This window comes from Tasmannia lanceolata, unplaced genomic scaffold (genome assembly GCF_043159265.1).
Source record: "Tasmannia lanceolata isolate RefF3 unplaced genomic scaffold, GAP_Taslan_0.1 ptg000008l, whole genome shotgun sequence".
NCBI lineage: Eukaryota > Viridiplantae > Streptophyta > Magnoliopsida > Canellales > Winteraceae > Tasmannia > Tasmannia lanceolata.
Window position 1 is genome coordinate 26,105,415 of NW_027518685.1, and position 264,737 is coordinate 26,370,151.

At 39.3% G+C, this 264,737-nt stretch overlaps 12 protein-coding genes and 13 pseudogenes across 31 annotated transcripts; 18 read left to right on the forward strand and 7 right to left on the reverse strand.

Annotated features, from left to right (window-relative positions):
* The first annotated feature begins 17,408 nt into the window (after positions 1–17,408).
* Positions 17,409–17,523, forward strand: LOC143885722 (5S ribosomal RNA; annotated as a pseudogene).
* Positions 17,524–20,424: 2,901 nt separating this feature from the next.
* On the forward strand, positions 20,425–20,539 carry LOC143885723 (5S ribosomal RNA; annotated as a pseudogene).
* Positions 20,540–23,439: 2,900 nt separating this feature from the next.
* LOC143885724 (5S ribosomal RNA) lies at positions 23,440–23,554 on the forward strand (annotated as a pseudogene).
* Positions 23,555–26,454: 2,900 nt separating this feature from the next.
* Positions 26,455–26,569, forward strand: LOC143885725 (5S ribosomal RNA; annotated as a pseudogene).
* Positions 26,570–29,470: 2,901 nt separating this feature from the next.
* On the forward strand, positions 29,471–29,585 carry LOC143885726 (5S ribosomal RNA; annotated as a pseudogene).
* A 2,899-nt stretch (positions 29,586–32,484) lies between these two features.
* On the forward strand, positions 32,485–32,599 carry LOC143885727 (5S ribosomal RNA; annotated as a pseudogene).
* Positions 32,600–35,500: 2,901 nt separating this feature from the next.
* LOC143885728 (5S ribosomal RNA) lies at positions 35,501–35,615 on the forward strand (annotated as a pseudogene).
* A 2,901-nt stretch (positions 35,616–38,516) lies between these two features.
* Positions 38,517–38,631, forward strand: LOC143885729 (5S ribosomal RNA; annotated as a pseudogene).
* A 2,901-nt stretch (positions 38,632–41,532) lies between these two features.
* Positions 41,533–41,647, forward strand: LOC143885730 (5S ribosomal RNA; annotated as a pseudogene).
* A 2,901-nt stretch (positions 41,648–44,548) lies between these two features.
* Positions 44,549–44,663, forward strand: LOC143885732 (5S ribosomal RNA; annotated as a pseudogene).
* Positions 44,664–47,564: 2,901 nt separating this feature from the next.
* On the forward strand, positions 47,565–47,679 carry LOC143885733 (5S ribosomal RNA; annotated as a pseudogene).
* A 2,901-nt stretch (positions 47,680–50,580) lies between these two features.
* On the forward strand, positions 50,581–50,695 carry LOC143885734 (5S ribosomal RNA; annotated as a pseudogene).
* Positions 50,696–53,591: 2,896 nt separating this feature from the next.
* LOC143885735 (5S ribosomal RNA) lies at positions 53,592–53,706 on the forward strand (annotated as a pseudogene).
* Positions 53,707–58,390: 4,684 nt separating this feature from the next.
* LOC143883501 (PLAT domain-containing protein 3-like) lies at positions 58,391–59,232 on the forward strand. The gene is made up of 2 exons (XM_077386845.1): positions 58,391–58,546; positions 58,626–59,232. Exons 1-2 carry the CDS (start codon positions 58,463–58,465, stop codon positions 59,106–59,108), a joined length of 567 nt encoding a protein of 188 aa, XP_077242960.1. The 5' UTR covers positions 58,391–58,462; the 3' UTR covers positions 59,109–59,232.
* A 1,672-nt stretch (positions 59,233–60,904) lies between these two features.
* LOC143884989 (hevamine-A-like) lies at positions 60,905–63,772 on the forward strand. The gene has a single exon (XM_077388907.1). It carries the CDS (start codon positions 62,729–62,731, stop codon positions 63,623–63,625), a length of 897 nt encoding a protein of 298 aa, XP_077245022.1. The 5' UTR covers positions 60,905–62,728; the 3' UTR covers positions 63,626–63,772.
* LOC143884988 (putative glycosyltransferase At5g03795) lies at positions 61,524–78,212 on the reverse strand. 5 transcript variants are annotated; one of them, XR_013253105.1, is made up of 8 exons: positions 77,931–78,212; positions 77,791–77,826; positions 71,102–71,452; positions 70,655–70,929; positions 70,425–70,555; positions 69,875–70,223; positions 66,285–67,293; positions 61,524–61,764 (listed from the first exon to the last, which is right to left on the reverse strand). XR_013253105.1 is itself a non-coding variant. In XM_077388905.1 (8 exons), exons 4-8 carry the CDS (start codon positions 71,235–71,237, stop codon positions 66,607–66,609), a joined length of 1,578 nt encoding a protein of 525 aa, XP_077245020.1. In that variant the 5' UTR covers positions 71,238–71,257; positions 71,407–71,452; positions 77,791–77,826; positions 77,931–78,212; the 3' UTR covers positions 66,175–66,606. The 5 variants fall into 5 exon arrangements, 4 of the variants coding, with proteins under 4 accessions (XP_077245020.1, XP_077245019.1, XP_077245021.1 ...); XM_077388905.1 differs by lacking the exon at positions 61,524–61,764 and having other exon boundaries at positions 66,175–67,293; positions 71,102–71,257; positions 71,407–71,452; XM_077388904.1 differs by lacking the exon at positions 61,524–61,764 and having other exon boundaries at positions 66,175–67,293; positions 71,102–71,257; positions 71,338–71,452.
* A 2,078-nt stretch (positions 78,213–80,290) lies between these two features.
* Positions 80,291–89,448, reverse strand: LOC143883502 (uncharacterized). The gene is made up of 4 exons (XM_077386846.1): positions 89,058–89,448; positions 85,782–86,007; positions 81,578–81,671; positions 80,291–80,748 (listed from the first exon to the last, which is right to left on the reverse strand). Exons 1-4 carry the CDS (start codon positions 89,357–89,359, stop codon positions 80,495–80,497), a joined length of 876 nt encoding a protein of 291 aa, XP_077242961.1. The 5' UTR covers positions 89,360–89,448; the 3' UTR covers positions 80,291–80,494.
* Positions 89,449–93,722: 4,274 nt separating this feature from the next.
* LOC143883503 (uncharacterized) lies at positions 93,723–111,555 on the reverse strand. Of its 4 annotated transcripts, none has more exons than XM_077386850.1 (9): positions 111,418–111,555; positions 111,030–111,143; positions 110,861–110,927; positions 98,208–98,368; positions 96,580–96,735; positions 95,726–95,787; positions 95,150–95,328; positions 94,928–95,017; positions 93,723–94,285 (listed from the first exon to the last, which is right to left on the reverse strand). In XM_077386850.1, exons 2-8 carry the CDS (start codon positions 111,109–111,111, stop codon positions 94,957–94,959), a joined length of 768 nt encoding a protein of 255 aa, XP_077242965.1. In that variant the 5' UTR covers positions 111,112–111,143; positions 111,418–111,555; the 3' UTR covers positions 93,723–94,285; positions 94,928–94,956. The 4 variants fall into 4 exon arrangements, with proteins under 4 accessions (XP_077242965.1, XP_077242966.1, XP_077242962.1 ...); XM_077386851.1 differs by lacking the exon at positions 111,418–111,555 and adding an exon at positions 103,150–103,244 and having other exon boundaries at positions 111,030–111,297; XM_077386847.1 differs by lacking the exon at positions 111,418–111,555 and having other exon boundaries at positions 111,030–111,300.
* Positions 111,556–112,878: 1,323 nt separating this feature from the next.
* On the reverse strand, positions 112,879–121,360 carry LOC143884990 (large ribosomal subunit protein eL15-like). Its single transcript, XM_077388908.1, has 4 exons — positions 121,204–121,360; positions 119,875–120,041; positions 113,446–113,643; positions 112,879–113,359 (listed from the first exon to the last, which is right to left on the reverse strand). The coding sequence occupies exons 1-4, from the start codon at positions 121,205–121,207 to the stop codon at positions 113,114–113,116; spliced, it is 615 nt and encodes a 204-aa protein (XP_077245023.1). The 5' UTR covers positions 121,208–121,360; the 3' UTR covers positions 112,879–113,113.
* Positions 121,361–126,044: 4,684 nt separating this feature from the next.
* On the reverse strand, positions 126,045–129,082 carry LOC143884991 (uncharacterized). Its single transcript, XM_077388909.1, has 2 exons — positions 128,556–129,082; positions 126,045–126,786 (listed from the first exon to the last, which is right to left on the reverse strand). Exons 1-2 carry the CDS (start codon positions 128,976–128,978, stop codon positions 126,484–126,486), a joined length of 726 nt encoding a protein of 241 aa, XP_077245024.1. The 5' UTR covers positions 128,979–129,082; the 3' UTR covers positions 126,045–126,483.
* Positions 129,083–142,378: 13,296 nt separating this feature from the next.
* On the forward strand, positions 142,379–152,871 carry LOC143884995 (putative aquaporin TIP-type RB7-18C). Of its 5 annotated transcripts, XM_077388922.1 has the most exons (7): positions 142,379–143,368; positions 146,672–146,937; positions 150,553–150,799; positions 151,041–151,269; positions 151,687–151,793; positions 151,891–152,141; positions 152,246–152,871. In XM_077388922.1, exons 4-7 carry the CDS (start codon positions 151,223–151,225, stop codon positions 152,609–152,611), a joined length of 771 nt encoding a protein of 256 aa, XP_077245037.1. In that variant the 5' UTR covers positions 142,379–143,368; positions 146,672–146,937; positions 150,553–150,799; positions 151,041–151,222; the 3' UTR covers positions 152,612–152,871. The 5 variants fall into 5 exon arrangements, with proteins under 5 accessions (XP_077245037.1, XP_077245038.1, XP_077245040.1 ...); XM_077388923.1 differs by lacking the exon at positions 150,553–150,799; XM_077388925.1 differs by having other exon boundaries at positions 150,553–151,442; positions 151,716–151,793; positions 152,246–152,870.
* Positions 152,872–155,923: 3,052 nt separating this feature from the next.
* Positions 155,924–175,966, forward strand: LOC143884993 (protein SWOLLEN 1-like). 7 transcript variants are annotated; one of them, XM_077388916.1, is made up of 17 exons: positions 155,924–156,233; positions 157,649–158,979; positions 159,970–160,476; positions 160,910–161,068; positions 161,341–161,532; positions 161,629–161,690; positions 161,792–162,261; positions 162,337–162,395; positions 163,046–163,153; positions 163,238–164,940; positions 165,271–165,379; positions 165,599–165,779; positions 169,538–169,605; positions 169,889–169,998; positions 170,491–171,255; positions 175,121–175,223; positions 175,448–175,966. In XM_077388916.1, the coding sequence occupies exons 2-16, from the start codon at positions 157,659–157,661 to the stop codon at positions 175,217–175,219; spliced, it is 5,913 nt and encodes a 1,970-aa protein (XP_077245031.1). In that variant the 5' UTR covers positions 155,924–156,233; positions 157,649–157,658; the 3' UTR covers positions 175,220–175,223; positions 175,448–175,966. The 7 variants fall into 7 exon arrangements, with proteins under 7 accessions (XP_077245031.1, XP_077245032.1, XP_077245026.1 ...); XM_077388917.1 differs by having other exon boundaries at positions 161,852–162,261; XM_077388911.1 differs by having other exon boundaries at positions 161,341–161,690; positions 175,121–175,231.
* Positions 175,649–182,845, forward strand: LOC143884994 (malate dehydrogenase, cytoplasmic-like). 3 transcript variants are annotated; one of them, XM_077388920.1, is made up of 7 exons: positions 175,649–175,786; positions 179,397–179,555; positions 179,650–179,825; positions 180,521–180,798; positions 181,259–181,394; positions 181,496–181,607; positions 182,110–182,465. In XM_077388920.1, the coding sequence occupies exons 1-7, from the start codon at positions 175,756–175,758 to the stop codon at positions 182,280–182,282; spliced, it is 1,065 nt and encodes a 354-aa protein (XP_077245035.1). In that variant the 5' UTR covers positions 175,649–175,755; the 3' UTR covers positions 182,283–182,465. The 3 variants fall into 3 exon arrangements, with proteins under 3 accessions (XP_077245035.1, XP_077245034.1, XP_077245033.1); XM_077388919.1 differs by lacking the exons at positions 175,649–175,786; positions 182,110–182,465 and adding exons at positions 178,025–178,178; positions 182,537–182,845; XM_077388918.1 differs by lacking the exon at positions 175,649–175,786 and adding an exon at positions 178,025–178,178 and having other exon boundaries at positions 182,110–182,480.
* A 5,660-nt stretch (positions 182,846–188,505) lies between these two features.
* On the reverse strand, positions 188,506–198,885 carry LOC143883505 (squamosa promoter-binding-like protein 7). The gene is made up of 3 exons (XM_077386852.1): positions 198,326–198,885; positions 198,102–198,220; positions 188,506–189,056 (listed from the first exon to the last, which is right to left on the reverse strand). Exons 1-3 carry the CDS (start codon positions 198,820–198,822, stop codon positions 188,590–188,592), a joined length of 1,083 nt encoding a protein of 360 aa, XP_077242967.1. The 5' UTR covers positions 198,823–198,885; the 3' UTR covers positions 188,506–188,589.
* A 54,969-nt stretch (positions 198,886–253,854) lies between these two features.
* LOC143882841 (uncharacterized) lies at positions 253,855–254,472 on the reverse strand. The gene is made up of 2 exons (XM_077386243.1): positions 254,375–254,472; positions 253,855–254,128 (listed from the first exon to the last, which is right to left on the reverse strand). The coding sequence occupies exons 1-2, from the start codon at positions 254,470–254,472 to the stop codon at positions 253,855–253,857; spliced, it is 372 nt and encodes a 123-aa protein (XP_077242358.1).
* Positions 254,473–264,737: the final 10,265 nt, after the last annotated feature.

Consider the following 264,737-nt stretch of genomic DNA (forward strand, 5'->3'; position numbering starts at 1 on the left):
CAGGCATAAACCTTCTTTATTTATAACAATGTCCTCTTAAAGATGGAAATTATAAGTCAGTCCCTCTAAGTAATCTCAATAATCCCTCGCCACATTCCATTTCAAGATCCTTTTGAACCACATTCCCAATCCAGACTTCCTTATAAGGTTTCTTTGAATAACTTCGAAAGTTATTTGCATATATAATGGGATTTGCTAGGATCCATAACAAAAGACATTTCGCAGAACATCTGTTGCATGAAGAAGTAGCCACATAGGCTCACTTTGAAATTTTGGGAAATCTTGAAGTCAAAATTTTTTGTACACATTATTAATGGGGAAATGTTATCAGTACAACCGTATTTTGATATTTGCACAAACCCAGCTGTCTTTTCTTCTTTAATGGGCTGTTGAGAGCATTTTGGGAAAAGTAATAACCATTTAACAGCTCTTTAAGGGCGCTGATATCCACACTTTTATTCAAAAATAAAAGTAAAAATCATCATATAAGCAAGACAACCATCCTAATGGTTTAAAAACATCAAACACCTAATGACATGCACTGTTGCGCACGCCAAATAATTTAGTATCTGCCAAATTTCACATGTAATTCATATAAATATTTACAAATAATGCATGCACCACATTTTGCATTCACTTCGTATAATTATAATTATATAATACATACTAATATAGTATATGACTGTTACACTCACGATTTTGGCTTATGCATTCCGGTGATTTGGTTTTGGTCGGGATATAAATGGAAACAACTCATGTCGGTTTCGGTGGAAATTTAAAACCACGCCTTTTCTTGTATTGACTGTAGTTCAGTTGCTTCTCCTTTGTTTTGAATAAAATTATTTATCATTCAATAATACATTTTTTTTTTAATGAATTTCTTTAATTACATATGAAGTTTCTGAAATAAACCCAAATTTGATCAATAATTCATTAATTTCTCATATATTGTTTGTAAATCTCTTTAGAAATTCAAATTTCTTTGAAAAATACATTGTAGGGAAAATTGAACTCAACCTTGTTTAGAAAACACATTAATTGTTTCGAAAACACATTAAGATAGGTACCCTTCTGCGCTTTGTTATATTTTATTTATTATTTTGATTTGCATACTGTGGACCCCGATCCGAGGACGAGTGCGGCGAGGGACGCGGGGTCCCCACAGCAATCCTCAAAGATCTCCACAATGTGAAGGAGAGCTCTGCCAAGGAACTCTCGAAACTGATGCCACTCTCACAGCATAGCATGAGTGGCGATATAAAAAGAAAGAGATATGTCTTGATCCGGAGCCGGGGCTCGAAACCGAGACATACCTAAAATAAACTCAGAGTCGCCATCCATGGACAAGCCATGGAACCAAAACAAATGCTCTGTTTGCAATGGATAACCAGAGATACAAAAGGTCCGTGCCTGGTGACGAATGGAGAAGGTCCGAAGAGCGCCCCCAATTCGCCCGAGTGCGAACACTTGGTCTCTTATGCCATTTATTATTAACCTCGAAGAGTTTTGGGCAAAAATCATGTGAAATGGGAACAATCCTCAGGAGTCGTCTACCTAAGCATGCATTTCCTGAGAATACAAATAATAAGCACACAAAATAAAATAAAAGATGTGTCGCCTAATGATTGCTAGGTTATGAGTGACATACCTAACTGGTGTCTAAGTTCTGGTGGACGAACACATGCATGCTACGGCTAAAGGTATAGTTCTGCACAAGAAAGTAAGAAAACACAACAAAATATACAATATAACAAAACAACAAATCCTAAGACTCTAAACGATTTAGCCCGAGTCCTCGGATGGTCTGATATTCATCCAAAGAAGCCTACGTATCCCCGCCTCCACGAGAATCAAGGCAACGTAGTTCTTCGCGCCTATTCTAAGCTAGGATGCCTAAGACACCTAGACCTCTATCTTAGACTCGATCTAAAAGACCGGACTAGTTATTAAAGCTTCTTGAACGATTATTTAAATTCCAGTGAATTGTAGATTTTAGGACTCCCTATATGCCTTAACTAAATGCAGGTTAGCCCTAAGCTAATGCAGGTGGTTCCTACAACCTATGTGTAACTAGGCTGTGCGTCCTAAGGAAAAACAATGGGTTCGCTAACGTATCCAAGACCTAGTCATCAGTCGGCGATGTGAATCGCCAACTGACCGGACGGAGGCGCTCCTAGCTAGGACAAACTCCTAACTCTAACACAAACACACAACAAGCACACAACAAAAGACAAACTCCTAACTCTAAAACGACATAAACAAGCACACAACAAATAAAAGACAAACTCCTAACTCTAAAACTCTCTATCTAGGACAAACTCCTAACTCTAGAGGAAGATCTTGTTGAAAACAAGGTTTTGAAGAAAAGGGGTTAAAGCATTTATTTACAAAGTTTGGCTGGACTTGAGATAAGAATCTCAAGCTGCACTACGTACCTCGTGGAAGAGGATCAAGCCAACGTAGTTCGAAACGAACTCTCAAACTACGCTTTTAAAAGAAACACTAACATTTCAGATTTTTTTAAGGTTTTCTATATTTTCAAATGTTTTTATATTTTTAAAGTTTTCAAATGTTTTTGAGTTTTAAATTTCTAATGTTTTTGGATTTTAAAGCTTTTCCAATGCTCTTAGATTCTTAAATGTTTTCACCCTTCAAGGGAACACGCAAGCATAACCACAAACTAGGGCAAAGCCCTAAATCAAAAGGGGAAACCCCGAACAAACAACAAGCGTCTCAAAGAGACGAACCACAACACGTAAAGAAGTGTCCCAAGAACAGAGAAAACAATCTAAGATCCCAAGCAGGGAAGGCTCTATATGACTGAGTTAGTCTCAAACAAGGATGAATGACAACAAATCTAAAGGCGAATTACTAACTAACACACTAAAGAAAGGAGCACAAATGAGTCAGAGACTCACTAAAAACACTACCAATAAAGGGGTAAAAATGAGTCAAAGACTCGCCAGGAGGAAGGGTTATTCTAACATGAGGCTAGATAAGCCTCCTAAAGGAGAAACTCTCTACAGGAGACAAGGCTTGTCTCCGAGACACAAATGATGCAAAAGGAATAAGAGACCCTGTGCATATTTGGCAAAGGTAAAACACCCAACCGGGCCGGACAGCTACCTAGCCCTAGGGTGCAACAAATATGCGACCCAATACCCATAGGGGTAGGGGTATGAAGCCAAGCCGAGTAGGATGTTCTCCAAAAACCAAACGGCGCACAAAGAGGAGGTTTAGGAAGAGAAAGAGACCGGGCGGGTCTAAAAGGAATAAGAGACCTTGTGCATATTTGGCAAAGGTGAAACACCCAGCCGGGCCGGACAGCTACCTAGCCGAAGGGTGCAACAAATGTGCAACCCAATACCCATAAGGGTAGGGGTATGCTGCCAAGCCGAGTAGGGTGTTCTCCCAAAACCAAACGACACACAAAGAGGAGGTTAAGCAAGAGAATGAGACTGGACAAGTCTCCTACACACAAAGGAGGGGTATGCTACTTGGACTGAGCAAGTCCCCTAAGGATGGGCTTGGGCTAGCGCCTTCATCGCCCTCGCAATGAGAGGGGATTCTAGTATCTAAAGAAATTTAACAGAAATCTATAAGACTGTGTTAGTCTATCAAAAAGAGAAGAAAAGGCTACCAGATAATCGCAAATTCCATTTTATTCCTATAAAAATAAATCAAGTGCTAAGCAAAGAAGAATTTTCAATAGAAGAAATACACAATCTATAGCAATCATAAAATGATAAACAACATTAATTAGTCCAGACCAGCCGCTGGATAGCCTAATAAAGTAAAAGAAAACAATATCAAACACTTCTATGCCCAACCACAAACACCACCCCAATATGGGGATGAAATCAGATGATGCTAAAGTAATCATCTGATATCATAATACACATGATAATATTCCTACAAACCGCCTTGAAATCAAACAGTACTCATGTCGATAACATCGAATAGAGTAGTCATCTGATTTCCTTCTTCAATTAAACAATTTATTTAAATAAAAAATAATTAGCCCAGACCAGCCGCTGGGTAGCCTAATGAAATAATAAAAAAAATGATAAGCTTTCAAGATAGTCTCACCTGAACAAGTCCATTCATCTTCAGAACCTAACTCAAAACTTAACATAAAAGAAGAATGTTAAATTTTCAACAAATTATACAAATGCATGCAATGATATTTCTGATTTTTATAAATTTTGGTGCATAATTCAAGTGCAAAAACGGTGAGCCACAAAACACAAAGACGGGCTCCAAGTAACCTCATCATTGCCCAGAGAAGGGTTCTTTTTTTTAAAAAAATGGTTAAAAGAAATCCAAAAGGTTGGGTAGGCCTACTAAACAAAAGAGGGGAGTGCTACTTGGATTGAGCGAGTCCCCTAAGGATGGGCTTGGGCTAGCGCCTTCATCGCCCTGAAAAATGAGATTCTTTTATTTCCAAAGTTACAGACCACAAGCACCACTCTCGGATAGAGATCACAAACCGAGTTGGGGAAGGTAACAGAAACATTATGTGATTTTTTTTTTTTTTTAGGCATCTCACCTCTTAGCATTTACAAACCTAGCAAAGTGCCACAATGTTCCCAAGGCATTCAAAGCCCAATTGGACAAAAAAAAAAAAAAAAAAAAAAAAAAATGCAAGGTGGAGCTGCAATTATCAAACATAATAGTATCAACATCCAAATGCCAAAGGCATGGTATCAGTACAACCACAATCAGCTATGTTCTACAACCCCCATTCATCATCATCTTTCAAGTGTCCTAAAGCCAATATATTACTTTGTATATGCTTGATAAGAAAACGCAATCAAATGGGAACTACTGAACTTTAATAATCGCACTAAAGTCAGCTTGCCTTACTCTAGGAGAGACACATTAATGATGAAAGACACATAAAAGATGACCCAATCATGGCTAATGCCATCTAATTCTCACCAATAACCAAACACCATGATCTCTTGAACTCAAACATGAGAAAATCTAACCAGCAGAGGGGGAACAATTGGTTCCGAGCAATTACATGGGCAGATTTGGAGAGACGGAGAAGAGATACCGACATGGGCTTCTTTATCTTAACAATAATGCAAAATCAATTGGCATACAGAAAAACCCAAATTGATAGTGTAAAAAAAAAATCATAGCTTTAACACTATCAATAGCAAACAAAACACCCATACAAATCATGAATTTTAGAGGGAGCCAGAAAATTACCCAAAATTTGACGTAGATCGTCGGTAATTTGCAGAAACAAAATTGATTTGGATTTTGAGAAGGGAATGATCGGATCTTTGGTTTTCGCCGGAATTCCAGCAGATTCTCGATGGAGAAGAAGATAAGAATAAGAAAAATCTCTCTCTCTCTCTCTCTCTCTCTGCAATTTTCTTATACAAAATGGAGAAGGGTTTGGGGAGAGATGGCTTGGCCGGATTTAATGGCGACCAGTCGGAGATGGTGGTGGTGGTTGAGAGGCTTGGTGGTCGGAAATGGCCGGAGGTTTGGTGGGAGATGGAGCCGGAGAAGAGGGTTTATAGGGAAATGGGAATGGGGGTTGCAGATGGTGGGAAGGAGATGATCGAAGTGGGTTTCTATGGGGGAAAGGGGATGGGATGGTGGTGGCTGCGATGGTTTTGCCGGAATCCGGCAAACCCACCGGAGAAAATGGTGCTGGGTCGGAATGGGTTTGAGGGTGGAGTCGAAACAGAGGTAAGATGGTGAGAAGGTGGAGGAGAAGAAGGAGAAAATGGGAGATGGTGGTGGAGCTCGGGTTCCGATAGGGGTGGCCGGATTCCTCCCTCTTCTTCTTCTTCCTCTCTCTCTTTCTCTTTCTCTCTGCGTTTCTCCCTCTCTCGTTTCTCTGTTCTCTGTTTCGAACCAGAAAAGAAAGAAAAGAAAAAATCCCCCTAAAACCCTAATTCGTTGAAGGCTTTATACTTAGGTCTTTTCTTCTTTTTTTTTTTTTTTAGGTTGATCTCAGCCCTCCATCTCTCTCTCTCTCTGTTTGGTTGCCACGATGAGACTCCCCTCTTTGAAAGCCCTAATTTGCTTGCTTGGAAAACAAGCAAGATGCTAAATTTACACCCCTCCTTATTCCTTGGGCAGCCCATACATAGTGTATATTTTAAGATTTTTTATATTGGCAGGGGGGGTCCCAAGCAGAAAACAGGGGTGATTAGGGTACGGTCAAAATGGGGTGTCTACAGATGCCCCTCTTTGGCAGAGTGTGATTGTCACACGAATGGCAAAGCTGACAAGACAACTCATTTTGGCCGACCCGATATGAAAACAAAGCAAAATTTTTTTTTATTTTTTTTTTTTAAAATAATGTTCACAAGGATAAGACAGTGCAATGACTTTTCAACAAAACTCAAAGATTGCGAACATTGGTGAGATAGCCTCTCTCTGACCCTTAACTCTGCAATTGGTTCATCTCAATGAGATGGCCTCTCTCTAACACTCATGACTCGACTATCTAAATCAACATGCAATGACTTTATCAAAGTAAGCAAACACAAACACACTCTTTTAAAACAAAGCTTTTAAGAAAACGAGCACAATGAAATTACTTCAGAGAATATAAATCATTATCCTTGCAAATGTAAATCAATCCTTCAAAGAATATCAAATCAAACTACTCAAAGAGTATGTAACACTCATAGAGTCTTAAATCACACACAGAAATCTTTATACTCAAAGAGCTTCAACTACTCAAAGAGTCTCAAATACATCACAAAAACATTTATACTCAAAGAGTCTCAATTACCCAAAAAGTATGTAACACTCGAAGGGTCTCAACTACTCAAAGAGTCTCAAACTCAACACCAAACATTTATACTCAAAGAGTCTCAACTACCCGAAGAGTCTGTAACACTCAAAGGGTCTTAACTACTCAAAGAGTCTCAAACACACACCAAAACATTTATATTCAAAGAGTTTCAACTACCCGAAGAGTCTGTAACACTCAAAGGGCCTTAACTACTCAAAGAGTCTCAAACCAACACAAAAACATTTATACTCAAAGAGTTTCAACTACCCGAAGAGTCTGTAACACTCAAAGGGCCTTAACTACTCAAAGAGTCTCAAATCAACACAAAAAACATTTATACTCAAAGAGCCTCAACTACCCGAAGAGTCTGTAACACTCGAAGGGTCTCAACTACTCAAAGAGTCTCAAATCAACACAAAAAACATTTATACTCAAAGAGCCTCAACTACCCGAAGAGTCTGTAATACTCGAAGGGTCTCAACTACTCAAAGAGTCTCAAATCAACACAAAAATATTTATACTCAAAGAGTCTCAACCACCCGAAGAGTCTGTAATACTCGAAGGGTCTTAACTACTCAAAGAGTCTCAAATCAACAAAAAAATATTTATACTCAAAGAGTCTCAACTACCCGAAGAGTCTGTAACACTCAAAGGGTCCCAACTACTCAAAGAGTCTCAAACCAACACAAAAATATTTATCGATCTTATATCGAGTTCATTGATAGCATAGCTATCTCCTGCCAAGAATAAATGGGAGTGCATGATCATTGCTGAAAACCAAACTCAAGTAACTTGAAAGAACTTTAAGGTATTGACTCTTTTTAACAAGGGAACTACATTCTGCTGGGTTTGAAAATGCAAAAGCAGGTTCTAGATTCCGCTGGAGACTAGATTTTCTGAAACATTGACTCTTTCAAATAATGAGTTCAATTGAGGAATTTGAAAGTTTAGCTCATGAGATGTGCTCAAGCTTCTCTTGTCTCTATTTGCTGAAAATATTTATCTCAATTATCTTGTATTTGATATCTTTTATGACGCAAGTCATAAAAGATGCCCCTAGTATGATTACTTCCATGACAGGATTCATAAGAGAGCAAAATCAGGATATGCAAGAAAGCTTGAGCTTGCATGGGTTCTTTCTTTGGTATATAAGCAAAAGGATATCCACAATGGATGAGTCGGAGAATTTTTTCTTTCATTGCTCACTACTTGAGGCTTTGATGTATCTGGCAAGTTTGAACAAAATGTCTCTTGCCCTTTCCTTGATTTCTAAACCGGAATCTACTCTGAATTTTTTTTTTTGCATTTCAGAAGGTGAACTCTCGCTCTTCCAGTGCCAAACACTTCGGACATTGAGAGAGAAAAAATGATAAAAATAAGAAAAAGACTTCCAATGACTCAATTAAAGAAGACTCAAATTACTCAAGGGACTTGACTCACTTTTGATTCACCCTTAGATAAAATGTGTAATTTTATTATGGTAAGGCCAGCCACTCTTAGAGTATTCTCGAAAACCATGTCAAGAGGCTCTAGTTTCCTCCATCGGGATTTCCGTCATGGTTGTTACCCCCTTCGGATTGCTCAGTCTTAATGCCCTAGTTTAAAAGGATATCAAAGTAAGTCTTGTCGACACTATTCGGATTCTAGGATCCTGCCCTGTGTAGAGGTTGCTCCTCCGTCTCCCAGATTTCTCTCTTCAAAAGAAGTCACAACTTTTACTTTCTAAGTTTTCAGTCTAAAAGACTACTTGTCTCAACTTTTGCTTGCACTAGAAGGACTTTCTAGGAAGGCTTAGGTTCAAAAGGGTGAGATATTTAAAGTTCAAACGATTTGGACCGAATCTGGTCTAGCCAGACTACCTACGTACCCCAAAAATGGAGGATCAGATCCGCGTAGTTCGCTTTGGGACTTTTCAAAGAATGGTTTAGCATTTAGCTTCAAATTTTGAAAGGAATTTTATTCCAAGGTTTGACCGAACTTGAATTAATCAAGTTGCCTACGTACCCCTGAAGAAATGGGGATCAGGTCCGACGTAGTTCGGGCCCATAAATGCCCCGAGTTTATAATGTGTTTGAAAAGAAATTGTTTAATTTTGCTTTTGGCCCAAAGGGTTTATAGAAGGATTCTTAAACGCTGGGATTTTGGCCATAAAAGTTTAGACGTCCAAGGATGGCCTCCCGATGTATTTGATGTACAAGCTCTTTTGCTTAAGGTTCAAAGACTTAGAATTTTTTTTCGAGGAGCCTGACGGCATGTCAGGCAAAACTTCAACCGCTGTGCTCCACTCCCATCTCGAAGATCTTGAATTTATGCTCAAGGCTCCACAACTCCTTGTTTCTTTTTTTTTTCACTCCTTCATTTCTTTTAAATGGTCTCTTTCTTTTGGACATTGAGAATGTCCTCATTCATGGAATATTCCATCTCAAAATCATAATGAAAATACACAGCCCAAATCTCTGTTTTTTTTTTTTAGGGCTTAAATTTATGATACAACTTCCCTGCCTGAAAGTTTTCTCTCAATATCTCATCAACTCCACGGGATGTCTGATGCTCATCTCTTTAAAAAATTTCTCTTCAACTGGATGTCTAAAGACAATGAAGTCTTGCTTTGCTCAACGACAGGGCATTCCCCTGGTTTATCCTTATAGGATCAAGCAAGACTACCTCAAACCCCTCTAAACAGGTTTATCAATTCTTTGCGCTCCTCGGGAGATAAAGTTCAGCCACTCCATCTTTCTCGAGTTTCGAATTTCGATACCACTATCAATGGCTTCGATTTCTTCTTCAAGTGGCTACGCTCGACGCTCTTCCTCTCGTTTGACCATCTTTCAGATCTCGAGGTGAATTTCGTCTGCATTCTCATCCGAGAAGGGGGTCTTTAGTTGTTTTAAGCATTAAATCCAAGAGTGAATCATAAAACATTGAAGATACAGACTCAAATGCTTTATTGAATTGAAATACTTTGAAGTACATAGATGACTTTGAACGCGCCTCAGTAGGCTCTACATTGAATTTAATCAAAAAGCTAAACACTGACTCTGAACGAGAAAGACTGATTGACATGACACATTTTCTTTTCTTTTTTTAACATCAACATAACTGAACTTTTCCAACTTCGAGAGAAGAAAGTTGATGTACACTCAATGAAAGACGAATCTAAAGACACAGGACACTTCTTCAAAGGTAGTGAACCGGCACTGAAAGTTTATAGGTGATACACCTTTCTTCATGACTATGATAATTACAAAGTTCGATCCCGAAGTAGGAATCCCAGAAAAGGCAACTCCACAAGGTCTAGGTTAAATGGGGCAACAAAAGGCTTATGCTGACAATGCGGGTAAAGCAATAGATTGTTGTATCGAATGAATTCAGAAATGGTCAGTCTTTTGGAAGAAGGGCTTTTTGTTGAACACAGACTTTTGACTTAGAAGCAATCACACTATCTCAATAGTCATGGGATAAAAATTCTAAACAAATAAAGATAAAAGTAATCTTGAACACATCAATGTGCATTTTATCTTTAAAGTCAAAGAGATACTGTCTATGAAGGTCAAGGAAAAAATAGGCAATGATAATACGACCTACATCAACAGGGTCTCCAGGAATTCTCAATCCACTCCTTTAAGTCTTTTTGAGATATGGCTGCTCTCTTTTGAGGTACGAAAAACTTAAGAATGATAAACACCCCTAATCTAAATGAGTTTGGACCTCAACAACAATCATGCACTCGCGACTAATAGGCAAGATTTAGCTAATCCATCAATGATCATGATATAAGAAAGGTAAATCCATGATGGAAAATATGAATCAATCATATGCACAAAAGATATAAAAAAAATAGATAATGACCAAAGTCAAGAATCTGATGATAATCCACAAATGGATAAATAGGAATAAACAAAGAGATCACGATACAACAAACTCATGGTCTATCCCTGACTTTGAAGAATAGCAGTTATGCTCAAAATGTTCCAGGTAAAATCCGGCAGCATAACGGCTATACAATAAGGTCGAAGTAAAGTGAACTCATGGTTTAACTAACTCTAAATGATAGCGGTCATGCTCAAAATATTTTGCGAAAAAATTCGACAGCATAACGACTAGACAAGAAAGCCAAGGTAAGGTAAACCCATGGTTTAACTAACTCTAAAGGATAGCGGTCATGCTCAAAAATATTCTGGACAAAATCCGGCAGCATGACGACGCTAGGAAGGATTCCCACAACTCAACCAAAGGTATATGAGTAACGGTGGTAAGATAAGCTCAGAATATGGTTACCAGAGAAAGGTGACCAAATGAAGGACCGACCAAAGGTGAGAACATATATAACGGGTCAAATCCTATAAACAACAGATCGAATAACAGATCACGGCCAAGGTAATGGCAAGCAAAAGCCACTGACTAGATCTAGATCTGAATAAAGAAAGGATATAACCAATTGAAATGAATAAGGAACTCTAAATAAGAGGAGAACCCTAATATACATAATCAGTATATATAAATATATACACATACACACAAATCCTAACCAGGGGCACCAGCCCTAATTCTAATCTAGCGGAGTCGAGGAAGTCTCGACTCAAGACAGACTGATGAGTGAACTAGGACCGCGCTGTAGCCATATAAAATGAGCTACCCTAGTCTACTAATGGGACAAAGCTCCTAACTCTAGGCTTTACATGTGTAAGCAACACATGTTCGTCCCTATGTGAATGCAATACAGATGTATATAAACACAGATACTTTCTAGTTGGGTTTCACTAAGTCAGTAAGTATATACATAATATATATAAAACAAAGTAGGGCTCCGGACTCAATCTAATGGGTACTATGCATATGACCATACCCTTGATGTATAACGCCAGCACGCCCAGCATTATACAGAGTATGTTCACCGCTCATCGGCTGCTGTAGAACACCAGCACACCCAGTGTCTACGGCTGCAGCTCCGGCGCATAGCTTGGAAATAGATTCAACAGTACCATCAAGGTGTAATAACATCCCAGTCGGGCACGCATTGAATCTATCTCGTGGAGCCAATAATGAAAAACAATGAAAACAATGAAAAAATAAAAAATAAAAAATATGACAATGCATGATGTGCAGTGTGTGAATCCCTTGTTTTAATTACGCACCTATCCGGTGCCCCTGGATTCTAACGATAAAATTCCCATTTAAAATGATTTTAGCTCAAATTTCTCCAAAGTTAATAAAAATGGCATTTTTAAAGAGTTAGGCAATGTTTCAAGAACTCCCCAGCAGAGTCGCCAGCCTGTGGACCCCGATCCGAGGACGAGTGCGGCGAGGGACGCGGGGTCCCCACAGCAATCCTCAAAGATCTCCACAATGTGAAGGAGAGCTCTGCCAAGGAACTCTCGAAACTGATGCCACTCTCACAGCATAGCATGAGTGGCGATATAAAAAGAAAGAGATATGTCTTGATCCGGAGCCGGGGCTCGAAACCGAGACATACCTAAAATAAACTCAGAGTCGCCATCCATGGACAAGCCATGGAACCAAAACAAATGCTCTGTTTGCAATGGATAACCAGAGATACAAAAGGTCCGTGCCTGGTGACGAATGGAGAAGGTCCGAAGAGCGCCCCCAATTCGCCCGAGTGCGAACACTTGGTCTCTTATGCCATTTATTATTAACCTCGAAGAGTTTTGGGCAAAAATCATGTGAAATGGGAACAATCCTCAGGAGTCGTCTACCTAAGCATGCATTTCCTGAGAATACAAATAATAAGCACACAAAATAAAATAAAAGATGTGTCGCCTAATGATTGCTAGGTTATGAGTGACATACCTAACTGGTGTCTAAGTTCTGGTGGACGAACACATGCATGCTACGGCTAAAGGTATAGTTCTGCACAAGAAAGTAAGAAAACACAACAAAATATACAATATAACAAAACAACAAATCCTAAGACTCTAAACGATTTAGCCCGAGTCCTCGGATGGTCTGATATTCATCCAAAGAAGCCTACGTATCCCCGCCTCCACGAGAATCAAGGCAACGTAGTTCTTCGCGCCTATTCTAAGCTAGGATGCCTAAGACACCTAGACCTCTATCTTAGACTCGATCTAAAAGACCGGACTAGTTATTAAAGCTTCTTGAACGATTATTTAAATTCCAGTGAATTGTAGATTTTAGGACTCCCTATATGCCTTAACTAAATGCAGGTTAGCCCTAAGCTAATGCAGGTGGTTCCTACAACCTATGTGTAACTAGGCTGTGCGTCCTAAGGAAAAACAATGGGTTCGCTAACGTATCCAAGACCTAGTCATCAGTCGGCGATGTGAATCGCCAACTGACCGGACGGAGGCGCTCCTAGCTAGGACAAACTCCTAACTCTAACACAAACACACAACAAGCACACAACAAAAGACAAACTCCTAACTCTAAAACGACATAAACAAGCACACAACAAATAAAAGACAAACTCCTAACTCTAAAACTCTCTATCTAGGACAAACTCCTAACTCTAGAGGAAGATCTTGTTGAAAACAAGGTTTTGAAGAAAAGGGGTTAAAGCATTTATTTACAAAGTTTGGCTGGACTTGAGATAAGAATCTCAAGCTGCACTACGTACCTCGTGGAAGAGGATCAAGCCAACGTAGTTCGAAACGAACTCTCAAACTACGCTTTTAAAAGAAACACTAACATTTCAGATTTTTTTAAGGTTTTCTATATTTTCAAATGTTTTTATATTTTTAAAGTTTTCAAATGTTTTTGAGTTTTAAATTTCTAATGTTTTTGGATTTTAAAGCTTTTCCAATGCTCTTAGATTCTTAAATGTTTTCACCCTTCAAGGGAACACGCAAGCATAACCACAAACTAGGGCAAAGCCCTAAATCAAAAGGGGAAACCCCGAACAAACAACAAGCGTCTCAAAGAGACGAACCACAACACGTAAAGAAGTGTCCCAAGAACAGAGAAAACAATCTAAGATCCCAAGCAGGGAAGGCTCTATATGACTGAGTTAGTCTCAAACAAGGATGAATGACAACAAATCTAAAGGCGAATTACTAACTAACACACTAAAGAAAGGAGCACAAATGAGTCAGAGACTCACTAAAAACACTACCAATAAAGGGGTAAAAATGAGTCAAAGACTCGCCAGGAGGAAGGGTTATTCTAACATGAGGCTAGATAAGCCTCCTAAAGGAGAAACTCTCTACAGGAGACAAGGCTTGTCTCCGAGACACAAATGATGCAAAAGGAATAAGAGACCCTGTGCATATTTGGCAAAGGTAAAACACCCAACCGGGCCGGACAGCTACCTAGCCCTAGGGTGCAACAAATATGCGACCCAATACCCATAGGGGTAGGGGTATGAAGCCAAGCCGAGTAGGATGTTCTCCAAAAACCAAACGGCGCACAAAGAGGAGGTTTAGGAAGAGAAAGAGACCGGGCGGGTCTAAAAGGAATAAGAGACCTTGTGCATATTTGGCAAAGGTGAAACACCCAGCCGGGCCGGACAGCTACCTAGCCGAAGGGTGCAACAAATGTGCAACCCAATACCCATAAGGGTAGGGGTATGCTGCCAAGCCGAGTAGGGTGTTCTCCCAAAACCAAACGACACACAAAGAGGAGGTTAAGCAAGAGAATGAGACTGGACAAGTCTCCTACACACAAAGGAGGGGTATGCTACTTGGACTGAGCAAGTCCCCTAAGGATGGGCTTGGGCTAGCGCCTTCATCGCCCTCGCAATGAGAGGGGATTCTAGTATCTAAAGAAATTTAACAGAAATCTATAAGACTGTGTTAGTCTATCAAAAAGAGAAGAAAAGGCTACCAGATAATCGCAAATTCCATTTTATTCCTATAAAAATAAATCAAGTGCTAAGCAAAGAAGAATTTTCAATAGAAGAAATACACAATCTATAGCAATCATAAAATGATAAACAACATTAATTAGTCCAGACCAGCCGCTGGATAGCCTAATAAAGTAAAAGAAAACAATATCAAACACTTCTATGCCCAACCACAAACACCACCCCAATATGGGGATGAAATCAGATGATGCTAAAGTAATCATCTGATATCATAATACACATGATAATATTCCTACAAACCGCCTTGAAATCAAACAGTACTCATGTCGATAACATCGAATAGAGTAGTCATCTGATTTCCTTCTTCAATTAAACAATTTATTTAAATAAAAAATAATTAGCCCAGACCAGCCGCTGGGTAGCCTAATGAAATAATAAAAAAAATGATAAGCTTTCAAGATAGTCTCACCTGAACAAGTCCATTCATCTTCAGAACCTAACTCAAAACTTAACATAAAAGAAGAATGTTAAATTTTCAACAAATTATACAAATGCATGCAATGATATTTCTGATTTTTATAAATTTTGGTGCATAATTCAAGTGCAAAAACGGTGAGCCACAAAACACAAAGACGGGCTCCAAGTAACCTCATCATTGCCCAGAGAAGGGTTCTTTTTTTTAAAAAAATGGTTAAAAGAAATCCAAAAGGTTGGGTAGGCCTACTAAACAAAAGAGGGGAGTGCTACTTGGATTGAGCGAGTCCCCTAAGGATGGGCTTGGGCTAGCGCCTTCATCGCCCTGAAAAATGAGATTCTTTTATTTCCAAAGTTACAGACCACAAGCACCACTCTCGGATAGAGATCACAAACCGAGTTGGGGAAGGTAACAGAAACATTATGTGATTTTTTTTTTTTTTTAGGCATCTCACCTCTTAGCATTTACAAACCTAGCAAAGTGCCACAATGTTCCCAAGGCATTCAAAGCCCAATTGGACAAAAAAAAAAAAAAAAAAAAAATGCAAGGTGGAGCTGCAATTATCAAACATAATAGTATCAACATCCAAATGCCAAAGGCATGGTATCAGTACAACCACAATCAGCTATGTTCTACAACCCCCATTCATCATCATCTTTCAAGTGTCCTAAAGCCAATATATTACTTTGTATATGCTTGATAAGAAAACGCAATCAAATGGGAACTACTGAACTTTAATAATCGCACTAAAGTCAGCTTGCCTTACTCTAGGAGAGACACATTAATGATGAAAGACACATAAAAGATGACCCAATCATGGCTAATGCCATCTAATTCTCACCAATAACCAAACACCATGATCTCTTGAACTCAAACATGAGAAAATCTAACCAGCAGAGGGGGAACAATTGGTTCCGAGCAATTACATGGGCAGATTTGGAGAGACGGAGAAGAGATACCGACATGGGCTTCTTTATCTTAACAATAATGCAAAATCAATTGGCATACAGAAAAACCCAAATTGATAGTGTAAAAAAAAAATCATAGCTTTAACACTATCAATAGCAAACAAAACACCCATACAAATCATGAATTTTAGAGGGAGCCAGAAAATTACCCAAAATTTGACGTAGATCGTCGGTAATTTGCAGAAACAAAATTGATTTGGATTTTGAGAAGGGAATGATCGGATCTTTGGTTTTCGCCGGAATTCCAGCAGATTCTCGATGGAGAAGAAGATAAGAATAAGAAAAATCTCTCTCTCTCTCTCTCTCTCTCTCTCTCTCTCTGCAATTTTCTTATACAAAATGGAGAAGGGTTTGGGGAGAGATGGCTTGGCCGGATTTAATGGCGACCAGTCGGAGATGGTGGTGGTGGTTGAGAGGCTTGGTGGTCGGAAATGGCCGGAGGTTTGGTGGGAGATGGAGCCGGAGAAGAGGGTTTATAGGGAAATGGGAATGGGGGTTGCAGATGGTGGGAAGGAGATGATCGAAGTGGGTTTCTATGGGGGAAAGGGGATGGGATGGTGGTGGCTGCGATGGTTTTGCCGGAATCCGGCAAACCCACCGGAGAAAATGGTGCTGGGTCGGAATGGGTTTGAGGGTGGAGTCGAAACAGAGGTAAGATGGTGAGAAGGTGGAGGAGAAGAAGGAGAAAATGGGAGATGGTGGTGGAGCTCGGGTTCCGATAGGGGTGGCCGGATTCCTCCCTCTTCTTCTTCTTCCTCTCTCTCTTTCTCTTTCTCTCTGCGTTTCTCCCTCTCTCGTTTCTCTGTTCTCTGTTTCGAACCAGAAAAGAAAGAAAAGAAAAAATCCCCCTAAAACCCTAATTCGTTGAAGGCTTTATACTTAGGTCTTTTCTTCTTTTTTTTTTTTTTTAGGTTGATCTCAGCCCTCCATCTCTCTCTCTCTCTGTTTGGTTGCCACGATGAGACTCCCCTCTTTGAAAGCCCTAATTTGCTTGCTTGGAAAACAAGCAAGATGCTAAATTTACACCCCTCCTTATTCCTTGGGCAGCCCATACATAGTGTATATTTTAAGATTTTTTATATTGGCAGGGGGGGTCCCAAGCAGAAAACAGGGGTGATTAGGGTACGGTCAAAATGGGGTGTCTACACATACAATTTTACATATGGGCTTCTGGATTACCAGTTCTGTGCATTGGATATTTACTCTTATTGTTGCTTTCTTTTATGTATTTTTATGTACATTTGATAATTCTATTACATTAAACTCAAAAACTAATTTAAGTTTGAAAACGTTAATACTAGATGTCTTCCTCTGGATGGTCAATATGACATGTAAATTGTAAATAATTGAGTCAAAAGTCCTCTATGGTTTGGAAGCTGATATATTAACTCTTATATACAATGCCAGTTTAATTTAGGGTGCAATCATACCAGCACAAATGCTCTCGTTCTCATTAGAACTCTGAAGTTAAGCATACTTGGGGGTGGTACTATGATGGGTGATCTCCAGGGAAGTCCTCGTGTTGCACTCATGTTTCTTTTTAAGGGATTGAGCCTCTAGTTCAATGGTCAAGGCTTCGTTCTTCAACCTGGAGGCAGGGGGTTCAATCCCAGCTTACCTACCAAAAAATTTCCACAAGTGCACAGCAAAATAAGAGTTTGCCTTTTGTTATCAAAACAGCAAACTCTTCCAGTGCACAGCATTGGATATTTTTCTTCTTTTATTGTAGGCAAGCTGTAATCTGTTTCAATAATAAAAGACAAGATGTGTTAGTGCAATTATCAAAACATGGTGGTGTCAATATGCTCTCTCAATTCTCTCCCTCTCTAGACACTGGGTAAGGTAATATTCCATGATTTTTTTTTCATGGTTGCCAAACCTGCCCTTTGTGTTAGAAGGGGACAGAGGATAGGTGAGAGAGATTTGAGGTGGTGCGATTGGAGGGACTTAATGAGTGAGGTGGAGCATGAGAAGGGGCAGGAACATTGGGAAAATGTAATATCTATTTTAAAGAAAGAATGTTTTGTCGATATTTCCCTGTCTAATCTTATGCTCCTAAGTCACAACCCTCTAAAATTTGACTCTAGCTAGCCCTCTATCCTCACTTCTCACACTTGTATTCCGTGAATTTCTTGTTCATGGTTACCAAACATGTGCTTTTCTTTAGGGTTTTTTTTTTTGGATTGGTTCGTATATTATTCATTAGAAAAGAAGAATGCCTGTAAGAATGGAAAAAAACAAAGAGAGAAGCAACAGGCTATAATGACTAGCATAAAGCAACAATTTAAGGCAGAAAATCAAGTATCTCCAAACTGACTTTATTAATGCCTAACCGAGCAAGGTGATCTGCCTCCTCATTTGCAAATCTCCTAACGTGGATGAAATGCACTAGGAATCCCGTAAGCCGATCCTGAGTCTCATCTTCTCATGTGATCCATCCACACATGGTGACATTGAGAGAGTCTCGATCAATCATGGTCTGACTCAAGTCAGACTTGTCAATTATCCTGATCTCTTGCAAAACTGCCCTAACTTTCACCTCAATGGAGTCCTTAAAGCCTATGAAACCGGAAAAGACCATATTATTCCTCCGACCCCATCTCTAAGCAAACCTCAAATGCTTGCTAGACCGGGATTTCCAATGCTGAAACCATCAAAGTTAAGCTTGAGCCAGCCTGAGATGAATGGTCCCATCCAGGGGCACAGAGACCTGCCTTATCATACGCGGACCATATCTCTGTCCTACAAAATGGCATTGTGTGTCTTTTTAGGGTCCCATCGTCTTCGCCTGTGTGTGTGTGTGCAGGTTTTTTTCTCTCCAGCTTATGGGTCATGAACCAACAAAATGGGCATCCATCATATCCTACAATCCACATCTTGTCTAAACAAACTTCAACTTGAAAAATGATAGAATGCAAGGAAGTGGAAACTCTACTCTGTATTTGCGTGGGCCCTTCTCTATAAAAAATAATTTCCAAAGGCAGATCAGGGATCAGGTTTGTTGAGACATGACATGTGCCTTCTTGGCCTGTCTCGAGTTGAACTTTTTCTAAGCAGGCATAAACCTTCTTTATTTATAACAATGTCCTCTTAAAGATGGAAATTATAAGTCAGTCCCTCTAAGTAATCTCAATAATCCCTCGCCACATTCCATTTCAAGATCCTTTTGAACCACATTCCCAATCCAGACTTCCTTATAAGGTTTCTTTGAATAACTTCGAAAGTTATTTGCATATATAATGGGATTTGCTAGGATCCATAACAAAAGACATTTCGCAGAACATCTGTTGCATGAAGAAGTAGCCACATAGGCTCACTTTGAAATTTTGGGAAATCTTGAAGTCAAAATTTTTTGTACACATTATTAATGGGGAAATGTTATCAGTACAACCGTATTTTGATATTTGCACAAACCCAGCTGTCTTTTCTTCTTTAATGGGCTGTTGAGAGCATTTTGGGAAAAGTAATAACCATTTAACAGCTCTTTAAGGGCGCTGATATCCACACTTTTATTCAAAAATAAAAGTAAAAATCATCATATAAGCAAGACAACCATCCTAATGGTTTAAAAACATCAAACACCTAATGACATGCACTGTTGCGCACGCCAAATAATTTAGTATCTGCCAAATTTCACATGTAATTCATATAAATATTTACAAATAATGCATGCACCACATTTTGCATTCACTTCGTATAATTATAATTATATAATACATACTAATATAGTATATGACTGTTACACTCACGATTTTGGCTTATGCATTCCGGTGATTTTGGTTTTGGTCGGGATATAAATGGAAACAACTCATGTCGGTTTCGGTGGAAATTTAAAACCACGCCTTTTCTTGTATTGACTGTAGTTCAGTTGCTTCTCCTTTGTTTTGAATAAAATTATTTATCATTCAATAATACATTTTTTTTTTAATGAATTTCTTTAATTACATATGAAGTTTCTGAAATAAACCCAAATTTGATCAATAATTCATTAATTTCTCATATATTGTTTGTAAATCTCTTTAGAAATTCAAATTTCTTTGAAAAATACATTGTAGGGAAAATTGAACTCAACCTTGTTTAGAAAACACATTAATTGTTTCGAAAACACATTAAGATAGGTACCCTTCTGCGCTTTGTTATATTTTATTTATTATTTTGATTTGCATACAATTTTACATATGGGCTTCTGGATTACCAGTTCTGTGCATTGGATATTTACTCTTATTGTTGCTTTCTTTTATGTATTTTTATGTACATTTGATAATTCTATTACATTAAACTCAAAAACTAATTTAAGTTTGAAAACGTTAATACTAGATGTCTTCCTCTGGATGGTCAATATGACATGTAAATTGTAAATAATTGAGTCAAAAGTCCTCTATGGTTTGGAAGCTGATATATTAACTCTTATATACAATGCCAGTTTAATTTAGGGTGCAATCATACCAGCACAAATGCTCTCGTTCTCATTAGAACTCTGAAGTTAAGCATACTTGGGGGTGGTACTATGATGGGTGATCTCCAGGGAAGTCCTCGTGTTGCACTCATGTTTCTTTTTAAGGGATTGAGCCTCTAGTTCAATGGTCAAGGCTTCGTTCTTCAACCTGGAGGCAGGGGGTTCAATCCCAGCTTACCTACCAAAAAATTTCCACAAGTGCACAGCAAAATAAGAGTTTGCCTTTTGTTATCAAAACAGCAAACTCTTCCAGTGCACAGCATTGGATATTTTTCTTCTTTTATTGTAGGCAAGCTGTAATCTGTTTCAATAATAAAAGACAAGATGTGTTAGTGCAATTATCAAAACATGGTGGTGTCAATATCCTCTCTCAATTCTCTCCCTCTCTAGACACTGGGTAAGGTAATATTCCATGATTTTTTTTTCATGGTTGCCAAACCTGCCCTTTGTGTTAGAAGGGGACAGAGGATAGGTGAGAGAGATTTGAGGTGGTGCGATTGGAGGGACTTAATGAGTGAGGTGGAGCATGAGAAGGGGCAGGAACATTGGGAAAATGTAATATCTATTTTAAAGAAAGAATGTTTTGTCGATATTTCCCTGTCTAATCTTATGCTCCTAAGTCACAACCCTCTAAAATTTGACTCTAGCTAGCCCTCTATCCTCACTTCTCACACTTGTATTCCGTGAATTTCTTGTTCATGGTTACCAAACATGTGCTTTTCTTTAGGGTTTTTTTTTTTTGATTGGTTCGTATATTATTCATTAGAAAAGAAGAATGCCTGTAAGAATGGAAAAAAACAAAGAGAGAAGCAACAGGCTATAATGACTAGCATAAAGCAACAATTTAAGGCAGAAAATCAAGTATCTCCAAACTGACTTTATTAATGCCTAACCGAGCAAGGTGATCTGCCTCCTCATTTGCAAATCTCCTAACGTGGATGAAATGCACTAGGAATCCCGTAAGCCGATCCTGAGTCTCATCTTCTCATGTGATCCATCCACACATGGTGACATTGAGAGAGTCTCGATCAATCATGGTCTGACTCAAGTCAGACTTGTCAATTATCCTGATCTCTTGCAAAACTGCCCTAACTTTCACCTCAATGGAGTCCTTAAAGCCTATGAAACCGGAAAAGACCATATTATTCCTCCGACCCCATCTCTAAGCAAACCTCAAATGCTTGCTAGACCGGGATTTCCAATGCTGAAACCATCAAAGTTAAGCTTGAGCCAGCCTGAGATGAATGGTCCCATCCAGGGGCACAGAGACCTGCCTTATCATACGCGGACCATATCTCTGTCCTACAAAATGGCATTGTGTGTCTTTTTAGGGTCCCATCGTCTTCGCCTGTGTGTGTGTGTGCAGGTTTTTTTCTCTCCAGCTTATGGGTCATGAACCAACAAAATGGGCATCCATCATATCCTACAATCCACATCTTGTCTAAACAAACTTCAACTTGAAAAATGATAGAATGCAAGGAAGTGGAAACTCTACTCTGTATTTGCGTGGGCCCTTCTCTATAAAAAATAATTTCCAAAGGCAGATCAGGGATCAGGTTTGTTGAGACATGACATGTGCCTTCTTGGCCTGTCTCGAGTTGAACTTTTTCTAAGCAGGCATAAACCTTCTTTATTTATAACAATGTCCTCTTAAAGATGGAAATTATAAGTCAGTCCCTCTAAGTAATCTCAATAATCCCTCGCCACATTCCATTTCAAGATCCTTTTGAACCACATTCCCAATCCAGACTTCCTTATAAGGTTTCTTTGAATAACTTCGAAAGTTATTTGCATATATAATGGGATTTGCTAGGATCCATAACAAAAGACATTTCGCAGAACATCTGTTGCATGAAGAAGTAGCCACATAGGCTCACTTTGAAATTTTGGGAAATCTTGAAGTCAAAATTTTTTGTACACATTATTAATGGGGAAATGTTATCAGTACAACCGTATTTTGATATTTGCACAAACCCAGCTGTCTTTTCTTCTTTAATGGGCTGTTGAGAGCATTTTGGGAAAAGTAATAACCATTTAACAGCTCTTTAAGGGCGCTGATATCCACACTTTTATTCAAAAATAAAAGTAAAAATCATCATATAAGCAAGACAACCATCCTAATGGTTTAAAAACATCAAACACCTAATGACATGCACTGTTGCGCACGCCAAATAATTTAGTATCTGCCAAATTTCACATGTAATTCATATAAATATTTACAAATAATGCATGCACCACATTTTGCATTCACTTCGTATAATTATAATTATATAATACATACTAATATAGTATATGACTGTTACACTCACGATTTTGGCTTATGCATTCCGGTGATTTGGTTTTGGTCGGGATATAAATGGAAACAACTCATGTCGGTTTCGGTGGAAATTTAAAACCACGCCTTTTCTTGTATTGACTGTAGTTCAGTTGCTTCTCCTTTGTTTTGAATAAAATTATTTATCATTCAATAATACATTTTTTTTTTAATGAATTTCTTTAATTACATATGAAGTTTCTGAAATAAACCCAAATTTGATCAATAATTCATTAATTTCTCATATATTGTTTGTAAATCTCTTTAGAAATTCAAATTTCTTTGAAAAATACATTGTAGGGAAAATTGAACTCAACCTTGTTTAGAAAACACATTAATTGTTTCGAAAACACATTAAGATAGGTACCCTTCTGCGCTTTGTTATATTTTATTTATTATTTTGATTTGCATACAATTTTACATATGGGCTTCTGGATTACCAGTTCTGTGCATTGGATATTTACTCTTATTGTTGCTTTCTTTTATGTATTTTTATGTACATTTGATAATTCTATTACATTAAACTCAAAAACTAATTTAAGTTTGAAAACGTTAATACTAGATGTCTTCCTCTGGATGGTCAATATGACATGTAAATTGTAAATAATTGAGTCAAAAGTCCTCTATGGTTTGGAAGCTGATATATTAACTCTTATATACAATGCCAGTTTAATTTAGGGTGCAATCATACCAGCACAAATGCTCTCGTTCTCATTAGAACTCTGAAGTTAAGCATACTTGGGGGTGGTACTATGATGGGTGATCTCCAGGGAAGTCCTCGTGTTGCACTCATGTTTCTTTTTAAGGGATTGAGCCTCTAGTTCAATGGTCAAGGCTTCGTTCTTCAACCTGGAGGCAGGGGGTTCAATCCCAGCTTACCTACCAAAAAATTTCCACAAGTGCACAGCAAAATAAGAGTTTGCCTTTTGTTATCAAAACAGCAAACTCTTCCAGTGCACAGCATTGGATATTTTTCTTCTTTTATTGTAGGCAAGCTGTAATCTGTTTCAATAATAAAAGACAAGATGTGTTAGTGCAATTATCAAAACATGGTGGTGTCAATATGCTCTCTCAATTCTCTCCCTCTCTAGACACTGGGTAAGGTAATATTCCATGATTTTTTTTTCATGGTTGCCAAACCTGCCCTTTGTGTTAGAAGGGGACAGAGGATAGGTGAGAGAGATTTGAGGTGGTGCGATTGGAGGGACTTAATGAGTGAGGTGGAGCATGAGAAGGGGCAGGAACATTGGGAAAATGTAATATCTATTTTAAAGAAAGAATGTTTTGTCGATATTTCCCTGTCTAATCTTATGCTCCTAAGTCACAACCCTCTAAAATTTGACTCTAGCTAGCCCTCTATCCTCACTTCTCACACTTGTATTCCGTGAATTTCTTGTTCATGGTTACCAAACATGTGCTTTTCTTTAGGGTTTTTTTTTTTGGATTGGTTCGTATATTATTCATTAGAAAAGAAGAATGCCTGTAAGAATGGAAAAAAACAAAGAGAGAAGCAACAGGCTATAATGACTAGCATAAAGCAACAATTTAAGGCAGAAAATCAAGTATCTCCAAACTGACTTTATTAATGCCTAACCGAGCAAGGTGATCTGCCTCCTCATTTGCAAATCTCCTAACGTGGATGAAATGCACTAGGAATCCCGTAAGCCGATCCTGAGTCTCATCTTCTCATGTGATCCATCCACACATGGTGACATTGAGAGAGTCTCGATCAATCATGGTCTGACTCAAGTCAGACTTGTCAATTATCCTGATCTCTTGCAAAACTGCCCTAACTTTCACCTCAATGGAGTCCTTAAAGCCTATGAAACCGGAAAAGACCATATTATTCCTCCGACCCCATCTCTAAGCAAACCTCAAATGCTTGCTAGACCGGGATTTCCAATGCTGAAACCATCAAAGTTAAGCTTGAGCCAGCCTGAGATGAATGGTCCCATCCAGGGGCACAGAGACCTGCCTTATCATACGCGGACCATATCTCTGTCCTACAAAATGGCATTGTGTGTCTTTTTAGGGTCCCATCGTCTTCGCCTGTGTGTGTGTGTGCAGGTTTTTTTCTCTCCAGCTTATGGGTCATGAACCAACAAAATGGGCATCCATCATATCCTACAATCCACATCTTGTCTAAACAAACTTCAACTTGAAAAATGATAGAATGCAAGGAAGTGGAAACTCTACTCTGTATTTGCGTGGGCCCTTCTCTATAAAAAATAATTTCCAAAGGCAGATCAGGGATCAGGTTTGTTGAGACATGACATGTGCCTTCTTGGCCTGTCTCGAGTTGAACTTTTTCTAAGCAGGCATAAACCTTCTTTATTTATAACAATGTCCTCTTAAAGATGGAAATTATAAGTCAGTCCCTCTAAGTAATCTCAATAATCCCTCGCCACATTCCATTTCAAGATCCTTTTGAACCACATTCCCAATCCAGACTTCCTTATAAGGTTTCTTTGAATAACTTCGAAAGTTATTTGCATATATAATGGGATTTGCTAGGATCCATAACAAAAGACATTTCGCAGAACATCTGTTGCATGAAGAAGTAGCCACATAGGCTCACTTTGAAATTTTGGGAAATCTTGAAGTCAAAATTTTTTGTACACATTATTAATGGGGAAATGTTATCAGTACAACCGTATTTTGATATTTGCACAAACCCAGCTGTCTTTTCTTCTTTAATGGGCTGTTGAGAGCATTTTGGGAAAAGTAATAACCATTTAACAGCTCTTTAAGGGCGCTGATATCCACACTTTTATTCAAAAATAAAAGTAAAAATCATCATATAAGCAAGACAACCATCCTAATGGTTTAAAAACATCAAACACCTAATGACATGCACTGTTGCGCACGCCAAATAATTTAGTATCTGCCAAATTTCACATGTAATTCATATAAATATTTACAAATAATGCATGCACCACATTTTGCATTCACTTCGTATAATTATAATTATATAATACATACTAATATAGTATATGACTGTTACACTCACGATTTTGGCTTATGCATTCCGGTGATTTGGTTTTGGTCGGGATATAAATGGAAACAACTCATGTCGGTTTCGGTGGAAATTTAAAACCACGCCTTTTCTTGTATTGACTGTAGTTCAGTTGCTTCTCCTTTGTTTTGAATAAAATTATTTATCATTCAATAATACATTTTTTTTTTAATGAATTTCTTTAATTACATATGAAGTTTCTGAAATAAACCCAAATTTGATCAATAATTCATTAATTTCTCATATATTGTTTGTAAATCTCTTTAGAAATTCAAATTTCTTTGAAAAATACATTGTAGGGAAAATTGAACTCAACCTTGTTTAGAAAACACATTAATTGTTTCGAAAACACATTAAGATAGGTACCCTTCTGCGCTTTGTTATATTTTATTTATTATTTTGATTTGCATACAATTTTACATATGGGCTTCTGGATTACCAGTTCTGTGCATTGGATATTTACTCTTATTGTTGCTTTCTTTTATGTATTTTTATGTACATTTGATAATTCTATTACATTAAACTCAAAAACTAATTTAAGTTTGAAAACGTTAATACTAGATGTCTTCCTCTGGATGGTCAATATGACATGTAAATTGTAAATAATTGAGTCAAAAGTCCTCTATGGTTTGGAAGCTGATATATTAACTCTTATATACAATGCCAGTTTAATTTAGGGTGCAATCATACCAGCACAAATGCTCTCGTTCTCATTAGAACTCTGAAGTTAAGCATACTTGGGGGTGGTACTATGATGGGTGATCTCCAGGGAAGTCCTCGTGTTGCACTCATGTTTCTTTTTAAGGGATTGAGCCTCTAGTTCAATGGTCAAGGCTTCGTTCTTCAACCTGGAGGCAGGGGGTTCAATCCCAGCTTACCTACCAAAAAATTTCCACAAGTGCACAGCAAAATAAGAGTTTGCCTTTTGTTATCAAAACAGCAAACTCTTCCAGTGCACAGCATTGGATATTTTTCTTCTTTTATTGTAGGCAAGCTGTAATCTGTTTCAATAATAAAAGACAAGATGTGTTAGTGCAATTATCAAAACATGGTGGTGTCAATATGCTCTCTCAATTCTCTCCCTCTCTAGACACTGGGTAAGGTAATATTCCATGATTTTTTTTTCATGGTTGCCAAACCTGCCCTTTGTGTTAGAAGGGGACAGAGGATAGGTGAGAGAGATTTGAGGTGGTGCGATTGGAGGGACTTAATGAGTGAGGTGGAGCATGAGAAGGGGCAGGAACATTGGGAAAATGTAATATCTATTTTAAAGAAAGAATGTTTTGTCGATATTTCCCTGTCTAATCTTATGCTCCTAAGTCACAACCCTCTAAAATTTGACTCTAGCTAGCCCTCTATCCTCACTTCTCACACTTGTATTCCGTGAATTTCTTGTTCATGGTTACCAAACATGTGCTTTTCTTTAGGGTTTTTTTTTTTGGATTGGTTCGTATATTATTCATTAGAAAAGAAGAATGCCTGTAAGAATGGAAAAAAACAAAGAGAGAAGCAACAGGCTATAATGACTAGCATAAAGCAACAATTTAAGGCAGAAAATCAAGTATCTCCAAACTGACTTTATTAATGCCTAACCGAGCAAGGTGATCTGCCTCCTCATTTGCAAATCTCCTAACGTGGATGAAATGCACTAGGAATCCCGTAAGCCGATCCTGAGTCTCATCTTCTCATGTGATCCATCCACACATGGTGACATTGAGAGAGTCTCGATCAATCATGGTCTGACTCAAGTCAGACTTGTCAATTATCCTGATCTCTTGCAAAACTGCCCTAACTTTCACCTCAATGGAGTCCTTAAAGCCTATGAAACCGGAAAAGACCATATTATTCCTCCGACCCCATCTCTAAGCAAACCTCAAATGCTTGCTAGACCGGGATTTCCAATGCTGAAACCATCAAAGTTAAGCTTGAGCCAGCCTGAGATGAATGGTCCCATCCAGGGGCACAGAGACCTGCCTTATCATACGCGGACCATATCTCTGTCCTACAAAATGGCATTGTGTGTCTTTTTAGGGTCCCATCGTCTTCGCCTGTGTGTGTGTGTGCAGGTTTTTTTCTCTCCAGCTTATGGGTCATGAACCAACAAAATGGGCATCCATCATATCCTACAATCCACATCTTGTCTAAACAAACTTCAACTTGAAAAATGATAGAATGCAAGGAAGTGGAAACTCTACTCTGTATTTGCGTGGGCCCTTCTCTATAAAAAATAATTTCCAAAGGCAGATCAGGGATCAGGTTTGTTGAGACATGACATGTGCCTTCTTGGCCTGTCTCGAGTTGAACTTTTTCTAAGCAGGCATAAACCTTCTTTATTTATAACAATGTCCTCTTAAAGATGGAAATTATAAGTCAGTCCCTCTAAGTAATCTCAATAATCCCTCGCCACATTCCATTTCAAGATCCTTTTGAACCACATTCCCAATCCAGACTTCCTTATAAGGTTTCTTTGAATAACTTCGAAAGTTATTTGCATATATAATGGGATTTGCTAGGATCCATAACAAAAGACATTTCGCAGAACATCTGTTGCATGAAGAAGTAGCCACATAGGCTCACTTTGAAATTTTGGGAAATCTTGAAGTCAAAATTTTTTGTACACATTATTAATGGGGAAATGTTATCAGTACAACCGTATTTTGATATTTGCACAAACCCAGCTGTCTTTTCTTCTTTAATGGGCTGTTGAGAGCATTTTGGGAAAAGTAATAACCATTTAACAGCTCTTTAAGGGCGCTGATATCCACACTTTTATTCAAAAATAAAAGTAAAAATCATCATATAAGCAAGACAACCATCCTAATGGTTTAAAAACATCAAACACCTAATGACATGCACTGTTGCGCACGCCAAATAATTTAGTATCTGCCAAATTTCACATGTAATTCATATAAATATTTACAAATAATGCATGCACCACATTTTGCATTCACTTCGTATAATTATAATTATATAATACATACTAATATAGTATATGACTGTTACACTCACGATTTTGGCTTATGCATTCCGGTGATTTTGGTTTTGGTCGGGATATAAATGGAAACAACTCATGTCGGTTTCGGTGGAAATTTAAAACCACGCCTTTTCTTGTATTGACTGTAGTTCAGTTGCTTCTCCTTTGTTTTGAATAAAATTATTTATCATTCAATAATACATTTTTTTTTTAATGAATTTCTTTAATTACATATGAAGTTTCTGAAATAAACCCAAATTTGATCAATAATTCATTAATTTCTCATATATTGTTTGTAAATCTCTTTAGAAATTCAAATTTCTTTGAAAAATACATTGTAGGGAAAATTGAACTCAACCTTGTTTAGAAAACACATTAATTGTTTCGAAAACACATTAAGATAGGTACCCTTCTGCGCTTTGTTATATTTTATTTATTATTTTGATTTGCATACAATTTTACATATGGGCTTCTGGATTACCAGTTCTGTGCATTGGATATTTACTCTTATTGTTGCTTTCTTTTATGTATTTTTATGTACATTTGATAATTCTATTACATTAAACTCAAAAACTAATTTAAGTTTGAAAACGTTAATACTAGATGTCTTCCTCTGGATGGTCAATATGACATGTAAATTGTAAATAATTGAGTCAAAAGTCCTCTATGGTTTGGAAGCTGATATATTAACTCTTATATACAATGCCAGTTTAATTTAGGGTGCAATCATACCAGCACAAATGCTCTCGTTCTCATTAGAACTCTGAAGTTAAGCATACTTGGGGGTGGTACTATGATGGGTGATCTCCAGGGAAGTCCTCGTGTTGCACTCATGTTTCTTTTTAAGGGATTGAGCCTCTAGTTCAATGGTCAAGGCTTCGTTCTTCAACCTGGAGGCAGGGGGTTCAATCCCAGCTTACCTACCAAAAAATTTCCACAAGTGCACAGCAAAATAAGAGTTTGCCTTTTGTTATCAAAACAGCAAACTCTTCCAGTGCACAGCATTGGATATTTTTCTTCTTTTATTGTAGGCAAGCTGTAATCTGTTTCAATAATAAAAGACAAGATGTGTTAGTGCAATTATCAAAACATGGTGGTGTCAATATGCTCTCTCAATTCTCTCCCTCTCTAGACACTGGGTAAGGTAATATTCCATGATTTTTTTTCATGGTTGCCAAACCTGCCCTTTGTGTTAGAAGGGGACAGAGGATAGGTGAGAGAGATTTGAGGTGGTGCGATTGGAGGGACTTAATGAGTGAGGTGGAGCATGAGAAGGGGCAGGAACATTGGGAAAATGTAATATCTATTTTAAAGAAAGAATGTTTTGTCGATATTTCCCTGTCTAATCTTATGCTCCTAAGTCACAACCCTCTAAAATTTGACTCTAGCTAGCCCTCTATCCTCACTTCTCACACTTGTATTCCGTGAATTTCTTGTTCATGGTTACCAAACATGTGCTTTTCTTTAGGGTTTTTTTTTTTGGATTGGTTCGTATATTATTCATTAGAAAAGAAGAATGCCTGTAAGAATGGAAAAAAACAAAGAGAGAAGCAACAGGCTATAATGACTAGCATAAAGCAACAATTTAAGGTAGAAAATCAAGTATCTCCAAACTGACTTTATTAATGCCTAACCGAGCAAGGTGATCTGCCTCCTCATTTGCAAATCTCCTAACGTGGATGAAATGCACTAGGAATCCCGTAAGCCGATCCTGAGTCTCATCTTCTCATGTGATCCATCCACACATGGTGACATTGAGAGAGTCTCGATCAATCATGGTCTGACTCAAGTCAGACTTGTCAATTATCCTGATCTCTTGCAAAACTGCCCTAACTTTCACCTCAATGGAGTCCTTAAAGCCTATGAAACCGGAAAAGACCATATTATTCCTCCGACCCCATCTCTAAGCAAACCTCAAATGCTTGCTAGACCGGGATTTCCAATGCTGAAACCATCAAAGTTAAGCTTGAGCCAGCCTGAGATGAATGGTCCCATCCAGGGGCACAGAGACCTGCCTTATCATACGCGGACCATATCTCTGTCCTACAAAATGGCATTGTGTGTCTTTTTAGGGTCCCATCGTCTTCGCCTGTGTGTGTGTGTGCAGGTTTTTTTCTCTCCAGCTTATGGGTCATGAACCAACAAAATGGGCATCCATCATATCCTACAATCCACATCTTGTCTAAACAAACTTCAACTTGAAAAATGATAGAATGCAAGGAAGTGGAAACTCTACTCTGTATTTGCGTGGGCCCTTCTCTATAAAAAATAATTTCCAAAGGCAGATCAGGGATCAGGTTTGTTGAGACATGACATGTGCCTTCTTGGCCTGTCTCGAGTTGAACTTTTTCTAAGCAGGCATAAACCTTCTTTATTTATAACAATGTCCTCTTAAAGATGGAAATTATAAGTCAGTCCCTCTAAGTAATCTCAATAATCCCTCGCCACATTCCATTTCAAGATCCTTTTGAACCACATTCCCAATCCAGACTTCCTTATAAGGTTTCTTTGAATAACTTCGAAAGTTATTTGCATATATAATGGGATTTGCTAGGATCCATAACAAAAGACATTTCGCAGAACATCTGTTGCATGAAGAAGTAGCCACATAGGCTCACTTTGAAATTTTGGGAAATCTTGAAGTCAAAATTTTTTGTACACATTATTAATGGGGAAATGTTATCAGTACAACCGTATTTTGATATTTGCACAAACCCAGCTGTCTTTTCTTCTTTAATGGGCTGTTGAGAGCATTTTGGGAAAAGTAATAACCATTTAACAGCTCTTTAAGGGCGCTGATATCCACACTTTTATTCAAAAATAAAAGTAAAAATCATCATATAAGCAAGACAACCATCCTAATGGTTTAAAAACATCAAACACCTAATGACATGCACTGTTGCGCACGCCAAATAATTTAGTATCTGCCAAATTTCACATGTAATTCATATAAATATTTACAAATAATGCATGCACCACATTTTGCATTCACTTCGTATAATTATAATTATATAATACATACTAATATAGTATATGACTGTTACACTCACGATTTTGGCTTATGCATTCCGGTGATTTGGTTTTGGTCGGGATATAAATGGAAACAACTCATGTCGGTTTCGGTGGAAATTTAAAACCACGCCTTTTCTTGTATTGACTGTAGTTCAGTTGCTTCTCCTTTGTTTTGAATAAAATTATTTATCATTCAATAATACATTTTTTTTTTAATGAATTTCTTTAATTACATATGAAGTTTCTGAAATAAACCCAAATTTGATCAATAATTCATTAATTTCTCATATATTGTTTGTAAATCTCTTTAGAAATTCAAATTTCTTTGAAAAATACATTGTAGGGAAAATTGAACTCAACCTTGTTTAGAAAACACATTAATTGTTTCGAAAACACATTAAGATAGGTACCCTTCTGCGCTTTGTTATATTTTATTTATTATTTTGATTTGCATACAATTTTACATATGGGCTTCTGGATTACCAGTTCTGTGCATTGGATATTTACTCTTATTGTTGCTTTCTTTTATGTATTTTTATGTACATTTGATAATTCTATTACATTAAACTCAAAAACTAATTTAAGTTTGAAAACGTTAATACTAGATGTCTTCCTCTGGATGGTCAATATGACATGTAAATTGTAAATAATTGAGTCAAAAGTCCTCTATGGTTTGGAAGCTGATATATTAACTCTTATATACAATGCCAGTTTAATTTAGGGTGCAATCATACCAGCACAAATGCTCTCGTTCTCATTAGAACTCTGAAGTTAAGCATACTTGGGGGTGGTACTATGATGGGTGATCTCCAGGGAAGTCCTCGTGTTGCACTCATGTTTCTTTTTAAGGGATTGAGCCTCTAGTTCAATGGTCAAGGCTTCGTTCTTCAACCTGGAGGCAGGGGGTTCAATCCCAGCTTACCTACCAAAAAATTTCCACAAGTGCACAGCAAAATAAGAGTTTGCCTTTTGTTATCAAAACAGCAAACTCTTCCAGTGCACAGCATTGGATATTTTTCTTCTTTTATTGTAGGCAAGCTGTAATCTGTTTCAATAATAAAAGACAAGATGTGTTAGTGCAATTATCAAAACATGGTGGTGTCAATATGCTCTCTCAATTCTCTCCCTCTCTAGACACTGGGTAAGGTAATATTCCATGATTTTTTTTTCATGGTTGCCAAACCTGCCCTTTGTGTTAGAAGGGGACAGAGGATAGGTGAGAGAGATTTGAGGTGGTGCGATTGGAGGGACTTAATGAGTGAGGTGGAGCATGAGAAGGGGCAGGAACATTGGGAAAATGTAATATCTATTTTAAAGAAAGAATGTTTTGTCGATATTTCCCTGTCTAATCTTATGCTCCTAAGTCACAACCCTCTAAAATTTGACTCTAGCTAGCCCTCTATCCTCACTTCTCACACTTGTATTCCGTGAATTTCTTGTTCATGGTTACCAAACATGTGCTTTTCTTTAGGGTTTTTTTTTTTGGATTGGTTCGTATATTATTCATTAGAAAAGAAGAATGCCTGTAAGAATGGAAAAAAACAAAGAGAGAAGCAACAGGCTATAATGACTAGCATAAAGCAACAATTTAAGGCAGAAAATCAAGTATCTCCAAACTGACTTTATTAATGCCTAACCGAGCAAGGTGATCTGCCTCCTCATTTGCAAATCTCCTAACGTGGATGAAATGCACTAGGAATCCCGTAAGCCGATCCTGAGTCTCATCTTCTCATGTGATCCATCCACACATGGTGACATTGAGAGAGTCTCGATCAATCATGGTCTGACTCAAGTCAGACTTGTCAATTATCCTGATCTCTTGCAAAACTGCCCTAACTTTCACCTCAATGGAGTCCTTAAAGCCTATGAAACCGGAAAAGACCATATTATTCCTCCGACCCCATCTCTAAGCAAACCTCAAATGCTTGCTAGACCGGGATTTCCAATGCTGAAACCATCAAAGTTAAGCTTGAGCCAGCCTGAGATGAATGGTCCCATCCAGGGGCACAGAGACCTGCCTTATCATACGCGGACCATATCTCTGTCCTACAAAATGGCATTGTGTGTCTTTTTAGGGTCCCATCGTCTTCGCCTGTGTGTGTGTGTGCAGGTTTTTTTCTCTCCAGCTTATGGGTCATGAACCAACAAAATGGGCATCCATCATATCCTACAATCCACATCTTGTCTAAACAAACTTCAACTTGAAAAATGATAGAATGCAAGGAAGTGGAAACTCTACTCTGTATTTGCGTGGGCCCTTCTCTATAAAAAATAATTTCCAAAGGCAGATCAGGGATCAGGTTTGTTGAGACATGACATGTGCCTTCTTGGCCTGTCTCGAGTTGAACTTTTTCTAAGCAGGCATAAACCTTCTTTATTTATAACAATGTCCTCTTAAAGATGGAAATTATAAGTCAGTCCCTCTAAGTAATCTCAATAATCCCTCGCCACATTCCATTTCAAGATCCTTTTGAACCACATTCCCAATCCAGACTTCCTTATAAGGTTTCTTTGAATAACTTCGAAAGTTATTTGCATATATAATGGGATTTGCTAGGATCCATAACAAAAGACATTTCGCAGAACATCTGTTGCATGAAGAAGTAGCCACATAGGCTCACTTTGAAATTTTGGGAAATCTTGAAGTCAAAATTTTTTGTACACATTATTAATGGGGAAATGTTATCAGTACAACCGTATTTTGATATTTGCACAAACCCAGCTGTCTTTTCTTCTTTAATGGGCTGTTGAGAGCATTTTGGGAAAAGTAATAACCATTTAACAGCTCTTTAAGGGCGCTGATATCCACACTTTTATTCAAAAATAAAAGTAAAAATCATCATATAAGCAAGACAACCATCCTAATGGTTTAAAAACATCAAACACCTAATGACATGCACTGTTGCGCACGCCAAATAATTTAGTATCTGCCAAATTTCACATGTAATTCATATAAATATTTACAAATAATGCATGCACCACATTTTGCATTCACTTCGTATAATTATAATTATATAATACATACTAATATAGTATATGACTGTTACACTCACGATTTTGGCTTATGCATTCCGGTGATTTTGGTTTTGGTCGGGATATAAATGGAAACAACTCATGTTGGTTTCGGTGGAAATTTAAAACCACGCCTTTTCTTGTATTGACTGTAGTTCAGTTGCTTCTCCTTTGTTTTGAATAAAATTATTTATCATTCAATAATACATTTTTTTTTTAATGAATTTCTTTAATTACATATGAAGTTTCTGAAATAAACCCAAATTTGATCAATAATTCATTAATTTCTCATATATTGTTTGTAAATCTCTTTAGAAATTCAAATTTCTTTGAAAAATACATTGTAGGGAAAATTGAACTCAACCTTGTTTAGAAAACACATTAATTGTTTCGAAAACACATTAAGATAGGTACCCTTCTGCGCTTTGTTATATTTTATTTATTATTTTGATTTGCATACAATTTTACATATGGGCTTCTGGATTACCAGTTCTGTGCATTGGATATTTACTCTTATTGTTGCTTTCTTTTATGTATTTTTATGTACATTTGATAATTCTATTACATTAAACTCAAAAACTAATTTAAGTTTGAAAACGTTAATACTAGATGTCTTCCTCTGGATGGTCAATATGACATGTAAATTGTAAATAATTGAGTCAAAAGTCCTCTATGGTTTGGAAGCTGATATATTAACTCTTATATACAATGCCAGTTTAATTTAGGGTGCAATCATACCAGCACAAATGCTCTCGTTCTCATTAGAACTCTGAAGTTAAGCATACTTGGGGGTGGTACTATGATGGGTGATCTCCAGGGAAGTCCTCGTGTTGCACTCATGTTTCTTTTTAAGGGATTGAGCCTCTAGTTCAATGGTCAAGGCTTCGTTCTTCAACCTGGAGGCAGGGGGTTCAATCCCAGCTTACCTACCAAAAAATTTCCACAAGTGCACAGCAAAATAAGAGTTTGCCTTTTGTTATCAAAACAGCAAACTCTTCCAGTGCACAGCATTGGATATTTTTCTTCTTTTATTGTAGGCAAGCTGTAATCTGTTTCAATAATAAAAGACAAGATGTGTTAGTGCAATTATCAAAACATGGTGGTGTCAATATGCTCTCTCAATTCTCTCCCTCTCTAGACACTGGGTAAGGTAATATTCCATGATTTTTTTTTCATGGTTGCCAAACCTGCCCTTTGTGTTAGAAGGGGACAGAGGATAGGTGAGAGAGATTTGAGGTGGTGCGATTGGAGGGACTTAATGAGTGAGGTGGAGCATGAGAAGGGGCAGGAACATTGGGAAAATGTAATATCTATTTTAAAGAAAGAATGTTTTGTCGATATTTCCCTGTCTAATCTTATGCTCCTAAGTCACAACCCTCTAAAATTTGACTCTAGCTAGCCCTCTATCCTCACTTCTCACACTTGTATTCCGTGAATTTCTTGTTCATGGTTACCAAACATGTGCTTTTCTTTAGGGTTTTTTTTTTTGGATTGGTTCGTATATTATTCATTAGAAAAGAAGAATGCCTGTAAGAATGGAAAAAAACAAAGAGAGAAGCAACAGGCTATAATGACTAGCATAAAGCAACAATTTAAGGCAGAAAATCAAGTATCTCCAAACTGACTTTATTAATGCCTAACCGAGCAAGGTGATCTGCCTCCTCATTTGCAAATCTCCTAACGTGGATGAAATGCACTAGGAATCCCGTAAGCCGATCCTGAGTCTCATCTTCTCATGTGATCCATCCACACATGGTGACATTGAGAGAGTCTCGATCAATCATGGTCTGACTCAAGTCAGACTTGTCAATTATCCTGATCTCTTGCAAAACTGCCCTAACTTTCACCTCAATGGAGTCCTTAAAGCCTATGAAACCGGAAAAGACCATATTATTCCTCCGACCCCATCTCTAAGCAAACCTCAAATGCTTGCTAGACCGGGATTTCCAATGCTGAAACCATCAAAGTTAAGCTTGAGCCAGCCTGAGATGAATGGTCCCATCCAGGGGCACAGAGACCTGCCTTATCATACGCGGACCATATCTCTGTCCTACAAAATGGCATTGTGTGTCTTTTTAGGGTCCCATCGTCTTCGCCTGTGTGTGTGTGTGCAGGTTTTTTTCTCTCCAGCTTATGGGTCATGAACCAACAAAATGGGCATCCATCATATCCTACAATCCACATCTTGTCTAAACAAACTTCAACTTGAAAAATGATAGAATGCAAGGAAGTGGAAACTCTACTCTGTATTTGCGTGGGCCCTTCTCTATAAAAAATAATTTCCAAAGGCAGATCAGGGATCAGGTTTGTTGAGACATGACATGTGCCTTCTTGGCCTGTCTCGAGTTGAACTTTTTCTAAGCAGGCATAAACCTTCTTTATTTATAACAATGTCCTCTTAAAGATGGAAATTATAAGTCAGTCCCTCTAAGTAATCTCAATAATCCCTCGCCACATTCCATTTCAAGATCCTTTTGAACCACATTCCCAATCCAGACTTCCTTATAAGGTTTCTTTGAATAACTTCAAAAGTTATTTGCATATATAATGGGATTTGCTAGGATCCATAACAAAAGACATTTCGCAGAACATCTGTTGCATGAAGAAGTAGCCACATAGGCTCACTTTGAAATTTTGGGAAATCTTGAAGTCAAAATTTTTTGTACACATTATTAATGGGGAAATGTTATCAGTACAACCGTATTTTGATATTTGCACAAACCCAGCTGTCTTTTCTTCTTTAATGGGCTGTTGAGAGCATTTTGGGAAAAGTAATAACCATTTAACAGCTCTTTAAGGGCGCTGATATCCACACTTTTATTCAAAAATAAAAGTAAAAATCATCATATAAGCAAGACAACCATCCTAATGGTTTAAAAACATCAAACACCTAATGACATGCACTGTTGCGCACGCCAAATAATTTAGTATCTGCCAAATTTCACATGTAATTCATATAAATATTTACAAATAATGCATGCACCACATTTTGCATTCACTTCGTATAATTATAATTATATAATACATACTAATATAGTATATGACTGTTACACTCACGATTTTGGCTTATGCATTCCGGTGATTTTGGTTTTGGTCGGGATATAAATGGAAACAACTCATGTCGGTTTCGGTGGAAATTTAAAACCACGCCTTTTCTTGTATTGACTGTAGTTCAGTTGCTTCTCCTTTGTTTTGAATAAAATTATTTATCATTCAATAATACATTTTTTTTTTAATGAATTTCTTTAATTACATATGAAGTTTCTGAAATAAACCCAAATTTGATCAATAATTCATTAATTTCTCATATATTGTTTGTAAATCTCTTTAGAAATTCAAATTTCTTTGAAAAATACATTGTAGGGAAAATTGAACTCAACCTTGTTTAGAAAACACATTAATTGTTTCGAAAACACATTAAGATAGGTACCCTTCTGCGCTTTGTTATATTTTATTTATTATTTTGATTTGCATACAATTTTACATATGGGCTTCTGGATTACCAGTTCTGTGCATTGGATATTTACTCTTATTGTTGCTTTCTTTTATGTATTTTTATGTACATTTGATAATTCTATTACATTAAACTCAAAAACTAATTTAAGTTTGAAAACGTTAATACTAGATGTCTTCCTCTGGATGGTCAATATGACATGTAAATTGTAAATAATTGAGTCAAAAGTCCTCTATGGTTTGGAAGCTGATATATTAACTCTTATATACAATGCCAGTTTAATTTAGGGTGCAATCATACCAGCACAAATGCTCTCGTTCTCATTAGAACTCTGAAGTTAAGCATACTTGGGGGTGGTACTATGATGGGTGATCTCCAGGGAAGTCCTCGTGTTGCACTCATGTTTCTTTTTAAGGGATTGAGCCTCTAGTTCAATGGTCAAGGCTTCGTTCTTCAACCTGGAGGCAGGGGGTTCAATCCCAGCTTACCTACCAAAAAATTTCCACAAGTGCACAGCAAAATAAGAGTTTGCCTTTTGTTATCAAAACAGCAAACTCTTCCAGTGCACAGCATTGGATATTTTTCTTCTTTTATTGTAGGCAAGCTGTAATCTGTTTCAATAATAAAAGACAAGATGTGTTAGTGCAATTATCAAAACATGGTGGTGTCAATATGCTCTCTCAATTCTCTCCCTCTCTAGACACTGGGTAAGGTAATATTCCATGATTTTTTTTTCATGGTTGCCAAACCTGCCCTTTGTGTTAGAAGGGGACAGAGGATAGGTGAGAGAGATTTGAGGTGGTGCGATTGGAGGGACTTAATGAGTGAGGTGGAGCATGAGAAGGGGCAGGAACATTGGGAAAATGTAATATCTATTTTAAAGAAAGAATGTTTTGTCGATATTTCCCTGTCTAATCTTATGCTCCTAAGTCACAACCCTCTAAAATTTGACTCTAGCTAGCCCTCTATCCTCACTTCTCACACTTGTATTCCGTGAATTTCTTGTTCATGGTTACCAAACATGTGCTTTTCTTTAGGGTTTTTTTTTTTGGATTGGTTCGTATATTATTCATTAGAAAAGAAGAATGCCTGTAAGAATGGAAAAAAACAAAGAGAGAAGCAACAGGCTATAATGACTAGCATAAAGCAACAATTTAAGGCAGAAAATCAAGTATCTCCAAACTGACTTTATTAATGCCTAACCGAGCAAGGTGATCTGCCTCCTCATTTGCAAATCTCCTAACGTGGATGAAATGCACTAGGAATCCCGTAAGCCGATCCTGAGTCTCATCTTCTCATGTGATCCATCCACACATGGTGACATTGAGAGAGTCTCGATCAATCATGGTCTGACTCAAGTCAGACTTGTCAATTATCCTGATCTCTTGCAAAACTGCCCTAACTTTCACCTCAATGGAGTCCTTAAAGCCTATGAAACCGGAAAAGACCATATTATTCCTCCGACCCCATCTCTAAGCAAACCTCAAATGCTTGCTAGACCGGGATTTCCAATGCTGAAACCATCAAAGTTAAGCTTGAGCCAGCCTGAGATGAATGGTCCCATCCAGGGGCACAGAGACCTGCCTTATCATACGCGGACCATATCTCTGTCCTACAAAATGGCATTGTGTGTCTTTTTAGGGTCCCATCGTCTTCGCCTGTGTGTGTGTGTGCAGGTTTTTTTCTCTCCAGCTTATGGGTCATGAACCAACAAAATGGGCATCCATCATATCCTACAATCCACATCTTGTCTAAACAAACTTCAACTTGAAAAATGATAGAATGCAAGGAAGTGGAAACTCTACTCTGTATTTGCGTGGGCCCTTCTCTATAAAAAATAATTTCCAAAGGCAGATCAGGGATCAGGTTTGTTGAGACATGACATGTGCCTTCTTGGCCTGTCTCGAGTTGAACTTTTTCTAAGCAGGCATAAACCTTCTTTATTTATAACAATGTCCTCTTAAAGATGGAAATTATAAGTCAGTCCCTCTAAGTAATCTCAATAATCCCTCGCCACATTCCATTTCAAGATCCTTTTGAACCACATTCCCAATCCAGACTTCCTTATAAGGTTTCTTTGAATAACTTCGAAAGTTATTTGCATATATAATGGGATTTGCTAGGATCCATAACAAAAGACATTTCGCAGAACATCTGTTGCATGAAGAAGTAGCCACATAGGCTCACTTTGAAATTTTGGGAAATCTTGAAGTCAAAATTTTTTGTACACATTATTAATGGGGAAATGTTATCAGTACAACCGTATTTTGATATTTGCACAAACCCAGCTGTCTTTTCTTCTTTAATGGGCTGTTGAGAGCATTTTGGGAAAAGTAATAACCATTTAACAGCTCTTTAAGGGCGCTGATATCCACACTTTTATTCAAAAATAAAAGTAAAAATCATCATATAAGCAAGACAACCATCCTAATGGTTTAAAAACATCAAACACCTAATGACATGCACTGTTGCGCACGCCAAATAATTTAGTATCTGCCAAATTTCACATGTAATTCATATAAATATTTACAAATAATGCATGCACCACATTTTGCATTCACTTCGTATAATTATAATTATATAATACATACTAATATAGTATATGACTGTTACACTCACGATTTTGGCTTATGCATTCCGGTGATTTTGGTTTTGGTCGGGATATAAATGGAAACAACTCATGTCGGTTTCGGTGGAAATTTAAAACCACGCCTTTTCTTGTATTGACTGTAGTTCAGTTGCTTCTCCTTTGTTTTGAATAAAATTATTTATCATTCAATAATACATTTTTTTTTTAATGAATTTCTTTAATTACATATGAAGTTTCTGAAATAAACCCAAATTTGATCAATAATTCATTAATTTCTCATATATTGTTTGTAAATCTCTTTAGAAATTCAAATTTCTTTGAAAAATACATTGTAGGGAAAATTGAACTCAACCTTGTTTAGAAAACACATTAATTGTTTCGAAAACACATTAAGATAGGTACCCTTCTGCGCTTTGTTATATTTTATTTATTATTTTGATTTGCATACAATTTTACATATGGGCTTCTGGATTACCAGTTCTGTGCATTGGATATTTACTCTTATTGTTGCTTTCTTTTATGTATTTTTATGTACATTTGATAATTCTATTACATTAAACTCAAAAACTAATTTAAGTTTGAAAACGTTAATACTAGATGTCTTCCTCTGGATGGTCAATATGACATGTAAATTGTAAATAATTGAGTCAAAAGTCCTCTATGGTTTGGAAGCTGATATATTAACTCTTATATACAATGCCAGTTTAATTTAGGGTGCAATCATACCAGCACAAATGCTCTCGTTCTCATTAGAACTCTGAAGTTAAGCATACTTGGGGGTGGTACTATGATGGGTGATCTCCAGGGAAGTCCTCGTGTTGCACTCATGTTTCTTTTTAAGGGATTGAGCCTCTAGTTCAATGGTCAAGGCTTCGTTCTTCAACCTGGAGGCAGGGGGTTCAATCCCAGCTTACCTACCAAAAAATTTCCACAAGTGCACAGCAAAATAAGAGTTTGCCTTTTGTTATCAAAACAGCAAACTCTTCCAGTGCACAGCATTGGATATTTTTCTTCTTTTATTGTAGGCAAGCTGTAATCTGTTTCAATAATAAAAGACAAGATGTGTTAGTGCAATTATCAAAACATGGTGGTGTCAATATGCTCTCTCAATTCTCTCCCTCTCTAGACACTGGGTAAGGTAATATTCCATGATTTTTTTTTCATGGTTGCCAAACCTGCCCTTTGTGTTAGAAGGGGACAGAGGATAGGTGAGAGAGATTTGAGGTGGTGCGATTGGAGGGACTTAATGAGTGAGGTGGAGCATGAGAAGGGGCAGGAACATTGGGAAAATGTAATATCTATTTTAAAGAAAGAATGTTTTGTCGATATTTCCCTGTCTAATCTTATGCTCCTAAGTCACAACCCTCTAAAATTTGACTCTAGCTAGCCCTCTATCCTCACTTCTCACACTTGTATTCCGTGAATTTCTTGTTCATGGTTACCAAACATGTGCTTTTCTTTAGGGTTTTTTTTTTTGGATTGGTTCGTATATTATTCATTAGAAAAGAAGAATGCCTGTAAGAATGGAAAAAAACAAAGAGAGAAGCAACAGGCTATAATGACTAGCATAAAGCAACAATTTAAGGCAGAAAATCAAGTATCTCCAAACTGACTTTATTAATGCCTAACCGAGCAAGGTGATCTGCCTCCTCATTTGCAAATCTCCTAACGTGGATGAAATGCACTAGGAATCCCGTAAGCCGATCCTGAGTCTCATCTTCTCATGTGATCCATCCACACATGGTGACATTGAGAGAGTCTCGATCAATCATGGTCTGACTCAAGTCAGACTTGTCAATTATCCTGATCTCTTGCAAAACTGCCCTAACTTTCACCTCAATGGAGTCCTTAAAGCCTATGAAACCGGAAAAGACCATATTATTCCTCCGACCCCATCTCTAAGCAAACCTCAAATGCTTGCTAGACCGGGATTTCCAATGCTGAAACCATCAAAGTTAAGCTTGAGCCAGCCTGAGATGAATGGTCCCATCCAGGGGCACAGAGACCTGCCTTATCATACGCGGACCATATCTCTGTCCTACAAAATGGCATTGTGTGTCTTTTTAGGGTCCCATCGTCTTCGCCTGTGTGTGTGTGTGCAGGTTTTTTTCTCTCCAGCTTATGGGTCATGAACCAACAAAATGGGCATCCATCATATCCTACAATCCACATCTTGTCTAAACAAACTTCAACTTGAAAAATGATAGAATGCAAGGAAGTGGAAACTCTACTCTGTATTTGCGTGGGCCCTTCTCTATAAAAAATAATTTCCAAAGGCAGATCAGGGATCAGGTTTGTTGAGACATGACATGTGCCTTCTTGGCCTGTCTCGAGTTGAACTTTTTCTAAGCAGGCATAAACCTTCTTTATTTATAACAATGTCCTCTTAAAGATGGAAATTATAAGTCAGTCCCTCTAAGTAATCTCAATAATCCCTCGCCACATTCCATTTCAAGATCCTTTTGAACCACATTCCCAATCCAGACTTCCTTATAAGGTTTCTTTGAATAACTTCGAAAGTTATTTGCATATATAATGGGATTTGCTAGGATCCATAACAAAAGACATTTCGCAGAACATCTGTTGCATGAAGAAGTAGCCACATAGGCTCACTTTGAAATTTTGGGAAATCTTGAAGTCAAAATTTTTTGTACACATTATTAATGGGGAAATGTTATCAGTACAACCGTATTTTGATATTTGCACAAACCCAGCTGTCTTTTCTTCTTTAATGGGCTGTTGAGAGCATTTTGGGAAAAGTAATAACCATTTAACAGCTCTTTAAGGGCGCTGATATCCACACTTTTATTCAAAAATAAAAGTAAAAATCATCATATAAGCAAGACAACCATCCTAATGGTTTAAAAACATCAAACACCTAATGACATGCACTGTTGCGCACGCCAAATAATTTAGTATCTGCCAAATTTCACATGTAATTCATATAAATATTTACAAATAATGCATGCACCACATTTTGCATTCACTTCGTATAATTATAATTATATAATACATACTAATATAGTATATGACTGTTACACTCACGATTTTGGCTTATGCATTCCGGTGATTTTGGTTTTGGTCGGGATATAAATGGAAACAACTCATGTCGGTTTCGGTGGAAATTTAAAACCACGCCTTTTCTTGTATTGACTGTAGTTCAGTTGCTTCTCCTTTGTTTTGAATAAAATTATTTATCATTCAATAATACATTTTTTTTTTAATGAATTTCTTTAATTACATATGAAGTTTCTGAAATAAACCCAAATTTGATCAATAATTCATTAATTTCTCATATATTGTTTGTAAATCTCTTTAGAAATTCAAATTTCTTTGAAAAATACATTGTAGGGAAAATTGAACTCAACCTTGTTTAGAAAACACATTAATTGTTTCGAAAACACATTAAGATAGGTACCCTTCTGCGCTTTGTTATATTTTATTTATTATTTTGATTTGCATACAATTTTACATATGGGCTTCTGGATTACCAGTTCTGTGCATTGGATATTTACTCTTATTGTTGCTTTCTTTTATGTATTTTTATGTACATTTGATAATTCTATTACATTAAACTCAAAAACTAATTTAAGTTTGAAAACGTTAATACTAGATGTCTTCCTCTGGATGGTCAATATGACATGTAAATTGTAAATAATTGAGTCAAAAGTCCTCTATGGTTTGGAAGCTGATATATTAACTCTTATATACAATGCCAGTTTAATTTAGGGTGCAATCATACCAGCACAAATGCTCTCGTTCTCATTAGAACTCTGAAGTTAAGCATACTTGGGGGTGGTACTATGATGGGTGATCTCCAGGGAAGTCCTCGTGTTGCACTCATGTTTCTTTTTAAGGGATTGAGCCTCTAGTTCAATGGTCAAGGCTTCGTTCTTCAACCTGGAGGCAGGGGGTTCAATCCCAGCTTACCTACCAAAAAATTTCCACAAGTGCACAGCAAAATAAGAGTTTGCCTTTTGTTATCAAAACAGCAAACTCTTCCAGTGCACAGCATTGGATATTTTTCTTCTTTTATTGTAGGCAAGCTGTAATCTGTTTCAATAATAAAAGACAAGATGTGTTAGTGCAATTATCAAAACATGGTGGTGTCAATATGCTCTCTCAATTCTCTCCCTCTCTAGACACTGGGTAAGGTAATATTCCATGATTTTTTTTTCATGGTTGCCAAACCTGCCCTTTGTGTTAGAAGGGGACAGAGGATAGGTGAGAGAGATTTGAGGTGGTGCGATTGGAGGGACTTAATGAGTGAGGTGGAGCATGAGAAGGGGCAGGAACATTGGGAAAATGTAATATCTATTTTAAAGAAAGAATGTTTTGTCGATATTTCCCTGTCTAATCTTATGCTCCTAAGTCACAACCCTCTAAAATTTGACTCTAGCTAGCCCTCTATCCTCACTTCTCACACTTGTATTCCGTGAATTTCTTGTTCATGGTTACCAAACATGTGCTTTTCTTTAGGGTTTTTTTTTTTGGATTGGTTCGTATATTATTCATTAGAAAAGAAGAATGCCTGTAAGAATGGAAAAAAACAAAGAGAGAAGCAACAGGCTATAATGACTAGCATAAAGCAACAATTTAAGGCAGAAAATCAAGTATCTCCAAACTGACTTTATTAATGCCTAACCGAGCAAGGTGATCTGCCTCCTCATTTGCAAATCTCCTAACGTGGATGAAATGCACTAGGAATCCCGTAAGCCGATCCTGAGTCTCATCTTCTCATGTGATCCATCCACACATGGTGACATTGAGAGAGTCTCGATCAATCATGGTCTGACTCAAGTCAGACTTGTCAATTATCCTGATCTCTTGCAAAACTGCCCTAACTTTCACCTCAATGGAGTCCTTAAAGCCTATGAAACCGGAAAAGACCATATTATTCCTCCGACCCCATCTCTAAGCAAACCTCAAATGCTTGCTAGACCGGGATTTCCAATGCTGAAACCATCAAAGTTAAGCTTGAGCCAGCCTGAGATGAATGGTCCCATCCAGGGGCACAGAGACCTGCCTTATCATACGCGGACCATATCTCTGTCCTACAAAATGGCATTGTGTGTCTTTTTAGGGTCCCATCGTCTTCGCCTGTGTGTGTGTGTGCAGGTTTTTTTCTCTCCAGCTTATGGGTCATGAACCAACAAAATGGGCATCCATCATATCCTACAATCCACATCTTGTCTAAACAAACTTCAACTTGAAAAATGATAGAATGCAAGGAAGTGGAAACTCTACTCTGTATTTGCGTGGGCCCTTCTCTATAAAAAATAATTTCCAAAGGCAGATCAGGGATCAGGTTTGTTGAGACATGACATGTGCCTTCTTGGCCTGTCTCGAGTTGAACTTTTTCTAAGCAGGCATAAACCTTCTTTATTTATAACAATGTCCTCTTAAAGATGGAAATTATAAGTCAGTCCCTCTAAGTAATCTCAATAATCCCTCGCCACATTCCATTTCAAGATCCTTTTGAACCACATTCCCAATCCAGACTTCCTTATAAGGTTTCTTTGAATAACTTCGAAAGTTATTTGCATATATAATGGGATTTGCTAGGATCCATAACAAAAGACATTTCGCAGAACATCTGTTGCATGAAGAAGTAGCCACATAGGCTCACTTTGAAATTTTGGGAAATCTTGAAGTCAAAATTTTTTGTACACATTATTAATGGGGAAATGTTATCAGTACAACCGTATTTTGATATTTGCACAAACCCAGCTGTCTTTTCTTCTTTAATGGGCTGTTGAGAGCATTTTGGGAAAAGTAATAACCATTTAACAGCTCTTTAAGGGCGCTGATATCCACACTTTTATTCAAAAATAAAAGTAAAAATCATCATATAAGCAAGACAACCATCCTAATGGTTTAAAAACATCAAACACCTAATGACATGCACTGTTGCGCACGCCAAATAATTTAGTATCTGCCAAATTTCACATGTAATTCATATAAATATTTACAAATAATGCATGCACCACATTTTGCATTCACTTCGTATAATTATAATTATATAATACATACTAATATAGTATATGACTGTTACACTCACGATTTTGGCTTATGCATTCCGGTGATTTTGGTTTTGGTCGGGATATAAATGGAAACAACTCATGTCGGTTTCGGTGGAAATTTAAAACCACGCCTTTTCTTGTATTGACTGTAGTTCAGTTGCTTCTCCTTTGTTTTGAATAAAATTATTTATCATTCAATAATACATTTTTTTTTTAATGAATTTCTTTAATTACATATGAAGTTTCTGAAATAAACCCAAATTTGATCAATAATTCATTAATTTCTCATATATTGTTTGTAAATCTCTTTAGAAATTCAAATTTCTTTGAAAAATACATTGTAGGGAAAATTGAACTCAACCTTGTTTAGAAAACACATTAATTGTTTCGAAAACACATTAAGATAGGTACCCTTCTGCGCTTTGTTATATTTTATTTATTATTTTGATTTGCATACAATTTTACATATGGGCTTCTGGATTACCAGTTCTGTGCATTGGATATTTACTCTTATTGTTGCTTTCTTTTATGTATTTTTATGTACATTTGATAATTCTATTACATTAAACTCAAAAACTAATTTAAGTTTGAAAACGTTAATACTAGATGTCTTCCTCTGGATGGTCAATATGACATGTAAATTGTAAATAATTGAGTCAAAAGTCCTCTATGGTTTGGAAGCTGATATATTAACTCTTATATACAATGCCAGTTTAATTTAGGGTGCAATCATACCAGCACAAATGCTCTCGTTCTCATTAGAACTCTGAAGTTAAGCATACTTGGGGGTGGTACTATGATGGGTGATCTCCAGGGAAGTCCTCGTGTTGCACTCATGTTTCTTTTTAAGGGATTGAGCCTCTAGTTCAATGGTCAAGGCTTCGTTCTTCAACCTGGAGGCAGGGGGTTCAATCCCAGCTTACCTACCAAAAAATTTCCACAAGTGCACAGCAAAATAAGAGTTTGCCTTTTGTTATCAAAACAGCAAACTCTTCCAGTGCACAGCATTGGATATTTTTCTTCTTTTATTGTAGGCAAGCTGTAATCTGTTTCAATAATAAAAGACAAGATGTGTTAGTGCAATTATCAAAACATGGTGGTGTCAATATGCTCTCTCAATTCTCTCCCTCTCTAGACACTGGGTAAGGTAATATTCCATGATTTTTTTTTCATGGTTGCCAAACCTGCCCTTTGTGTTAGAAGGGGACAGAGGATAGGTGAGAGAGATTTGAGGTGGTGCGATTGGAGGGACTTAATGAGTGAGGTGGAGCATGAGAAGGGGCAGGAACATTGGGAAAATGTAATATCTATTTTAAAGAAAGAATGTTTTGTCGATATTTCCCTGTCTAATCTTATGCTCCTAAGTCACAACCCTCTAAAATTTGACTCTAGCTAGCCCTCTATCCTCACTTCTCACACTTGTATTCCGTGAATTTCTTGTTCATGGTTACCAAACATGTGCTTTTCTTTAGGGTTTTTTTTTTTGGATTGGTTCGTATATTATTCATTAGAAAAGAAGAATGCCTGTAAGAATGGAAAAAAACAAAGAGAGAAGCAACAGGCTATAATGACTAGCATAAAGCAACAATTTAAGGCAGAAAATCAAGTATCTCCAAACTGACTTTATTAATGCCTAACCGAGCAAGGTGATCTGCCTCCTCATTTGCAAATCTCCTAACGTGGATGAAATGCACTAGGAATCCCGTAAGCCGATCCTGAGTCTCATCTTCTCATGTGATCCATCCACACATGGTGACATTGAGAGAGTCTCGATCAATCATGGTCTGACTCAAGTCAGACTTGTCAATTATCCTGATCTCTTGCAAAACTGCCCTAACTTTCACCTCAATGGAGTCCTTAAAGCCTATGAAACCGGAAAAGACCATATTATTCCTCCGACCCCATCTCTAAGCAAACCTCAAATGCTTGCTAGACCGGGATTTCCAATGCTGAAACCATCAAAGTTAAGCTTGAGCCAGCCTGAGATGAATGGTCCCATCCAGGGGCACAGAGACCTGCCTTATCATACGCGGACCATATCTCTGTCCTACAAAATGGCATTGTGTGTCTTTTTAGGGTCCCATCGTCTTCGCCTGTGTGTGTGTGTGCAGGTTTTTTTCTCTCCAGCTTATGGGTCATGAACCAACAAAATGGGCATCCATCATATCCTACAATCCACATCTTGTCTAAACAAACTTCAACTTGAAAAATGATAGAATGCAAGGAAGTGGAAACTCTACTCTGTATTTGCGTGGGCCCTTCTCTATAAAAAATAATTTCCAAAGGCAGATCAGGGATCAGGTTTGTTGAGACATGACATGTGCCTTCTTGGCCTGTCTCGAGTTGAACTTTTTCTAAGCAGGCATAAACCTTCTTTATTTATAACAATGTCCTCTTAAAGATGGAAATTATAAGTCAGTCCCTCTAAGTAATCTCAATAATCCCTCGCCACATTCCATTTCAAGATCCTTTTGAACCACATTCCCAATCCAGACTTCCTTATAAGGTTTCTTTGAATAACTTCGAAAGTTATTTGCATATATAATGGGATTTGCTAGGATCCATAACAAAAGACATTTCGCAGAACATCTGTTGCATGAAGAAGTAGCCACATAGGCTCACTTTGAAATTTTGGGAAATCTTGAAGTCAAAATTTTTTGTACACATTATTAATGGGGAAATGTTATCAGTACAACCGTATTTTGATATTTGCACAAACCCAGCTGTCTTTTCTTCTTTAATGGGCTGTTGAGAGCATTTTGGGAAAAGTAATAACCATTTAACAGCTCTTTAAGGGCGCTGATATCCACACTTTTATTCAAAAATAAAAGTAAAAATCATCATATAAGCAAGACAACCATCCTAATGGTTTAAAAACATCAAACACCTAATGACATGCACTGTTGCGCACGCCAAATAATTTAGTATCTGCCAAATTTCACATGTAATTCATATAAATATTTACAAATAATGCATGCACCACATTTTGCATTCACTTCGTATAATTATAATTATATAATACATACTAATATAGTATATGACTGTTACACTCACGATTTTGGCTTATGCATTCCGGTGATTTTGGTTTTGGTCGGGATATAAATGGAAACAACTCATGTCGGTTTCGGTGGAAATTTAAAACCACGCCTTTTCTTGTATTGACTGTAGTTCAGTTGCTTCTCCTTTGTTTTGAATAAAATTATTTATCATTCAATAATACATTTTTTTTTTAATGAATTTCTTTAATTACATATGAAGTTTCTGAAATAAACCCAAATTTGATCAATAATTCATTAATTTCTCATATATTGTTTGTAAATCTCTTTAGAAATTCAAATTTCTTTGAAAAATACATTGTAGGGAAAATTGAACTCAACCTTGTTTAGAAAACACATTAATTGTTTCGAAAACACATTAAGATAGGTACCCTTCTGCGCTTTGTTATATTTTATTTATTATTTTGATTTGCATACAATTTTACATATGGGCTTCTGGATTACCAGTTCTGTGCATTGGATATTTACTCTTATTGTTGCTTTCTTTTATGTATTTTTATGTACATTTGATAATTCTATTACATTAAACTCAAAAACTAATTTAAGTTTGAAAACGTTAATACTAGATGTCTTCCTCTGGATGGTCAATATGACATGTAAATTGTAAATAATTGAGTCAAAAGTCCTCTATGGTTTGGAAGCTGATATATTAACTCTTATATACAATGCCAGTTTAATTTAGGGTGCAATCATACCAGCACAAATGCTCTCGTTCTCATTAGAACTCTGAAGTTAAGCATACTTGGGGGTGGTACTATGATGGGTGATCTCCAGGGAAGTCCTCGTGTTGCACTCATGTTTCTTTTTAAGGGATTGAGCCTCTAGTTCAATGGTCAAGGCTTCGTTCTTCAACCTGGAGGCAGGGGGTTCAATCCCAGCTTACCTACCAAAAAATTTCCACAAGTGCACAGCAAAATAAGAGTTTGCCTTTTGTTATCAAAACAGCAAACTCTTCCAGTGCACAGCATTGGATATTTTTCTTCTTTTATTGTAGGCAAGCTGTAATCTGTTTCAATAATAAAAGACAAGATGTGTTAGTGCAATTATCAAAACATGGTGGTGTCAATATGCTCTCTCAATTCTCTCCCTCTCTAGACACTGGGTAAGGTAATATTCCATGATTTTTTTTTCATGGTTGCCAAACCTGCCCTTTGTGTTAGAAGGGGACAGAGGATAGGTGAGAGAGATTTGAGGTGGTGCGATTGGAGGGACTTAATGAGTGAGGTGGAGCATGAGAAGGGGCAGGAACATTGGGAAAATGTAATATCTATTTTAAAGAAAGAATGTTTTGTCGATATTTCCCTGTCTAATCTTATGCTCCTAAGTCACAACCCTCTAAAATTTGACTCTAGCTAGCCCTCTATCCTCACTTCTCACACTTGTATTCCGTGAATTTCTTGTTCATGGTTACCAAACATGTGCTTTTCTTTAGGGTTTTTTTTTTTGGATTGGTTCGTATATTATTCATTAGAAAAGAAGAATGCCTGTAAGAATGGAAAAAAACAAAGAGAGAAGCAACAGGCTATAATGACTAGCATAAAGCAACAATTTAAGGCAGAAAATCAAGTATCTCCAAACTGACTTTATTAATGCCTAACCGAGCAAGGTGATCTGCCTCCTCATTTGCAAATCTCCTAACGTGGATGAAATGCACTAGGAATCCCGTAAGCCGATCCTGAGTCTCATCTTCTCATGTGATCCATCCACACATGGTGACATTGAGAGAGTCTCGATCAATCATGGTCTGACTCAAGTCAGACTTGTCAATTATCCTGATCTCTTGCAAAACTGCCCTAACTTTCACCTCAATGGAGTCCTTAAAGCCTATGAAACCGGAAAAGACCATATTATTCCTCCGACCCCATCTCTAAGCAAACCTCAAATGCTTGCTAGACCGGGATTTCCAATGCTGAAACCATCAAAGTTAAGCTTGAGCCAGCCTGAGATGAATGGTCCCATCCAGGGGCACAGAGACCTGCCTTATCATACGCGGACCATATCTCTGTCCTACAAAATGGCATTGTGTGTCTTTTTAGGGTCCCATCGTCTTCGCCTGTGTGTGTGTGTGCAGGTTTTTTTCTCTCCAGCTTATGGGTCATGAACCAACAAAATGGGCATCCATCATATCCTACAATCCACATCTTGTCTAAACAAACTTCAACTTGAAAAATGATAGAATGCAAGGAAGTGGAAACTCTACTCTGTATTTGCGTGGGCTCTATAAAAAATAATTTCCAAAGGCAGATCAGGGATCAGGTTTGTTGAGACATGACATGTGCCTTCTTGGCCTGTCTCGAGTTGAACTTTTTCTAAGCAGGCATAAACCTTCTTTATTTATAACAATGTCCTCTTAAAGATGGAAATTATAAGTCAGTCCCTCTAAGTAATCTCAATAATCCCTCGCCACATTCCATTTCAAGATCCTTTTGAACCACATTCCCAATCCAGACTTCCTTATAAGGTTTCTTTGAATAACTTCGAAAGTTATTTGCATATATAATGGGATTTGCTAGGATCCATAACAAAAGACATTTCGCAGAACATCTGTTGCATGAAGAAGTAGCCACATAGGCTCACTTTGAAATTTTGGGAAATCTTGAAGTCAAAATTTTTTGTACACATTATTAATGGGGAAATGTTATCAGTACAACCGTATTTTGATATTTGCACAAACCCAGCTGTCTTTTCTTCTTTAATGGGCTGTTGAGAGCATTTTGGGAAAAGTAATAACCATTTAACAGCTCTTTAAGGGCGCTGATATCCACACTTTTATTCAAAAATAAAAGTAAAAATCATCATATAAGCAAGACAACCATCCTAATGGTTTAAAAACATCAAACACCTAATGACATGCACTGTTGCGCACGCCAAATAATTTAGTATCTGCCAAATTTCACATGTAATTCATATAAATATTTACAAATAATGCATGCACCACATTTTGCATTCACTTCGTATAATTATAATTATATAATACATACTAATATAGTATATGACTGTTACACTCACGATTTTGGCTTATGCATTCCGGTGATTTTGGTTTTGGTCGGGATATAAATGGAAACAACTCATGTCGGTTTCGGTGGAAATTTAAAACCACGCCTTTTCTTGTATTGACTGTAGTTCAGTTGCTTCTCCTTTGTTTTGAATAAAATTATTTATCATTCAATAATACATTTTTTTTTTAATGAATTTCTTTAATTACATATGAAGTTTCTGAAATAAACCCAAATTTGATCAATAATTCATTAATTTCTCATATATTGTTTGTAAATCTCTTTAGAAATTCAAATTTCTTTGAAAAATACATTGTAGGGAAAATTGAACTCAACCTTGTTTAGAAAACACATTAATTGTTTCGAAAACACATTAAGATAGGTACCCTTCTGCGCTTTGTTATATTTTATTTATTATTTTGATTTGCATACAATTTTACATATGGGCTTCTGGATTACCAGTTCTGTGCATTGGATATTTACTCTTATTGTTGCTTTCTTTTATGTATTTTTATGTACATTTGATAATTCTATTACATTAAACTCAAAAACTAATTTAAGTTTGAAAACGTTAATACTAGATGTCTTCCTCTGGATGGTCAATATGACATGTAAATTGTAAATAATTGAGTCAAAAGTCCTCTATGGTTTGGAAGCTGATATATTAACTCTTATATACAATGCCAGTTTAATTTAGGGTGCAATCATACCAGCACAAATGCTCTCGTTCTCATTAGAACTCTGAAGTTAAGCATACTTGGGGGTGGTACTATGATGGGTGATCTCCAGGGAAGTCCTCGTGTTGCACTCATGTTTCTTTTTAAGGGATTGAGCCTCTAGTTCAATGGTCAAGGCTTCGTTCTTCAACCTGGAGGCAGGGGGTTCAATCCCAGCTTACCTACCAAAAAATTTCCACAAGTGCACAGCAAAATAAGAGTTTGCCTTTTGTTATCAAAACAGCAAACTCTTCCAGTGCACAGCATTGGATATTTTTCTTCTTTTATTGTAGGCAAGCTGTAATCTGTTTCAATAATAAAAGACAAGATGTGTTAGTGCAATTATCAAAACATGGTGGTGTCAATATGCTCTCTCAATTCTCTCCCTCTCTAGACACTGGGTAAGGTAATATTCCATGATTTTTTTTTCATGGTTGCCAAACCTGCCCTTTGTGTTAGAAGGGGACAGAGGATAGGTGAGAGAGATTTGAGGTGGTGCGATTGGAGGGACTTAATGAGTGAGGTGGAGCATGAGAAGGGGCAGGAACATTGGGAAAATGTAATATCTATTTTAAAGAAAGAATGTTTTGTCGATATTTCCCTGTCTAATCTTATGCTCCTAAGTCACAACCCTCTAAAATTTGACTCTAGCTAGCCCTCTATCCTCACTTCTCACACTTGTATTCCGTGAATTTCTTGTTCATGGTTACCAAACATGTGCTTTTCTTTAGGGTTTTTTTTTTTGGATTGGTTCGTATATTATTCATTAGAAAAGAAGAATGCCTGTAAGAATGGAAAAAAACAAAGAGAGAAGCAACAGGCTATAATGACTAGCATAAAGCAACAATTTAAGGCAGAAAATCAAGTATCTCCAAACTGACTTTATTAATGCCTAACCGAGCAAGGTGGTCTGCCTCCTCATTTGCAAATCTCCTAACGTGGATGAAATGCACTAGGAATCCCGTAAGCCGATCCTGAGTCTCATCTTCTCATGTGATCCATCCACACATGGTGACATTGAGAGAGTCTCGATCAATCATGGTCTGACTCAAGTCAGACTTGTCAATTATCCTGATCTCTTGCAAAACTGCCCTAACTTTCACCTCAATGGAGTCCTTAAAGCCTATGAAACCGGAAAAGACCATATTATTCCTCCGACCCCATCTCTAAGCAAACCTCAAATGCTTGCTAGACCGGGATTTCCAATGCTGAAACCATCAAAGTTAAGCTTGAGCCAGCCTGAGATGAATGGTCCCATCCAGGGGCACAGAGACCTGCCTTATCATACGCGGACCATATCTCTGTCCTACAAAATGGCATTGTGTGTCTTTTTAGGGTCCCATCGTCTTCGCCTGTGTGTGTGTGTGCAGGTTTTTTTCTCTCCAGCTTATGGGTCATGAACCAACAAAATGGGCATCCATCATATCCTACAATCCACATCTTGTCTAAACAAACTTCAACTTGAAAAATGATAGAATGCAAGGAAGTGGAAACTCTACTCTGTATTTGCGTGGGCCCTTCTCTATAAAAAATAATTTCCAAAGGCAGATCAGGGATCAGGTTTGTTGAGACATGACATGTGCCTTCTTGGCCTGTCTCGAGTTGAACTTTTTCTAAGCAGGCATAAACCTTCTTTATTTATAACAATGTCCTCTTAAAGATGGAAATTATAAGTCAGTCCCTCTAAGTAATCTCAATAATCCCTCGCCACATTCCATTTCAAGATCCTTTTGAACCACATTCCCAATCCAGACTTCCTTATAAGGTTTCTTTGAATAACTTCGAAAGTTATTTGCATATATAATGGGATTTGCTAGGATCCATAACAAAAGACATTTCGCAGAACATCTGTTGCATGAAGAAGTAGCCACATAGGCTCACTTTGAAATTTTGGGAAATCTTGAAGTCAAAATTTTTTGTACACATTATTAATGGGGAAATGTTATCAGTACAACCGTATTTTGATATTTGCACAAACCCAGCTGTCTTTTCTTCTTTAATGGGCTGTTGAGAGCATTTTGGGAAAAGTAATAACCATTTAACAGCTCTTTAAGGGCGCTGATATCCACCCCCCCCCCCCCCCCTCTTGACGGCTGGCTAACATATTCCCACCATTTGACCGGTCTCTCTCTCTCTCTCTCTCTCTCTCTCTCTCTCTCTCTCTCTCCACACACACAACAGGAACAGTTGGTGGGCCCAACAGAAACCATTGGTGGAATGGTGGGCCATCTTTGAACAACGTAGGCCCCGCCCATACCACACCATAGGATAATCCAAACCGTCCATTTGATGGGCCATAAACGTAAATAGGTTGCGTCCCAAAATATTTTTCCATAGGCGGATCCTAGCCCTCCGATCTAAATAGAAACTACATCTTATGCAACCTCTATAGATTGTAGGGTTGTGATCATCCTACGGAAATGATTTTTGGGGCACAACCTATTTACATTGTGGCCCATCAAATGGACGGCTCGGATCATCCTATGGTATGGACAGTACACTTCATTTTCAAAAATATGGGTGGGGCCTAAATTGGTACGAACCACACCATAGGATGATCCAAACCATGGACGGCTCGGATCATCCTATGTTGTGGACGGTACGCTTCAATTTGAAAAAAAAAACCGATGGGGCCTACGATTGGGCCTTAATGTTACTGTACGGCCAACTCCATAGGATTATCCAAACCATGGACGGCTTGGATCGTCCTATGTTGTGGACGGGCCTTAATGTTACTTTACGACCAACTCCATAGAATGATCCAAACCATTCATTTGATGGGCCACAATGTAAATAGGTTGTGCCCCAAAAATCATTTCCATAGGATGATCACAACCCTACGATCTATAGAGGTTGCATAAGATCTAGTTTCTATTTAGATCGGAGGGCTAGGATCAGCCTATGGAAATGATATTTTGGGACGCATCCTATTTACGTTTATGGCCTGTCAAATGGACGGTTTGGATTATCCTACGGTGGTATGGGTGGGGCCTATGTTGTTTAAAGATGGGCCCACCATTCCACCAACGGTTTCTGTTGGGCCCACCAACTGTTCCTGTTGTGTGTGTGGAGAGAGAGAGACCGGTCAAATGGGAAAGTAACATATCCTAACGTTTAACGTTAGCCAGCCGTCGGGGTGGGGTGGAAATAGTCTACAAGGGTGGGGAAAAATATCAACGCCCCTCTTTAAATACTAAAAGACAGTATGGGTTAGTGAGAATATCAAAGCCCATTTGCAGCCCATAAAAAGGGTGTCCGCGGAATAAAAAGGGGCAGATTTCTCAGCTCTCTATGATATTTGCATAAAAGATTTAATTAAAATAATATTATATACAAGTAAGGGCTAATTTTGGTTGCATCCGAAGAGGTCAATTACTATATTTCAATGAGCATATTTTCGAAATTAAATTAAAAAAAAGGTCATTTGACATATTTCAGTAAAAGATATTTTCAACATTAAAAGGAAAACGGGATTTGCTAGGGTCTATCACAAAAGGCATTTCGCGGTTGATCTATTGCATTTTAGACCCGCCACCTCGTGAATGAAGAGAACAGCTTTTGTCTCCATTCACGAGGCGTCCCTATTTTTACTCCCGTATCGGGGATCACAATAGGGGTACTCGTGATTGTGTGGTTAGAAAGAGAAATATCCGCAGGGATACAACAACGTATTGGGCCTGAATATGCTGGTCCCCCTTTTTAATTTAATATATGAACAATAAATATATAAATTGAATTGAAGCAAAATGGATGTAATAACAATACAAGAAGACAGAACAAGGCTGTTCGCCTATTAAAGCGGTACGTGAGCTGGGTTCAGAACGTCGTGGACGCAGGGTGACCTTGCTTTTTCAGGGCAGGGTAAGAAGGGGTAGAGAAAATGCCTCGAGCCAATGTCCGAGTACCAGGCGCTATGGCGCTGAAGTAACCCATGCCAGGTGGCTGGTCGATCCGGCGAAATGCTTTTTGCAATGGACGCTAGCAATTTCCAAGAAAAACAGGGACTCGTAAACAATTTCCAGTAAGAAAAATAATGCGAAGCACTAGGGCCGGCAACGGGGCGGGGCCGGATGTTGCATTCCCCGTCCCCGTCCCCGCTACGGGGATGGCGGGAATCCCCATCCCCGCCTCACACAAAAATCCTCACCTCAAAAAATCTTTTTAACATCCCAAAAAAAGAAAAAGACAAGCCGTATTTGTGCACTTATCAAAATATGGTAGTGCCAGTATCACTAGCATAAAAAAATATATTTACCGTTAACTTAAAAAACACTAAAACAATACTAAAATAAGAGGATATTGATAATGGCTTGCATGGTAAAACAGAACGGAGCGGGGCGGGTCCATCCCCATCCCCGCCCCTCCCACTTCGGGGAATACCCCGTCCTTTCGGGGCGGGGCGGATCCAGGTTTCACGGGTGAAATTGCCAGCCCTACGAAGCACATGTTCATGAATGCTCTTAAAGTCTATTTCCTCACAAAATGCCAAAGCAAGTAATGATAAAAGGTTGAAGAGTCGTTCTATATGGCCGACACCAAAAGGCTAAAGTAGAAGAACAGTACATTTCATTATTTTTTCATTTATCAAATTACAATGTTACCCTCAGTTTCTGTGGCCTGTGGGCTGTGAATCTAAGACAAGACTGAGGCTTTTAATGCATTTCTGTCATTCTAAGAGTTAAGGAGGGTAGTATAGTCCAAAACATTTTTGCTGATTAGATGATCTAGACCGTGGGATCAGCGAACGGCTAGATTTTATTGATAGGGAAATGAAAGAGAGAATAATATAGAGATTTCATTCATTCATTCATAACCCCTTCCCCTTCTCCCTCAATCTATACTTTTCACAACATGGGTTTTTTTCGCCGCTTCTCATCAACCCTTCTCTTCCTTCTCTTCATCTCTCCATCCACCACCACCTCCTCCTCCTCTTCTGTAAGTCCCCTATCTCTATCTTTCTTTCCCCATTTTCTCCCCATTTAACATCCCTCTCTCTCTCTTTCTTGATTTACAGGATGATGCCACGTGTGTGTACACGATCTACATTCGAACGGGGTCCATAATAAAGGCCGGAACCGACTCAAAGATGAGTGTAATTCTCGGAGACTCTTCAGGGAAAGGGGTTTCTGTGTCAAATCTAGAGGCGTGGGGATTGATGGGCCCAGATTACGATTACTACGAGCGTGGCAATCTCGATATTTTCAGTGGGCGTGGGCCCTGTCTTTCTGGCCCAATCTGTAGCCTTAATCTTTCGTCTGATGGATCTGGGGCCCACCATGGATGGTACTGTGAGTACTTGGAAGTGACCTCCACTGGACCCCACAAGGCATGTACTCAGACCATTTTCTATGTTAGGCAGTGGCTCGCCACGGACGCTCCTCCTTATCAGCTCACTGCTCTTCTCAACGGCTGTGATTCGATTTCTGGGGGACAATCCGACGGTGGATCGGGGCGTTTGGTTGTCTTTGGGAAGAACGGTCAGGATGCTTCCCAGTAACATATCCTCTCTCTCTCTCTCTCTCTCTCTCTCTCTCTCAATAAGCTGCTTCTTTTGGTTTTTATTTTCTGTTGGGACTTTGATTTTCTTCTCCTAGAATCTGAATGATGTGGGTTTTGGATTATCTCCTAGATCTATCTTTTGGAGTCTTTGAAGTCTTCAACACTAACCTGTGTGGGTTGTGATAATTGCACTAACTCATCTTGTCATTTATTATTTATATAGCTGTCAAAGGTTATTACACTTCGTTCAATTATTAAAACATGGTAGTACTGGTGCCGAATTGTAAAAAACCTTTGACAGACAGCTGGTTATATAATGAAGGCAAGGGAAGGTAGTGCAATTATTAAAATATGGCAGTGCCAATATCAATAGTCTATATTTATGGAAAGGGAAATGATTTTAGCACTCCACTCTTTTTACATGTAGGGTGAAAGATTCTCGTCTTTTAGATTTTAATTGGTGTTGTCAGAGCTTTTTTGGGAAATGTAAATAACCTTTTGACAAGAATCTTTCGCTTCATATCAAAAGAGTGGGGTGCTAATATCATTTCCAACCCTCGTGTTCGTCTTTTTCCAAAAGTGGCTGCATTTCCAGCTGTTCTTGTGTGTCTTTTCCTAGAAATAAAGTCAGTCATTTTGAAGATAAGACAAACAAAATAGGTGGAAATATAATCTCACAATCCCACTCCATTTTCTTCATGGGAAGTGATATTTGCGCCCCTTTTGATCACCTAAATATCACTTCCCTTTCTTCATCTCTTCCCACCTCTTTGATACCGAACCACATTCATCTATCCATGTAAATAACACAGATGTGAGCTTCTCTTGTAACTAAACATCCCTTAGAGTGAATTGGATACTACGAACTAAAGTTAAAATGGATCCCTCCCTCCCTCTATCTGTGTGCGCACGCGAGCCAACCGTGTGGGTGCGCGGAGAATGCCTCCAGGGTGGCAAATTTGAAATTCAATTCGAGGGGTCGATGACCGTTTCTATCCCATAGGATTCGATTTCCAGTGATTGAGAAGAAGAGGGGAACATCATTTTTTTCGCCGGACTCCGTTTTAGTGTACAACATGACGCCAAATGAGAAACGAATAATGTGAACGACGCGTCACGACTCATGTGGGGGTAGGATCGTCGATGCGCGCAAAACGCAAAGGACGCTGTCGGTGCATGCGGATGCAAACGACTCTCAGATTAGATAAAGCGTTTGATTGCGGATGCAAACGATTGATTCTCAGATTAGACAGAGCGTTCGATTTAACTAACCAACAGAATGACACAAACAAGCTCTAGTGCGAGGGATATCAAATTAAAGAGAAAGATGATTCCATTTGCTTCCTTAATTCGAAGAGCTAGATTACATGAAAGTAAAAGATGATACTAAGTAAAGGATAAGATGCTTAAACGTGTTTGCTTTTGGTCGTGAGGCCTCTTCATTCCTTGGAGACAGGCATCTATATACACCCTTGTTAGTGTATTTTCAAAATAAAATTGTGTTTTGAAAAGCTTTTCAAAGGAAAAGTGCTTTTTGTTTGTTAAAAGTGGGTGCTTTGGAAAAGAGGGTAAAAGTGCTTTGGAAAGATAGTCCCACATTGGAAGAACAAAAAATTTGAGAAGGGTATAAATAGCTTCGCCTACTTCTCTCTATTATTTTGTCGCACAATGGGTTTTACCCATAGGTGGACCGCGGGACGGTGCAACGCGCCGTTTGCGCACACAAGCGCGGCGTGGACAATGGGTTGTAGGGTGCTTTTTGGCGCATTTACACTTTACACAAACAATTGGAGTGCTTAAATTTTTCCACATTTGATATGGACCGTTCAATCAAGATGGTGTGATCAGTTGGGTCTACAGTTGGATCGGTCATGTAGGATCACATGGGATGGCCGATTGGTCAGAAAAAAATTACACTCTCTTGAAAGCCTTTCTAAAGTTCTTTCAGCAAATTTCAATCTATTATATTGTTTTATGCAGAAACAAGAACTAAGGGTCTCACATACTTGTTCTTCTAAAGGTGATTTGGGGTTTGTCTTCGTTTAGTGCAAAACGTCGACAAGTATTTGGTGTTGACAACCCTATCACTTCTTTGACCTAGTCCAATTGGATCTTCTAGTAATTCGGACCCTTTAAATTCAAAACGGGTGTTGACACACACACATCTCTCTCTCTCTCTCTCTCCCCGCACAAAAGTTAGGCTCTAGAACTTGATTACATTTGAACATCCATAGAGAGAGAGAGAGAGTATTCATTCATTCAGAACTAAATATTTTCCAAGTCATCATACAACTTACAAAACAATCCTCGATGAGCTCCGTGGAAAATTTATTCATTCAGAACTAAATCTTTTCCAAGTTGCGTGATGAACAAAGATATGCATATGGAAAAAGAAGCAGCTTTTTGGCGGGTCTGCACGTAATAATTGACACTCCAATAGCTCAATTTACAATGTGTTCAATGGATCTAAAACTTTACACACATCACACGAAAAAATCATGCTCTAAAAATCTACACCGTAACTTAAGCCTGAAATGGGAAACAATCTGCTCTAATCTAAGCTCTAATCTAAGCCTGCAATTGAAAACAGCCTGTTGTAATCCAAACTTTTACAGAAAATTCCTGCAATCCAAACAGGGCCAAGGGACTTCTATCTGCATGGATTCATCTAAAAATTAAGCCCAAGCTTCATTCAATTGCAGCCAATCTTGAGGGGGAATATTAAATATATAGACCAAAGATTGGTGCAAGTGAGATCTTTATCACTCAAAGATTGGGATTGGGAGCTCCAAAGACAGCAACAAATACTCATCAAGATCCTCATAGATATAGCAAGCAATATTTTCTATTGTATTGATTCTGAGTAGTATATAAGATGTACAAAACTACGGTTATAATTCAATTAATTCATCCCCTATTCCCACGTTTCATGAGAGAGGAAACAAATCTCTTTGAAAATCTACTTACAGACGTGAAAAATCTTATAGAGGTCATGTTCGGTAAAAGAAAAAAGTTCACAGTAAATTTTGGACAAATTTGTTCTTCAGTTTTGACTAGAGACACCTCCAAATCAACTTATCAGAAGGGTCTTTTCAGTTTTTTACGAGGGTATTAATGACCCATGTCGTAATAATTGAGGTGGAGAGATCTTTGGTTTACTTAATTTGCCATATATGTAAGTGTGCAACCATTAGAAGTGGGAGACATTAATGTATGTACATTATATTAACCATCTGTATGCAACTAATCGGATGGTAGTGATCGATATGAAGGTGGGCCCAACAAATGAATGGCTTAGATCACTGAACAAGTGGTCCCCACATACACCTTTGCTCGTCCTTGTTTTACCTTAGGACTAAAATTCCCCTTTTCTAAAATGGTGTGGGGCTTCTATTTTTGACCTCTCCCAAGGCTAAAGACTGAAATCTATATAAAACCCTGGAATAGCCCGCAATCCAGGGCTGTAGACAATGAATGACAAGCATATGATAGCTAAATAAAGAAAAATCCTATCCATATCTTTTGAGGGCTTATGAAAAGCTATTTAAAGCACATTGTGTTATTTTGAAGAATCACATCTTGAAACTCTTCTATTTTGCTTTGAGCTTTGTTTCTATAATGTCTTCTTCATCCCTTGATGTTTATAGGCCTTTGCTGTTCTTTTTCTCGATACTAGTTGCTCACTCACATGGAGGAAGCATTGCCATCTACTGGGGCCAGAACGGCAACGAGGGGACCCTCGCAGAGACATGCGGGACCAGAAACTATGCATTTGTGAACTTAGCTTTCCTTTTCACCTTTGGCAATGGCCAGACCCCACAAATCAATTTGGCGGGCCACTGTAACCCTAACTCTAATGGTTGCACCAGGCTAAGCCGCGGCATAAAGTCGTGCCAATATCAAGGTGTGAAAGTCTTGCTTTCTATAGGAGGAGGAGTTGGGAACTACACCTTAACATCGGCCGATGATGCGAGACAAGTGGCAAATTACTTGTGGGACCATTATCTAGGTGGCCAATCAGATTCGCGGCCCTTAGGTGATGCCGTCCTAGATGGCATTGATTTTGACATCGAAGGTGGGACCGCCAAACACTGGGATGACTTGGCAAGAGATCTCTCTTCCTTCAGTTCTAGGGGAAAGAAAGTGTACTTGACCGCGGCCCCACAATGCCCGTTCCCAGATGCTTGGGTTGGTGGGGCCCTGAAGACGGGCTTGTTTGATTATGTGTGGGTCCAATTCTACAACAATCCGCCTTGTCAATATTCGTCCGGTGATGTGGGCAATCTCGAGGATGCATGGAAACAATGGGTTTCTTCTATTCAAGCTACTAAGATCTTCCTTGGACTTCCGGCAGCTCCGGCGGCGGCAGGTAGTGGTTTCATCCCTACTGGGGACCTTATATCTAAAGTGCTTCCTTTACTGAAGCACTCTGATAAGTATGGAGGAGTCATGTTGTGGTCCAAATATTATGATGATCAGACTGGATATAGTTCAAGTATCAAACATTATGTTTGATCCAAATGTGGTAGTGTTTAGGGTTTAAGCCCCTGACCCTAGTGGCTCTAATGCAAGTGATTAGCTTGTGTTGTTAAAATCTGATTGCAATGTAATAATCAATTATGAATGATGGAGCTCTTTTTAAAGCCCTGTTCGTTTTAAGATTATAACAACTGATTTTGAGTGCCAAACCGATCATTGGATTCAAAGAGTTCCTTATTTCGTGGGATAGGAGATGACACCAGCGATTCTAGTTTGTTTGTCAAATAACAATTCCGTAAGCTCACCATTGTGCTTATATACAGGGGCGGAGCCACATATAGCATGGAGGGGGCCACGGCCCCCCCAATGACTTGCAAAATCCCTTCTATACACTGCAACACAGAAGGGGTTTTATCGGCGTTCAAGAACGCCACTAAAAGGAAAATAACATTTACCGGCATTCCTGAACGCCGGTAATAGTAAGCGGCCAAGACTAATGCACTATTACTCCAGCCCCCCCCCCCCCCCCCCCAGTGTAAATTCCTGGCTCCGCCCCTGCTTATATATATGTTGTTGACTTGATTTTCACTGGAGATGACACAAAGGAAGTACGGCTAATCCATGAAATTCTTGCAATGAGACTCGAGATGGGGCTGGGAGAGATCAAGCACTCCCTTGGTCTAGAGGTAGATGAATGTGATACGGGAGTGTTCCTGTGCCAAAACAAGTATTGGAAGCTGATCACATCACATGTAGAAGTGAATACAAAGTTAAGGCCTTGTTCGTTTAAGATCATGTCAACCGATTGTGAGTCCCATACCGATTATTGGACCCAAAATTACATTTAAATTTGGGTCCAATAATTGGTTTAACACTCACAATCAGTTTTCATAATCTTAAACAAACAGGCCTAAGAAAATCTCTTGGAGATTGCAGGATGGGACCATGCAACTACAGTTGGTCGAGAGTATAATATATTTGACTCTATCACGACCAGACATTGCTCAGGCGGTAGGGGTTACAAACAAGACCATGCCGAATCCTAGGAAGTGGATTTTGGGATTCATTACCAGAAGGGAAATGCATGTGAGGTAATACGGTTTTGCAATGTGGATTATCTGACTCGTAGACAGGGGTGGAAGCACATATAGTGTGGGGGTGGCCACAGCCCCCCAATGACTTGCAAAATCCCTTTGCCATCCCCACTCCCTAGCCCAATGACCAATGCAGGCATAGGAATTTTGTGGCTACAGTCCCCCAATGAGAAATTAGCCAGCCCCCACACAACCACCCACCCAAGTGTCAATTCCTGGCTCCAGCCCTGCTCGTAGGTCTACTATCAAACACGGAGGATAGTAAAATCCTGGAGTTTATAAGCTAAAACCTGGATTTTACAAGCTAAAACCTGGATTTTCAAAGCTAAACTCTGGATTTCACAATCCAGAATTGTAAAAGCCCGGCTTTAGCTTATAAAATCCAAGTTTTAGTAAATAAAATCAAAGTTTTAGCTTATAAAATCCATGTGTCCAAACGGAAGTGTAGCAAGAGGCAAGCGATTGTGTTCATGGAAGGATGAAACACGTTGAAGTGCATCGAGTGTTGGAAGGTGACATTATCTTGTACTAGTGAACACAGAAGAGAGGTGGCAGACATTTTCAAAAAAAGTTTCTTTTCCAAAATTCTTAATGTTCAGAGGGAAACTTGGCATCATATGCATAGAGTAAGCATTGAGGGGAGTGTTAGAGTCATCACCAACTCTCGGATGCAGCCAAAGGGGCTGAGCCCGGCTGAATAGTGATGGACTGAAAGCCATGAAAGTGGAGCCCCACATGATAGTGTCAATGAAGGAATCCTAAAAGATTTACAAGAAGAGCTTAAGTAGGAGTTCTCTTTTAGAGTTTGTATAGTGGCAGGAAAAACTAGTTTGACTTTTATCATGTGTTTTAGTTAGTTTAGAAGTTATCTTTAAGGAGTTCTAGTTCTATTCGAAGTTTCTCTCAAAGTTCAATATTCAAGACCGTACAATAAAGGTGTCCACACTTGTAAGCTTCTTGAGAAACTATTGAGAAAATACAATCTAGTGTCTGCACTCGTATTTTCTACACAGCAGAAACCAACTCTTAAAGTCGTCCGACGTAAATACTAGTTATTTAGAACTAGGAAAGTGTTTCTTTTAGTGTCGATTTTTCTCTTCTATATATAATTTGCAGTGGTTGAGGGATGAGAAGAGGAAAACAGATTGGAAAACCATTTGTGGGTTTGGAGTTTGGACAGAGTTTGAGTGTGGAAGAGACGTGAAGAAAGTGTGTCATGAGGTGTGCGTTCTTTAGGTTCAGGAGACCATTAGGTGCTGTATTATATCTTATACTCTGTAGTTTTTGCTTTGATTAGTAAAGAAGAAGAACCTGCATCCATGGGTGTACGCGACCACGTAAATAGTTGTCTCTTTTGTATTCCTGGACCAAATTTTCTTTCTTCATGTTTTCTATAAATCTTTTGTGTGACGTGTTTCTAAGATATAAAATTCTGGAGACATTTCTGTATTTCTGATTAGCTACAAATTTGTGCAATTCAAAAGTGTAAAATGCAGTCTCGAAGAAAATAGGGGTATTAAGCAAAAGAGTGACAAATAAAAACCATCAATCCATCTTACCATTCAAAAAGAAAAAAAAAAAAACATCAACCAGTTTCATACCTGAAGCTGAATCCTTATTCACGGCCCAACCATTCTTCTCCTATAATATGCCCTGCACCTGTATCTCTAAGTTTTGAACTGTACAGTTCCGATAGACCCTAAACGAAAAAATCTAAGAATATTCCCAATTCTGTAAGAAGGCAGACATGGCCTTTCTCATACCGAAACAACTCTGTCCTTAAACATATGCTTTCCCTTCAGCTCCCTTCATAGTATTCATATGGACACTTCCGAAAGTATTTTTTTACATTCAGTGCCGTCATTGTGGATGGATTCAAGACTCCCACTTTTATATTATGTGCCAGCCACCCAGACGAGAACTTTATTGTTGCTGGATTTGGATCTGATTTAGCCTATTGAACCAAATTGAATGCAAAATCATGTGAAATAAATCATATTTGATTGGTTTACTATGCCATAAGAAATGCTTCTGCAACATCTTCACGCTCTTTTGCATAGAAATATATCTTCTCAGAGGGATTGCCGAAAGAATCTCCTTTAATTTTGGTATATCCTTCTCTGCTACAATCACCGAAAATGCAATCCAATCTAACACCTCATCAAAAGGCGGTACAAAATTATCTGCGATAATGACAGGAACACACTGGTAATAGATTGCTTCAACTATCCTTGGGCTGTTTACTTCGTATCCCATTGGGCATATGCAGAATTTGCTCGACTTCATGTGTTGTATGTATGACATGTTTTTGGAAACTCTGTTAGGGAGGGGACCATAGATTTTCATGTCTTCATCTTTTCCACGCCAATACTTTACCAGCATTGGTCTGACCCTGCCATGCATATGCCCCGCAAAGAAGGCAAGAATTGATCTCTGAGAGACCGGTTTTCCACCGACATATCTGAGAGGTCTCTTGGTACTTCTTATGGTTGTTTCAGGAAGGGAAACATCTCTTCCAAAGATGAATACTCCTTCAGATACATCAGCATTGCATAGTGCTTTGATGGTGTTCTTACGGAGTTCATCATGCTCCTTTGTTGTGTATGGCCCCTAAAAGTAAGATGAACAGGTAAGAGATAATCTAAGAGAGTTATCCAAATAAATTTTACAACGAAGAAATCAAATTTCTGGTAAAACTTTCACATTGAAAACTTCCATTTGAATCTAATTCCATATAGGTAAATCAAACAGAGTCTCTATGGTAGGGTATGACTTTGGGAGGAGAGATCAGCAATGATAGATTTAAGAGAGCAGATACGATAAAGCTATAATACCTCCAAATATAATGGAACTTAAGAACAAAAATTAATGATGAACTTCAAAAACCAACAAAAGATTCCTTGTCTTTTGACCTCTTCAATGGGCACGCTCCTCTAAAAGTTATCTAGATGGAGGCTTGTTTAGCAATTCAAGGAGATATTTGTTGTCAAATTAGTATAGAAATGTTTATCAATCAATAATATTCATATGAACACAGATCATGTGACTAAGGGTAGATAGCTTAGCCATCTATCTGCCTCTCTAGCTAGTTTTACCTATAGTTGCCAGAGTGGGAAGCAAGTGCGAGAAACGATACGAAAAGCGAAAGCGGGAAGCGAAGGGTTTAGAAAATAGAAAATGCAGGAAGTGCAAAGCTCTAAAGGACATAAATAGAAAAATTGTGGAAATCGACATTGAAAGTCAACATGAAGCATGTAATGAGCCTCACTGGAAGTGAACAAGAAGTCCGTAGAAAGAATAATATTGTAGTAGTTTAGGGAGAAAGGGTTAATATAGGTAAGGATTACATGTAGAAAAGAAGACTTCAACTAATTAGAATTGCTAGTTTTTTTAAATTTAAGTTTTAGATATTTTATCCATGTATAAATGTTAAGTTTTTGGAAAAAAATCTACATAATTTTCAATTGAAACTTAAGATGAGTTTGCATGGTTTAAATGCACTCTTACTTTAAATACAGTCCTTCAACATTGTCAAAAGGAGAAATTATTCTTTAACGAAGAAAAAATCACCTAAATAGGAAGCATACTATTTTTTAAGAGGAAACACGTAGGAAACGACCAGGAATCGCGCTTCCCAAAAATTTGAGAAGCGGGAAGAACCTAGCTTCCGAAGCGAGTTTTTAGGGAAGCAAGCTTCACATCCAACTTGGAAGTTTCCGGTAACTATATTTTTACCAGCTCTAAGAGTGTTTCCTCTTCACATCCAACTAGGAAGTTTCCGGTAACTATATTTTTACCAGCTCTAAGAGTGTTTCCTGTTCACGTACATTGTGCTTTGTTTGTCCCATAATTGAAAACACAATGCGATATTTCTAGTCTTTTTAAGGATTTTTAAACCTCAACTTACCACATAAAATAATAATTTTAAAAATATGATAAGGGAAAATTTCAATCACCTAATATTAGAATCACCGCCAACTATTGTATGGCACCAAAACACTCTTCTATTAGAAATAAATGACAGCATTAGTTATTTTATCCTCAAATATCTTTTTTAATGGCGATATTATCCCGAAATATCAATTTTGTGGCTTGTTGAAGTTTGAAATACTGGTCGGCACATCATCTTAGGTATGCATGTAGGATGCTTCATAACGGTCATTGCTGCTATAGGAGAAAATATTTAATCAATAATTATTCCTTTTTCTGTGTAACGTGTAGGGATGTTATTTGTATGCACGTTTGCCACACATTTATATCATAGTAATTGTCCACTTGGGACACTGGTAGAACTCACCCTTAAAGCTAGCCTCTAAGAAGAGCATACCCAAGTCCTTATAAGCCCTTCCACATCCATTTACTTTTCTGATGTGGGATCTTTGTTTTCCAGTGGAACCCCCAACAGTAATACATCTCCGATATCATCAAATTAGTTGAACGCCACAACAATGTTGTGAGTTTTCCAAGATCATTTTGTCTGACACGCGTCCATGACTGAAACCTACACAGATTTATTCCTATGTTACATAGGCCGATATGCATATACGAATGCTGTGTACTGGCCAATTAAATATGATAAAGTGACAACCAAGTGTATCAACAGCTTAATTGTATGGTACAGGAATTTCCTATTCGAAAAAATGAGTTGGTGTGTACCCTAGGAAGCCTATAGATTGAGTGTGGTGTTGAAGGGAGAGACATCAACCATGTCGTACATTAAATAGGAAATTGGGAAGAGCTAAGACAGAGATAGCGACCTGGAGAGATACAGAGAAGCAGTTATGACAATGAGGAAGAATTGTTAGCATTCCACCACGTTTACATGAACATTCAAGACAGAATTTGATGCTAAGAATTAAAAGTAAAAAAAATCCAACTTGATTTTGAAAATGCCAACAATTTTTGTGATACTTGATGAGCATGCCTATAAGACATAAGAACTACTAAAATATCATAGAAGCAGGCTTTTTTCATGCTTTCCCTTAGAAGAGAGATTGGATGTAGAACATAATGGGAAAGAAAAATCTTTCACTCTTAGATTAATTGCTGAAAAATCAATACATTCTCATTTCAGGAAAACATCAACTATTCTGACAATTAATCAACAGTTTTTTCACTTTAATTACCAGAACAAAGCCTCATAAAACAGAAAGTTCTCAATAAGAACACAGATCCAATACAGATGGCATACCCAATCGTGGCAAGCAACTAAGAAATGATCTGATCCTTGCGTGCGGTTCCAGAAAGGATATTTGGCAGCAATCATGTTCACATAGTCTTTCAGAAAGAGCGATAATGGACGCAAATTATGCGAGTCAGGCACATAAAGAGCGAGCTCCAGCTGACGTGCACTGTAGGGCAGATAAAATAAGTGGGCCTTATAAGGATCTCTGACAACAAACTGCTTATTCCCCTCCATTAATTTCATAAACCATCCTTCTGATGCATAAATTCCTGTGAGATGTGGTTTGTGAAAAATTGGTCTTACTCCATCCCGGTAGATGTAGACCTTAAGTATTCTTTCCATCAATTCGTAGCTCCTGGAATAACAGTTTGGAAGGTTTAAAATTTAAATATACTGTTTTCCACTCTAAACATAGTATCACAAAAGTTTTTTGAATATGTTTCTCACATAAATCAACAATGCATATGGTTTCTAGCTTCATAGCATACCTACTGACAATAACATTCAATGCATGAGAAATGGTCATAAAGGGTCCATCGATGTTTTCAAGACTCACCTTTTGAATACTGAAACATTCCGAAAAATTGGAGCATACAGATCAGGATCTTCAATAACTATAGGGGCATTAGAGAGTTCCTTCTTAGCGTATACAAGTGTCTGATCAGGTGCCAATGACCAGATGGGTTTCTACATCGAATCAAAGCTGGGTAACATAAAGAGCACATCTACAATTTCCAATCAAAATCCACAGTAAAAAAAGAAATAATACTGAAATCTACACTTTACCTCTGAACGAGAAGCAGGTGAAGTTCTAAGTGGTTGAGCCACAACTTTAGGGTCATTAAATTTCTCTTTGTCAAGATTCGATACATCCCCACTTTCACGAGAAGATTTCACCTCCAGATAAGCTTCATGAGTCTCCTCCGCACCTAATACTGGTACATGTGAGGCAGTAGATATCACTGGATTAAATTTCTCTTTGTCAAGATTCGATATATCCCCACTTTCGCGAGAAGATTTCACCTCCAGATAAGCTTCATGAGTCTTCTCCACACCTAATACTGGTACATGTGAGGCAGTAGATATCACTGGATTAATTGGAGCAATTGAAACAGGAGGAAACAACTCGAGTCTCTCCTGAGGCAGGGATTCCATTGCCTGAGTTTTACTGTACAAGGTTTTGTAAGATGATATGGTTAAAGGTGGAAAAAGGAAACAGGTAAGGAATCATACAAGTCAGAAGCACGGTTCCAGTCATTGCCAGGACGGAGATGGCCAAAATTAGTTTTCTCTGATCGATTCTCCAACCTTTGTAGCGGCGCCTAAATCCCATCAAGTCACATGAAATCATACCACCGAAGCTCTTCATTTCATCATTAACACCCTAGCCTTCAACCAGAACGTTCCAATCTCAGTAATCAAAACAAACTATAATTTTTTCTATTATAAGTGAGCTTCTCTTTACTAACAGCCATTTGGAGAGTGAAACTCCTAACTGGCAGTGCCAATGTTTGGGCGTCGTCTACGAAAGCAGATACCTTCTTCCTCTAACAAAAAGATTGTAGCCTGACAACTGCTCAACATCTACACAAAAAAAAAAAAAAAAAAATGTACCTAAGACGTGGAAAAAGAAACTATTATCGTCCATTGCTTAAAGGGAAATTTTCCAAAGAAATTGAATCAGCAGTAGAGATATTCCAGAATCCTGGCCTATGAAGCTATGAACAGGATCTGGACATGGGAAACTGGAGGAAAGTTGGTAGAAAGTTGATAAAAAGTTAAAATAAAATATTAACATTAAGTGCTGACTACAAGTTTCTCTTTTCTTTTTTATGTAAATCGAGAACAAGAAATCAAACAGAAACAGGAAAAATATGGCAAACTCAAACAGTAACAGAGGAAGTAAGGTACAAGATCAGAAAATGAAAAAATTAGAAACAATTACTGGGGAAGTTATGATGGAGTCTGGCTATGCGTGTGTGGGCGTGTTACTGGGTTTAAACGACAACTACACCTACTAGAGCAAATTGGAGAAGATAAAAGGAAAACCATAAAAGTTTCTCGCTTCTCTCTGTACTATTGCATAAAACCAATAAAAGTTTCCAAAAGAAACGGTTACACATCTTTTATATTAAACATAAATTCTCATCCTAGCAGCTTTCTAAAGATATCCACCAAACCTTTAGAAAAATAGGTAAACCTTGTTTAAAAACACAGATGCGGGTAAAAATGTGGCCAAGAAAAATCCTTGTCGACTCGGCGTGGATGCAACCAAGAATGCGGTTGACGCAACTGAGTACTCGGTTAACACGGTCATAACTTAGGAGAGTCAAAGGAGTTTTTATTAATTTGGTAGAGCAAAATGCGGAACGTGGCCAAGGAAAAAGGGAGTCGACTCGGGGGAGTCCACGATGACGTGGGGGAGTTTTACAACTATGCCTCTAATAATAATAAAATAACTTTCCAAACTACTTAAATATAGAAACTACTAAAGATATAAAACTCCTAAAAATATATCTTAGAATCTCAAATCTAACTTGTTGCTAAAGGTAAAGATAACTATTGGCAACAAAATCCCTTGGCTCCAAGTTGCCAAAAGATGCCCCTGCATCAAGTTACTTCCACAAATATATAAATTACAATGAAATTATCAGAATGATTTTTCTTAAAGCTTCTAACAGGATTCAAATCCAAAATTGAACCGAAACAGGAAAACCGGTGAAAGATAGAACAAGAGGAAAGCAGGCATATGAGAAAAAGACAAACATATTGACGAGGTGGAAGCGTGCGGAAAAAAAAGGCAAAGATCACCGTCTTCAACCTGTTGAAGAAGAACGCTATCTCCATTGATAAAAACCCTTGAATCCATAAGGAAATAAGAGAGAAACCTTGAATCCACAAGGAAAGAAGCAGACTGAAATAAGTTTATTCAATGGGATACATCACATGACAACATATTTATAGATTTTCAATCCTCTTTTCTCTTCTTTCCTAATCCTATTCAATCTATATTTATTATCTAGCCAGGACTCTTAACTAGAATAACTAGGTCACTAATTTAACTAAAATAAATATTCCAAAACTAATAAGGAAACTAAAAATTCAAGAAATTGTCCTACATCTCATATAGCTTTACATGGGAAACTTAACTAGAGCACACGAAAGATGGAGAAATTAGCATAAAATAAGTTATTAAAGCCTAAAACCAGATCCAGAACCAGAAGTTGAACATAATCGATAAAATATAAGCAAAGACGAACAAAACATAGAAGATCATAAAAAATTCGAAAACGAAAACATTTAACATAAATAAATTAGCAAAAAAAAAGATGAGAAATTTGCTCAGCAAAGTTGCAAACAGGGCACAAAAAGCAAAAAATAAAACAAAAATTAGAAGATATTGGAGGTCTAGCATGAGAGTCCCACATATTGGACCCTTTGAAACAGCCTTGATTGAAGGATAATTGAATATTTCTTACCCTAATCAATGAGAGGAACATGCAACAACCATCTCCTTTTATTTGTATTAATCTCCTTTCCTTCTATTTATATTAATTCCTCTTTACTCTTTTACTCTTTTATGCAAAGAAGATGCAAAGATCATCTCCTTTCCTTTTACTTGTATTGATTCACAAAATCTCTTTTACTCTTTTATGTAAAGAAGATGCAACGGTCATCTCCTTCGCTTTTATGTGTAATCTTATGTAGATTCATATTTAGAAAATATTAGCACAAAAAACAATAGCTTTAAGTGCTGACTCCAAATTTCATGATTTAGCTGTCACTTTGAGTTTATTGCTGACACACACTTCGTGCCATGTCTGATAAGACACGTGTGTCCACCAGTGTCGACACTCCTTTGGACACTTTTAAATGTACTTCCATAAGTGTTAATGTGGGCGTGTAGACACATTTTTGTGCCGTGTCAAGCGTGACATTCTGTTTTATTATTGCATATTGTGTTTACCTCTTTTATTATAAACTCTTTTTCAGCTCTTCTTTAACTAATATTTGTTGTTATATCCCCTCCCTTAAACTTAAAACACTTAAGAAACTCTTATTCCAATACTATATTCATTGTATCATATTGGTCTCTCTTTCTCGTTATATGTTAGAGGCAGAAGAGAACTAGATTAAATTAATAAATGCCTTGTTATTTGATTATCGCATGTTTGTTTTAGATGACAGAAGAGAACTAGATTAAAAAAATAAATGCTTTGTTATTTGATTATCTCATTTTTGTTTTAGATTATAGTTGATTAATTCTAAGTTTTATTAGTTTGTTAAATGAATACCATATTTATATCGTTACAAATCATGATAGTAATCAGTAATTCTATATGTATGTACGTGCCAACATTTCTAAATTTTTAGATGTTAACATCTAGCTTGGGACAAAAGCTTTGTTGAGTTGAGTTGAGACCATGTCAGATAACTCGTATCCGTGTCGAAACTTGACTGTAACGACCCGGATTTTCAGAGAATTCTAAACCCGGACCATTAACAAAAGACAACAATTTTTTTTTTTACAAATTTGAAAACTCATTTAAAAGCTTACTAAAGAGTATTTGACATAATTACCAAAGACAGAAACAAACTAAGAATAAGACGAATAGCCGTCAAGGCCAAACGGCCACACCAATTACTCTATCCTCACCTAATAGTAAACATGTGATAACAATTATTTCAAATTGAAACATGAAGTATTAATAAAATAACAAGCCATAATATCCATTAAATGTGAATATACTGATCTCATAAAACATACAACATTTTACCTTTAAGAGGTTTGTATTTATTATTAATTTAATGCATGAGACGACTCCCCAAGGCAATCCAGCTCCTCATAGCTTATCATCTTGCCTCCAATACGTTCCACTACTCTCATCTACAGGTAGCGGGCATGTAGGACTTTTTACGACGTGCTTAATAGCCACTCCGCCTCTTGACATCATGGTCTAAGAGGATGCATTTACCGCCAAGGGGGTGCGCTAAAACCCAAGGCCGGCTCTGAATTTCATTATTCCTGGACGACTCATACCTCTGCCCAATCCACCAAATTATTTTTCCAATGTCTTTGTCTCTTATCAGGTTTACTGGCATATCATCCATATCCTTCTCTTTCTTCTTTTCAATATCTTAAAGATATTTTTAGCAATTTTATTGCTGCCCACATTTTCCTCTTTCCTTTAACAAGGAATCATAACATTCATCTTTTGTAAGCTACAGGCATAACATCATTTTTCAATATTTGCATGCTATTAGTATAACCAAACACAAGAGCGAGATGCATATTAATAAGAAACAATCATCTTAACTACCTCATTAGCATAAACAATTCTATGTCTACTAAGAGTTTTCATTGCATGCATATAAATCAATCGTTGCTTAAGAGTACAAGTTTATGGCACCGTCACCTACCTTAGTTATTTGTGACGTGAAAGAGTAAGAAATCCTCTATGTCTAGGTAGGGATTGCTACCGAATCTGAAACACAATGATATACCAAATTCTAAGTTTCTTCAATCCATCTTTCCAAGTGACACACACACACACACCTAAGGCTTATATGAGACCATATCCTTTTATTATTCTTAATTATCTTTGTTTATAATTACCTTTGGGTGATATCAATAGTTTAGGGGCTGTTTTCTAAAAAAATTCATCAATAACTCTTTAATTATTTTCTTTGAGGACTGATTTTTACAATGTTTACCCGTGAGGGCTGTTTTTTTCAAAACCACATAATTAAAGCATTGGAAAAACTTACACGTGTGGGATATTTTATCAAAATAGTTGATATTTCCCATAAGTTTTACACATATGGTTGTTTATCTAAGAATATAGATCTAATATATATATATATATATATATATATATATATATATATATATATATATATATAATAACCAGACGTGAGGAATTTCTTGAAAAAAAATTAAGGTCTTTGATAGTACTTATCATAAACATATAAAGCTGATTTTTTTTTACATGGAAGATATAAAATTGATACTAGTATAAACATGCAAAAAGTCAGCCACTTAGGGCTTTTAGATTCCACACACATGGGCTGGTTTTTAAAAAAAATGATATTATCCCTATTACACATCACTCAATAAATTATCTAAAAGAAAACCATCCTCTTTATTATAAAGTTCATCTAGGAATTTCAATTCGAAAGGAAAAATTATGTTCGTAACATATATCGTATTCTAGATTTAGATTCGAAAGAAAATAGTTACTTCTATGGTTTATTTGAAAGAAAGGGATTAAGGTTTCATTTATCTCTATCAATCTTTAAGATCTTTCTCATTAGGTTTTAATCTTTAAAAGAAAACAAATCCTAGATCATTAAAATCACAAAAACTTACATGGATCAAAGTGTTTGAAAAGCTCCCAAGGATCTCTTCTTCTCTTTTCTCTCTCTCTCTCTCTCTCTCTCTACGGTTTGGGTGTGCGTGAGAGGGGAGAACCACATGAAGGGTCTTTTATAAATCCTAGCTTTCCTTTTTGTTTAGAGTTGTTTCCTAATCAACTACTAATAGTTAGTAAGTTTCTCAGTCTCTCTAGGTCTCTTTACTTTTTATCTTATTACTTAATTAAAAAGGAACATACTAAATTTAAATATTGGCACTCCTAAAAATTTGACTAATAAGACAAAACTCGTAACTATGCCTACTCCTAATAGAGAAAAGGTCATAACTTACTCAAATCACGTCCGAATCGCTAAATCTTGGGTCCGTTGGATAGGTTTTCGAAATACCCATCTACCGAGACCAAAATCATGTCGAACGGACAAGATTTGATGCCCCAAAAATTGGCTATACTAAACAAAACGAAAATACACTGTGATTTTTGGTCTAGGGATCTACGGTCCCGATTTAATTAAGGTTTAACTTTCTAGGCCCGTGTGGGGCCGGGTCTTTACATTGACACACTAATCCATATCCACAAATCATGATTTTATATAGTTTCTACTTTAGACATGTCCCTATTTCTAAATTTTGGGGGTTTGCCGTATCCGACACTCCGTATCTATCGACACACTCATGTACGTGTCCACAAATCATAGCTCTTTTCTTTTTTATGTAAATCCAGAACCATAAATTGTAAAACAACCAATTACTCCAAAAACTTACGCTGTTAGAGCTGGTGTTATTTAATCATTTATACTTCAATGGCTATCAAACAGGAAAAAGACGGCAAACTCAAACAGAAACAGAGGCATGAAAGTATGAGAACAGAAAATGAAAAAAACAGAAACAATTACGGGGAAAGTTACTTCCACAAAGGCATAAATTAAAACCAAATTATCAGAATGTCTGTTCTTAAAGCTTCTAACAGGATTCAGATCCAAAATCGAACCAAAATAGGAAAAACAGTGAAAGACAGAACCGGAGGAAAGGAGACAAAAGATACAAAAAAGGCAAACACATATCTTTACATTAGAAAATTAATTATAGAGTCACGAAAGAAAGAAAAATTAGCATAAAATCAGTTGTTAAAGCTTCAAATAAGATCCAGAAACAGAAGTTGAACAAAAAGGAGAAAATATAAGCACAGACAAACAAAACAAATAAGATCATAAAAAACACAAAAACAGAAACATTTCACACAAAGAAATTAGCAACAAAAACACATAAAAGATAGAGAAATTTGCTCCACAAAGCTGAGAACAGGATGAAAAAACCAGAAAATGAAACAAAAACAGGAAGATTCAACAAAGCAGAAAGCAGGAAGAATATCAGCAAGAACTAATAATTGAAACATTGAGATCAATAAATTAACCGTAAAAATACCTAAATTAAGCATAATTACGCATCCAGAATCGAAAATTAAAAAAAAAAAAAAAACCACAGGAACTAATCGGAAATAGCAAACGGAATCTAGTTAAAATAAAAGAATAGTGGAAAATCACCATACCTTAATCTGATAGTGTTGAGAACAGATCTAGAGGCACTAAAACCAAAGAGAAAATGTAGAGATTAAAAAAAAGAAGTAACTAATCGGAAATAGCAAAGAGAATCTAGTTAAAATACAAGAGTAGTTGAGAATCACAATACCTTAATCTGATAGTGTTGAGAACAGATCTAGAGGAACTAAAATTAAAGAGAAAATGTAGAGATTCGACCAAAAGGGACGAATTTAAGGTGTTTTGTAAGGGAAATCTCTGATTGCAGAGAAAGGAAAGAGAAATGTGTGTGGATTGGGTCTAGAAAAGGATAGAGGAAGGGGGGTGGAAAAGGAAATGGTTGGGTGGGTTTGGAGAGGGGGAAAAAAGGGAAGGAAAGGCAGAAAAGGAAAAAAATTAACTTCCAGCGAGGTTTAATGAAGATAAGAGAGGAAGAGCGGGCTTACGACAGGAATGCAACGGTTCAGGTATTTATAGGTAGACTACCAACTTCCTAAATGCCTGACTACCTTTTTATTTTTACAATTCTGCCATTCTCCGTGTAGGTCAACCGATACAACGTGAGCCCCACTTTTTTTTTTTTTTGGGTTTACGTCCACGCATGACCGTTCACCATTAAATTCCTTAATTACTATTGTATGCACGCGCACCCAAAAAACAGTGGGGCTCATCACATTGTATTGGGTGATCTGAACAATTCATTTGTTGGGCCCGGATGTAGATAGGGTGCAACAAGAAAATATTCTCCATAAGATGATCCTAACCCTCCGATCAGTATATGTTTTTATAATGTGCTGTCTAATTTAAACCTCCACGAGTCGAATGGTTAGGAACATCCTATGGAGAAGATTTTCTGGGGCCCGACAAATGAATGGTTTGGATCACCTAAAATATGTGGGCCCCACTGTTTTTCTGGACGAACAGCCATCCTGTTACGTTCAGTGGTAATTAAGAAGTTATTACATTGAGTAAAGGTCAAAAAACATTTCTCGGAGGGAAACATGGAAATTAGAATAATATACGTCCGTGGGCCATTTGATATTTCGAAATCCCAAATGGGTAGTTTCGTAATAATTTAGGTGCCTTTTCCATGTTTTCTGCATGTCAAAATGTTTGAAATTTAAAAGAGGAGGTGTATGTTTTTACGATTTTAACCTTAGAAAAAACCCTGCCCCAGACCGAGAAAAACAACCAGGTACATTTTAGGGACCCACATCTGGTTACCCATACCATGTATAATCCAGATTAGTTTTCCTCGGCCGGACATCTATGAGTCACCAATCGGAAGGCTAGAAGTTAAGATCCCCGTCAGAGTTATAACCACGACCAAATGAACGGTGTGGATCACCGAAAGGCATTAAACAAACATTACATAAAGAATGAAATTTCATAGGAAACAATATCTGCACGCCATTGCTCTGATAATTGTACTCTATATTTTATCAACCTCTCTGAATGGGAGTTCAAAGCATACAGGAATTGTGACATCATGAATTGGACTTAAATTTAGTGCAATCTTCAGTCCAATAATCGTTGGGGACTCCTCTCTAAAACAGACAGGGCTGTTCGTTTCAGATTCTGACAACCGATTGTCAGTCCTCCATCTGATTATTGGCACAAAATTAAACCTAATTTTGAGCTAATTATTGTTGGGGGCTCACAATCGGCTGTCACAATCTGAGACAAATAGGGCCTAAACGGTTTGGATTATACATGCATGCCTCCTTGTAGGACCCAAAAAATAATCCATTTCATTGATGATATCATGGAATGGAAGTATAGTTGAGCTCACTTATTTTGATAAAAGTAATGGATGAAGCATATCACAACATTTATGTAGACCTCTTAGAACATTAGAGGCATCAAGCTCACTCAAGCTATCTAGGGGTGCAACTCGGGTCGGGTTGAGAGCAACCCTAACCCAACCCGAGATAGCATTCCCTCAACCCTAACCCGACTCAACCCAAGCCTCGGGTTGAGGATGGTCAACCCTAACCCAACCTGCCTCCAAATCGGGTCGGTTTGGGTTCAGGTTGAGTCGGGTTGCGATCGGGTTCATCTACGGTCAAACGAAAAAATACAAGAAAGGAAAGCATAACCTTGAGAAAATAATGATAAAATTAGAGAACGGAGGTCGGGTTCAGGTCAGGTTGCCAATGCCACAACCCTAAACCCCACCTGAATTTAAATTGGGTTGGCTTTTCTCAACCCTAAGCCAACCCAACCCGAGAAAATGCCAACCCAACCTGAGCCAAAATCAAGTTGGGCCCGACCCAAGTTACACCCCTAAAGCTATCAGCCCAAACTGGCATTTCCATGCTAACTATAGCCCATGTGAAAAAGGGGCGTACCTGGCTCCTTCAACATCCAAAGATAATCGGCATCAGAATCAGTCATGTAGGATAGCACGAAGTTGATCACGATGAGCTTGAAAAATGTTTCTTTGCCATCTGTTTGCTCATAGGTTACTAGTATTTTTGAATCTTTCCCTATCTAATGCTTCTCAAGGATAGGGTTGACAGTTTTCACACTTAAATGTATCATCTTTCTTTTCATTTAATAAATGGGTAGTAGTCCCAACCAAACTCCAGCTTACCTACCAAAAAAAACATGTATGAATAGAAGTCAAATATAACATATCACAATCCACTGAAAAGTCATTTGTGGCAACTCGCCCAATGGGAGACTGCCTCTTGTCATGTCGTCGAATAATGATCAAGCCCTCACAACACGAGTCACGACAATCACCAGGAGGACCATCACAGATAACATGAGAGAAGATCTCACCATGTCCTCGAAAGCCGCTGTTTTATTTTCCTTGTCATGGGATCGAAACATATCGTTCATTAGCTTCTTAATCATGTCAATAAATTCCATTATTTTCGCTTTGGAACAATGTAAGATCCAACTCAGAATTCTTGTCCCAACTTCAGGCCTTTCATCCGGTGGCAATGGCTGTTCTTTTTCGCCTGCATAAATTGTATAATTTCACAGACCAGAAAGAAAAAGAAAAAGGAAAAACTTTAGATTGAATATCATTCAACAAGAAACAAAAACTTTAGATTGATGAATATGGCTTGGAAAATTCTCTTCATTGGCGCACTCGAGCCGTGTCACAAATATCTATCTCTGATATTTTCAAAAGATCGCAATTTTATGGCGAAATTTCTATAAAACGAAAAAAAAATCCCGAAATGATCCCAAGATTATAAAAAAATATAGCGATATTTTCATTTTAATCATTACCGAAATAATATCCCAATATTTTTTATTTTTTCCTTAAATTATGTATTTTAAATATTTTTTATCATTTTTCAGATATAAACATGAAAAATAATAATAATACATCCCCAAATGTTTCCTTGGCGAGTATGAAATGATTCAAAATAAAAAATAGAGCAGCATAAATTTAAAATCAGAAATTGATATGTGAAAATCTAAAGCATTCGATAGTTTATAAAATACGTCAAATAATTGAGAAGAAAGATTATATGATCACAAAATCTGGTACACATTAATTAAATATAAATGTAATTTTTCTTTTAATTAATCAGAAACGACAGTAATTTTGAGTCCAATAATCAGTTTGGGCGTTCACCATCGGTTGTCATAATCTCAAACAAACAGGGCCTGACTAATACGTGATTATTGACATTTCACTTTAAAAAATCATTTATTGCTAGTAAAAGAAACTATAATCATCTTCAATAGTAACTAAAACATTTTAAATAAATTTCCAAATAGAAAAGTAAGAGCAATATTTTTTGCTTTGATTGATTCATAAGCTTTTGCACAAACCTGCATAGAATGACTCCTTGAGCTCCTGCACCACCTCATTCTTCATAACCGCATCCCATATGGCTTTATCAGATGATAAAGAAACAACCATTCTCTACATAAAATAGAAGCCACAACAATCAATGTAATGTAAATTGCACTTTGTAATTTATAAATGGGATTTGCTAGACAATTTTGTGGAAAGCCTTTTGCAGTAGAGAACAGCCAAATAGGCTCACCTTTTAGCAGATTTTGTCTTGTTGATTTAATTCATCTGAGGTCGTTGTTCTCTCCAGCAAAAGTGAGCCGCAAAATGGCTTTCCGCGAAATTGACTAGCAAATCCCTAAATGTGAATATAACTTCCCAGTTTGAAATTCAAAATTAAAACAAGAGATCTTTCACCATTATGGAGAGTAAGGGAGACAGCTTGCCCAGATTTACTCATCTTTTTTTATCTTCCACCTACCTCCACTTTTTTATCCTTTGTTTTTCAAGCCACATATACTATTGTTTTCTTCTATTTCCAACGCACTCCCCACGCCAAAAGAAGAGAAAAAAATATATGTGATTACATTGGCTAAAAGAAGGGAGTCACACGACCTGAATTTCCCATAAATATACCAAAGAATGTGGCTAGAGAAATAATCTGATTGCAAGAGAGCTACAGACAAAAATTGAAAGATAGGCAAGTGTAAGGAAGTGACCCTTAAAAGAGGGGCACAACTACTTAGCATATTTGACCCCTTATGTCTTGTTGCCTTTAGTTCCTGTTTTCTTTCAGTTTGACTTCCTTACCTTCGTCCTTCGGACTTATGACATGACGAGCACTATTGGCCTTTAGAAAAAAGGGGAGATTCAAAGTCACTACGAAAAGAATAGCATAGCTCTTTCTTTCCTGAGTCTCCTTTCGAAGGAAAGGCCTTCGCATTCCTAATCCGATAGGGCCGGACAGCTTTGCTTGCCCCAGCTTGGCGAATCGCATCACCGCGCAACGACATTGTTTGTGCGCCCCTTACTGTTCTCGCTCAGTGTTTGCAACGGCTGGGAAGCCTGTCGTAGAAGCGAAGCCTATTGCCACGCCGACTATCAAATACGAGATTAGGCCCCTTCTCAAAGATTTGATGGAATGGCCCAGCCCAATAAAGGAAGGTTATAGTACGCGATGCGTTCCATTTGTATGAATTGCAGGAAAGCACAATAACTACAAAAACACATCTCAATCAATCAGTGAGAAGAGCGGGCCCTATATGACTGAAAAAGTTTGGTGGGACCCAGGTAGAACGCACCCATAAAAGCCACCCATTAAGGGGAAGGTGCTCAAGTCCTTATAAGCCCATCCACATAGATTCACTTTTCCGATGTGGGATCTTTGCTTTCGCTTGGAAACCCCAACAATCTCCCCCTCCGCGCAGAAGCAACGCGGACAATCTCGCCCCTCCACATGGGAGCAACGTGGGAACTACAAGATCTTCCCCAAGGAATTTTCTCCGTCCTCGAGGGTCAACCGAGGTTACCGAGATCTTCCCCGAGGGATTTTTCCATCCTCAAGGGCACATAGGGTTAACATGTCATCACCACCGACTCATAAGAATCCGTATCTTTTATTAGTTTCTTTAGTTTGCAATTTAGAGTTTTACTTTTATGGGTCACAGTTAGATAGGTTCTAAATAAAATTTGTATTTATCTAGAACTTCTAGAAAATAGGCTGGAAGAGTTTGATTTAATGTCTATTTGGCTCTGAATATCCAATACACTTAATGATATAAATAAAGGAGAAGAGAAGTGGGCATGATTGAGCTTCCACAATTTAAAAAAGTGCATTCATGCCTTCTATCAGTGAGTACTTCTAAAGTTTTTAGTAGAGTGGCACCTACGGTTTTACAATTTTCCTTCTCTTGTTGTTACTCTTTCTTCTTCCAAAGGTTACCAAAGAGGTTCACAAGTGGTTGATCGGAATACCAGTTTGTTTTTTGGTTTGCTTCGAGGTGATATCGAGGTTGGAATACCGATTGTTCTTTGGGTTGCTTCGAGGTGATATCGAGGTTGGAAGAAGGAGATGGCGGAAAATTTTAGATGTTGGTGGGGATCAAAGAGCTCAACAATACCAACTACATCTATTGGAAGTCGTGTTTGGAGTCGTATCTTCAAGGCTAGGATCTATGGGACATAGTGAACGACAACGACACCAAGGCACTAGGCGAGGGAGTGGATGCGTTGCGGCAGTGGAAGATCCGTGCCAGAAAAGCGTTGTATGTATTGAAAGCGTCAATATAGAAGGAGTTGATTGAGCATATTAGAGATGCGAAAACTCTGAAAGAAGCGTGGGAGGCACTCTCATCTCATTTTTCACGGGCGAATGATGCAGGGTTGCAGACGTTAGAGAACGAGATTGGTTCATTAACACAAGGTACTTTATCTGTTTATGCTTTATGGAAAGTTAAGAACTTGTGTAATGAGATCTCTCAACTAGATGCGGAATCTAAGTTTAGTGAAAACCGGATGCGGAGATTGATTATCTATGGCTTGAGACCCGAGTTTAACGGATCTATCACTGTTATACGTGGCTGGCCAACGCAACCATCTCTCTTTGAATTGGAGAATTTTTTGATTAATCAAGAGACGATGGCAAAGCAGATGGCCAGATTGTCTGTAAAAGAGAGCGAGGAAGCGCTTGCGGTGAATAGCAAGCGGAAGTGGCAGAAAAATAAGAAGCCAAAGGATTCATAGAGGAAAGGTGCTCAGGCTGAAGATAATGATCAATCACATGAAAAACGTGTTTTTATTGTTATTTTGTAATAAGCCGGGTCATATTAAAAGAAATTGTTTGGTTAAGATCGAGACCGATGATGGGAATGTTATCACTGAATCCAAAGACAAGGATGATGGTGAATGAGAAATGCAAGTGTGTTTTGCTTGTGATGTGGCAGTGGGAGAGACTGCCACCGTATATGACTTCGAGGGGGAGGTTTATTTTGCATTGAATGTTGCAAAATTCTCAATTGTGAAAATCTCAAAAGATAGTAAGGTGGAGAAGCCGACGTCTTTTGAAGATGCAAAAGGCGTCTAAGAGAGGCGAATTGAGAGATTGTGAAAATTTTCAAAGGGAACTTACCATGACTAGTGGAGTTAACTCTGAAGGGGAGTGCTAGAGTCACCACTAACTGGTGCATGGCATCGAAGGGGCCGGGCCGACGGGTTTAAATCGTAGTTGATATGAGTCGGTGTTGAGGGGGAGAATTGTTAACGTGTCATCACCACCTAATCATAAGAGTCCTTATCTTTTATTAGTTTCTTTAGTTTGCAATTTAGAGCTTTACTTTTATGTGTCACATTTAGATACTTCCTAAATAGAATTTGTATTTATCTAGAACTTCTAGAAAATAGGCTAGAAGAGTTTGATTTAATGTCTAATTGGTTATGAATATCCAATACACTTAATGATATAAATAGAGGAGAAAAAAAGTGGGCGTGATTGAGCTCCCATAATTTTAAAAAGTGTATTCACGTTAAGAGGCACCCACGGTTTTACAATTTTCCTTCTCTTCTTGTCACCTTTTCTTCTTCCAAAGGTTACCAAAGAGAACACACATAGGAGTTACCACGCCCAGGCTCTGATACCTCTTGTTGGCACCCAGGTAGAACTCACCATTAAAAGCTAGCCATTAAGGGGAGGGTGCCCAAGTCCTTATAAGCCCATCCACATACATTCACTTTTCCGATGTGGGATCTTTGCTTTCGCATGGAACCCCCAACATTTGGGACATACTTAGCACAGACTCTAGACACTTACAGACATTGTGATACTTCTCTACATAAACACACACTACAACATATGTAACACATTGATGAGCAAGAACGGTTCTCGACCATCCTTTTTTACTCACTTATAATTGAATAGTATTGGCCATTCATTTTATTTTCTGTTATATTATGATTCTCGGGTAACTAAAACAACTGAAGAGAACTTGAAAAGGTTGTGTTTCGATCCATCAAAACTTTTGCAAGAATGCAGAAACAATCAGATAATTACAGAAAAATGAATAGCAACAGATGCATACAGCAAACTTGTATTTCCATGTGAAGTGGGATATTAGCGGCAACTGATACGAATAAACTAAGGCACAGGAGTATGCTTTTCCCACTCACACATCACACCAACAGCAACAAAGAAAAAATGGCAATCATTAATTAGCAGAGGATAGAAGAGTCAACAATCAAAGTCACCTGAACAGATGGATTCATCTGAAGTAAACGAATTGAATTAAGAACATTATCATATCCTTCAAACTGCAATGCTCTCGGATTATAAAGATTCAATGCAGGCTCAATCCAATCTGACTCTGATTCACATGACGGAACTCCACTTGAATTCTGATCAGCCACATCCTTGTTCAAAGTAGCAGGAAATCTGTCTTCAATAACCTGGGAATATGCAACTGGGCCTAGGACCCTACAAGTAGAAAGTTAATACCAGTTGATGAAATTGATTCTCTGTAATAAAGGTTAACCATTGAAGGAATACAAAATTTCACAACTAAAAAATATTTTAACACAATTTTCTTGTTACAGCTGTTCCAGTTATAGATGGGTAGATTGGATTCCTCAATTTTTCAAAATAAGGCTAAGGGTATGAATAAAGATAAAATATAAATAGTAGATCAGTGTTTGAATTAAAATAGGGCCTAGAGAATAAGGTGAGTGCTTGTAAGGAGGCAGCCTCCTTGAAGTGGCTTATTATAAGAAGGTAGCTTTCTTGAAGGTTGATTATGTAATTTCGGTTATTGCGAGTCAGACAGAATATACAGAAGATTAGAAACATCATTAATGAAATCACATTACCATTCAAAAAAAAAAAAAATTAGAAACAGCCACCAATCATAGTATGTACTAAATGGTGTTAATAATTCCTTTTTTTTGGCATTTCATTTCTAACTAATTTTTTTTAGTGGAAAATAAAATATCAAGACCCACCCAAGTAGTAATGACCTCGGCAAGCTCCCGTCACTTTTATGAGTACAAGTCACCACTCAATAATTAGTTATTATTATGGAACTAATTAGTTGAGAGTGAAAATTGCTGGGCTTGGAAAAAGATTAGATTATTGACTTTAGTTAAGAGTTGAGACAAGAAGAAGACTCTGAACATAAAAAAAAATTCTACGAAATGCAGGACTAATCATCCTTAAATTAAATTTGAATGTAGCTATCATGGGCCAATAGTTGAGCAATTTCCCCTGTATTGAAATAACTTGTAGTATCAAAGTATCTAGATAATCTGTTACGAATCTGGATGGATTAAGAATGTTAACGGAAAGTATCAGAAGTACTGAAGCAGGGAAATTTACTCTTATCGAAAAAGTTGGGGCTAGGAAGGTCGATTATATAGCGATATTTGTATATATGGTGGAGGCATCTTGGTAGCGATAGTATAAGTATGATGCCTGATTTGCAATCTAATGTTGCTTTCACATTTTAAGGATAAGCTACAGAATTATGGTTGCAATCTAGTGGGTGGCTAGAATTCCAGAGCATAAGAGATAAATTTGAATTCTTAACTAGGCTTATAAATTTGTATGGTAGCCAATGGGCCGGGCCCAATGGGTATGTATGTAAGACCCAGTCCATGGTGATCCTGGTTTGACCTAACTTAGTAGCACACAGGGTGACCTATTTCTTGCCTTTAAGCCCACCAAAATACAGGCTGGGCCTAGGTCTGAGCCTTAAAAGACGGCCAAATGGGTGGTTGTTACTATGTTATCACTGTCGGGTAAAATTGCATCTTATATATCTCTTTTATGTGTAGATATATTCTTATGAAGTGAAAATGTATCCAACTGCTTCCACGAAGTATATTTGCAGCTTCCACCAAGTATATTTGCTTAAAAACTGAATTCTCAAGCCAATGCAACTTTTAAAATTAGTATCCCTCTTCTTTTCTTAAGCAAATAAGTTGAGAAAGATTGCAACAATCTTCTCACTCTCCTTTATCTTCTTATCCATACCAATTCTATGGTTCTACATCTTTTCTAATACCTCATTTCAGTATCTTTTCCCTTCTCTATCTCCATTCTCCATTCTCTTCTCTTTTGTTCTCCTTATCCCAAGTCCTAAAGCAACAAATATGTTTCTTATCAGTATAATGGAGTTCTTAAGCATAGTGGTTATAAAAATGGTGTTTATTTGTTACTGTTTGAGAATATCGACATAAAATGCAATTCAATAAAATTGTTTCTGTTAGTTTTGTCAATCGTAATAGTAAGAAGTACAGTTTTCTTATCTGAAATTGATACTTCCAAGTTCCAATACACTGAGACTATCAAAAGTGTTTTCTATATCAATTATGAACATATCAATGTAAAATATGCTTTTTACAGTGAATTTGGAAAATAAAGAAAAAAAAACTATTTTTGTTGCCTAGATATTGAAATGTACATAAGAGCCAGTTTGTGCAGAAGCCCAATTGTAGATTAGAGAAGAATTTTGCAATCTAATGTGGCTTTCACATTTTAAGGATAAGCTTCAGATTTATGGCTTCAAGTTGCGATCTACTGAGTGTCGAGTTTTGAAATAAATGACATAAGTTTTGTTCCCAACAAATTTCAAATGCATGAACAGAGAATCATACATAAAACACAGAGATAGATGAAATTTAGTTAAATTTTGAGGTCAGCAATTTCTTAACTAGGGGTTGTAAATATTTATGGTAGCCAACAATCTGGGTAGACTGATGGATGGTTAAGACCCAGCCATGTTGATCTTGGTTTGGGCCTAGCTTAGTGGCACAAAGGGTAACCTACTTCTAGCATTGTAAGCCTACTGAAATGCGAGCTGGGCCTAGGCTTGGGCCTTTAAAGAAAGCCCAATGGGTCTTCACTACAATATTATTACTATTAAGTAGAATTAGTGTGAATTGAAAATGTAGCCAACTGCTTCTAGCAAATCATTTAAGCTATGACATCTGTATGGTGGGGCCCACTAAAAAAGGGAAAGCCCAGACCATTTTCTTGGCATCACATCAGCTGGCCCAATGGTAGATTGTTTTACAAGTGTCTCATATAGGTTCATCTGATAGTATCATTCCCCAAAAAATCCAATGCTAATAACAGAACAAATATATTTTAGAATCTAATTAATTAAAACGAGCAGTATTAGCATTAGAAGTGTAAATAAACCCAACATTGAAAAACCAGTATGTTCTCTTGATACAGGGATACTCTTGCCTTTTTCTTTTTGTCAAACAAACCCTTTCTACTTCAGCCTCTTTATTGCTCTATATCAGAGCAACTGTTCTCTAAATCCCCTTCTCTGTTCCCAAAAACACTAAAATTAACAACAACAAAAAAAACACGATTTTTTGTGTCTATAAATCTACAAGAACAGAAGAATGTGAAATAAAAAGATCAGCAAATAAGCTAATACAAGCAAGAGAGCAAAACATTTCCAACTTCCAGAGAAAAACCCAAAAAAGGGAAAAGAAAAAGGTAAGGTTTTGGAAACATACTGGTGAAGAGCCGAGACAGCTTCTTCCACTTCATCCTTTGATGGAACAGGCCCCAAAACAAAACACTCTTCTTCTTCTTCTTCTTCTTCGAAGAACTCCCACCCATCACCATCATATAACAAAGGAGAAGAATGCTTATTAGAAGCCAAGATTGAAGTGTTGGAAAAGGGAAGGTTCAACGAGGAAGAAGAGATTGTAAGGATATTGGTGGGCTTGGGCTTTGGGCCCGATAAGGCCTCTTGTTTTCCCCCAACGCTAGTCCTAACGGCCCGGCCCACAGTCCGTAAAATCCCACCTCCCATTCCTGTGTTCCCAAATGACCTTCTCGTCTTTTTCAGATTCCTCCTTTTACCTTTTCAGTTTTCAATTTCTATCTCATCTCTCTCTCTCTCTCTCTCTCTCTCTCTCTCTCTCTCTGTGTGTGTGAAGATTATCTTTTTCTTTGTTCATTTCACCTGAATATCCCTTAATTATTTTTTATCTATTTTTGTAACTTTCCCATCATCCCATGTTCGGATGATTTTGCATTCCTTGTTTGGATAACAACATCCCCAACTCTATTAAACAATTTCCTTATTGGCAAGGGAGCTGATATCTTCACATATTTTTTGCTAATTCTGTCACTTTCCCATGTTTGGATGATTTCGCACTCCTTGTTTTGATAACAGCACTACCAGCTCTATTAAACAATTTCCTGATTGGAAAATGTCACGGACCTATTGTTTTAGCAGCGGAATAACCCGTACGGTGCCTCAACATACGCATATGCTAAGGCCAGCCTTCAACGCGTGCAAGGCTCTGAAGGTCTTGCATGCCCAACACCTCTCGATGCTTCATATGTGCACACAATCTCTAAGCTGTTCAAAATGCTACTTGGCTAAGATCTTGACATGCACTTCTAGATACTTTGTACACAACCACCAAGCCTTTCATCAAGCTATTGAGCTTGGCCCTGTTGTGCCCAACTCTGAACCCCCTCTCATGATCAGCCTGCATCATGAGTACATCGAATATCAGGCCTTCAAGCCCAATGCAAAGTCCATCCAGTACGAGGCATGACGATGCCCCGCACAATTTGCAAGGCAACTCCAACCTTCGTGAAGCAAGGCCAGGTCCAGCCATGCTCTGCTCCGTTAGGCCTAAAGACTTAGGCGCTCACACCACCTGATTAAGGGACCATCTGGATAGTCGAAGCCCACCAAGGAATGAGGCATTGTCCCACATCCCAATCCGCCAAGCACTAAGGCTTGGTCTTCCAAGAAGCAAGATGTCCCATGGACTAATCCGCAAGGTGTACACCTGGCGAGTGCAACCGAGGTCGCCCCAGCACGAACTCATGGAAGACCTAAAGATTAGTCTATCCACAAGACGTACCGCGATGCAGACGGCAAACAGTATAGCTAGCCCCCTGCACCGGTCCTTACGCACAATGCATGTGGGAACCAAACCCAACATGCATTGTCTTTGGCCCCTGTCATCGACCAAAGAAACTGGAGCATCCCTATGGATAACTCTCAGTCAGCACCCAAAGCTCCCTTAGGGAAAGCACATGAGCTATAGTATGATTTCCAGCTGTGTGCCTCACATGCACAAGCAAGTCCTCTTGCTACCCACAAGCAAACCACCAAGGTTCCGGCCTACACCTGCTAGACCTATCGGGGGAGGAGTCAGCATGTCATGGGGTCAACTCCTCCTAGAAAGGAATAGCCAACCAAACCTCTCACCCAGGAGTGCCGACCAAAGGTGTTGTTAGCTACGTGCCCACCAATGGGTCTTTACTACAACTACGATATTATCACCATTAAGTAGAATTGGTGTGAATTGAAAATGTAGCCAACTGCTTCTAGGAAATCTTTTAATCTATGACATCTATATCGTGGGGCCCACAAAAATGAAAAACCCAGATCATTTTCTTGGCATCACATCAACTGGCCCAATGGTAGATTGTTTTACAAGTCTCATATAGGTTCATCTGATATTATCATTCCCCAAACAATCCAATGCTAATAATAAAACAAATATATTTTGGAATCTAGTTAATTAAAACGAGCACTATTAGCATGAGAAGTGTAAATGAAACCAAGGTTGAAAAACCAGTATGTTCTCTTTATACAGGGGTAGTACTCTTTCCTTTTTGTCAAACAAACCCTTTCTATTTCAGCCTCTTTATTGCTCTATTCCAGAGTAACTGTTCTCTAAATCCCCTTCTCTGTTCATCCAAAAACACTTAAATTAACAACAACAACAAAAAACAAGATTTTTTGTGTCTATAAATCTACAAGAACAGAAGAATGTAAAATAAAAAAGATCAGCAAATAAACAAATACAAGCAACAGAGCAAAACATTTCCAACTTCTAGAGAAAAACCCAAAATGGGAAAAGAAAAAGTAAAGGGTTTTATAAACATACTGGTGGAGAGCCAAAACAGCTTCTTCTACTTCATCCTTTGATGGAACAGGCCCCAAAACAAAACCCTCTATCCTTCTTTCTTCTTCTTCTTCTTTTTCGAAGAACTCCCACTCATCACCATCATATAACAAAGGAGAAGAACACTTGTTAGAACCCAAGATTGAAGTGTTGGAAAAGAGAAGGTTTACTGAGGAAGAAGAGAGTGTAAGGGTATCGGTGGGCTTGGGCTTTGGGCCTGATAAGGCCTCTTGGACTTCCCCAACACTAGTCCTAACGGCCCGGCTCACAGTCCATAACATCTCACCTCCCATTCCTATGTTCCCAAATGACCTCTTCATATTTTTCAGAATTCCTCCTTTTGCCTTTTCAACTTCTATTTCATTTCCGGGTCTCTGTGAAGATTATCTTTTTCTGTGTTAATTTAGTCTGAATATCCCTTAATTATTTCTTAGCTATTTTTGTAACTTTCCCATGTTCTGATGATTTTGCATTCCTTGTTCTGATACCAACATTCCCAACTCTATTAAACAATTTCTTTATTGGCAAGGGAACTGATATTTTCCACATATTTTTTGCTATTTTTGCCCATTTTCCCAACACTACCAGCTCTATTAAACAATTTTCTGATCGGCAAGGGAGCTGATATTTCCATCCATTTTCCACCAGGAATGGATGCATGTCTATCTCATTACTTTGGATCCATGTTTCAAAATGCAGATGCCGCGCAGAACACAGCTGAAGAAAATCCTAGTAGTCTCAGCACGACGCAGTCTAGTACTTAGTTGATGCGGACGAGTATTCGGTTGACGCAGTCATAATTCGAGAGATGCAAAAGAGCTTTTATTGAATCTGTAGGGCAAAACATGGAACACGACGGTAAAAAGCGGAATGCGGCCCAGGTAATAGGGAGTTGACTTAGAGGAGTCCACAATGATGCAGGGGAGTTTTAAAACCATGCTTTGTGTTGTCTTGGGGGACTTCATTTTCATGAAGGCTCCGTTTCTTTCGATCATTCAATGGGTGTAAAACAAATTTCACAACCTTTTTACACTACTTAAAAATGGCAGTAAAATTTGTTTGACTCCTGTTTTAAGTCGAAATAAGTGGAGCTGAAAAGAAAATTACAAGGAAATGAAAATGCTAGGAACGGGATAAAAGTATCTTTTCATCCAAATTTTTACACTTGGATTTTTTTTTACGGAGTTTACCAAATGCTAGAAATTTTATTTTCCATGAAAAAAATTCTAAAGATAACTTTCACACCCATTTTTTTCACTTAAAAATGGGCATAAAATCTGTTTTATGCCTATATTAATAAAAAATTTCCATGCATCCAAACAGTAGGCCTACTTTTAGTCAACATCCCTGAGAGTTGTGGTGTTAATCAACATCCCTGAATAAAACTAAGTTTCCGAAGGAAATATTACTTCCTAACAGCATTTTCATTTCACACACTTTTGTTTGTATTCTCCGGAAAAGACAAACAGAAGGAGCGGAAATACAATCATGTTTTAGGAAAAAGCAAACAAATGACAGTGGAAAAGGTGCGGAAATAAGATTTCTGTTGTTGTTAGTGTCATTCCTTGGATCTAAATCATTAGATCAGTGTGTTACCCAAACATGGTAGTCGTCCCTTTCGAAATTTGAGGTCACATCCCAATTTCAATCCGGCTTACAAGGTATAAGACAAGATCTAGAATCAATCGAAATATAGACTCCCATCACTTATGTTTCCATTAGTACAAGAGAGAGAGAGAGGAGGATGTTGAGGCCCAGTTTGTTTTGGATTTTGAGAACCAACTGTGAGTCCGATAATTGATTATGGGACTCAAATTTATGTTTAATTTTGGGTATAATAATCAGTATTGAACTCAAAACCAGTTATCAAAAGTGCTTGTTCGACTCAGAATTAAGCCCCTGTTCAATTTAGATTGTGACAACCGGTTGTGAGCCCCAAACCGATTATCAGGCTTAATTCTGAATCCAATAAATGGTATGGGGCCCACAATTGGTTGTCACAATCTAAAACGAACAGGGCCTAAGTTGAGGGATCATAAGCATTTATTTGAAATAGGCAAAAAACTTCAAAGACATCAATAAACAAAGGGATTTTTGCCTAAAAATCCTAGATCTGCAAAGTATTTCCCAAGTGGTTATTGGAAATAATGAAATTGCCAAAAAGTTTTACATTTTGAAAAATATTTCTAAAAAATCCATAAATACTGCACCATAGTAGCATTTAGGGACATACTGGAAATAATTTTTAGGTGTCTAAATCACGATTCTTTTTTTTTTTTTCTCAGTAAATTGGGGTTAGGCAGACCGCGACCAGCGTATATTAAACAGAAAAAGAATTACAATAAGGCAATTACAAAGAGATCATATGGAATACAAGATAGAGGAATGGGATCCCCTTTACAAATGCAATTGCTTTTAGATAGGAAATCAGCAGCCTTGTTATCTTCTCTCCAAATGTGGCTGATTCTCCAAGAATTTAGGGAGATTAGATCTCGATGGAGCTTTTCAAGGGCAGGGAATTTTCTCCATGGGCAAGGCCATTGCTTTCTAATAATCTGAACTGCATTGAGAGAATCTGACTCTATCCATAAATTTTCCACCTGGCTGTTTCTGGCTAGCTGAACACCCCTGATGATTGCTTCTAATTCGGCCTCTTGAATGGGGACTGAGTCATAGGCAACAGAGAAGAGAGAAATGATCTAGCCTCTGCTGTCTTTGAGGATACCTCCCAAAGAAACCATATCAATACTGATCGAAGCATCTGTGTTTATCTTCAACTCAGTTTGAGAAGGTAGCACCCCCTGGCAAAATCTAGATTAAGATTGAGAATGAAAGAGGGGGAGATTCCAAATCTGGGCTATACGACTATTTACTTCATTCAAATCTTCATTCAGTTTAAGGAAGAGAACACGGCTCCTTGCAACACGACAGATTCTATCTAAGATAATGCTCTTGTGAGTTTTTATCTTATCATGAAGTCTGCAATTTCTTTCTAACCAGATGTAGTAAACAGAAGCAGTGAAGAGGATTCTTGTAGTAAACAGTCTGCAATTTCTTTCTAACCAGATGTAGTAAACAAAAGCAGTGAAGAGGATTCTTGTAGTAAACAGTCTGCAATTTCTGGCTAGTCTGCAATTTCTTTCTCATGAAGTCTGCTTCTAAATCACGATTCTTGGTGACTAATCAGTATATATTTTACAAGGAATACTATATTCACAGGTGCCCTTGCCAAAAAAAGCAGCAAAGGGCGCCCCTATTGGTCAAATTCCATTAAAGAAAGTTATGATCGTAATTTTCAGTGCCATCTTAAATGGAATTTGACCAATGGGGTCACCCTATGCCCCTTTTTTTTTTGCAAGAGCGCCTGTGAGTCTAGAATTCCTCATATTTTACATATTAGGAATTTATATGTAAGAAATCCAAAGACAAATGATCATGAGCACCTCTGACGATAGAAAAGGGATCATTTGTCTCACTCGGCGTGGTCACGCAAACGGATGATTCTGTTGATGAAAGGCCTTTCACGGCGGTATCTATTTGTAAAAAGTAGAGAACGCAAATAAGTACCTCGAGATAATGATCTGAAAGCATATAGATGAATGGAATAATATCACTATTGCAAATACAGGAGAACGAAATGAACTTCGTGTGAAAAAGAGATATACATGACAATGGAGGATATGCTGAAGCACAAAATGCCAATGGTGACGTGGGTAATCATGGTTCGCCAGAAGTTTTCCCGATCAAGAACTAATCTCTTGGAAATGAATGTCACGGTGCCTGATAGAACCACCACTTCCCACGCTGATGGCAAGCATTGGCGGAAAGCAAAAGAGGGAGAGTCCTGTTGAAAGACCAAAAAGGCTGAACATAAGTCAATCTGAAAAAAGTTCTACACATTAAGGGCACATTTGCCTACCATGAATTGTTTTTCATGATAAATTGGTGTCTCCAAGTGGAGATGGGGGTGAAGTGGCTACAAATCCGGAAACAAGTGTGTCCGGTGATGAGGAATGGCAAAAAAATCAGGAAACAGTCAATTGGATTTTGAGTAGAGTTTTTTGTTTCCGGATTTTTAGCCACTTCCTCCACTTGGAGACACTAGTTTTCTGTATTTTGTTTCCAGATTTGTAGCCACTTCAACCTCATCTCCACTTGGAGACATCGATTTATCATGAAAAACAATTCATGGTAGCCAGACGTGCCCTAAATGGATATTTAAGCCTACAGAAGTTACTTACCCGGAAATAATGCTTGATGAATCTCCTTGAATACATAATCCTCAGTATCATATCTTCATAAACAGTCAAGAAACAAGAGAGCTTGTGTTTAATTTTGGCAAATATGTTTAATATCATGAAACGAGATTACAGTTTGGATTTCTAGTCCCCAAACGTAATTTTCTACACTATCTATAGTGGATAAGGCTTTGCTTGTAGGGATCATAGTTAATTAATCATTAGCTATTACAGGAAGCTGTGACCAAGACATCAATACAATACTAGTACATAGTACAGCATTTTATTGGAGGACTGTATTCAGATTTTGTGGAAAAACAGTCTTTTTTTTAATGATAAGAAAAAATACCATGTCTATTTTATAGAAATCTCAAAACATGCAGTTTCTTTTCTTTGCTTTCCTTTTTTTTCCATTTTTTGAAAGATACAAAGATTTGCAGCTTCTCACAAGTCCAACACATGTCAAGTCTCAAGATTGAGTTTAAAATGGCGAATCTTAGTACCCTGGGAAAATTAAGGTTTACTGTATCTTGGTAACAATTAGTACCACCTAAAGATATTATAACCAAACCTTTTCAAAGTGTTTTGGTAGGAGAACCTAAAACACTACTAGAAGCAACCTGATAATATTACTAGCTACTGAAATGAAATATTACTGGACAGCAGTAAGTTTATTGTGATAAAATGAAAGATAATATCATATCAAGTGAAACTATGAGAAAAATATCCTGATCCATGATAAATTTCAAATAAGACAAAGGCATATCCTACGGAGTTCTTATCTTTATCTTGTTTCTTTTTCTGATAAATTATGTCGTGAGGGGCAATTGAAATAGATAAATTTATAAAAAGGATACTTAATGAATTAGCAGCAATTAATCCAACTGCTCCAGCAGATCGAACCAGTAAAATGTTCAGTAATATGTATATCCCAGAGAATATGAGCAACGAATCATTTGACTGCTTAAGTTGGCTCTCGTTTGCCACAGCATGCACAAATGCTTCAGATGTTCCTGTATTATCAAAAGGATTTCAAAAGGTTTGTTAAATCAAAAGGCAGAAATGATTTATCTATGATGGTAAATCAAAAGGCTTGTTGACCAGTTCAAAAATAAATAAATAAATAAATAAATAAAAAAAATAAATATATATATATATATATATATATATATATATATATATATATAAGGAAAGTGAAGCTACACCGCCGGCTTAAAATACAATGGGCCCACATTGTTTTGGTGATCCAAAGAATTCATTTGATTGGCCCTCACATAGATAGGGTGTCCACCAAAAATCAGCTCCATAGGATCATCCCAACCCTACGATTTGTGGAGGCAAAAATGAACGTGTAAAAACCTTCACAAATTTGTCCATTTTTGCCTCCACAGTTTGAAGGGTTGGGATGATCCTATGGAGCTGATTTTTTGTGGACACCCTATCTATGTGAGGGCCAATCAAATGAATGGTTTGGATCACCAAAACAATGTGGGCCCATTGTATTTTAAGCCGGCGGTGTAGCTTCACTTTCATCATATATATATATATATATATATATGAGAAAACATTTCCTACACACTCGTGTAGGTAAGTTACCTACACACTGGCTTAAAATACAGTGGGGGCCCACATTGTTTGGGTGATCCAAACCATTCATTTGAATGGTCCTCACCGAGATAGGGTGTCCACAAAAAATCAGATCCATAGGATCATCCCAACCCTACGATTTGTGGAGGTAAAATCGACGTGTATAAACCTTCACAAATTAGTCCATTTTTTGCCTCCATAGTTTGAATGGTTGGGATGATCCTATGGATCTGATTTTTTGTGGACACCCTATCTATGTGAGGACCATTCAAATGAATGGTTTGGATCACCCAAACAATGTGGGCCCCCACTGTATTTTAAGCTAGTGTGTAGGTAACTTACCTACACAAGTGTGTAGGAAATGTTTTCTATATATATATATATATATATATATATATATATATATAGAGAGAGAGAGAGAGAGAGAGAGAGAGAAGGGTTCCTACGCTCGAGCACAGATAGCTTATCTGCGTTCGAGTGCGGGAAACAAGGGTGGGCCCGCATTGTTGGGGGATCCTAAGCATTTATTTGAAAGGCCCCATCATGGATGAGGTGTGTACCAAAAATCAGCTTCATTGGATCATCATAGGGTGTCCATTTATGGGGGTGAAAATGGACAGATACTGTTTGTCCACTAATCTGCTCATTTTTTCACCCCACAAATGGGGTGCCCTAAGATGATCCAATGGAGCTGAGTTTTTGTGGACACCCTATCCATGAAAGGGCCTTCCAAATGAATGCTTTGGATCCCCCCAACAATGTGGGCCCACTCCTGTTTTTGCGCTCGAGTTCGAGCGCAGATAAGCTTATCTACTCTCGAGCGCAAAAACCCTATATATATAATAGATAATGATATTAAAAGTGCAAAATATGAACCTTGATGAAACAACGAAATTACCATGAATCAAGAAAGCCTGTGCGTAAGGATTTGAAGATTTGAGACCTTGCAACCAGAAGACAAATATGCAAGCTGCAGTTGTAACAAATATTCCAAGTGGAAAAGTCATCCAAGCTATTTTCAATATCCTTGCAGTGTTTTCTTCCATTTGTGGACCATCACTGTAATCAGAATAAGGTCTTTCAGATGATGTATAATATGTAAAACAAAAGGCCAAAGACATTTAGAATAAACAACAATTTTCCAATTGAGGTCGACAGTCCTCCAAAGACATGTAGAGAAAATTTTGTGATGCGTGAAAAAGTGATCACTAGACATTTATTTTTTTTTTGAATGGTAATTGATCACTAGACATTATACGAGTGTATAAAGGATAAACAGAAACTAGTCCAATAAAGTATCCATTTAGCAAATGAGCTGTCATATTTCTATCTATTTCAGGGTAATCTTGGTCTGGCTGGTTTTGGCTGGTTTTGAGCATGGATTTAAATTTCGACAGGAATCCGAAATTTCGGACTGAAATTTCTGATTTCGTTCAAGACCAAAACCGAAATCAACAAACTTAGAAATTTCATTAAAATGCATTTTTTTTTTTTAAATTCCAAGGCTTCGGCTGAAATTTCAGTTTTGGCCGAGTCCGAAACCGAAATTTAAACCCATGGTTTTAAGGGAGTCTTCTTGATGGGGACGATCGTAGGGCCATATTTTAAGTTTTTAGTGTGTTTAAGGTGTCTTTTAAGTTATATTAGGAGTATTAGAGTCTTTTTACATCAAAATAGCTTAAGTTCATTGAGTTATGCATGTTTTAAAAAGGCCTTACATGTGTACTACGAGATTTTTAAGTAGCAAGCAAGCAAGAGGGTATTTTGGTCTAAAAGTGTTGGTTTTCTCTTTAGGGTTTTAGAACTTTCTAGTTCTCTTCTTCCTTCTTATAAATTGTAAGCCTTAGGGCACTTTTAAAGCATGCTATGTTATGCTATGGACGAATAAAAAAGATTTGAAGTTATGTCTACTTCTTGCCGAGGTGCGATACCTTGATCTTCCCTATGGTGCGATGCCTAGGAATCCCTTGGTGGTATGCCTTGGGTTTTTAGGTGGTGAGATTCCAACCCTTTTATCTATCTCTTTCATGTATTTTTTTTGGTTTTTTCCCATAAACTACCCAAGAACCCAAAAACTTCCATTAATCTCACCTTGCATTATTTTTTCACCAATCTTCTACCCAAAAACCCTAAAATATCCATTAAAAAAATTCCCAACCATAGAAACATCATTCAAATCCATCCTTATCCCGCGTCTATCTCGTTTTGTCCCAAAACTCATTTTACTTCTTCCCGGCATCCTCCGAAAGTGTTAAAGTATAAAAGATAAATAACGCCTTTCTCCAACACTTAAGCTTTTGGAGAAGTTGTAAGTTAACATGGTGTCAGACCCAAAGGTCTCGAGTTCAAACCTCTCGGATAGCGTAAATCCACATGCGATGGTCGGCCCAAAGTGGGACAACATGTGGCACGTGTTTGCCAAGTGGGCCACATGTGCGGGGGAGTGTTAAAGTATAAAAGATGAATAGTGCCTTTCTCCAACAGCTTAAGCTTTTGGAGAAGTTGGTAAGTAAACATGGTATCAGAGCCAAAGGTCTCGAGTTCAAACCTCCCAGATAGCAAAAATCCACATGCGATGGTCGGCCCAAAGTGGGACCACATGTGCCACGTTTTTGCCAAGTGGGCCACACGTGCAGGGGAGTGTTAAAGTATAAAAGATAAATAACACCTTTCTACAACGGCTAAAGCTTTTGGAGAAGTTGGTAAGTTAACATGGTATCAGAGCGGTCTCGAGTTCAAACCTCCCGGATAGCGTAAATCCACATGCGATGGTCGGCCCAAAGTGGGACCACATGTGCCACGTGTTTGCCAAGTGGGCCACACGTGCGGGGGAGTGTTAAAGTATAAAGGATGAATAACGCCTTTCTCCAACAGCTTAAGCTTTTGGAGAAGTTGGTAAGTTAACAGAAAGCTTCCCGCATCATTTGAAAGCTTCCCGGCATATGTCTGCACCACCCAAACCTATCCTAAACCTAGTAGAAATATTTTTCCAATCTCATAACATATTTTAGCAGCCAAAACCCTAATTTTAACACATCTTTTCCGCCCCAACGTCCCTTTCAATGAATCATCTTACATCAGATTTGGTATCAGAGCAAAATATCAGTTCAACCTCCGATCGTCCTTCATCAATTTGGTGTCAGAGCCTAGGTTAAACTCATGTTGTCTAAAGGCACTGAAGATGAACAGTTGAGATATTGGAAAACTTAAACTCCAAACTTGATGGGTTTCTATATCACTTGGATCGTATTCACCAAGAATTTTATGCACCTCGTCTAGCCAAGATTCCACATGCTGCACAGAGTCAGAAGTTCATGCCGAAACAATCATTGTTGATACCTTCTACAGAGAGTCTGCCATTAAAGAAACGGACCAGGGCCGCTACCATGATACAAAGTTGGTTTTGATGATACTTAGCTCATAAGTATTACACAAGGATTCGGAAAGCAATTGTCATCCTTCAAAGTTGGTTCCGACAGAAGTTAGTTCGTGAACATTATAGGCGAATCAAGAGAGCAACAACTGTCATACAACACACCTAGAAGAGGAAAGTTTCTCGTAGTAGTCAGCAGGAGGTTCAATTACACAAAGAAAGTCATCGATCGTAATGTGCGGACCCTTGCCAAATTTTTACTACTTGCTCGAAGATACACAAGTAGAAGCCTACATACTTAAGGAAGCGGGAGAACCAAGTTTCTCTTTACCTAAGCAAACACGTCATCAGGAATACATCAAAAGCGCACATGGTGATCACACTACTTCAAACCAAAGACATGACCGCCTAAAGCTACTTGTGCATTAGAAGTAGCTAATTCGTTGGAAAGGACCACCGTATACGACACGTGTGAGGATTCCAGTTGAAGAACTCTTACTCATCATGCCAATCATTTTATTCGACGGGGTCGAATCTTTTCAAGCGGGGGAAAATGATGGGGACCATCGTAGGGCCATATTTTAAGTTTTAAGTGTGTTTTAGGAGTCTTTCAAGTCCTTTAAGTTATATTAGGGGTATTAGAGTCTTTTTACATCAAAATAGCTTAAGTTTATTGAGTTATGTATATTTTAAAAAGAACCAGCATGTGTATTACGGGATTTTTAAGTAGCAAGCAAGCAAGACAGTATTTTGGTCTCAAAGTGTTGGTTTTTTCTTTAGGGTTTTAGAACTTTCTAGTTCTCTTCTTCCTTCTTATAAATTGTAAGCCTTTAGGCACTTTTAAAGGATGCTATGTTATGCTATGGATGAATAAAAAAGATTTGAAGTTTTTCCTCTTATGTGGATGTGATGTCTACTTCTTGCCAAGGTGCAATGCCTTGATCTTCCCTATGGTGCGATGCCTAGGAATCCCTAGGTGCGATGCCTCGGGTTTTTAGTTGGTGAGATTCCAACCCTTTTATCTATCTCTTTCATGTATTTTTTTTGTTTTTTTCCCATAAACTACCCAAGAACACAAAACCTCCATTAATCTCACCTTGCATTATTTTTTCACCAATAATCTAGCCAAAAACCCTAAAACATAAAAAAAAGGGCGGGCTAGTGCACGATGCTCCCGCCATTGCAGGGTCTAGGGAGGGTTAGATGTACGCAGCCTTACCCCTGCTTTGCAGAGAGGCTGTTTCCGTGACTCGAACCAGTGAGCACCAGGTCATAATGGAGCAACCTCACCAATCTTCTAACCAAAAATAAAAAAATTCCCAACCATAGAAACATCATTCAAATTCATCATTATTCAGCGTCTCTCTCGTTTTGTCCCAAAACTCATTTTACTCCTTCCCGCATCCTCCGAAAGCTTCTCGGCATATGTCTGCTCCATCCCAAACCTATCCTAAACTTAGCAGAAATATTTTTCCATTCTCATAACATATTTTAGGATCCAAAACCCTAATTTTCACACATCTTTTTCACCCCAACATCCCTTTCAAAGAATCATCTTACATTATATTTGGTATCAAAGCAAAATATCAGTTCAACCTTCGATCATCCTACATCACTTCAACTGCAAGGAGACTACTAGAGACTGCAGTAGTGTTCACATTAATTGGGCTTGCAGATAACAACCAGAAAGGTGGTTGAAACTGAGTCTCAGGACCATCATTTAAGACTTTACTTTCTCACTAAGGTCATTTACAGTGCAAACAAAGCAGACGAATAGAACATGAGGGTGCACCATACAAGAACTTAGATTCCATCTCAAATGAGATAAATGATATTATCGTCAAGGTTGCAGCCATGCAGTTATACACCCATAGGAGCTGTAGTGTATGCTTTGACTAAACATTAGCTCAAAAATTGATCGACAATTTGAGAAAAATATGGCCAGTGTTTGTAATTATCATTGTTACATGGATTCATCTAAATGGACGAAGAATCAATGTCGGACACATCTCGGATTCCAATACTTCAAGATTCTCTAAGAAACTTATGGATCACTTCTTTTATATGTTGTTTCAGAGTAGTTCTACCACAACTATACAATTCCCATATGTTTTGAGTTTTACCCATCCTAATATTAAATTTCTTAAATGAAAATGAAATATTATATCCATTTAACCCATTAGAATATTCAATATATTACTTGTTATAACCATATTATTATGTAAATAATTAAATTTGAGAATTAATTTAAATATTTTGGCGAGTCCACGAATTGTTCGTTTTGAGGTTTGCCAATTCCGACATTCGTATCCGTACTTGATGCTACATAGGTAATTATAGAAATGAATGAAACAGTCCCAATAAAAAATCATAAACCAACAGCCTAATAAAAGCATGAACAAATAGAACAAACGGTGCCAGAATAGAACTAGTTCAAGTTGTTTTAATATGGGTGTGATGTTATCACCATTGAATGTCTGACCGCATGCATGCACGACGAAAGCCCTCCCGACTAAGAAACAATATACTTGTGACAAAAAGATGAAATTTTACTGCATAAAGCTGCATTGAAGTTGGAAAATATGATATGAGAGCCCAATTACAACAGCAGCACACTTCACATTAAGTATAAAAATGAGAAAAAAATGCAATAAATAATTGACAAAAGCAAAAGAGAATCATAAAAATTTATAAGAGAGCAATAACCAATCAACAAGGTATCAACTTTAGAGGGACCAGTGCCACATAATATCAGAACTGCAGTGTTTATCGTCAAATAGATGTCAAAAACCAATAATGGGAGGAAAAAAGAATTCTTTATTCGAGCTTTTTTAAACCATCTAATAGCAAGAAAATATTGATGGGTTTCTTCCTCAAAGAAGCCCAAAGGCTTGGCTTGGTAGCCAAATCGGCATCCAAAAATTCTATAGATTTGCTACCCCCTACACGAGGAACCAGTATTTAGCATCGGGAAGTAAGGTGGTGAGAGATTATTTCTTACGAAGTTCCCATGAAGGTATTAGAAGAAGCCTTGGTTCATAGGAGGAGAGGAGCATTTGGAATAGTTTTTCTCATCAGTCAGATTGGAAGTGCCAAGGATGCGGGTATAAAATTTTTGGGAATCGCATTCTTTGTCGGAAGTGTCCGGTGAAGCGCAAGGAAGGGATCAGAGGGACGAGCCCCAAAGGAGTATTGGCTGAATAGAACCAGGAGATTGACAGCTGCAGTGGCCTACCGGTGGTCCGAATCCCGCAAAAGCAGGTCAAAGAACGTATATTGACTCTCAAAAGATCTTTGGTGGGTTCCATGAGAAACAATGCAGGGAGTCTGGAGGAAGCATGGGCAAGGGCAAAAGGCCTCTGGGATATTCCCCAGTTAGCAAAACCCTATCATATTGGCCCATCATTATTTCTCTTTAACCTTGAGTCGAAACATCAAGCAAAAAGCATTCTAGAGTCTAGACAGAGGAAATGGCGCCCTCGGAGAATTCTTCATCTCGTTGCAGCCTTGGAATCCTACGCTCAACTCTGAGATAAAAGCCAAATGGATTAGATTTTATGATATCCCGCTTCATGCATGGACATCTTCAAGAATCGAAACCTTGGGGAAACTCTTTGGGCAAGTGATTGAGGTCTAGCTGACGGGTAATCATGGCCATTGTATGTCTTATGCATCTGCAAAAGTATTATCCTCGGATTGGAAATACAAAACACCTTTTATTAGCCTTAAGATAGGATCAAGAAGCTTCCTGATAACCTTAAAAGTGGTAGACGAAGAAGATAGTGTAAATCAGCATCAAGGAGAAATAAGCAAAGAAGGTATTTCAAAGGCTCTCCGAGAGGATGAAGGCGAGCACAGTATATGAAAGCCCTTGCCAAAGGAAAAATTAATCCAAGATTCCAAAAGAAAAGCTTTTCCAAAAAAGGGATTTGGGGGCGAAAAAGAGTCATTGGGCCTAGTTTTTGAATCAAAGTCAGAAAATAGGCCTCTGATCAATTTGCAAGCTTCAGGTGTTTTCAAATCGAATTCTAATAGAAATGAAGGCAAATCTCATGATAAGGATCGTAAGAGAATAGTAACCAATAGAAAGGAAGGTAAGGCTCATCATAAGGATAGTCAGAGAGCAGTAACTCTCGGATCAAGGGGGGCAAATAGAGAGGCCATCAGATATCTTAAAGGCAAAGGAAACGATTCAATATTGTCAGAAATTGTGCTGGGCTCAAGACAAACAAAAGACTGCTACAAAAGAGTCATCGGGAATCACATTTGGGCCAAAGCGGGTAGGTGTCATAAGTCGAGGATAAGCGTCTCTTCACCTAGGAAGCTGAAAAGCTGCCTTTTTTGCGAGAAGACAACCCGAGAGGAGCAATCATGTCTACAAACCGTCGTTGACTCGGGCCATTAAAGAAGGTCTTTCTCTCTTTAAAAGGAAGCTACTGTGTCGCTCAGCAAAGCAAGAGAAAAAGGAAAAAAAAAAGTTCTCCTTAACAATCCATAGGAGTATGGAAAATCTCGGTAAGTCATCCGATGGATCCTCAGCAGGACAAGGTAGTAGAGAGGACCGCAAAGGGAAAAGGAAAGTAGGATGGGCAGAGCCAATCGAGGATAGGAAAAAAATCATCCAAGATCAAGGAGGAAAGGAACTACGAAGGTCCCCCGACACCACTAAAAGAAAGAGAGATGGAATCCTGAAACAAGAATGGAAAGAATTCAAAAATGATGCTAGAAAGAATATTGAAGAATTTTTCCGCCTCACATGGTCAGGAGATGTTAAAATTTTTGTGTCCCAGTCTATAAGCTCCCACACTTTCAGAAGACTCTAGAAGAGGAGCGAAGGGAAAGGAGAGTGCAATGGGAGTTAGAGCAAAGGGAGAAGGAAAAGGTTAAGACGACTGGTTTGGGAGAACTTAAGTTATGCCAAGAAGAAAATGATGTTATCACTGCGGAAGAAATAGATGAATTACTGGTAATAGGTGATGTTTTTTGGGCAGGATTTGAGGAACAATCACCAAAGGAAGAGAGCAAGGAAGAGGACAAAGGCCGGAGTCAGCATCAGGCCAAAGGTGGGTCCTCTGCTCCCAGAAATTAAAGTCATGCTTTCATGTTAATAGTTTTTTTGGGCTAGGGACTTCGTATCAATCCCTTTGAGAAAAGCTTTTGTTTGTTTGCTTAATGTAGTGTTAGATTGTAGAAGTTAGGTTTATATTGGAAAGATAGGGTGGTGCTGGAAGGTCTACTGTTAAATGCTTAGGTCTGGAAGATTTTGTCTTTCCTGGATTTTTTGGATTGTTGGGTAAAAAGAGATTAGGTTGTTGTTTTTCATGATGTATTAAGTGGCTAGATATGGAGGATAGTAGAGTGCAGGTTTTAATGGTGAGGGATAGCTTTCTGCTCCTGCCGGAAATGTTGACGTTAAGAAGCTCATATCTCAGGCGGGTTGCTGATGAACTACATCGTTTTTCTAGTTGGTTTGGAAAATGCACACGATGGCTTGAGGAACTTTGGTTTTCAGTTATGTGTATCCAGTTGATGAGTAACAAGGTTTCCAAGTGGCTAATTGATGGAATCCCACAATAGCTTGACAGACCACAGTCTTTAGCTAAGTTTGATTTTTACCTGGCAGCTTTTTGTTGTGTGGGAGATATATTTTCCTTACGAATGTCAATAAATTGATTGATGCTAGAAGCGGTTGATTGTGAAAATCTCTGAAAAAAGGGAGTTGAAGAGGGCAAGATGTTGATCGACGAAAAGCTGAATTTCACAGCATATTTACTGGCCATGTCTAATTGCTACTATGTTTAGCTAGAAGTATGAATTTCACAGAATACTACTTTTGTACCTCATGGCTGGCCATGTCTAATTGCTACTATGTTTAGCTAGAAGGGACCTCCGGGGTCCCCAATGTACCTTTCATAGCATCAATGAAAATCTGTCATCTTTTAAAAATAAAAAACCAAGAACGGGAGGAGCTACCTCTTCCATTCTGTGGTTTTCTTCAACCAAGTTAATATCCAGGACCATGTTTGGTAGAATTCACGATTCCCCTGACCTGAACCAACTCTATATGGATGGTAGGCATAACAAGTCACAAAAGTAGAAACATAATGATACAACAACATATGAACAAGTGATAAGAAGGAAATATCAGCAAGTCACCCAAACCAAAAGGCTACACTCAACTCTAGCACCCAACAATTAACAGTCCAAAATTTTCAATAGCCCTTGTACAGACAATTTAACCTGAAAGTCAAGTTACCCAAATCAAAAGGCTATACTCAACTCTAGTACCCAACAATTTACAGTCCAAAATTCTCAATAGCCCATGTACAAAAATTTTAATCTGAAAGCTTCCCATTATAAACAGTAATAATTGCGCTTCATTTTCTCAACACATCTTTTTTTCCTTAGAACGTTAGAAGGGCTGTCCAATAACAAGTAGAGTTGGCTCGGCCCCAAGTGAGTCCCGTTCATACCAATCAAATCCAAATCACTATTCCTGAATTACATATCAAACTCATGCAAAGTAAATAGCAGCTTAGCAACTCCAATTTATTTTATTGCAGTGAGTATGCAACTGGTGGGAAATTGGGAACATCAAAGCAAATCACAGACCCTAGTGCCCCAAGCTCTTTAAAAGATCAAAATTGACCAAGGTGTGGCCAAAGTTTTCAACTTCATTTTCTTTAACACTCCATTGAAATGTCAAATGTGTTGATTACAATCCGAGTCAGCTCAGCCTATCCAATAGGAGAGCCACCAACTCTTATAACGAATAAGTACCTCACTTTCAATATATTGGAAGTCACTGTTATCATATACAACTTGTGAGGAAAGCATAACTAATCACCATAAAAATTGAAAAAAAAACATGGGGGTCAAATTTGTGTGCTTATATAGGGTGAATTGTGGCTTAACAACAACACAACAACAACAATAATAATCAGCCACCGTTATTACTTTGGAACTTTCAAATTCCAATTGCATGCTACAACTTACAACTTGGATCATTTTCTTTTCAAAATACGTTTCATGTATAAGCATATGATATGTAACAAGTGAAACAAATTGCCAATGACAAAGAAACAGATGAGGTGAAAATGAAAGAATTCTCACATAGATGGCTCTACGGATGCCACTAGTAATGAGAAGAATGATAGTACATAGTCACCAAAAGCCGTAGCAAGTGGAAGCCGGTGCAAAAACGGCAACAAAAGTAATAAGTTAATTATATGCTTAGTGAGTCGAAAAGAATCGTGTTCCCCTTTAACATTTGAAATCTTGCATTTTTCATATGGGAAAGGGAGTTGATCTATCGAATTGGGACCACTTTCTGGGAAAGCACAGCTCACTTTCTTTCGCTTCCGACAGGTGCACTCGTAACTACTAACTATTCCACAACAGTGGAGTTTTCTAGTTAGGTATTCACGAGATCGACTCTCGAAATGGGTCTTCCCGAAAACTCCACTCAACTCGTTAAGCAACCCGAACCCATCGCACCTTTAGCAGGAGTTAGAAAGTAGAAAAGAGAATATCGCTCCTCTCTGAGCAAGCAAGACTTTATCCATTGGACTTTCCATTTCAAGCTCGACTTGTAGCGAGACTCCACTTTAGATCCTGCGAGCTTAGTTTATGAATCAAATCCTGCCCTTCTTTCTTAGGCAAGTAAGCTGCTTGCTCTTTGCTCATGCGAGGAAAGCCAAAAACCTTTACAACAGAGGACTGGGGCTTACAGGGCTAGGGCTCATCCGTGTAAGAATTGGGAAATCCTCTTCCAACTCGTCCTGGAATGGGAGTTATGGCAAAGAACAAGAAGAAAACTACCGGAGGAATTTGTCCAATAGTCACAAACGGTGCCTCCACAGGTTGACATCCGATCCAACCTAGCAGTAAGCGATCCGCCAAAAGCAACCAAAATATTCCTTGGTGAATCGGGCGAAAACTTGAACTACGCACATACATACTTTCAGAAAAAGGTAAAGCCAGCAGAGATATAGAAACTGGTGCTATTGCAGCTACACCTCCCAATTCAATGTTAGGTATACTGCGAATAATGGCACGGATCGGTTTTTCTCTTGAAATTCCGATTCAATGTTCCAAAAAATGCTGATTTGAACTTGGAGAGTACATTTGGATGTGAAATTTGAGACAAATAGTAATTCCGATTCAACTTTCCAAAAAAGCTGATTTGAACTTGGATAGTACATTTGGATGTGAAATTTGAGACAAATAGTAATTCTGATTCAATGTTATTCGTTGGCTTAGAGGCTCCAATGAGCCTCCTTGGAGATTTGCGCAGTTTTTCAATGAGATCCTAGATTGTGTAGACAGTTCCTCAATTAAATTCAACCATGTTAGAAGATCAGCCAATAGTGCAGCGGATAGCCTTGCAATGGAGGGGATTGATAAGGATGGGCTCGAGATGTTTGATTATCTTCCCCCTTGATTTGGTTTTGATTTTTTCTGTCTTTGTTTACTTTTATTCGTATTCTTTTTTGTTGCATCTGTATTCTATTGTGGTTGACCATCTCGGTCCTCCATTTTGTGGGAATGAAAGATCACTACGATTCAAAAAAAAAAAAGGGTAATTCAATGTTCCAAAAAATGCTGATTTGAACTTGGATGGTACATTTGGACGTGAAATTTGAGACAAATAGTAAAATTACAATCAAATTTCACATTTGAATTTGAAATTTGAGACAATTCATGTTCTCCTCTAATTTTTGAAGTCGAGCGTCAATTACTTGGTATCAATAGATTAATTTTGAAATTCCAATTCAATGTTCCAAAAATTCTGATTTGAACTTGAATAGTACATTTGAATGTGAATTTTGTTAGTGATTTTGGATTTTCAAAATCATGAATTTTGCATGTTTTAGTGTTTTGGAAAATGTTTTATCAAAAGCGTTTGGGGAAAAGAAAATGTTTTCTTGGAAAGATTTGCTTTTACAAAAGGATGTAGAAGTGTAGTTGAAAAGATAGTCCCGTACCGGATGAGAGAAAGGAAAGAGAAGGGCTTATAAAGCACTACACTTTTCTAATACTTGTTTGATTGCACATTGGGTTGAACCCATGGTTGGACCCGCGGGACGGTGCAACGCACCGTTCGCACACGCGCACGCGCACGTGCGGCGTGGGCAATGGGCTATAGGGCGCATAGTGGCGCTTTTTTAGGCGCACTTCACACGTACGCAATGTCGCGAGGAGCGATTGGAGCCTTTAATTTTTCCAGATTTGATCTGCACCGTTGGATCAAGATGCAGGTGGACCGGTCGGATGGGTGGGTCAAATGGTTCGTAGGCCCATCAAGCCGAATGGTTCGGTTGGGTTGGGCTTCGATTCGGGCCTAATGGTCGGCCCAACGGGCCCATAACTCCAACGGTCAAAGAGTGTGATCAAATGGGTTGTGTCCCTTCCCCTAACAGTCAAGTGCCAAGGGGGTGCGATCCACACCATAAATGGTTGATCTAACGATGACTGGGTTGGAGAGAGGTTTTACTCAAACCAACAGTCACCTCTAGGATCGATCAGGACCGTTCAATATCAATGGGTGCGATCTAACGGTCAGATTTCAAGCATTCTGGAAAGGTGCCCTGTAGATGTGTTTTTCACTCTGAAAAGACACTAGGTGGTCTACAAATGTGCAGAATTCGGTCATTTCACATAAGAAAACGAATTGGCGATTCTGACAAACTTTACACTCTCTTCTACACTCCTACAAAATCTCCAAGTATTTCTACATACTGTTTTTCGGAAGGGCATTTCGGGTTTGATTCCGCTAGTGCTACGCGTCATCAAACATTAGTAGGGCTTCCCTACTAGGCTTCATTGTATCTTGGAGGCAATTCGCGGATCCCATTTGAACACTACTTGTGGGGGCGAATCTTGTCTTAAGGAAAGTGATATCACGCCTTGAAGCAACAAGTTTCTGTTTTCTATCAACAACAGTATCCTCAATTTTTTCCAACAAATTTTGAGACAAATCATGTTGTCCTTTAACTTTTGAACTCTTGGATCAATTAGTTTGTATTTGTATTTGAAATTCCGATTCAATGTTCCAAAAATGTTGATTTGGATGTGAAATTTGAGACAAATAGTAAAATTGCAATCAAAATTAAGACAAATTGTAACATGAGAAATAGATAAGAAGAAAATGAATTGAATAGCAATAAAAGCTATACCGCATGAGGCGTCGAACGATCCACGAATTGAAAGAAAAAGGGATTCCTCTCGATAAGAACTGCGTAGCTGATGTTGAGAACAGATTGAAAAGATGAGACAAAAAAAAGATATGAAAGAGATGATTTAACAATAAAAACAATGCAAAATTGAAGAGTTTAAGAGGCGCACCCATCAGATATTTGAAAGTGCGAGAGAGATTAATGCGGTCTGTTTCTCCTAGCGTTGGAGATCGAATTTCTCCAGTCTTCATATCAATGATTTTGTTTCTAATTTCGTCTGTTTCTTCTTCGCGGAATGGAGGAAAAAGCATGTAATTTCAGAAAGATGTAGGAAATTAGGGTTCCGAGCAAACCTGTTTTTGTTTTGCGCTACAACGAAGAAGAAGAAAAATAAAAAAAGGGGGGAAATGATAAATTCGCATCCCTTGTAGGATGATTCGCACCCCTTATAACGTGATTTGACGTCCAAAAGCCAGAATTCAACGTTATCGGTGGTGCGAATCATCCTACAGGGGGTGCGAATTTATCATCTCCAAAAGAGGTCCGAATAGACATACGATAGGCATTACGGCATTAATGATCTGAATCGTCAGGGTTGCTCACTTGCTCAGCTTAGATTTTATATGGAAATGATTTTTAGCAGGGCCCATTAAATGGACGGTTTGGATACTTTTTGAATACACTGGACTAGACGGGCTTTCACCATATAAAAATTCTCTTTTGGACTTCCTAAACACATTAATCATGCAATCTTTTAGACCACGTTTGCATGCCCACAAGATTTAGATTTGGATTTCTCACATTTGAGATTTGGAACTGGATCAGATCCTTATATTTCCAAATCAGCTACAACAGGGGAGAAAAATCCTATTTACAAAGGGAAATGTTATCAGCACTACTGTATTTTGATGAGAACACTCCTCACTTTATTTAAAGTGCGGTATGGTCCACACCATAAGATGATGCAAACCATCCATTAGATGGGCCCCAGCCTAAATAGGTTGTGCCCCAAAAATGATTTCCATAGGTTGATTCTAACCCTCCGATCTATGGAAGGTTAGGATCAACCCTCCAACATTCAGATCGGAGGGTTAGGGAACCTATGGAAATGATTTTTGAGGAACAACCTATTTAGGTTGTGGCCTGTCTAATGGACGGTTTGGATCATGCTATGGTGCGGGCCATAGTGTACTTTTAATAAAGTGAGGAGTGCCCTCATCAAAATACTGATAACATTTCCCTTTACAAATTTGTTCTGGAAGACATTATTTGGAAATCAACATTTGTGGCAATTACCTTCACCCTCGCTACTCCTCGTCCTTGTTGTTGCAGCAGCTAGACCTCCATCCCTCTCACGACATGAGCATGAGGATTACTTGGAAATCAACATTTGTGGCAATTACGTTCACCCTCACTACTCCTCGACCTTGTTGTTGCAGCAGCTAGACCTCCATCCCTCTCACGACATGAGCATGAGGATGATTGATGTACTTTGTATCCAAAACCCAAATCCAAATACAAAAACATTTGGTATCCAAATACAAAAACATGAGATATCCAAACATGGCATTAGGAGCCGTTTTGATATTCTGATTTTAGAATATTGGATTTCCTCAAAATCTTGGACCGGAGACAAGAGAAGGAGACCATCCTTGATTTTCGGATTTCTCGCCCTTCTTTCCGTCACCGGGAGAGTAGGAGATCGTCCCATGTTTCCAAGCTTTAGAAATCTCGGGATGGGGAAGAGATTTCTAAAACCATAATGGATTGTAAACTCCAGAATTTTACACCACTTTCAAACTAAAACCTGGATTCTAAAATCCACGTATCCAAATGGCCCCTTAAGATTGGCAGTTTTGCATGATTTTTAGGCCATAAAAGACCAAAGACAAGCTATTATGTGAATGGTCCACAACTCCACATCAAACAAAAGTTCGACCCACAATTTTAAAAAATTCCTCTCAGATCCAACACATTAGAAACTAGCCAGAGGATAATACTTCCCTAAAGCCGACATATTAAAAACCAACATAGTACATTTAATAACTGCTTTGTTCCACAAAAAGTTAAGGAAAACTCATAAGCTTAAAGCAAACTGAAAAACTAGCATGAATTGTCTCAAACTAGAATAGAACACAATTATCCACTCCCTAGACTAATCCAAATTAGGCAAATCTCCCCTCAACAAAATTATCTCATAGGTCTCCACAGAAACTCAAGACTGACAAAGGAAACAAAGCAACATAACCCAGACTACCGATAACGGCGAAGGGAAAGGGTGTTGTTTCTCTTCCAGGTTGCCCTCCGGGATGGGCGTACCTTGCTATGCAAGTGGCCTTTCCCACGGAGACCTCTATATTTCTTCCCAGCAGAAGTAAGCCCACGGAGCTCTCTGTGCTTGTGAACTGGTTTGCATATCCAGTTTATCCTAGGATCATTTCGAATAGCATTGTGAGCAGCATCGACCAGGATTATCTCGAAGTACTTGTAGGTTGAATCCTGCAGGGAGTGGGAGTGTATTATTAGCACAGTTGCAATAATGGTGGATACAAAATGGGCTTCACCAGCGTCACATTTGTTCTTACCTCATTTATCCAATAAGAGTTCAGAACTTTCAGACCACCCAGTTTTCGGCCAGCTCGTTCTTCAGCCACTGATCTCTTGTTCCTTTGGAATTTCAGTTGGGTAATACCTTGGTTCTTGGGCTTTCCATAGACAATACCTTTGGGAACGGGCCTCTTTCGGCCACCACGTCTAACACGAACACGGTAAATCACGTACCCCTGTGGGCAAGAAACAAACATGCAAGGGCAGAATTAATTCAGGTGAGACAGGGAGAAAGATCAAACACAGGAACCTCACTAACAAATTTTGTGTGCATGAAAAACTAATCTACATCTTCGACTCATTATGATCTAAGAAAAAATATTCACCATGGGAAAGTCGAATGTTTTGAACTTCTGATATTGGCAGCCCTCTCTTTATATTGAACTTCTCCGGTAATTGGTAGATTTTAGGAATTGAACAACCAATGTAACTCAGATTTGAGAGCAACAGACAAGTAAAACTTAATAGAAGCATCTTTGATGCTTTTTTTCTCAAGGTCATGCACAAGAACATTACCACGCCATTTAAACAAGAATCCAGTAAAGCAAACATTTATGCAGGCAAAAAAATCACTATGAAGTTTTACAGCAAATCATAAAAACAAAAGCCAACAAAGTAGAAAAATATGCACAGATATATATGCATACATACGTACAAGCAAAATTGGATATATGTGGGTAGATAGAGGGAGGGATATCCACACAGATAAATCAGCTTTCACATCCTTACACCCTGTTCGTTTAAGATTCTGAAAACCGATTGTGACTCTTTGGTGGAGCAGAATCACGTCAAAGATGAGATCACCATCTCACCTGGATGAGAGCGCCTTGAATCCACAAGGGAAGATTAAAAAAAAAAAAAAACTCGGAATTTTATTCGATGAATGAAGAACTGCAGACATCCTACAACCGTTATTTATAGACTATTCTCTTTCATTAACCTACCGAAACTCAAATTCATATCCTGCACAAACTCTAGTTTCCATCTTAAACAATTCTATTCAAACCTTACATCCAATCTTACGCTAAGACTTAACCTATTAGCACTCATAATTAAAGTAGAAGAGCTACTTTAAACTACAGACAAGTAAATAAACTCTACAAAGACTTCTAATTATAATTCAACTCATTAGACTTATTCCCCGGTGCATTTTTTAGGGAAAAATCTCTCTCGTGCTTCAAATTCATCTCTTTAACTACTTTTAACTGCATTTTTATCCTAAGACTTATTTCCCTACACATTATTTTGGGCAAAATCTCTCCCGTGTTTCAAGTTCACCTCTAGTTCTGATTTATGGCGATGGCGGCGCAAGATCTGCTCTAGCGGGGAGCATAGGGATCCTACTCAACCTAGGTGGATTCCCCCTGACCCGGGCTTGATCGAGCTTAACTTCGATGGATCAAGTGTGGCGGTGGCACGAGATCTGTTCTAGCAGGGAGCGGATAGGGATCCTCCTCGCCCGTGAATTCCCCCTCACCCAGGCTTATTCAAGCTTAATTTCAATGGATTGTGTTTGGTCAATCTGGGGACGGCGGGTGTCGGAGGCCTTAGACATGAGAGGGGATCCATTAAATGGGCTTTCTCCGGTCCTATTGGCAAAGCCGATTCTAAGAAGCTGACCTTAAAGCGGTCCTTCAAGGTATAGACTTGCCAATGAGAGTACCATGTCAGCTTTGGTGGTGGAGGGGGATTCCCCCAACTTTATTCAATGATTGCTCGGAAATCATCCCCGCCTTGGAAGTGCATGCATCCGATTGATGAGATTCAGGAAAGGGTGGGGTTCTCACTCTATCTCGTATCACCGTGTTAGAAGGGTGGCAAATAGTGAGGCTGATGCTCTTGCTCGTGTGGGGATGACTAGGCCCAGTTTGGAGATGTTTGACTTCCTTCCCTCTTGAGTCTGTGGTTTTAATTTGTTGTATATGATCCTTTCTTTCTGTTATTTTCTCTCATGATCTGACCATCTCGGTCGTGCTTGTGTGGTTCTTTTCTTCTGAATAGAATTTCTTTATAATTCAAAAAAAAATAGAATCCATCTCTTAATATGAAATTTATCCTACGTCATTCCCCTCCACTTGAATGAAACTCATCCTCGAGTTTAGGTTTGGTTACAGAGGTGTGTGGTCACATATAGATCAGCAATGTTGAAGATCGAAGAAATTGCCACACCATTTATCCTTCCAAAATTTGATTCACTCCCCTGAGTAACCTATAAAGTGGATGCCTTCGTTAGACCTGAAACGAAGTTTAAGAATATCTCGCTGCACAGTCACTCATCTACTATGGTATTTGTCATCAGATTCCCATCTTCCAGGCAATTCACTGGATTTCACTTTAATGACATTCACTCACAGGTGATGACTTTCTTAGTTTCTTCACCATATCTCCTTAAACACTTACCCAAAAGCGCTTTATTTACCTCATTTGGACTTCTAATGCCCAAACCACCAGCCTTTATAGGCTTACAAACCTCTTTCCATTTAACAAGATGCATTTTCATCGTTTCATACAGTCCTCCCCAAAGAAAATGTCTTTGGATTTTTTTCTCAAAAAAAAAATGTCTTTGGATTTCTTCTATTCTCTTTATGACACACAGGGCATTGAAAGACAGACGACTGGTAGATGGTGATATTTGCTAGAACAGCTTTGATCAACGAGATTCTTCCTCCCAAAGAGACCAAATTACGCATCCACGTATCCAACCTTCTTTCTACTTTTTTCTACAACAGGGCCCCACTGCTTCTTTTTTGGTCTACCTTTGCCCAATGGCAAACCAAGGTAGACGGAGGGAAGCAATTCGACGGAGCATCCAAGGTTCTTAGCAAACCTCTCTATAACCAATCCATAGCATCGCAAGACCGCCTTTAACCTTATTATCCTTTCCATGTCTGGCAACGAAACACTAATGTATCATCGGCGAATTGAAGATGAGACACTTCTAGCCCATGGTCACCAATTTTAAAGCCCTCAATCAACCCCACCTTTGAGCCTTTAGCAATCAGTTTACTCTAACACAAAGAGGAGGGGAGAGAGGGGATCTCCTTGTCTCAACCCTCTAGAGGATTTAAAGAAACCTTTCGGCGACCCATTCACCAAAATAGAGAACCATGCACCATGCAGATGAAATGCACACCTTTACCCAATTGTGCCACTTCTGACCTAAGCCCATTCTTTGCATTACATAGCCTAGGCAGTCCCATTCTACTCTGTCGTAAGCTTTCTCCATATCAAGCTTGCAAACTATGCCACTTTTCCCCAACTTTCAGTAGCAATCAATCATCTCATTTGCAATTAAGGAGCAGTATAGGATTTGCCTCCCATCCATAAAAGCCGACTGGTATGGAGAAATGATACTTTGGAGGACCCGCTTCAATCTCTTGGCTAGAACCTTCACCAACACCTTGTAAAGACACCCCACCAAGCTAATGGGTCTGGCACTAGTTCCTTTGTCTAGCACTAGGCCTTCGTAGAATTCCAAAAAGAAAGACATAATGTCTTCCTTTACATACTCCCAACATCTTTGGAAAAAGGCTAAACAAAAACCGTCTGGACCAGGGGCTCTATCCTCACTTAGGGCAAATACAGACTTCTGAATCTCCTCTTCCGAGAATAGTTTCCCAAGATTGTCCCTTTCCCCAGTCAGATAGACTTTTGAGCTCTATCCCATCCGCTGGGTCAATCTCCACCTTCTCATAAATATAGATTTTTGTAGAAAGAGACGATTTCCTTTATTATTTCTTCCTTCTCTTCCACTTCTACTCCCTCTACCACAACTTCATAAATATGATTCCCCTGTCGTCTAGCACTCGCTATTCCGTGTTTTTATCCCCTTCTTTTGGCCATCTGACTCTAGATTTCTATCACCAAGAAATTTCTTCCTGAAGGATGATAAGGTCTCCTCTTTTAATCTCCCCATTTCCTCCACTTCGTCGATACTAGTTGCATTAGATTCCTCTTTGTTAGCAATATCTTTTATCATGGCCAGCAGCCCTTGCTTTCTTTCCGCCGCTCCTTTCCTTCTTTCTTTCTCCCATTCTTTTTTTTTTATGCTTAACATATCCTAGTTTCAGCCCAAATCGGCAGAACCGGTAAAAGACGTTCCCTCCAACCGCCCACCCAGTCTTTCCTCCATCTTCGGCTCTTCCAACCATACCAAATCAAACCAAAAGGGATAAGGGCCCCAAGACTCGAGCCTCAGATCTAGCACAATTGGGCAATGGTCTGAAGTAGAGTGAGAGCACGCGAGGTGGCATAGATCTGGAAATTCTTCTAGCCATCTAGAACACACTAGAAATCGGCCAAGGCGATTTCTACTCTGATTTCTAGACCAAGTGAACCAGGTGCCATTAAGAGGTAAATCTAACAACTCATAACTGGTAATGAGGTCGGAGAAAGCTTGCATATATAGATTTAATCTTTTACAACCCTCGCTCTCCTCAATCCATCCAATCTCATTGAAATCCCCACCTAGACACCATGGGCTATCCCATTTTTCCTTTACTTCAGATAATTTTCCAAAAGATCTCCTTTTCTACTCTTAGGGGAGGGGATCGTAAACTCCTGTGAAAGTTCAAAGAGACATGTCTATTATTTTCCTTAACACTACCGATAAAGCAAATTTTCCTATCAAGGTATCAATGGCCTCGTAAATAGCAGAATCCCAAGCTACCATAGCTCCACCTGCAGCTCCTACTACATTTATTGAAACAAACTCCTACCTAGACACCGCTTGTATCTCTCTCAAGCCATACCTATTCATGTTTGCCAACTTCGTTTCCTGGATACACATCACTTCGGGTTTGATCTTTTGGAAAAGCGCCTTAACCTGGGCCTTTTTTCTAGGGAGCCCAGACCACTTATGGTCCATGAGGCTGGCCTTGCCCTTGCTTACCAGTTACCACGCAATGCCTGAGGCTCAGTATATCATCCTAGGTATGGATTCATTATTTCTTTTTTGGTTAGCCTGCCCATATCTCCCTTGACTTTTCCCTTCAACCTCAACCCTAATTTTCCTCATTATTTATCCCGCTTCATACCCTAAACCTTTCAGCTACATTAGCCTTATATCATGTTAGACTCCTTTAGGGCTATAGTTAGACATTAGTTAGTAAATCTCATTTGTTTGATAGATTGTTATTGAGATCTGATTTCTCTGCTTAGTTAGTTGGCTTTTTTTTTTATTAGAACCTATTGTTGGAACTTTTACTTGGATGAGTTGAATTATATGGATGAATAAATTTTAAAGCCTTAGATATTTATGAAAATTCTAGCTGCTTTGATTATTATGTGTCGATTATTTAGATTTGGGAATGTACTGTTGCTATTAATCTGAATTGGACAACAGTTCTTGTGCTCCTATGTTCTCAAAACTTGTTCTTTCTTTGATTAGTATGTGCTGTTTATTTGTATTTGGGAATGTAAGTTGCTAATAATCTAAATTAAAAAACATTTTGTGTGCTCCCAAGTTCCCAAAATTTGATCCGCAAACCCTAGGTTTGCACCTATGTGTCCAACTATAGTATCTGACATCTTTACATAATGCTGCATTAGACAATGTATCAGGACTCAGATGATTTTCATCACAACTGCAGGTAATAACAATGATCCAAACCATAAGGATATGATGTGTACCAGAATATCTGGCATGCTTACAGAATGTGTTTTTTTTTTTTTTTTTGGAACGGTGAATACAGAATTTTACGTTAAAAAACTTACCAGTGCTACTAACATTAATAAACTTGCATTAAATCTTACAGAATGTTGCATTAAAAAACTTACCAGTGCTAAGATAGTTTTCACCACAACTGCATGTAATAACCATAAGATCATTTTGATCGTTCCATCAGACCGAAAAAACAGAGAGATGTGGATGTTCAGATTTGAGACCACCACAAAAACAAATGAAGAAATAAACATGACAAGCATGGAGGTCTGGCATAAAGCAAGAAGAGCAATACTATGAAATGCACAGATATAACACAGCAAATGCGATGGGAGTGATTGGATCCAATAACTGCATGACCAGTACCATTCATCCAGTAACCAACCCTACTACATGGGCTAGCAATCACTAGGATCATATCCTAAAACTTAAATCTGTCTTCCAATTGGATAGTTAGGATCGTACAATAGGAAAGATCTTCAGGCCATGTCATCTGCACAATGGGTCTAGCATAAGAATGACCCAAACCATAATGATATCATGTGGGAGTGCCGAACCACAATATCTGACATAATTACAGGATTGAATTGCATATTCTCGTTCGACAAAAACAAAAAGAATGATAACTGCAGTCGCAAACAGTAAAAATCATAAAAACTAAAATAAAAACCAGACAATATAATCAAGAAAGAAAAAATGTTTATTGAGCACATCAATATACCTCCGCTTCAAAAAAAATATATACCTGCTTTGCCTTGTATCCCAACCGACGAGCCTTATCAGGACGTGTCGGTCGTGTAACACGCACAATGGAAGGGTGCTGACGGTACTCCCAGCACCTCACCCTCTGCAAGAACCGCATCACATCAGACTGCTTCTTCCTCCATAGTTCTGAAACGTACTTGTATGCACCTGAACACCAAGAATCAAAATCAGAACCCTAGTCCAAAACCCAAAAACCAATAAAATCCATCTGTAAATACATGCATTTTTCAGACACAATCCCAATATCGAACTGCTAAAACCCAACAACAGAAATTTTCTTTCATAAAAATAGAAAGAAAATAAAATGGAGCAAGGCAATGCCATATATATATATATAAGGAAAACAAAAAAAAAAACGAAATCAAACCCAAAATCACAATCCCAAATAGTGTATCAAGATATAGTGTTTATTTTTTGCAAAATAAATAAATAAATAAAATAAGGGAAATGATCAACACAATCATGTTTTAATAATTGCACAAACCTAGCTTGTCCTTTCTTTTTTAATTGGCTTGTGAGAGCTTTTTGGAAAGTTCGATAACCCTTGACAGCTCTTTAAATACTAAAAGACAAGATGAGCTAGTGAAAATATCAAAACAAAGTTGTGCTGATATCATTTCCGTAAGGCCCTGTTCGGATTGCATGAATTTCCAGGAAAAGCATGGAAAGGAAAAATATCTATAAAATTTCGTACATTTTTTATACACGAAAAAAATATAACTTGAACCAACCCTATTCAATTTTAATTAGAGGAAGCTTCAATTTATGAAGATATCACTCAAAATTAACCAGAAGTCCATAACCATATCATTCCCCTTATTTTCTCAGAAAAAAAATTCCATCAGAAATGTTTTTTCTTGTAATCCAAACAGGGCCTAAAATAAACACTATACTTTAACATACAGTACTGAATCAGCAATCTAAGAACCAAGAATCTCAATGGCAGACATAAAAACCCTAAATCTAAGATTATACATCCAAAATTGGGGAAATAGCTGAAATAGACAGATTCAAAGCAGATGATCCATAAAAAAAAATTAAGAAACCAATCCTTAAGTCCCATATAAGAAAAGCAATCTCGAATCAAACCCAAAAGCCTGAGCATTCATAAACACACAGATTCAATCACAAGAACCCTAATCAGGCATAAACATATATAGATTCAAACAAAGTAAAAACCCTAACCCTAACTCGATCCATCAGCACAATACGTGAAAAAAAAATTAAAAAAAGCAGAATAATCGAGATGCAGAAGATGTGAGAAGAATAAAACGGAAGATGGATCGAAAAGAAATTGGAAGTGGATTACCCATGGCAGAGCGATCCTGTTACGCGTCGTATACTCTCGCAGAGGCTCGGATGCTATACCTTGTGTTCTTGCATTATAAAGCAAGAGGGTAAGAGGGAGGGTTTTAAGATATAGCAGATCTCAGCCGTTTGTTTTGAGAAATGTTGGCCGTCCGTTCTTTGAGTAAGCAATACCCTCTTACCATTTTATTTGACCTAAGTTCATCTTGACCTAACTTCATCTTTAACATTTCAAGGTATAAAATTATTGGGATTTGCTAGGGACCATCGCAAAAGGCATTTCGCGAAACCGCTGTTGCAAGATAGAGGAGCCACATAGGCTCACTCTTCCGCGAAATACCTTCTGCGATGGTCACTAGCTAATCACAAAATTATTTGTGTATTTTTTTTATTTTTTTATTTTCTGGTGTCTCCAAGTGGTGAGAGAGAGGTTACAAGTGGTGAGAGAGAGGTTAGGTGGGTAAAGTGGCTAAAAATCAGGAAACAAAAAATAGGAAACTAGTCTCCAAGTTGTGAAGTGGCTAAATATCATAACACCCAAAAATCTACTCAAATTCCGATCCACTTTTTCCTAATTTTTTTCACTACTTGCAGACAATAATTTATCTTGAAAAAAGAAATCCTAGCTGCGAGACATGGCCTTTTGTGTTTCAATTTTAAGATTAATAGGGTGTGGCTCCATGCATGTTGAATGACTGGGGGTGTCAATGGACCAGCTTTTGATAGGATCCACCCACTTCTTGGTCACTATACATTCAGATTGTTTAGGCCATGTTCGTTTAAGATTATGTCGACAGATTGCGATAGGAGTGCAACTTGGGTCGGGTCGGGTCGGGTTGAGCTAAAAAATGAATAGGAATCAACCTAAATCCAACCCTATTTCAAAGTAAAAGCTCAACCCGAATTCTAAAAAATCGACCCGATTTGCACCCCTAGATTGCGAGTGCTAAACTGATCATTTGACTCGTATTTAAACGTAATTTTGAGTCCAATAATCAGTTTGGCACTCACAGTCTGTTGTCATAATCCTAAAAGAACAGGGCCATATTAGTTGGATCGCTTTTCAGAGTGCTGTTCGGAGCTTACTTCTTGAACGTTGGATATAGCAGATCCTGTTATGTATCCTAAACAAACGTTGGATTGTTTATTAGGGTGTGGCTCCCATGCATGTTAAATGACTAGGAGTGCTTTTGGTCACTCCATAGAGGATCCTTCTTACGTTGTACACAACTAGTTACGTTGTACACAATTAGGGTTTAGGGTTGAGAAAGAGGAAAGAAGGAAGTGGGAAGAATAATGTCACCCTCTATTCAGATCTAAGACGCTTCAGCCGATTTTGTGTCTACATCTGGATCACAATCCAAAATCATTTCAGACCTTTTGGGCCCAATAATAGGTTTGGGGCTCACAATCTAAACCGAATAGGGCCTTAGGATATGTATCCATTTCAGACCTTTTGAGCCCAATAATAGGTTTGGGGCTCACAATCGATTGCCACAATCTAAACCGAATAGGGCCTTAGGATATGTATCCAATAGACAATTACCCAAATATTGTTTATAAACGTTCAGATCCTTTGGATCTATTAGACCGGACCATCCGGGGTGACACACTGGGCTACAAAAACTAAAGTTTAAGTTCCTTGTGAGCGAGAAGGATTCCTTTCAATCAAGCTGATAGAATTATATAATTGTGATCAGAAAGAGATAAAGATATTCTGGTCCTTATGAAATAGGGATATTTTTAGATTTTTTCCGTATTTAAGGATTTTTCAATAACTCTAATAATTTTATTATTTTTCTTATTTTTTCCTTTTTTTTCTCAAACTTATGGTGGATAAACGCATTTTGGATAGACAAACTTAGTGTTAAGCTACTTTGATCATGTTCTTTTATGAGTTTTGAATATTTTGGTAAATTTTTATGATATAAAGGTAATCTGGTCATTTCTACTAAGATAAGGATATTTTGGTCATTTTCTATACCATTGGGTGTTTTGGTCATTTTCAATGAGATAGAGATATTTTGATTATTTTCTATGAGATAGTAGGTGGACATGGGTCGGTTCCAACCTGAGGAACCGAACCGAACCGGAATTTGGTTCGGTTCCATATTTATATGGTTCGGTTCCGATTCAAACTGTTGGGAACCGATTGTACTTGGTTCGGTTATGGGTTTGGGTTCCTGGAACTGAGAACCGACCCCCAACTGATAAATCACCCCCCGTTTTCGTGAGAAAATTCACCCCCTTTAACGTTTTGCTTTGCCTTTTAATCTTAAAAAGTTAAAAACAAATAAAATCCCAATCGTAAAGACTAAAGACTAAAGAACGAAACCCTAGTTGTCTAGTATTCTACTCTCGCCACTCTCGTCTGTCGCCACTCTCCTCTCTCTCCAACCTCGCAAGCTCCTCCTCTTGCCACTCTCGTCGTCTTCAACGAAGAAGGTATGAAACTTCTCTCTCTCTCTCCCTCTCTCTCTCTCTCCCTCTCTCTCTCTCTATTTTCGTTTTTTTGCAATACAGTTGAAGAAGAGGGATGTATTTTATCCTTTTTGTTGGTTGAAATTGGGGGATTTATTCTTGTGATGTAGAGAATAAGGGATTTCTGCTTTTGATGTATATTAAGGGTTATTGTTCTTGTTTTTTATGCATCTGTTAGGGTTTATTATGTTTTTTTGTGGCTGGAATTGGGGGAAACTGGGTATACATTGCACCTGGGTAAACCCATAACCGAACCGAACCAATCAAGTTCGGTTCTGGTTCGGTTCGGTTCCAAAGATAAATGGTTCGATTCTGGTTTCAAATTCTGGGAACCAATTACATATGGTTCGGTTCTGGGTATACCCTAAAACCAAACTGAACCGAACCGAACCATGTCCACCCCTATGAGATAGCGGTATTTTGATCATTTGCTCTTTTGAATTTTTTTTTTTCATTTTTTCCAATTTTCTCAAACTTACCGTGCAGATAGGGAGTGTTCTAGGAGAGGGGTATTTAAAAAGAAAATAACACGTATTTTCTTTATATTTTGGAGAAAATGTAAACCCAAGAATAAACAATCAACAATAAATGAGTTAACCAAAAAGGGGAAAGCTCATATTACAGGGAATATTTTTTTCGAGAAATTAAAATTCATACATACAAACATGCCCTAAAATCTTGAGAAAGAGTGGGATTTTTTACAATTCATCAAATCCGTATATATGTAGGCATTAGGGTTGCAACCCTGGTCATGCGGTCTGGTTTTCCAATACCCTATGCTACCCGAGAAACTATCTCAGGTCGGGTCGGGTTTCTTTTAGAAAAACCCGTGATTCATTAACCCGGCCCTACCCGAGATAGTTTCTCGAACTAGGTCTGGTCGGGTTTTTTTCCCATTCCCGATGAATTCACCATAAACCCTCCATGAACACCTATTGATCCAAGTCTTCTTGGTGCTTATGATCAGAACAATATTCGGTTGGTCCTTGGGGATCTGTTTAGACACATGAGAGCAAGCAGCTCCTTAGAACTCTTCAAGTAATTCATGAATTCAAAAATCGATTAAAAGCACCTATAGTACTGAATTGTGGATGGGAAGAAGCAATGTGATGTGGAAGAACTGCCATGATCTGTCTCCTTGCGAATGGAATTTCTGTTCATAAAAATGAGAGAAGATGGACCTAGTAGCAGTACTGTCACTTAAATAAAATGCCAGTAGCTCTATAGTATTTTGTGAATGGAAATATTCTCGAAAGGGTTGTTTCACAGGATAAGATTTGGTATCCATCGGTCTAGATTTCACGAGGGAATAATGCTGGCCGGGCAGAAGGCATGGTCTATGACTTACACCTTTTTTTTATGGGAAACGTGCTTAATGAAATATGCCATATGTCCTTGGTGTTGAAGATAGAATATGCGATAACAGTTGATGGCCTATAGTGTTTTCCACATCTTGTGTTGCATGGGAACAGCATAGCTCCAAATTAGTGTCTATGAATGGAGGGGCATCTCAAAATGTGTTTTGAATCATATGATGATGGAAATCCATTCTTTGCTCTAATGGTGAAATATCTGTTGTGATGCAGCATAGCCTTAGCCTTATGTTTAGCGGATGGCATAGTTTTCAGCAGGGTTGTAACTTGGGTCGGGGGGTCAGGTTCTCCAGAACCCTACCCTACCCTAGAAGAAATCTCAGGTCGGGTCGTGTCAGTTTAGTTTTTTTTAAAACCCGGGATTCCAAAAACCGGCCCAAGGTTTTAAGAGGTCGGGTTGATGCGGGTCGGGTAGCAACCCCAGTAAGCATGGTTTATATAAATAAGGATCCAAAAAATCTTTACTTTAGGAATTACAATCAAAACATAAAGACGCCACACAATATGGAGACGAGTAAAGTTCGGAACAGCTAGAGATACTTCTTATATTGTGCCTTTTTCTAGAAGAAAAAGTTCCCCACACTAACTTGTCATTGGATACCATTTCGAAAGCTAGAGGCAAGTAAAGACACATACAAGTTTGTTACACAAGGCCAGGGCATATTTTTCTTTAGAACAAACTACGTTCAGGCACAAGTACAAGTGAGAGCGACTCATTTAGCAAATAATCAGTTTTGGACTCAAAATCAATTCTAAAAATCCAAAACTGACAAGGCCTTAAGGATCCAAAAAGCATTTATTTGCTAGGCGTTGCTAGGAAAGGGCAATGCACCAAAATTCTCCCCACCTAAAGATCTTAACCCTCCGATTTGTAGCCCTTAGATGGATCTGCATTCATTCATTAAGAAAGTCTCAACAAATTAAAGTTAGAATATTTTGAGAGAGGGGGGGGGAAGGAATTTGATGCATAGTCCATCCATAAAAAGGCTTAACAGATATATGGGCATGCATTATATTCATAACAACTCACAGACAAAAACAAGGAACGCCCTCCCTTTATACAAAAGACAGTAGCCCAAAAAAACCAAATTACATCCACTAACTTAAAAGTAAACACTTCATTAACTAAGGAAGAAACTGAGTTGTATCTCTAAGTCTCATTTTCATCCCTGGTGCATCCCTCCCGATCCCGTAAATCGATGGCCAGGATTGTTAGATCCTTGATCGAACTCTCTAAGACCCTCAGATCATTGAAGTTAGAAGACACCCAAGTCGACCATCCCTGCATGGTCCCCCCTCCCCTTTTAAAAGAGAACCAGGATGGAGAACAACGAGAGTCTTTCAAAAGGAGTCATTGCAACATAATTACAGAAGGTGACATAAATACATAATAGATTTGCAAAATAACTTGAGAGTTTTGGCCACACTCAATGATGGAATCTTCCCATACCAAGCATGTCTTTGTTGTACTGAGGGGGCGCTATCGGGTCACCAGACTCCGGCCTCTTCGCAAAGCGCCCTTTAATCCTTGGCCTCTTTTCGGCATACTCTTTCCTTGATGCATATCTGATTTGCTTCTCAAACTTTCTATTCTTCTTCTTCTCCTTGTACCTCAACACCCTTGCTTCTCTCTCCAGCATAGGATCAACTTCCCCAGAAGTGATCGTGTTACCGATATCCTTCACATTTCTAGGTGAATGGTCGCTCAATGTGCTACCCATATATGACATCTGCAAGAAAAATTCCAAAATGTCATCAAAACTACAAAAAAGAAGTAAATGTAATGACACTAATTGCAATTAATTGTCCTTATGGAATGAAAGAAGGGAAATAAATATCTTTTAAACAAAGGGATATGCCTTTCAATGTGTGTCTGCCCTACTCCGCTCATAATCATATTGGGGTTACTTAGTAACTTACGAACACTTTGTGCCCCATCTATTAATTTTTTTATTCCCAAATGATGCATTCTAAGTTGGAATGCAAAAGGTAGTCTCTTTCTTCCGTAGATTTAATACGTTGGTAAAATCATTAATTTTATATGACCTTATGTTAGTAAAATGATTAATTCTACATGACCTTTTCGGAACAAATAAATAGGTTCTTAGTTGGCATCCCACCCAATGAATCACTAAGATTTGTTTCCAGTAGAATCTTAAGTAATAACAAGGGAATTGCAAGCGTCCATTGCAAAAAGCATTTCGCGGCTAGTCTGTCGCATGTCAGACCACCCACCTCGTGAATGGAGAGACAGACACTTCTGTCTCTCCATTCACGAGGTGGGCTGTCTCTCCATTCACGAGGTGGGTGGTCTGACATGCGACAGACCAGCCGCGAAATGCCTTTTGTGATGGACCCTAACAAATCCCCAATAACAATTAAGTTTTGTCATTCCCATATCTTCTCTATTAATAACTAGGTTTAAAATCTGCAATGGAGCTCCCAATTTACTCTGTGATTGAGTCAATCTCCTAAGTCTCTATTGACTCAGTGAATATTGCTAGCATATTTAGTGTTGCAACATCTTTAGTATTGTAACAACTATTTTTTTAATGGGTTGGTATTGTAACATCTTGACTATTCTAAAAGTGCCTCTGAAAAGCTGAGCAAAAAAGTACATATAAAACAAATTGAGTACTGCCATGAAAATATGGTAGTGGGGACACCAGTCCCCAATCAAAACTTCCCATCAACCAATCAGATGAATAGGGTCGATCATCAGATCAATGCAAATAATTATTGGCCATTCTCCATCAAATGAACGGTCTGGATCCAATACACCTTGTACTGATAAGGAGGAGAAAAGAAACTTCTCCACTAGCACAAAAAGAAGAGGAAGCACAAATTTAGTAATCTGTCACAAAACTCAGTTTACTTTAGGGAGATGATTTTTTCACCCCCTGTAGGATTATGCGCCCCTCTTCTAAAAATGATTTGACATAAAAAAGCGTTAATGTCTGCCCCAATTCACTTTAAAAGTGGGGCGCATAATCCTATGGTGGGGGTGAAAAAATCATCTCCCTTACTTTATCATCCTTAGAATTCTTTCAGATACTCATAAAAACCCATAAAATTTAGGGTTTCTCTGGACATCTCCTTCCCACCTGTTAAATTACCAACTACTCCAAAAGCTTAGGCCCATGGAGATGGCATTATTTAATCTTTTAAACCTTAACTTTAGCACTCCCCCTCACCAGTGGCCCCTCTTTTTTTTTCTTTTTTTTTCTGGGTTGGCTTTACACATGCACTTTAATATCAAGGAGTTGTGAGTTTTGAAAGCCTCTAATACCATGTGAAACAACAAATTACTCCAAAAGCTTAAGCTGTTGGAATTTGTGTCATTTAATCATCAACTCCACCCAACAGTGAAATTGCTGTAATTTTTTCCCTTTTTACAGCAGATTTAATGGTACTTTTCATATAAATGACCCTTAAATTTAAGTACATACAACTTCAAAAAATAGAAAATCATTAAGTAAAGTTATATGAATATACTCACGGCAGTAGTGCTACTCGTGGCCTGACCCAAAACCGAGATCTCAACCGGGGGCGAACCGGGTGTCGAGGTGAGTGAACTCGTGGTGCTGGAACAACAAACACCGAGTGTTAAATGGTGAGGATTCCAATAATTACTTGGGTGATCAGAATATTTTCCGGCGGGCGCCGAAAGTGGCATCTCATCATGCCTAGACTCGTTACCATTTAAATCATTTAGTAGCCACGAAACCTCATCATCATGCCGGAAAAACTGAAATTCATGTAGCCTTTGGACCTGTCTGGCCGGAGAAAGCGAAATTAGGGCGTTATTATTGTCGGAGATTTCGAACAAGGTTGGGTGATAGGTGAAATTACAGCCACATGAAGCGGATCCGGAGCTCCGGCATGGGCCACATAGGCCCGATGATGTTAAGGCAGTGGTCATGTTCCCGGGGCGGAGTGAGTGAGGATTTTGGGTTGTGGGTTGGGGAGTTAAATGGGTGGAGGATTTGATACGGTGAGGGGTTGAAAACTTGAAACCAATTACAGCCAAGGAAGAGATTTAAACGATATGTTTTTCTTACGTGGAAGATTCTGTACCACTTTTTTCTGTCTGGAGATAAACTAGTGTAGTACATTTTACACAAAAGAGTCTTCACTTTTTCTCTTTATCTCAGTAATTTTTCATCTACGTGGACTTGGAGTCTTCTTGGTTGCAAAGAGAAAAAGTGAAAAACGAATCATCCAACTACTACTGGCAAGGGCAGCTCGGTCAGGTGGGCCCACAGAGGTGGTGGTTCTTTAACCCTGGTTAATTCTATCCATATCATATAGGCAGAATTTTACAATCTTTAACCATGGTTAAACTAGTACTGTCAATTGGGTTATAGATTCGGAAAGGGTCACATATAATAATCAACATAAAATTTCCTTGTGAAGGTCGAGGAAAATTGCTGAAAAGTAAGGGCTGTTAGGTTCCTTCCTAAAAGACAATTATTGCGCCATACTTGTACGTGCCTGCCTAAAAGACAACAAGTTGCCATCTAGGACACCCTTTATCTGTCAAGGCTCTTTTAGCGTTATGCCAAGAAAAGCTAAACCGTTGATTTTTGTAGTCAAATTATCTTTAGGCATGTGGTTTCCATCTGGGAAGGGACCCAAACTCTGTCTCATGTGGTTCCCACGTAATGTTTTACAGGATCAAGGGTCATGATTTCACATGGAAGCCTCTATGTGGGACCCAAAATTGCCTTCTAGCCCATGTTTGTTTAAGATTATGCCAACCGATTGTGAGTGCCAAACCAATTATTGGACTCAAACTTTAACGTAATTTTGAGTCCAATAATTGGTTTGCCACTCGCACAATCGGTTGTAATAATCTTAAACAAGCAGGGCCTTACCATTAATCGTGGAAGCGATTGTATGCATTATATGTTAGGATAGCATGATTGGCTTGATTTTATGCCATGAGACATCCAAATTCAAGGCCACTTAGATGAACGGTTTGGATCAATCAAAGTGGGACCCACTATGAGATGGGAAAATACCAGATTGTACAACAAAAAGGCTGCACCCTACAACGGGACAAACTTCACGAAGGCGTGCCAGTAGTAGAGGGTCTAAAATCCATCAAGATGTAGTCACAAAAGCCAAAAGGGACATAACTCTTATTTTTAAAATCTCAACCATTCTCACAGGAAATTTTTCTTTCAGCCTCCTGCACCGTAAGCCACATGACCAGTCAACTGAACTAAAGTCAGTACTAAGGACATTAGTCGGTTCATGTGATAAATGTTAGAAATAAAATACAAGACATCTGCACAACAATGTGTGGTTTACAACTAATTAAATGTAAAACTAAGACTAAGCAAGTAATAAGTCTAGTCGGCGGGCGATCGACATTGATAGATATTATTACATATTAGACACAAGGCCTATATGTTCGGCGGCAAGGAATTTTTTTTCCTTTTTCATGTGGTAAATCGGTGTCTCGAAATGGTAGCGTAGTGGGAGAAGGGGAGAGATTTGTGAGGGCACAATTGAGATGAGCCTAGGAAGTGTTGGAGAAGAGTCTCCCTCTAATCACCTAAACTTACAATTAATTTGGTTTGACCCGTGAAATGAACAGCATTACAATGTAGCTCCGAAGTGACAAGCACACCGTATTACGGTGCGTACGTAGTGTGGGAGAGATATTTCTCATTTGGCACCACATGTTTAGATAAGATCGAGGGCAAAAATCTTCAACTTGGCTTTGGTTTGGAGATGCAAAAGGGTTGCGTTTCGACCACACAAAAAGGGGGCAGGAATGAGGACATACTCGCACGCAAAGAAAGAGAGAGAGAGCGACAGGCAAAGCTCTTATATCCATGTATTTGGGTTTTGAAATGAGTGGATCCGGGACTTAAATGGGAATTATAAAAAAGGAGTGTGGTATTCATGAGATAAAAGGCAAAAGTGATACAAAAGTGAAAAGTGCTGTTATGCTTGTGGGCTATGCCCAACAAAAGAGTGACGTCAAAAGGCCATTTTTTTATCTCAAAATTCCACACTCTCTCCTCCCAATTCAAGCCATGGACAAAATGCCATGTGATTTGAAAGGGAAATGATATATTCGGCCCTTTTCTTCACTGGCCCAGCCCACTCTACTGTATTTATGAATTATGATTATTGATTACCCCTTTTCAGGTGGCCCAAGGAAGAAAAACGGTCCAGTATATATTATTTCCCTGTTCGAAAATGCCGACTACTTGGTAACACCTATCATTATCAATCAAGTTGTGATTACAGACATTTGCTTCTTTGTTTTCTAACCGTCCATTTTAATGGCAATAAATTGGAGAATTCCTCCAATAGGAGTGGATTCTGATGCATGGCCCATCCATAGTAAGCCTAATAAATAAATGGTTTAAATTATTTGACAAAGTTAGCTACCCCTAGTTGTACTTCTAGCCGTTCATATTTTTTCTCGGATCCCAGTAGACTTTGATGCATGGCCTATCTATTAGGGCTGCAACTCGCGGGTTTTACCCGACCCGCATCGACCAGAAAATAGCCTGGTTGGGTTCAGGTTTCATGGGTTTCGGGTCGAGCCGGGTTGAGCATTCAAAAGCCCGCATGAATCTCGGGTCGAGCCGGGTTTGAAGGGGCCCGACCCGACCCGACCCGAGATATTTCTCGGGTAGGGTTGGGTTCTCCAAAACCCGACCCGCCCGACCCGAGTTGCAGCCCTACTATCTATAGCAACTAGCAAGTCATAATAGATAGATGGTTTGAATCATTGAAAAAAGAGATACTTTCCTTGAAAAGTTAAGTGGTTCAATTATATAAGAACCCATGTCGCAGTACAGCCGAGCCTGTTTGGATTGTTGGAATTTTCTAGACAAGCTTGGAAGGGAAAAGATTTTCCAAATTTCCCTATTCAATTTTTATTTAGAAACTCCTTCAATTTATCATATTATCCCTCTAAATTATCGATAATCATATCATTTTCCTCTAAACGTAGAAAGTAAAACATTTCCATCTGTAAATAGGGCTATAATTCCACTTTGGGGAACTATTATCTGTATCATTTCTTTTACCATTGTTTGCAAACAATCATATTTAACTTAAAAAACTTTTGCATATAAGTTATTGTAGACACTTCTTAGATGAATCCAAAGTGGCCTTTACATATTTTTTTTTATCATACATCTCTAGATATATTAATTTTTATGAAAAAAAAATGACCATGGGTCCCTTTACTTTGGATTACTTCAACGTAGCATCATTGAACTATTCTCTAAATGACATCGACAATATTCAATTAAATAATAGACAATTTATTGATTTTTTTTTTTATGATGCATGTCCAAATTTCAGTTTTATTCAAATTCAGGGCTAAATAAACAATAATTCAACCGAGGAACACAACAAGAAAAGAGGATCACAGAAATAATAGATAAAAGGATTAAAAAAAAAAAAGTATGAAATTTTAGAAAGATTTTTCCTTTCCAAACTTTTCTAGAAAATTCCAGCAATCCAGACAGGGCCTGAGGGGCCGTTTGGATATGCGGATTTTAGAATCCATGTTTTTATTTTGAAAACAATGTAAAATAGGGTTCATGATCAAGTTGTTGTATGCTGTCCTGACAGCGTTTGTTGGATTTTAAGTGAGAAATTTAGGTTTTAAAAATCTCTCTTGCGTCCTAAAATTTCTAAAACTTGGAAATATGGGAGGATCTGCTACTCTCTTGCTGATGGGAAGAAGGTAGAGAAGTAAAAAATGAGTCAAAAAAAAAAAAAAAAACGGCTGGTCCACTTCTTCTCTTGTCTCTTAGCTACAATTTTGAAGAAATCGCAGATTCTAGAATCCGCGAATCCAAACGGCCCTTGGTATCTTAGGTGGTTGGTATGACCAATTAGAACTGCCCAAATTAAAAAAAAAAAAAAAAGAATAAAAAAAGTAGTGTGTTTATAGGGAAGGAGAAATAAGCAAAACATTACAAGGCGTCTCTATTGCCTTTGCATGGGAGATACTTATGAGATTTTAAGAAAATGCTAAACCACCAGAGAGTAGACCCCACTTGCAAGGAAATTAGATTGATGTAAGAACCCTGGATGAGCTAAGTGTCTGTCCTGCTCCTATCTGAAATAACCTTATACACCGAAATCCGAAATAAACATACGGTGTTTGATTGCAGGGATTGGCATATTCTAAGAAAAAGGCATGAAAAGACAATCAAAAGATGCCTATGTGTTGAATGGCACTGAATCTCCTTTTTTTGCTTTGGGCTTTGATGTCCTTTTAGATATCGTTCCACCACATCTTTCCCTTAGAAAATGATCAGCCAAAAATCTTTTACTTGGTCATGGTTTCAGCAAAAAATCTTTTACTTGGTTTGGGGAAGAGGATGACAAAAGGTTTGAGCATTATTGGATCAAAGAAAAGGGAAAAGGGAAAAGTGCAGTTATATATGCTTACACCAACCAAGTCAATAAGTCAAAAGGGTGAAGGTAAAGCGTTTTTACGCCCCCTCACTATTTTCAATTCAAGCCAGGGCTACGGTATCTTGAACTGCAATATTAATTTGTTGTGGGGCGGTCTAAGCCAGTGTTCTAGGAGTCTACGCCTCGGTCATGTCGGACCATGGCTGATAGCCTGATACCGACGTAAACAGGAGGAGAAATGATATCAGCACAGCCATGTTTTTATAATTGCACTAATTCATATTGTCCTTTATTATTTAAAGCGGAGTTTTTATATGGTACCGACCAGGGGCGATGCCAGAAATTTTGCACAAGGGAGGCAAAAATTATAGTAATTTTTTTTCTAACTTAGGGATGATTGGAAAGGGGGTATATTTTTTTAAAAAGGTAGTAAATATAAAAAAAATATAAAAAAAAGGTATTTTTTTTCCCAAAAAATTAAGGGAGGCAATTGTCCCCTTCCCTTTCAAGTGCCATCACCCCTGGTACCAACCGTCAAAACGGTATCACCCTTGATATTTGATCCAACAACAGTCCATTTTTTAAGAGGCTGCTGTTGGATCAAATATCAAGCGTGGTACTTTTGAAGTACCACCTTCACGGGATTTAACGCTCGGGCACCATATAATTTCCCTTTATAGAGTTGTCAAGGCTTATTACATTTCCCAATAAGCTTCCCCAAACCAATTAAAAAGGAAAAGACAAGCTGTGTTTATGCAATCATTAAAGACTGGTGGAGGGCATATAGCGTGGGATGGGCACAACCCCAATGACTATGTGCAGAAATTATTACAGAAAGTTAGTAAGCTCCATCTCTTCCCCCCCACGCGCGCACCACCCAGCCACCCACCCACCCATCCTTGATTAAAGAATGGTTAAGCTGATATCATTTCTGGCCCCCCAAGTGTAAATTTCTGGTTCTGTCCTTGATTAAAGAATGGTTAAGCTGATATCGTTTCCCAAAAAACAGTGATATATTTTGGATATTCGTAAGTTACCTATGAGGTAATGTAATACATTGTTGATATTTGACAAATTAAGTAATAATTCATACCATTGTGCCCTTTGTTTGGGGGCTAGAGAGACAGTGGATCATATGTTCATCCATTGCCGGTACGTTTGAGAGGTTTGGGTCAGAATTTTGGACTTATTCGGGATCTCATGGGTTTTCCTTGCTCGCATCTCTGACCTTCTTGACAGTTGGTTTTTTGTGCCGTGGCCTAACAAGGGAAGAATTCTATGGAAGCTTGTGTTGTTAGCCAGTTTTTGGGTCCTTTGGAAGGAGAGGAACGCTCTCACATTTAAGAATGTAGCAAAAGGAGCATTCTCTTCTTTTTCAAAGATTGAAGCTTTAGTCATCTTATGGGCTAGAGGCCTCCTTAGCTTCATCATGTATTCGTCTACTAATATTAGATGATGCTGGAAGGAGATCTGGCTCAATAGGGAGCGTGAGGATATTGTCGCTCCTATATGGAAACCCCTTGACCCCGGTTGGTTAAAGTAAAATTTTCATGGGTCTAACTTGAGGAATCCAGGGCCAGCAGGTATTGGAGGTGTTCTTAGAAATGAAAGCAGATCCATCGAGTGGCCATTTTCTGGACCGATTGGTATCAAGGACTCAAATGAGGCTGAAGTCAAAGCGATCCTCCAAGGTATTAGGTTGATGGGACTAGAGATTTGGACCGTCTCATAGTGGAGGGAGATTCCCTTTTTAAAAAAATGGTGGACCTACCCTTCTTATGTGATACTTGCTAAATAAAAGTAACGGTGGGTTTGGACTTTTTATAGTACATGGTATTAAAAATGCACAGTGGGTTCATTATCGGTGTGCCACACTTTTGAAATGAACAACCCGTACGGGTGTGGCTCTTTGGCTTAAAGTAATGGGTATGCTCTCCATTGACGCTAGTTCAAATACCCCTGGGCTTACCCCCCAATGCGCGTGTCGGGATTAGTCCCGCCCAAAAAACACTTGTGAAATGAAATATATGGTGTGCCCATTCTTGGTGTGATGCACTTATAAAATACGATACATGTTGAGCCTACCCTTATTGTAACACACTGTGAGATGAGATACACATAGTGAACCCACTCTTAGTGCGTTACACTTATGAAATAAAACACATTGGAAACTCATCTTTGATGAGGTGTATTTGTGAAATAAAATACATGGCAAACCCACCATTGGTATAGCATTCATAAGAAATAAAATACATAGAGGAGTCTATCTTCTCGTACTTGTAAAATGAAATACATAGTGAGGCAACCCTTGGTATTCTGTACTTGTGAAATTAAATACACGGTGGGCCCAATCCCAATGTATTGCCCTTAAACGGCAATGCATATTGCGCCAATCTTTCCTTTAACGCTTATAAAAGGGAGATTTTATATGGTGTAAGGCCTTACAACAATACAGTAGAGGTACCGCCCTTGATATTTGATTCAACAACAGCTCACTTTTTGAGCTTTTTGAGAAGCTGCTGTTGGATCAAATGTCAAGGGTGATACTTCCACCGTACCAAGGCCTTATAGTTGTAAGGCCTTACACCATATAATTTCTCTATAAAAGGATCTAGACTTTGGGTCCATTCTTTGTGTGGCATATATGTGAGTTGACATACAAAAAGGGCTTACCCTCAGCCATGTAACATTTTTAAAAGAAAATAGATTGTAAACTCATTCTCACTAGTTTTGGGGTCACACTCGGTTGTCACAGTCAAAACGGAACATCCTTAGTGCGGGACACTTACGAAGTGAAATACATGGTGGGTCCACTCTCAACTTATTACACATTTCAAATGAAAACATGATAGGCCCACCTTTGATGCAACACTTGTTTTAGGATTCTCTAAACTTCCATAAGGACCATAACAAACTCGTTTCAGGATTTTCCAAACTTCCACTAAAATATTGCCACATGTACTACAAGAAGAAAGTTACTAATGTCATTTTGAATATTTCTTTACCCTATTTTCCTTCGACTTATGAGCGTAAAACAAATTTTACTCCCTTTTCCTAACTAAAAATGCACGGGCCTAGTATCTGCTTTATGCATATTTTAGGTCGAAAGAAACAAAGCCTTGTGAGAAAATATTCTTAATGTTATGTTAGGCATGCAGCATAATGTCATATTTATCGAAAATGAAATAGATTCATACGACTTGTCTGTTCTTTGTTTTTTTTTACTTTTTATTTAATATATAAGACGACGGCGAAAAAACCTACTATATTGGCACGGAATCGATATATCAGCTAAGATATTTTCTATATCAATCTCGGATATATCAATATCATTATATCCTGAGATTTAATTGTCTAGACATGGGGTTCTATGGGCTAGATAACATCTTAGGGTGTGTTCGGCGAGGCTTCTCATTCCCGCTGGTAGAATCGGGCAAGAACGGACTAATGAAAATCGGTGGAAGAGACTCCGAGTCACTCAGCTGAATCTCATTAATTAGTAACGCAAAAACGAGAAACTTTGGAAACAGGTTTTGCGAGTGAATAAGATTTTTGAGATATTTTTTCTTTGATTTCCTCATTGTTCTAAAACTCTTTCCCTCGGTTTTTTTCCTTGAGGAATTATTGACTCTTTATTTCTGAAGCTTCATAGATTTTAATTTATTAAAACTATAATATGTGTCACTCACAGATGATTTATTGTATTATTTTTTATTTCATCATTATCAAAGGAGTTCGATGATGTTTATGGTATACCAGCTCCAAGAAAGTGGGGCCCTAGCTTCTTCTTCTTTTTTTTTCTACTTCTATTACTTGCTTTTTTTTTTTAAAAAGGTGAAACCATTTCTTTCTACCTATTTTTTATGCGTGGAAACTGAACATTACCATTCAAAAAAAAAAAAAAAAAACTGAGCAGTTCCGTTATCAAAATATGGTAATGTTTGGTCATGGTCCAAGAATGATCTATTTAGGGTTTGTTTTGGTTACACAAAAGCCAGGATGGCTTATGGGTTTTGATTGGCGTTTGGGTGACACATCAGTAAAACCCCCTGTTTAGTTGCCAATATATATATAGCATTGACATTCCAGGAGACTCCCAGGGATGTCTCCAGGCTAATAATTGCATGTTCAGTGATGTGTCACCCTTGCGGAGCATAATGTTATCCAAGCCAAAATCCACAAAAAAGTGGAATTCTGGTTGGACTATTCTTCAAGGTAAGTTCCATGCAAATCAATGCTTGTTTCCTCCCTGTTGACTACTTATTTCACTACTCTCCGAGTCTGATGGGGCCTACTAATTATTGGAGATTGTGGGGTCATGACTTAACGGTACAGAGGGGTGGAGTTGGATGTGCCTATCGTGGAGTTGGATGTGCCTATCTGACTATGGGGGTACAGACGAAGTTAGTGTATAGATGCCATTTCAATCATGGTTGGGTGGGTGACTTGAACCACGACAATTCAAGTTTTATCTATAGGAAATAAAAAAATTTCAAAGAAAAAGTTTTCCTCATGAAATATTTTTCCATCTATCCAAATAGGATTTACATTTAAAGATTTTGGAGTAATTTGCAAAAGAAGTCTTCGAACTTCGCTTTATTTATAACTAGTGAGTCAACCCGTGCGATGCAAGGGGTAGCCCAAAACAACATAAAACAAATTCTAACTAATGGAAAAATGTAGCAAGAAAGGCAGAGAAGACATTATAAGAAATCAATTTTGAAAAACAACAGTTCTCATCAAGAGCAATTGAAAGGCAAAGTTGATTTTGGTCATAACAATCTTGAGAACAAAATAAAACATTGTAATCACGGAAAAAGAAGAAAGAAAGGGAGTGCAAAATTGACCAATATAGTGTTTTAAAATTCAGCAGCGCCTACATGGATGATCCAACCATTGCTTTGTTGGCCCCAACTTAATTAAGCCCTGAGATCCTATATGATAAATATGTTTTGACTATGTTAGCATCTGCACGTCCTTGATCGTAGTATTTAGAAATGAGTGGAGCCCACATGGATGATCCAAGCCGTTCCTTTGTTAGTCCACCATACTTGCAAAGGAGATCGGATAACTTTGCGTCTCTCAAGCAAAGTTATTTTCTCAAACTTTGCTTCTCTCAAGCAATTTCACAAACACCTTGTGTGCAAAAAACCTTGACTCTCTGACCACTTGTTTCTCAAGACCCCGGCGCTAGAAATCCGGTTATCGGAAACTACTCGAACCAAACAACAACAAATAGCCTTCGGCAACCCACGGAATTAGCCCAAAAGAGTATGTGCACAAATCAAGAGTGTATGGAAATAAAGAAAGAAAACAAAAGAGCAATAGACACAAGAGATTTACGTGGTTCGGCACTTTGGCCTACTCCATGGGCAATCCGGCAAGTAAACTTCACTATCAACAATGGAAAATTACAAACAAGGGTTAAAACCCTTACCTCTCCAACAATGCTGAAGACCCCACCAACACCCTCTTCTTACAACTCAAGGAAAAACCCAACCTTCTTTACAATGTCTTCACAAACCTAAAAACACAATAAAAGGAACCCCAATAACCTTGGATCAAGAGAAGAAGAAGAAGAAACCCTTGGAGAGAGAAAACCCTTTTCTTGTAGAGAAAAGCCCCAAATCCACTTCTTTTTGAAGAATACCCAACTAAAGATAAAACCCTCTTTAGTATACTTTTTAACACATTCCAAGAATGTCCCTTCTTAAAGAAGATATTACCAAGTGATTTTCTATCACTAATACAACAGTTTGGAGTCTAGATTGAAAGTAGAGTGAGCTTTGATTTTGGCGTTTGTTTGAGTGAATTAGGTATTTCTCTTTTGAGTTTCTGTTAGTGTTTAAATCTGATGGCGGAGGAGAATGTAATGTAGCGCTACGTGAAGCTTGCAAAGGATCAAGATACGCCAATGGAGGATATTAGACCAGTGGAGCTCAATCAACCCGTTCATATTCCTCAGGTTAAGCGATTTTATTTTCTGTTCGTTTATTGTATTGAATCGTTCGCGAGGTTTATTTTCCTACAAGACTATTAATGAAGATTTTAATTTTAATTTCTTGATGCCAAACTCTGTTTTAGAATCGGTTAATTGAATAATTATGATCTATATGGTTAGAGAATTTGTCTATTGTTTGCAATGTACTATCTGTGTTAGTGTTTAGAATCGGCTAATATTTGTCGGTTTCTCTGAAGACGTGAAAACAAGTGAATGTTTAGAATTTTGAATATTTGAATTTGAATCTAGAAATAGGAAAGGAAAAGTCGGAGCTATACTTAAGAAGACTAAATCCAGATGATAATAGTTAAGAAAGCTAAATGAATAGTTTGCATTCAAGCAATGAAACAGTCAATAACTTCACATCAATCTACGACTATTAATGGGAAATGATATTTACGCCCCTTTCATCACCGGGGACACCCATTTGCCATTGATACACTGACGTTGGGTGTCCCTGGTGATCAAAAGGGGCGTAAATATCACTTCCCCTATTAATCAATCAATAATTTCACGTGAATCTATGTATGTAGTTCTAAAAAAGATCAAACTAAATAAATCAATCAATAATATGAATCTATGACTATAGCTTCAAACGAGATCTATCTGATTTATTACTTCAAACCCGGAGGCCGGAGGCCGGAGGCCGGAGGCCGGAGGCCGGAGGTTCGCTGATGAATCCCATAGTACCTTTTGGAGCTAAACGGGTTAATCTTCAAATTTAAAAGTGTTCCACCTAGTCCCTCAATAAATTAAGCATTTCGATAAGCAAGCCTATTACGCTAGGATGTTTACTATAAGCTAGCCGTTGAGATAGTTCAACGATAAAATTTAAAATTCTACATAAGCATGCATTGTAAATAATGAATCACTCCAATCGAAAAAGAATGTATAGATATGGCAGCAAGAATACACGGTCTGATCACAGTATCAAATTAAGAAATAACTGGAAATCTAAGTCCCAAACATCCCCAAAACGTAGGTAAAAATCTTAAGGCACATAGGTTCAAGGTTTAGAGGGGCTGAAAAGTAACAAATGAATGATCTCACCGGTATTTATTGATGTGGATCAGATCGATGAGATTCCAACTTTCCAAGAATGGGGAAGGCGCTTTGCTAAAGCAAATCTTGGTCTGAAATTTTCAAGAATTTCAGTAGGAAGAACTCCTTGAACTCTATGGATCCTTTGTAAAAAGCTTTACTTAAGGATCTAAGAGATGTCAGAATTCTAAGAGACTCAAGTTTGGCTAGAGTGAAAACACAATTCAACATAAAACCGAGAGAGATATTTCTCAGGTTTTCACTTAAAAAAAAAGGGACCAGTAACCTTTTAAGTGTTGGAAGTGTAGATGAGGTAGATCTTTACAAGTTCTTGCAAGAGCTAGTGGTTCTGTTTAAGAGTGATGCTACGAGATGCTTTAGATTGGCTTGGATCCAAGAAACAGAGGTTTATTTGTCAATTAGTAAGCAATACAGTTCAGCAAGTGATATACTTCCTTGGGATTCAGTTCAACTAGATTCAATAAGAAGTAGGATGCAGCATGAGCAGGAAACACATCTGGTGTTAAGAGGATTGAAACAAAGCATAAACTCTTATGTACAACTACTAACTGTCAAGAACAGAGATAAAGTCGAATGAAAATGAAATTGCAATCTTTAACGGGAGAAAATTACATGAAATAAAATAACTATAGAAGAAAGAAAGAGGCCATCGGATTAGCAGCATGGCCTTCCTTCTTCTCATTTCTTCTGTTAGTCTATTTTTTTCTCTTACTTAATTCTCTTTTCTCCCACCATTTATCGATTTGGGATTTCAGTGATGTCTTTCAGATGCCACAAATCATATTCCCAAAGAACCTCATTCTGCGCATAAAAAGCCACAAAATCATCGTCCACAAACGGGAACCAACCCAAAAATAGGTGCTCATCTAGGGTCGAAAAACATGGCCAGTCCGCCAAGAAATCCCAATCCAGTTGGATCTCCGGCATATTCTCCAGCAAAATGAAATCTTCAGAGACCCTTCTGTCTTCTTCCTCGGCCCTTCTTATTTCACTGCATTTTTCACTCTCGTTCTTCTTTTGGATTCCTTTGAGAATGCTAACCGTAGCCTCTCGTTCTCCTTGAAATTTCGAAGCTTTCTTTGCCGTATCAGACAGAAGAAAAGCCTCTTCTTCTCTGCATCTTTTTTTGGCCATTCCTTCGACTGAGCTCATTTCACGATACTCTCTATTTTTCCCTTGTGAGGTTATGATAGAGATATAAAAAGGGAGGGTTGGGTATAAATCAGTGTTTAAAAACTCCTTGACTCCACAACGACTCCTTTTTGCCTTGGCCGCATTCCGTATTGCACCACATCTGCATTCCGCGTTTTGCCCTACATAGTCATTAAACTCCTTCGACTCTCCCAAGTTATGACCGCGACAGTTGTTGGCCGCGTCCGCGCCGAGTAGATAACTGGCCGCGTTCCACGTCAAATCCGTGTTTTTAAACACTGGTATAAATAGACGAGGAGAGTTTTTCTTTCTTTTTATACTCGGTATACCATGTGTTTTTTTGGTGGATGGCAAAATAGCGGGTTTTTTTTTTGTTTTTTTTTTCTCTCCCGCGAAAATATGGTAACGGGCTTTTACCGGTGAGAGATTTAAAAAACAGTACAAGGTGACCGGAATCATAACGTTCCCATTGTCAGTGTCATTATCTTCAGTCTTCACACAGACTTCTTGTGTAACAATAAGTATGGAGGGCCCACCATAATCGAGTTACGTGTTAAGCTATTAGGTCATTCTCTTATTGCCGACTACATTTCTGTTTTGGATTGGTTTAGCCACGCCAAAAGCACGATTCTAACGGTTAGATCAATGCCAAACTATTTAAAAGTTTCACAATTTTTATGATAAGGAAAATCCCAAGTAGGAGTACTCAACCCAATGACAATTTTTATGATGAGGAAAATCCCAAGTAGGAGAGAAGAAGGATGGCCTTCAGCTCAGGAGCTCCGAGCTCCTTCTTCAACACCAGCACCCTCTCCCTCATTCCACCACTTAAAGACCCATAACTGGTTTGCAACCAGCAACCAGAAACCCACTCAAATCAAGAGAAGACCTTCCCCTTTCTTGTTGCTCCTCTCTCCTATTTATAGTTGGTGGGGGTAGGCTTGTGACAAGTGTCCATGGTCCCCCCTTTTTGTTACATGTGGGTAAGGGTGGCAATGGTTCAGTTTCGGTTTGACCCCCAAACCCGAACTGAACCGAAATTTGAATCGGCTTGGTTTTACCGAACCGAAACCGAATTTTCGGTTCGGTTCCGCCAATTTTGCCACCCCCTTATATTCATTGGAAATATTCAGTTTCGGTTCGGTTTGATCCCCAAACCGAACCAAACCAAAATTTGAATCGGTTTGATCCCCGAAACCGAATTTTCAGTTCGGTTTCGACTCGGCTCTGGTTCGGTTCGGCCAATTTTGCCACCCCTACATGTGGGTCTCACTGCAATGCCTCTTAAACTCTCCCAATTTACAATCTACAAATGAAAACACTACCAAATTCACAAACTTCCCTCAGAAAAGACAACAAAAAAAATAAAAAAATACACTACCCTACACAATAGTCACCCCAAACACTCTGGCCGGGGATATAGTCCACACCCCACCCCCCCTCTCAACCCACCCATAGAAAAGAGCTTGTCCTCAAGCTCAGCCCCGCTGTTGAGATGTAGACCCAAGTCATGGGATGGGTAAGTAGGGCTGTCGTCCCTCACTGACAGGCCAAATGCGTTGTGATGACAATGCCGGGGTCAAATACATATGTATCTTGGCGAGGCCTTCACTCGGCGCCCATCACTGATATTGGCTTTATCCAATCCAATACGTCACTACGAGGCTCCCACCACCAGATCAACACATATTGTGAGTCATTCCTCATATCTACTTTTGTTCGCTCGCTTACGCTTGTGTTCCGCTCTCACGTATCTCTCATCTGACTCCCATCTTTTTACAAGATCATCGTACATGGCATTGCATTTAAAAGGCCTTTGAAGGTAACAAAACATTTCATTTTCGTCCCAATAGAGACCCATTTCTTCTTTCTTACTCAATCACACAATTACAACATCGGTCACCAAACCTATACAAATTCAACTAACCGCCAAAGCAAAAACCATCTCTTTGGTCGCTTAATGCCAACTACACCAATCTCTTTCAAACCTACTCTCATAGAGCATGATCACCCCTCCAAAAAGCAACTCTAATACTCATAAACATAAAAAATTCCATGAAAATAAATTTTGTCACCTTCATCTCTCTACTTTCAAGAATTTGTTCTCCTTTTTTCCTTTTTATTCTACATTTTTGCCATTTTAATGCGGGGCAGCGGACGCCAACTCAACGATCTTCAAACTGGGTCACACAACCCACCTCACATCCTCTTCTTTTTCATCCATTCAAACGTCATTCAGTGGGAAACGAAACAGGGGAAGGACTAAACTGCTCTTTTCTTTCATTATTTTTTCCATAATTATCATTATGTGCATGTCATAATCGTTACGAGTAGAAATACTACTTGGACTAAACTCCCCTCTTTTCTCTGATTTTTTCATTATTATCCTTATGTGCATGTTATAATCTTCATGAGTAGAAATGCCACTCGCTTAAATTTGTTCTATTACTTGTGAATAATCGACAGAAAATATTTGTTTACTGACTCTTCATTTGCTTACCCTCACATAACCCAACTGCATCATGCAAATAAGAGAAAAAAAAGGAAATGATACATTTACCTTTGATTGGTTCATTTCAGCCTAAGTATTTATCTTCTTCTATCACCTAAAGATAATTTTTTTTTCCTTCAAAATTCTGTTGTATACTTTCCGTGGTATTAATCTACCTTGCAAATTAATTTTGCTTATATCACCTCTTTGGTTGTTTAAAACAAACCATTCAAAAAAAAAAAAAACAAGTTCCTGTAATCGAAATCAACTATTTTCATACATTTTAGAACCTCAAGACCGATTTCTCTCTACGCACAACTAGGATTCGTGGTCATCTATCATCTAGATTCTGGACCATTAATTGTCATAAGCCTGCAATCTGTAACAACTTAGATCAGATTGATCTTGTTTAAAGCTACAGTCATAGATTCATATTATTTATTGATCTATTTAGTTTGATCTTGTTTAGAACTGCATTCATAGATTCACGTGAAATTCTTGATTGATTTACAGTAGTAGATTGATGTGAAGTTATTGATTGTTTCCTTTCTTGAATGCAAACTATTCATTTAGTTTTCTTAACTACTATCTTCTGGATTTAGTCCTTTTAAGTATAATATAACTTTCTCTAGATTTAGTCTTTTAAGTATAATATGGCTTTCCCTCACCCTTTACTATATTCAAATTCAAATATTCAAAGTTTTAAACATTTGATTTAAAGACGATTAGAGTTGAGAAAGGAGACAAGAGATTATTCAACAGTGGGAACCACCACCTTTAGGTTTCCGGAAAATTAATTTTGATGGTTCAAGCCTTGGAAACCCAGGACCGGCAGGCATAGGGGGAGTTCTGAGAGACGAAAGGGGGTCAGTAATTTGGGCCTTCTCCTGTCCTATTGGAGTGGCCGACTCTAGCGAGGCGGAGGCCTGTGCAGCTTACCAAGGAGTTAAGATCTTAAAGGGAGAAGATCTGAATAGGGTGGTGGTAGAAGGGGACTCCATCAATGTTCTCCGTTGGCTAAACGGATCTCATGCGTTCCCGTGGAGATTCGGAGACATCTTTGAGGAGATTTAAGATATTGTGGGCGGTGCCTCTATTTCCTTCCATCATGTTAGGAGGACGGCCAACGAGGAAGCGGATATGTTGGCAGGCAATGGGGTGCATCTATTGCCCTGGAACAGTTTGATTTCCTTCCGCCTTGATTTTTGTAGCGATTTTTGGCGTCTTTTCCATGCTATACTATACTGTTGTAATTGACCACCTCGGTCCTTATTTGGAATGAATACTATTACCATTCAAAAAAAAAATGACGATTAGAGTTGGTTTGTACTGATATTTTGAGCATTATATTTTGGCTACAGATGGTGAAATTACCAAAAAAAATTGACATTTTTTGGTGGTTTCTCTAATTTTTGGGAAATTTCCCTTTCAACGAGATAGTGCTTTTTCAAATCTCTCAAAATGGAATATGTTCCAAGACGATTAGAGTTGCTTTGTACTGATATTTTGAGCATTATATTTTGGCTACAGATGGTGAAATTACCTAAAAAAGTTTCTCTAATTTTTGGGAAATTTTCCTTTATGGTGGTGACGCTTTACCCAATTGTAGTCTCTGTAGAGCATTCTATTTCATCTACATAGTTGGTTGATATGGATCTTGTTAATTGTTAGGCAGTTGATTATCATTTTATTGTAATTGTTCGTTGACTTCAACCTCTTCATCATTTTACTATATTCATGCTTTTTTGCTCCTAAATGTGGAGATGCGATCAGAGGATACAGTCAAATTCTCTTATTCATTCATGGGAATTGGTGTCGCTTTGTTTTGCGAAGCTAAATGGTAAATCCATTAGCTGCTTATGTGGGGGCATGACGTGATGTTTTGGCAGCTGCTTCCTTGCTGTACAATGGTTGATTTTCCAAACAAAATCTAGTCCAGCCTTGTTAGTATGGCACCATCAATTCTGTGGGATTCTGTTTTGATTGAGGATATCATTATGCAATTATTCGGCTGAATTTTTGGATTTTGGGCGAGGCATTTATGTGAGTTCGGTGTTGGTCCCAACCGAAATCCGAAATTTCGGTATTTCGGCCGAAATTTAAAACCATGCCCAACACATGCAAGGCTTTTAGTTGTTTTTTGGTCATTTTGTATTTTTTTGTCAGCTCTAAGTACTGATTACCAGAAGTTGACAGTTGGTCTTTATGGTTCTTTTGGAAAAAGTTCAAGATGCACATTCAGGACCCAAAAAATAAATAAAAAAATTGCTCAGCATGTAATATATGAATGCAATGAGGTCTAAGGAGCTCTGTGAAATCATTTTTCTTGTACTTTTTTCTCATTGGTGAACCCCAATCTTCTCTCTCCTTACCTGATACAAACATTCACACACACACACACTTAAAGATGCATCTGATCTTATTTGTCCTCATTTTACCGTTTAATACGTTTCTGTCTTACACTACCCTATATTAACCAAAATCTTGGTGCTTGTGCCTTCAGACTGGACAGGATTGTTCTGTCCATGTGTGTTGTTTGGGCGTAATGTTGAAACATTAAGAGAAGACATTGATTGGACCAAACCATGCATTTGTCATGCCATTTGTGTTGAAGTCGGGATAGCCCTTCCGCTGCCACAGCATTGTTCCATGGTATTGATCCGAGGACTTCGTTTCTAATTGGTGAGGGTGTATTGTTCATTTGGTGGATGTGGGGCAGCTATAGTGGTCTTTTTTCGACAATCTTTGCAGAAGAAATATCATCTCAAGGTGATCTCCGTTTCTTTTGTTAGATAGTGAATTCTGGTCAGGAACAGTTCTGCCTTTTTTAGAGATTAATGCATATATGTTGAAAATGCGATTTAATAAGTGACCGAGGGTCGATAGATAGAATAAGTGAGATTTTACTAATAAGCTGAAAAGGAACATAGTGACTAAGATGGTCAACAGGTACAATGAAACAACTAAAAGTGAACGTATCTCCAACTCAAATCGACTCCCTTGTGACACCTTCATTGGCCAACTGATCTGCCATAGAGTTAGCTTCTCTCCAAGCATGACCAAATGTTGCATTTAAAGCGGAGGCAAGGTCAAGAACCTTCTTAAAAGGTCTGCTAGATGACTCTTGGGGATGCCCACATAATGACGTTCCTAAAGTTTCCATCAATCATCAATGGCCTTTTGTTCAATTTTTTTTTTTTTTTGAAATTGACAATTTGATTGATACTATGAAGATTACATTGGGGACCGGGGGTCCCTACTTGCATTACATAGAATCAATTAAGGGTGGCTAGGAGCATGCTCCTAGACCAATAAAAAGCCAAAAAATGATCTTCTGGGTCAACCACTACAACGAGTTCTACACTTCTATGCGCTGCCAACCTGCTGAATACCTATTTCACGTCCCTTTCGAATTCTTCATCTACTACCGCAGCTAAAAAAGCCTTCACCATTCCCCCTTCCTTTCCTTTATATTGCACAATGGTATCATTTGAAAGTGCCATATTCGTGGACCCCATCAAATCATAGTTGTGACTTGCCACGACACTCAGACTGCTCCACCACTTTTTAGCCAGCTATTTAAATTTTAAAAATCCCGCTCAAAGGCCTAAAGCTATTGTGTGTTTCTAACCATGCACGATAGCCAATCCATCGAATCCGATCATCGGCGGCCTCCACCTTGCGCCACCGCCCATTCCGGGGGATCCCCATTAAACCACCAAGCCAAAAACCCTAATCTAACCCTAGAGACCACCATTTTTTACCCTAATTTCTTCCCCTTCAGCTTCACCAGAACCTAAAATCCTAATCCTACCCTTATTTTTCCATAATCCTAGAGCCCACCATTGTTCACCCTAATCCTACCCTTCTAGCCCCAACCTTGCACTTTGATCAAACCCCATCTTTACCCTCAACATCCAACCTCTTCCTTTTTCCCCCGAATCTAGTCACCCTTTTTCACACTCCTGCGACGTCCACCACTTCCGACAACTCATCAGCCCAATTTCTCCATCCACCCAACCCAGATCCGATCATTTCCCCAATAAATCCGGCCCACTCTGACTCATATCCGGCCATTTCGCACCTTCAGCCACCATTGCTGCATCCCCTGTGAGGTCTGCCCAACTCCAGGTATCATCCGGCACTAACACCTCCCTTGCCCATCAAGGGAGAGGAAGAGAAAGATAAAAAAATAGGAAAGATAGATCTAAGAAAAAGAGAGACCAGAGAGGAAGAAATAGGGGGGAGAAGAAATATCAGAAAGAGAGCAGAAAAGTGAAAGAAAATTAAGAAGATAGGGGGAGAAAGGGATATCAGGAAATGAGAGAGGGAGATCGATTGAAGAGAGAAAGATCAGCGAGGGATGGGGGAGAAAAAGAAGAGAGAGGGAGAGACGGAAGAGACGAGAGAGAGGGAGAGACGGAAGAGACGAGAGAGAGAGAGAGAGAGAGAGAGAGAGAGAGAGAGAGAGGAAATAGGGACAGAGATAGAGACGGGAAAAAGGGAGACGAGATAGGGAAGAGAGAGAGAGAGACGAAATAGGGAAGAAAACGCCTCCCTCCCTAGGGTTTCCATCGACCTAGAGAGGGAGCTCCAAAATCGCCTAAAAATTCACCTTCCTTTTTCTCAAAGCGCCTTTCCAAAATCGCAAATTCAAAATGCCTTTTGTTCAAATTTATTGCCAACTTTAACCTTAGAGAATGCTCAACCTTCCTCCTCGCTATAAATCTCTAAATTTGAGAGGGCCCAAGCGTACCACTCTTGCTCTAACTTTGTGATCCCTAATAACTCTATCGCCTATGGGACTTGGATTTTGAATGAACGACCCAAAATTTGATTGAGGATTCTTTTTGTAGAGGATATGGCAGGGTGTTTTGGCCGGTTGAGAATTGGAGAGGGTTGCAAAGTTTACGGGGTTATTTAGGTTTATATTCAGCATAGGTGGGATCATCATATTTGCAAGGCATTTCCGATGTCCAAATGGGTTGTTATAGATGAGCTTATTTTTCGTAGCTTCCATGGATATGTGGAAGAATCTTTCTAGACGGGTGTGGAAAATACAGGTGCTGCCTAGGGTGCTTGTGTTTTGTTGGATGGATTGTTAGGACAAGATTCTTATAGTGGACCACTTGAGGATTTGAACCGGGTGATTATCAATAGATGTATTGTGTGTGGGTAGCAATTGAGTTGGTGGATCATCTTTTGATTCATTATAGCTTCATGGTTAAGGTTTAGATCTTGATCTTGACTTTGTTTGGGATGGATTGGGTGGTTCCAAAGCACATTTTTTTATAGGTAAGCTGAATTGAACGTCCGACCTTAAGGTTGAAAACCAAAGCCTTAACCAATCGAGCTAGAGGCTCAATCCCAGATTCCAAAGCACATTGATTCTTTTTATTGATGCTTGGTATTTTGCTCCTTGGCCACTCTGTGGTAACTAGTAAGATTTTGTGGAATCTTGCTTTGATGACTGTCTTTGTGTGGAAAGAGAGGAATAGTAGGATTTTTTTGCTCCTTTTGCAGGGGGATTTTTCTTCTATTGTGAAGTCTGGGTTCAGGGCTTAAGAGATTAACAGGATCTATCGTCTTCTTTAAGCTGATCATGGAATGTGCTTTGGGATAGGTATGTCCTTCAATCCCTAGATGGTCGCCTACGCTTGCTGGTTCTCTTTAGCTAAACTTTGACTTGTCTAGCTTGGGAGATTCTGGAGTTACCAGTACATGTTACTTTGTCTCTTTGATTAGTTACATCATAAATGACAAAAACACTCTTTCATATTGTTAGGATTTTCATTATTCACACACACAAATAACGCTTTACGTTCCAGTCGAAGTGAATGACTCAAATGAGGCTGAAATCTAACTCATAAGACTGGCATTCTTTGTGTGGATAGTGATTTCTTGGATTCCCTGATAGTGGAGGGTGATTTTTTGAATGTTATCTGTTGGATTACGAAGAATAAAGGTATTTCTTGGAGATTTACAGATGCTATTGAGGAGGTCATTGACCATATTGAGGGGCATACAATGATTTTTCCAACACATAAATGACAAATAGCGATACAGATGCTTTTGCTCGCACTGGGATTCATAGGGCTGAGTTGGTGATTAAAGATCATATTCCTTTTAAAGGCAATGGTTAATTGAATCTACTTTTGTTGTTCTTTTGCTTTATGCTGCCTTGACCACCTCAGGTAGGGCAGCTTGTTTTGTTTCTCTTTTGCTTCTTTAATAAATTCATTTTACAGTAAAAAATTAAGCTTAATTTCCCTACTTCATTGAGGAGACCACCAAGCTATCCTTTCCCCTTGGGTTTCTTAGTAGACATTATTTTTCATAGCATATTTTGAAATCATCCCTAGAAAATTTGCTAAAATCTTGCAGGTCTGGGGTGGGCTAGATGTACGCCGCATTACCCCTGCTTTGCAGAGAGGCTGTTTCCGTGACTTAAACCTGTGACTACCAAGTCACAATGGAGCGAGCTTACCGTTGCGCCAAGGCTCACCCTCTACATAGCGCCATAGCATCCAAGCATAAATCCCAAAATGATTCTACGTCTACGAGGGAGAAAATCAGCCACTCAGCCTTCTGTGATAGCTGAAATGGATCCAAGCATCGCCCTTAAGTGGTGGTATATTGTTACAGTTATAAAGATAGATGCTATGTTTTAGTTGGCATTCTATGTTACAGATGTAGGAAGAAAAAGAGGGCAAGAGCCCATACAAAGTGGGAAGCAGCTACGCAAGTGCCCATACATGGGAATACAAATTTAATTTCCTTTCTGTATTATGCAGGTCATTTGTCTATTTCTTCTTTTGGCCCAATGATCTTTGACCTAACATCGTACTTCAATTACTGTTAACAACTTGCAGAACTCACCATGTGATCCATGCATGGTTCATTGCTGCATGCACTGGTGTGCTCTCTGTCAATAGCACCGTGAAATGAAGGGGCGCCTATCTGATAATATTGTCATGCCCATGACCACCATGAACCCCCCCTCCTGTCCAAGAAATGAATAAGGGCGAAAATCAGGAGACGTCAGCTACTGAGAATGGAGTCGAGCACACTAATTTGGAGACCATGGCTTTGTAGTTTCAGGTTAGAAGACATTGTTCCATTCTTCTTCTTCTTCTTCTTTTTTTGTTGGGTAAGCTTTCTTTGTTCCCTTTGTGTTGTAGGAATTGGTTATATTTACATAGGGAAGGGCGTTCAAGAGCGGACCCACCTATAATTACCATACAATCCGTAACATAACCTATTAACCTCCAACGGTTGGTTTTCAAATTTTAAATTCCTTCGTATCCTATCAACAACTCTAAAAATGAAAAAGATGCGACTCTTCGTTAAGGAACACATATTCGTTGACACCCCCTCCCACATTATAAATACATTGATAAGCACACCCCTTCTCCTCACTTATTGCACATTAAATAGAAGAAACCGAATTTAAGTTCTTTTCTTCTATTATTATTAAATTTGCATCTCTTTATTTTAAATGGCTTCAACAACATTAAGCCGTTTGGATCAATCTCTAACTCCCACAGCCCTTCGATCATATCTCGCTGAATTCATCTCCACCTTCCTCTTTGTCTTCGCAGCCGTTGGATCAACCATGTCTGCAAGTAAGGTTTTTTTTTAAAAATTTTTTCATTCCTCTTAAAAATTATAGTTTTTTTCCCTTAAATCTGATTCTGATCATTATATGCCACGTGTCTGTAGGTAAGATGACTCCAGATGCCACGTCGGATCCTTCTTCTTTAGTTGTTGCTGCCGTGGCACATGCCTTCGCATTATCCGTAGCGGTTTACATGGCAGCCAACGTGTCAGGGGGTCACTTGAATCCAGCTGTCACCTTCGGATTGGTTGTCGGTGGCCACGTCAGCATCATCACCGCCCTGTTCTACTGGTCCGTACAGTTGTTGGGGTCCACCATGGCCTGCCTTCTCTTGAGAGTCCTCACTGCCGGACAGGTCAGAAATGATATTTCCACTACAATTATTTATTTATTTTTTTCAGCGCATGCTAGCAAACCAATAAAAAACTAAAACATTTTTTTTCCCCATTTTTTCTACAGGCGATTCCTACGAGTGTAATTGCAACGGAAATGACAGGATTCGGAGGGGCAGTGATAGAGAGCATACTAACGTTCGCATTGGTGTACACTGTCTATGTAACAATGGATCCGAAAAGAGGCCCGATGGGCTTAATCGGGCCCATCGTGATCGGGTTTGTTGGGGGTGCAAGTGTCTTGGCAGCGGGTCCATTCACAGGGGGTTCGATGAACCCGGCCCGGTCGTTCGGTTCTGCAATTATAAGTGGGAATTTCAAGAACCATGGTGTGTATTGGGTGGGGCCCTTCGTTGGGGCCGGAATCGCAGGCCTTGTTTACCAGAATCTCATTACTCCTTTTTCTTCTCCTGATGTTCCACCCATGGTGTAGCCGAGGCCTTAGTGGTTTAGTTTGCTCTCTATCTTCAGCCATTGTATGAAGGTTTTTTTTCTTTTTTCTTTTTTTCTTTTTCGCGGGAATTATAAAAAAAGAGAATGTTATTGTTTCAACTAGCGAACAAACAAGCATGATAAAAAGGTGAGCGTGTGTGGTTGTTCTCTCGACCAAAAGTAAACCGGAAATGCTTTTCCATGAAATTCTCTAGCAAATCCCTGAAAAGACCTACGGATGGTGATATCGCTAATAATATCTCAACTGTTGATCCTAGAGGATGGACCACATCACCCTGGTTGGTCCGAACTTGATTGCATGGTCCTAGCCAGCCCCTCTTGATCAATATGGTTATTATGCCGTTGATTTTGGCATTTGTTAATCTTGTGTGGATGGATCGTCCATTTGGGGAAGAGAGTCATACTCATAAGTCGTATCCCGTATGTAAAATAAAGGGAAATGATATTTGCACTCAAGTGTTTCGATAAACATGCATTCCACTTGTTTGTCGTGTAGTATTATTTAAAGGGTTTAAAGAGCTTTTTGAGAACCGTAATATCCTCTGAAATCCCTTTAAATACTGCACAACAAATAAGTGGAGCGCTTGTTTATCGAAATACCTTTGTGCAGATATCATTTCCCAAAAAATAAATGGTAGTAAAAACAACACTTCGCCTCTATGGAATTAGGCCAAAAATTATCTTGTAATCTCTCACGTGTGCCTTACTCGTTATTTTGACATAACACGTGCCCATCCCGGCCTATGGCATCCCTACATTGATTTGACAGACCATCAAAATGGTTGGCAAAGTGTCAAAATCTCGGTGACCAGTGGACCCAACCATCCGATCTATGCGAATTTGGCATGTTGCACGTAGATTGTCACTAATTTTCCCACAGACTATTTTTAACCATCAATTTTCAAGGCAGGTGATTGGACGGCTAGGATATCGTGCTTCGTTTGGTTGCAAAAAAGCTCCGTAGCCGTCGAAATTTGGTTTGAATTTGACATGTCTTTCCATGTTTGGTTGCCAAAATAGCATTGGACTGACTCCCTTGGATGTCTCATGTGTAATAATTACTTGTGTGATGATGTGGATGCCTTATAGCATTGGACTGAATCCCTTGGATGTCTCATGTGTAATAATTACTTGTGTGATGATGTGGATTCCTTGTCCCCTCTAAAAGCAAATCCTTCTAAAAGTAAAAAGAATTTTGGTTGAATTTTACAAGGAATGATGATGCTCTCTCTTTCTCTTTCTCTTTCTTCCCTCTCTCTCTTTCCTTAATCCCTATATTGATAATGACATCCTACTTATTCTCCTACTTTCCGAAGATATGCCATGCAACCAAACACGGCTTCACTATTTCTCGAGGTAACTCCAGACAAATCAAAATGCTTGTCTCCTCCCATTCGACTTCATATTCCACTACTTTCTGAGCCACCCGAGGAACCAAACAGAGCATAAAATGTCTCAAGATATGTCTCCACGTGTTGGTCAAGACTCGAGAACGAACCGAAACCATTTGCGCAAAATGACCAGACTGCCCTCCGTTTTGTAACTCTAAACAAGCAAAATGAGACCCCAAAAATCAACATTGGGGCTCTCTCATGTATTAATGTATTATTATTCTCCATTGAAATTGCTGCCACGTATCTTCCGTACAGAATTATTTCCATAATGTTATTGGTAAGATCTCTCTGTCCACGCAATCCACACTTTATTCGTTCTGGGAGAAGCGAATAACGACTGACTTAGGAGTTAGGAGTTAGGAGTTAGGAGTTAGGAATCATTCGGTTTAAAGATTAGGCTTTATATTGGATATAACTACAACAGATGCCACTGCACTTTTACAATGCTGATCTGGTCGTTAAAAGTTAAAAACCCGTGAGTTTGGATTGCCGGAATCAGAGCTGGAATCGGTATCATATTCCGATTCCCAGCAATTGATTTACAAATTGATCAGAATGAAGTGTCCGACGTAACAACAGGATGGAATTAATTGGGAAAGACTACTGGAATTTGTTTCCCACCCCAATAGATGGTATTCTGATTTTGCCCCGGCCAGAATGGATTTTTTTTGTATATCTTTTCGAATTAATTTTTTATTTTACATTTTCTACTTTGTTTCAAAGGTAAAAGAAGGGAAATGTTATAAGCACTACCATATTTTTGACGATTGCACTCCTCACTTTATTAAAAAGTAAGGTATGGCTCGCACCACATGATGATCCAAACCGTCCATTAGATGGGCCACAGCCGAAATAGGTTGTGCCCAAAAACTCATTTGTATAGGTTGATCCGAATCCTCCGATCTATATAGGGACTGAATATTAGAGGGTTGATCTTAGCCGGTATGGGTCTGGCTCTTTAGCTTAAAGTCATCGGTACGCTCCCCATTGATGCGAGTTACAATCCGAAGCTTACTGTTGTGCTTGGTTTACAATTGATTGCGTGCATCCGTAGGGAATAGTCCCGCCCTAAAAATTGGGCGGAGGATACCCTATGTCATAAAAAAAAAGGGATTTGCTAGAGTCCATCGCTACAAGCATTTCACAGAACGTCAGTTGCATGAGATAGCAACCACCTCATGAGTAATGACAAATTCTGTTGGAAAGTGAGAATAAAGAAGAAAATAAAAAGCAAGTTCGTCCCATAATCAAAACATGAGTGTTGGAATATGAGTAGACTATAATATGTCCCAAATAAAAAAAAGGGGCCAATATATCATTTACCATATTCTAAATCCACTTTGATGACTTGGATCCAACGGGTCTACCTTTGGTTGGTTCTTTCACGGGCACCCTTAAGTTTAGATGCTAAAGTGAAGGGCGCCCTTGAAAAAGACCAGCCAAATGGATGCCACCATTGTACCATCTCAGCAAAGTGCAGTGATTATTCCTTTAATAGTTTAATTTTAGAATTTTTAGGCAGTGATAAATCGACCCCCCAAAATGATAAATCGACTCCCCATGTGTCTATCTCTCTCCTCTTTTTCTCTCTCTAACCCAGAGGAGAGAGAAAGACACATGGGGAGTCAATTTATCATATTTGGGAGTGGATTTATCACTCCCCGATTTTTTTTGTGCCATTATAAATGTACTTTTCTGAAAATGGTCCCAGGGGATCATGCTAGCATGGGTACATTGTGTTTTTCTCACACGCGCGAGTGACTCTAAAAATACTCAAAACCTTAAAATAAGCAAAAGTACAACACACGGATTTGTGAGTCAACGTCACAGTTAGAAATTTTGGGTCCATTTGTAATTGTTTGTTAAAAAGTGCCTATTTTGTTAAGGAGTAACGATTCTTTCGGGGGGAGAGAGAGAGAGAGAGCGAGGTGTGTTTTTCCCTCGTCTTTTTTTCTCCCGTCGATTTCCCGGAAAATAACCTCCGATCGCCGGAAACTTACGAACTCCGGACTTCAAAATTTTCCGGCCACCGTCTGTCTCGGATAATTCACCCCGCAAGGTTATCAATTTAGGGTTTTCTCTGCTGGACCAGAATTTGTCTTTGCTATTTAAGGCTGGCTCTTGCCCTAGGGTATTGAGCCTACGGAGAACCGTAGGATTTTGGGTGTGCGTTTTCAACGGCCACGATTTATCTCCGGATGGAGGGAGGTGAAGTATTATCTTCGACCTTTTTAATTCTTTTGTTTCTCAACTGCATTCATTTATTCCTTTTCCTCGTCTTTTGATTTTGCCTTTTACTTTCTATTTCTATTCTCCTGCAACTTGAGAAAAGAAAAAAATTAGGGTTTTTTACTGGTTTTGTTGGTAAGTCGCTTGAAATTATTTCTTTGTTTCGGTTGTGCTTTGTGGTGTAGTTTAAAGAATGTCTGATTCGTGGAAAGTTAGGGTTTTGTTTTTTTTTTTTTTTGGAAGTAGAAGATTAGTATGTTTAATCTGTTTTTTACCATATATAAGGGTTTGGATGAGTTCATTTGAGTGTTATGTCAAGTTGCATTTTTTTTTTTTTTTTTTGGGTTTTTACAGTTAATATGTCTTTTACATGAAGTGAATTTTGATGTTATGTGGTAAATTTTCGTTTCCTATGGGAATTTTGTCCCATGTAGTGACATTCAGCCGCTAAATTCCTTTAAACATTGTTCTGTAATGCTTTTTTTTTCTTGGTAGAATTAAAAAGGATGGTCATCTTTGGATTTAAATACATGGAATAAATGCATTGTCATTTAAATGTATTCATTTTTATTTTTTGATACCGGTAAAAGGGATTTTTGTTATTGAATTTTTTTTGAAACTTGGATTTTTGTTATTGAATTACACAAAGTTGGCAGCCTGCCATGGTCTCAAATGTATCATCTGGTGGGGTCCACTATGGATGGGCCACTTCCCAAACGTGCCGCTACTTGGACGATTTAGGCCCTGTTTGTTTTGGATTTTGATAGTTGATTTGAGTTCAAAACTGATTATTGGACTCAAAATTACTTATAATTTTTGCTCCAATGTTCAGTTTAGGACTCAAAATCCAAAACAATCCGAAACTTAACCATGCATGCGATTATTGGCTTGTTACCAGTTGAATGTGAATCATTGGCCTTCTTTTGTTGAACCGTGCACCTGTGGGCCACTGATTGTGTAACTAGTATCATCTGATCAATGAGATTTTGGGCGTTGACCCCCGATTTGAGATCGTAGTGCGGTACCATTGTGCTTGTCCTAGGACTACTGAACCTATATTATGGGTTTGATCTCACTTGCAAATGCTGTGGATCCCTTTAGAATTCCTCGTTTAAGCATGCTTGGGGAAGGGATGAGCTCCCGGGTAATCCTCATGTTGCACCCCATAAGAGGAAAACTAAACTTGTCCTCTTACTTTTAGTATTGCTAGAACTAGAAGTGTTTTCTCAATATGGTGGCTTTTGATTAGATTCTTACAAACATGTATAGATATATGAAATTTTAAATCTGTGCATTGTTCATTTTTCCTTGCTTTAATGCTACTGTTAGGATCATGGTTACCCGTGTTTATTACTTGTTAAATAGGTTACCCGTGTTTTATTTTGTCTTTGTAGGGATGCACCCATGGATTATGATGAGAATGATTTCCAAAACCAAAATTTTCAGTTAGGTGGCGAAGACAACACCAAATTCCCTCTAGGGTTACGATCGTACGCACTTCCCAAATTTGATCTAGATGAACATCTCCAGGTTCATCTATGGTTCAATAGTTTAGTCGAAACAGAGGCTTTACTTGGCATACAACGCCAAGAAGATAACCATTGGATTGACGGCTTTTCACACGGAAGTAGTGTAATAGAGTTCAGTTCAAGTGCTGCTGAGTCTTGCTCCATTTCAAGGCATAACAATGTTTGGTCTGAGGCTACTTCCTCCGAATCTGTTGAAATGTTATTGAAATCTGTAGGGCAAGATGAGATGATCACAAAACAAACTACTATTGAAGGGCCAGATGCTTGTGATGGACTGGATACCTTAAGCAACCAAATGGACCCCAGTTTGAGTCGAGATGATTCTCTTCCCTCTATGAAAGGGGATGTTGTGGGTACCAATCCCACGCTACCATCTGAGAAATGTCTGAAAAGCTTACCAGGATTAAGTGAAGATGCGGCTGGGGATTTGGCTCATGTTGAAAGTATGTCTCAGACTCCCATAGTCGAAAGCTCTGGAGATGAAAATAGGGTAGGCTTGGGTATGAGTTCTGATGATGGCCGTGAAGTGGAAAGTGGTATTTCTGTAAAAGGGACTGAGGTTGATGTTGATTGTGGTCGGGACAAACCGGACACGATGGTGTCAGTGATGGATGAAAATGAAACCTTCAAAGATGTATTGGCTGAAAGCAGCGATATTGATGTGCATAATGGGCCCACTTTTGCAGTGAAGGTGCATGCTCCTGCTGATATAATTCTTGAAACGCGAGAGACAATCAAAATGGAAATTGGTGATGATAATTTGGGACTCCGAGAATATACGTCAATGGAAAAGAAAATGCCTGGTAAAATAAGTGACAATGATACTAGTAATCCTGACTTTGCTTCTTCTGTATTAGGGGATGATATGCCAGAACAAGTTCATTGTACATTTGACGTAAATGGTGAAGGAGTGTACATATCATCTTCACTGGATGCCGGATCATTACAAACCTGTGACAAAAGTTTGTCGGGAATCGGATCTGTTGATGCTGATATTGTTCTTTCAGATGTTCCTATAATTGGGAATGACAACACTGGGTTATCTACCACATGTCCTGTTAATATAGAAACTGAGATTGATGGTTCTCTTATTACGGGAGAAAAGGTAGAGGACTCCTCTCATGGCCAATGTATTGTCACAGTAACTGCCCAAGTGCATGGATCATTGTCCAAACAGAATCTTGGGGGCAATTCAGGTATTACTTAACTGAACTACTTTTTTGGATGCTGAACTTTGAAAATTATTGAATACTATGCAAATTAGACGCACAATTGTATCAGTGTCTGACATGGGCAAGCTGTGTCATGCATGGTGACCCCAAAAGAATGATATGCCAACTGCCGGTACAATCGAATGCCAACATTGAAAAGATATATTTCTAAATAACATAAGCCTTTTATATGTAAAATTCGTAAAAACATTTCTAGGATGCATAGGAAGTATAGATCATGCAAGAAAACAAATGGGAAAACAAGTTTTATTTCCATTGAAAATGTTGATGGATTTCGGATAACATGTCTCTTATGTGTGATCGAACGTCATTTTTCATATTTATACCTGTATATATATATATATATATATATATATATATATATATATATATATATATATATATATATAGAGAGAGAGAGAGAGAGAGAGAGAGAGAGGAAACTGTTGGTGAGCCTAAGCGCACCAAACTTATGGTGCGCTTAAGCTCCCCAATCACATGGGTCCCACATGTTCTGTGGTGATCCAAACCATTCATTTGCAAGGCCTTATCATAGATAGGGGGTGTACCAAAAATCAGCTCCATAGGATCATCCTAACCCCTCCATTTGTGGAGGACACAAATGGGGCAGATTTGTGTCTGTCCATTTTTGTCCTCCACAAATGGAGGGGTTAGGATGATCCTATGGAGCTGATTTTTGGTACACCCCCCATCTATGTAAGGGACTTTCAAATGAATGCTTTGGATCATCCTAACAAAGTGGGCCCCCATGTGATTGGGCGCTTAAGCTCACCATAAGTTTGGTGAGCTTAAGCGCACCAACAGTTTCCTCTATATATATATATATATATATATTTATTTATTTATTTATTTATGTATGTATGTATATGCACATATCTGTGTATATATGTGTGGTGAGGTGAAGAATCTATTAAATTCGTTTTCTGGTAGTGTTGACTGGAGTTGTTTTGGGAGATGTCACAGGGTTGTCATTTTTTAACAAATTGGAAGATGTTCATCAAATACTTTCTGGAAATAGCTCTGACGGATATGGAGTTGTTGTACACGAAGACGTTGGAACCCCACCTCCGCCTGTGTCAGATTTTATGCAGTTGGATATAAAGGAAGAGAAAATCACTGGCATCTCCACAGAAACACGTTCATCGGTTCTAAAGGGGACTTGTAAGTCCCATCCAGTGGGTGGGCCATTGCCCGGTTCAGTTACCATGCAACAATTTGGTAAAAGTGCAACTGAACTGATATCTGAGACAGTTGCACAGTCTTCAGAGTTTACTGAGAAATTTGCTCATTCTACATGCGAGAGTGAACCACGAGTATCAACACCTATCAAAGGGACTCAAGAACTTTCTGAGGTGCTGGAAAGGCATTCTACCGTCCCTTCTCCCGTCAAAGAAAATGATGGCTCTGAAGTATTTGAAGCTTCTTCTGAAAAGTGTGAAGCAAAAGCTTTGCATGTTACAGGTAATTCATCTATGCTATACAAGCGAAGCCTCCCTTCTAATATCTAGGTGCCCTAATTATAACCAATTTTCTATGCTCGGGGTGGTGCGACCGACCCTCACAGCTCCCTCCCCAATAAATTATAAAATCTAGATAAAAACCCACCCTTTTTTTCTTCTCTTTCTAATTGTCATTGTCATGTGCCTTTTTTGCTAGTACCATGTATAAGTGAAGCCCCCATCTACTTTTTAGGGGGGCTAATTGAAATCAATTTCTTAAGCCCCCTCTCTCTCTCTCTCTGCGTACATTCACTAGCAAGATTATGTAATTATCAGTGGACCATTAGTATGTTTGTCGTTGTGCTCTTATAAGAGCTTTGATGTGGTTTTGTTACTGTGGTTTGTGTTTTTGTGAGAGTGATCAGATGTTTTACTACATATGTTTTCTTTTGCAGGGGGAGTGGCAAAAGATGTTGAGATACCCACATTGCCTGTACCTTCATCTGTAGATGAATCTTCTCACGATATTGTTCAGAGCAAACAGCAAGATGGAAAATCTACTTTAATTGCTGGAGATGACAGTGATGAGAGGATCCTTGTTGCAAGCACAGAAGGTGTGATCTCTGTATCTTTCATATTCCGTAGGTCCAACTAAATTGAAATTTGGCACGTGTGTTTTTCCTGAATAATATAAATCTATGTCAGCAGACTTGGCACTTATATCTTGTATTTAGTTCAGTGCATTGGTGATTCAATATGGGTGTCAGTTCTGTTTACTACTTGATATAGGCTTGTGGATAGGTTAAATCAAAGTCCATTCTTATTTTTTCGCATTAGCATCTTTTAAGTTATCTTTTCTTCCTTACAGTTACATCTGTCATTGCAGGTGATGCACAGAATAGTTATGAAGAAAACTCTCTTACTTTGTCTAAAAATATTGCGGAATCCCACGCCGTGCAGGCTGGAAATGGCAGTCCAAATGATGCTGAACCTAATTGTGGGTCACCTACTGTCATTAGTTGCAACGAACTTCCACAGAGTGAAAAGGAGTATGAAGAGGGTGACAACGAGTCCTTAGGTAAGAGTATCCTTGTTTCCGATGATTCACCTTCCATTGCCTCTGATATTGAGAAGCAGGCCAATAATATTAAATCCACTGGTCATGATCCCAAAGAAAATTATACTTCCGAAGACGACAAAAGTTTCACATTTGAGGTTGGTTCATCAGCGGATCAGGTATTTTGTCTTGCTGTTACTACTTCACTTACACTTTACGTCCTAATTTCTGTTTTTTAATAGTTCTATTACCTTGTGTTTCTCAATAATTTTTTTCGTAGACTGAAGAAAGGACACCAAAAATGTCTATCTTATGCAAAAATGACCCCGGGATGTTACAGGAAGCTTCCCATGGAAGTCATCAAATGCTTAATGAAGAGGAACTGAATGGAGGTGGCAAGGCTGGTGGTGAGGATAAACTTGTGGTGATGTCTGGTACTGTAACTGAAATGGTAATTGCTAAAGAAATGATCCCTAGTAAAGAAACATCTGTTGCAAAGAAGACAGCAGAAAAGGATGGTGATCTTTGTAGTACCTTAGATAACTCTGTTGAAACTACAAACAGGGCTATGCAAGCAGAAGAATTGCCGCAGTACAGTGGTACAAAAGGGTGCGGTGTTCCAGCTGTTAAAACATCTTGTCTGCCTGATTTGAATACTTCCGCTCCTCCAACAACGTTATTTCACCCGCATTTCACAGATTTACAACAAGTGCAATTGCGTGCTCAGATATTTGTTTATGGATCTCTGATGTGAGTAGGATGTTTGTTTTTTTGATATAATTGACAGTTGAATATGCATATTTACTGAATTGAATGTCTTTGCAGTCAAGGTATAGCACCTGATGAGGCTTGTATGGTATCAGCCTTTGGAGACGCCAGTCGAGGTTTGTACATCTCTTGTTTCATGATATTTCACAAATATCTCCGATATTTTCAAAATATCGTGTTTTTATTGTGACATTTTTATAAAACGATAAAATCCCAAAATAATCCCGAGATCTTAAAAATATAGCGATATTTCATTTTTATCATAAAATATCACGACAATATCACGGTATTATCCCGATATTTTTATTTTATTTTTTTGTCTTAAATTTTATATATTTATATATTTTTAAACAATTTTCTTTTTATCGTTTTCCCGATATAAACCCCAAAAGTTATTTTTTTTAATATATCCTGAGATTTTCCCTTTACGAGAAATTTCCAAGAACGAGTTGTTATATGGTGGCCGACCGTCAGACAAGAAGGGCAGAGAGAGAAAAAATCAATCACGTTGATTTTTGATCCAGGTCAAACTGCCCTTTTTGACTTTTAACTTGATTAAAAATCAACGTGGTTGGTTTTTTCTCTCTCCGCCCTTTATATGTAAAGGGTGGCCACCATATAATTTCTCATTTGTGACATAGGTTTCGTGTATGCACTTGTCATCTTGTCCTACATTTTTCTGTTGCACTGGTGGCTTGATGGTTGGCAAATTTTGTGTGTGTGTGTGTGTGAATGGTGATGATTGGCAATGCTGTTGAACCTGCAGATAGTGGAAGGAGTGTGTGGGAGAATGTATGGCGTGCTTCAGTAGAAAGTTTTCACAATCAGAAGTTGCCTATCAGTAACCTTGAAACCCCTCTTCATTCTCGCTCAGGTACATATTTTTGGCTAAATTCATTGAAGTTTCACTAAAGGTTATGATTTAGCCTTTAATCACTTTGAATAACTATTCTTGCAGGTGTTAGGGTTCATGAACAAGTATCCAGGCATGATCCTCTTCAGGGAAAAACCCTTGGCAGTCCTAGTGGTCAAAAAAGTGTCAGAGGTGCTCCTTCAACTATTGTTAATTCTGCGATGTTTTTGTCATCCCCACTATGGAGTATTTCTACTCGTGATTGTACACAATCCAGTAGCCTGCCGAGAGGCCCATTTATGAATTCTCGGCAGTCACTTTCTCCATTGTATCCTTATCAACGTCCACATGCACGTCACTATGTTGGTCATAGCACTCCTTGCCTATCTCAGGCCACTTGTCCTCCCCCCTGGGTTGTCTCTCCACAAACCCCCACACTGAATGCCAGTGCACGACATTCAGCATCGTCCATTGCAGAAGCGGCTCAAGTCGCATCCGTTCGAGACATGTCTGCCCCACGTGCCTCCAATATTGTACTTTCTAGTCCTTTAGCTCCTATTGCGGGCCCTATGACTGTTCCCACAGGTACTAATCTGCTTATGGAGCCAAAGAGGACAGCTTATCAGAAACCTCGAAAGAGGAAAAAGAGTTTGGCGACAGATAATCAAGGTCAAATCTTTTCTGTCTCTCAACCTCGAACAGAACCTTCCTCTGTTACCGGTGTTACTAAGCATCTAATAACATCTGTAGGCATCTCATCACCTGCTCACCATTCATCTAGAGCTATTCCTGGTGGTTTTGTTTCCACAAATTCTCCAATTGTTCCTTCTGGACACCTTCCGATAATAGGTAGTGTTGAGGCTAATCAGAGGGCTATCTTTTCTGAAGAGAAAGGCAGCAGAGTTGAGCAGGCTAAGCTACAGGCAGAAGATGCGGCTTCTCTTGCGGCTGGTTCAGTAAGGCACTGCCAAAGCATATGGACTCAGTTAGGTATCCAAAAAAATTCTGGCTTAATTTCAGACTCCGAGGCAAAACTGGCTTGTGCGGCTGTTGCAGCCGCTGCTGCCACATCTGTTGCAAAGGCAGCTGCCGCAGCCGCCAAGGTTGCATCTGATGCGACTTTGCAAGCCAAACTTATGGCCGATGAGGCTTTAATGATGCCTAGGGTTAGGAATTTCATTCCGGGTTCTGAAACCGTTCTCGATGATGGTGTTAAGAATTTGGGGAGGATCACTCCTGCATCAATTTTGAAGGGCAAAGAGAATTTCAACAGTTCGAGTTCTGTTATTGTTGCTGCGCGTGAGGCTGCTAGAAGGCGGGTTGAAGCTGCCTCAGCTGCTGCTAAACGGGCAGAGAATTTGGACGCAGTAGTAAAAGCTGCTGAGCTGGCAGCAGAGGCTGTGGCACAAGTGGGGACAATTATTGCAATGGGCGATCCTATATGTGGGGTCGAGCAGTCAATCATAGATGGTGCTAATGAAGGTCTTGATAGATCTATTCAACATATCCACGATCAGTCATCAAATAAGAAAGAAAAACAGCCAACTGCCGATGGAGGAAAAACACCTCAAAAAGAGAACCATGCTGGGTTGGTTAGCAGTATGCACCTGGATTTTGCCTTAAGTAAAAAAGTATTGGGAGTACATAAAACTCGTAAAGCCTCTGGTGTAGCTAAAACCATTGCGGTCATTCCTGAATCAGACGTTGGATCAAGAGCAGATTTACCTGTCCAAAATGCTGAATGTGAAATACATCAGCAGGCAGAGACATCAAATGTGAATTGCATTAAGGAGGGAATCCTTGTTGAGGTATGCAGCCCAAAGTTGATATTGTGTTAAAAAATTTATCTTTTAACTCATGGCTAGCATTTGGATTTTGAAATTTCTCCAGAATTGAATGCCACATAAATTCCTTTTCCCTAGACATTATATTTCGATTTATGCAATATAGATGGAAACTCTGTAATTCTTATTAATCTCTTCCTGTTTCTAAACCTTAATAAGCTTAGTTTTGTTCTAATCCTGAGTGTTATTTTAGAGGACTCTGTACATTTTCTTGGCTAAGCTTTGGTCATTGCTGTAGGATTAGGCAGCTTCACCTCTAGGTTTTTACTTACAAAATCCATTTGAAACATTTAGGTTCTTTCTGATGAGGATGGTCTAAGGGGGGTCTGGTTTTCTGCCAAGGTGCTGAGTTTGAGGGATGGGAAAGCTCTTGTCTGTTACAATGAACTTCTGCAAGATGAAGGTAATCTACACTGGCTAATGCCTTCAGATTGTTATATAACATAAAAAATGTAATTAATTCTTGTGGAATTCATTGATATTTTGAGTGCCACAGGTGTTTAAGATTTTAATCAAGCAATTGCATTTGCATTAGAGCACAGTAACTACTTTTCATGCCTCTTGTTAAGCATGCTATGAATTATATTCCTCATTAATGTTGTGGAACTTCATATTTGCTCAGGCTCTGATAAGCTAAAGGAGTGGATACCACTTGAAGGCAAAGGCGGTAACGCTCCGAGAATACGCATAGCTCATACTATGATTGCCATGAAATTTGAGGGAACAAGAAAGCGACAGAGAGAAGCTAGGGGCAATTATGTATGGTCTATCGGAGATCGGGTGGATGCGTTGAATCGTAATGGGTATGTGTGTTTCTGGTTTATATCGAAGTTTGTAACTATCATATGTGTACCATTGGGTATCTTTTCATTCTTTAGAAGCTGAACCAGGTCTCTTATAATGTTGTCATTGGGCTAGACTGGATCACAACTTTGGTAAACAAAAATAAGTGGTTTTTTGTAAAAGAAGACATGGTTTGAAGTTTTTGCCAGGAACGACACTTTGTTTAATAAAATGCTAGAGAAGACACCATCTTTATCCATTTTTTGCAAAGGATGAAATTCCGTTAATTCTCAGATGGAGTGGCTGATGTCACTGGATTCTGCCTCGTGAAAAGGAAAGACATGCCCTTACCTCTTTCATACATTTTTTCTAAAATATGAAAAAGATCTCTTTCTCTCTCTCTCTCTCTCTCTCTCTCTCTCTCTCTCTCTCTATATATATATATATATATATATATATATATATATATATATATCTGATCCTCTTCAGTGTCTTCTTTGCGATCCCATCGCTTCTCTCTTTGTCCCCCATCCTCTTCTTCCTTGTCTACTTTCACATTCCTCTTTCTCTATGTTTGCGTTTGACAAGGAAGACACCTATTCCCTTTCTGTTCTACGGTTTCCTGTACTGAGACATTTTGATAGTTAGTCTTTGTAAAGTAGAGGATATGGAAGCATGATCTGCAGCCGGATCACACCTCTATAAATACCTCCATTCCAGCTTCCATCCTCACTCTACCCACTTTACCACGGCCATTATTTGGGGCATTGCGGCCCCATTAGTCCACGACCACCGCTCATTAACAAGCAATTTCTGGCATGGGGAGATTACTTTGAGGTTAGGGGTGGCATGCAGAGTGCACGCCATGGTTTTATTTGTAGAATCTGTGATAAAATATCGAAGGAGACTCACAGAATGTGATTCGGTGGCTATCGGGCTCCCAATTGTTTCCTTGGCGATTTGTGGATTTCTTCAATGAGATTAAAGACATTATTGGCTACTCGAAGGTGTCTTTTCGTCATGTCAGACGGTCGGCTAATGGAGAAGCTGACTGGCTTGCTAGGAGGGGTGTTCATTTAGATTCTCTGAAACAATATGATTTCTTTCCTCCCTGATAATTTGTTATAGCCTTCTGTGTTTTTATTCATGTTGTACTATATTTTGTCCTTTTAACGAAATTCTTGACCATTCAAAATAAAAAAATAAAAAAAAAATCAAATACAATCTGTTGTTTTTCCTTTTCGTCTAGATACTGGTTTTCCAAAATCAAGGAACTACTCAAAAACCATCTTTCTCCTCCCCCGTTATATGTAAACTCTCCTCGTCACTGTACTTGCCACTAAAAAACAATATATCAAATACTTCTCTTCTATTACAATTTTATATTTCCCTCTTTTTTGTTCTACATGTTTCTAAATTTGAGAATCTAATATCTTTCTTCAAGAGATGAGCTTGAGGAGTTGAGGGGATGTGAGTGGGGTTTTATTTCAGTCAAGCATGAGAGAGGCCCAAGGGATTAATGGCCTAGCATCCTATGTCACAAATGTCTTTCTCGGGAATTTCTCGGCAAGGGAAAGTCTCGGGATATATTAATTTTTTCCAGGTTTATATCAGGAAAAAATGGTAAAAATAAAATTATTTAAAAATATTAAATTTAGGAAAAAAATATAGAATAAAAATATCAGGATAATATCGCTATATTATCGGGATAATTTATGATAAAAACAAAAATATTGCTATATTTTTAAAATCTCAGGATTATTTCTGGATTTTGTTGTTTTATCAAAATGTCGCGATAAAAACGCGATATTTTGAAAATATCTGAGATATTTGTGACATAGCTTGCTAGCATCCAAGTACCACACCTCAAGTCCCTCATTGACACCATTCTTCTCCTTTTACTAAGCGGGTCTGGCACTTCTCAAGTGCTTTTGGTCCCTCCTCTCACAAGATCAAGAATGGCGATAAGACGTGAAAACTTTTGGCGGAATCACTTTGGGCTCTCATTTATTTGAGCGGTTAGGGGCCTAATTGTGCCAAAACCGAAAAGCTAGCTTTTCATGGGAAAGAGAAGCACAACAGTATATACAAATTTTTTTTGCAAAATGGGGACTGCATCCAGGCCTGGCAAGAAATATAGACAGAATTTCCTTAAGAAAATCCAAAATTTTCATTTTAGTTTTTACCCTTTCTTTTAGTGATAACCATTTTAGTTTATTTTCTTAAGAAAGGGAGAAGGACATCTTACGACCAAATACTCCCCAACCCCTTTCTCTGTGTTTCCTTATATTCGGTCAATTGGATTTTTATTCGTTCAAATAGAGAGAGGTGATGGTTGTTCAATAGTGATGGCTGTTTGATGAGATCAACAACTGTCGTTAGGTTGCAGACAAAAAAAGAAGTGAGGAAAAAGACGTTATTTTCCATTTCTATTATAAGGGCATTTTTGTCTTTTTATGAGGCTAACCACCAAACCCACATGGTGTCAGCCGTTCTGTCCCGGGAACTGACGGTGTGTCGTTGTTTGCAAAATATGTCCAAAGGTGGTTTCTTCTCTTGCGTTTTATTAAACTAAGTTTCCTTTGCAGAAACTTCAAACCATGTATTCTTTTACAAAAAGAACCCGCAAATTAATCGTTCATATCTGGGCCTGCCCAATTTCAAGGTATATTTGGGATCCGATTACCTTGTGGGTCCAGCTCATTGTCACCCCTAGCATTTGAAGATCAGTTTCTTGATGATTCTTACTGTAGATAGGCAAAGTCCAGAAAATTGATGAATTTATGACGTGGAGCATGATTATTTTATTTGGAGAGCACAATCATGGTTTCAACTGTTTGCCTGCTGAAATGCTTGTTGCACTGGTTTGCAAGTGCCATGCCTCACATTTATTTGCCAAGAGAGGAGCAAATTTAAACTAGTTTTATTTCAACATTTTGATTTGATTATCTTGTTGATGGAAAGTTGTCCCTGTCTCAGAACAGCTAGAAGAATGCTACGCTAAAGAATCATTTACCCATTTCATTCTGGGTAGGAGATATTGTTGGAATCCTCACGTCTCTTTTGAATTTGATGTCAGCATTTTCCTTTCGAGAATCGTATTAAATGTAGCAAATCTACATGCTCCCTTGGGTTGACATCAAGACATCATGAGTTACAGCCTCCCAATAATATCATGAAGGAAGACTACTTCATTCTTCATTTTTTGATTCCTTAGCTAAATGGGTCAATTTTAAATTCCTTAAATAGAATTATTTCTGTACGAGACAAATAACTTAAAAGAGTATAAATTGACTTCCGATGGGGCATAAATGATTGCTCAGAGCGGGGGAATGACAAGGTGAGTGTTTGAAGATCTATAGATTGGACCACTGGTGGTAGCATTACTGGTAAGTGAGAGAGAAGGTGGAGTAAAGTGTTAAGTGATTTCACAGTAGCTGATGGAAAACATACACCTTTTGCTCAGGATTATAAGAGGGGAGAATTCACTAAATCTGTGAAGAAAAAGCTAATGTACACATTTTGGCTAAATTCCTGTCATATTTGTGTTGAATTTTTGAGATGTTGGTGTTCAAGTCCACGGTCTCCTTATTTTGATGTCAACTAGTTACTTAAGCTCGCTTCACCATGCAATGAAAATTAGAAAGTTCATATAGAATTTGGTATGATGGTTCATATTTTGCACAAATTGCGTAGTGGCATTTTTTGGATCTCTGGGATCCTTTCATGCTTTTTACTGTTTTAGCTTTCAGTTTATTTTGCTTTGTGAACTTTTCAGTTGGTGGGAAGGGATTGTCACAGAGAAGAGCAAGGAAGACGAAACAAAATTAACTGTTCAGTTCACAGGTCTGTATTTATAATCTACTTATTACTATTACCCCTAAAATTGTCTGCTTTCATTTATTTTGTTCCATTGTTAAGTTGCAAACATCCTATAGAGATTTGAAAATTTTGTTTTTATTTATTATTGGTAGCTTCTCTTTATTACTTTGTTGGCAATAGTTGTCTTGGGCCGTTTTTTTAGCATGAGGATTAGACATAAAGAGATTAGCATATACTTGCCTCTCTCATTAGCATGGATCTTAGGGGAATGAATTATCTAATTTTAGCTATCATATTTTACATCTAGCTGGAGGAGATTCCTCAACTGTTAGAGCTTGGGATCTTCGACCTTCTATCATTTGGAAGGATGACCAGTGGGTGGAGTGGTCAAGGGAAAGTAACTTCGGGCATCATGAGGTTAGTCTATTATTTGTACCTGATGCTGTGTCAATTGACCGTTCTCTGTTTGATATTTATTGTTTTTTGTTGAATAGCTTTTGATATTTATTGTTAGGGAGCTGATATTTGTGCCCCTCATGTTTGATATCGTCAGTCTCTCCATTACTGGATTTATTTGTCCCTAGTGTTGTGTCCTTTGACTGTTCTGCGTTTGATGTTTATTGTTAGGGAGCTGATATTTGTGCCTTCGTGTTTGATATTGTCAATTTGTATTTTAAGTCTCTTACATTATAGCGACAACTTGTTGGGAGATGTGAGGCTTGCCAATATCAAATCATGGAAATGAAAATGTCATTTTGCTTCTTAAATGAATTATTTGTGATTATACATGTGGTGGTGGTTTTTTTTTTGTTGGGGGTGCGTGGGTGGGTGGTATTAAATATTAGTATTTTTCAATTGTGTTATGTGAATTATGGTTATTATTGAGCCAACATCTGTTATGGTGATCAGGGTGATACTCCCCAGGAAAAACGGCAAAAAATGGGCAGGAGTGAAATTGGAACCGATATCCAAGTTGAGGCCCAAGCGAAGGATAAGCTGCAAAAAGATCCACTTCGTGAGGATTTAAGGAAACCTGACGAATTATTGTCACGTATGTTAACAGCGAAGGACAAAATATTCAATGTTGGGAAGAATGTCAGAGACCAGAATAAGTCTGATCCACTCAAAGTCCAGAGAACTGGCATGCATGATGAACGCTCAAGTGTGATTTTTGGGGTTCCTAAGCCAGGAAAGAAAAGGAAATTTATGGAAGTAAGCAAACAATTTGTTGCCGAGAGGACTGGTAAGATCAGTGAAGCTACTGATTCAATTAAATTTGCGAAATACTTGATACCACGAGCATCCCGTGGGCTGAAAAACACTTTGAAAGTTGATTTCAAGGGGAAACGAGCTGCTGACTTGAAGCCTAAGGTTCTTAAATCAGGTAAAGCTCAAAGTGTTCAGAGCAAAACTGTATCTGAGAAGGGTGGTTCTTCAATCTCTATTGTCACCGCTTCAAGCAATGGCGGCAGTCAAGATCCTTCGCGGAAGGCCAAAGAAAACAATTTAGAAAAGAACCTGCTGGAAGAGACAAATGGGAAACTTGCATATGCAGGTGAAGAGACAGCTAGAGATGAAGAAAAAGGATCTAGCTTTAATGATTACGAAGGCAAGCCAAGTCCTGATGCCATTGAACGGCGGAGATCCAATCGAAGAATTCAACCAACATCAAGGGTAAACACTGTGATACCTTTACATTTGTGTTCTTTTTTAATGTATTTGTTATTACTATGGTTTTGTTCTAACACTCTGATACTTTTACATTTGTGTTCTTTTTTAATGTGCTTGTTATTGCTGTGGCTTTATTCTAGTTTATCATTAACTTTTTTCGACGGGACATCTACATCTACGGATAATGCAGTATTTTGTTATTCTCATACTAGATAACTGGGCCTGATGCTTTGTGGGAACTTGGTTAATTTAATGCACAATCTACTTTCATTGTTTATTTTAAGCACAATTTTATAACTTAGTGTTTGAATGACGTATTTTCATAAAGAAAAAAGAAGTTAGACTTTATGACTGGCATTGCACGTTTGAATCCTTAGTGCAATGCCATTGGTTCTACCGTTTCCGATCTCCTTGATTTCTGTCTCCTCTGGCTATAGGAGCCTAACCATTGACCTCTAATTTAATAAAATTCGGTTACAGATTTCGATCTAGAGTAGACCAGATCTTGTCGCACTTCCTACATGCTACTCTTCTATTGAAGTTCAGGAACCGGCATTTATAGCAAATCCAATCTCTAAGGTTGTGACTCTTCCTGATTGCGTGCATCCATAGGGATTAGTCCCGCCCTAAAATGGAGTGGGGATACCCTACGTCATTAAAAGAAGAAAAAAAAGAAGGTTGCGACACTTCCTCTCTTTTTGTGGCTCTCACGAATCTCTTCCCCTTTCTTTGTTCCTTTGAACCTTTTTTTCTTCTGATGACATAGGGTATCCCCCCCAATTTTTAGGGCGGGACTATTCCCTATGGATGCGCGCAATCACCTGTAAACCACGTGTATCGGGTAAGTCCAGGAGGATTCGAACTTGCGTCAATGGGGAGCATACCCATGACTTTAAGCCAAAGAGCTACACCTGTACGGTACCTTTGAACCTCCCTCCTCTTTGTCTCTAGGTCTTCAGTCTCAGGTTCTGTGATGTGACATGGTCCACTTAAGGGCCCTATGTTCCTTTCAATTATATGAGACATTATAGATTAAGTTTTATGTTTGTTTTAGCTAGGTTTTATTCATTTTTGGACATTTTATTATCCTACATGTGGGGCTGTCCACATTACCTAGTCCCCACACATAACTAATTACAAAACAAACTTACTGTATTTAGTAAGTGCATACAAACTATTTTTAGTAAAAACGGACTTACTATTTTAAGTAAGCACGGACTTGCTATTTTTAGTAAGTACGAACCACTTAGAAAGCCATCAACCCTCCTTATAAAAACCAAAGAAGGAGAGCCCAAAAGAGGAGTTTTGACGTGTGATTTTCTCCCCAAGAGCAGCCGCCCAAGAGCACCTCCCTCTCTCCCCATTTTAACCATCTCGATCATTGGACTATTGCCCCCCTCTTTGCTTCACTTTGGTATTCTTTTTGTGGATCACACCTTGTTGAACCTTATAGTTGAGAGCGATTCCCTTGAGGTACACACTTCGATTTTCCCATTGGTGGGGCGTTGATGCTAGAGGGCCACCCAATCGCCTTTGAGAGTCAGAAGCTCAACGAGAATGTGGTTAGATGTGTGGGAGATGGTCATAACATTGAGTTTCAACACGTCTGACAGTTAGCAAATCGCGAGGCCGATCGGCTTGCTGGTTTTGGAGTTGACAAAGATGAAATTACAACCTTTGATTATTGTACTCCCTGAGTATCTTTGCGCTTTTTGTGCATTTCCTTTTTGTTTGGCTTAGCTTTTCTTTTTTGTTTCGAGACCCCCTCGCTCTCTTTGTATTCGTTGCTTTATTAATTCTATCATTAAAAAAAAAAAAAAAACCTTTGTGACTAATTAGGATACATCGAGATATTATACATTTCACCCAATCACCTTTGAGAGCCAGAAGCTCAATGAGAATGTGGTTAGATGTGTTGGAGATGGTCACAACATTGAGATTCAACATGTCTGATAGTTAGCAAATCGCGAGGCCGATCGGCTTGCTGGTTTTGGAGTTGATAAAGATGAAATTACAACCTTTGGTTATTGTACTCCCTGAGTATCTTTGCTCTTTTTGTGCACTTCCTTTTTGTTTGGCTTAGCTTTCCTTTTTTGTTTCAAGACCCCCTCGGTCTCCTTGTATTCGTAGCTTTATTAATTCTATCATCATTAAAGAAAAAAACCCTTTGTGACTAATTAGGATCCATCGAGATACTATACATTTGTGTTAGCTCGTCTTCCAGATCTTGTGTTTATTTGATTTATTGAGAATGGGTGGGAGAATTTACGGCTAGATGATGTCTCATTATGCTAATCCTACATGATTCTATATGGGTAGTGTGTCACTAGGGATAAGCATTCAAGTGTTATATTAGGGCGAGGGGGAGTGGTTTGGGAATACATTTTTTAGAAGGTTTGATCAAGGGAAGTATCCTTGCCTTGCTTCATATGTTCTTTCTCGAGCTTGATTAGAAGAGGATTTGAACAAAGGACCCACAGGGAATCTTTTTGGCCAAATATTTTTATTCTTTCTTTATAGAGTCTCACTCTCCAGTTTCCTCACACGTTGACTTGTGGGGCACTCAGCTTTTCCGTGTAGTTTCCCCACATATTGACTTGTGGGGCACTCAGCTTTTCTGTGTGGAAAAGCTTTTTTTGGGTAACATTTGTCAAAAGGTTTAACACTTAAAATGCTAAAAAGGAAGTTTAGATTTTAGACTTGCTGGCCGTTGCATTTTCTGCAGTGAAGCAGAGGAATCTTTGGATCAACTCTTCATTTTAAGATACCCATTCGAAAAAAAAAAAAAAAAAAACCTCTTCATTTTAAGATTCGTTACAATTGTTTTTCTACATTCTCAAATGCTTTGATGTGCCTTGGGTGTTCTAGAGACGGTGATTGCAAGGAGAAGAATTTCCTGTCCATGTTTCCCTTGGTCAAAATAATCTAGCACCTTCTCGTGGGGTTAACAATTGGATTAGATAGAGGATAGAAAATAGTTTTCTTTTCTGTGTCAAGGCATTTTGGATTCCAGTTGTTTGTTTGTTCTTTTTTGTTTTCTTCTTTTACATTCTTTATCTCTTCAAAACATGCTAAAGTAGTTTGCCGACTATCATTTGGTTCTGATCTTCAATCATTAGCCCAGCTTATAAATGTTTTGCGTCCTATAATATTATTTCAAATTTATTATTGGCATTCCTCCTTTCACATTTATTTTGAGGGGAAATGTTTACGGGAAAGTCAATTTTACACTCCTTCCTAAAAGACATTCATTGGGCGCCACTTCTGCCTCATTCCTGTGTCTTGACCTCACCATACATGCCCCCTTATTGGACCCAAAATTGCTTTCCGTTGATCGTAAAAGTGACTTTCTGCATAGTCATTCTCGTCTTGAGGACATCACTGTCAATAGCATGAATTAAAGTTCATGATAATGGGGTCAATACAAAGTATAAAATAGGAAAAAATGAGTGCCAATCTAGCCTTTTCATTTCCTCGATAAAAATGAAGTCTTTATTGTCTACCAAGGCTGCTAGTCACGTGCAAGAGCTAGTCAGGTCAAGTTTCATAGGAATTTAGTTGGAAGTCACCAGACAAAGGTACCTTTCAAAAAAAAGTCACCAGTCAGAGGCCCCGTATTTGTTTCTGGAAGATAAATTGGCATTAAGTGCTGATTCAACCATGGTTTTATGCCCTCTAAGAGGGTTTAGTGACTGATATTACGACCTACAGTAAAATATTTTTTTTACTGTTCTGTGATGATGTCTTGATTGTATGTTTTGGATGCGGTTACAGTTTTAGCTAACAATGAACATTGTCCTCACCTTGTTACACTACACATCCGTGTGTTTGGCTGTGAAGTAACCATGTAATCGTTTCTGCCTGACAGCTATTGGAAGGAATACAAAGCTCCTTGACAGTTGCAAAGATTTCCCCCCATTCGCACGACAAGGGTGCCAAAGCTCGAAGCAGAGCTGCGCCATCTTGAAGAGGTAGGCTTGTAAGGTCCACTTCCCATTTATCTTTTCCGCCCTTGATTTAGGCCATGCTTGTTTTGAATTTTGAAGACCGATTGTGAGTCCAAAATTGATTATTGGACTCAAAATTAAACGTAAATTTGAGACCAATAATCAGTTTTGGACTCACAATTGGTTCTAAAAATCCTAAACAGACAGGACCTTAGTAATGCTTGAAACTGACTTTTGGGTTGTGGCAGGGAATAACCATTGAGAATGGGGCATTCACTGTGTATGGTTTTCTGCAGAAAACCCCATGACTGAAGTGTGATGAAACCCACCCCATGTAGTGTCTGTATATATGTTAATATCTTTTAGGAGATCAAACCCAAAATCCTTGTTTTTTTTCTGGGCTCAGTTGTAATAGTCATAGAGGTCAATATTAAATTTAAATTATCTTTGAGAATGTGAGCTCTCTGCTTTCCCCATTTGCTATGTGACCTACTTGTCTGGAAACTCCCATACAGCAACTTGGAACTTGCAAGAATCAAAGCTTGTCAGGAGATAAATGCTGTTATGGATTGCCTGTGAAGTTGCAGGTATAATTTTTCTGATCCCTTACCTGATGATAATTCTTCTCATCTCTAATGTATTTATTATTACTACTCTTTTTACACTAGAAGGGGGTGGCCCAAGGGAGAAAGGGTGCAAATATATCATTTCCCTTTGAACAATTGTTCTTATAACTTTATATAGGATTTCTGTTTTTAAGCTCTGTACCTTGTTGATATGTTTGGTTTGTATAGATGATCTGTTTCTGAGGTGGTTTATGTTGTGTCAAAAGGGGATCTTTGGGTGCCTGACTGAAGAGGTGGCCTCTCATAGATGCAAATCCTGTTAAAAATTGTTTTTTTATTTATCCCCTTTGAAGATAGAGGATACCTTAGTTTATATATAGAGGATACCTTAGTTTAGATTTCCTTGAGATTAATTGATTTCAATGTTAACATGATCTGGACTGTTCATTTTGGCCGGCATTGCTTGGCCTTACCTCAAAAAAACAAAAAGTTCTGGTTTGAATGCCATTGCACAAACAAACTAATGCATGGTCCGGATACTCTTTTCAACATATTGGGCCTAATCACAGGGCTTCTAACTCCAGCGTTCGTTGACAAGTCTTTGAAACCATAGGCATTCCCTTGGCCACCTCACATTTGTGTATTTATGACTACTTTTTTACACTAGAAGGCCTAGTTATTTGGATTGTCTAAATCATTTATTTGTTGGTCCCCACTGTAAATTGGCTGTTTCAATAGTCTTATACATGAGATGAATCTAACGTTTCAATCTGTTGAGATTTTATTTTTTAAACTTTCTGGGTCGTCCATTTTACAAATGGTGTCCTCCCTGAGGGATGGGATCATCCTGATGAGAGTATTTTTTGGAGCACGACTTATATACGGTGTGGGCCTACAAATGAATGGTTTAGATCATCCAAATAATCTCCCACTGTAAATTTGAGAACTAATCTGTGAGATCCCACATCGGACAAAGCTTCTGGCCCCAAGGTGGGTGGATTGTGAGATTCCACATTGAAAAAGTTTCTGGGCTATATATGAGGATTCCCCTTCTCCTTGTGTGGGCGTGTTTTTAGCATCTCCAAGGGGCGGGCCTCGTGAAGTGGTTCGGGTATGGTTAGGTGTTGCTAGAAAACAATACCGGAGAGATTAGAAGACCCAGAACCGGACAATATCTACACAGTGGGTTCAAGTCGTGACATAATTAGCCATGCATCGTATCAGTTTTTTATAAGGTGAACTTGTGGACTTGCCACTAGCAAAAAATACAGAGGGGTCTTTTATTGATTGATTTAAATTAGGGAAATGATATATTGCCCTCTTTTCTTCCCCGTGCCACCCTAGTGCAGTGTGAAAATCGTAGTCATAAGTGCACTGGCGGGGATGGCTAGCTATCACTTCGTTGTAAACTATTTATGAGTTGAGCCTCGCCATGCGCCATAAATCTTTTCCACATAATGATTCTAACCCTCTGATCCTGCACAGATCGGAGGGTTAGGATCATTCTATGGAAAAGATTTTTGGTGCTCGTCTATCCACAGATGTATGGTTTAGATCACCCAACCAAGTGGGTCCTGCTGCGTAAAATTTTTATAGTTCGTAGGTAGGGAATGGTCAATCTTGCGATTTGCGAATTCATTAGAGGTGTTGATATCTAGAGAAATTATATGTTGAAAGGCCATAAATATGAACACGTAAGGTGGTACGGTAGAAGTACCACCCTTGATATTTGATCCAACAGCTGCTGAGTCTGTTTACAGGGCCCTTCATCATATAATTTCTATAATTATCTATTCTATACATTCATGGGAAGTGATATACTTGCCCCTGTTTCTTCCCTGGGCCACCCACTCTTGTGTCTCTTTGACTGCTCCTTTTAAGCTACGTTGCTACAAGAGGTGCCCCGGGGAAGACAAGGGGACAAATATATCATTCCCATCATAGGTTTGCAATTTTGAAACAAACAAAGCAACATTCTCCCGGGCTAAAAGGTTGATAAAGCTGTTGCTGCTCAACACCTCGAAATTCTTTGAAATTATTCCTAACTTCAATCCAAATCATCTCTTTATTTTCTTACCATTCAATGTAGAATTTCTCTTTTCATTTTCATCTCTTGTCGTGAAATATTCTAAGTTATATGTACTATGTCTGTTTTTTCTTTCTAAGATCTTTATTGCTTTGCTGGAATTCTTTCCTTGGGACTGAAGAAATCTAAAAGGTCTCTGAATGAGTTCATTTATATGTGATCACTTGCTCTTGCTAAATTTTAAAAGAATGGGTCACCTTGTAATTGTTCAGAGAATTTTGGCTATCTCAGCCTCACTTTCTCTCTTTCAAAGAGTCATTAGCTATTTAACTACTTCTAAAGCTGTGGAAAAACAGCCTTTGAAAGTCTTGGTGACTGGCGCCGCAGGCATGCGAATTTAATTTGGTCGAATGGAACTCAGTTTTTTTTTTTTCTATATTTTTTGCCTGATTTTTAATTCAATTTTTCTCCGTTGTTTTCGGTATGTTATTTGCCGCTATCTGTTGTTTTAGTTAACATACACTGTCTATTTTTTCTCTCATTCATGAATATTTTTGAGTTGTGTAGGAATTCAAGAGAAAAATTGTATCTCATAGATGCTCCATTCTTAGTTGTTCATTTGGAAAGATATTTTGAGAAATTTAAAGTGCAATTCTTTTGGTATTTATCTTTTCCTTATTGTAACTAATGTTGATTGTTTCATTTCTAAAAACTATTGTTGATTGTTCCTCTAGCTTATCTATGTGTGTGCATGTTTTCTCCATTCACGAGGTGGCTGGTCTGACGTGAGACAGACTAGCCGCGAAAAGCCTTTTGAGATGGACCCTAGCAAATCCCATAACCAAATTGCATTTTTATTTGTTGTATGTCATATCTATGTTAGAACTATAGGCTTTCTTTCTTATTCTTTTTTTTTTTTTTTTTTGGTGTTCCTTAATTTCTTCCCAGTTATCAAATCTTTTATTTTTATAACATTTATATTAACATTGGCGGTCTGATATGTAATGCACCTCCAGGATTCTAATCCTTTCCATTACAGTTTGTCCTAGGTTATTTTTGTTGAACTGCTAACTTATTGTTGCTCAGGTTAAAGTTCCAGCTTCCAATGTGTTTAGGCCCTGTTTGTTTAAGATTATGAAAACCGATTGTGCGAAACAGATTATTGGATTCAAATTTAAACTTAATTTTGAGTCCGATAATCGGTTTGGGGCTCTCAATCGGTTGTCACAATCTAAAACGAATGGGGCCTTATCGAGTCTGGGTCAGATATAGACTTTTTATGATTTTATTGAGTCTTATTGAGGATCCAACATGTGGAAGAGTGAAAAGACATATTTAGGTTTTTCAGAAGTAAACTCAAATGGATTGTTTTATTAGACACCCTAAATTTATATGTAGAGTACAACAGGGAAAGTTTTAGTTCTTGGTAGTTCTACCTTAGATGGGTGGTCTTACTCTCCATTTCACAATCTACTCATAATCAAATCAGATGTCTCCTTAGATGGGTGGTCTTATTCTCCATGCCACAATCTACTCATAATCAAATCAGATGTCACAAGACTACCACTAACAGTACTAACTATTAGATATCTATTTATTTTCTAGGACAAATAGGCTATGCTTTGCTTCCCATGATTGCTAAAGGCGTGATGCTAGGGCCTGACCAGCCTGTAATTCTACACATGCTTGATATTGCACCCGCCGAAGAGGCCTTGAATGGGGTGAAAATGGAGTTAATTGATGCAGCATTCCCTCTCCTCAAAGGTGTGCTTTCTTCTCTTTGGGTATCACTTGAGAACATTTCAATTGCTTTATGTTTTTTGGGTGGCCAATGCCTTATAATGAATATGTTCGACAGGTATTATTGCCACCACAGATGCTGTTGAAGCTTGTAGTGGTGTAAATATAGCAGTTATGGTTGGTGGATTCCCCCGGAAGGAGGGAATGGAGCGGAAAGATGTAATGTCGAAAAATGTATCCATCTACAAAGCTCAAGCATCTGCAATGGAGCAGCATGGAGCTACAAACTGCAAGGTGACCAGGGTGTTCATATAAGTTAATATTTTGCTTGTGTATTTTTTTTTTGCTATGCAGGGAATATTGCAGTAGATGCCAAGTTTTCTTTTTTCAATTGCACATTCTGCATTCAGTTTTAGCATTTCAGTACTTTGATCATTTCTAACTTTGCCTTGTGTCAAGATCAACCTCGTAGAGATTATGGTAACTATGCCTCATAGTTAGAATCTTTCCAGTTCATATCTGCATGGGTGTTGTTTTGTTAATGTGGTCTATCTTTATGCTACCAGTCATGTATGGAAGATTCTACTTTAAAATAAATTTTGGTATGCATTTTACTGAATGTAGCTGTGCAACCCGAATGCTCCAAATATAAGATGATTGCACATTCTAGAAAAAGGTGGACCTCGCCTAAGAATTTTGCTTGCTTAACTGGGGCCTCATGTAGAAGTCTTTCCAGTCTTTAGTTGGATCCTGATTTCATTGAGTTGTTCCTATGAAATTACTATTACTGTACTAGGCTACTAGCCCGTTCTATTTAAAAAAAAATCCGATACATTTGACAAATAAAGGACTAGGGATCTGTTCAAATTTGCCATTTGATATTGTGGTTTGTTTTAATTTTCTTAGGAATTGTAATATTCTTTTAATCCAGTCTCAATGATTCTTATATTTTCTCACACAATTGACACCTTTTCCTTCTTACCCCTCAGGTGCTGGTTGTTGCTAACCCAGCAAACACCAATGCACTCATTCTGAAAGAATTTGCTCCCTCAATTCCTGAGAAGAACATCACCTGCCTTACACGTCTTGATCACAACAGAGCTCTAGGTCAAATCTCAGAGAGGTTAAATGTCCAGGTCAGCAATGTGAAGAATGCAATCATATGGGGAAACCACTCTTCAACCCAATATCCTGATGTGAATCATGCAACTGTCATCACCACCAGTGGCAAAAAGCCTGTCAGAGAACTTGTTGCCGATGATGAATGGTAGAATTTTGCCAACATTTTTCTTCATTTCTCATACAGCTTTGTTACATAATTAATGCCATTAGTTTGATATTTCAACTATTAATATGTTGTTGTAAATTTGACAAACTGTGAAAGACCCTTATTAGTAATGCATGAGCTTTATTGCTAGTTGGAAAATGAATCAGTATCTGAAATAAACATAATTTTAAAGTATTATCCAAATGTAGTAAAATCTGTTGCTTGTGTTAGAAGTTAGAACACAGTCAAATAGTTAAAATGCTAATTTTTCCTTGTACAGAAATGCACTTACACACACACAACTCTCTCTCTCTCTCTCTCTCTCTCTCTCTCTCTCTCTCTCTCTCTCTCTCTCTCTCTCCTAAGTTTTCCTTGTGCACCAGTGCATATTGGTAATGTCAATTAATCTTAATAATTTTCCCATTCATTTCTTCATGTCTCCCTCATGTAATTGATTCAGGCTAAACACTGAGTTCATCACCACTGTTCAACAGCGGGGTGCAGCAATCATCAAAGCACGCAAGCTGTCGAGTGCATTATCTGCTGCAAGTGCTGCTTGTGATCATATACGAGATTGGGTTCTTGGCACTCCCAAGGTTTAATTTCTGCTAAAACAGTAATTTTTCTTGGACAATTTTCTATCATATCGTTCACATTAATCGCTATTTACTTTTAGTAATACTTTTGTCTTCTCCAGGGCACAATGGTTTCCATGGGAGTGTATTCTGATGGGTCTTATGGCATTCCCAGTGGCATTATCTACTCTTTTCCTGTTACTTGTAGAAATGGAGAGTGGTCAATTGTGCAGGGTAAGTTGTCTTCCTCTATATTGCAGATACCTCTTTCATTTCTGTAAATGACAAAACATGGACTTCTAGAGTAGCTGTTGTATGGTAAAGTCACATGTATTTCCTTGCAAATACATTAGGTGGACAAATTACATATGTGACCCACCTTTTATGATGATCCAAGCCGTTCATCAGCTAGGGCCTGCTATGGATTAACCATGCTCCAAAAATATCTCCCATTGTGTTATTCAAAAACTCTGATCTATTGGCACTTTCCACAGAATTTGAAATCTTTGCTTTTGAATTTTGTAACCATCTTAATTAGAGGTTAGCGTCATTTTATGTGTGTAGAATTCTTGGGTCCTCCCATCTATAGGGCAGGCCCTACATGTTTAAGTACAAACCCTATTTGGTTTTCATTTTTTGTGTAATTTTCATCGTTTTCTCTCCAATTTTTTCTTGTCACATTATGTCCTTTCGCTTTTTGCTTGCATAACATACGCCTTTCTTCTGTGTTATACAGCCCAAGCTATGGAAACTGCCAATTACTCCAAAAGCTTAAGCCGTTGGAGAAGGTGTTATGTAATCTTTCATACTTTAACATTCCCCTCACATGTGGCCCCTCTTTTTAGGGTTGGCCTACATGTGGCACATGTGGCCCCTCTTTTGGGTTGGCCAATAGATGTGGATTTTTAATATCAAGGAGTTTTGAACTCATGACCTTTGGCTCTGATACCATGTTAAACAACCAATTACTCCAAAAGCTTAAGCATTTGGCGAAGGTGTTATTTAGTATTTTATACTTTAACACAAGCATCCAACAAGGTTACACTGTTGAGATCACTGTTTAGTAATATAAAGTTCTCTCTGTTTTGTTTGATCATTAATATTTTTTAGTCTATATGTCAAGATTTATCTCCCCTCTGTGCTTTATATCATTTCAATTGCAGGTCTCAGGATCGATGACTTGTCAAGGGCAAAGATGGATGCCACAGCAAATGAGCTTATTGAGGAGAAGTCTCTGGCCTACTCATGCCTTAATTAATAAAGGTGGATTTTTCTTCCCTAATAAGCTGACAGATCCAAGGTTTAAAAAAAAAAAGAGAAGGTAATAAGGGGGATTGAGTAAATTTGTTGAGAAGAATGGCTTTCAAGTTTCAAGTGGCCTTCAACTACAGGAAATTGATCAATAACCTCCCTTGTTTTGCCCAAATCTTTGTTAGACTTTGAAATTTTAAATCTACCAAATCATTCACTCCTCTCTTGATAATGTTTTGCACATTGGCATTGCTGCCTTCCTTGTTAGTACTATAGTGCTGATTTGGAACTGATTGAAACCCGAAAAGTGTATAGTATACAACATGTGATAGCTGCCCCTATCACAGGCTTGCTAGCATGGTGACAACCAGGAATGCCCGACTTACTAACATCTCCTGTAAACTACCCAAGGTTCGCTTAGCTAATGCCAGAGTAATTAACACGCCGTTACAACTATGGCATCTGGCGAGTGCACTGAAATGGAAATGGTTAGAAACCAATGGAGCCCACCTGCTTGGGTGATGTGGGAAGCATATTTCTCATAGATCATCACTTGATCCCGGTTCAAATAACACAATGCTGAAAGCTAGTTTAATCATAGAAGAAGTGAGAGGAAGCAGGAATATCTCTTAACAACATCAATTATGATAACATTGTAATCAGATCTAGATGTAGTAACTAGAAAGTAACTTTTTGGAGAAATTATATGGCAAGGGGCTGGTAAAAGTAGACGTGGGGTCTACTTCTTCAATGATCCAGATCATTTTGTTAATGTCCATCTTGGATGGACCATGCCTTGAAAATTTTCAGATCTAACCCTGAACTGTCCTGAATTATAGTTTGTAAAATATATGGTTCAGAAAGCAAGAAGACAAATGGTACCAAAAAAAAGGCGATGATAAATTCGCACACCCTGTAGGATAATTCACAACCCTTAAATGTGAATTGACGTCAAAAAGCATTAAAATCTGCCACATCAATTCACGTTAAAGGAGTGAATTATCCTACCGGGGGTACATCTAGCCCTGCCCAGACCCCGCAATGGCGGGAGCCTCTGGGCCGCCCTTTTTTTTTTAAGGTTTTAGATTCTTGTTAGGTCTAAAGTCTATCTGTCTGAGTCTTCCCTGTATTATTGACAATTGTTACGTTGCTCTTTTCTTTGTATGGTTTCCTTCAAACTCAAGAGTATATGGAAATTCATGGGTTCACCGAGCCTCAGTTTTATCTCTCCCGGTTCACCCATGAAACCTTTGTGGCAAGACTACCTTACTGTGAAAGTAAATGGCTTACTAGATGATGGAGAATATGATGGTAATTGTGATTTGTGAATGGGATTCAAGAAGCATTACTATGTCGCTTTCCCTTAAGACAGTATTTGTCCCCACCAATCGTCTTATTGGTGCGCAATAGGTTACTGGGAACTCGCCTTCAAGATATAATGAAGCCCTGTCTTCCTAATGTTATCTATTGACATAATACACTAATGGCAATGGATCTAAACTACCAATGATAGGACACTCTCCTTCTTCTCTCGTCTTTCATCCACGATTTTGAGCAAATCCAAGATTCTAAAATCAGCGTATCCAAACGACACCTAAGGTTCTGTTTCTTTCAACGTAAAATGAAAGTAAAACAAAATTTACACCCATTTTATGCACATTTTTTTATGTGGAAGAATGGGTGTAAAATTTGTTTTACACCCATTTTACATAGAAAGGAAGAGGGTCTGAAAGAAATGGAGACTTAAATAAAATTTTACATGGAAAAAGTATAGAAAGCACTTTGGATTTTATAGTTGTGTCGTGTGCTTCTCTTGTTTAAGCATCACTCTTTATCACCATCTGAGACTATCAACTCTTGGAATCTGAGTATATTGGCCATTTATAATTTTAGAAGAGTAATAAAGTTTGTAAATTTTCAGAACATTCATAAGATTGGGAAAGAAAAGCTAATGTATGATATAAGAAATTCACTACAGAGCTTCACTTGATTATACAGAATGTAAATAAAGAAAGAGAAAATTTGCAAAGTCTACGTGCTGGGCCATCACATACGCTTACGGTCTATTTAAAGATACTAACAAGAGATTGTTAGTTAGTCTTAATAAAATTACAGAAGAGAGATGAGTGAGATGAAGCTCTGTTAATGGCGTCCATTGTTGAAGAAAGAAGGCCCTTGATCTTTGCTTTCATTCGAATTGTAAATTTTAGGTTAATCCTAATGCTAATAGGGGCCATTTCTAAGGCTAAGAGGTGTAGGTATTAAGAGTTAAGGCTAATCCTAAGACTCATAGGTGTAGAGAGTAAGGATTTAAGAGTTTAAGGCCACTAGGTGTACTAATACTAAGCAAGGCAAGGGGCTTAAAGCAAAGAGCAATGGGTGTTTTAGCTAAAGTTTTCTTAAGCATTAACTTGGGGCCATAAGTTCTCCTAGGATGATTTTAATAAATTTTTTATGGTAAAATTGAGGACTTTTGCATGAAGGATAAGGATTATTATAATTAGTGAGAGATATTCCGGGATTAATTTGCATAGAGGTGTAGCAAGCTCATATTGGTTAGGAGCACAGGTGTTTTGTCTTTATTAAGGGGCTGTTTGGATACGCAAATCTTAGAATCCGGGCTTTAGTTTAAAAACAGTGTAAAAGAGGGTTCATGATCGAGCTTTTTGTATGTTGTCCTGACAGTGTTTTTTGGATTTTAAGAAAGAAATCCAGGTTTTAGAAATCTCTCCCGCATCTCGAGATTTCTGAAACCTTGAAACATGCGACGATCGCCTGCTCTCTTGCTGTCGGAAAGAAGGGTGAGAATTAAAAAAAGGACCGCTGGTCTCTTCTCTCGTCTCCAATCTACAATTTTGAGAAAATCCAAGATTCTAAAATCCGTGTATGCAAACAGCCCCTAAGTGTACGGTCACATGCTCTTATTGGTACTCTCACCTGGCTTAAGTATTAAACAGAAGAGGGAGATAGAGAGGGAGTGATAGTTGTTTTACATGGAACCAGAGCTATTGCCTCACGGTAGGTCCTGTCGGAAAGAAGGGTGAGAATTTAAAAAAAGACCACTGGTCTCTTTCTTCTCTCGTCTCCAATCCACAATTTTGAGGAAATCCAAGATTCTAAAATCCGTGTATGCAAACGGCCCCTAAGTGTACGGTCACATGCTCTTATTGGTACGCTCACCTGGCTTAAGTATTAAACAGATGAAGGAGATAGAGTGGGAGTGATGGTTGTTTTACATGGAACCAGAGCTATTGCCTCACGGTAGGTCCTGGGTTTAGAACGGAACAACGCTTTTGGAGTAATTGGTGAAACTTCAAGTGGTACCAAAGATATTGCCCCACTGCAGGTCCAAGTCATGGGCTCAAAACCCAACAAATCCTTGATATAAAAAATCCACGTATGTACCACCGACCAAAAAAGAGGGATCACACACGAGGGAGGGGGTGTTGAAGTATAAATTATTAAATGCGGTTTGCCAGGGACCATCGCATAAGGCATTTCGCGGACCGGCTGTTGCATGAGAGAGTAGCCACCTTAGATGAATTACATGAAAAAGGACAAAATCTGTTGAAAAGCCTATGTGGGCCCTCTAAAAATATCTCTTTAGTGGCATTGCTACTTTTATATATACACACACATTGTTAGGATGATCCAAAGCATTCATTTGAAAGGCCCCATCATAGATAGGGTGTGTACAAAAAAGCAGCTCCATTGGATCATCCTAACCCATCCAAAATTGGGGGGCAAATTGGATAGACACATTTTGCCCACAAATCTACCCATTTTTGCCTCCACTTTTGGAGGGGTTAGGATGATCCAATGGAGCTGATTTTTGGTACACACCCTATATATATATATATATATATATATATATATACTAGTAAAAAACCCCGTGCGATGCACGGGCCGACAAAGAATTGTACAGACCACATCATATGTTGATCCAAATCGTCCATGTGATGGAAGACAGCATCAATAGGTTGTGCCCGTAAAATCATTTCCATAGGCTAATCCTAGCCCTCCAATCTATAGAGGTTTCCATAATTAAAAAAACATAAAGGATGGGGGTAGGATTGAAATTATGTGGCTTTAGTGGGTGCCTTTGTTAAAAAAAGTATAAAAAAAAGTGATGTGTAATTCTCATAGAATTTTGGGAGAAATTCAAATAATTCTCTCCTTTTTTTTTCTGCTATATATATAGAGGAAAGTGAAGCTACACCGGCGGTGTAGCTAACTTAGCTACACCGCCGGCTTAAAATACAATGGGCCCACATTGTTTTGGTGATCCAAACCATTCATTTGATTGGCCCTCACATAGATAGGGTGTCCACCAAAAATCAGCTCCATAGGATCATCCCAACCCTTCAAACTGTGGAGGCAAAAATGGACAAATTTGTGATGATCCTATGGAGCTGATTTTTGGTGGACACTCTATCTATGTGAGGGCCAATCAAATGAATGATTTGGATCACCAAAACAATGTGGGCCCATTGTATTTTAAGCCGGCGGTGTAGCTTCACTTTCCTCATATATATATATATATATATATATATATATATACTAGTAATACCTGACGTGTGATGCACGATACATGTAGAAACAATAAGCAAAAAAGTATATATAACCACTTACCAAGTAACGAAAAAATGCAGAAGAAGTGTAAAAAAAATATGCACGATGCAGTGAAAAAAAAGTATATGATACAAAATTTTCTAACGAATTGTTGTGTAAAAAAAATAAGAAAATGCACTACACGGCCAAAAAAAAGTATATGAAACAACAAAAACAAATGTTATTTAAAAGATATGTAGAAAAAATAAGGAATGTGGTAGGATTGAAAACATGTGGGTTGAATGAGTGCCTTTGTTAAAAAGCATAAAAGGGGATAGAATTGAAAATATGTGGGTTAAATGGGTGCTTTTGTTAAAAAGTATAAATGAGGGGGTAGGATTGAAAATATGTGGGTTGAATGGGTGCTTTGTTAGAAAAAGTCAAAAAAAAGTGAGGTGTCAATTCCACCAAATTTTCAAAAAAATTCAAAAAAGCTTGGGCTTTTCCTCCCAGCTTTCTAATATATAGATCAACCTATGCTGTGGCCCGTACAGTTCTTTATCGGCCTGTGCATCGCACGGTGTTTTTTACCAGTACACTATATAGCACAAGCGAAAATGAGATAATTTTTTTAATTTTTCCTAAAATTACACATCACTTTTTTTACTTTTTTAACCAAGGCACCCATTCAGCCCACATATTTTCAATCCTACCCTCCTTTACGCTTTTTAACAAAGGCCTCCATTAAAGTCACATAATGCCAATCCTACCCCCCTCCTTTATGCTTTTGTAATTACAATAAAATGGACCTTTTGCTTCGCAAAATTACGGATTGGGTATATCTGTTACATAATACTACGAATTTTTCTGAACAAATTACATAATACTACGGATTCACGACAGCTTTCAAAATATTGACGAATTTTGAGCACTTTAAGAGGAACAACATGTTATGGACCTCTATAAATTGGAGGGCTAGGATTAGCCTATGAAAATTATTTTACAGGCACAACCTATTTCTATTGTGTTCCATCACATGGACGGTTTTGATCAACCTATGATGTCGTCCGTACAGTTCTTTGTCGGCCCGTGCATCGCACGGGGTTTTTTACTAGTATTATATATATAAGAGCCTCCATTTCAAGAAAGAGTATATTTATCTACGGATTGAGCCTCCAGCTGAATTGGTTTCTCCAACCCTGGGGTCAGAGAAAGTCACGGTGCAGCAACATTCCATGAGAGAGAGAGAGAGAGAGAGAGAGATTCTCATCTTCATTATTAATGCACAATAACATCCTAACCAAATAACAGCTTCAAGAAGTATATGATAGAATCAAATCAGACAAATGATAATTCCTAAGTGAATAACAACACAATTTATTATGATCACAGATATACAAAAAAGTTTCCATGTTCAAGCAACATGAGTTCCCTCCAAAGACTTCCAAATCTCACAACATTCCTCATCTTCCTTGGATTTACTCCTCCCCGACATGATCCCGAAAGACGAGTTTGGCGTTTGCATAAGGTCCAGTGTCAAATGCACCGCGGGCCCATGGAATGGGCTCCACTCTGGCACTAGGCATGGCCTCTCGGACCCGTCTGGAACCACTTGATGCTGCTGATGGGGCACATGGGAGAGGAACATCTGGCCACCACCAGTTTCATCCAAGCCGTGGTGCCATACCCGGTCGGAGAAGAGTTGTCGTGCGAGAACGGCTGCACGGTTCTCTGCAATCAGCTCGCGAAGGGCTGCACTGGATCGAGAGGAAAGATCGAGATCGGTGGGAGATACCCAAGATGAGGTCATGGATGACAGAAGAGAGAGAGCACGTCCTGTGGACGATATGCAAGGGAATCTGCCACCCATCAATTTAGTCTCTGTGTGCATAAAACGCCATTCATCAGCTTTTTCCAATCATATTAAGACAATAAAATCAAATATTTGAGAAGAAATATAAAAATTAGCAGGATGAATACCAGATTCTGTTCAAATCATTACCATGATTCATGTAATGTACATTTGAAGATCCTCTTTACTTCTTTTAATAATAATATGGAAATTTTAAGAGTGCAATTATGCTATCTTCAGCTATACGGGAGTAAAACTCTTGTTTACATAGAAGGTGGGCTTCAAAGCATGTATAAGTCACAATACATGTATCCTATGTCACTTTAAGTACCCAAGGAGGGAACAAAATTAAAGCTGAATTACTTTAGAAAGTAATTTCATCATTTGATACGTTTGTTGGGTAAATTACGGGTTTATGTAAATTAGTTCAGCAATCTAAGTGATATAGATCGTGTAGCTACGATGAAGAATACAAAATTACCGATAATAGTAGAGTATGTACTCCACAATTCCGTAAATAATATTCAAATCAAATATGATCGAAATAAAAGGAAATTCGAGTCGAAGATGCATGTTACTGGTTTAACGTTACCGTTAAGATAGATTATTGTCCCACCACAATTGGGTTTTGTAGGGAATCAAATCAGGTAGAACTCACCCCTAAAAGCTAGCTATTAGAGGGAGGGTGCCCGTTCCCTTATAACCCAGCCCCATCCCCATCACTTTACCGATGTGGGACTATTTGCTTTTGCGTGGAACCCCAACAGTTTTGAATTGGGTTACTTGCGAGTTGCAACCTATCTACATGATACAACACCACTATAGGCGTCTTTGACGGCGTGCATGCTCCGCTCAGATCTGGCAAACATGATGTATGCCGAACAATTTGCACACTTGAAGCAAAAACTCGCAAAGACTTGGATATTAGAGAAAAACTATGAACTTGTAAAATACAAGTATATAAGAAAGGATCAAAAAATGAAGGGAGAAGAATGATCTTTAGTATGTAAAATACATAGTCACTCTCCACGCCAAACGTCTCTCTTTTCAAGCCACTGATCGTAAAGGAATAAAAAATAAATAAAGCACAAAACAAATAAAAATTAAAGGATGAATAAAATGTTGTGCAAAAACGTATAAAATGCTAACAAGTATAAAATCTTATAAAGAAAAGACATTTGAAATTTGATTCAATAGAAGCCAAAACCAAAAGCCTTTAAATGACTAAAAATATCCAGCAATATTTATTTCTCGAATTCTATCAAATGTATATTCCTGTGCCTCAAACAATTACAATGCGGGATAGAAGGGACCCAGTATAATGTTAGTCTCATCCCACAAGATGAGGGAATGGGTGCAGCACTTCATAAGAATTAGATAGTCCCATCCTAAATAACTTCCCATTCAGTTTCTAAAACATAGATGCTGAAAACGCTTCTAAATGAGATTTAGTTCCAAGGATATGATGGTCAGAAATATGCTATTTGCTGTTTTTTAATCTATTTGTGCATCAAGTCCGAAGATCTCAATGTATAATGAAGAAATAAAGGAAGCTAGTAGTTTTATAGGCTTTCTCATATTTAGTGGGATGAATTAATGTAAGACTTAAAGTGACTCTAGATAGGAGAATGAAGGATATTTAGGATTCTCTGAACCCGTAATTAGTAGAGATGGAGAGGTCCCCGCAAAAAGAAAATGTTGTTTTAATCAGTGTTTAAAATGCAAATGTGACGCGGAACGCAGCCAAGAAAAATCCTTGTCGGCTCAGCGGGGACGTGGCCAAGAACATGGTTGACGCGGTCATAAATCGGGGGAGTCAAAGGAGTTTTTATTGACTACGTAGGGTAAAACACGGAATGTAGATGCAGTGCAGCTCGGAACGTTGCCAAGGTAAAAGGGAGTCGACTCAGGCAAGTTCTGAGTCGAGTCAGAGTTTTTCAACATTGGTTTTAATAAAGGGAGTGGTGGGGATTGACATAACTTATGGAGTTCATAATTGGTTGATTGTTGCCGTTTCATAGACCTGGTGTATAGTCAGAAATAAATGAGATTTTACTTTACAACCATAAAAAACACTTTGAAGAGAGTCCTTTGGTTAGTATACCAGTAACTTGATCGTTGTTGGCCATAAAGACAACATGAGGTTCACAAATAAAACGCCGCCAATAAAATGATAATCAGTCTTAAAATACTTTGTGCAAGCATGAAATACTAGAAGTGGTGGATGACAAAGGTACACGTGAATCATGTAGTGAATACTGGATCAACTGTAAATTAACAGTGGTAATGACTAAAGACTGATATGCAACTTCAATGTAGGAATGTGACACAACACATGCCGACACTCCTTTCAACACTTTTAAATATAATGTTAAAAGTGGCAGACTTGCTGTGGGCGTGTCGACACGGTTTTGTAAGTGTGACATTCTGTTTTATTATTTGATATCATGCTTACATCTTTTGTTATTAACTCTTCTTTTATTTTAAACTCTTCTCTTGGCTCTTTTTTATCTAATATTTTTTGTTATATCCCTTCCCTAAATCCAAAACCCTAAATAAACTCTTATTTCAATATTATATTCATTCTATCCTATTAGTCTCTGTTTCTCGCTGCATATTGGACACGGAAGAGAACTAGATTACATTGATGAATGAATTGGTATTTGATTATCTCATGTTTGTTTTAGGGCGATGATATTGTCACCCCCCCTGCGTACGCATTCGCCCCCCTTATTAATGCTTTTTGACGTCAAATCAAGCCAAAAGGGGAGCGAATGCGTAATTTAGGGGGGGTGACAATATCATCGCCCTTGTTTTATATTATAGTTGATCAATCGTAAGATTTATTAGTTTGTTAAATGAATACCATAATCAGTAATTTATATGTATGTACTTGAATGGGCACCCAAGTTATAAATTCCATTCAATTCCGGCAAAACGGAACGACCATATTTTCCGTTCTGGTCCATTCCGGTCGTTCCGGCCGGAATTCCGGACGAAACAAGCAGAATGCCCATTTTAGATTTGTTAAAAATAGTTTCAAGACCCAAATCAAAAAGGATAAAGAGTCAACTTTCCAATTCGAAGTACAAAATTCAAAGAAAAATGTCATGTCAAAATCTACCTTTCAAACGATGGGGTATTTTTCTAATTTTAAAAATTCATAAATTCTATCATGTCCAAATATTATTAAATCCCAAAAGTCCGGTAAAAAAACTCTGATAATTTGGTTTCTAAAAATTTTTCATCTTGTTAGGCACTAGTCAACACAGGCATTTCAACTGATAGTGATTTTCCTATTAGTAAACGTTGGATCTTTTACATTTTTTGTTTATTTAATTGTTTCTTTTCTTTTCTTTTTTTTGGATTTTTTCATATTTTTAACTATTGAAAAAAAATTTCGCTTGTCGTAGCAGAACGAAAAGTTTCAAACAAAACACAGAACGAAACGGACGAAACACCGAAACGTTCTGTCATAGTCGCCAAAACGAAAATGCGAACAAAATGGAATTTATAACTTAGACGGGCACGCAATTATTTCTAGTTTTTTAGGTTGCCCCATTAGACACCTCGTATCTATGAAAAATCATGACATTTTAGAATTTGAACAAATTAACTATTTAGAAGAAGGAAAATAGGAAGAAGGGTTTGAAAGGATGCTCGATGAATTTGACATGATGACCTTGAAGTAGTGAACAAAAGAAGGGAAGGAATCAGCTTAAATTTGGAAGACAACTACATAAAGTAGGATGGGTCCACGAGGATAAGAAAAGTGGCATGACTCACTTATTAGTCACAACTAACAAGAGGCTAACGTTTGTATCGCCCCCCTTCATTAAGCAAATGATGGGTTACAGGATCCTGCTTTCAACATGGAGCAGTTGAAAGAGTTGGGAGAGAACAACCAGAGACAGTTGGAGAGGAATGCTAAAGAAGAAATCAAAGCATGAAGAAAATAATCCAAGAAGAAAACCACACAAGAAAGGACATAAAATTTTCTCTTTATTGAATATTATTAAAAACTCCACTTTACGCTCCACATTTTTGCACTTCCATAATTATAAGGCCAAACACTAAGTAAGACTCAAACTCCACTAACCAACTTGTACTTAAATTCCACTTCAACTAAAATTCTATTCTAACTAAAACTAAAATTATAGTTTAATTCGAATTCTTCCAAAACCAAACTCAAACAACCAAATCCTAAACTTACTATAATTCCAAGTTTAACTAGGACTCATGATGTCGGCCCGGCCCCTTCGACGCTGTGTATAGGTTGGCAAGAACCTTAAAAAGGAATGGTCGGGATGGGGCGATCACAGCTAACCAACAACAGAAGAGGGAGCAAGAAATTTGATGGTGAAGAGTCCATGAGCAAGATGACATACAACGATAATTGTGGGTTTCCACTCGAAGATGTGGAATAGCACAAAAATGGTAGTGATAAGGAAATTGTCGAGATGAGGGTGGAGGAAAATGACGATGAGGAAGATCACAAACAAATTTGTTGGACTATACCAGCTGATGATTGTGATGAAAGATTTTTTTTTTTTTTAAAATGGTAGATTGTGATGAAAGCAAGGTTTTAAATTTAGACATTTCGGTCCAAAATTTAGGGTTTCGGTCGAGACCGAAACTGAAATTGCGTAAAGTCGAAACGTTACAAAATTTCGACCGAAATTTCAGGGATTTCGTCGAAATTTGGTAACGGATAAAATATTAGTTCATTTGATTTTGATAGATTTCGTCTTTCGGCTGAAATTTTGGTTTCGGTGAGGACCAAAATGCATTCCGTGAAAGATCCATCTAATCCATCATTTGAGGGGATGATACGGTCATGAGTGAGGGCCCGCCTAGGTATGGGACTAGGTGAGACCCAGCCTAAAATGGGATAAGTTTAAAGGGCCTAGCCTAACGTGTTCCATCAGCTCTAGATCTTTTGGAGTATTGCTTAGGTACCTAACATTTGGTATCAAAGCAGCCACCACGTCCCGTGTTCGAGCCACATAAGGTTTTTTTTTTTTTTTTCAAGGAAACCTAGAACAAGAGTTGTAGTGCACGAGCAAGAGATAAGAACGATGCTTTAAGAAGGATAAAACCCCTTCCCACTTGTGTAGGGTTTCATGGGGACTATAATCACATGTGACTTACAAAAGTGCCCATTAAGGAAATAACATATTTACACGTACAATCTAGTCATACACTAAACAATTTCACTTCATAAAATAAAAACCTGCAATGGTTACCATTTTAGTTTGTTATCCTATGCAAAATTATGATTAATTATTGGTTAAAGTATTTCTTGGCTAATCAAATGGTAAATCAATTCAACATTTTGAAGGATCTTTGTCAATAAGAAACATATTCATAAAGAAATATAGCATAAAGTATAAACACATAACACAATAAGATTTGTGGCTTAACAATGTAGCCATATCTCTAAGATTAAGGTTATATATTTACAGCCTGCTATAAAGAGAGGGGAAAAAAAGATTCTCTCCCTTAAGATACTCAGAACCTGTGAAACTGAATCGAATTAACATCACCCTAAAATAAAGCCTACAGGAGAATCTATATCCCAAACAAATAATAAACTTAGCAATTAGGGGCCTGCCACTTGAGGTAAAGTATTCAATACTATCCAAAACGTCACTCCCTAGCAGAGTATACAATATTGTCCCAAAAATCACTCATGACAATACAGGACATCTATTATAACCATGGTTTTAAATTTCGGTTTTGGGGATGCATTTCGGCCCAAACCGAAATTCGCCGAAATTATTCATTCTTATTTTATTCATTCCGAAATTTTGGAATAACATTAATTTTCTATTTTAAAAAACCAAATTACCGAAATTTGAACCGAAATTTGAGCCGAAATTACCCAAATTTGGGATTTCGCCAAATTTCGGTTTCGATCCCAACTGAAATCTGAAATTTTGGTCCTAAATTTCAGATTTCAGACGAAATTTAAAGCCATCATTTTAACAATCATGTTCGGTTTTGTTTTAAAGTCTTCATGAGTTCATATATATATATATATATATATATATCATGTTTCGGCTTCAGTCGTAATGGAAATGAAAGCATTTCCGTTTCGAATGAAAAATTCAGTGGAATTATGAAAATGTATGAAAACATATGCAAATAATAGACATTTAGGATGAAACTTTAGGAAGTGGTAGAATAAGCTAATACACACTCAAAAACTATCACATGAGTAAAAAATACTACCCATAATGGGTTAACAACATAACGACAAGCGGTGTTGCATGTCTGACAAGCGTTGTTGCATGTCTGATAATTCCATACATACCACAAGTCAAATGTAATTCATAAATAATTATATATAATATATATGGTACATTTCACATGTGATTCATATAAATATAATTACGTAACACATACTAGCAGATTATATCAGTAAAATACTTACAATTTTGATTTCACTTTACGTTTCAGTTTTGATATGTGTTTCAGCAGGGACAAAAAACAAAATATTGTGATCGTTTCGTTACGTGGCGGTTCTAGTTAAAATTTAAACCCAAGATATTAGTTTATATAAGCATAACTCCCACCTCTTATCTCAAAGAGAAAATTATGTAAGGCCGCCACGCTTGGATACCAGCAAGATTTAGATTTGGATTTAGTTGATATTTTTGAACTAGATCAGATCCTTAGAATTTCCAAATCAGTTACAGCAGCGCAAAAAAATTCCGATTTTCAAATCTTTTCTGCGAGCCATTATTTGGAAATCAACGTTTGTAGCAACTTCCGTCACCATCGCTGCTCCTCGACGTTGCTCCGGCAGCAGTGAGGCATCCCTCCCACCCTCACTCTCTCTCTCTTAAAACATGATCATGAAGATGATTGATGTGTTTTGTGTCCAAATCAAAATACAAATGCATGAGGTATCCAAACGGGCCCTAAATGATTGCAGCTCATATAACTCAACCAAATTTGAATCTTGAGGAGGGCTAAGTTTGAAAGGAAAGAGATCACCGTGCCACCAAAGAGGAAACAAATTAAAAGGCTTCTTTATCTAAAGAATCTCATGTTGAGTCTCATAGATAACTGGATACAAAGATGTACAAAGTACATAAGACCATATACAAGAAGGTGAAGAAGAAAATAAAATATGGAGGAAACAAGCATCCTACTGCCAAGAGCAAAAGCTCAACTGCACCAACAGATCCTATTGTTTTACCCACAGAATTAAAAAACCGAGGGAGACGATTAGTGTCCAACTAATTGTTACACAAAATCTTGATTGGTCTTATTTTGTTGAATGTGATGCCTTGTGTTACACAGGTTTCCAAACTTCTATCACATGAGGCCAAGACATTCCTGCCTTCGAATTGAAATTGAGTTGTCCAAGTTTTAAAGAAATTCTCAGCTAGCTAAAGCCATTTATTTTAAACAAGGATTCTAGTTAAGAAAAGGGACAATATTACAACATGAGCAGAGCTTGCCCAATTCACATGGATCTAGATTCATTCTCCTCAGCTAAATCATCAGTTATCTCAAACACTTCAAAGGGTATAAGATGTTGGAGAAAGAAATTCAATTATCTCTGATGAAGTTTAAGGATTCTATCAATAATACAATATATCCTTCAAAGCCAATGGGATATAGCAACGATGTTGCACCCAAGTGATCAAATTAGAGAAACCATCATCAACCATAAACTTGTAATAGAAATTGATACTAATGACTCAATGAGTAGCGCTCGAACCTAAGCTTCATTCGAATCTTTAAGACCTACTGGACATGAGGAGACTCTCTCACCACTTCACCTCTATCATCCCAAGAGCCACTGCTAATCACTACACTCTTTCTGCCTCTCACCTACACGATGACTGAACACTCAATATCCCTAGCAGCGCCCCGATATCTTGCATCTACAGCGGCAATTTTTCAAATCTTTCACAAATCTTGAGGGTTGCCTTTTCCCCATGCCTTCTATCCCTTAGTATAACTAGGCTAGCAAGGTTTGGGAATTTGGGGAAAGCCAAAATAAGAAAGTGTTTTCTTTAGGTTTTTTCAGTGTTTAAAACTGAAGATGTGGGTCAAAAATGCTGCCAAGAAAAATCCTTGTTGAGTGGGCGCAGACGTGGCCAAGAACGCGGGTGAGTACTCAGCTGACACGGTCATAACTCGGGAGAGTCAAAGGAGTTTTTATCAACTCTGTAGGGCAAAATGCGGAACACGACCAGGGGAAAAGGGAATCAACTCGGAGGAGTCCAAGATGACATTGGGGAGTTTTAAAACTATGGGTTTTATCAAAACCGTTGACATAAAAGACTCTCCAAGGCTTACAACCAATAGGACGAGGCACAAGAAGACATTTTCTTCTCTTAGGAAGAGAGTGAAAAGAAAGGGAAAAAATTAAGGGGTGGATATATTACCAGTTTGATGATAAGGATAAGGATAAGGATCATGACGGATTTCTCGCTTGGACAAGAGGTAATAGGTTATTCTCTAATAGGCAATATAAGAAAGGTAAGCAAGGAGGGATTTGGAACGAGTTGAAAGGGAAGGATTTGAGAATCAATCAATCGTTTTTTGTTTACATAGTGAAACATTCTCTGAATCACTAGTGGAGATGGCCTTTGAGCCTAACAACGTAAATTGTGTGTTCTTTGTGTTGCCGTTGTGTGATTGTTTTATTGTAGTTTTTTTATCAGAATTCTGTCGGTCGGTCCGTATTCTAAATCACCTTTTTTCAATAAACATTTCTTTCTAGTGACCAAACTAAAAATCATCAAGATCTTTAGATTAAACATCATTCTAATCTACAGAATAAAAGGTGGCATCGTTAATTACTCGTGCAATATCTTTCTCCGTGACAAACTTTGACACATAAATGAACAATAATCTAATCACGATTCATTAAATTCTAATGATGCTGACTAACAGTGACAACTCCTAATCTCCTATATAAATGACCACATGTTTATTTAAGAAAACAACAAGAACCCATGAAAGCAACACATGGAATGTTAATAAATAAATTAATATACATAACCAAACCCCCCAATAACAAGAAAAAGAAAGGAAAGATAGAATAATACCTTGAGAAAGATTTCTCGTCATGGATTCGTTAGTGCTTTTTCTCCTCCTCTCATTATGCCCTGCCAACCTCCTCCTACAACTCCTCTTCGAATCATCAAACTCAGACACCAGATGAAACCTTCAACCAAGCAAAAACACAAAAATCAAACAAACAAACTCAACAAAAACCCCAAAACACACCCCCTTTTTATCCTCTTTCACCCCCCCCCCCCCCCCGCCTTACCTACTACATTGCTGGCAAAACCTCTGCTCCATCCCTAACACCACAACCTTAGGTGCTTTGGAGTGCATCTCGCACACCTTATGCCTCCTATGATACTCCTTCACGTTCAACAGTGCCACGTGGCACCCTTCCACCTGGCACCTCGGAACAGACGCCGACGTACTGCCAGCTGTCCGTCTCTTTAAACCCGCCACGTGTCCGTCTCCGACTAACCGGCCATCCTCGAAGTAGTGTCTCTTCCCTAGCTTCAAGCACGTGAGGTGAGGGTCCGACGTCACGTGCGTTCTTAGCCCCCCGCCGGTGTACGGTCGGTAGTGGTGGTCAGTGTTCCCCGCCGGGAGACAAACCGTTAACTGAGTCGCCGACTCGTTGAAAGAAGAAGGGGGTGGGTTATTATTAGTAATGGCACCCCAATTCCCTACCTCCCAATAATCCCAAGGCAAATTATGATGGATTTTGCCCCCACAGTTTTCACTCCTTCCACCCCCATTCTCCATCTCTCTCGCTTTCTTTCTTTCTTCCTTCCTTCCTTTTCTGTCTTTGTTTCTATAAATGAAGAAGAAAAGTAGAGGGACAGGGGTAGTGAGTCAGTGATAGAGAAAGGAGAGAAAGATGAAGGGTGTTTCCTTGTTGGCTTGTTCTCGTCCAATAGACGAGTAAAGAAAAAGAAATGTTTGCAGGGGACGCGTGGCATGTTAGGACTGGAGAGACTGAAAGGGATGTGGGCCCACGGTTGGGACACGTGTCGTTGGGAGTGACAAGACAAGAGAGAAAGGTGGTGTTAATGCGGCCCATCTCATCTGCCACAAGATATCGTGAAGAATCCTTTGCTCAGACAAATATTTCATCAATCTCTTTCTTTTTCTCATTTTAGAACATAAAAAGTGAGGAAATGATATCGGCACTCCCAGTTTGATAACAACACCCCCACTATATTTACTCGAGTAAATGCTTTTTTTTCCCTTTTTTTTTTTTTTTTTGAAATGGCGAAATCAACCTATGGATCGGAGGGTTAGGATCTGAATGTTAGAGGATTGATCCTAACCCTCTATAGATCGGAGGGTTAGGATCAACCTATGGAAATAATTTTTGGGGCACAACCTATTTAGGCTTGGCCCATCTAATGGACGGTTTGGATCATCCTATGGTTAGGGCCATACCGTACTTTTAATAAAGTGAGAGTGCCCTCATCAAAACACAGTAGTGCTGATAACATTTCACTTTTGGGAATTGTAATATCCTTCTGACAAGATGGTTTTTTAAAATATGGTTGTGCTGATAGGGTAGGCTAGCTATTCTGAAGAATGTACAGATACCCAATCAAAAGAACATGTTTGATTAAGCAAGGAGTGTCTAATGAAAACAAGGGAGTGTAGATATCATTTCCTAATAATGTAAGAGCAATTGATAATGGCACTACAGTGTTTTGATAACTGCGCAAAGTCACCTTGTCTTGCTTCGAAGAGCTTTTTAATTGGCTTCTAAGGTTACTACAGTTAGCTCTTAGAAGCCTAAGAAAAGAAAGACAGGACGAGTTTGTGCAATTATCAAAGCAAGGTAGTGCTAATATCTGTAGACTGTAAATAGCCTTCACCTTTGTGGTAGCTCTTGGTTTACCTTCGATAGCTAGTTACAACTTGTAAAAGGGAGTGCTCATATATTTGCCCCCTTTTCTTAACCGGGCAAGCCCCTGCTAGTGTATTTATGAGTTATGACTACCTTCTACACTAAAAGGGGTGGCCCAAGTAAGAAAAAGGGGTGAATATGTCATTTCCCTCACAAAAGTAAAAAATGTAGGGGAGACCGAGAGGACTTCATTAATAAAGGGAGTGCTCATATCAATTCATGTGGTAACTTTCTCTATTACCACACAGTATTAGGCTTTTAGCAGCATTGTGTAGCTGGTGCGTTCGTTTTCATCCTAAAAACAAAAGAAGGGAATGATATTTACGAGTCATGACATGCAAAATGAGAAGTTTCTCCGAAGCTTCATACCTCTACGTGGACCCAATGGCACAGTACTTGAAAATGACTTTGGGCGATCCTCACCGTTCAATCTGAATACATGATTCCTATTGTTAAGATGGAAGCATAGTTTTAAATATTGCAATATTAAATCAAGGGAAATGTTATCAGCACTACTCTATTTCAATGAGAGCACTCCTCACTTTATTAAAAGTACAGTATGGCCTGCACCATAGGATGATCCAAACCGTCAATTAGATGGGCCATAGCCTACATAGGTTCTGCCTCAAAAATTATTTCCATAGGTTTATCCTAACCCTCCGATCTATAGAGGGTTAGGATCAACCCTCTAACATTCGGATCAGAAGGTTATGATCAGCCTATGGAAATAATTTTTGGGGGCACAACCTATTTATGGCTCATCTAATGGACGGTTTGGATCATTCTATGGTGCGGGCCATACCATACTTTTAATAAAGTGATGAGTTCCCTCATCGAAATACAGTAGTGCTGATAACATTTCCCTTCATTATATGTATTTTATCAATATTCGACACCCTCCCAAGTTCCAAATGCAAGGGGAAACCTGAGGTTGAAGTACTAAAGTGCATGCAAAATAAGGTTCTTACAAGTACAATTTATTTAGAGAAATAACACCAGCACTCCTCGTTTTGACAATGACCCTCTTTTCTTTGATTGCACTTTTCTAATAGGCTTTCTTATGCTGTTATCATTCATAAAAAGCTATCAACATTGGCAAAATAAATAGAAGAGTGTCATTATCAAAATTAAAAAAATAAAGAGGAGTGTCATTATCAAAGCTAAGTTGTAACAATTTGGTAATAGTAACAAATTTTACCAAGTAATTAGAGATATTAGTAAAACAAGAGGGTGCAGATATCATTCCCACAGAAACACAAATGTCTACAACTCACATTACAGACTATAGCCAGAATTGACAAACTATCAAATAATCAGAAAAAAAGATATTTGTTTTCTTCCAAATAAAGTCATTTTTAGAAAAGACAAACAAAAGGGAGTGGAAATATCATTTTTTTCTGTCATGTCATTTGCCTCGCTGGTTTAAATGACAGCAAGAGGAACAACGACTGGGAAAAGTTCGTAGAATGGGACCCACCATCTACGACCTAGAAAGTCTTCCTGGAATGAAAAGGACAATTCCAAAAGAAGAAGTGGCAAGAGAAGGCCTGCCTAAAACCAGACAACTTCCCTTCTTGCTCCACTCTCTTCTAACAATTTGCCCAACCGTCCATTTTTCAACACATTAATCGGACGGTACCCAATGGAGAGGATCTTAGAGGATGGTGAGGCCCCCCCTGATATGTGGGCTATCTATAAATTGGGTCACACTAGTCACTAGGGGTGTAGCTTCGGTGTGGCTCAGTGGCTCAACTCAATTTCAGCTGGGCTTGTGTATCTTTTCTGATTTCTACCTATGATGCTATTGAGGCTTGCTCTGGGGGAAAACCCAATCCTTCTTGCGTTAAAAGTCCAGATTCAATTTCTCATAGCTTTCATTGAACCATAGCATAAATTTAGGAAAGTGATATTTACGCCCCTTTTCATCACCAGGGACACCCAGCATCAGTGTATCAATGGCAAAAAGAGGGCTCATGTACTTTATGTCAGAAAATTCCAGAGGCTTTGATTGCAAAGTACACTGGCAAATGGGTGTCCCTGGTGATAAAAGGGGCGTAAATATCATTTCCCTAAATTTAAATACAAACACTACTTTGCCACATTGCATGACACTATTCGACTACACCAATTTTTCTCGAAAAAGATCCTAATATCACTCAAACAAACCTCTACATAATACTCACCTACTAATCCCAAACAAACAAACTCTTCTAGAGATACACCCAACTAAGAGACTCTTTTCTTGTTAGACACCAAAATATAACACTTATATGCAATACCTTCCCAGCAGCCATGTGGGACACATAGGACACGTACACATCATTCCCTTCCCTTTGAAGAACCTAGTCCTCCAGGTTAGCATCAACATTCCGAATTTCCTTCTCGTATGATTCTTCTAGCCAGGAACCTTCCATCAAGTAAAGCTTTTGGGCCTTGCATCTGTGTTCCATAGAGAACCTCTAGTCACAATTGTAGCACAAACCTTGGGCACGTCGTTCTTGAATTTGGGCCGGAGTAAGTCGAGTAATTTTCAGGTGAGGTTATTTGGGGACAATCATGTTGGAACCTACCTGATTTTTGTCGCCAACTCCTATTTTTTCTTCTTGCAACCGAGGGTGAGATGATTTGGGGACAATCATGTTGGAATCTACCTGATTTTTATCGCCAACTATCACAAACAAACTCTTCTAGAGATACACCCAACTAAGAGACTCTTTTCTTATTGGACACCTAAAAATAACACTTATCTGCAATACCTTACCAACAGCCATGTGGAACACATAGGACAGGTACACATCAGCTTGGATTGGAGTTTCCTAGGTTAGGGTTGGGAAATTGGGTTAGGGTTGACTAGTTGAGGAATTGGGCTATTCTATACGACCCGAACCCAAACCTTCCTTCTAATTTTATACTGATCTTAAAAAGGGATATGATGTATTCACCCGATTATTTACTTGTGACAGCCCCCTCTAGTGTAACATAGTAGTCATAAATACACGAGCGGGACTGTCCCAAGTAAAAAATTGTGTGAAAATATCACTTCCCTTTTAAAAATCTTAGGGCCGTGATTTCTTTTATATTTTTTATGATAATAATACCTGAGCCAACGCAAACCCAAGCCGGCCCAATCTACAAAATTGGATCAGACAGGTTGAGCTAGGTTTGCAAGATTTGGAGACGGGTTAAGTTAGGCGATTAGAACAATCAGTTGTGAGTGCCTAACCGATTATTGGACTCAAATTCAATGTGAATTTGAGCCCAATAATCTGTTTGGTACTCACAATCTGTTGTAATAATCTTAAGGTCCTGTTTGTTTTAGATTATAACAATCAATTGTAGAGTCCCCGACCGTGAGCGAAAATTGCATTAAATTTGAGTCCAATAATCGGTTGGGGACTCCACAGTCAGTTGTCATAATCTAAAACAAACAGGGCCTAAACGAAGGGGGGCTTAGGATTGACCCACCCAAGGCTCGGGTTGGATCAGGTTAGGATTGAGGTAATGCCACCTTGGGTTGGGCTACGGTTAGCCCCAAACTGGCCAGGGTTTCACCCCTAGGTCCCACGCTCTTGTTCATTAAATGTGGGACAAAGCTAGAAGATGCTGCAGAGATGGGAAAATATCAAAGATTCATAAATAAATGAGAACCGCTGGTACTTTTAATTCATGAATTTTAGAAGTACGCGACATGATATGCGAACGCCCCCTTTGTCTTGCACTTTATTTCTTGAAATTGGTGGGTTTTTTTAATCAAAATAAACACAAATAGGTAGCTTTTAAGATCTAATAATGAAATTTCATGAAAAAAAAAGAGATACTACAGCACAGTATGACTTGGGTGCCTTAATTGTCAAAGCTAGAAGCTATTTTGAGTGGAAATGCAGTCATTTTTTTAAAATGACAAACAAAAATGAAGTGAAAAAAGGCCGTGGATATTAGAAATAGGAAGCACACTTTCACCCAAAAAAAAAAGAAAAGGCTACTGTACAATGTTTTGATAATTGCACTAACTCGTCTTGTCTTTTATTATTTAAGTAGCTTTCAAAAGGTTATTATAGTTCCCAAAAAGCTCTCATAGACAGATTAAAACAAGAAAGACATGATGAGTTTGTGCAGTTATTAAAACATGGCAGTGCCAATATCACTAGCCGAAAAAGAGAGGGAAAGATAATGGTATTAGTATGCACATTAGAAAGATCTAAAAGCTGCAGCTTTTTTCATGACCGGTTGGGGAGCTTTTCGTGACTTTACTATTATTGACTTGGGTGATATTATGAGAACTATTTTATCTACCCTTCTTCCTATCTTCAATAAATCTTCCACCTACCAACTTTAAATCATTCACCTATCTTCAAACTTTTTTTACTCAATCCAACATGGAAAAAGCCTGCAATGACTAAAGAAAAGCCATCATAATTCTTTAGTTTTAGAGTCTTTGATATTGGTAATTTATCAAAACACTAGGGGCCGTTTGGATACCCCTTGGATTTGGATTTGGAGGTGAATTTGGATTTAAAATCCAAATTCGGCGTTTGGCAAGCCTTCATGACATTTGGATTTGGATTTGAGTGAAATCCACAAGATTTACAAATTCCTCATGTAAGTGTAATTTTTTGAGTTTATAAATCCTTTTTGCGAGAGGCTATTTATAAATCTAAATCTGACCCGTAAAGGGTTAAAATGACCAAAATATACTAAAAAAGTGTTAAATGACTTAAGTAACCACATGACATTAAAAACTGCTCAAAATACATTGTATTAGGTAAAATGACTAGAAAACCCCCGAGTCAGGCAAAATGGCCGAAATACCCCTATCCCAGGTAAAAATGACAAAATACCCCGAGTCGTGCAAAATGACTAAAATACCCTTATGACATAAAAATGATCAAAATAACTTCATACAGGGTAAAATGACTAGAATACCCCATTATCATGAAAAATTACTAAAATACCCCTAGATCAAGTAAAAATGACACATAACTCATAAAAATGACTAAAAATACCATCATAAGATAAAAATGATAAAAATATGTCATATTAGATACAATGACTAGAAATACCCCTATACCAAGTAAAAATGACATAATACCCCCGAGTCGTGCAAAATGATTAAAATGACTAAAATACCCTCATGAGATAAAAATGATAAAAATACGCCATATTAGGTAAAATGACTAGAACACCCTCAGGTCATGCAAAATGACTGGAATACACCTATACCGAGTGAAAATGACCAAATACCCTGAGTCATGGGAAGTGACGAAAACACCCTTATGACATAAAAAATGATCAGAATACCCCCATATAGGGTAAAATGACTAGAATACCCCTGGATCATGGAAAATGGCTGAAATGCCCCTATATCAAGTATTTTAGAGCCTTTTGGTTTTGTTAGATTTCAAATTCAAATCCAAAGAGCATCCAAACAAAAAAAAATTAATTTAGATTTGAAATCCAAATCTATACGTGGTCATCCAAACGACATTATTTATAAATTTGTGAATTTTAAAATTCTTGATTTCAAATCCATGGATTTTGAAAATCCAAATTCACCTCCAAATCCAAATCCAAATCCAAGGGGTATCCAAACGGGCCCTAAGGCCCAATTTGGATTGCAAGAGAAACATTTCTATTATGGAAATATTTTCTTAGGAAATTTATTTTCTTTTCATGATATGGAGGAAAATGATATGATAATGGTTGATTTAGAGGATATCCTCATAAATTGAAGGTTCCTCTAAATAAAGATTAAACAGGATTGGTACACATCTTTTTTTCGTGTGCAAAAAAGTAGCAAATTTTAAAAATATTTTCCCTTTCCAAACTTTTCCAGCAAATTCATGCAATCCAAACAGGGCCTGAGGTTGGAAACTTTTAAGTGTTGCTCTCATGATTAATCGATTCATTAAATAGTTGCAGTGCGAACTCGAATTGTAGCAAGCAAAGACCCATTGCTTCAGTTTACCTACACCAAAACTCCATATAAGATCTCCCAAACAACGGTCACCATGTCTGTTTAATCCATGCCAGTTTGATCGTCAAATAAGGATGCAACTGCTACAATATTGAGAGAAGTACCCAGTATTGTATTGGTACTAAATGAGAGTAGTTACATCCTTAATCGTCGTATAAGGTCGTATAAGGATGCAACGTACAGCTCTAGTCATCTTATGGGCTAAAGCCCACTCTAGCTTTAGCATGTATCGTCCATAGATATTAGATGCTGCTGGAAGGAAAAATGCCGCGATAGGGAGGGTGAGGAGATTATTGTTACTCCTAGATGGAAGCCCCTGACCTTGGTTGGTTGAAGTTAAACTTCAATGGCTCTAGCTCGGGCAACCTAGGGCCAGAGAATATCGGACAGCTTCTAAAGGATGAAAATGACTTCACCAAGTGGGCGTTCTTTGGACCGATTCACGTCAAGGATTCAAATGAGACTGAAGTGAACGATCCTTTAGGATATATATTAGATTGTTGGAAGGCAGAGAGGTGGACAGTCTTACTCTGGAGGGACACTCCCTTAACGTTATCTGGCTAGATAGGAGGTCTCCCCATGCATGGTGATTCTCTCAGCTTTATGGATGAGAACTTTGATCATGTGGAGGGTCACCCAATTCACTATCTTCACGTCAAAAGACCGGCAAACGAAGAGGCAGACAGACTAACCTAAGCCGGAGTTCCAAGATCGGCTCTAGAGATCTTTAACTTCCTCCCTCCTTGAGTTCTATTGTTAATTGTTTAGTTTTTCTCTTTTCTGTGTGCTCTTTGATCCCATGACCGCCTTGGTCATGGTTTGTTTTTCCTAATAGAATCTCACCATTTAAAAAAAAACAAAGGGTATATACACAATAGTTTGTTTCCACTACTGATGAACTTATTTCTTAAATGTATCCAAGCATTTTCCACTATCTCTCGGTGTTTACACAATGGTTTGTTTCCACTATTGTTGTATGCACACACAAAAACTTGCTTTCACTATTTTGGACATTCATTATTTTCGTGGGCATTCTTTGTATTTGATCATAAAACACTCAGGTTTTGCCCCAACTTGACATCTCTTGAATATTCTAAACATGTGACAACTTTACTTTCTGTTCGTACATTTTAAAATCTATATCTTCTTAATCATTCCTTTCTTCTTAGTCAATCAAGATAATAACAATTTTAGATGCGCGCTATGATATAATAATGATAACTATGGTCATAATCAACCCAAAATTCATGAATCAAAATAAAAATAATAATATATTATTTTTGAGTGACCATAAATGTGTAGATTTCACCAAGGTTTAAAATTTCAGTTTCGGTACCGGTTTCGGACCTTGAAAATTTGAAATTTCGGTCGAATTGAAACCAATATTTTATTCATTATTAAAATTTCGGTCGAAATTTCTGTGAAATATTAAATTAATTTAAAAAAAAAAAAACAGATTTTTTGGGTCAAATTTCAGAAAAACCGATTCTGAAATTTCGGCCGAAATAAATGACCATTTCGGTTTTGGGTGGTTTCGGTGTCGGTCTCCACCGAAATCGAAATTTCGGTCCGAAATTTTGGATTTCGGTCGAAATTTAAAACCATGGATTTCACACTAAATTCTTAGAAATTTCGATCTTCAATGGCTACCTATCACAAGACAGACAATAATTTTTTATTTATAAAATTTTATTCTTTGATTAATCTTTTGATCTAGGTTAATGAACCTATATAACATCTAAAACTAAAGAAATATGGTGTTAATATTTCTCAACAATCAATTTGCAGCTGGGGCAATCAGGATCATTGTCGGTCTATATAGTGACACGATCCTCGTTGCATTCTGATATCGCTCCATCAGTTCTAAGTTTGATGAATATTAAGGGCATGTTTGGCAACTGTGAAAACTTAATCCCTAGAATTTCAATAGGGCTAGTTGTGAGAGAGGGGCACAGAGGGAGTGAGTGGAGCACGAATAGCCCCTGAAAAATAAGGAAAAATCCCGATTTGAAGCGGCATATATATATATATTTTTCTCCTCTGTTTTTAGGGATTCCTCATGCTCTATTTTTCATGGTTACCAAACATGCCCTTGGGTGAAAATAAATTATTGGATTTATTTGGAAATAATCAGATGTGGAGTTCTTCGATAAATAGATCGATGGATGGATCTATCATTTATTCTCAAATTAAAGATAAGATGGCTTTTAATATCCAATCAGATATGCCAGTGATCCACATTATAGTTTTGTGCATAAATATTATTTTGGTAGGTAAGCTGGGATAGTGAGGAAGATTGGTCATGCTACAAATTAAAACAAGAATTATGTGATATGGAATAAACTGCCATTGAAACTAATAGTTCAAATAGTGGTGACTTCAGGGAAAAAAACTCTCATAAGCGGCTCCAACCATCCCAATAACACATTTGGGTTACATCTATTAGAGAATAAAATCAAATCATAGATTGATTGGGGTGGATTTTATATTGATTGGGTTGGATTTTAGATTGATTTGATTAGGTGGTAGATTAAGGAAGAAGGCTAGATTAAGTAATAAGATTAGATTAGGATTATCTCCCAAAATCATGTCATATCTCTTTCTATTATTATCTTCTTGAGTGTTCTCTATATAAACAATCATTGGGCTTGATTGTAATGCATCCAAGAATAACAGAAAATCTTCTCTTCAAAATTTAACACGTTACTATGACGAACACATATATACCCTATAGATTCTTCTACATATTGAATCATCATAAGAGCCAAAGTAGCTTATTTTCAATTGAAAATTCAATTAAACTAGATAGAAAGCTCACCTTCTTTCGTCAGCCATGTGACCTTGCGACCATGTTTAGCTAGAGAAAGGTCACAAGGTTGTCAACTTAATTACAGAGGATTTTTCTCCACAAATAAATCAAGAAAACAGTGCATGCTTGCGAATAGCTTGTACAATAAAATTTTCTTGTATAAGCTTTTATGAGGTAAAAATAAGAATCAAGAGTTTTAGTCTACAAGTTCACTACTCAAACGTTCATTGTTAAGATAAAATATTAATGATCAACCTTGGGTCCAACATAGCATATATGTGATCAAGAACATTGATTTGATGGATTCCTAATCCCTTGCCATAAACACACATAATTTGTAATATCATCATCGACACAATAATCGACGGTTAAGCTTATTTTGATGGGCTCTTAAAGATGTCTTACTTCATTAAGGTTCTACGATTATCGAATTATAGTGGTAACCAATTGTAATGAGTGGGACTTGTGGTTGGCCAACATATAACAATTTTGATTGTGCAAGTGTGACTTGTTTTTCTTTTCTTTTCTCTTCTTTTTTCTTTCATATGTGTTTCTGTGGACATTAAAAAATTATTCAATTTAGACTCTGGATCTCTTTCAAAACATGGATGAGGGTTTAATATGGCCAAAGCAAATTCTAGTTGACTAGGCAAAGTGGCAAACTGTGATCGAGTTCTCAGTAGCCATACTTGAGAGTAAAAGGAGTGTTGGTTGACTTTGTAGGGCAAAATGCGAAATTAGATAAGAATGCAGATAAGGTAAAAGGGAGTCAACTAGGGTGAGATTGACAATGAGGTGAGGGAGTTTCGAAACTATGCTTTGGATAGTGTGGACCCCGATCCGAGAGAGGCGGGGGGACGTGCCCCCCTCGCGAGTCTCCGGATCATCCACGTGAAGGAGAGCTCCGCCAAGGAACTCTCGAAAGAGTGCCCCTCACAGCATGAGCGGCGATGTGAAGTGAGATACCTCTCGATTCGGGGACCGGCCCGGATTCGAGACGCACCTTAAACAAAGAAAGAGTCGCCATCCAAGGAAGTGGGCCCTGGATCCCATGCTGTGCTCTGTCGCAACAGATAACCAGAGATATAAAAGGTCCGTGCCTGATGACGAATGGGGAAGGGGTTAGGCGCCCCCAATTCGCCCAAGTGCGAGCACCTGGTCTCTTATGCCATTTATTATTAACTTTGAAGAATTTTGGGCGAAAATCATGTGAAATGGGAACGAGCATCCCCGAGAAAACGTCTATCTAAGCATGCATGACCCGGGGATGGGCAAAAGAAAATAGACGTCCAAATCCTAACTCACCGCATCTACTCCTAACCCATCACATCTAGGAAAGCAATAACATCCGCATGCACAGCTACAACTAAACAAGCAATATCAGATATGGTAAGCAAAAAAAACAGTAAATAGCGCACAAAGAATAAGCAAGCTGAAAATAAACACACAAGGAACCAAATACAAACACACGATAAACTAAAAGATGCAAGGAAAGAAGGGATCGGAAAATAGACGGTATGCGCAAACCCAAAATGCCAGGTAAAAGAAAATGAGACATACGATAGGCTCAGAGGGCGATTCAAAGGAATCAAGCCCAGCGATCCTAATCTGCTGAAGATCGGATAAGTCTCGCGATCGTCATGACCTATCGTTGGGCTCAGCGAGGACAATCCCTGTAAAGGGGCCACGCTACGTCATCGCCCGTCCCAAAACCCGATAAAACGTCAGAAAACCGATGGAAACCGGAAAATCACGATGAAAACCGAAAATGGAATGAAAAGAGGGCTCCGAGTGACCTGGCAATCACCATCCTTGCCCATTTTTTTTGTTTTTTGTATTTTTGGGAAAAGCTTGAAAGATATTTTTGGATATTGGAAATTTTTGGAAATTGTGGAAATATTTAAAAATGGTGACTGCACTCAGGATGCCAGCAGCACGCCTGAGCTGCCTACGTACCCCTCAGCTAGGGATCAAGCCATCCGTAGTTCGGATGGAGAGGTGAGAAAAAAAGGGGATAAAAAAAAGGTTGACTGCACTCAGGATGCCAGCAGCACGCCTGAGCTGCCTACGTACCCCTCAGTTAGGGATCAAGCCATCCGTAGTTCGGAACTGGATTTCCTAACTACTCCTAATGACTCGAGTTTTTGGGATTTTTTATTTTTCAGATGTTTTTGATTTTTTCGACACAAGAGGACAGAATCCTATCATCACAAGGGGAGGACAGGCTCCTGATATCCCGCAAAGGTTGGACAGCATCCTATGCTTTGCGGGGGGGGGATGAACAGAGTCACGACTCTGCAAGGGTTGGACAGCATCCTATACCTTGCAGGAGCGGACAAAATCACATGACTTGATGAGAGGGTGGACAGAATCCTAACCCCTATGATGATAAGACAGACCCCTAAAAGACTGAAGGACTGACTCCTATGCTGAAGACTGACTCTGAAAGATGGAAGGACGGAATCCTAAATTTTATGAAGGGATAGGACAGAATCCTAAACTCTACAGGGGTAGGACAGACACCTAAACCCTAGGATGGTAAAACCGACTCCTAAACTCTCTAGGACTGACTCTAAAGAGGAAGAAATCCCTTAACCTGCGAAGACTCTAAGGCAGGAAGGGAAGGGGTTGGCTCAAGATACGTTCCGTCATAGCCTCTTTCATATCCTGAAACAAACAATGAAACCCGAGCTACAATGAAGGCCCTTTTGAAACCCTTATACAGGTACGAGAAGACTGAGCCCAACAAAGATGGAACATAAACATAAACGCCAAGGGAAACATGTAGATGGAGAACAGGACCAATGGGCCATGGGCATTTTAACTGGAAACAGATGAAGTTGATGCGCCCAACAAAACAAGGTAATGCCCGTACTGCTAATGGAGAGGTTGCTATGGGCTAAAATGAAAATGGCGGTTGGGTGTAGTCCAAGATATCATTGACCAATGTTTCACAATAGCAATGAATTCAATTTAGTTCAAAATATCAAAGCAACACATGATCAGGAAAGCCCTAAGATTCGGGCCTAAAGAAAATCAAGTTACAAGGAAAGTGGAACCCGATTTTAAATATTCAAGCAACATGGATCCAAAAATTACATAAAGAAGTGAGATTACTTGGCATATTTCTTTGTAAATTGGCACAAGGGAAACGACAAAGATGACCAGGTAGGCAATGATAGATTTCCAAGATTGAGAGCTCAAAAATATTCAAACTGAAATAAAACTATTAGGGTATGTCCTCCTATAATCTCTAGAAACTGTGAAGACAGACTTGCAACTCATGATATCAGGGCAAGCATAACGCCTCAAGAACAAATAAACACTCATAGCAGCGCCATGAACACCATGAATTTGAAAGAGAATACCATGTAAAAGCTTGAGGGGAATGAATCATACCTATGGATCGCAGGAAATTGCGCTTACAATGTAGAGTGCCAATGATTGCGAAATTTCCCAGAATGCCGAAAGTGTTTGCAGATTGTCAGAATCGAGTGCTGGCCACGGAAGGAGGTTGGTTGAGGCAAAAAGGGGGGAATGGGGGGGAACCTGCCAAAACCCCTCTCTCTCTTAGCTCTCTCTCTCTCTCTTTCTCTCTCTCTCTCTCTATATTGCTCTGTTTTTTTTTGCAAATGGAGGGGGGTTTGGGTCTTACAAATGGGTTTTGGGTAAAAACCGAAATGGGTTTGGGATTAGAAAATGGTGGATGTGGTTGTTGATGGGGGATGGGGATCGGATTCGTCGGCGGTTTTGATATGGGTTTGGAAGTGGTGGGCTTGCCGACGGCGAGGGAGGTGGTTGATGGTGGTGTGGATAAAGCAATGAGGTGGAGGAGAGGGTTTCGGTGGGTTTCGGTGGTCGATGGAGGTGGTGATATTGCAGAGGTTGTGGGTAGGTGGAGGTGACGGCTGATGGGGTTGGTTCGGGTATGGTGGAGGTGCGGCGAGGTGGGAAGAGAGGAGGGTTTAATGGGGGTGGCGGCTCGGTGGAGGAGGATGGGCGGCTGTGGAGGTGGGTGATGGTGGAGGTGTAGTTGCAGAGGTGTTGGCGAAATGGGTTTGGAGAGGGTGGTGGTTCGGTGGAGGTTTTTTTGTTTTTTTTGTTTTTTTAAAAAAAATGGGTTTTGATGTGGTGGCTGTGGAGGAGGGTGGTTTGGGTTTTGGGTTTGGAGGGAGGTGAGGGTGGAGATGGGGGAGGATTTTCGAAGTGGTGGGTGGTGGTGGCTGGAGGTGGTGGTGGCTGGTGGAGAGAAATAAAAATAAGACGACGGAGGTGGTCGGTGGTGGTGGAAAAAAATGGGTTTTGATGTGGTGGCTGTGGAGGAGGGTGGTTTGGGTTTTTGGTTTGGAGGGAGGTGAGGGTGGAGATGGGGGAGGATTTTCGAAGTGGTGGGTGGTGGTGGCTGGAGGTGGTGGTGGCTGGTGGAGAGAAATAAAAATAAGACGACGGAGGTGGTCGGCGGTGGTGGAAAAAAAATGGGTTTCGGCAGAGGGTTTTGTAGGGAGGGAGATGGAGGTAGGGATTGTGGGTGAAAGGGGAAGGTGGAGGTGGAGATTGAAAACGAGTTGGGGGGGTGGCAGAAGGTGGCCGGTGGTGGTGGCTCAAGATAGGCTTGCCGGATTCCGGCAAGCTCACCGGAGAAGATGGTGGTGACTTTTTTTTTTTTTTTTTTTAATGGTTGTTTGTTGGCTGAGGTTGGTGGTGATGGTGGTAGAAAGGAACGGAGGAGGAAGATGGAGGTGGTGGTGGGTTTTGCCGGATTTCGGCCGGAGGAAGAGGGAGGTGGTGGTGGGTTTTGCCGGATTTCGGCCGGAGGAAGAGGGAGGAAGGTGGTGGTGGCAGCAGCTCCTCCTCTCTTTCTTTTTTTTTTTCTTTGTTTTTTTCTTTTGAAAATGGATGAGTTCTCCCTCCCCCCTCATGCAAGAACTCCCCTTTGTTTTATACTTAGGGTTATCCTAAGTCTAATCCTAGCCATCTATGTGGCATCCTCTTTTTTTTTTTTGTTGAGATGATCTCCACCCTTGATCTCCTCCATTGCCTTTACAAACCCTAGAAAATCTCTTTCTCCCCTCATCCTACCCACACATTTTCTTTGTTGATCCTATGGCTTATAATCATTGCTTCTCAAGCAAGCAATGCGAATATCCAAAAATACCCTTAAGGATGGGTTGATTTCCTCTTTGCCCAAACCCTTATTTTGAAGAATGATATGATTGACCCCCCCCCTTTTATATTTCTTTAAGCTACGCCCGGCTCGAGCTCGAGACACGGGTTGGGATGCGACCTGGGTTGATTCATGAAGTTCGGGTTGAGATTTTCAACTGCCAATCGGGTTAGGCTCAGATTAATTCCATTTATTTTACGCCTGACCCCGGGATTTCATTCAGATACACGGGTTTAGGGCCCTGTCAAAATGGGGTGTCTACAGATGCCCCTCTTTGGCAGAGGGCGCTGGTCGCGCGAATGCCAAAGCCGAACAGACAACACATTTTGACTGGCCCAAGATTTCCAATGGAAGGGATGCAAGGGGGTGACGAGATGGATCGACGAGACAGATTCTCACCGAGAGGGGATGATAAGATGAATTGACGAGACAGATTCTCGAAAAGACTACTGAGATGGACTCTCAAGGGATAGTGAGACAGACTCTCACAAATTACAGAATGGAATAATTAGACAGCCTCTAATTAAGCTACTCAGGGATTTGGAGATTATAAAGCGGAATGATTAGACAGCATCATGATCAAACCTGATTTAGGATTTGAGAAGACAGCATCTTGACAGATGAACAAGGCGGAATGATTAGACAGCATCATGATCAAACCTGAATTGGGATCTGAGAAGACAGCATCTTGACAGTGAACAAGGCGGAATGATTAGACAGCATCATGATCAAACCTGAATTGGGATCTGAGAAGACAGCATCTTAACAGATCGACAAGGCGGAATGATTAGACAGTTATCATGATCAAACCTAAATTGGGATCTGGGAAGACAGCATCTTGACAGATCAACACGGCGGAATGATTAGACAGTTATCATGATCAAACCTGAATTGAGATCTGAGAAGACAACATCTTAACAGATGAACACAACGGAATGATTAGACAGCATCATGATCAAACCTGAATAGGGATCTGAGAAGACAGCATCTTGACAGATGAACGGAGCGGAATGATTAGACAGTTATCATGATCAAACCTAAATTGGGATCTGGGAAGATAGCATCTTGACAGATCAACACGGCGGAATGATTAGACAGTTATCATGATCAAACCTGAATTGGGATCTGAGAAGACAGCATCTTAACAGATGAACACAACGGAATGATTAGACAGCATCATGATCAAACCTGGATTGGGATCTGAGAAGACCGCATCTTGACAGATGAACACAGCGGAATGATTAGACAGCATCATGATCATTCCTAAATTGGGATCTGAGAAGACAGCATCTTGACAGATGAACGAAGAGGAATGGGTGCTCTCAGGGAGACTTTAGTGAGGTGCTCTCAGGGAGACTTTGGTGAGGTGCTCTCAGGGAGACTTTAGTGAGGTGCTCTCAGGGAGACTTTGGTTGGATGCTCTCAAGGGTCTTACACAGAAGGAATGCCTCAGGGGTCTTACACATAAGGGATGCCTCAGGGGTCTTACACAGAAGGGATGGATATTTCTTTTGATTTTGATTGATTGATTTATTGATTCAGATTGATTCCTTTGAAAATTGCTTTGTCTCTTGCCGAGAAAATGGGAGTGCGAGTTCTTTGCTGAGGATCAGACTCACATGATCTGCTGAGGTTCTGAGTATTGATCATTTCTTTGAGAGAATTGAATTCGGCAGGGGATTGAAGGTTGTGAGAGCAAATTCTAGACTCCGCTGTGGAAAACTGATTTTCTTGGAGAATTGACTCTTCTGAAGGGTGAACTCAACTGAGGAGTTTAGAGGTTTGGCTTGAGATGTGCTTGTACTCCTCTTATCTTAACTTGCTGGACACATTGGCACTGATTGCCTTTGTGCTTGACATCTTTTATGACACAAGTCATAAAAGATGCCCCTAGTATATTGTGTTTCCCTGACAGGAGTTTTAAGGAGGCAGGACAATGATGGTTGAAGAAAAGATGCTTCGTTTCATGAAAGCTTGAGGTTGCACAGTTTTTTGTGTATGGAGAGAGTAGGACAATCACCATGATGGCTGGGTCTGAGAATCCCTTCTTTCGCATTGCTCACTTTTGGAGGCTTAAGGTCTCTGGTAGGTTTGAACAAGATGTCTCCTGCCCCTTCTGATATCTAAACCAGGATTTACTCTGAATTTTCTTTGCATTTTGGAGGACACGCTCCCATTCTTCCAGCACCCGACAGTTTGGACTTTGCAAGACAAGGGAACACAAATATGGAGGTGGAACAGATTTCCAAGGACTCAATCAAAGAAGATTCTTGTTGTTCGAAGGACTCGATTCGCTTTCGACTCATTCTTGGATCTGATGTGTCATTTTTTAAGGGTATGGCTTAGCCACTCTCAGAGTATTTCGAAGACCGTGTCAAGAGGCACTACTCTCCTTTTTCGGTGTTTCCGTCATGGTTATTATCCCTTTCGGATTGCTCGGTTTCAATGCCCCTAGTTTAAAGGAATGTTAAAGTAAGCTTGCTGGCATTACTTGGACTCCGAGATTTTCCCTGGTTGAAGACTGTTTCTCCATCTCAATGATTCGATTTTTGTTGGAAGTCATTGCCATTGACCAGATTGCCTTTTCAGGTTTTCAATCTGACGGACCGCTTGCCCTAACTTTTGCTTGGTTCGCCCTTTCGGGTTTTCAATCCAGCGGGCTTGATACCCTAATTTTTGCCTAAGCCGACTTTTCAGTTGTCAACTTAGCGGGTGAATGACCCTAAATTTTGCCTAGACCGCCCTCTCGGGTTTTCAGCCTAGCGGGTCTTCAGACTCCATCATTTTTTCTTCTTGACTTTGAACCTCTGCTTGTTCACCAGAAAGACTTTCTAGGCGGGCTTGGGTTCAAAAGGGTTGGATATTTCTTTTGGATTTCAAAGTTTCAACCGAACCTGGATTGGTCAGGTTGCCTAAGTACTCCAAAATGGAGGATCAGGTCCGCGTAGTTCGCTGGGGTTTGGAACATAATGATTTGGCTTTAAGTTCAAAGGTTGAAAGGGAATAATTTGACTTTTACTCCAAAGGTTGACCGAACCTGAATTGATCAGGTTGCCTACGTACCCTGTAGAAAGGGATCAGGTCAGACGTAGTTCGGAACGAACTACCCCTGGTTTGTGGGTGCTTGAAAATAATGTTTGATTTTGTTGAGGCTCGAAGGTGTTTGCAAAAGGATTTTTTTTTTTTAAACTTGGGATTTTGGCATTTAAGGCTCAGGCGTCCAAGGATGGCCTTCTGGTGTTTTGGCATACAAGCTTCTTGAATGGCTAAGGTTCAATGGCTTTGAACTTTTTCTCTTTCTCTTTTTTTTTTTTTTTTTTTGAGGAGTCTGGCGGCATTTCCTGGCAAGACTTCATCTGCACTGTGCAAGCTAGACTGATTGAATTCCCACTTTTTCTTTGGGATCTCGCACTGATATTCGGGATTCTACGACTCTGGGTCTTCTCTAAATGCTGAAGATTTTGAAATCTTTTAGTCTATTTATCAGCTCTGCTTTTTGAGATTCTGACATTCTTGAGGAGTTGACGTGGGGCATGCTCCCTTCTCCTTTCTTCTCTGGATTCTATCCTCTTTTCTCTTTGTTCATTTTTCTTCTTTTTTCACTTGAAATGCTGGAATGCCCTTACTCTTTGATTACTTTGACTTAGAATTCTATCGGAATGTATAGCCCAAGTATTCTTTTTGGGGTTCATGTTCTATGCTCATGACTTTGTTGTCCGAAAGTCTTCTCTCAATTTTTCATTAACTTCACTTGATGTCTGGTATTCTTCGTTTGAAATTTTCGCTTTTTTCGACCTGATGTCTGAAGCTGAGGGTGACTCACGTTGAATAGTGTCAAGATACGCTTCCGGTTTATCCTCATAGGACCAAACAACACTTATTTGAACCCTCTAAATAGGTTTATCGATTCTTTGCGCTCTTCGGGAGATTTTGCCAATCCTTATTTCCCGAGTTTCGGATTTGGATACCACTATCCACGGTATCGATTTCATCTTCAAGTGGCTTTGCTCGACGCTCTTCCTCTCGTCTGATCATCTTTCAAATCTCGAGGAGAATTTCATCGGCATCCTCGTCCGAGGAGGGTGTCTTAATTTGTTTATTAACATTAGATCCAAGAGTGAACATATACAAGAATACTGACGACACTGGAATCAAATGTTCGTTGCATTGAATGTTTGAAGTACATACATTGATTTTTAACGCGCCACGATAGGCTCTCAATCAAATTCAACAAAAGATTGGACATTGGTTCACAATGAGAGAGACCAATAAACACAACGTACTTAGAATTGATATTGACATGGTTAGACTTACCAACTTTGACAGGGAGGTTGGTATACACACTTCAAAGCAAATTTCAAAGATGTGACACTTCATCGGAGGCAACGAATTGGCGCTGAAAGTTCAAGAACAACGTGCCTTCATTAATGATGATAATGATTGGAGAGAACAATCCTGGAGTTAGAATCTCAGAAGGGAGGGCCTCTTTGGTTTCTGTTGACCCAGCTCAAATTGTTCTTTAGTACCTGACCATGGCAAGGCTTTCTCTGGTATGATGTTTTCAAGGAGTTCAAGCTCTGACATTTTTCTTTTTCCTTCCCAATCATTTCCAGCCCAGAGGTGGTACAGGTAAAGGTGGCGAGATCCATGAAGGGTTGAATGGGTGAAATGGTTCCCATGGTGGGTGTAGAAGGTGCAACACGGTTAGGTGTAGGGTTCTCGGAAGCATTTGAGTTCAAGAAGAATGAGGAGATCCCTGTCTATCAGGTCATGGATATCATCGTCATCTCTCTCATTTCTCTCAAGACAAGACTTTCAGTATACTCAGCCATCTGGGCAATGTGAGAGGTGAAATGAGTGGAGCAGAATTGCGGTTAAGCCTTGAAGATGGGCGAGGCCAAATGGGTTTTGAAAAGGTGAATCTTTCGAGAGCTATGATTAACCAACCGGGTAAGATTCCTGTCATGGACATCACAAATAAGATTCCTGTCATGGACATCACAAACACTAGGTTCAATGAGAAGAAATCGCATGGCAATGTAATGTGCAAGTTGAGACAAAAGGCAGCACAAAGACATCCTTCCCTTGGATAAAAATCCGACAGCATAACAATTGTACATGAAGATGTGGTACGGCAAGTACATGGTTTGTCAATAAGCCTAAAAGGATGATGACCACACTCAAAGTATTCGGAGAAAATTCTACAGCATAACAGCTATACTATGAGATGTGGTAAGATAAGCACATGGTTGTCAACGAACCCAAAAGGATAATGATTACGCTCAAGGGTTCTGAAAAAAAAATCGGCAGCATGACGGCTATACTAGGAGGGTCTCAGCAACTAAATATGAAGAGTATGCCGTCATGGTCAAGATAAAGCAGGGCTCTCAGCAAGAACACACACTTCGGTAATGATAATGGCAAGATAGACTCATAATCGACATGCGGAGTACATCTGATCAGGATCAATCAAATGATCAAGCACATGGGAGATAGATAATGGCCAAAAGAGCCAAGCATCTGATGATAATCCACATAATGGATAGAGAAGAATAATTGATTAGATTATGAAGGAAAACTTAACTAGGAAGTAAACCCTAATCTAATAACAAACATGTACATATATATACATATATATACATACTAACCAGGGGCACCAACCCTAGTCTAATCTAGCGGAGCCAAGGAGGTCTCAACTCGTGACAGACTGATGAGTGTACTAGGACCGCGCTGTAGCCACGCAAGGTGAGCTACCCTAGTCTACAAATTGGACAAGGCTCCTAACTCTAGGCTTCACATGTGTAAGCAACACATGTTCGTCCTCATATGAATACAATACAGATGTATATAAACACGGGTACTTCCTAGTTGGGTTTCACTAAGTCAGTAAGTATATACATAATATATAAAACAAAGTAGGGCTCCGGACTCAATCTATCGGGTACTATGCGTATGAAACATACTTAACATGTATAACAAAAGTACGCCCAATGTTATACATAGTATGTTTCATTGCCCATCGGCTGCTGTAGACAAAAGTACGCCCAATGTCTACGGCTGCAGCACCGGCGCATAGCTTGGAAATAGATTCAACAGTACCATCAGGGTGTAATGACATCCCAGTCGGGCACGCATCGAATCTATCCCGTAGAGCCAATAATGAAAAACAACGAAAGAAATAAAGAATGAAGAATATGGCAACATATGATGTGCAGTGTGTGAATCCCTCGTTTTATTTACGCACCTACTTGGTGCCCCTGGATTTCTAACGATAAAGTTCCCATTTAACTTGGTTTTGACCCAAATTTCTTCAAAATTAGTAAAAATGGCATTTTCACAGAGTTAGGCAATGTTTCAAGTTTTCCCCAGCAGAGTCGCCAGTCTGTGGACCCCGATCCGAGAGAGGCGGGGGGACGTGCCCCCCTCGCGAGTCTCCGGATCATCCACGTGAAGGAGAGCTCCGCCAAGGAACTCTCGAAAGAGTGCCCCTCACAGCATGAGCGGCGATGTGAAGTGAGATACCTCTCGATTCGGGGACCGGCCCGGATTCGAGACGCACCTTAAACAAAGAAAGAGTCGCCATCCAAGGAAGTGGGCCCTGGATCCCATGCTGTGCTCTGTCGCAACAGATAACCAGAGATATAAAAGGTCCGTGCCTGATGACGAATGGGGAAGGGGTTAGGCGCCCCCAATTCGCCCAAGTGCGAGCACCTGGTCTCTTATGCCATTTATTATTAACTTTGAAGAATTTTGGGCGAAAATCATGTGAAATGGGAACGAGCATCCCCGAGAAAACGTCTATCTAAGCATGCATGACCCGGGGATGGGCAAAAGAAAATAGACGTCCAAATCCTAACTCACCGCATCTACTCCTAACCCATCACATCTAGGAAAGCAATAACATCCGCATGCACAGCTACAACTAAACAAGCAATATCAGATATGGTAAGCAAAAAAAACAGTAAATAGCGCACAAAGAATAAGCAAGCTGAAAATAAACACACAAGGAACCAAATACAAACACACGATAAACTAAAAGATGCAAGGAAAGAAGGGATCGGAAAATAGACGGTATGCGCAAACCCAAAATGCCAGGTAAAAGAAAATGAGACATACGATAGGCTCAGAGGGCGATTCAAAGGAATCAAGCCCAGCGATCCTAATCTGCTGAAGATCGGATAAGTCTCGCGATCGTCTGTGGACCCCGATCCGAGAGGGGCGGGGGGACGTGCCCCCACGCGAGTCTCGGGATCATCCACGTAAAGGAGAGCCCCACCAAGGAACTCTCGAAAGAGTGCCCCTCACAGCATGAGCGGCGATGTGAAGTGAGATACCTCTCGATTCGGGGACTAGCCCGGATTCAAGACGCACCTTGAGCAAAGAAAGAGTCGCCATCCAAGGAAGTGGGCCCTGGATCCCATGCTGTGCTCTGTCGCAACAGATAACCAGAGATATAAAATAGGGTTCGTGCCTGATGACGAATGGGGAAGGGATTAGGCGCCCCCAATTCGCCCAAGTGCTAGCACCTGGTCTCTTATGCCATTTATTATTAATTTTGAAGAGTTTTGGGCGAAAATCATGCGAAATGGGAACGAATATCTCTGAGATAACGTCTAGCTAATCATGCATGTCTCGGAGATGAATAAGAAGCACACACAAAAGAAATGAAAGATATGTCGCCTAAGAATAGCTAGGTTATGAGTGCCATGCCTAATTGGTGTCTAAGTTCTGGTGGACAAGCACATGCATGTTACAGCTAAAGGTATAGGATCTGTACATAAAAATAAGAAAACACAGCAAAACACACAACACACGACTCAACAAGACAAATCCTAAAATTCTAATGCAGGACTTGACTCGGACCAGGATGGCCATCCATCCTAGCTGCACTACGTATCCCGGCCTCGGGAAGAATCAGAGCCAACGTAGTTCGGTGTCCTATGCTAAACTACAATGCCTAAACCTCTAGGACCGCTATCCTAGACTCGATCAACTAGACTCGACTAGTTTTTAAAGCTTTTTGTGCGATTGCTTAAATTCAAGTGGATTGTGATTTTTACGACTCTCTATATGTCCTAACTAATGCAGGTTGTTTAGCCTTAAGCTAATGCAGGTGGGCCCTACATCCTATGTGTATCTAGGCTGTGCAACATAAAGAAAACCATGGGCTGACTATATGCTTCCTAGTCTAGCCATTGGTTCGACTAAGTGTCTGACCGATCGACTCGAGGCCTCCTAACTCTAGGGACACTCACACGACAGGACACACCACATCAATACAAATCAAGACCGACTCCTAACTCTAAAACACCCTAAATATCTAGGACAGACTCCTAACTCTAGGGGAAGATCTTTTTGAAAAGGTTTTGAAGTTTTTTGTATTTTTGGGAGGTTTTGAAGTTATGAAAAATGGTGAAAGTTGTGAGAAATATTTACAAAAATGGTGACTGAAAATGGTGAAAGGGTGTAAAAATGGTGACTGAACTCAGGGTGCCAGCAGCACGCCTGAGCTGCCTACGTACCCCTCAGCTAGGGATCAAGCCATCCGTAGTTCGGACCAGATTTTCCTAACTACACTCTACTGACTCGAGATTTTTGAGATTTTTGATTTTTCAGATGTTTTTTGAATTTTTCGACACAAGAGGACAAAATCCTATCATCACAAGGGGAGGACAGACTCCTGATATCACGCAAAGCTTGGACAGCATCCTATGCTTTGCGGGGGGGATGAACAGAATAACAACTCTGCAAGGGTTGGACAGCATCCTATACCTTGCAGGAGTGAATAAAATCACGTGATTGGATGAGGGGATGGACAGAATCCTAACCCCTATGATGATAGGACAGACCCCTGAAAGACTGAAGGACTGACTCCTATGCTGAAGACTGACTCTGAAAGATGGAAGGACGGAATCCTAAACTCTCTATGACAGACTCTAAAAAAAAGAAGAAAACCACACAAACGGGCCCCACATCAGCGGGCCCCACATAAACGGGTCCCACACGTCAGCGGGTCCCACACCAGCGGGTCCCACACACAGCGGGTCCCACACACAGCGGGCCCCACACAGCGGGCCCCACACAGCAGCGGGCCCCACACATCAGCGGGCCCCACACATCAGCGGGATCCACACATCAGCGGGCCCCACACGTCAGCGGGCCCCACACACAGCGGGCCCCACACATCAGCGGGCCCCACACACCAGCGGGCCCCACACACCAGCGGGCCCCACATCAGCGGGCCCCACACATCAGCGGGCCCCACACACAACGGGCCCCACACACAGCGGGCCCCACACATCAGCAGGCCCCACACATCAGCGGGCCCCACACAGCAGCGGGCCCCACATCAGCGGGCCCCACACATCAGCGGGGTGTCTACAATCACAAGCAACTCAAGCCTCCAAATAAAACTCAAGAACAAAAACAAACATTCAAGAGAAACTACTTACATGGACTGCTAATCGAGTTTAAAAAAAATGATCAAAGCTCGGAAAGATTTGAAATCAGCAGCTTGATCCTCTCTCCTTTCAGATTTGCAGACCTCGGATCTTGGCCGGAGATGGAATCATTGCAGGAGGTAGTAAAAATCGACGGAATCCGATGATACTGACCGAAGAAGGGAGAAATTTGCCGGAGATCCGCCGGATCAATATAAAACCACCGGATCTGAGACGCTTGTGGCGTAGATGGAGATGAAGAAGGTGACTGGTAATGAGAGATGTGCGATCGGATTCCGGCAAGGAATTCGCCGGAGAAGATGACTGGCCGGATCTCTCTCTCTACCGATTTTCTTCTTCTTTTTTTTTCTTTTTTTCTCCGGTTTTTCTCCTCTGCTCCCTTTTTCTCCACTGTCGATTTCCTTTTTCTTTTTTTTTTTCTTTTTTTTTCGTTCTCCCCTCATGCGAGAGACCAGGGGGAGACTCATCATGAGTCCGAGACTCATCATGAGTCTTCATGAGGGGAGAAAAATGAGGGTTTTTTTGTCCCCCTCATGTCCCCCCATTTCCTCCCCATTTTCTCATTTTTTTGTAAAAAAAATAAAAACAATCATCACAAATGCATCGGATGCCATAAAAAAATAATAAAAAAAAAACATACTCATTACCGGCCATTTTAAAAACAAAGGAAATGATGACTGTCCTTATTCTCTCTTTGAATACAAGCGCATCCCACATTAGCGGGTCCCACACAAGCGGGTCCCACACCAGCGGGCCCCACACAAGCGAGTCCCACACAAACGGGTCCCACATCAGCGGGCCCCACACAAGCGGGTCCCACACAAATGGGCCCCACACAAACGGGCCCCACATCAGCGGGTCCCACACAAAAGCGGGTCCCACACAAGCGGGCCCCACATTCCCTTTTGCTCGGATTAATTTCATTCATTTTCCGCCTGACCTCGGGATTTTATTCGAATATGCAGGTTTAGGGCCTTGTCAAAATGGGGTGTCTACAGATGCCCCTCTTTGGCAGAGTGTGCTTGTCGCACGAAAGCCAAAGCCGAGCAGACAACACATTTTGACTGGCCCAAGATTTCGAACGGAAGTGATGCAAGAGGGTGACGAGATGGATCGACGAGACAGATTCTCGTCGAGAGGGAATGATAAGATGGATTGACGCGACGAGACAGATTCTCATCGAGAGGGAATGATAAGATGGATTGACGAGACAGAATCTCGAAAAGAAAACTGAGATGGACTCTCAAGGGGGAGTGAGACAGACTCTCACAAATTGCAGAATGAAATGATTAGACAGCATCTTGATCATTCCTGAATTGGGATCTGAGAAGACAGCATCTTGACAGATGAACGGAGCGGAATGATTAGACAGTTATCATGATCAAACCTAAATTGGGATCTGGGAAGATAGCATCTTGACAGATCAACACGGCGGAATGATTAGACAGTTATCATGATCAAACCTAAATTGGGATCTGGGAAGACAGCATCTTGACAGATCAACACGGCGGAATGATTAGACAGTTATCATGATCAAACCTGAATTGGGATCTGAGAAGACAGCATCTTAACAGATGAACACAACAGAATGATTAGACAGCATCATGATCAAACCTGGATTGGGATCTGAGAAGACCGCATCTTGACAGACGAACGTTGCGGAATGATTAGACAGTTATCATGATCAAACCTGAATTGGGATCTGAGAAGACAGCATCTTGACAGATGAACGAAGCGGAATGATTAGACAGTTATCATGATCAAACCTGGGATCTGAGAAGACAGCATCTTGACAGATGAACGAAGCGGAATGATTAGACAGTTATCATGATCAAACCGGGATTGAGATCTGAGAAGACAGCATCTTGACAGACGAACGTTGCGGAATGATTAGACAGTTATCATGATCAAACCTGAATTGGGATCTGAGAAGACAGCATCTTGACAGATGAACACAGCAGAATGATTAGACAGTTATCATGATCAAACCGGGATTGAGATCTAAGAAGACAGCATCTTGACAGACGAACGTTGCGGAATGATTAGACAGTTATCATGATCAAACCTGAATTGGGATCTGAGAAGACAGCATCTTGACAGATGAACACAGCAGAATGATTAGACAGCATCATGATCAAACCGAAATTGAGATCTGAGAAGACAGCATCTTGACAGACGAACGTTGCGGAATGATTAGACAGTTATCATGATCAAACCTGAATTGGGATCTGAGAAGACAGCATCTTGACAGATGAACACAGCAGAATGATTAGACAGCATCATGATCAAACCGAAATTGGGATCTGAAAAGACAGCATCTTGACAGATGAATATAGCGGAATGATTAGACAGCATCATGATCAAACCTGAATCGGGATCTGAAAAGACAGCATCTTGACAGATTGACAACAGCGGAATGGGTGCTCTAAGGGAGACTTTAGTGAGGTGCTCTCAGGGAGACTTTGGTTGGGTGCTCTCAGGGAGACTTTGGTGTGGTGCTCTCAGGGAGACTTTAGTGAGGTGCTATCAGGGAGACTTTGGTTGAATGCTCTCAGGGAGACTTTGGGTGGGTGCTCTCAGGGAGACTTTGGGTGGGTGCTCTCAGGGAGACTTTAGTGAGGTGCTCTCAGGGAGACTTTGGTGAGGTGCTCTCAGGGAGACTTTAGTGCGGGTGCTCTCAGGGAGACTTTGGTTGGGTGCTCTCAGGGAGACTTTGGTGAGGTGCTCTCAGGGAGACTTTAGTGAGGTGCTCTCAGGGAGACTTTAGTGAGGTGCTCTCAGGGAGACTTTGGTGAGGTGCTCTCAGGGAGACTTTAGTGAGGTGCTCTCAGGGAGACTTTAGTGAGGTGCTCTCAGGGAGACTTTGGTTGGGTGCTCTCAGGGAGACTTTAGTGAGGTGCTCTCAGGGAGACTTTGGTTGGATGCTCTCAGGGAGACTTTTGTGCGGTGCTCTCAGGGAGACTTTAGTTGGGTGCTCTCAGGGAGACTTTGGTTGGGTGCTCTCAGGGAGACTTTAGTTGGGTGCTCTCAGGGAGACTTTGGTTGGGTGCTCTCAGGGAGACTTTAGTTGGGTGCTCTCAGGGAGACTTTAGTGAGGTGCTCTCAGGGAGACTTTGGTTGGGTGCTCTCAGGGAGACTTTAGTGAGGTGCTCTCAGGGAGACTTTGGTTGGATGCTCTCAGGGAGACTTTAGTGCGGTGCTCTCAGGGAGACTTTAGTTGGGTGCTCTCAGGGAGACTTTGGTTGGGTGCTCTCAGGGAGACTTTAGTTGGGTGCTCTCAGGGAGACTTTAGTTGGGTGCTCTCAGGGAGACTTTAGTGAGGTGCTCTCAGGGAGACTTTGGTGAGGTGCTCTCAGGGAGACTTTAGTGAGGTGCTCTCAGGGAGACTTTGGTTGGGTGCTCTCATGGGAGACTTTGGTTAGATGCTCTCAGGGAGACTTTAGTGAAGTGCTCTCAGGGAGACTTTGGTGAGGGTGCTCTCAGGGAGACTTTGGTTGGGTGCTCTCAGGGAGACTTTGGTTGGATGCTCTCAGGGAGGCTTTGGTTGGGTGCTCTCAGGGAGACTTTGGTTGGATGCTCTCAAGGGTCTTACACAGAAGGGATGCCTCAGGGGTCTTACACATAAGGGATGCCTCAGGGGTCTTACACAGAAGGGATGGATATTTCTTTTGATTTTGATTGATTGATTTATTGATTCAGATTGATTCCTTTGAAAATTGCTTTGTCTCTTGCCGAGAAAATGGGAGTGCGAGTTCTTTGCTGAGGACCAGACTCACATGATCTGCTGAGGTTCTGAGTATTGATCATTTCTTTGAGAGAATTGAATTCGGCAGGGGATTGAAGGTTGTGAGAGCAAATTCTAGACTCCGCTGGGGAAAACTGATTTTCTTGGAGAATTGACTCTTCTGAAGGGTGAACTCAACTGAGGAGTTTAGAGGTTTGGCTTGAGATGTGCTTGTACTCCTCTTATCTTAACTTGCTGGAGACATTGGCACCGATTGCCTTTGTGCTTGACATCTTTTATGACACAAGTCATAAAAGATGCCCCTAGTATATTGTGTTTCCATGACAGGAGTTTTAAGGAGGCAGGACAATGATGGTTGAAGAAAAGATGCTTCGTTTCATGAAAGCTTGAGGTTGCACAGTTTTTTTGTATGGAGAGAGTAGGACAATCACCATGATCGCTGGGTCTGAGAATCCCTTCTTTCGCATTGCTCACTTTTGGAGGCTTAAGGTCCCTGGTAGGTTCGAACAAGATGTCTCCCGCCCCTTCTGATACCTAAACCAGGATTTACTCTGAATTTTCTTTGCATTTTGGAGGACACCGTCCCATTCTTCCAGCACCCGACAGTTTAGACTTTGCAAGGAAAGGGAACACAAATATGGAGGAGGAACAGATTTCCAAGGACTCAATCAAAGAAGACTCTTATTGCTCGAAGGACTAGCCTCACTTTCGACTCATTCTTGGATCTGATGTGTCATTTTTTAAGGGTTTGGCTTAGCCACTCTTAGAGTATTTCGAAGACCGTGTCAAGATGCACTACTCTCCTCTTTCGGTGTTTCCGTCATGGTTATTATCCCTTTCGGATTGCTCGGTTTCAATCCCCCCAGTTTAGAGGATTGTTAAAGTAAGCTTGCTGGCACTACTTGGACTCCGAGATTTTACCCTGGTTGAAGACTGTTTCTCCATCTCAATGATTCGCTTTTTGTTGGAAGTCATTGCCATTGACCAGATTGCCTTTTCAGGTTTTCAATCTGACGGACCGCTTGCCCTAACTTTTGCCTGGTTCGCCCTTTCGGGTTTTCAATCCAGTGGGCTTGATACCCTAATTTTTGCCTAAGCCGACTTTTCAGTTGTCAACTTAGCGGGTGAATGACCCTAAATTTTGCCTAGACCGCCCTCTCGGGTTTTCAGCCTAGCGGGTCTTCAGACTCCATCGTTTTTTTTTTCTTGACTTTGAACCTCTGCTTGTTCACCAGAAGGACTTTTCAGGAGGGCTTGGGTTCAAAAGGGTTGGATATTTCCTTTGGATTTCAAAGTTTCAACCGAACCTGGATTGGTCAGGTCGCCTACGTACTCCAAAAATGGAGGATCAGGTCCCCGTAGTTCGTTGGGGTTTGGAACCGAAAGATTTGGCTTTAAGCTCAAAGGTTGAAAGGGCCCCACACAGCAGCGGGCCCCACACATCAGCGGGCCCCACACATCAGCGGGACCCACACATCAGCGGGCCCCACACGTCAGCGGGCCCCACACACAGCGGGCCCCACACATCAGCGGGCCCCACACACCAGCGGGCCCCACACAGCAGCGGGCCCCACATCAGCGGGCCCCACACATCAGCGGGCCCCACACACAACGGGCCCCACACACAGCGGGCCCCACACATCAGCGGGCCCCACACATCAGCGGGCCCCACACACAGCGGGCCCCACACATCAGCGGGCCCCACACAGCAGCGGGCCCCACATCAGCGGGCCCCACACATCAGCGGGGTGTCTACAATCACAAGCAACTCAAGCCTCCAAATAAAACTCAAGAACAAAAACAAACATTCAAGAGAAACTACTTACATGGACTGCTAATCGAGTTTAAAAAAAATGATCAAAGCTCGGAAAGATTTGAAATCAGCAGCTTGATCCTCTCTCCTTTCAGATTTGCAGACCTCGGATCTTGGCCGGAGATGGAATCATTGCAGGAGGTAGTAAAAATCGACGGAATCCGATGATACTGACCGAAGAAGGGAGAAATTTGCCGGAGATCCGCCGGATCAATATAAAACCACCGGATCTGAGACGCTTGTGGCGTAGATGGAGATGAAGAAGGTGACTGGTAATGAGAGATGTGCGATCGGATTCCGGCAAGGAATTCGCCGGAGAAGATGACTGGCCGGATCTCTCTCTCTACCGATTTTCTTCTTCTTTTTTTTTCTTTTTTTCTCCGGTTTTTCTCCTCTGCTCCCTTTTTCTCCACTGTCGATTTCCTTTTTCTTTTCTTTTTTTCTTTTTTTTTCGTTCTCCCCTCATGCGAGAGACCAGGGGGAGACTCATCATGAGTCCGAGACTCATCATGAGTCTTCATGAGGGGAGAAAAATGAGGGTTTTTTTGTCCCCCTCATGTCCCCCCATTTCCTCCCCATTTTCTCATTTTTTTGTAAAAAAAATAAAAACAATCATCACAAATGCATCGGATGCCATAAAAAAATAATAAAAAAAAAACATACTCATTACCGGCCATTTTAAAAACAAAGGAAATGATGACTGTCCTTATTCTCTCTTTGAATACAAGCGCATCCCACATTAGCGGGTCCCACACAAGCGGGTCCCACACCAGCGGGCCCCACACAAGCGAGTCCCACACAAACGGGTCCCACATCAGCGGGCCCCACACAAACGGGCCCCACATCAGCGGGTCCCACACAAAAGCGGGTCCCACACAAGCGGGCCCCACATTCCCTTTTGCTCGGATTAATTTCATTCATTTTCCGCCTGACCTCGGGATTTTATTCGAATATGCAGGTTTAGGGCCTTGTCAAAATGGGGTGTCTACAGATGCCCCTCTTTGGCAGAGTGTGCTTGTCGCACGAAAGCCAAAGCCGAGCAGACAACACATTTTGACTGGCCCAAGATTTCGAACGGAAGTGATGCAAGAGGGTGACGAGATGGATCGACGAGACAGATTCTCGTCGAGAGGGAATGATAAGATGGATTGACGCGACGAGACAGATTCTCATCGAGAGGGAATGATAAGATGGATTGACGAGACAGAATCTCGAAAAGAAAACTGAGATGGACTCTCAAGGGGGAGTGAGACAGACTCTCACAAATTGCAGAATGAAATGATTAGACAGCATCTTGATCATTCCTGAATTGGGATCTGAGAAGACAGCATCTTGACAGATGAACGGAGCGGAATGATTAGACAGTTATCATGATCAAACCTAAATTGGGATCTGGGAAGATAGCATCTTGACAGATCAACACGGCGGAATGATTAGACAGTTATCATGATCAAACCTAAATTGGGATCTGGGAAGACAGCATCTTGACAGATCAACACGGCGGAATGATTAGACAGTTATCATGATCAAACCTGAATTGGGATCTGAGAAGACAGCATCTTAACAGATGAACACAACAGAATGATTAGACAGCATCATGATCAAACCTGGATTGGGATCTGAGAAGACCGCATCTTGACAGACGAACGTTGCGGAATGATTAGACAGTTATCATGATCAAACCTGAATTGGGATCTGAGAAGACAGCATCTTGACAGATGAACGAAGCGGAATGATTAGACAGTTATCATGATCAAACCTGGGATCTGAGAAGACAGCATCTTGACAGATGAACGAAGCGGAATGATTAGACAGTTATCATGATCAAACCGGGATTGAGATCTGAGAAGACAGCATCTTGACAGACGAACGTTGCGGAATGATTAGACAGTTATCATGATCAAACCTGAATTGGGATCTGAGAAGATAGCATCTTGACAGATGAACACAGCAGAATGATTAGACAGTTATCATGATCAAACCGGGATTAAGATCTAAGAAGACAGCATCTTGACAGACGAACGTTGCGGAATGATTAGACAGTTATCATGATCAAACCTGAATTGGGATCTGAGAAGACAGCATCTTGACAGATGAACACAGCAGAATGATTAGACAGCATCATGATCAAACCGAAATTGAGATCTGAGAAGACAGCATCTTGACAGACGAACGTTGCGGAATGATTAGACAGTTATCATGATCAAACCTGAATTGGGATCTGAGAAGACAGCATCTTGACAGATGAACACAGCAGAATGATTAGACAGCATCATGATCAAACCGAAATTGGGATCTGAAAAGACAGCATCTTGACAGATGAATATAGCGGAATGATTAGACAGCATCATGATCAAACCTGAATCGGGATCTGAAAAGACAGCATCTTGACAGATTGACAACAGCGGAATGGGTGCTCTAAGGGAGACTTTAGTGAGGTGCTCTCAGGGAGACTTTGGTTGGGTGCTCTCAGGGAGACTTTGGTGAGGTGCTCTCAGGGAGACTTTAGTGAGGTGCTCTCAGGGAGACTTTGGTTGAATGCTCTCAGGGAGACTTTGGGTGGGTGCTCTCAGGGAGACTTTGGGTGGGTGCTCTCAGGGAGACTTTAGTGAGGTGCTCTCAGGGAGACTTTGGTGAGGTGCTCTCAGGGAGACTTTAGTGCGGGTGCTCTCAGGGAGACTTTGGTTGGGTGCTCTCAGGGAGACTTTGGTGAGGTGCTCTCAGGGAGACTTTAGTGAGGTGCTCTCAGGGAGACTTTGGTGAGGTGCTCTCAGGGAGACTTTAGTGAGGTGCTCTCAGGGAGACTTTAGTGAGGTGCTCTCAGGGAGACTTTGGTTGGGTGCTCTCAGGGAGACTTTAGTGAGGTGCTCTCAGGGAGACTTTGGTTGGATGCTCTCAGGGAGACTTTAGTGCGGTGCTCTCAGGGAGACTTTAGTTGGGTGCTCTCAGGGAGACTTTGGTTGGGTGCTCTCAGGGAGACTTTAGTTGGGTGCTCTCAGGGAGACTTTGGTTGGGTGCTCTCAGGGAGACTTTAGTTGGGTGCTCTCAGGGAGACTTTAGTGAGGTGCTCTCAGGGAGACTTTGGTTGGGTGCTCTCAGGGAGACTTTAGTGAGGTGCTCTCAGGGAGACTTTGGTTGGATGCTCTCAGGGAGACTTTAGTGCGGTGCTCTCAGGGAGACTTTAGTTGGGTGCTCTCAGGGAGACTTTGGTTGGGTGCTCTCAGGGAGACTTTAGTTGGGTGCTCTCAGGGAGACTTTGGTTGGGTGCTCTCAGGGAGACTTTAGTTGGGTGCTCTCAGGGAGACTTTAGTGAGGTGCTCTCAGGGAGACTTTGGTGAGGTGCTCTCAGGGAGACTTTAGTGAGGTGCTCTCAGGGAGACTTTGGTTGGGTGCTCTCATGGGAGACTTTGGTTAGATGCTCTCAGGGAGACTTTAGTGAAGTGCTCTCAGGGAGACTTTGGTGAGGGTGCTCTCAGGGAGACTTTGGTTGGGTGCTCTCAGGGAGACTTTGGTTGGATGCTCTCAGGGAGGCTTTGGTTGGGTGCTCTCAGGGAGACTTTGGTTGGATGCTCTCAAGGGTCTTACACAGAAGGGATGCCTCAGGGGTCTTACACATAAGGGATGCCTCAGGGGTCTTACACAGAAGGGATGGATATTTCTTTTGATTTTGATTGATTGATTTATTGATTCAGATTGATTCCTTTGAAAATTGCTTTGTCTCTTGCCGAGAAAATGGGAGTGCGAGTTCTTTGCTGAGGACCAGACTCACATGATCTGCTGAGGTTCTGAGTATTGATCATTTCTTTGAGAGAATTGAATTCGGCAGGGGATTGAAGGTTGTGAGAGCAAATTCTAGACTCCGCTGGGGAAAACTGATTTTCTTGGAGAATTGACTCTTCTGAAGGGTGATCTCAACTGAGGAGTTTAGAGGTTTGGCTTGAGATGTGCTTGTACTCCTCTTATCTTAACTTGCTGGAGACATTGGCACCGATTGCCTTTGTGCTTGACATCTTTTATGACACAAGTCATAAAAGATGCCCCTAGTATATTGTGTTTCCATGACAGGAGTTTTAAGGAGGCAGGACAATGATGGTTGAAGAAAAGATGCTTCGTTTCATGAAAGCTTGAGGTTGCACAGTTTTTTTGTATGGAGAGAGTAGGACAATCACCATGATCGCTGGGTCTGAGAATCCCTTCTTTCGCATTGCTCACTTTTGGAGGCTTAAGGTCCCTGGTAGGTTCGAACAAGATGTCTCCCGCCCCTTCTGATACCTAAACCAGGATTTACTCTGAATTTTCTTTGCATTTTGGAGGACACCGTCCCATTCTTCCAGCACCCGACAGTTTAGACTTTGCAAGGAAAGGGAACACAAATATGGAGGAGGAACAGATTTCCAAGGACTCAATCAAAGAAGACTCTTATTGCTCGAAGGACTAGCCTCACTTTCGACTCATTCTTGGATCTGATGTGTCATTTTTTAAGGGTTTGGCTTAGCCACTCTTAGAGTATTTCGAAGACCGTGTCAAGATGCACTACTCTCCTCTTTCGGTGTTTCCGTCATGGTTATTATCCCTTTCGGATTGCTCGGTTTCAATCCCCCCAGTTTAGAGGATTGTTAAAGTAAGCTTGCTGGCACTACTTGGACTCCGAGATTTTACCCTGGTTGAAGACTGTTTCTCCATCTCAATGATTCGCTTTTTGTTGGAAGTCATTGCCATTGACCAGATTGCCTTTTCAGGTTTTCAATCTGACGGACCGCTTGCCCTAACTTTTGCCTGGTTCGCCCTTTCGGGTTTTCAATCCAGTGGGCTTGATACCCTAATTTTTGCCTAAGCCGACTTTTCAGTTGTCAACTTAGCGGGTGAATGACCCTAAATTTTGCCTAGACCGCCCTCTCGGGTTTTCAGCCTAGCGGGTCTTCAGACTCCATCGTTTTTTTTTTCTTGACTTTGAACCTCTGCTTGTTCACCAGAAGGACTTTTCAGGAGGGCTTGGGTTCAAAAGGGTTGGATATTTCCTTTGGATTTCAAAGTTTCAACCGAACCTGGATTGGTCAGGTCGCCTACGTACTCCAAAAATGGAGGATCAGGTCCCCGTAGTTCGCTGGGGTTTGGAACCGAAAGATTTGGCTTTAAGCTCAAAGGTTGAAAGGGAATAATTTGACTTTTATTCCAAGGTTGAAAGGGAATAATTTGACTTTTATTCCAAGCTTGAAAGGGAATAATTTGACTTTTATTCCAAAGGTTGAAAGGGAATAATTTGACTTTTATTCCCAAGGTTGACCGAACCTGAATTAATCAGGTTGCCTACGTACCCTGTAGAGAGGGATCAGGTCAGACGTAGTTCGGAACGAACTACCCCTGGTTTGTGGGTGTTTGAAAAGAATGTTTGATTTTGTTGAGGCTCAAAGGTGTTTGCAAAAGGATTTTTCAAACTTGGGATTTTTGGCGTTTAAAGCGCAGGCGTCCAAGGATGGCCTTCTGGTGTTTTGGCATACAAGCTTTTTGAATGGCTAAGGTTCAATGGCTTTGAACTTTTTTCTCTTTTTTTTTTAGGAGTCTGGCGGCATTTCCTGGCAAGACTTCATCTGTACTGCGCAAACTTGACTGATTGAATTCCCACTTTGTCTTTGGGATCTTGCACTGATGCTCAGTATTCTAAGACTCAGGGTCTTCTCTATATGCTGAAGATGCTTTAAAACCGACTCAAATTCTCGGGATTCTGATATTTCTAAGGAGTTGACGTGGGGCATGCTCCCTTCTCCTTTCGTCTCTGGATTCTATCTTTCTTTTTTTGTTCATTTGAAATGCGGGAATGCCCTTACCCTTTGATTACTTTGACTTAGAATTCCATCGTAATGTATAGCCCAAGTATTCTTTTTGGGGTTCATGTTCTATGCTCATGACTTTGTTGTCCGAAAGTCTTCTCTCAATTTTTCATTAACTTCACTTGATATCTGGTATTCTTCGTTTGAAATTTTTGCTTTTTCGACCCGATGTCTGAAGCTGAGGGTGACTTACGTTGAACAATGCCAAGGCACGCTTCTGGTTTATCCTCATAGGACCAAGCAACACTTCTTTGAACCCTCTAAATAGGTTTATCGATTCTTTGCGCTCTTCGGGAGATTTTGCCAATCCTTATTTCCCGAGTTTCGGATTTGGGTACCACTATTCACGGTATCGATTTCATCTTCAAGTGGCTTTGCTCGACATCTTCCCCTCGTTTGATCAGCTTTCAAATCTCGAGGAGAATTTCATCGGCATCCTCGTCCGAGGAGGGTGTCTTAATTTGTTTATTAACATTAGATCCAAGAGTGAACATATACAAGAATACTGACGACACTGGAATCAAATGTTCGTTGCATTGAATGTTTGAAGTACATACATTGATTTTTGACGCGCCACGATAGGCTCTCCATCAAATTTAACAAAAGACTGGATATTGGCTCACAATGAGAGAGACCAATAAACACAACGTACTTAGAATTGACATTGACATGGTTAGACTTACCAACTTTGACAGGGAGGGTTGGTATACACACTTCAAAGCAAATTTCAAAGATGTGACACTTCATCGGAGGCAACAAATTGGCGCTGAAAGTTCAAGGACAACGTGCCTTCATTAATGATGATAATGATTGGAGAGAGCAATCCTGGAGTTAGAATCTCAGAAGGGAGGGCCTCTTTGGTTTCTGTTGACCCAGCTCAAATTGTTCTTTAGCACCTGACAATGGCAAGGCTTTCTCTGGTATGATATTTTCAAGAAGTTCAAGCTCTGATATTTTTCTTTTTCCTTCCCAATTATTTTCCAGCCCAGAAGTGGTACAGGTAAAGGTGGTAAGATATGTGAAGGGTTGAACGGGTGAAATGGTTCCCATGGTGGGTGAAAGAAGTGCAACATGGTTAGGTGCAGGGTTCTCAGAAGCATTTGAGTTCAAGAAGAATGAGGGGATCCCTGTCTATCAGGTCATGGATGTCATCACCATCTCTCTTATTTCTCTCAAGACGAGACTTTCAGCATACTCAGCCATCTGGGCAATGTGAGAGGAAAAAGGTATAGTGGGCTAGACCAAGCGAGTTTAGAGATGAAACCTTTTTTGGGGTTGATGGTAGACGAGTGACTAAGACTCCTGTCATGGACACCATAAACACTAGGCTCAATGAGAATTAATCGCATGACAATGTAATGTGCAAGTTGAAGCAAAAGGTAGCGCAAACACATCCTTCCCCTTGGATAAAAATCCTACAGCATAACAACTGTACATGAAGATGTAGTACGGCAAGTACATGGTTCGTCAACAAGCCTAAAAGGATGATGACCACACTCAAGGTATTTGAAAAAAATTCGGCAGCATAACGGCCATACTAGGAGGGTCTCAGCAACTAAATATGAAGAGTATGCCGTCATGGTCAAGATAAAGCAGGGCTCTCAGCAAGAACACATTCCGGTAATGATAATGGCAAGATAGACTCATAACCGACATGCGGAGTACATCTGATCAGGATCAATCAAATGATCAAGCACATGGGAGATAGATCATGGCTAAAAGAGCCAAGCATCTGATGATAATCCATAGAATGGAGAGAGAGGAATAATTGATTAGATTATGAAGGAAAACTTAACTAGGAAGTAAACCCTAATCTAATAACAAATATGTATACATATATATACATCCTAACCAGGGGCACCAACCCTAGTCTAATCTAGCGGAGCCAAGGAGGTCTCGACTCGAAAATGTCTGTGAGTGTACTAGACAACGCGGCGAGTAATCACAGTGTGACTTACCCTTCTACACTACATGGGTAGGCTGACTTCTATCCTAGGCTCACATATGCTGGTCGCACATGTTCGTCCTATATGAGTACATATATATAGTGTCCTAGCAAGGGTTCTCTAATTTTGGTTCTAAAGGGAGCAACTAATATATATATATACATAATATAATGAAATGAAAGTAGGGCCCAGGCATTTCTGCAGGGTACTATGCCTATGACCATACCCTTGATGTATAACGCCAGCACACCCAGCATTATACAGAGTATGTTCATTGCTCATCGGCTGCTGTAGAACACCAGCACACCCAGTGTCTACGGCTGCAGCTCTGGCGCATAGCTCGGAAATAGATACAACGGCTCCCATCTGGTGCGCGTCATATCTATTCCCTGAGGCCAATTATGAAAATAATGAAAGAAATAAAGAATATGACAATGCATGATGTGCAGTGTGTGAATCCCTTATTTTATTTACGCACCTAATTGGTGCCCCTGGATTTCTAACGATAAAGTTCCCATTTAACTTGGTTTTGACCCAAATTTCTTCAAAATTAATAAAAATGGCATTTTTACAGAGTTAGGCAATGTTTCAAAAAATCCCCAGCAGAGTCGCCAGTCTGTGGACCCCGATCCGAGAGGGGCGGGGGGACGTGCCCCCACGCGAGTCTCGGGATCATCCACGTAAAGGAGAGCCCCACCAAGGAACTCTCGAAAGAGTGCCCCTCACAGCATGAGCGGCGATGTGAAGTGAGATACCTCTCGATTCGGGGACTAGCCCGGATTCAAGACGCACCTTGAGCAAAGAAAGAGTCGCCATCCAAGGAAGTGGGCCCTGGATCCCATGCTGTGCTCTGTCGCAACAGATAACCAGAGATATAAAATAGGGTTCGTGCCTGATGACGAATGGGGAAGGGATTAGGCGCCCCCAATTCGCCCAAGTGCTAGCACCTGGTCTCTTATGCCATTTATTATTAATTTTGAAGAGTTTTGGGCGAAAATCATGCGAAATGGGAACGAATATCTCCGAGATAACGTCTAGCTAATCATGCATGTCTCGGAGATGAATAAGAAGCACACACAAAAGAAATGAAAGATATGTCGCCTAAGAATAGCTAGGTTATGAGTGCCATGCCTAATTGGTGTCTAAGTTCTGGTGGACAAGCACATGCATGTTACAGCTAAAGGTATAGGATCTGTACATAAAAATAAGAAAACACAGCAAAACACACAACACACGACTCAACAAGACAAATCCTAAAATTCTAATGCAGGACTTGACTCGGACCAGGATGGCCATCCATCCTAGCTGCACTACGTATCCCGGCCTCGGGAAGAATCAGAGCCAACGTAGTTCGGTGTCCTATGCTAAACTACAATGCCTAAACCTCTAGGACCGCTATCCTAGACTCGATCAACTAGACTCGACTAGTTTTTAAAGCTTTTTGTGCGATTGCTTAAATTCAAGTGGATTGTGATTTTTACGACTCTCTATATGTCCTAACTAATGCAGGTTGTTTAGCCTTAAGCTAATGCAGGTGGGCCCTACATCCTATGTGTATCTAGGCTGTGCAACATAAAGAAAACCATGGGCTGACTATATGCTTCCTAGTCTAGCCATTGGTTCGACTAAGTGTCTGACCGATCGACTCGAGGCCTCCTAACTCTAGGGACACTCACACGACAGGACACACCACATCAATACAAATCAAGACCGACTCCTAACTCTAAAACACCCTAAATATCTAGGACAGACTCCTAACTCTAGGGGAAGATCTTTTTGAAAAGGTTTTGAAGTTTTTTGTATTTTTGGGAGGTTTTGAAGTTATGAAAAATGGTGAAAGTTGTGAGAAATATTTACAAAAATGGTGACTGAAAATGGTGAAAGGGTGTAAAAATGGTGACTGAACTCAGGGTGCCAGCAGCACGCCTGAGCTGCCTACGTACCCCTCAGCTAGGGATCAAGCCATCCGTAGTTCGGACCAGATTTTCCTAACTACACTCTACTGACTCGAGATTTTTGAGATTTTTGATTTTTCAGATGTTTTTTGAATTTTTCGACACAAGAGGACAAAATCCTATCATCACAAGGGGAGGACAGACTCCTGATATCACGCAAAGGTTGGACAGCATCCTATGCTTTGCGGGGGGGATGAACAGAATAACAACTCTGCAAGGGTTGGACAGCATCCTATACCTTGCAGGTGTGAATAAAATCACGTGATTGGATGAGGGGATGGACAGAATCCTAACCCCTATGATGATAGGACAGACCCCTGAAAGACTGAAGGACTGACTCCTATGCTGAAGACTGACTCTGAAAGATGGAAGGACGGAATCCTAAACTCTCTATGACAGACTCTAAAAAAAAGAAGAAAACCACACAAACGGGCCCCACATCAGCGGGCCCCACATAAACGGGTCCCACACGTCAGCGGGTCCCACACCAGCGGGTCCCACACACAGCGGGTCCCACACACAGCGGGCCCCACACAGCGGGCCCCACACACCAGCGGGCCCCACACAGCAGCGGGCCCCACATCAGCGGGCCCCACACATCAGCGGGGTGTCTACAATCACAAGCAACTCAAGCCTCCAAATAAAACTCAAGAACAAAAACAAACATTCAAGAGAAACTACTTACATGGACTGCTAATCGAGTTTAAAAAAAATGATCAAAGCTCGGAAAGATTTGAAATCAGCAGCTTGATCCTCTCTCCTTTCAGATTTGCAGACCTCGGATCTTGGCCGGAGATGGAATCATTGCAGGAGGTAGTAAAAATCGACGGAATCCGATGATACTGACCGAAGAAGGGAGAAATTTGCCGGAGATCCGCCGGATCAATATAAAACCACCGGATCTGAGACGCTTGTGGCGTAGATGGAGATGAAGAAGGTGACTGGTAATGAGAGATGTGCGATCGGATTCCGGCAAGGAATTCGCCGGAGAAGATGACTGGCCGGATCTCTCTCTCTACCGATTTTCTTCTTCTTTTTTTTTCTTTTTTTCTCCGGTTTTTCTCCTCTGCTCCCTTTTTCTCCACTGTCGATTTCCTTTTTCTTTCTTTTTTTCTTTTTTTTTCGTTCTCCCCTCATGCGAGAGACCAGGGGGAGACTCATCATGAGTCCGAGACTCATCATGAGTCTTCATGAGGGGAGAAAAATGAGGGTTTTTTTGTCCCCCTCATGTCCCCCCATTTCCTCCCCATTTTCTCATTTTTTCGTAAAAAAAATAAAAACAATCATCACAAATGGCATCGGATGCCATAAAAAAAAAAAAAAAAAAAAACATACTCATTACCGGCCATTTTAAAAACAAAGGAAATGATGACTGTCCTTATTCTCTCTTTGAATACAAGCGCATCCCACATTAGCGGGTCCCACACAAGCGGGTCCCACACCAGCGGGCCCCACACAAGCGAGTCCCACACAAACGGGTCCCACATCAGCGGGCCCCACACAAGCGGGTCCCACACAAATGGGCCCCACACAAACGGGCCCCACATCAGCGGGTCCCACACAAAAGCGGGTCCCACACAAGCGGGCCCCACATTCCCTTTTGCTCGGATTAATTTCATTCATTTTCCGCCTGACCTCGGGATTTTATTCGAATATGCAGGTTTAGGGCCTTGTCAAAATGGGGTGTCTACATCGTCATGACCTATCGTTGGGCTCAGCGAGGACAATCCCTGTAAAGGGGCCACGCTACGTCATCGCCCGTCCCAAAACCCGATAAAACGTCAGAAAACCGATGGAAACCGGAAAATCATGATGAAAACCGAAAATGGAATGAAAAGAGGGCTCCGAGTGACCTGGCAATCACCATCCTTGCCCATTTTTTTTGTTTTTTGTATTTTTGGGAAAAGCTTGAAAGATATTTTTGGATATTGGAAATTTTTGGAAATTGTGGAAATATTTAAAAATGGTGACTGCACTCAGGATGCCAGCAGCACGCCTGAGCTGCCTACGTACCCCTCAGCTAGGGATCAAGCCATCCGTAGTTCGGATGGAGAGGTGAGAAAAAAAGGGGATAAAAAAAAGGTTGACTGCACTCAGGATGCCAGCAGCACGCCTGAGCTGCCTACGTACCCCTCAGTTAGGGATCAAGCCATCCGTAGTTCGGAACTGGATTTCCTAACTACTCCTAATGACTCGAGTTTTTGGGATTTTTTATTTTTCAGATGTTTTTTATTTTTTCGACACAAGAGGACAGAATCCTATCATCACAAGGGGAGGACAGGCTCCTGATATCCCGCAAAGGTTGGACAGCATCCTATGCTTTGCGGGGGGGGGATGAACAGAGTCACGACTCTGCAAGGGTTGGACAGCATCCTATACCTTGCAGGAGCGGACAAAATCACATGACTTGATGAGAGGGTGGACAGAATCCTAACCCCTATGATGATAAGACAGACCCCTAAAAGACTGAAGGACTGACTCCTATGCTGAAGACTGACTCTGAAAGATGGAAGGACGGAATCCTAAATTTTATGAAGGGATAGGACAGAATCCTAAACTCTACAGGGGTAGGACAGACACCTAAACCCTAGGATGGTAAAACCGACTCCTAAACTCTCTAGGACTGACTCTAAAGAGGAAGAAATCCCTTAACCTGCGAAGACTCTAAGGCAGGAAGGGAAGGGGTTGGCTCAAGATACGTTCCGTCATAGCCTCTTTCATATCCTGAAACAAACAATGAAACCCGAGCTACAATGAAGGCCCTTTTGAAACCCTTATACAGGTACGAGAAGACTGAGCCCAACAAAGATGGAACATAAACATAAACGCCAAGGGAAACATGTAGATGGAGAACAGGACCAATGGGCCATGGGCATTTTAACTGAAAACAGATGAAGTTGATGCGCCCAACAAAACAAGGTAATGCCCGTACTGCTAATGGAGAGGTTGCTATGGGCTAAAATGAAAATGGCGGTTGGGTGTAGTCCAAGATATCATTGACCAATGTTTCACAATAGCAATGAATTCAATTTAGTTCAAAATATCAAAGCAACACATGATCAGGAAAGCCCTAAGATTCGGGCCTAAAGAAAATCAAGTTACAAGGAAAGTGGAACCCGATTTTAAATATTCAAGCAACATGGATCCAAAAATTACATAAAGAAGTGAGATTACTTGGCATATTTCTTTGTAAATTGGCACAAGGGAAACGACAAAGATGACCAGGTAGGCAATGATAGATTTCCAAGATTGAGAGCTCAAAAATATTCAAACTGAAATAAAACTATTAGGGTATGTCCTCCTATAATCTCTAGAAACTGTGAAGACAGACTTGCAACTCATGATATCAGGGCAAGCATAACGCCTCAAGAACAAATAAACACTCATAGCAGCGCCATGAACACCATGAATTTGAAAGAGAATACCATGTAAAAGCTTGAGGGGAATGAATCATACCTATGGATCGCAGGAAATTGCGCTTACAATGTAGAGTGCCAATGATTGCGAAATTTCCCAGAATGCCGAAAGTGTTTGCAGATTGTCAGAATCGAGTGCTGGCCACGGAAGGAGGTTGGTTGAGGCAAAAAGGGGGGAATGGGGGGGAACCTGCCAAAACCCCTCTCTCTCTTAGCTCTCTCTCTCTCTCTTTCTCTCTCTCTCTCTATATTGCTCTGTTTTTTTTTGCAAATGGAGGGGGGTTTGGGTCTTACAAATGGGTTTTGGGTAAAAACCGAAATGGGTTTGGGATTAGAAAATGGTGGATGTGGTTGTTGATGGGGGATGGGGATCGGATTCGTCGGCGGTTTTGATATGGGTTTGGAAGTGGTGGGCTTGCCGACGGCGAGGGAGGTGGTTGATGGTGGTGTGGATAAAGCAATGAGGTGGAGGAGAGGGTTTCGGTGGGTTTCGGTGGTCGATGGAGGTGGTGATATTGCAGAGGTTGTGGGTAGGTGGAGGTGACGCCTGATGGGGTTGGTTCGGGTATGGTGGAGGTGCGGCGAGGTGGGAAGAGAGGAGGGTTTAATGGGGGTGGCGGCTCGGTGGAGGAGGATGGGCGGCTGTGGAGGTGGGTGATGGTGGAGGTGTAGTTGCAGAGGTGTTGGCGAAATGGGTTTGGAGAGGGTGGTGGTTCGGTGGAGGTTTTTTTGTTTTTTTTGTTTTTTTAAAAAAAATGGGTTTTGATGTGGTGGCTGTGGAGGAGGGTGGTTTGGGTTTTGGGCTTGGAGGGAGGTGAGGGTGGAGATGGGGGAGGATTTTCGAAGTGGTGGGTGGTGGTGGCTGGAGGTGGTGGTGGCTGGTGGAGAGAAATAAAAATAAGACGACGGAGGTGGTCGGTGGTGGTGGAAAAAAAATGGGTTTTGATGTGGTGGCTGTGGAGGAGGGTGGTTTGGGTTTTTGGTTTGGAGGGAGGTGAGGGTGGAGATGGGGGAGGATTTTCGAAGTGGTGGGTGGTGGTGGCTGGAGGTGGTGGTGGCTGGTGGAGAGAAATAAAAATAAGACGACGGAGGTGGTCGGCGGTGGTGGAAAAAAAATGGGTTTCGGCAGAGGGTTTTGTAGGGAGGGAGATGGAGGTAGGGATTGTGGGTGAAAGGGGAAGGTGGAGGTGGAGATTGAAAACGAGTTGGGGGGGTGGCAGAAGGTGGCCGGTGGTGGTGGCTCAAGATAGGCTTGCCGGATTCCGGCAAGCTCACCGGAGAAGATGGTGGTGACTTTTTTTTTTTTTTTTTTAATGGTTGTTTGTTGGCTGAGGTTGGTGGTGATGGTGGTAGAAAGGAAGGGAGGAGGAAGATGGAGGTGGTGGTGGGTTTTGCCGGATTTCGGCCGGAGGAAGAGGGAGGTGGTGGTGGGTTTTGCCGGATTTCGGCCGGAGGAAGAGGGAGGAAGGTGGTGGTGGCAGCAGCTCCTCCTCTCTTTCTTTTTTTTTTTCTTTGTTTTTTTCTTTTGAAAATGGATGAGTTCTCCCTCCCCCCTCATGCAAGAACTCCCCTTTGTTTTATACTTAGGGTTATCCTAAGTCTAATCCTAGCCATCTATGTGGCATCCTCTTTTTTTTTTTTTGTTGAGATGATCTCCACCCTTGATCTCCTCCATTGCCTTTACAAACCCTAGAAAATCTCTTTCTCCCCTCATCCTACCCACACATTTTCTTTGTTGATCCTATGGCTTATAATCATTGCTTCTCAAGCAAGCAATGCGAATATCCAAAAATACCCTTAAGGATGGGTTGATTTCCTCTTTGCCCAAACCCTTATTTTGAAGAATGATATGATTGACCCCCCCCCCTTTTATATTTCTTTAAGCTACGCCCGGCTCGAGCTCGAGACACGGGTTGGGATGCGACCTGGGTTGATTCATGAAGTTCGGGTTGAGATTTTCAACTGCCAATCGGGTTAGGCTCAGATTAATTCCATTTATTTTACGCCTGACCCCGGGATTTCATTCAGATACACGGGTTTAGGGCCCTGTCAAAATGGGGTGTCTACAGATAGTTAGGCTTTAAATTTTCTTTTCCTATATCGAAGTTTTCTTGTTTTTAGGGATCTTATTAGCATGTGCCGAATATTTGCATGTGTAGACACCCCATTTTGACCTAACCCATGCTCGCCTCGTTTGTGCGATGCCTCGTCAAATTAGTGAGTTGGGGTCCCAAATTGAACCCTGAGGCAGCTTAAGGTCTCTCATAGGTCTCCATAAAATTTCGTTGAGATCTGAGCGCGTTTGCTCAGTGAACGAGCCGAGAGAATGTGTGCAGTACAGACTAAAAAGGGGAGTGAATCATCTTAAAGGTGGCTGTCCATGGGAAAAAGGGAGGCAAATATATCAATTTTTTTTTTAGAAAAAGGCGATTCATTTTCGTGGAAGTTTTTCGAGAGGAAGAAGGAGATTCCGAGAGGAAATCTCAGATCTGGATCTGAGATTTTCAGAAATTAAAGAGAGATTTTTCTTCATTTTTGAAAAAAACAAGAGACAGAAGGAGAGATTGCAGAGAAAGGAAAAGTGTTTCTCCTCCGGCAATGGTGCCGGAGCTCCGATCGGCCGGCCACCTTCTCCGAGACCAGCAACCCCATCTTCTTCTTCCCCAAATTTACCACCACCTCCGACCACCAGCAACCCCACCTTCTTCTTCTTCTCTGCAAAACCCCCAAAAACCCAAACTCCTTTCATTTTTCCCTAAGATCTACTGCTACCTCCACCTCACCCACCTCTGATCCTATCTCCACCACCGCCATTTTCTACTTCAATCCCATCTCCTCCCTCCGCCTTCACCTTCTCCTCCATCTCCGATCATCCCACTGGAATCCGGCAAACCCCATTCCACAGCCACCTCTCACCTTCATTCCCACCTCCACTACCTCCATCATATCTAGTGATTGCTTACAGATTTCACCTATACCTTTCCCATTTTCATCTCCATCAAAACCTCAAATCCCATATTCCATTCAAACCCTAGCTTCAACCATTAAAAAGCCTAACTTCTCATCTTCTCCGGTGAGATTTCTCCCGGAATCTGGCTTAACTCCGGCCATGCTCCGGTCGTTCCTCCGATTTGATCCTCTTCATCAAAGATCTGGCCCATCATCAGTTGCAGAAGAAGCCATAAAACCCTTGTTCATTTTCTTCTGCGAAAGATTAGGGTTAAGGTTTCTGGCAAATCATCTCTGCTTATCCATTGATGATCGATCGTCATGTATATAACTGCATCCTCGGCTAAAATACTCAGAGCTTCTTCATCTGGGCCTAGGTTTTCCTATGCCTCATTCTCAAAAACCCTAATTTCTCATCCTCCTCTGATAAATCACCGATCCTTGAGCTTCTCAAGATCCGTTTTTAGGCCGCTGAGATGATCGTCTTTTTCTTGGAGCCACGGTCTAGATTGGAGATCGCCTATTAGTCTTAGGGCTCAGATCAGGAATTCTGCTGCTGTCATCGAATGATTTGAGAGAAAGATTTCAACCATGGCTTCTGAGAATGCATTTAAGGGCATATTCACCAGTCTCCCATAGCCTGGTGGCGGCGAGTTCGGGAAACACTCAGAAATCATCATCACTTTCATCTACCTGAGGTAATCCTTTACTCTTTTTCCATCTTATGATCCCAATGAGAATTATGCCCATCTTGCTAGTCCAAGTTTTCAAAGCTTTCTGCTACTTATTGTTGCAATTTCTCCACATAACTAGATTTCATATGAGCTTATGGAAAATCAAAGGGGTTGGTACATGAAACTTCTTTATTGTTCCGAAAGGAAAAGATGTATTAATTCTCTGTTATTCTCTGTACCACTTCTTTCGAATGCATCTGTGATCATTTTTTTTTACACTACAAGCAGGTGGTCCAAATAAAAATGGTGCAGATGCATTATCCCTTGTTTGGCATGTTCAGTTGTGTTGTCCTGATTCTCTTAATTCCCAAGAGTACACCAACTTGACAGTTTCATCATCAAATTCAAATGATTGAGCTTGTCATCCCTGTGTCTGGGCTTATCGCTGATTTGTCTCATCCATTTCTTTCATATATTTGTGATTTCCTTTTGAAAGCTCCCAGGCATGCTGTGGATGTGATTTCTCCAAGCCAAAGAGATATTTAGGTTTGTCATTAAGAAAGTGGTTAGCAAGTTTTGATTGGCAGCAAGCATCCTATCCTTGTGCTAGGAGTTGTCTTGATTGACCATACTATAGTAAGCTCGTAATTGGAGTTAGTAGTCCCTTCGGATGAACTAGGTAATATTTCTGATTATATGTTGATGGCCTTTATTGCCTTTAGATTGATCGCATCGGGGAGTTGATATTTTTTTTCCCCCATATGGTGAGAGCTTGGTCATGAGAGTATTATATGCCTATCATAGCTTTGGGAAGCTAATATGGAGGTCATTGCCTTTAGAATCATGTTTATTTAATTTGTCTTTTCTGTCCTCATTGCCTTTGACAACAGTAAGCATTTGAGTTGAGAAGAAGGCGATATGAGTTGCTGCTACGATATATGATTATTGGGCTTTTTAAACATTGATGTGTCATCATGCACACTGTATTGCCTTTCTTGACACTGATATGGCCCTGCTATTTTAACTCAATGCTGGCTGTCATGAGGAGCACCTGTTGTGCTATCATAACCTGTGATTGTGTCTTACGTTACTTTAGGTCCTGATTTGGTCAAACTTGATGTGTTTGATTGGCTTTAGATGTTTGTAATCAAAACTTGAGATTATAAGCCGTGGAATATCTGAGTAGTCTTGATTTATCTCTCATGACCTGGAGGCCTCATCTGACTTCTATCTAGTGTTTAGGGATTCTCATCTAATCTTGGAGCTTATTTGATCTGCAGATTATGTCGTCACCAGGGCGATGAAGGCGCTAGCCCAAGCCCATCCTTAGGGGACTTGTTCAGTCTTGGTAGAGCTTTCCCTCTTTTATTTAGAGACTTCTCTAGTTTTTTTTAGAAGCCTTTGGGTGGTAGTATCTCTTCCTCATTTAGGAGACCATTGTGGTCTTATTAGCGAGTTCTGTGTTAGGAGACACACTCTGTCTCATTGAGGTAGTTCTCTTTTGGAGACAAGCCTCATTTTGGACCTACCCTTAGGGGGGTCACTTTAGTTTGGTAGGGAGTATACCCATAGGAGGCATGCCTTGCCTCATTTATAGAGCCCCTATTTGGAGGCAAGTCTTGTCTCATTTAGAGGGTTTCCATTTTTAGAAGGCTTACCCAGCCTTATGTTGGAGCAGCTCCTTTTAGAGAGTCTTTGACTCATTCTTTCTTTAAGTTGTAGTATTAGAGAGCCTTTGGCTCATTTGTCTTCTTAATGATGATTAGTAGAGAGTCTTGGACCCATTTATCTGTCGGGTAGTAGTATTAGAGAGCCTTTGGCTCATTTGTCTTCTTTAATAGTTTTTATTAGAGAGTCTTTGACTCATTCGTCCTTTGGATGGTATTATTAGAGAGTCTTCGACTCATTCGTCCTTTTAGTAGTTTTATTAGAGAGTCTTTGACTCATTTATTTTTCTTAGCGATGTTATTAGAGAGTCTTTGACTCATTTGTCCTTGTTAGGGAGTCTTTGACTCAGTTGTCTACTTTAGCAGTATTATCGGAGAGTCTTTGATTCATTCATCTTTTCGTGGTATTTTTAGAGAGCCTCTGTCTCAGTTGTTCTCCTTCCTTGGTATTATCTGTTAGGAGTTTCTCCTTAGTGTTGTCGTCATTTTTCTTTGTTAGAGACTAGCACAGTCTCATTAGAGTTTTTCTTGTTTGAGATCTTAGATCATTCCCTCGTCTTTGGCGTTAGTTTACCTGGTTTAGGGGTTTCCCCTGTTAGCCCTAGGGTTCGGCCCTAGGGTTTTGCTTTGTGTATTCCCTTAGGTCTTTGACCAAAAGGGTGAAAACTCTTTAAAACTTCAAAAATATTGGAAAAAGTTTTAAAATCCAAAAATATTGAATATTTTAAAAATTCAAAAACATTAGAAATTTAAAACATCAAAAACATTTAAAAAACCTTAAAAAAAGCTTAAAGTGTTGAGTGTTTTAGAAGTAATAATTAGGAGAGTTCGTTTTGAACTACGTTGGCTTGATCCTCTTCCACGAGGTACGTAGTGCAGCTTGGGATTTATATCCCAAGTCCAGCCAAACATTTGTAAATAGTATTTTAAACTTTGTTTTTGAACAAGCAAACCCTTTAAAACCTTGTTTTTCAAAAGATCTTCCTCTAGAATTAGGAGTTTCTCCTAGATAGAGAGTTTTAGAGTTAGGATTTTCTTTTGATAGGTGTTTGATTGTTTGTTTGTTGTGTGCTTGTTTTAGAGTTAGGGGTCTGTCCTAGAGTTATAGGAGCGTCTCCGTCCGGTCAGTCGGCGATCCACATCGCCGAGTGATGACTAGAGTAGGACACGTTAGTCCACCCTTTGTTTTCCTTAGAAAATACAGCCTAGTTACACATAGGTTGTAGGAATCACCTGCATTAGCTTAGGGCTAATCTGCATTTAGTTAGGGCATATAGGGTGTCCTAAAATCCACAATTCACTGGAATTTAAATAATCGTACAAGAAACTTTAATAACTAGTCCGGTCTTTTAGATCGAGTCTATGATAGATGGCTAGGTGTCTTAGGCATCATAGCTTAGAATAGGCGCGAAAAACTACGTTGCCTTGATTCTCGTGGAGGCGGGGATACGTAGGCTTCTTTGGATGAATACCAGACCATCCGAGGACTCGGGCTAATCATTTAGAGTCTTAAGATTTGTTGTGCTGTTATTATAGGATTTGATGTGTTTTCTTACTTTATTGTACTGATCCTATACCTTTAGCTATAGCTTGCATGTGTTTGCACATCAGAACTTAGACACCCATTAGGCATGTCACTCATAATCTAGCTATGCTTAGGTGACACATCTTTCATTTTATTTTATGTGTGCTTATTATTTTATCCTCAGGAAATGCATGCTTAGGTAGACGATTCCTGAGGATTGTTCCCATTTCACATGATTTTTACCCAAACTTCTTTGGAGTTAATAATAAATGGCATAAGAGACCAAGTGCTTGCACTCGGACGAATTGGGGGTGCTCTCAGACCTTCCCCATTCGTAACCAGGTACGAACCCATATATATTTCTGGTTATCCATTGCACAGAGGATTTGATTTTAGGGTTCCATGGCATATCCATGGATGGCGACTCTGAGTTTATTTTAGGTATGTCTCGGTTTCGAACCTTGGTTCCGGATCAGGACATATCTCTTTCTTTTTATATCGCCACTCGTGCTATGCTATGAGGGTGGCATCCGTTTTGAGAGTTCCTTGGTAGAGCTCTCCATTCACGTGGATGATCCAGAGGGTGTGGGGGACCCGTTCCCTCGCCGCCTATCTCGGATCGGGGTCCACAGCATGCATTTAACATCTATAAAGAAATTACAGACTAATATATAAATTAAATAAATTTATATTTACAAAACATTTAGGGCGATGATATATTCGCACCCCATGTAGGATTATTTGCACCCCTTTTAAAGTGAATTAACGTTAAAAATTACATCTTTAAAATATTTGATAGCTATGGAGAAATTTACATTTGTATGATTTACAATTGTATGATTTTTAATATGAATTATTTGCACCCCAACATTTAATAGCAACGGAGAAATTTACATTTGTATGATTTTTAATATTTATAGAGAAAAATTACATCTGTAAAATATTTAATATCTATATAGAAATTTACGTTTATAAGATTTTTTTTATGTTTATAAGATATTTAATAACTAAATAGACGTTTACATTTATAAGGTTTTAAATAACCTTATATATTATTACGGGAAAACTTGGATGGCAAGGAGCTCATTTAAAACCTTATAAATGTAAAGTTTTATTTAACTATTAAATATATTATAAATTAAAGGGGATTTGCTAAGGAATTTTGCATAAAGGCATTTCATGGCTCACTGTTGCATGACAGACCGCAGATTTTGTCTTATTGATTTAATTCATTTGAGGTGGCTGTTCTCACATGCAACAGTCAGCCTCGAAATGCCTTTCTGTGAAATTTCCTAGCAAATCCCAAATTAAAATTTCTTAATCTATAGTATATACTAGTGAAGGCCTTTCCTAGTTTTGAGTGGAGGCTAATTAAAAACCAATTTATTAAGTTTAGGCTGGAGGGGATGAACTGACCGGCCGACACTATCACGCCCTAATAATATCATCCTAAAACCTCTCTCTCTCTCTCAACTAGTGCAATGAACGAGACCACAATTGGTCTTATTGCAACTAATGCAATGAACGAGACCTACATGGACAAATTCCTCAGGTACTATTTGAACCCCTCTTAAAAATTTCTAAGGCCATATTTGGAAGCCATGAATAAATTTTCCATGAAATTTTAGATTTGCAGTGGTGGGGGAGGGCCAAGGAGGGTGCGAGATGGAGAGAATTGAGAGGAAATGAGTAAGGATAGGGTGAGAAGTGGCTGAAAGAAAAGAAAAGCTTTAATCAAAGTAGAGTTCCTGCTCTCTTAGGGCCCGTTTGATTTTGGAGGAAAGGTCTTTCCACCAGGAAAGGCTTTCTAGGAAAAGCCTTTTCCTTTCCTTTCCTTTCCAGTGAAATCCTCTTCGCCGTTTGGTACAACAAAGATGAAATAGGAAGCTTTTTCCTAGAAAGGTATTACTCTCCCACCATCCCTACCTCTATCTCTCGCCATTTGGTAAACTAATCTTTCATGAAAAAAAAAAAAAAATTCGTTGACAAACATGGCCTAAGTGGAAGACTTGATGTGGCATCCATTGCTCTGTAAGACATGATATAATATCCCTTTTACCCTTTTAAAATACTTAATAGAAGCTCAAACTTGAAAGTAGAATCATGAGTTAAATTTGTAGTTAATCCCACGTTACCTAATTCCTGTAGAAAGGAAAAGAAACAATAGAGGATGTGAACCCAAAGCAACCATCTGACCCTCTCGATGATTGTTTGAAAGGTAAGGAAAGGTTGGGAAATAGATAAAGAGCATAATGTGGGTTTGATGGTTGAACACCCACATGATTTATCTATTTGCCGGTTTCCTTCATCTTCAAATCGGGGTCACATGAAGAATGGTTGGTTTGATATTTTATATGATAAGGGCACTTGAAGTCCTTCTCTTCTTCTTTTTTTGAATATTATAGTGGGACCCCTTCAAAGGAAGATCCAAACCATTCAACAAAACCCTTGTTTGGTTGCCGCTATAGCATTGAAATCACAGGAGACTTGCTACCAAGATTTGTGGTTAATCATTGCAGATCGGCTGATGTGTCAACCTTGTCTCCTCTCTATAAAATCGAAACCAAAGACCTCAAAAGAGTATGCTTGGATTTCTTGGGAATGACGCTTGTTTTGGCTAAAAATTTATCTAGGAACCTTTGCGAGCACCTTATATTTTATTAATTCGAAAAAAAATACAAGAGGGGGGACATAGCACCTTACCAACGAGTCTACAACCTGATTGGGAATGATGCTTCTTCTCTCCTTCTCACTCTCTTCCCTCTCTAAATTGGTAATGACACTCCCCTACGACTACTCTATGAGGTTGACAACAAAACACTACTTACAACTATTCTATGAGGTAAGTTCCAGGTCATTCCAACGCTTGTCTTCTCCCTGTTAACTACTTGCGCCGCTACTCTACGAGGTAAATACTTGCAACCAAACTGAAGGAATCTGAATGGACCCTGACCAAGACATAGGTGGGTCGAATCCGAAGTGGAACAGATGACACCCCAAATGACTGCATTTCGACACTCTTCTTAAGTAGGGGTGCAACTCCGGTCGGGTTGTGTTGAACCTATTCCGAACCTGACTGAAACTCTAAACCGTCAACCCAAATCCACCCTACCCTACTCGACTCTCAACCTGATGAAAGCTAACCCGGCCCTGTTGAGTTGTTCTTGCAAATTACTTTATTTGTTCTTGCAAATTTACTTCAGAAACGTTGTGTATTGTTAACACGTAAATCCGGAAACACACTTTCGTGTTCGGATTGTTAATGAGTCGCCGCGGAGGGGTGATTTGAGATCCAACTCCGCAACAGGCCCAACTCGAAAAATAAGTATACCAACCCGATCCGATTTCCAAATTCACGTTAGGTTGGGTTGGGTTGACCAGGTTATGGTTTTTATATATATTTAAAACCATAAAGGATCTTTCTCCTTTAGGTTTTTATATATATTTAAAAAACAAAGAAAATGCTAAAAATTTAAAAAAAAAATGCCGGGTTTTGATGCGGTCTGATCAACCCGAATCCGACCCGGGATCAACTTCTCAACCCGGACCCAATCCGGAACACAACCCGATCCAGTATTTTCTCGGGTTGAGCCCTACCCGAGTTCTACCCAATCTTAAGAAAAAGGCAAACAAAAGGGGTGGACATGTTGGAAAAGAGGGTGAAAATATCACTTCCCTCAATAAATAAAAAAAGAGATTTTGCTGTTATCCCATTAATGGGCTAGCCACGTTAGGGAAGACAACACTGGTTTGGTTCGAGTACTTTTGATATATCTCCACACGACAGGGTCACGAGCTCCAACACTATATACCAAATAAATGAATGGCTCCAAAGTCACTCAAGTCAAAGCTCTTCAATGCATTTGCCCGTACACTGCTTCTTAGTATTATCCATACTTATCAGCTTCCGCGGTTTTTCGAACAAAAAAAAAAAGGGAACTAGTGGGAGATGATAAATTCGCATCCCTTATAGGATAAGTCGCACCACTGGAGGTGAGTTGACGTCAAAAAGTGTCCAAAAGGAGTGGTAACGGGTCTAACGTGAATACACTTTACAACTATTTTAGTCAATTCACCTCCAAGTGGTGCGAATTATCCTACAGGGGATGCGAATTTATCATACCCTAACTAATTGATATGCCTATTTTTAAAAAGAATTACAGGCATTTTCCTTAATTTCTTACTAAAAAATCCATCTATTTGAAGTTAAAATCCTACATAAGAGAAATTACAACAAGGGTGTGTTTTAAATTGAGTGTTTCCATCTGATGGGACAAGCCTACGTAGGTTGTACCTAAAAAAATCATTTCCATAGGATGATCCTAACCCTCCGATCTATAGAGGAACTGCAGTTAATACCTGTATACATTGGCGGGTTGGGATTATCCTGTGGAAATGATTTTTGGGCTCAACTTATTTACATTGCAACCCATCAAATGGACTGTTTGGATCATCCTAAGGTGTAAGCCTTAGAGTAAATTTTAAAAAATACTGCACTATAAGGCCTTTACACATTGTATTGCCAACGTACTCCCGAATCCGAATTTGCTTGATAAACCACAACAAGAAAACTATCATGGCCTCGTCAATGTTTTTCAATGAACATGGAAAAAAGTAGCATTTTTAAGGAAACACAAATCCTTGAAACCTTACCCCTCAAGAATCTTGTTCTTGATCACCGGGGACTAAAGTTTTCTCAAGAAATTAACAAGAGCCTGCAAATCAGATTTTCTTTATTATTCAATTATTCATTACTTAATAGCTATTTTTCTTCGATAAATTGGAAATATTGCATATGAACAAGTAGTGGGAATCACCCATAAAATTGACAAAATTATTCTTTAATTTTTATTATATCATACTTAGGGAAGATCATGGTTGAGGAAAACTCTTAAGAACTCAAAAAACATACAAAAAAGCTGATAATTACAATTGGTAAGGACTAAGGAGTATGAACATATGTATATCTGATCTTGTTCAACACAAGACATCTTTTAGGAGCTTGTACCTGCGACCAGGAGGCCTAGGTGAAGGAGTGCTAGTTATGTTCCTTGCTCGATCACTACTCTCCTCCTTATCGCTTTGTTTGATCTTGTCGCCGGAATACTCCGACCGGTGGGTGATTCCGGTATCCTTTCCGGCTAATCTCTTAGAATCCACCCCATATTTAGAGCTCCTTATTTCGCTCCGGCACCAGTCGCAAAGTCCTCCGCCGGATTCCGACACTTCATCGTAGTAGTTACTACAATACCTGCCAATTGAATCAAAAGAGAAAAAAAAACTCTTAGATATGGAGATTGCATCTACATAATAAAGTCTAAAAAATTGTGCAAATTATACAATAAATGGCTTCCGAAGAGGCCATAATGAGTTAATGACCATTGTGTTTGGCATTCATATATGGAACAATTTTGGTGGCATCCAAAGAGGCCCTAAAGAGGCATGGAAATGATAGCATATTAACCCATGATGGTGGTGGTGATAAGAAGGCACATACGAGTGTTGAAAACGGGAGCTGCATCCGTTGCAACGGAAGAGTTTGTCGGGGAAGCCGACGTCGCCGCACATACAACAGACGTTTGGAAGATCCACCATGGCCGGAAGCTTAGAGGGAGAGAGAGAGAGAGAGAGAGAGAGAGAGAGAGAGAGAGAGTGCAAGGTCGGTTGGGTCGGTAGATAAATATATGAGTCCATATACGCATATAATATTATGTACAAAGAAAGACTACAAGTTCAAGTCGTTTTCAGTTGAGAGAGAGAGAGAGAGAGAGAGGTATCCGGGCCTTTCATTCATGTCCCAACCATAGTTAAAAATTAATTTCTGCAAGGCCATGCTTGGCAACTATGATTTTTTTTTTCCATGTAATATTAGTCTAATCAACGGTAAAGGAAAGCAGGAGAGGAAGAGACCTAAGAGCCCGAGTGAGGAGAAGGTGACGAAAGGCTGAGAATAAGGAAAAATATGATTTATTTTGGAGATGATATCTTCGGGGAAATATGATATCAGCACAACCATGTTTTTGATATTTTCACTAACCCATCTTGTCTTTTAGTAATTAAAGAACCGTCAAAAGGTTATTACATTTTCCCAAAAAACTCTCACGAGCCAATTAAAAAAGAAAAGCAAGTTGGGTTTGTGCAAATATCAAAACATGGTTGTGCAGACATCACTTCCCTATAATGTTTTTTTTCCACAAATATGTTTTTTAACACATAGACTCAATGTGCATATGGCATCTAATGTCCAATTGGTGCACGTGCCAATCAAAATCCACATCTTCCTCCAATCAAAAGGCTAGTTTTGAATGGGCCATGGCCAGAAATTCACACCAATTGGATCTTCCTAATTGTTCGATCAACTGCTTGATTCTGGACCCTTGATTGGAATAAATCAGATCAAGATCAGAAAATAACGATGGGTTTATACACTGGACTCCGGTGCATGGAATATTTATTCAGTAACTCATCATCAAGGTACCCAAAATAATTAACTTCAAATATACTATAGCTAACATTAGGAAAGGGGACAGGTTTGGCATTGGAAATGAAAATAGAATGAAATGTCTACTTTGACCTTAGGTCATTGTAGGGCCCAGAGATCAACGAGAATAAGAACTCGGCGGGTACGACAGTAGGTGATAACTGATGAATGCAACAAGAAGCCTATTTTTCAAAGGAAATGACGTATAAATACACTCTTGGTTTGGATCCAATTCTTATTGATCCACTTGTGAGGTTGCAATTGGAATGTAGTTAATTTTAGGAAAAGTCAAATAAAAGGGAATGGAAATGCCTAGGGTTGTCAATCGGACCCATTTATGATGGATCCCGATGCTTTTGAATTCTAACTCAGTTGGGTTCATATTTTTGTGTGTTTTGCTAATGACGCAGCAGATCATTTTTTTTTGTGTGCATACCTATTTTGACCTTCAGTACCTAACATTTGGCATCACAGTAGCCAACCACCTCTTGTGTTCGAGTCACGGAAGGTGTGTCATGTGGAGAATGCTACTTGGTAAAAAAAGCCAAGTGAAAACTGTCAGAGTGAAGTTACCATATAGTAGGCCACCACGGAAGGAGTGAACTATGGGAAGGCCTACCTGGAGAAAAAAGACCAGAATGAAAGCTGCCACATAGTGGGCTGTCAAAGAAGACACGCGCAGAAGCTTAGTGAAATGTTCTAGTCCTGAGTGGAGCCTTGCCTAGATATGGGACTATGTGAGATTCAGGCAGGTGTGGGACATGTTTAAGGGCCTAGCCAAATGCATTCCATGGTTGTGGGGCTTTTGGAGTATTTTTTAGTTACCTAACAATATCACGGTCCACTTGAGAATTAGATTGAGTGTCCTAGGTTTTACTATTGTTTTACATATGTGTTCTCAGTCCCCTACAAAGAGAATATATTGCCTGTTTTTATTTTTATTTTAGGGTCTGTTTGGATACGCGGATTTTAGAAACTAGGGTTTTAGTTTGAAAACAATGTAAAAGAGGGTCATGATCAAGCTGCCGGTATGCTGTACTGGCAGCATTTCTTGGATTTTACGTAAGAAACAAGGTTTTAGAAACCTCTCTCTCATCCTGCGATTTAAAACCTGGAAACATGGGACTATCGCCAGCTCTCTTGCTGTCGTAAAGAAGGGCTAGAAATCAGAAAACGACGGCTGCTCTCTTTCTTCTCTTGTCTCCCAACTAAAATTTTGAGGAAATCCAGGATTCTAAAATCTGCGTATCCAAATAGACCCTTAAATTTCCAACAAAGAAGTGAAATGAACAACATCAATTCAGTGAATGCGTGAAGGAGCACATCCACTAATGACTGACGAGCGGTGAATGGGTTTAAGGTTTGAGAGAGAGTTAATTTTTAATCAGTTTGGTTTTTAGAAATTTCGGTTCGGTTTCGATTATCGAAATTTGATAACCGAAATTATTTCGGTTACCAAATTTCGGTTTATTCGGTTCGGTTATAACCGAACGAACACTCCTAGATGGGTTACTTAGGCAATTTAATTCAAATGTGACTTTTTAAGTTTTGATATGTTAAATTTTGTATACCAAAACACCCCTCATGTTTCACTTGTAAGTGAAAAACATGAAGGGTATTTTTGTAGTGTAGATTTGGAACACTCCGTAGGACTTTTCGATAGTGTCGGGGTTAGGTTCTATCTAATTAAGGGTTGTGTATATATCCCACATGAGACACTACCCCAACAAACCAACATAATCTATGTATGTCCAACCCAATTTGAGTTAGATCTAATGGATTTGTCCGACCGTCTACTCTATTCAAATGTGATAACACACCGAAGAAGGAAATTTCAAGAGAGAGAAAGAGAGGGACTCATGTCTCTGTCATTAGCATTTCTTTAGTATTTTATTGGTTCTCTCCTCTAATTGATCACCTCTTTTCCTACTTTTTCATAAAAAAATTCACGACCTCTCAACAAGTCAACTTCCAGAATTCCATGGCTTCTGTTACTTTCTTACCAAAATATCATTGGTCTTTTTCACCAAACTCCATGATTAAATAAAGGGTAGTGACCCCTATATAAAATACAACAAATCTCAATGCATAAACTAACCATCTTTGTTGTCTTTTTTTGTTGGATCCTACTCAGTCACCTTTCCATATTTTAGTTTTTTGCGTGTGTGTTATGGTCCCGCTAAGAATTTGAACGTCCATCAGACTGTCCTAGGTCTTACTGTTGATTTACACAGATGAATTTTGTACAAAATTAGAATTTTTTTTTCACATAGCCGCAAATAGAGACAATGACCGACGACCAACCAAGGGGTTTTAGGTTTCAACAGGAGAGGGAGAGAGATGGATGAAGACTTCGTTCATTCTAATTAATACATTTGAATGAAATTTTTTTAGTTTTGTTATGTGAGATGTTGAAAACCAAAAATGTCTCTCGTACTTAGATTGTAAGTAAGAAAAGATGAGAGGTAATTTTAAAGTATAGTAAAATATATTTGGGAGTTTGGACTTTTCTAAAGTGTTTGGATCCTGTCTAATTAATTAAGGGTTGTGTTGATGTCCCGCGTGAGACACTCCAACAGACCCACATCATCTGTCCATATCCATCTAATTTACGCCATGTTTGGCAACCATGAAAAATTATTCAATGGCAGAATTGTGAGCCCATGTGTGTAAGAGGGGCAGAGAGGGAGGCCGCCACGTGTCCAGAATAAACGGGTAATTCTGCGCCTTACATGAACCCAAGAAATCCCAAAAAACCATTCTAAAACCGGCTATTATAGTGAATCCTAGAAACATGCTCTCCTAGAAAAGTTGGCAATTAGAGGATATATATGAAATCAGGAAACAAGTTCAGTCCCCCGTAAGGAATACTGGGAATCTTTCCAAACCTAGGAATTTGAGGAAATCTACTTATTTTGGAAATATCTTCCAGCCAATTAGAAAAGAGCCCTCCATGAGGCAACTTTCCTCTCTTCTCCATGGCCCTCCATCTATAGAAACAACCCTAGGGCACAAATGTGCACATTCTGCAATTATCACTCTTAGGCTCTTATTACGTATCTGTTGCGGTCGCTGACTTAAGCATCGGAGGGCCTCCTCGCCTTGGAAAGCATCTCAACAGATTGCAGTTTTTGGCTGGAACAAAGGAAGAGGGAGAAACTTTAGTGGGAGGAGTAGCGCTAGGGAAACTGGTTTTACAATTGAGTAGGAGGCTGAACAAGTGACATACAATCAGTCAAAATCACACACAGGACATGTTCTCATAGTTGGCTTCTCTAATTGGTCTTATTCTTGGTTATCGTATCACTATCTTACTAAGAGTGGAGAGAGCTTCGGCAATCCCTAAAAATAGTAAAAAAATACCTACTTGAAGTTGGTTTTTTTGTTTTCCTTATTTCTAGACTTCCCTCGCTCCCACCTCTCAAGTTTCTCTCTCTCCCACCACTCTCTCTGCTCACAACTTGCCCCACAAATATTCCGTGCAAGTTTGCGAAACTTGGCTTCGCAAGCACCTAGTTTTTTAAGATGGCAATATTAGATCCAAGAATAAAACTTCTATAATTTCATGACGAGAGAGAGAGAGAGAGAGAGAGAGAGAGAGAGAGGTTCATGTCTCCCTCAATAGTATTTATTTTGGTTATCTCCTCTAAATGGCCCTCTTTTTCCTAATTTTCTTCACTTTTTTTATATTAACCATGTAAAAATTTCATGACCTTTCAAAATTGACAAGTCAACTTCCCAAACTCCATGCCTTTTCCTACTGTTTTTTACAAAAATTTCATTGGTCTTATTCAATTCATGCATTGACTAAAAGTTGCATGAATATACTTGTTGAATAAAAGTTGAGGGATTTCCGATTATACCGATGGACATGATAATAGTGCAATAATCGATCTGTCGAAATAAAGCAGTAACAAAGTAAAGAGAGACTTATCGATAAGTTAAAGCACAAATCTATATTTGTTGTCCTTGGACAAGAATCACCCCCACATACCACGAGCCGTTGTGCAAAGGCGTATGCCTAGCAAACACGCTTACGCAACCTTGACCAGAGAAGAAAAACGACCAGAAACTTTTCGAAAGGAAGAACCAAAAGCAGAAGATTAATCTCAGAGAGAACGTGCATCTATCCATCTTTTTTCTATATATAACAAAACATCTCTTACAATGACTCAACATATGTGCCCCTAATTAAAAGAAAACGATTAGGAAAAGTTTTAGAATGTTACCTAGTGGGAAGAAGAGATAATAAGATAGCACTTATCCGGTTATTAAAACAGAAATAATATTGAAACAAAAATAAGAATGGAAATAAAAATAAATTTTTATACACGCATGCCACATTCACGTCCTGATCGGGCACAACTTGGCTCGCCAAGTGGTAAAGATTTTCCCTCAAACTCCATGATTTTATCTCTAAGAATCCCCAAACCTTAAAGATCTAACTTGTATATATATACCCCTCTATTCTCCTCTCACTCTTCCAATGGGACTAAATGAAAGCCAAAAGAATAGAGGCTTTGCTCACTTGCGTTCCCGGGAAAGCAAATCCCTGGAAAACAGCCTTTTTGTTCCCTGACAAGACCTTGACAAGACAGAATTCTGGTGTTCACTTGCTTTCCTGAGAAAGTAACAAGCCTAGGTGGAAAATGTCAAATAATGACATGGAAATTGCCAAAGATGATGTGGAAATGTCTCTTTTCTCACGGGAAACCAAATCCCACTATTTTGGTCGGATTTGCTTTCCCAGGAAAACTAGTGAAAAAAGGTGGGCAAGCAGTTTCTCGGGAAACCTATTCCTGCATAGTTCCTGCGGACGTGAACAGGCGCGGGAAACCTTTTTCCTACACAGTTTCCCTGGATTTCTTTTCTTAATGCCACGTCAGATTCCCAGGAAACCTTTTCTTTTCCTTTCCAGGGAAAACAAGTGAACAGAGCCAGAGAAAAATTCAAATTCGGGGCGATAAAAGCCAAAAGAGAAATTAAGCAACAGACAAAGAGGAGCTGAATGACAAAAGAAGGTACACATAACATGGCTTTGAATTTTTTAAAAGTACACATAACATGGCTTTGAATTTTTAAAAAACTTTCTCCTTTGTACAAAGGAAAAGTCAACATTTGCATCAAAACTCGGTGCATAAACTATCTTTGCATTTCGTTGAAATAAACATACACCAAAATTTTACACCCATTTTCCCCTTAAAAATGGGCGTAAAATTTCTTTTATGCTCATTTTATGTCCAAAGAAACAGGAAGGCTTCATTTCTTTCAATGTAAAATGGGTCGTAAAACAATTTTACGCCCATTTTTTCACTTAAAATGGGCATAAAAATTGTTTTATGTGTATCTTACATTGAAAGTCGTGGGAGATTTTATATTCTTCTAAAGATGAAAGGTATTGATGTAAAGTCCCACATAGAAGGATATTAGACAGTCATTTTATTTAAAAAATGCAAGGCTAGTAGACTAATTGAAGGACGGTACATTATAGAAACATCTACATATCCAAAGTGTTAGTATCAAGCAGTGGAGATCATACTCGGGGCGCAAATTATTTAAGTATTTATGTTGGGGAGCAACAAAATGAATAGTTTGGCCGGATCTTCAAACAATATGAGCCCGCTATATTTTTTGAAAAATACTTAGCCCTACATGAAAACACCATATAAAAAAACCTTAGGTGATATTTGGGGGCGACCTATTTAATTATGTTGGGACCCAACAAATTAATGGTTTGGATCTTCAAACAATGTAGGCCCGCTACATTCAGAAACCATATAAAAACTCTCTAATATATATTGAAATGAGGAAAGTGTTTCTAGTCCGGCCGACTAGAGATCATTCTTTAGTCTGCCACCCAAAAACACATGGGTCCCACATATTTTGGTGATGCAAAGCATTCATTTGATGGGCCCTGGCATAGAGACGGTGTCCACAAGAAATTAGCTTCATAGGATCATCCCAACCCTATGATTTGTGGAGCTTAAAATGGACGGCTATAAACCGCCACAAATCTGTCCATTTTTTAACTCCACAAATCGAAGGGTTAAGAAGATCCTATGAAGCTGAATTTTTGTGGACATCCTATCTATGATGAGGCCTATCAAATGAATGATTTAGATCACCACAAAATATGTGGGACCCATGTGTTTTTGGGTGGCGGACTAGAGAATGATCTTTAGTCGGCCGGACTAGAAACACTTTCCTCTATTGAAATATGGGTACCAATATAAAATTGAGAGACTGGCAAATGGGCCAAGAAAAATAATAAGAAAAAGAGTGGAGGAACCATAAAAAGCATAAATTCCAAGGATCTATGGTTGCCGAGCTTGACTTTATTATAATGAAAAGATCACAACCAGCAACCATGAACTAACTACCTTAGTAGCTTCAAAGATTGTCAACGTACTGCGCAGCTGTGGGCCAGTGAAAATATCACAAGGCCCAAGCCCAAAGCTGGCCCACCTAAATATTTTATATTTGGGCCATGCTTGGATTGCAGGTAAGCGATTTCTGGCTGATAATTTTTTTCTTTTCCACAATTTTCAGACAATTCCAAGAAACACTTATTCTGCTGTTTGGTTTACCAACCTGAAAAGGAAAATATTAACCAGGGAAAGCCCTAGAAAAGATTTTTTTTTTCTCGATAATTTTTTTAGCCAATAAGCACTTCATTTGGGCCCTCATTGATATTCTAATGCCCAAACAGATAAAGGGGGCCACATAAAACGTCCATCGGTGAATAAGAGTAGAGGGGTTGGCCCACATGAAAGAACCAATGGCTAGTGAGACCCAAGTGAAAATGACTGGAGTGTTGCTTTACTTACATACTACTTACAAAATGACTACGATTCTCTAAAAAAATTACCAACGTTACCGCAATGTGCTGGCAACCGTGAAATCTTTTTCCATTGAATATAGTTTACCAAGTGATGAGAGATGAGTAGGGAGAGTGGGTGAAGGAGAGGCTTGGGCAGGCATGAATAAGGAGAGGGTGAGAAGTGGCTAATAGGAGAAAAAATAAATTGAATTTTTAGTAGAGTTTTTTTTTTTAATCTTGTCTTCAGCCTTTTCTCACCTTCTCATACTCAGACCCTCTTAGGTCTCTCCCTCTCCAGCATTCCTCAGCATGGGATACACTAATAATACATGGAAACTAAATTCATGGTGGCCTACATTATACATCTCTCAACATATTACCAAGGGAGAAATTAACCAACCATTTTCAATCGAGTAACTACAATTCAATTCTATAACTAATTAATGGAAAAATAGATCATAGAAGAATTGGTAGAAGCATCTTGAGTTCACATTCTACAATTAGATATGTAAACAAATGGACCTCACAAGGACAGAGAAGGAACAACATCATACGTTTTGAGGAGGAAGAGATCAAGGATGCAGATAACAAATGGACCAATTGCCTAGCTTGTTATTTTCTGGGTAGGCGACCGTACTTCTTGACCTTACAAGAAAATCTCTCCAAGAAATGGAATCTCAGGGGAGAACTACAACAACTATTCACCATGAGTAATGGATTCTTTCTGTTCAAATTCAATTGTTCGGAAGATTATGCTCAAGTCCTTGAAACAAATCAATCGAAAGGTGGCAGGCCACTCATCTTGTGAAAATGGGAACCGGAGATGACCATAGAAAAATCAAACTTCACATATGTCCCGGTTTGGATTCAATTGTGACCCCCCCCCCCCCCCCCCCCCCCCCCTCTCTCTCTCTCAATTCTAGAACAAAAAAAACCTTATAAAAATCGCCAGTGGGCTAGGCAATCCCTTTACACAGACACACAAAATGCAAAGCTTCAAGAATGTGCTATACCCATTTGTGCATAGAGGTGGAAGCAGATTTTCATCTCCACAGTTCATTTCCATTCAAACTCCAGCAAGAATGATAAACCAAAAAGTCGAGAACGAATGGCGACCATCCTCATGTCAAAGTTGCTGCAGTTTCAGCCATTCATTGGATGCTTGCCCAAACAAGCAAATAACAAGAAGCAACATCAGGAATGGCGACAAACAAGCCGCAAAACAGAGGAAGATAACTAAGTAAAAGGAGGCCCGGTCCAAAAGAGCAAAAATCCATAGGTGACCCATTATAATAGTTATTCCGTCCTTAACGGTACAAAGGGTGATGTAGATGACCGGGAAGACCAAGAACCCAAGGTATCCGCAGAGAATTCATCTACTGATAACGAGACGAACCAAAGCCCAAACCTAGATCCCCAAAAAGCAAGCAAAGATCAACCTCATGAACTAGCTATCAATTACACTTATGATGACAACATCTTAGAGGATGAAGCATATCGGGAGGTGAGAAGAAAGAAGTACTCTACTATTCCCTTGAAACTAAGGGGAAACATAGAAGAGGTCCTAGCCCTCCTCCCACTAAGGACAAACCACCAGAAACAGAGGAGGATCACTGAGAATGAACCACCAGAAGTTGAGGAAGAGTCAGAGAATCAAGAAGTTGAGTCAAAAGATAATTGACCTTCTGGAACATTAGGGACATCAAGTTCACACCCAATCTTGCATTATCTTTGGATGATTCCGTTCTTCTTCCTTAGATTTGTATCTAGCGAAAGACTGTTTATGGATTGTATCCCTATCTTTGTGATAGGGATGCTGTTTGGTATGCTTGATTGTAATATCTTTTTCATTTTAATAAGCTGGTAGGGGTCCCCGCCAAACCCCAGCTTACCTACCTAAAAATAATAATTGTGGCTACGGACACAATTCCAACTATAGCTTCAAAGTGAGACAACCCACAGTTACTGTAGGTCTAAAATTTTGACTCAAAGACTATCATAACTCTGAGAGGAAACAAAATTAATGTACAGTTAGGAAATTTAAACCTTCTAAATTGAAACCATCCTATAAATTTTTTGTTATCTTTCTTCCAAATTGAAAGAATTATAATCTTTCGCAGAATATATCTACTTTCCAGACCACATCCGCAAAAAGGAAAACAATAAAATCATTTGGATTTGGAAAGAGAGATTGAATTGAAGGATTAAAAACCTCTGTTAGAATATAGTATTAGGGCTAATAGAAGAAGAGGAGGGAAAAAGACATAAAACAGATATTTTTGAAAGAATGAGTCATCCTCACTTTTATCCAATAAATCACTAATACAAAGTTGGCTCTCACTACCCATAACTGCTTAAGATCTGCTTAAGTACAATGGGGCTACCATAATAATCTATTCTAACATTCCCCCTCAAGTTGGAGGATATATTTCTCTAATGCCCAACTTGGAACACATAGTTAAAACTAACTATAAGCAAGAGCTTTGGTGAGGGTCATCAGAATTTACATACGTGACACACATCTTATTGCCCACAATTGCATCACTAATAAAGTGACAG

Bases quoted from the DNA above. Each gene is read 5' to 3' on its own strand.
- LOC143884991 (XM_077388909.1), bottom strand. From the start codon at position 128,978: ATGACCACTGCCTTAACATCATCGGGCCTATGTGGCCCATGCCGGAGC. The intron at 126,787-128,555 runs GTGAGTATATTC...TTTTTCTTGCAG, and splicing joins CCACGAGTAGCACTACTGCC to ATGTCATATATGGGTAGCAC.
- LOC143884990 (XM_077388908.1), bottom strand. The intron at 113,644-119,874 runs GTATATATTTTT...TCTTGCCCACAG, and splicing joins TGGGATACAAGGCAAAGCAG to GGGTACGTGATTTACCGTGT. The intron at 113,360-113,445 runs GTAAGAACAAAT...CACTCCCTGCAG, and splicing joins ACTCTTATTGGATAAATGAG to GATTCAACCTACAAGTACTT.
- LOC143884989 (XM_077388907.1), top strand. From the start codon at position 62,729: ATGTCTTCTTCATCCCTTGATGTTTATAGGCCTTTGCTGTTCTTTTTC.
- LOC143883501 (XM_077386845.1), top strand. From the start codon at position 58,463: ATGGGTTTTTTTCGCCGCTTCTCATCAACCCTTCTCTTCCTTCTCTTC. The intron at 58,547-58,625 runs GTAAGTCCCCTA...CTTGATTTACAG, and splicing joins CCACCTCCTCCTCCTCTTCT to GATGATGCCACGTGTGTGTA.
- LOC143884994 (XM_077388918.1), top strand. From the start codon at position 178,040: ATGGGTCACCTTGTAATTGTTCAGAGAATTTTGGCTATCTCAGCCTCA. The intron at 179,556-179,649 runs GTGTGCTTTCTT...TATGTTCGACAG, and splicing joins AGCATTCCCTCTCCTCAAAG to GTATTATTGCCACCACAGAT. The intron at 181,608-182,109 runs GTAAGTTGTCTT...TGTGTTATACAG, and splicing joins AGAGTGGTCAATTGTGCAGG to CCCAAGCTATGGAAACTGCC.
- LOC143882841 (XM_077386243.1), bottom strand. From the start codon at position 254,472: ATGGTGGATCTTCCAAACGTCTGTTGTATGTGCGGCGACGTCGGCTTC. The intron at 254,129-254,374 runs GTATGTGCCTTC...TTCAATTGGCAG, and splicing joins AGCTCCCGTTTTCAACACTC to GTATTGTAGTAACTACTACG.
- LOC143884993 (XM_077388911.1), top strand. From the start codon at position 157,659: ATGGATTATGATGAGAATGATTTCCAAAACCAAAATTTTCAGTTAGGT. The intron at 158,980-159,969 runs GTATTACTTAAC...TTGTTTTGGGAG, and splicing joins GAATCTTGGGGGCAATTCAG to ATGTCACAGGGTTGTCATTT. The intron at 171,256-175,120 runs GTAAACACTGTG...TCTGCCTGACAG, and splicing joins GAATTCAACCAACATCAAGG to CTATTGGAAGGAATACAAAG.
- LOC143883505 (XM_077386852.1), bottom strand. From the start codon at position 198,822: ATGGAGAATGGGGGTGGAAGGAGTGAAAACTGTGGGGGCAAAATCCAT. The intron at 198,221-198,325 runs GTAAGGCGGGGG...GCTTGGTTGAAG, and splicing joins TTTTGCCAGCAATGTAGTAG to GTTTCATCTGGTGTCTGAGT. The intron at 189,057-198,101 runs GTATTATTCTAT...TTATGCACACAG, and splicing joins GACGAGAAATCTTTCTCAAG to AGACTAAATTGATGGGTGGC.
- LOC143884995 (XM_077388922.1), top strand. From the start codon at position 151,223: ATGGAGTCGAGCACACTAATTTGGAGACCATGGCTTTGTAGTTTCAG. The intron at 151,794-151,890 runs GTAAGGTTTTTT...ACGTGTCTGTAG, and splicing joins TGGATCAACCATGTCTGCAA to GTAAGATGACTCCAGATGCC. The intron at 152,142-152,245 runs GTCAGAAATGAT...TTTTTTCTACAG, and splicing joins GAGTCCTCACTGCCGGACAG to GCGATTCCTACGAGTGTAAT.
- LOC143883503 (XM_077386847.1), bottom strand. From the start codon at position 111,171: ATGCTTTTTCCTCCATTCCGCGAAGAAGAAACAGACGAAATTAGAAAC. The intron at 96,736-98,207 runs GTAATTTCGTTG...TTGATAATACAG, and splicing joins ACAGGCTTTCTTGATTCATG to GAACATCTGAAGCATTTGTG. The intron at 95,018-95,149 runs GTATATCTCTTT...TTTTACAAATAG, and splicing joins AGCATATCCTCCATTGTCAT to ATACCGCCGTGAAAGGCCTT.
- LOC143883502 (XM_077386846.1), bottom strand. From the start codon at position 89,359: ATGGGAGGTGGGATTTTACGGACTGTGGGCCGGGCCGTTAGGACTAGC. The intron at 86,008-89,057 runs GTATGTTTCCAA...TTCTACTTGTAG, and splicing joins GCTGTCTCGGCTCTTCACCA to GGTCCTAGGCCCAGTTGCAT. The intron at 81,672-85,781 runs GTGACTTTGATT...TATTTTATGTAG, and splicing joins AGATGAATCCATCTGTTCAG to AGAATGGTTGTTTCTTTATC.
- LOC143884988 (XM_077388906.1), bottom strand. From the start codon at position 71,237: ATGAAGAGCTTCGGTGGTATGATTTCATGTGACTTGATGGGATTTAGG. The intron at 70,224-70,424 runs GTGAGTCTTGAA...CTGTTATTCCAG, and splicing joins AATGTTTCAGTATTCAAAAG to GAGCTACGAATTGATGGAAA. The intron at 67,294-69,874 runs GTATGCCATCTG...TCTTACTTTTAG, and splicing joins TAGTTGCTTGCCACGATTGG to GGGCCATACACAACAAAGGA.